The 256349-nt window shown below is 53.2% G+C and overlaps 13 protein-coding genes across 36 annotated transcripts; 2 read left to right on the top strand and 11 right to left on the bottom strand.

Annotated features, from left to right (window-relative positions):
- The first annotated feature begins 16399 nt into the window (after positions 1–16399).
- NLRP2 (NLR family pyrin domain containing 2) lies at positions 16400–48911 on the top strand. The gene is made up of 11 exons (XM_047837054.1): positions 16400–16679; positions 20029–20103; positions 21819–21893; positions 22037–23624; positions 31425–31595; positions 33611–33775; positions 35451–35621; positions 35964–36134; positions 38491–38661; positions 45345–45515; positions 48545–48911. The coding sequence occupies exons 1-11, from the start codon at positions 16400–16402 to the stop codon at positions 48681–48683; spliced, it is 3177 nt and encodes a 1058-aa protein (XP_047693010.1). The 3' UTR covers positions 48684–48911.
- A 622-nt stretch (positions 48912–49533) lies between these two features.
- GP6 (glycoprotein VI platelet) lies at positions 49534–72398 on the bottom strand. Its single transcript, XM_047837057.1, has 9 exons — positions 72365–72398; positions 68288–68314; positions 67899–68174; positions 65386–65670; positions 58924–58977; positions 55571–55630; positions 51909–51959; positions 51099–51391; positions 49534–49630 (listed from the first exon to the last, which is right to left on the bottom strand). Exons 1-8 carry the CDS (start codon positions 72396–72398, stop codon positions 51156–51158), a joined length of 1023 nt encoding a protein of 340 aa, XP_047693013.1. The 3' UTR covers positions 49534–49630; positions 51099–51155.
- Positions 72399–75147: 2749 nt separating this feature from the next.
- On the bottom strand, positions 75148–82578 carry LOC125153664 (leukocyte immunoglobulin-like receptor subfamily B member 2). 2 transcript variants are annotated; one of them, XM_047837055.1, is made up of 9 exons: positions 82403–82578; positions 82135–82170; positions 79371–79655; positions 78662–78949; positions 76590–76709; positions 76466–76508; positions 76343–76380; positions 76017–76069; positions 75148–75930 (listed from the first exon to the last, which is right to left on the bottom strand). In XM_047837055.1, exons 1-9 carry the CDS (start codon positions 82434–82436, stop codon positions 75784–75786), a joined length of 1044 nt encoding a protein of 347 aa, XP_047693011.1. In that variant the 5' UTR covers positions 82437–82578; the 3' UTR covers positions 75148–75783. The 2 variants fall into 2 exon arrangements, with proteins under 2 accessions (XP_047693011.1, XP_047693012.1); XM_047837056.1 differs by lacking the exon at positions 82403–82578 and having other exon boundaries at positions 81656–82295.
- A 17559-nt stretch (positions 82579–100137) lies between these two features.
- RDH13 (retinol dehydrogenase 13) lies at positions 100138–115318 on the bottom strand. Of its 2 annotated transcripts, XR_007147316.1 has the most exons (9): positions 115141–115318; positions 111788–111906; positions 110086–110241; positions 107434–107538; positions 106293–106505; positions 105364–105465; positions 102648–104099; positions 101346–101436; positions 100138–101001 (listed from the first exon to the last, which is right to left on the bottom strand). XR_007147316.1 is itself a non-coding variant. In XM_047835170.1 (7 exons), the coding sequence occupies exons 1-7, from the start codon at positions 115203–115205 to the stop codon at positions 103873–103875; spliced, it is 987 nt and encodes a 328-aa protein (XP_047691126.1). In that variant the 5' UTR covers positions 115206–115318; the 3' UTR covers positions 102380–103872. The 2 variants fall into 2 exon arrangements, 1 of the variants encoding a protein (XP_047691126.1); XM_047835170.1 differs by lacking the exons at positions 100138–101001; positions 101346–101436 and having other exon boundaries at positions 102380–104099.
- Positions 115319–127092: 11774 nt separating this feature from the next.
- EPS8L1 (EPS8 like 1) lies at positions 127093–138390 on the top strand. Of its 4 annotated transcripts, none has more exons than XM_047835167.1 (20): positions 127093–127217; positions 128450–128507; positions 129680–129720; positions 130219–130277; positions 130854–131015; positions 131301–131450; positions 132072–132154; positions 132534–132795; positions 133059–133185; positions 133363–133451; positions 133565–133639; positions 133743–133891; positions 134460–134601; positions 134708–134736; positions 136554–136680; positions 136775–136888; positions 137053–137152; positions 137332–137506; positions 137863–137995; positions 138077–138390. In XM_047835167.1, the coding sequence occupies exons 1-20, from the start codon at positions 127100–127102 to the stop codon at positions 138161–138163; spliced, it is 2280 nt and encodes a 759-aa protein (XP_047691123.1). In that variant the 5' UTR covers positions 127093–127099; the 3' UTR covers positions 138164–138390. The 4 variants fall into 4 exon arrangements, with proteins under 4 accessions (XP_047691123.1, XP_047691122.1, XP_047691124.1 ...); XM_047835166.1 differs by having other exon boundaries at positions 127098–127217; positions 128405–128507; XM_047835168.1 differs by lacking the exon at positions 127093–127217 and adding an exon at positions 127222–127340 and having other exon boundaries at positions 128405–128507.
- A 2187-nt stretch (positions 138391–140577) lies between these two features.
- PPP1R12C (protein phosphatase 1 regulatory subunit 12C) lies at positions 140578–161328 on the bottom strand. 8 transcript variants are annotated; one of them, XM_047835159.1, is made up of 22 exons: positions 160993–161328; positions 156609–156739; positions 156399–156517; positions 150950–151109; positions 147792–147936; positions 147622–147696; positions 146313–146386; positions 146110–146237; positions 145499–145572; positions 145087–145245; positions 144930–144997; positions 144193–144327; positions 143853–143943; positions 142688–142762; positions 142549–142609; positions 142304–142389; positions 142162–142202; positions 141991–142078; positions 141726–141830; positions 141507–141557; positions 141304–141354; positions 140578–141214 (listed from the first exon to the last, which is right to left on the bottom strand). In XM_047835159.1, exons 1-22 carry the CDS (start codon positions 161311–161313, stop codon positions 141128–141130), a joined length of 2325 nt encoding a protein of 774 aa, XP_047691115.1. In that variant the 5' UTR covers positions 161314–161328; the 3' UTR covers positions 140578–141127. The 8 variants fall into 8 exon arrangements, 6 of the variants coding, with proteins under 6 accessions (XP_047691115.1, XP_047691116.1, XP_047691117.1 ...); XM_047835160.1 differs by having other exon boundaries at positions 142304–142386; XM_047835161.1 differs by lacking the exons at positions 142162–142202; positions 142549–142609.
- Positions 161329–168415: 7087 nt separating this feature from the next.
- Positions 168416–184009, bottom strand: TNNT1 (troponin T1, slow skeletal type). Of its 2 annotated transcripts, XM_047836364.1 has the most exons (14): positions 182706–184009; positions 180949–180990; positions 180828–180841; positions 180624–180650; positions 180350–180382; positions 179591–179612; positions 177160–177220; positions 176764–176880; positions 176480–176557; positions 174594–174707; positions 173620–173729; positions 169711–169801; positions 169251–169291; positions 168416–168540 (listed from the first exon to the last, which is right to left on the bottom strand). In XM_047836364.1, the coding sequence occupies exons 2-14, from the start codon at positions 180978–180980 to the stop codon at positions 168495–168497; spliced, it is 786 nt and encodes a 261-aa protein (XP_047692320.1). In that variant the 5' UTR covers positions 180981–180990; positions 182706–184009; the 3' UTR covers positions 168416–168494. The 2 variants fall into 2 exon arrangements, with proteins under 2 accessions (XP_047692320.1, XP_047692321.1); XM_047836365.1 differs by lacking the exon at positions 180350–180382.
- A 126-nt stretch (positions 184010–184135) lies between these two features.
- TNNI3 (troponin I3, cardiac type) lies at positions 184136–187480 on the bottom strand. 3 transcript variants are annotated; one of them, XM_047836367.1, is made up of 8 exons: positions 187310–187480; positions 187046–187058; positions 186814–186900; positions 186379–186420; positions 185971–186102; positions 185478–185567; positions 184748–184924; positions 184136–184291 (listed from the first exon to the last, which is right to left on the bottom strand). In XM_047836367.1, the coding sequence occupies exons 1-8, from the start codon at positions 187318–187320 to the stop codon at positions 184208–184210; spliced, it is 636 nt and encodes a 211-aa protein (XP_047692323.1). In that variant the 5' UTR covers positions 187321–187480; the 3' UTR covers positions 184136–184207. The 3 variants fall into 3 exon arrangements, with proteins under 3 accessions (XP_047692323.1, XP_047692324.1, XP_047692322.1); XM_047836368.1 differs by having other exon boundaries at positions 187046–187055; XM_047836366.1 differs by lacking the exons at positions 186379–186420; positions 186814–186900; positions 187046–187058; positions 187310–187480 and having other exon boundaries at positions 185971–186361.
- A 371-nt stretch (positions 187481–187851) lies between these two features.
- DNAAF3 (dynein axonemal assembly factor 3) lies at positions 187852–194437 on the bottom strand. 5 transcript variants are annotated; one of them, XM_047836358.1, is made up of 12 exons: positions 194350–194434; positions 194149–194237; positions 193664–193848; positions 193437–193530; positions 191523–191680; positions 191068–191250; positions 190660–190785; positions 190431–190553; positions 190103–190232; positions 189218–189329; positions 188980–189054; positions 187852–188895 (listed from the first exon to the last, which is right to left on the bottom strand). In XM_047836358.1, exons 2-12 carry the CDS (start codon positions 194231–194233, stop codon positions 188442–188444), a joined length of 1725 nt encoding a protein of 574 aa, XP_047692314.1. In that variant the 5' UTR covers positions 194234–194237; positions 194350–194434; the 3' UTR covers positions 187852–188441. The 5 variants fall into 5 exon arrangements, with proteins under 5 accessions (XP_047692314.1, XP_047692317.1, XP_047692315.1 ...); XM_047836359.1 differs by having other exon boundaries at positions 187853–188895; positions 193706–193848; XM_047836361.1 differs by lacking the exon at positions 191068–191250.
- A 4458-nt stretch (positions 194438–198895) lies between these two features.
- SYT5 (synaptotagmin 5) lies at positions 198896–205636 on the bottom strand. Its single transcript, XM_047835376.1, has 9 exons — positions 205501–205636; positions 204332–204455; positions 203603–203775; positions 201922–202041; positions 201641–201808; positions 201108–201275; positions 200716–200833; positions 200313–200446; positions 198896–199450 (listed from the first exon to the last, which is right to left on the bottom strand). Exons 2-9 carry the CDS (start codon positions 204408–204410, stop codon positions 199250–199252), a joined length of 1161 nt encoding a protein of 386 aa, XP_047691332.1. The 5' UTR covers positions 204411–204455; positions 205501–205636; the 3' UTR covers positions 198896–199249.
- An 830-nt stretch (positions 205637–206466) lies between these two features.
- On the bottom strand, positions 206467–223121 carry PTPRH (protein tyrosine phosphatase receptor type H). Its single transcript, XM_047836080.1, has 18 exons — positions 223071–223121; positions 221389–221422; positions 220905–221171; positions 218915–219014; positions 218493–218731; positions 217082–217351; positions 215842–216141; positions 215231–215497; positions 213345–213423; positions 213176–213223; positions 210210–210300; positions 209743–209833; positions 209390–209466; positions 209162–209296; positions 208792–208914; positions 208415–208575; positions 206929–207064; positions 206467–206821 (listed from the first exon to the last, which is right to left on the bottom strand). The coding sequence occupies exons 1-18, from the start codon at positions 223119–223121 to the stop codon at positions 206711–206713; spliced, it is 2580 nt and encodes an 859-aa protein (XP_047692036.1). The 3' UTR covers positions 206467–206710.
- An 8744-nt stretch (positions 223122–231865) lies between these two features.
- Positions 231866–234044, bottom strand: TMEM86B (transmembrane protein 86B). Of its 2 annotated transcripts, none has more exons than XM_047835377.1 (3): positions 233780–234044; positions 233286–233532; positions 231866–232740 (listed from the first exon to the last, which is right to left on the bottom strand). In XM_047835377.1, the coding sequence occupies exons 1-3, from the start codon at positions 233828–233830 to the stop codon at positions 232358–232360; spliced, it is 681 nt and encodes a 226-aa protein (XP_047691333.1). In that variant the 5' UTR covers positions 233831–234044; the 3' UTR covers positions 231866–232357. The 2 variants fall into 2 exon arrangements, with proteins under 2 accessions (XP_047691333.1, XP_047691334.1); XM_047835378.1 differs by having other exon boundaries at positions 233286–233529.
- A 960-nt stretch (positions 234045–235004) lies between these two features.
- PPP6R1 (protein phosphatase 6 regulatory subunit 1) lies at positions 235005–255670 on the bottom strand. Of its 4 annotated transcripts, XM_047835373.1 has the most exons (24): positions 255085–255663; positions 247012–247244; positions 246553–246739; positions 246308–246445; positions 246150–246215; positions 244736–244848; positions 244537–244650; positions 243997–244159; positions 243760–243912; positions 243504–243638; positions 243110–243174; positions 242903–243018; positions 242731–242816; positions 242486–242575; positions 242306–242403; positions 240251–240308; positions 239975–240156; positions 237206–237330; positions 236962–237109; positions 236793–236863; positions 236609–236690; positions 236123–236233; positions 235970–236041; positions 235005–235859 (listed from the first exon to the last, which is right to left on the bottom strand). In XM_047835373.1, the coding sequence occupies exons 1-24, from the start codon at positions 255142–255144 to the stop codon at positions 235856–235858; spliced, it is 2670 nt and encodes an 889-aa protein (XP_047691329.1). In that variant the 5' UTR covers positions 255145–255663; the 3' UTR covers positions 235005–235855. The 4 variants fall into 4 exon arrangements, with proteins under 4 accessions (XP_047691329.1, XP_047691330.1, XP_047691328.1 ...); XM_047835374.1 differs by lacking the exon at positions 235970–236041 and having other exon boundaries at positions 255085–255664; XM_047835372.1 differs by lacking the exon at positions 255085–255663 and having other exon boundaries at positions 235963–236041.
- Positions 255671–256349: the final 679 nt, after the last annotated feature.

The raw sequence follows: 256349 nt of genomic DNA, 5'->3' as shown, positions 1-256349 counted from the left end.
CTGGGTCATAGTCAGGAAAGGAGAACACTCTGTATCGGTTACGTTTTTCAGCCAAGATCTGAAGGAAGGCATCTCAGGGAGGTAGCGAGGTTACGGCATTAGAAGCCAGACCCAAGAGACACAGGTGTAGAGGACATGGGGATGTGTATGGGTATTTATAGGACCCAAGTGGGAGAATGGGACCCTCGGTTCCAGCTCTAAGTGCCCACAAGGTGAAGGGCGGGGTGAGGTTCCTTGACAAGCATACCAACGTGAGGGAAGATGAAGTCCGATGGAATTTTAGATGTAGACAGTGCGTTGGGAGGAAAAGATTTGTACCTAAAGACCAAACACACAGAAAAACAGTATGAAACAGGCAGGAAGTCAGCATCCAGTTCTATCCAGAGTGCCGCTTACAGATCAATAGCGTAGCTCTCGCGTAGCTGAAAGACCACCAGCTAGCTCTTCAGTTAGCACCGAGAACTACTCGCTCACTAGACAAGGTAGCCCAGGACAGCAAAACTGTATCAGAGCCGTGTGGAGAGCAAGGTGAACACCCAAGCCTGAATGGTGCACAGACGAGGTTAGCTCCAGGGACCACCCAGGCGATGGTGCATAACATCTCGAGGGACAGAGTGGATGCAAACCGCGACAAAGTCCAGAGAAGGAGGCAAGAGAGGAATTCCTGGTTTCATACGAATGCGTAAGAACATTTAAGAACCCCATGACTGGGGAGTATTTTAAGACTTCTGCTTCCCACACTGCCCCTGCTCAACTAACGGTGGATAGTAGGTCATTTAATTCCAGTTCCCACTGATATGCTCCAGCTTTGCGTGGAGCCCTGCGATGCCAGAAACACTGAGGCTCCTTTCCTGGGTCTTATGCCCTCTCATCAGGGCAGCAGACGCACCCTTGGTTACGTCTTTCTTTCTGGTGTTGCCACTGTGGACAATGGTTGCTTCCACCCAGAAGGAATGGGTATGTGCACAGACGGAGAGAGGCAGCCTTAGAAGAAGGACAGCAGGAGGGTTGGTGGAGGAACCGAATCCCAGAGGTCTCCAGGTAGGGATCCTCAGCCTGGAGTGCATTTGTTTTAAACAGGGGTCAATGACTTCTGAGGAAGACCAGGCATTGATAAACTTGGAGCTGAACCTGAATAGCCTGAGGGGCTCTGTCCTTGCAAAGTAAAAAGCAAGGTGCCCTTGGCAAGCAAGCAAGGCGGAGCCTGCAGCCTAGAACTACAGAACGGTTAGATGCAGCCCATATAATTAGCAGTAGCCCTTTCCTTGATGCTCTGTCATTACAAGTATTGGGGGGGGGGGTGGATTACAAACCCGTAAATTCCAGGAGCACACGACTCTCCTTCCGTCCACATGACTGACACCACACCCATCTTTGGGGATCAAGGATATCATCCCATAATACAGATGGAATACGGAGGCTCACAGGCAGGGGTGAGGACACCGCGTGTGGGCACGAGGGCACATTTGGGGGTGAGGGAGATGATCTGACGATGGATTGTGGGGATGGTCGCACGACTCTAAGTCTGCTCAAAAATTGCTCACTTAAAATGGGTGGGTTTTACAGGGTAATTTTCACCTCAGCAGAACACTTTAAAATAACATAAGAAAAACATTATAGATGTGATCGCTGGCGGCTGTCTCCTCCCAATCTGTTTTCTCGTACTTAACAGAGGTTTCAGCTCGAGGACCTCCATAACCCTTCCAAAAAGCCTCAGGCTGCCCATGTTAGCTTGCAAAGTTCTGTGGTAGAGACTCAACCGAGAACTGCTGTTGACTTAAATAGACACGAGAAGTGGAATATATCAATGACACTGTGGCGAACACAGCAGTGTGTGGACTTGTGGAGTCACCGTGGTGTACCCCTGAAAACAGTGCAACATTGTGTGTCAACTACACTCAAAAAAAGAAACACAATACTGTAAATGGGAAGAAACCGAAACCAAAGGAACTGGTATTCACTTCTCTTAGGCTAGGGCTTACCTACAGCCTGTGGATATTCATTGAAAACAAAATCTCCAAAAAGAATTAGTCTGCTGACTCAAGCTCCGTGACCAACGGGCGGGACCCTGGGTGGGGGCACGTCTTCCTGCCCAGGGTAGAATGACTCCCACTATGATTACCAGTGGCTGGTTCTCAACCTTTAAAATGAGACTCACACTGAAATTACCTGGGCCCTATTTCAGGGATCCTAATTGAATTGGTCTGGGGTAGGCTTCAGGCAATCAGGAGCCTTCAAAATCTCCCCCAGGAAATTCTAATGCACAGTCTGTGTTCTAGACCATCTGGAATCGGGGTTTTCGACTTCCGCACCGTCAACACTTTGAGATGGACAACTGTTTACGGAGGGAACCGTCCTGTATGCTGTAGGATGTTTTGGCCTCCGCTCCCTCAATGTCAATAGCGCCTTCCAATTTTGACAACCAGAAATGTCTCCAAACATTGCCAAATGTCCCCTGAGGGGTGCAGTCACCCCTGGTTGAGAATCGCTGATGTAGCTGCAATTAGCCACCCCTTGCCATCATACCTAGCGTATTGAAATCCATCCACAGTCTATGTTAAATAAAATTTATAGGTCCTAACAGTCAAGCTCATTTGTCCTATGGTTGATGGTATTGATTTGTGTTGACATTTCAATGTGAATTCATTTGATTTATTTTGTATTCAATCTCAGGTGTATTAATTTTGACGGAGGTACAATTAACATTTCAGTTTGACTGATGTTACCTACAGGATTATAACTGGCTGATCCAGGATTCAAATCAAAAGATAGTGTATAATGACTATCAGTGCCTTGAACTATAAAACTAAGAACACTAGCTGGCTAACTAACCAAATGCATGAAGTGTACAGTTGTTTATTCACACACACACACACACACACACACGCACACACACACACCTTCGAGTTCAGAAAAACAACTAGAAAGGCAAATAATCTCATATGTATCTATCCCTGGACTCCTAGGTATCATGCATTGGTCCTTACATTTTTTCACTTAGTCACCCTATAATTCTTAGGGCTCTAACATCCTCACTTATAAATGAAGACAGTGAGACAGAACTGATAAGTAACATCCCCAAGTCGATGGGCAACAGGGGAGAAAGATAGATTTAAGCAGACTTCTGTTGGAATAAGTGAGTTTTGGGATGGGCAGACACAGACTAAAAAGGTGATTGAGTACATAACAGAGGAACTATGTGTCCAGAGCAGTGGGTGAACTGATTAGAAGCCACAATCAAAACATAATTCAATAGAATGCCCAGTGCCATTAGAACCTGTCCGAGCCAGGCCATAAGTCCTTGCCAGCAGGCAGGCAGATGAATCTCCTGGACAACGCAGGACTGTGATCCTCAGAACGAGAAATAGAACCCACCATGTAAGTCACCTGATTCCAAGTAGGCTCTCCAAACCTTGCCACTTGCCACAACATGGGTGGGCCTTGAGGGTCTCATGCTAAGTGAAGCAAGTCAGGCAGAGAAATTCAAACACTGCCAACAAAACCTGTCTGCCTCCTCCTCTGGGTTGGAACATTCGATTATCTTCTCAGTCCTTAGGGAAACTCCTTCTCTTCAGCCACAGGCATCTCAAAAATTACAATGTATGCACCATTTTTTTTTTAAATTGTCTGATTGTCTGGGCCTAATTGGCCAGGCCCTCATGCTGCTACTGATATATGACAACCAAAGGGAAATCCTAGTGGAAGTAAGAACTGTTTCTGAAATTGAAGAACTGCGTATGATTCTACCGCTGTCTACAAAGGCCACAGAAGCAAATAAATGAAGAGCTTTTGACATGGGGCATATGGACCCGTCCTAGGAACTTTAGCAAGAGATGGCCAAGGTCAAAGGGAATAGAAGACTCTGCGTGATGCAGCTGATTATAAACACAGAGGTATTTTAAATAGGTAAAGGCGATCCCTAAATAAATGGTAGCATGAGTTTGGTGCCATAACATCAAGCATCGCAGCCCCGGCCCTCCAGGGCCCACCTCTGTTCTGAAGGCATAGAACCTTGAGGTAATACAGTGAATACAAAAGTCACATTGACACAACACGCATGCACACACGCACGCGTGTACGCACCCACACAAGCTCAGCCTCTCCTTGCTTATGACACCAGCCTCCACTCAGTAACTCAAGTAAAATCTGGGAGACATCTATCCTTATCTCCCTCTTTATCAGCCCCAGAACCAACCATTCATTAAATGTGTTGTTTTTAGGGGCGCCTGGGTGGCTCAGGAGGTTAAGCTCTGACTCTTAATTTCAGCTCAGGTCATGATCTCATGGTTCATGAGATGGAGTCCTGTGCCCGGTTCTGCACTGACAGCAAAGAGCCTGCTTGGGGTTCCCTCTCCCTCACTCCCTCTCCCTCTTTGTCTCTCTCTTTGTCTCTCTCTCTCTCTGCCCCTCCCCAACTCATGTGAGCACATGTAATCTTTCTCTCAAAACAAATACATTAAACCTTAAAAAAAAATCTGTGGGGGTGCTTGGGTGGCTCAGTTGGTTAAGCGACCAACTTCTGCTCAGGTCATGATCTTGCAGTTTGTGAGTTCGAGCCCCGTGTGGGGCTCTGTGCCGACAGCTCAGAGCCTGGAGCCCGCTTCAGATTCTATGTCTCCCTCTCTCTCTGCCCCTCCCCTGCTCATGCTCTGTGTCTCTCTGTCTCTCAGTAATAAATAAACGTTAAGAAAAATTTTTTTTAATCTGTGGTTTTTAAACGGTATCAGCGAAAGCTATCACTATTTTTTTGTTTATTGAAGTATAATTTACAGTGTTATATTAGTTTCAGGTGTACAATATAATTATTGAACAATTCTATACATTACTCAGTACTCATCATGATAAGTGTGCTTTTAATCTCCTTTATCTATTTCACACATCCCACTACATTCCTCCCCTCGGCAATCACCAAATTGTTCTCTGTATTGAAGAATCTATTTTTTCAATAATTTTTTCGTTATTTGTTCATTTTTTTAATGTTTATTTATATCTGAGAGAGAGAGAAAGAATGAGCAAGGGAGGGGCAGAGAGAGACAGAGAGGGAGATAGAGAATCCAAAGCAGGCTCCAGGCTCCAAGCTGTCAGCACAGAGCCCGATGTGGGGTTCGAACCCACAAACTATGAGATCATGGCCTGAACCGAAATTGGACGCTTAACTGACTGAGCCACCACCCAGGTGCCCCCATTTTTTTTTTATTCCACATATAAGTGAGATCATACGGTATTTGTCTTTCTCTGACTGACTCATTTCACTCACCATAATGCTGTCTAGCTTCCTCCATGTTGTTGCAAATGCCAAGATCTCATTCTTTTTTGTGACTGCGTAATTTCCCGTTGGACATATATACCACATCTTCTTTATCCATTTGTCTATCAGTGGACACTTGGACTGTTTCCATAATTTGCCTATTGTAAATAATGCTGCAATAAACATAGAGTTCAGTACATCTCTTTGAATTAGTGTTTTTGTTTTATTTGGGCAAATACCCAGCAGTGAAATTACTGTATCACATGGTAATTGTATTTTTATTTTTTGTGGAACCATCACACTGTTTTCCAGAGTGGCTATAGCAGTTTACATTCCCACCAACAGTGCATGAGTGTTCCTTTTCCTCTGCATTCTCACCAACACTTGTTGTTTCTTGTGTTTTTTATTTTAGCCATTATGACACATATGAGGTGATATCTCATCGTGTTTTTGATTTGCATTTTCCTGATGATAAGTGATGTTGAGCATCATTTCATGTGTCTGTCGACCATCTGGATGTCTTCTTTGGAAAAATGCCTGTTCATGTCTCCTGCCCATTTTTTTTACTGGATTATTTGTATTTGAGTGTTGAATATACTAAGTTCTTTAAAGATTTTGGATACTAACCCCTAATCATATACGTTGTTGGCAAATATCTTCTCCCATTCAGTAGGTTGTCTTTTTGTTTTATTGATTGTTTTCTTTCCTGTGTGAAAGCTTTTTATCTTGATGAAGTCCCAATAGTTTATTTTGTTTTTGTTTCCCTTGCCTCTGGAGACATATCTAGAAAGATGTTGCTATAGCCAATGTCCAACAAATTACTGCCTATGTTTTCTTCTAGAATTTTTTTTAATATTTATTTATTTTTGACAGAGAGAGAGAGAGAGAGAGAGCAAGAGAGTATGAGCAAGGGAGGGGCAGAGAGAGGGAGACACAGAATCCGAAGCGGGCTCCAGGCTCCAAGCTGTCAGCACAGAGCCCGGCGCGGAACTCGAACTCACAGACCGTGGGATCATGACCTAAGCCGAAGTCAGATGCTCAACCGACTGAGCCACTCAGGCGCCCCTCTAGAATTTTTATGGTTTCAGGTCTCACGCTTAGGTCTTTCATCTATTTTGAATTTATTTTTGTGTGTGGTGTAAGAAAATGGTCCAATTCCATTCCTTTGCATGTTGCTATCCAGTTTTCCCAATGCCATTTGTTTAAGAAACTGTCCTTTTCCTATTGGGTATTCTTGTCTCTGACATATATTAATTGACCATGAAAGCAGGGGTTTATCTCTGGGCTCTCTATCCTGTTCCAATGATCTGTGTGCCCATTTCTGTACGAATACCATACTGTTTTTGTGATACCTCCAGTTTTGTTGTTCTTTTTCAAGATTGCTTTGGCTGTTTGGGGTCTTTTGTCATTCCAAACAAATTTTTGGATTATTTATCCTAGTTCTATGAAAACTGCTGTTGGTATTTTGATAGGGATTTCATTGAATCTGTAGACTGCTTTGAGTAGTATGGACATTTTAATAATAATTCTTCCAACCCATGAGCATGGAATATCTTTCCATTTGTTTGTGTCATGGAATCTATCACTATTGATTCATTTAAAACAAGTATTCAATAACAGTGCGATGTTTCAGATTCATAGGGCTGATGAATGAGACTCAAGCCTTATTCCCTAAATCCCGCCACAGGCCAGGTCATATGGGGTTAATGCTGTTTCTACGACAGACCACAATGTGTTCCAGCTTCCGCTGCTGTGATATCCACAACAGGAGCCTTGTTTCACTGCAATCACTCACCACGGCAGTGCCAGCATCAGCACCCTGCAGCCACGAGGGGCATGGGCACTCCATGTCAAAGCCAGCTTATCTGTTCATGTCCAGAACAGTCGATTTCATGGGATGGAGGCTAGGGGAGGACCACCTAGCATTTTGCATTCCCATGGGGGAAAATGTCATCATCACACCCCAGGAGGAATGCGAAAGTGGACTTGCCTGAATGTGAAATTGGTGTTAGATGCTGGCAAGTATAAATAAACCAGAGATGTGGGAGATTACCATGAAGGGGAGTGTGTCTTCCATGTATCTTTTGCATTGCTCCTGCCTTGTCTCTGTCTCCTGGACCACTACCCTTCTTCATTAAAAAAGAGACTTGACTAAATTTCCAGTTGACTCTGAAGTCAAGGCTTATGAGGCATTTAATGTCATATCTCAGTGATTTACCCTGACAGGTTACCAAAGTAAGAGATTATTCAGCTATGAAAGGATTCGACATCAATGGGTGGATAAAAGACCTTTGTACCCTCCACCTGAGAAGAGATCATACATGTCTAGTTGTCTGAAGAGTATTAGCATCATGTCAAGTGAAGCCATGATTTTGTCATTGTCATGTTTGGAAAGGAGGTACGGTTAAAAGGTGTGCATTTGGAAACCAATGTGATGGGAAGCAGACTGGTGGCTCTGCCCTAGGTCAATTTAGCTAAGCCTGAATGAAATTTCCTTGAATTTTCTTCCCTCTGTGGTTCTGGGTCAGGGATGACAACAGAAATTGACACAAGACATAGAAGGTGGAAGTGACCCTCAGGTGGTGAGTGTGGGAAGTGCAGTGTCTGTCATGGTGCAGCTCACAGATGTTTTATGGGATCTGCTGGCTCACCCATGGGTGTGAGCCCACCTTCACGCCCACTGGCACCTGCACCAGCACTACTGAAGGTCTATAGTGAAGAGCACCATGCATAACATTGAGGTGGGAGGTGGTGATAGACAGATTGACACTGATTTTCTTGAGGGTTCCAGTGTGCTCATGATCTGCCACACTCCACATGCAGCTTTTCCTGTCAACACCCATCCTGGCTGACCTTCAGTAGCATTAGAGTGATACCAGATGCATCTGCAACCACAACTACATACGTTCTAAGTGTTGCCATAAAGCCCTGTGTCCCACATCTCTCTCAGTAGTCCTCGTGTTCTGATGGAATCCTAACTGGAAAAGGCTTAGATCTACTGTATGATCACATGGATGACTACAAAACTGGGGGCAATAATCCAAGCTACCACCATTTTTGTGAGGACTAAATGCAGACCTGCTTCATGTAATCTACCTGTCTAGAATGAAATGAAAACTCCTAAAAGGTTGATTATAAATTATTTGAGGTTTTTTGCAAAGATAGCATCATGGAGGTATAATAGAAGATTAAAAAAATTTTTTTGATGTTTATTCACTTTTGAGAGAGAGAGAGACAGAGTATGAGTGGAGGAGGGGCAGAGAGAGAGGGAGACACAGAATCCAGAGAAGGCTCTAGGCTCTGAGCTGTCAGCACAGAGCCCGACATGGGGCTTGAACCCACGAGTCATGAGATCATGACCTGAGCTGAAGTTGGACGCCCAACCAACTGAGCCACCCAGGCACCTCATGGAGAAGATTCTAAATCACCCCTACATATTTGTCTAGGAGAAAAGATTACCTAGCTAGTCAAGGAGGTTCAGTCAGCGAGAACACTCAAGAACAAAGGTGTAACTTAACCTAATGTAAGTATCTTGTTTACGTTCAAAATCAACACCCATGGATAGATCAGTGTTGACATTGTGTTGGGAAGAGACAGAAGCAGAGTGTGAAGGGGAAATAATGATTATGCTACTGCCTGTCTAGAAAGTTCTTTTGGGGACCATTTACATACCTCATGATTGTAGCTCTTCAGGAACTCATTGCTCCCCCTTTGTATCTTTGTATATATATCTTTGTATATGAAGAAGGGAATGCAGAATTAAGAAGCAAGGGCCATGAGTTCATGGTATCTCAAAGCAGGGCTTTGCCTAGAAATTATTTATTTCTTGTTCTTTATCTTGTGATTTTCTTACCCCTTGAATTGTATAGAAATATATAGAAATATTTAAATGTTGATATGGGATTTGGGAATAGGAAATAGGAATCAGATTAGACTGAGTGTAGTTTGAAGTTCAGATGATTAACATCTTTGTGATGTCAGGCAATTCTGCAAGTCTCCTCTCCACCAAGGGGGGAAGAGAAATAGGATATGGATTGTATTTTCTCCCTGTTGGGAGTGGGGTCACTCAAACTTCCTTGGGGTCTGTGTCACTTGCCAGAGAAAAGTCTGTTCCTCATAAGAGCAGCACTGCTGAGGCCAGGGGGTCTCTGGGATGTAGGTGCGTGTCTGTGGTTCTTCCCATCCTACTCTATCTTGGTGACTGGGAGAGAAGGGTCAGGGTACAAATGAAGTCTACAGGAGTGAAGCAAAATAAATTTACCCCCTTGTGTTTTCTGTCAGGAGGATGTTTGCCAACATCTCATCTCATCTGAGGAATGTGGGGAAATGTTTATCTTTAAACAGGAACGTGCGTGCCTTTCTTCTACATACTGTTTAAATCCATTACAAGTACTAACTCACTTAAAATACTCTTCTCCTGGGGCGCCTGGGCGGCTCAGTTGGTTGAGCATCTGACTTCAGTTCAGGTCATGATCTCATGGTTCGGTTCGTGAGTTCGAGCCCTACATGGGCTCACTGCTGTCAATGCAGAGCCCTCTTCGGATCCTCTGTCCCTCTATCTCATGGCTCACGCTCTCTCTCTCTCTCTCTCTCAAAAGTAAATAATAAAAGGGGCACCTGGGTGGTACAGTCGGTTAAGTGTCTGACTCTTGATCTCAGCTTAGGTCATGATCTCACGGTTCATGAGTTCCAGCCCTGCATCAGGCTCTGTGCTGATGGCATGGAGCCTGCTTGGGATTCTGTCTCTCTTTCTCTCTGCTCCTCCCCTGCAAAGTAAATAAATAAACTTTAAATAAATACATAAATAAAATACTCTTGTCCTATGAGGCAGGTGCTATTGTTATCACCATCTTACAAATAAGGAAACTGAGACACAGACGTTAGGTAACTCAACTGACTTTGCAGTCTAGAAGGGTTCAAAGGGATGAATGGCCCTCTGTGTACTGTGACCTGGAAGTCAGCTCTTGGGTTGATTCTTATATCTGAGGGTTCATGGCTTACCTCCTCTTACTAAAGGACTCTTGACAGATGTATATCAAGACGCTCAGAGAAGTAACCAAATGCTGGAAGACCAAACCTTTTGATCCCTTGACCCTCCTCCTTTTTAAAACCAGAGGTCACTTTCCTGTCCTTGGGTCTAGACCTAACCCATATGATGGCCACTAGCCACTTGTGGCTATTGAACACCAGAAATGTACATGATCTAAACTGAAATGTGCTACGAGTGTGAAGTGCAGACCAGATTTCAGAGCCTTAGAACAAAACGTTGAATGTAAAATATCCCAATTATTATATCCCAGTAGCCAATTACATTGACTACATGTTGAAATAATATTTTGGATATATTGGAAAATTAATATTGTAAATATTGTAAAAATTAATTTCACCTCATTCTTTTTCCTTGTTTTATTTAAAAAAGCTTTTTTAATGTTTTATTTATATTTTAAAAAATTTTTTTTCAACGTTTTTATTTATTTTTGGGACAGAGAGAGACAGAGCATGAACGGGAGAGGAGCAGAGAGAGAGGGAGACACAGAATCGGAAACAGGCTCCAGGCTCCGAGCCATCAGCCCAGAGCCTGACGCGGGGCTCAAACTCCCGGACCGCGAGATCGTGACCTGAGCCAAAGTCGGACACTTAACCGACTGCGCCACCCAGGCGCCCCGTGTTTTATTTATATTTAAGAGAGAGAGAGAGACAGAATGTGAGCAGGCAAGGGGCAGAGAGAGATGGAAACAGAATCAAAGCAGGCTCCAGGCTCTGAGTTGTCAACACAGAGCCTGATGTGGGGCTCGAACCCACAAACGTTGAGATTATGACCTGAGGTGAAGTCGGACGCTTAACTGACTGAGCCACCCAGGTGCCCCGGTTCTTTTTCCTTTTTTAATGTGTCTATTAGAAAATTTAAAATTATACACATGGCTTATGTTGCATGTGTATTATATTATTTATTGTATTAAAATATTTTAATGTATTCTATTTAGTATATCATATATTGGTCTGGAGACTCTTCAGGCTTGAGCAGATAGATGAGAAAGTGAGATGTAGATACATATTCGAAAACAAAAACTTTGAACTCCAAAATTTTGAAATAATTACATATCTACAAAAATTAACATTGTCAGTGTAAAACTGATGAACTTGGCTATTGATGTACCTCTTGTATTTAACGTGCCACTTGTATTTAACATGAAATGTGGGTAGGTTTTAAAATACCTGGTGTGACAGAAAGGGGTGGCCATTCACAGCTGAAGGCTCTAAGCAGATCTTCTCAAGATTGGCTGCAATTACAATCAGCTGGGGATCTTTCAAGAAGCCCGAAGTTTGGGCAGCCCCGATCCGATTCATAAATTAGAATCTCTGGGAACTTGATACTTTGAAATGATGCCCAGGGAGGTGGGTTATGCATGCGGTTGAGATCGAGGAACTCTGGTTTAGGAGAAAATGACACTCACCCTGAGGAAATGGCCACCTCTCAGTAACTGGGGTGGATGCAGCAAGTTCTCTGCAATTGGATTGGGTCCCAAGGTCCAATCACAGAGCTCAGGGCAGAAGGAGAAACTCTTTTAATAGGAGGCCTTCTGTACCCGCAGCACTCACCGTGGGAGAGGAGTTCCTGGTGTTGGAAAGGTGAGTAACACCCCTGCCTCCTTACTTTATTCCACTGTTACATCTCTACAATAAAAATTCCTCCTCCCTTTCTTTCAATGTTTGGATGTCACCCCTCTGAAGGGTTATTGGGATTTCAAGTGAAACTCCTCTTTGTGCAAAAGTTTCTCTCTCCTGGGTTGAGTTTCTACAAGTAGCATTCTACAGCCATATCCCCGAGAATATCATGCATGTTTTTATTCATTACACTCTAGATGCTTATCTTACTATTCTCCTGAAATTGATTTTCTTAAGACTTTGTCTGCTAAACGCGAAGGATTTTTTTTTTTTGGTCCCTTTCTGACAAGTCCCCGAAATGTCACTGAATCATTTTTCTATTAAATAGGTCCTCCTACAAATAAAATGCATGCTAATTAGAGACTGAGAGTTCAAGAGGCTCAACAGGAATCCCCCATTGCGTTGCAATGTAAATGCAACCACTGAGTGTTTAGGTATATATATCCTATTTCCATATAAGATTCTCTTCACTGCTGTGATTGTAAACAACATCGCAAGTTTAACTTTTCTCTTTTCCACTGTAATTATACAGTGAGTATTGTATAATAGTCACCAGCCTTGAAAACCCATCAGGTGTTGACACTTTGCTTAATCTATCTGTTGGCTTAAGAGAATACTTTCTTCTGTATTTAACCAGTTGACTTTACTCTTCTGCCTGGTCCTCATTTTTTCTGTGTAATCACTGGCAACTTTAGAGTGGCATCTACTTGAATCAACTAGCAGAGGAATTGAGATCACAGGTTCTGGGATAAGACTGCTTTGAGTAGAATATTGGTTTCAACACTTCACAGCTGGGTGAGAACTGGCCATCACTCAACCTCTGTAAATTTCCATTCTCCACGTTTTAAAGGATCATTTTACACAATGACCCCGTCCAACTCTTTCAAAGGGACTAAATTATATGTTGAACACCTGACCTGACTAGCATATAAATGGCACTTGGTGGGGCACATTGCCACCATCTCTTTAAAAAAAAAAAAAAAGACACATGAAATCTGCTGGTAAATATAACCTGAAGTCAAATTTGAGGAGATCGTAAGGCCAAGAAGGACTCTACAAACTAAGGTGGGAGGAGGGGGGAGGGAATCAAGGTGTTGAAGATCTTGAGTGAGCAGTGGCTCTCTGCCTTCAGAGGGAGGAAGGTAGATGGGGAGGCAGGATCACAGCTGCCTATTAATATGAGAAGAAACACTAGAAAAAATGTCCTTTTTCTTAAGCTGGCATAAAACTTTAGGCACTCATAAATACCTTAAAATGTTATGTAGCTTTTCCCTTCCATTTAGGTCTTTGGTCTGTTCTGAGTTAGTTTTTGTACATAATGTGTGACTATTTGTGGGAATCTTCCAAACAGGCAAATCCTTGGGGACAGGGAGCAGACTGGTGGTCACCAGAGGGCTGCAGGGAGGGGCATTTGGGGAGTGGGGTTTCCTTTTAGGGAGACGAAGATGTCTGGAACTAATCCGAGGTGGTGGTTGCACACTTGAATGTATCAGATGCCACTGAACTGTTCCCTGAAAATGGTTCATGGTTAATTTTATGTTACATTAATTTTACCTTAAGGAAAATGAAATATATATATATGCATGCTTACATGAGGAAAAAAAATGTTGGTCAACAGGATTTGTTTGAAACCCAATACAAACAGAACTACTAGGCATATGTTGGAGCAGGTTTGGTGCATGTGGAAGCTGGGACGAGTCTCCTGGCTTTGCAGTTTGGGGATTCTTCAGATGACCTTATCCCTCACACCACAGTCTGGAGCAAATACAGCTGCCACAGGCTAACTCCCAGAGGGCCCAGCTTCCCTCTTTCAGGTCGACTGCGGCTTCCTGACCACATGTACCTTCTCCACATGCCTGGCAGGGTCGGGGGACAAAGGTCAAAGGATACTCAGCTGTTTCTGCCACTTTTATATCAAGACAAAAATAACATTCTCAGAAGCCCAACCAAAAATGCTTAAGCTAACTTCGTGGGCCAGCAACGTCCCATGACCACCCTTGGCCAAAACGTGGTTTTATGAATGGAGTTGGTGACAAACTAAGAAGCAGGTAGAGTGGGCGTGCACCTCAGGAACACAGTGGAGGGGCTGTTCTTGACCCTAACCCTAGACCCAGCCCCTTCCTCACTGGGAAGGGAATGTGGAAATCCAAGCAGCTGGAAGTGGAAGGAACCCTGTTTAGATGGGTGGCCCTATCCTGGGTGTTTGTTGGGTCCTCATTTTCTCTTCATTTCCCTCCCTTATTGCCCAGAAACCACTGATTTCTCTCAAAAGATGTAATTCAGTTCTCCACAAGTCAAACAGCCATCCCATCAGGATGATTGACACCTGGGCTTCAGAGCTATTTATAATATCTAGTTCAGAGTCCATGTGGTCATGTGACCTTGAATGGTCTATCTTACCTCTCTGGTGCCTCAGTATCAGTATCTGAAATAGGGAGAATATAACACTTGGTGATATCATAAGGATTACATGAGCTAAGTCTAAAGGGCAGATTGCAGTGCCAGCCACCTTGCAGGGACTACCAACGTGTGACCTGACCCCTCCACCCTCAGGATGAATTCAGAATCCTAAGCCAGGCACTGACAAAGATGGTCTTCTTGACTGAACTGGAGTCAGCATCCTAGGTGCTCTTTTCCATTGGGCCTCGTCCTTGGGCTCTCTCCTTGGTCCACTTAGTCCAACTTGAGCCAGAATCCTGCTGGGTCAGCTTAGCAAAAATTCCCCCACCCTTGCTATCTGATCAAATTCCTCCTCAACCAGGTGACATCTGCTCACCCTGGTCTGTCCTCAGCAGGAATCTTGGTGAATGGATCTAACAAGAATGCCCGTAGCCTTGATGTTTCCTCTCCATGACTGTCCACCCACCGACCCCCACCTCCTTGGATCCACCCACTTGTCCTTGCTGTGTTTGGAGCTGAGCTCCATCTCTGTCCTCTGCCTCCAAACCCCGGCTGTAGCTGCCTCTCTCCAGTAAAGCCTTCTTTACCATCTTCAAGCATCATGAATACATTTCCCTTACCAGCTCTTTGGTACAGCTCTCTATCCTACCCATGCAACAATACAAAGTGCTTCTGAGTATAGGACAAATGGTGTGGCATCCCTGCTGGACTGTACCTGGAATCTAATTATAAAAATCCCAATTTACCATGCCACTGCCTTCATGATCAGAGATCTGACCCTAGGGTATGAGTTTCATCCTGTGCTCATCTGCTATAGCAATTGTGTACCTGTATTGTTTGGCTCCAACCTGCTGAGCTCCACTCAGCCCTGAGCTTCCATACTCCTTGTTCACTCTGCTTAGAATTTATCCCCCACAAAATTCCCACATCTGGCAGCTCCTTGTCTGCAATGTTAGCAGTTGACCTATTCCTCTGAGAAAATGTCCATGCTCACGTCTTGCAAAATTCTCTTCATTCTATTTCTCTATATCACCCTATCTTCATATTTTGATGTCACTTGTTTCTGTTTATGTGTGAAATGTCTGCTTCTCCCATACCATGTATGTGTACCCAAAATTGAACATAAACCCCAAGTGGGCAGGTTTCTTACCCACCTTTATAGTGGTCCCTTCAGTTCTAAAATTGTTCCCAGCACCCAGCGGGAGCTTCTACTTGAATAAACAAAGGCCCAAAGCCAGTTAATATGGTGGGTGACGGCATACTTGTTTTACAACTGGAAATTCGGGCATCAGGGACTTTGACTACAGAATGGTCTCGACTTTGAAAGCATCTTAACAGAGGCTCACCAGGCAGTTGAGTGGTACTCCTTCTCAATATACTATTGCTTAAAAAGAGTGATCTCCTGACTTCAAGAGACATGTATTTGAAATTCTATTCATTGAACGGTTTGCGTGTTTGAGCCAAGGGTCCTAGAGAGCTAAAGTCGGTAGTTCTCATTAGCTCATTTGTCCACCAAATTTAATAAAAGTAACAGGTGATCTGCTAAGTCCAGAAGACCCATCAGCATGGACTTCCTACCTACCCTCAGGGATTTGCACACTCTCAAAAGGGTCTCAGGTTCTAAAAACGTGAACCACTGTATCCAGCCAAAAACTAAGGGAGTTTCGTGTGAATTTGGCCTTTTGGGGAGTTTGTTCTTTTTTTTGTTTTTTTAATTTTTTTTTTAACATTTACTTATTTTTGAGACAAGAGACAGAGCATGAATGGGGGAGGGTCAGAGAGAGAGGGAGACACAGAATCTGAAACAGGCCCCGGGCTCTGAGCTGTCAGCACAGAGCCCAACACGGGGCTTGAACTCACAGACTGTGAGATCATGACCCAAGCTGAAGTCGGACGCTCAACCGACTGAGCCACCCAGGCGCCCCGGGGAGTTTGTTCTTAAAGCAGCAGTTGGGCAGTGAGAATTGCCCAGTCCCAACACAGAGGCAACTGGTGTTTGAGAGAGGAGTGCCAATTTGCTCTCTTTCATTTCCACCCTTGATTCTTCTTTAATGCCCAAAGCTCGGATCTCTCACGTAGGACAAGATGGTACCTGCTGCGCAGCTGGGTTTCAACCTGCAGCCCCTTCTGGAACAGCTCAGCCAGGATGAGCTGAACGAGTTCAAGTCTCTGTTGAGGCCCCTTTCCCTGCAAGATGAGTTACAGCACATCCCTCCGACAGAGGTAGAGGAAGCCGATGGGAAGCAGCTGGCAGAAATTCTCACCAACCACTGCCCCAGCCATTGGGTAGAGATGGTGACCATCCAAGCCTTTGACAAGATGAACCGAACAGATCTGTCTGAGAAAGCAAAGGATGAGCTCAGGGGTAAGTAGAAATGAGTCCACACTGTGTCATAGGAGGAAAGAGTAGTAGCCTCTAAGGTTTCAGATGCACAAGAGTAACACTGAGCTTTGGAGAGGCTACCTGCCCTGAACCCAAATGCTAGACCTTCATTAAGTCTGGTGGTATCTTTCAGCTCTTTTCCACGTCTTTTCCAGCTCTTTCCACTCTGCCCAAGTATTGTATACCTCCCCTGGCCTCCTCTCTCTGCATCCGCTCTGTCCAAAGCTGTTCCTTAGAGAATATATTCATGATCCCATTCTTCCATACCTCCTCCAAGATGTTAAATTATTGTACACACTCTGTTTCACTTTCAGTTCCCACTTATGGTGTTTGCTTCCATACACTCTGATGCACACTCAATATGCAAACCCCTACCTTCCCCTTGACTAGCAGCACTAACAACGTGTGGGGCTGGGAACCTCCTTTGAGGTATTTGGCAACACCCCTGGGGCCCCAGTGCTGGCATCCCAACACCTCTGCCCGTTAGATGCCAACAGCATACTCCCCTCATGTGTGACAACCAAAAAGGTCTCTAGACACTGGCAAATGTCCCCTGAGTGGAGAACTGTGTTTTAGGTTAGCGGCTGTCAACTTTCACTGTTAGGGGCAATGTCCTCAGGAGCTTTAAATACACTGATGTCCAGAACCTGCCACCGGAGATCATTATTTAGCTAAGTGATCTGTGTCTCCCCCCAGGTGTCAGGTTCTTAACCGCTTCCCAGGTGACACCTGTGTGCACCCAAGGTTTTATAATATCATCCAGGGCTCTGACACCTAACAGAGCGGCCACATGTGGTTAGTACACACTTCAGGTGTGGCTGGTTCAATTCAGGTGTGCTGCAAGGATAAAATACACACGGGCTTTTAACTGCACAGTTTTACGTACTATCTCATGAACAACTCTTATACCGACTACACATCTAAGTGTTAGTATTTTACATAGAGCTACATTTAAAAAGTATGAAAATCAGCTGTACCTCTTCACAGCTTTCATCATGTGGTTCCTAGAAAGATACGAAATCACATACTTTTGTGACAGGTGTTACATTTGTCTTGGAGACCACAGTGCTCTAGAGGACATTTTCTCTCTTACTCTTCAGCAAGGGTATTCAAAATCGTTTTCCTATCCTACGATTTTATTTTTCTTAAAAAAAAAAAAAAAAAAAAGGCCAGGGGAGCCTGGGTGGCTCAGTCGGTTGAGCGTCCGACTTCGGCTCAGGTCACGATCTCGCGGTCTGTGAGTTCGAGCCCCGCGTCGGGCTCTGGGCTGATGGCTCGGAGCCTGGAGCCTGTTTCAGATTCTGTGTCTCCCTCTCTCTCTGCCCCTCCCCCGTTCATGCTCTGTCTCTCTCTGTCTCAAAAATAAATAAATGTTAAAAAAATAATTTAAAAAAGGCCAGTTTTATTCCATCCAGGGATCCATTTTTAGCTTTAATGTTCCCTATCTTCAAATAGATAGGCGAGGGTTTTCATCCCTAGCTGGCCTTTGAAGATGACGAATTTAGAAATAACTGGAAGAAAGTCAGAGTTGGATACCTATAAGGGTTTGGCTCTGAAAAGTGCAGTTTCTCCCTCCTTTCCTAGAAGTAGCTTTGAAGTCTTTTCTGGGAAATAAGCCTCCATCATTAAGTAAGTTACCTCATTTACAGTCTTGTGTGTGTGTGTGTGTGTGTGTGTGTGTGTGTGAGAGAGAGAGAGAGAGAGAGAGAGAGAGAGAGAGAGAGAGATTTTGGAATTCAGGAGCTTGTCTTAAATAGACAAAATGTGGTGCTGAGCACTAAGGATGCAAAGAAAGCCAAGCCCTCATTTCTGCTGCCATCCAGGTGGGTGAAGAGTTAACACGTAGGGGAAGGAGCTCAAAAAAGCAGTATTTACAGTAGAAATGAGTAAATACACACAGATGCTGGAAAGAGTGAGCTTTCCCTTGGAATCTGAACTGTCTGGATTTTAGACGGACCTACAGCAAGGGTTGGCCAACCTTGGCTCACAAACCAAATCTGGCCCGCCATGTGCTTTTGTGCATCTTATATGCTAGGAACAAATTGTGTGTGTGTGTGGGGGGGGGGGGGGGGAGGTAGGAATCAAAGACTATTTTCCAGCCTATGAAAACCGTGTGAAATTCAAACATCAGTATTCATAAACCAAGTGTGCTTTGTACATGGCATACTCATTTGCTCATACGTTATCTGTGATGGCATTTGCCTCACAAGGGCAGAGGTAGAGAGAGGTGGCCTGAAAAGCAGGAAATATTTACTGTCTGGTCCTTTGCAGTAGCAAAAAAAAAAAAAAAAAAAAAAAAAATCTGCTAACCCTGGCCAAAAGGATTTTTGAGTTTGTGATTTTCAACATTCTCTTCTCTTGACATCATCAATCACCAGTACCTTTAACAACATGACCTGGGCTCAAGCCAACAGTAAACCAGAGGCTGGTTTGAAAAGCAAAGGTACAACTATTGATACTCCAGCCAGTTGCCTCCTGGGTATTTCTGCAAGACCCTCCTAGACTCCCCTCTTCATTTATCCAGTGTTGAGTTCGAAGTGTTTCCTCTCCCTTCGTGACTCCCCCCTGTTCCTATAGCCCCTCCCAGGACAGTGAAGCTTTAACCACCTTATTAGAAACCTGGGAATTAACGCATGGAAGGTTTCTGATGCCCTCAGGAAGAAGTAATGGTGTATACATGCCCATTTCTCTCACTGTGTGAACTTGACTGGTGACACCTAGGACAAATCCACCATGATGACTGCTCTGTGACCTGCAGTCTTCTTGAGCCCAGCCCCGCCCCCATGTCCACTGTCTTTCCTTTTGTTTAACCACACCCTTAAGTACACCCTCAGTGCATAATGTCCTTGATCTGCTCTGGAGATAGGACTGTGGAACACATCTATTCTCTTCCTCGCCACATGTACTCCCAGCCTCTAGAGCTATAAAAGCAGGGTTCCAAAGATCTCTTGTCTTGTGGATGCTCTCGACATGCTTTTTAACAAGCCATTTCTTGTCAACTGGACTTGTCAGCCTTTTTCTTCAGTCTTAGGGCTCCTTCTGCCTTTGGAGGTTATTCTGCATACACCTCCCTGACACGGAACACACATTGTGTGTTCTGAACTGCATAGGAACCCACTTGCCACAGAGGCATGTAAGCCTGACATCATGGCTTGGCACACTTTGATTTTATCTCCAGTATCACGTTAACATCCTGTTCATGTAATCCGGGCTTAACTATTGAAACCCAGTTGTCAAACATGACCCTTCTTAAAGTCCCACTCTCTCCCCTGGGCAGAAGTTGCAATGCTACATAGTGACAAGCCTACAAATGCCCCCCTTTTTTTCTCAGGGATCACCAGGACTCCGGAACCAAAATGTGCAAACCTGGAAGAGACACAGCAGTGTCCAGGAGAAGAGGAGCCAGGTTGGTCATAGAACGCTCAATGTTGGAGCAAGCTGAGTGACCTCTCCTCTCCCTCCCCCCACCCACCCTTACTGGACTCTCCATCTCTCTCCAACCTCATTTCCCTCCACTATTTATAATCCTGAAATGTCTCTCAGAAAATACCTTCTTCCCTTCCTTAAGAACAAAGCGGGGAAATGAACATTGGAAAGAATTGGAATTTCTTTAGTTCACAGAAAAGGAGTGTATTGTATAGAGTTTCTCCATCATTTTTTTTCAGTTTCAGATGCTCAGACTTTAGTAATATCGAACTCCCAGATGAGAAAATTAAGACCTGCCAGAGGTAGGTGTCTTGCCTCAACCAGTGCTGTGGTCAGTTTAACATCAGTCAATTTCTGAAGTTGGCCTGATGGTATTTTTTTAAATGGCCTTAGTGAAGTAGAATTTAGGTATCATAAATGTTATGTATCCTAAATTTTAATGTACTAATAATGATTTTGTGTAAATGTAGACTTTCGCAACCATGGCCGCTCTCCAATTTTAAAACATTTACATCACCCCGTAAAGTCCCCTCATGTCCACATGTAGTCACTCTCTGGTCTCTGTCGCCCAGTTCCAAGCAACTGTTACTTTCTGTGTCTCTAGCATTGCCTCTTCTGGACATATGTGGTCTTTGTGTCTCTTTGTCACTTAGCATAATCTTTTTGAGGTTCGTCCATATTGTTGGATATATCGTGAACTCATCCATATTTATTACAGAATAATATTCCATTGTATGGATGAGTCACACTCACATTGCCCATTCATGGATGGATGGATGCTTGAATTTTTTCCACTTTTTAAAAATATATTTAAAAACATTTTTAATGTTTATTTATTTCTGAGAGAGACAGAGTGTGAGCAGAGGAGGGGCAGAGAGAGAGGGAGACAGAATCCAAAGCAGACTCCAGGCTCTGAGCTGTCAGCACTCATGTCCGAACTCATGGGCCCCGAGATCATGACTTGAACTGAAGTCGATCAATCAACCGACTGAGCCACCCAGGAGCCCCAAATTTTTTCTACTTGACTGCCTTGCATAATGCTGCCAAGAACCTTCATGTGCTGGTCTTGATGTACACAGATTTTACTCCTAGCTCGGGCAGATACTTAGGAATTCTCTGGCATTCCACACAGGCATAACACTACTGGTTTACCCAGATACTTGAGCAGCTATAATGGGTTGGGCTGCATGGTGAAGGTCTATCCCCTGATATCCTGGTGCGTGTTCTAGTCCGGTGGGGAGAGATAAGTAGTTTCGATGGATCACACTGAGTTTTGAATGAGCAAATAGAACAAACATTGCTTGTTCTGGGTGTCTCATCCGGGAGTTTGATGTTACTAAAGAGGGCTGTCACTTGGTTTAATTTTTTTTAATACAAGTTATTGTCAAATTGGTTTCCATACAACACCCAGTGTTCATCCCAACAAGTGCCCTCCTCAATGCCCCGCACCCACCTTCCCCTCTCCCCCACCCCTATCAACCCTCAGTCTGTTCTCCGTATCCAAGAGTCTCTTATGGTTTAGAATGTCATTTGCTCGAGTCATCTCTTTAAGCCCAGCTGTCATACCTCCCAGCACATGATATGAACAAAGAACTTAGAATCTGAACTCCTTGCAACCTCGTATCTCTGAAAAAAAAAAAAAAAAAGTAGTTCACCTGTTTTTACATCAAGCTCCATTTAATGTGTGTTTTGCAGCGCTTGCACAAATGCAGGGAGAAGATGTCACAGACCCAGAAGAAGCAAAGGAAGATTCGAAAGGAGAGGAGCCAGGTCTGTATCCTGTCTTCCTGGATGAGCCTGGTGCTATTCGTAAACTTCTCTAGTTTTCCTTTCCTACTTAACACACAGTATTTTTTTTTCCCTAATGAATAACCAGCTATCTCCTTCCTATCCCCTACCTCCTATCACCGAAGGTAAACAGGATGAATATAGAAGTATATTGGAAGAGGAGATCTGGCAAAGCAGGAAGAAGAACTTTTGGCCAGAAGCCAGTGAAAACATCCACATGGTCACCCAGAGATATGAGACACTGGTCCCATCCTGTAATGCTAAAATGCTTGCAGGGCCATTCGCACAGACGGTGGTGCTGCACGGTGCCGCGGGCGTCGGGAAGACCACGCTGGCCAAGAAGTGCATGCTGGACTGGACGCAGGCCGGCCCGGCCCGCGCCCGCCCCGCCGCCCTCTACCTCAGCTGCAAGGCGCTCAGCCGCAGGGGGCCGTGCACCCTGGCGGAGCTGCTGGCCGACAGCGCCCCGGGCCCGCGCCGGGCCCTTCCGCGGCTGCTCGCGCGGGCGCGGACGCTCCTGCTGGTCATCGACGCTTTCGAGGAGCTGCGCGTGCCCGCCGCGGCGCTGGCGCGCGACCTGGGCGGCGACCGGGGCGCGCGGCGGCCGGCGCCCGTGCTCCTGGGGGGCCTGCTCAAGAGGAAGCTGCTCCCCGCGGCCACGCTCCTGGTGACCACGCGGCCCGAGGCCCTGGGGGAGCTGCGGCTGGTGGTGGAGCAGCCGCTCCTGGTGGAGGTCGAGGGGCTCTCGGAGCCGGAGCGCAGGGCGTATCTGCGGCGACAGCTGGGAGGCGAGGCTCAGGCGCGGCGCGCTTGGCAGCTCATGCGAAGCAACGCGGCGCTGCTCCGCCTGGGCTCGGCGCCCGCCGTGTGCTGGATGCTGGGCGCCTGCCTGCGGCTGCCCGCGGACGAGGGCGACGACCCGGGCCGCACGTGCCGCACCGCCACGTCGCTGCTGCTGCGCTTCCTGTGCAGCCGGGTCGCGCCCGCGCCGGGCAGCTGCCCGCGCCCGCGCCCCCGGGCCCCGCTGCGCGCCCTGTGCCTGCTGGCGGCCGAGGGCGTGTGGGCGCAGACCTCGCTGTTTGAGCCCCGGGACCTGCGCAGACTGGGCGTGCGCGAGGCCGACCTGCGCCCCTTCGTGGACCGGAGCCTCCTGCTGGAGAGCGGCGAGTGCGCGGGCTGCTACCGCTTCCTGCACCTGAGCCTGCAGCACCTCCTGGCGGCCGCGCTCTACGTCCTGGGCGGCGGCGAGGGCGGCCCCGGCTGGGGCGCTCGCGGGGTGCGGACGCTGCTCTCCAAGGAGGAAGGGCGCCGGAACCCCCACCTGGCCCACGTGGGGCGCTTCTTGTTCGGCCTCGCCAACGAAGACAGGGTCAGGGAGCTGGGGGCCGCCTTCGGCTGCCCGGTGTCCACGGAGCTCAAGCACGAGCTGCTGGCGTGCACCGTGAGGTCCCCCGAGAACGGCCCCTTCTCCTCGGTGACGGACACGAGGGAGACCTTGTGCCGTCTCTACGAATCGCAGGACGAACCGCTGGTGAAGGAAGCCGTGGCCCAGGTCACCGAAGTGTCCCTGCACTTGAAAGACCCCACGGACCTCGCGCACGCGTCCTTCTGCCTCAAGCATTGCGAACGGCTGCAGAAACTGCGTCTGCGGGTGGAAAAGGGCGTGTTCCTGGACGACGACACCGCGTCGGGGTCCGAGGCCCAGGCTGCCGGGTAAGGAGCCTCACGGTTCACTTTGTCAATTGCCCCCGCCCTCAGCCTCCCACCCTGCGGCACCCGGAACGGGGCCGACTTCCGCTCCCTGTGGCTGAGGGTCAGAACGGGCTTCTGGCCACAATTTCTCCTGCCAGCTTGCCACTCAAGGTGGGAAGCGCTATATTCATATTAGGAATGGGGTCATTGGAACCAGATAGTGTTTTGAGACCTGTCTTTTTCCCTTAGCTGAGCAATTTTTGCAAACGGCCCAGCCTGTCTCAGTTCACGTGTTGGCTGTATAGGTTTCCCATTTCTGGGCAATTGTCCCATTTGGCATGATGGGTAGAAAAGCATTAAAGATGTGAAGTCAGAGGTTGAATCAACAAGGGGTGGGAAGGCTCCATGCCACCATGATGGAAGGGGAGTCCTTCCACAGGCGCCTTGCCCAACAGGACAGAGACTGTGAGGGTGGCCCCAGACAGTTGTGACACGTTATTCTTGATGTAGGCTCGAGTAACATGCAGGAAGCTCCTACAGAGTTTCCAAATGCTGCTGCTCACCCGGTGCCCGTGGGTGCTGTGTAATCTTCCGTGTCGAGATGAAGATATTGGTTTTCAGAGAAGGGTGCTTGAGTGGGATTAGACTCAAGTCCGTTGGCTCGTGAAGTCCTACAGTCACAATCCATGATCACTGCTCATGGTCCTGTGTAGGGCCCCCCAACATACTGATGTTTATCTTATCCACTCACCTCTTCCTAACCCCTAAGTTGTCCTCCAAAATCAGTATCTGAAACCCTCATGCACATTCATGGGGCCAGAATAAAATGCCCTCATTGATTTCCTGGGGGAGGTGTCTATTTTCCACATGAAACTTGAGTCACTGCCAAGGGAGCGTTAGGCGCACAACAGGTTGGCGTGAACATCTCTCCACCTCCCAGATCACCAGCAGTCCACAGACCGTATCCCTTCATCCATATTCTGATTTTGTTTCTTCTCTCATCCAAGTGTTTAGACAGACCCACATGCTGGTTTATCTAAGTCCTTCCTCTGCAGGAGAGTCCTCCAAGAAATGCTTTGGATGAAAACAAAATTGCATGAATAACCTCCTGTCTCTATCCCATCCAAGATCCCAAGTCAAAATAGTGTCTATTTTCCTGTTTGTTTGCTTGTTTGTTTGTTTCTTTTTTTTTTAGAGTATCAGAGCTTTTATTTTATTTTATTTTAATATAATTTATTGTCAAGTTAGCTAACAAACAATGTATACAATGTGCTCTTGGCCTCGGGAGTACATTCCCATGATTCCTCACTATATACAACACCCAGTGCTCATCCCAACAAGTACCCTCCTCAATGTCGGTCGCCCATTTTCCCCTGTCCCCCTCCCCCCATCAACCCTCAGTTTGTTCTCTGTATTTAAGAGTCTCTTATGGTTTGCCTCCCTCTCTGTTTGAAACTATTTTTTTCCCTTCCCTTTCCCTATGGTCTTCTGTTAAATTTCTCAAGACCCATATGTGAGTGAAAACATATGATATCTGTCTTTCTCTGACAGACTTATTTCACTCAGCATAATACCCTCCAGCTCCATCCATGTTGCTGCAAATGGCATGATTTCATTCTTTCTCTTTGCCAAGTAGTATTCCATTGTATATATAAGCCACATCTTCTTTATCCATTCATCCATTGATGGACATTTAGGCTCTTTCCATAATTTGGCTATTGTTGAGAGTGCTGCTATAAACATTGGGGTGCAAGTGCCCCTACGCATCAGCACTCCTGTATCCTTTGGATAAATTCCAGTAGTGCTACTGCTGGGTCGTAAGGTAGTTCTACTTTTAATTTTTTTGAGGAACCTCCACCTTTTTGTTTCTTTTTAACCTTGGTTTGGCTAAAACCAGCAATGGCACCAGTGTTAAGTGGCATTTCATTAACCACAGTCTGGCTGCTTGGTTCTCAGAGCTCCCATTGGAGAAAAGGCAGCATGGATGTCTTTAGGTTTAATTATGACCGTTCTGGTCTGTAATGCAAACTCCTGCTTTTCATGAAAGTTCCTTTCACATGCTGTTTGCCACTTTCCCTTCTGTGCTGCCCCATCACAGCAACCCCATAGCATTGCATTGCTGGTTTGCAACTCTCAGAATGGTTAAGTCACAAGACGCCTTCTAATCAAATCACTTTCTCTACTTAGTGGCTTATCTTTCCCCCCCCCCCAAATCTTTGCTTTATTCTTTTTTTTAATTTTATTTTTAAAAATTTACATCCAAATTAATTAGCATATAGTGCAACAATGATTTTAAGAGTAGATTCCTTAATGCCCCTTACCCATTTAGCCCATCCCTCCTCCCACAACCCCTCCAGCAACCCTCAGTTTGTTCTCCATATTTATGAGTCTTTTCTGTTTTGTCCCCCTCCCTGTTTTTATATTATTTTTGTTCCCCTTCTCTTATGTTCATCTGTTTTGTCTCTTTGATGAGTGAATGGATAAAGAAAATGTGGTATATATATACAATGGAGTATTACTCGGTAATCAAAAAGAATGAAATCTTGCCATTTGCAACTACATGGATGGAACTGGAGGGTATTATACTAAGTGAAATTAGTCAGAGAAAGACAAAAATCATATGAATTCACTCATAGTGGCTTGATTATCTTATCTTGATAAGACAGTTGCTGACATTAACCCTACACAGTCCCAGATTCCCCCTCACCCCCCAGAGCACATAGACCATGCTCTTTGAAAAGTCACAGATTCAGGGCACCCAAGTGGCTCAGTCAGTTGAGCGTCCATCTTCGGCTCAAGTCATGATCTCACAGCTTGTGAGTTCAAGCCCCAAATCAGGCTCTGTGCTGACAGCTCAGAGCCTGGAGCCTGCTTCAGATTCTGTGTCTCCCTCTCTCTCTGTCCCGCACCAGCTCACATGGTCTCTCCCTTTCTTTTTTTTTTTTTTTTTTTTTTTTTTTTTTTTTTTTCAACGTTTATTTATTTTTGGGACAGAGAGAGACAGAGCATGAACGGAGGAGGGGCAGAGAGAGAGGGAGACACAGAATCGGAAACAGCCTCCAGGCTCTGAGCCATCAGCCCAGAGCCTGACTCGGGGCTCGAACTCACGGACCGCGAGATCGTGACCTGGCTGAAGTCGGACGCTTAACCGACTGCGCCACCCAGGCGCCCCGGTCTCTCCCTTTCTGTGTCTCTCTGTGTCTCTCTCTCTCAAAAATAAATAAACATTAAAATTTTTTTTTTTATTTTTAAAAAAAATTTTTTTTTATTTATTTTTGGGACAGAGAGAGACAGAGCATGAATGGGGGAGGGGCAGAGAGAGAGGGAGACAGAATCGGAAACAGGCTCCAGGCTCTGAGCCATCAGCCCAGAGCCTGACGCGGGGCTCGAACTCCCGGACCGCGAGATCGTGACCTGGCTGAAGTCGGACGCTTAACCGACTGCGCCACCCAGGCGCCCCAACATTAAAAATATTTTTAAAGAAAAGTCACGAATCTAGGTTGATAATGGCTCATCTTCATGGTGCCTCAAGTTTTACAATAGGTTATTTATTTATTTATTTATTTATTTTAATGTTTAGAGAGAGAACAAGTGAGCACGAGCAGGGGAGGGGCAGAGAGAGAGGGGGACAGAGGCTCCAAAGCAGGCTCCACACTGACAGCACAGAGCCCGATATGGGGCTCGAACCCACAAACCATGAGAACATGACCTGAGCCAAAGTTGGACGCTTAACCAACTGAGCCACTCAGGCACCCCTAGGTCATTTATTTTAAATGTGTCTGTATTCAGGACAAGTACCACTAAAAAAACCAAAGGTATAACCTTGTCTTAAAACAGCCAGGGCCCTAGAGCTGACCGAATCTAACTTCTGTCTGGTTTCTTTTTCCTTCCCCTATTTCAAACCACAAACTGTCTCCTGTGTGTAGGGCTTGCTCTTCAGTCAAGTCTACTAACAAAGCTTCCGTCTTTGGAAACTATTTCTTCTCTGGGCTCTTTTGAACCTTAGGAAGATATTGACATTGACCCAAATAAAATTAGGACTCCACTAGTGCCTCTGGGAGAGCATCCCCAAAGCACAGTCTTGTATAACCTTGTCCTTCTGCAGGAGGAAGGAAAATTGTCCTTCAGAAGAGAGGGTGACTGGGGCACCTGGGTGGCTCAAGTGGTTAAGCGTCTGGCTTCAGCTCAGGTCATGATCTCGAGGTTTGTGAGTTCGAGCCCCGCGTCGGGATTTGTGCTGACAGCTCATAGCCTGGAGCCTGTTTCTGATTCCTGTCTGTCTGTCTGTCTGTCTGTCTCTCTCTCTCTCTCTGTCCCTCTCCTGTTCATAATCTGTCTCTCTCTCAAAAATAAATAAACATTAAAAAATTTTTAAAAAAGAGAGGGTGACTGAGTGACCACCCTCAAAAGGCTTAGGGACGGGGTGGAAATAATAAGTTAATTATTCAGATACATTTTAATGCTCTGAAAACCAACTGCCTTGATTGGAAATCAGTGGAACTCAGTTGCGAGCTGATAGGTAGAAGGTGGTAAGAGGTGAGTACAGGTGCTGGGATCTTATTCTTTGACTTTGAGTCCTGTCTCTGTTAGTGTGTGATGATGTGGGGCAAGTTAGACACTTTCTGCGCCTCCGTGCTATTATTTCCAAGTAGCCACGTACCCACAGGAGAGTAGTAGGTTTTAAATGTCTACTTCTTTTTTTTTAATTTTTTTTCACATGTATTTATTTTTGATAGAGACAGAGCACAAGTGGGGGAGGGGCAGAGAGAGAAGGAGTCACAGAATGGGAAGCAGGCTCTGAGCTGTCAGCACAGAGCCTGACGCAGGGCTCTAACTCACCAACCGTGAGATCATGACCTCAGCCAAAGTCGGACGCTTAACCGACTGAGCCACCCAGGTGCCCCTTAAATGCCTACTTCTTTTTTTTTTTTTAATTTTTTTTTAAATGCCTACTTCTAAGGGCACCGGGGTAGCTCAGTTGGTTGAGCATCCCACTCTTAATTTAGGCTCAGGTCATGATCTCACGGTTCATGAGTTCAAGCCCCACATCAGGCTCTGTGCCGACAGCGTGGAGCCCACTTGGGATTTGCTTTCTCTCCCTCTCTCTCTACCCCTCCCCTGTTCTCTCTCTCTCTCTCTCTCTCTCTCTCTCTCTCAGACTAAATAAACTTTAAAAAATTTTTTTTTAAAAGCTTAATTCTGAAATTGTTGAAAGTACCAGCTGCTTATTTCAGTGACATGTTACCTTTCTTCCTCGGGCGCTTACACCTTTGTCTTTCTCCAGGAAAACCTTCAGATATTAGACTATCCCTTAGGTCCCACAGGATTTCTCCATCGGTAACTAAAATGTTTTAATTTTCTGACACGTCTTGGTTTAGAGTGTTTGCACCATTTTCCTGAAAATCAGTCCCCCCCCCCGAATGCGAACGTCCCACACATAAATAGAAAATTAAAGCAGGGGTGCCTGGGTGGCTCAGTCGGTTAAGTGTCTGACTTCAGCTTAGGTCATGATCTCACGGTTCGTGAGTTCGAGCCCCGCGTCAGTCTCTGTGTTGGCAGCTCAGAGCCTGGCGCCTGCTTCAGATTCTGTCTCTTTCTCTCTCTCTGCCCCTCCCCTGCTCATGCTTTCTCTCTGTCTCAAAAATAAAATAAACATTAAAAATTAAAAAAAAAAGAAAATTAAAGCAATGTTGAAAAAGATAGGGAAATCGGGTCACCTACACAAACCCTACCCCCAGAACAAAATGAACATTCTCTGATACGTCTGTGTATATGGATATGTAATTACTTAAAGATTGTATTTTCTCTAAACTCAAAATGGATAAAGGACCTGAATGTGAGACAGGAAACCATCAAAACCCTAGAGGAGAAAGCAGGAAAAGACCTCTCTGACCTCAGCCGTAGCAATCTCTTACTCGACACATCCCCAAAGGCAAGGGAATTAAAAGCAAAAATGAACTACTGGGAACTTATGAAGATAAAAAGCTTCTGCACAGCAAAGGAAACAACCAACAAAACTAAAAGGCAACCAACGGAATGGGAAAAGATATTTGCAAATGACATATCGGACAAAGGGCTAGTATCCAAAATCTATAAAGAGCTCACCAAACTCCACACACGAAAAACAAATAACCCAGTGAAGAAATGGGCAGAAAACATGAATAGACACTTCTCTAAAGAAGACATCCGGATGGCCAACAGGCACATGAAAAGATGTTCAGCGTCACTCCTTGTCAGGGAAATACAAATCAAAACCACACTCAGGTATCACCTCACACCAGTCAGAGTGGTCAAAATGAACAAATCAGGAGACTATAGATGCTGGAGAGGATGTGGAGAAACGGGAACCGTCTTGCACTGTTGGTGGGAATGCAAACTGGTGCAGCCACTCTGGAAAACAGTGTGGAGGTTCCTCAGAAAATTAAAAATAGACCTACCCTATGACCCAGCAATAGCACTTCTAGGAATTTACCCAAGGGATACAGGAGTACTGATGCACAGGGGCACTTGTACCCCAATGTTTATAGCAGCACTCTCAACAATAGCCAAATTATGGAAAGAGCCTAAATGTCCATCAAATGATGAATGGATAAAGAAATTGTGGTTTATATACACAATGGAGTACTACATGGCAATGAAAAAGAATGAAATAGGGCCCTTTGTAGCAACGTGGATGGAACTGGAGAGTGTGATGCTAAGTGAAATAAGCCATACAGAGAAAGACAGATACCATATGGTTTCACTCTTATGTGGATCCTGAGAAACTTAACAGAAACCCATGGGGGAGGGGAAGGGAAAAAAAAAGAGATTAGAGTGGGAGAGAGCCAAAGCATAAGAGACTCTTAAAAACTGAGAACAAACTGAGGGTTGATGGGGGGTGGGAGGGAGGGGAGGGTGGATGATGGGTATTGAGGAGGGCACCTTTTGGGATGAGCACTGGGTGTTGTATGGAAACCAATTTGACAATAAATTTCATATATTGAAAAAAAAGATTATTTTCTCAAGTTTTTATGGACTTTTTTTTTTTGAGAGCGAGAGAGCACATGTGTGCATAGGTGACAGCACACGTGGGCAGGGGCGGAGGGAGAGAGAATCCCAAGCAGGTTCCACGCCCAGCACAGAGCCCAACACAGGATTCAGTCTCAGGACCTTGAGATCATGACCTGAGCTGAAATCAAGAGTCGGACACTTAACCAACTGATCCACCCAGGCACCCTGGATATCCTTTTAGGTCACAAATAGGGTTGTAAATCAGACTGAGAATATCATGTGTATGGATCCACCATCAGACATCCAAATATCCTCTATTTACCTGTATATCACTCTCAATGTTTTTTTTTAATTTTTATTTTAATGTTTATTTACTTTTGAGAGAGACAGAGCATGAGCAGGGGAGGAACAGAGAGAGAGGGAAACAGAATCCGAAGCAGGCTCCAGGCTCTGAGCTGTCAGCACAGAGCCCAATGTGGGGCTAGAACTCACGGACTGAGATCCTGACCTGAGCTGAAGTTGGATGCTTAATCGACTGAGCCACCCAGGAGCCCCTCACTCTCAATCTTTATCAATGATCCACATAGAATTTTGGATTATTCCAACCTTATTAGACTGTTGTGATCTATCTTTCTCTGTTGACACGATTGGTTGTTGGATAGTGATGCTAACTGATTGGTTGTTGGATAGTGATGCTAAGTGATAGAATTACACTTATTTATTAGGGGTGTAGGCCCAGAGCAACCCTAAATGTCTTCACAATGATGGCGAACTGTTAGTTTTCTCTCCAACAACATTCGGTAAATTCACTCCTTTGCCTCTTCCCAATAGGTCCCAGAATGATGAACATGTACTTCCTTTCTGGATGGACCTTTGTTCCATATTCGACTCCAACAAGGATCTGGTATTTCTAGACATCAGTCAGACCTTCCTGAGTACCTCATCAGTGAAGATTCTTTGTGAAAAACTCTCCTCTGCTACCCATAATCTTCAGAAAGTGGCGTAAGTGGAAGCTAACTCCTGGATTAAGACCCCCATGGCACAGCCAAGCTTCTTACATTTTTAATATTGGAGTCATATTTGAATTTCTTTTTTTTAATCTTTTTTTAAAAAATTTTTAATGTTTTTTTTATTTATTCTTGAGAGAGGGAGACAGAGCATGAGTGAGGGAGGGGCAGAGTGAGAGGGTGACAGAATCCGAAGCAGGCTCCAGGCTCTGAGCCATCAGTACAGAGCCCGATGCGGGGCTCAAACCCTCGAACCGTGAGATCATGACCTGAGCCGAAGTCAGACACTTAACTGACTGAGCCACCCAGGCGCCCCTGAATTTCTTTCCCAGAGTCCCAAGTGGGTACTCAACACGAGGAATTCTACTGAATCATATGAAGTAATTTTTTCCAGTTTTTTTATTGTGATATAACATAAAACTCACCATTATTTTTAAGTGTAAAGTTATGCATTTTTAAGTGTATTTGGCAGCCACCACCACCACCATCACCACCATCCATCTCCAGAACTCCCTTCACATTGTAAAACTGAAACTTTGACCCCATTAAACAATAATTCCCCGTGATCCCTTCTCCCCTGCTCCTGGCAACCACTGTTCTGCTTTTTATTTTTAATCAAGTAATTTTAATACAAATACAAAGTGAAATATGGTTTGAATGTCCACAAAACCCCATAAGGAACATCCAGATCCTGGGGGAGGTTTTAATCCCATTAAGACGACCACAGGGCTACACATAGAGCAGGATTTCTCAACCTCTACTGACACTTTGGGCTGGAGGGGGGCTGTCCTGTGCATCATAGGATTTTTAGCAGCAGCCCCGGCCTCTGCCTTCCAGATGCCAGTGGCACCCACACACCCCCCGTTGTGACAACCTAAAACCTGTCCACACATTTCCAGGTGTTCCCAGAGAGTGTACAGAATCACCCCTGATGGGGAACCCTGTTAGAGATGATGCTGAGACTGGTCTGCGAGCTGGGCTGCGTAAAGTTAAAATTCGCTTGGGCTGGGTGTATGTCGATCTGAATACGATCCAAAAATCTATGTAGTTGAACGAAGTTGGAAAGAAAGGGTGGGGCTCATCACAGAACTTAAACACTTGTACTTGGAACAGAGTGTGCGCCTGTCCACCTGAGGCAGCACTTCCGAGTCTCCCTGGACATGAGGCTCGTCTCCACCTGTGCGGCTTCTGTGCAGGGAGCGTCCTGCAAGCTCCCATGTGGGCGGGCTGCATGGGGTGGTTAGGGAAGGAGAGCAAAGCTGACTGAGTCGGCAAAGGGGCTTTGGTACCAGGGAGACCTTCTCCAGCTACGGGTGTCTTCGTTCATAGATTTCTTTCTCCACCTAGAGAAAAGTTCTTGCTCACTTCCATGGGATCCTGATTCTGAATGCACCATATTTAGCAGGACGTAGTGCTCCTGAAATGTGCCCGTTGGTAACACTTCAGGGAAAGGGACTGCTCCCCTTCCTTGTCTTTTTCAACAAGCCGCAGAAGAAGAGCTGTTGTCTGAAATGTCTGTTGGTGACCAGCTTCCCTTCTGTAAAAGTTTGAGAGGACTGAAATAGTGGAGGCTTCTGATAGCTTCTCAAATTAGATGTTAGGCAAGCGGCACAAAGCTCCAGTTTCTGCAAAATGAGTGAGTGAGTTCCGGAGACCTAACCTTACACTATTGTGACAACAGTTACTAGTGCATCGGATACACGAAATGTGCTTGATCTCAAGGGTTCTCACCATAAAAAAAAATAAAATAAAATAAAAATGGAAATGGTGGTTATGTGAGGTGATAGGTACGTTAAGTAGCTTGATTGAGCTTGATGGTGGTGGTGATTTCACAAGGCACGTGTCTACCAAAACATGAACGCGTACACCTTCATGTATACAGTTTGACGATAAATACCTCAACGAAGGCAAAAAACGGGAACAGTAATTTCTAGTGTTTAAACCTGTTGCCACCCTTTGTTTCTGTGTATGCAGAAACTCAAGATTTCACCTCTGTTCTCATTGCCCTAGCCTCAAAAATGTTTCCCCAGCGGATGCTTACCGGGATTTCTGCGTTGTCTTTGGTGGTCACGAGACACTAACCCATCTGACCCTTCAAGGAAATGACCAGGATGATATGCTTCCCATATTGTGTGAGATCTTGAGACACCCCAAATGTAATCTGCAATGCCTCAGGTATATCTCACCGTCACTGAAAAACCCAGCACGTAACAGAGCTGTCTCAAGCTTCTATATCAATTCTGTATAAATTAGGGGTGGGGGGCAATCCCTTATTTCTGCTTAGAAATAGTACTACACAGGGCACATGTCCCAGGACAGAAAATGGGGTGGGAGTTTAGTTTCCACTTGTATTGATCATTGAACAGCCTGGATAACTGTCCATAAGATCCCCAAGTCCAAAGAAACACTCAGAAACTTGATATCCTCCTCTATCAGAGAGAATTTGTTTATGGTTTATGTTTCTCTTATGTCATGATTCAGAATGCCAGATTTTGTCCAGATTCCTCTGTCCAGGCAAGGATGCTTTGGGAGCATCAGATTTCCCCTTTCTTGGGTTGAGAGATCTCCCGTTTGGGGATGTTCTCCACATGATTGCCCTGGCGATGATTTTCGTCACTCATCATCAGGTTCCATTGATCCCCACTTGACCACATTTGAGCAGCAATAGCAAGACTTTTAAGGTGATCTGTTGGTCTCAAATTATGGTTTTGCCTCTACCGGTATGACCTTGGGCTGTTGAAGTAGGTCTTATCCCCATCGGTAGGATAGAGTAGTGCACATCTCACGAGGATTTGAGGAATGAATGAAACCAAGTCCAGTATTCATCATTGCATTATAGATAGTAGCCACTGTCACTATTCACCATCCCTAAGACCTTCCTTTCTTTTTCCTGTGAGGATTCACCAGGAAAAGAAATTGTGCCATTTGAAGATTTTGGTCATTAACTTGTTTCTCAAGGAATAAACGAATACCACGATGGAAAAAGGAGACTCCTATAAATTTAGCTTCTTTTATTGGAAGCCATTAAACATTCTCTTTTGTGTTCCAATGCCCTGGTTAACTTTGATTCCTCTATTAGGGAGGAATCTCTATAGACATTCTCCATAGAGAGTCTATGAGAATACGCACTCTAAGAGAAAAAGTATCTTTGTTGGATTTTAGTAAGTTTTAGCTATTTGATATACAGTCCACTTAGCACTTCCTGTGAATTATCAACCTTAACACTCAGCATGAGGGTAGGACTTATTTTCAACTTAAAGATGGAAATGAGGTTTGATGAAGTTCAGTAACTTGGCCACCGTTTCATATACTGTAAATGGCAGAACTGGGATTTTTTTTTTGTAAGAAACCCCACTCCAAAGGCCACGATACACATAATGCCCCAGTGAAGTTCTATTCGTCCGTGGTAAGAATCTCTCTCTTCAGGAATAGGGTATGGGCGACTTGTTGCCTGATGTGTTTGATTGATTGGATTTCCAAATAAATAGTTCTCAACTTGTGGTCTCCAGACCAGCAGCAGCTTCATCACCTAGGAACTTGTTAAAATCCAGATTCTTGGATCTCACCCAGATCTTCTGAAGCAACTCCTGGGTATGTGGGCCAGGAATCTTCCAGGTGGTTCAGGACCCCCTAAAACAGAGATCAGTGGATTCCGCATCCAGAGCGTCTGAGGACTTGCATTTCTAACTGCTTACCAAGTGATGCTGATGCGGCTGGCCCGGGGACCACACTTAGAGGCTGCTCCGCACAATGAAGGCCAGGACATGATGGAGTGGAATGAGGGGCACAACTGGAGACCGTTATCCAGGGTTTGGTTCTCAAGAACGACTTGTTCCCCTTTCTCGTGCAGGTTGGTATCTTGTTCTGCCTCTGCTCAGCAATGGGCCCATCTCTCCTCCTCCCTCGAGATCAACCAGTCCCTCACATGCCTCAACCTGACAGCAAATGAGCTTACAGATGAGAGTGCCAGGTTGCTGTGCAAGACTCTGAGACACCCCAAGTGCTTCCTGCAGAGGCTGTCGTAAGTGCCGCCTCCGTTCCCGTGGAGCATCTCCACACTGGGTCTGGGGCCACAATGGGGAACAGCACTGGTAACACCTGGATTTGCTGGGCGACCCATATGGGACTTCCCCCTGATGTGGATACCTGGTTTCCGCTTCTGGTCCCAGGCGGGTGGCTCGTGCATTTTCTTCTCTCACTCCTGGTCCTTCATGGCTGTGAGGATTAACCGCAGGATGAGAGAGGAAGTGGATTCCCAACAAGAGCTGTATACAGCTGGGACCTCGAGCCTGTGGGGATGGCCAAGAAAATCGGGCTTCGGAAATGTCTTCGCCGTCTTACTGCTTTTATGGCGCTTTGGCAGGTTGGAAAACTGTAACCTAACAGAAGCCTGTTGCAAGGAGCTCTCCTCTGCTTTGATCGTCAACCAGAGTCTGACACACCTGTGCTTGGCAAAGAACGCTCTCGGAAATGGAGGGGTGAAACTTCTGTGCGAGGGCTTGAGTTACCCGGACTGTCAACTACAGATGCTGGTGTGAGTCTATACTGCGTGTATGTGCATCCGTGTATCCTGGATTCAAGTAACACAGATGCAAGCATTCACTAATTCCTCTGATAACCCCAAGTGTGATGCTGATGGTTAGATGTGACGAGACCCAGTGGTAGAAAAAAAATACAAGAGGGGCACCTGGGTGGCTCAGTCGGTTAAGCAGCCAACTTCGGCTCATGAACCCTCACGGTTCATGAATTTGAGCCCCGTGTCGGGCTCTGTGCTGACATCTCAGAGCCTGGAGCCTGTTTCCGATTCTGTGTCTCCCTCTCTCTCTGCTTCTCCCCCAGTCACACTCCGTCTCTCTCTCTCCCTTCAAAAATAAACATTTTTTAAAAAAAAAAAAAAAGAAAAAAATATGGGGCGCCTGGGTGGCTCAGTCAGTTAAGCGTCTGACTTCGGCTCAGGTCATGATCTCCTGGTCTGTGAGTTCAAGCCCCACATCAGGCTCTGTGCTGACAGCTCAGAGCCTGGAGCCTGCTTCGGATTCTGTGTCTCCCTCTCTCTCTGCCTCTCCCCCCAGTCATACTCTGTCTCTCTCTCTTTCACCTTCAAAAATAAACATTTTTGGGGGCGCCTGGGTGGCTCAGTCGGTTAAGCCTCCAACTTCAGCTCAGGTCATGACCTCACAGTCCGTGAGTTCGAGCCCCGCATCGGGCTCTGGGCTGATGGCTCAGAGCCTGGAGCCTGCTTCCGATTCTGTGTCTCCCTCTCTCTCTGCCCCTCCCCCGTTCATGCTCTGTCTCTCTCTGTCTCAAAAATAAATAAACGTTAAAAAAAAATTTTTTTTAAATAAACATTTTTTTATAAAAAGAAAAAAATACAAGATATAGTGTCAATAATCTGTAGGGATTTGGGGGATGTCACTGGTTTTGAGGTTTGTTTGAGGTTTTCTTTAACCTTTAAAAAAATTTTTTAATGTTTATTCATTTTTGAGAGACAGAGCACACATGGGGGAGGCAAAGAGAAAGAGGGAGACACAGAATTCGAAGCAGGCTCCATAATCTGAGCTGTCAGCACAGAGCCTGATGCAGGGCTCGAACCCATAAACCGTGAAGTCATGACCTGAATCAAAGTTGGATGCTGGGGCACCTGGGTGGCTCAGTCGGTTAAGCATCTGACTCTGGCTCAGGTCATGATCTCGCGGTCTGTGAGTTCGAGCCCCGCGTCAGGCTCTGTGCTGACAGCTCAGAGCCTGGAGCCTGTTTCAGATTCTGTGTCTCCCTCTCTCTCTGACCCTCCCCCATTCATGCTGTCTCTCCCTGTCTCAAAAATAAATAAACGTTAAAAAAATTTTTTTTTAAAAAGTTGGATGCTTAACCAAATGAGCCACCCAAGTGCCTGTGTTTGGGTTTTTTAAATGAATATTTTTGATAACAGGTAACATAAGTTCTATCTGCAACTGGGTGTAGGTGGAGTTATTTGACTCTTAGAAAATATAGGTCAAATCTTCTTTCTGTACCTCATCTGTTTCTGTTTTGTGAGCCATGCCCCCACTTTACTAAGTTGTCAGAGCTTCATTTCATGTGTCTGTCTTGCTGGGGTCTTCCTCTGTTACTCCATAGTCCTGGCAGTTTCTATCAGTTCACAAATCTCCAAGCCTAAGAGGTGTATGTTGGTTCCTCTCAAAGGCTGTCTATGACTGCACATCCCTGGATGTATCACATGACTGTTTCCTAATTGTTTCTGTAATGAGTTGTCACAAACGAAGAGGCTTAAAACAACACAAACTCGTTGTCTTAAAGTTCTAGAGGCCAGAGGTCCAAAATGAGTTTCACTGAGCTAAAATCAAGGTGTCTGCAAGGTGGTGTCCCTTCTGAGGTCTCCAGGGAAGGACCCATTTCCTGGCCTCTTCCAGCTTCTAAAGGCACCTGCATGTTCCTAAAGGCCCCTTCCTTCATGTTCAAAGCCAGCAGCATAGCGTCTTCAAATGTCCTTCTGTCCCTCTTATCCTATCTTCCCCTCCTGGCTATGACTCTCATGCTCCTTCTTTATAAGGATCCTTGTGATTACATTGGCCCACCTGGGTAATCTCCCCATCTCCACATCCTTAGCTCAACGGCACCCGCAGAGTCTCCTTTACATGTTATGTGACGTATTCACAGGGACCAGGGATTAGGATGTAGCCACCTTTGCATGTGTTGGAGTGGGGGGAGGGTGGGGGGGCAGCCTATGTAATCACTTTTGTAGTAATTGTGACTCCATCCGTGATGTCATTTCCACGTCTCGTTGTCTGCTAGCTTGTGTACAACCTATGGCTTGAGGTCGGCAGTCCTGGCTTTGGTGCATCTCACCAGGGAGGACTCACAGAGTTCATTTTCCCCGTGTGATTGATTTCTAGGCTTTGGTACTGCAGCATAGGCAGCAATGGCTGCCATCATCTGTCAACACTTCTCCAGCAAAATTCAAGCCTTACGCACTTGGATCTGGGGCTGAATCACATAGGAATTACTGGACTGAAGTTTTTGTGTGAGGCTTTGAAGAAGCCAGTGTGTAACCTCAAATGTCTATGGTAAGTTATGTTTTTTTGAATTTTAATCTGTATCTGAAATAAAATAGTGTAGCAATCCCCCCCACCACCACCAGCTTTAGTGTAAGAGATTGGAACAAATCTAATTATTAAAAAAAAAAAAAAAAAATAGCGGTTTTCACAACTTTTGTTTTTTGTTTTTGTTTTTTTATTTTTTTTTTAACGTTTATTTATTTTTGAGACAGAGAGAGACAGAGCATGAACAGGGGAGGAGCAGAGAGAGAGAGGGAGACACAGAATATGAAACAGGCTCCAGGCTCTGAGCTGTCAGCACAGAGCCCGACGCGGGGCTTGAACTCACAGACCGTGAGATCATGACCTGAGCCGAAGTCGGACGCTTAACCAACCAAGCCACCCAGGTGCCCTACAACTTTTGTTTTTAAATCCCAAAATTTGTAGGCATCCACAAAAGACTCCAAATAGCCAAATCAGTTTTCACAAAGAACAAAGCTGGAGACATCACACTTCCTGGTTTCAAACTATATTACAAAACTGTGGTATCAAAACAGTATGGTATTGGCATAAAAACAGATACATAGACCAAAAGGACAGAATAGACGGCCCAGAAATATCCCTCCCACATATACAGTCAACTGATCTTTGCCAAGGGCACAGGTACTCAATGGGGAAGGCATGATTTCATCAGTAAAGAGGGTTGAAAAAAAAACCCTGGATATACACATGCAAAAGAATGAAATTGAACCCATACACGATACACAAAAATTAAATCAAAATGGGGCACCTGGGAGGCTCAGTCAGTTAAGCATCATGATCTCACCGTTCGTGGGTTCAAGCCCCGCATCGGGCTGACAGTTCGGAGCCTGGAGCCCGCTTCAGATTCTGTGTCACCCTCCCTCTGCCCTTCCCCCAGTCGCACTCTGACTCTCTCTCAAAAATAAATAAATAAATAAATAAATAAATAAATAAATAAATAAATAAATAAATTTTTTAATGTTTGTTTATTTTTGAGAGAGAGAGAGGAACCGAGAGAGGGGCAGAGAGAGAGAGAGACACAGAATCCAAAACAGGATGCAGCTGTCAGCCCAGAGCCCAACATGGAGCTCGAGCTTACTAACCATGAGATCATGACCTGAACCAAAGTCAGACGCTTAATTGACTAAGCCACCGAGGTGCCCCCCAAAATTTTTAAATTAAAAAAATATAAACTCAAAATGGATTAAAGACTTAGGACACAAAACTGTAAAATTCCTAGAAGAAAACATAGGGCAAAAGCTCTTTGACATTGGTCTTGGCAATGATTTTGTATATATGATGCCAAAAAGTACCAGCAGCAAAAGCAAAAATAAACAAGTGGGGCTTCATCAAACTAAAAATCTTGTGTCTACCAAAGGAAACAGTCAACAAAATGAACGACAACCTACAGAAAAATATTTACAAACTATATATCTGATAAGGGATTAATATCCAAGATAGATAAGGAACTTCTACAACTCAACTTTTTTTAATGGGACCTAAATAGACTTTTTCCAAATCAGACAGACAAATGGCCAACAGGTAGGTGAGAGACTGTTCAACAGCACGAATCATCAGGGAAATGGAAATCAAATCCACATGAGATATCACTTCATACCTTTCAGGATGGTTGTCATCGAAAAGAACACAGGTAACAAATATTGGCGAGGATGTGGAGAAAAGGGAATGTTTTTGCACCGTTGGTAGGAATGTACAGCCATATGGAAAACAGTAAGAAGAGTCCTCAAAAAGCTAAAAATTGATGTATCATATGGAATCCCACTTCTGGATATATATCCAAAGGAAATGGAAATGAGGTCTTGAAAAGGTATCTGCACCTCCATGTTTGTGGAAGTATTATTCACAATAGTCAAGATGGGAAACAACGTAAGTGTCCATCAACAGAGGATTGGATAAAGAAGAAGTGAGATATGTATACACAGTGGAATATTAGCCATGATAAAGGAGGAAATCCTGCCATTTGAGATAACACGGATGAAACTCGAGGCTAGTAGGCTAAGTAAAATAAGACAAAGACATCACTTATACATGGAATCTAAAAGAGCTGAGCTCATAGAAGCAAAAAGTAGAGTGATAGTTACCAGGGGCTGAGGGGTGGGGGAAATGGGGAGGTGCTGAGGGAAGCATACAGACTTCCAGCCAGAAGATGAAGAAGTTCCAGGGCACCTGGTGGCACAGTCAGTTAAGCATCTGACTGGATCTCTGCTCAGGTCATGATCTCACGGTTGGGAAGTTCAAGCCCCTCATCAGGCTCTACACTGATGGTGCAGAGCCTGCTTGGGATGCTCTCTCCCTCTCTCTCTCTGCCCCTCCCCCTGCTTTTGTTCATTCTCTCTCTCCCCCTCTCAAAATAAATAAATTTAAAAAAAACAAATAAGTTCCAGACATCTAACGTATAGCATGGAGATTATAGCTAATAACACTGTGTAATATACTTGAAATTTGCTAACATAGATTTTTTTCTAATTCCAGTATAGTTAATATATAGTGTAATATTAGTTTCAGGTGCAATATAGTGATGCCATAATTCCATATAACATCTGGTGTTCATCACACAAGCGCCCTCCATCCCATCCCTTATTTATTCTGTACCCCCACCCACCTCCTCTCTGGTGACCATCAGTGTGTTCTCTATAGTTAACAGGCATTTAAAAGAACAGATCTTAGGGAGCACCTGGGTGGCTCATTTAGTTGACCGTCCAGCTCTTGATTTCAGCTCAGGTCATGATCCCAGGATCATGGGATTGAGCCAAGCAGCCTAACACTGTGCATGGAGCCTGCGTAAAATATTCTCTCCCCCCCCCCACCTTTCTATCTTTTCTCTTTCTCCCTCTCTCTCTCTCTCTCTCTCTCTCTCTCTCTCTCTCTCTCTCTCTCTCCCTCTCTCCCTCTCTCTCTCTCCCTCTCTCTCTTTTTCTCTCTCTCCCCCACTCTTTCCCTCTTTCTCTCTCTCTCCCCCTGCCCCTCCCCTGCTTTTCTCTCTCTCTCTCCAAAATAAAAATAAAATTTTTAAAAAGAATAGATCTTAAATGTTCTCCCCAAAAAAAGAAATGAAGATAGTGTGTCAGGATGGGGGTATCAGCTAACACTACAGTGCTAATCATGTTGTAATATATTAACGTGCCAAATCAGCACATTGCACACCTTAAACTTACACGATGTTTTGTGTCAATTATATGTCAACAAGGATTAAAGAAAATCTCCAGAAACTTCTACATTTCGACAAGAAATAAGATCTACTCTCAGCAAATCTAGTGTTCTCAAAAAAAAAAAAAAGCAACTATGTGAGAGCTGACAGATGTAGTAATTAACTTGACTGTTGATCATTTCACAGTGTATATTAAATCATCACATCGTATACCTTAAATACATACAACTTTTATTCGTCAATTATTCATCAGTAAATCTGGGGAAGAAAAGTCACTAGTGTGGTTAAAGGGATACTCTCTACTCTAAGCCATCCAAAGGACACCAGTGAAGCATTTTGAGGATGCAATGCCTAAGGCATCGAGAGGCAGTCACTGGTGACCCAGCTCCCAGCCTCCAGAGAGGTAGGGATTTGACATGTTGCCTCCACCGGCAGATAAATGGCCTCAATTCAGCTCTGTCTCACAATTCCACATGAGTTAGGTACCTTCACTCAGATGCACTGGGGTCTGGAACCCTACCTGTGAAGGACCCCCAAATGGTAACCAGTTTTCTGACCTCTACAGCACAAGACGATAAGTCATGGTGTTCAGCCTCTACTGAGTAGTAGAAATGCTTGCAGGTTTGAGAATGCCAACACCCACCCAGGCTGTACCTCAGACCACTCCAGTCAGGATCTCCTCAAGTAAAACCCAGACAACGGTATTGTTAAAGCTCTCAGCATGACTGCAGTTTGCACTGGTAAGGATACCAGCTGAACAAATCCTAGAGATCGCAGGTGGAAAACCACTGGTTGTTATGATTCGTGGCACGTGCCTGTTTGCAGGAAGGTGACGATGTTAACGGTGATGGGGAGGGGGCTCTTCTAACCATGTGCTCTACTGGCATAGGGAAGTATCTAGTCAGCCATAACTTCCTGATGGTATAATCTCGGTTGTACATTTTAGGAGATGGAGTAAGTCATGTCCATCAGGAAAGTTGGTTATGATAATGAAATACATATGCATTTACTGTGCCAGGAAGTATGCTAAATGTTTGATATTACTCATAGCCTCTCCCAAATCCTGGGGTAAATTTAAATACGTGACCTTAACTCATACGTGTGTGTTCATGTATGCACAAACACCTTGAATCTTTGTATAATATTATTTGCTTGGAATGAAATCCTTCATACATCATCCTTTATTCCTTTTTTTCTTTCAAATATCAAATCCAAGCCTTTTTTATTATTTAAGTTCAAGTTAGTTAACACACAGTGTAGTCTTGACTTCAGGAGTAGAACCCAATGATTCATCACTTATATATAACACCCAGTGCCCTTCCCAAAAAGTGCCCTCCTTAATGCCCATCGCCTATTTACCCCATCCCCCACCTACCTCCCCACCAGCAACCCTCAGTTTATTCCTAAGAGTCTCTTAGGGTTTGCCTCTCTCTGTTTTTGTCTTACTTTCCCTTCCCTTCTCCTATGTTCATCTGTTGTGTTTCTCAAATTCCACATATGAATGAAAACATATGATATCTGTCTTCCTCTGACTTACCTCACTTAGCATAATACCCTCCAGTTCCATCCACATTGTTGCAAATGGCAAGATTTTATTCTTTTTTATTGCCAAGTAATATTCCATTTATGTATATACCACGTTGTCTTTATTTTTTTTTTAATTTTTTTTCAACGTTTATTTATTTTTGGGACAGAGAGAGACAGAGCATGAATGGGGGAGGGGCAGAGAGAGAGGGAGACACAGAATCGGAAACAGGGTCCAGGCTCTGAGCCATCAGCCCAGAGCCTGATGTGGGGCTCGAACTCACGGACCGCGAGATCGTGACCTGGCTGAAGTCGGACGCTTAACCGACTGCGCCACCCAGGTGCCCCCACGTTGTCTTTATCCATTCATCCATCGATGGACATTTGGGCTCTTTCCATACTTTGACTATTGTTGATAATGCTGCTATAAACATTGGGGTGCATGTGTCCTTTCAAATCAGCATTTTTGTATCATTTGGAAAAATTCCTAATAGTGCAATTGCTGGGTCACAGGGTAGTTCTATTTTTAATTTTTGGAGGAACCTCCATACTGTTTTCCAGAGTGATGGCACCAGTTTGCATTCCCACAAACAGTTCAAGAGGGTTCCCCTTTCTCCACATCCTCACCAACATCTATTGTTTCCTGAGTTGTTAATTTTAACCACTCTGACAGGTGTGAGGTGGTATCTCATTGTGGTTTCGATTTGTATTTCCCTGGTGATGAATAATGTTGAGCATCTTCTCATGTGTCTGTTGGCCATCTAGATGTCTTCTTTGGAAAAGTGTCCCATGTCTTCTACCTATTTCTTCACTGGATTATTTGTTTTTTGGGTGTTGAGTTTGGTAAGTTCCTTACAGATTTTGGATACTAACCCTTTATCAGATAGGTCATTTGAGAATTTCTTCTCCCATTCTGTCGGTTGCCCTTTAGTTTTGTTGATTGTTTCCTTTGCTGTGCATAAGCTTTTTATCTTGATGAGGTCCCAGTAGTTCATTTTTGCTTTTATTTCCCTTGCCTCCAGAGACATGTCAAATCCAAGCCTTTTTAAAATCTTGCTACCTGGGGCCCCTGAGTGGCTCAGTCATTAAGCATCTGATTCTTGATTTCGGCTCAGGTCACGATCTTGCAGTTCAGGAGATGAAGCCCTGGATTGGGCTCTGTGTTGGCAGTACAGAGCCTGCTTGGGATTCTCTCTCTATCCACCCCAACCCCTCTCCTCTCCTCTCCTCTCCTCTCCTCTCCTCTCCTCTCCTCTCCTCTCCTCTTCTCTCTCTCTCTCTCTCTCTCTCTCTCTCTCTCAAAATAAGTAAACATTGTTTTAATCCTGCTACCCTCTTCCAGATATCTAGAATCTGTTCTCATACCCCACACACATACTTATAACATGTGGGTTGTTGTCTAGCCTTCAACCTAGTCTGTATTCTGCCCTCTCAGTGCCGCTAGTTTTCTAGCCAAGCACTAAGAATAACTTGTAAGATGTAACTCCCATCATGCTTCTTCTCAAAAGCCCCGGTGGTTCCCCATCTCATTCCAAGTAAAATCTGAAGTTTACAATGGCCTAAGGGCCCTATGTGAGATGGCTCCCTGTTATCTGTGGCTTCGTCTCTTATAACCCTGCCTGATTCACTCTTTTGATTTGCCTTTGAATCTAGCTGCCTTGGTATTGTTTTACATGATAATGATACATGACCTCATAGCCTTTGCAGAAGCTATTTCTCTGCTTGGGGAGCCCCCACTCCAGATCTCTCTAAGGTTTGTTCTCTTCAGCCATTGTAGTGAGTGCCCTCCCCAGCTTCTCCCTTTGCCCTTTGCCCTTCATAACCCTTATCAGATATGGCACACTACATACATCTGTTTCCTATTAGTATGAGCTCAGAGGGAAGAGATTTCTGTAGTTTCCTGTTGGATCCCCAACATTCAAGAGTGTGCCTGGCACGTAGGATGGTTTCCGTAAACACTGCTTGAATGAATGAACTAATTTTTGTGTCTCCCCTGCAGGTTGTGGGGATGTGCCATCACCCCTTTCAGCTGTGAGATTCTCGCATCTGCCCTTGGCAACAACCAGAGCCTGATCAGTCTGGACCTAGGCCAGAATTCCTTGGGATATAGCGGAGTGAAGATGCTGTGTAATACCTTGAAACTTCAGAATTCCTCCCTCCGGACACTCAGGTATGATCCTTCTGCTCCTTAGGGTGTTTCCTCCGGGATAGCAGGTGTGCAGGAGGATGCGCAAACCACAGGGACGTGTGAGTCGCTAACGTTCAGCTTTTATCCAGTGATGTTTAGTCGCCAGATAATTCCCCCGTCGGCCCCTTCTGTTGCTTTGGAGAGTACGATGAGTCAAAGGTGAGACTCAAACTCAGTCTGACGCCAGGAAGCTGGCTCTGGGGGCTCCTCTAAGTGAGGGAGAGTCATGGTGGCCGTCTGTTGTTGAGTGAGGAAGATCAGACTCTCGTGTGGTTTCTTGAGTTTGTGTTGGTTACAGAGGTCTGGCAGTGGGTCTGCCTTAGGAGCATGTTCTCTGCTGTGAGTCCGCCATTGAATGAAATGAGTCTCTGTCTTCTGTTGGTCATCGAAGCAAGCTGTCCCTGAGTTGTGCTGTTCACTTGCTCCCATGGCAACAAAGAACCCTACAACTCTTTATTCTTAGGTGCGTGGGAACTTTAATTTTTTCTTTTAGTTTATTTTTGAGACAGAGAGAGAGACAGAGTGCAAGCAGGGGAGGGGCAGAGAGAGAGAAGGAGACACAGGTTCCAAAGCAGGCTCCAGGCTCTGAGCTGTCAGCACAGAGACCGACATGGGGCTGGAACCCACGAACTGTGAGATCATGACCTGAGCCCAAGTCAGACACTCAACTGACAGAGCCACTCAGGTGCCCCCAGACGTGTGGAACTTTAAATTCTCAGATGCAACATAGACAGCTGATGGCTCGAAATGATACTTATGTAGGAGAAACTGATGAAATATTTACTTAATGTGACTCTCAGGTCCCTTGCTAGTCGAAAGAAGCAATGTGTAGAGTCTGAAGTTTGTTTCTGTTTTTAGCCCCTTTCTGGCGAGCTAGCTCCTATTTTATGTATCAGTGAGTTCTAATCGAGGTGTAAAGCCCCCCCCCACAAAGACATTGAGCTGTTTCTTGAGACCACCCAGTCAGACGTGCTCTCCTGAGTCTGTGAATCTCAAGGGGAGCAATTCGAGATGGGGGCTTCTTGTTCAGTGACAGACCCTAGACAGGCACAGAGACCCCGGGTTCAGAACTTGGCTTTTGGTTCTTTGACTTTATCAGCTACCTCGTATCCTTCTGAGATGCTCTTTTAACTTAACTGGAATCCTTTTCTTTGGCTTAGAGACAAAGAGGCCCTGTCATCACACCTCATTCTTAGAGCAACACCTTTATATATTCCGCTGTGGCTCACGCCCTGTTTCTGATTCCTTCAACACTTTTGACCAGACACAGGTCGACTGTGGGAACTTTTTCTGTCCTTCAACTGCAGACCATGACCAACCTCCTACACTCACGAATAGACACAACTATTTGACCTTGGAGGGTCATGTTGAAAATATTTTTTTAATTTATTTTTTTTCATTTACGTCGAAGTTAGTTACCATATAGTGCAACAATGATTTCAGGAGTAAATTCCTTAATGCCCCTTACTTATTTAGCCCACCCCTGCTTCTGCAATCCCTCCAGTAACCCTTTGTTTGTTCTCCGTTTTTAAGAGTCTCTTATGTTTTGTCCCCCCCCCCTGTTTTTATATTATTTTTGCTTCCCTTCCCCTATGTTCATCTGTTTTGTATCTTAAAATTCTCATATGAGTGAAATCATATGATATTTGTCTTTCTCTGACTAATTTCACTTAGCATGATACCCTCTGGTTCCATCCACATAGTTGCAAATGGCACGATTTCATTCTTTTTGATTACTAATACTCCATTGTGTGTGTGTATGTATATATGTATATATGTATATATGTGTATATATGTATATATATATGTACATATATATATATGTATGTGTGTATATGTATACCCCCACACACACACACATACATACACCACATCTTTTTTATCCATTCACCATCGATGGACATTTTGGCCCTTACTTTAGCCAAAGTTATATTGATTGTGATTTTGATATACAAAAACATTGTGAAATCATCACCATCATCAAGCTGATTAACACATCCATCACCTCATAGAGTTTTACCTTTGTGTGTGTGTGTGTGTGTGTGTGTGTGTGTGTGTGTGTGTGTGGTGAGAACACCTAAGATCTACTATCATAGCAAATTTCAGGTACCCTATACACTATTACTGTCACCAAGCTGTACATTAGATCTCCAGAACATAAAACTCAAGCCTTGTTGTGTGATTGTGTTGTGACCCTTAAACAGCAAAACAAAAAAATTGGTTAATAAGCTAGCAAAACCAAGGGTTTCTGCCTGGCTCAGTCAGTAGAGCATATGACTCTTGATCTTGGGACATGAGCTCAAGCCCCACATTGGGTATAGAGATTACTTAAAATACATATATGTTTCTTGTTGGCATTGTAGTCCTGTATACACACACAACACACACACACACACACACACACACACACACACACTAAGAAAACCAGGACTACAATGCCAACAAGAAACATGGCAGCTAATATCTTCAGTCTCTTACTTTTATACATATTTTTGCTTTAATTATTCCCTTTCCCCCACCCCATTCCCCATGCCCGTGAATGAATCTGGTTACCGAAAGGTGAATCCTACAAATGAGGCTGCTATTATCACAGGTCAAATAAAGGTGGTGATCAGCTAATGTCATGTCAAAGGAGACACAAGTCTGGTCTGACTGACTTGGTTCAAGTGTGTATGTCTCGTCCTGGGTCCACCAAATAGAAGTTGCCAACATGAGCTGTGGAGTAGGTAGGTGTTGGAATTGATGGAAATGTCTGTGATTTAGTTCTGTCTCTCCAAGAATAATATGAGAATCATCTGAGATCATGCAGGCATCTTAAAGGCATTACGGTGTTAACCTGGAATTATCTCTTGTTCCCTATCAAATCAATATGGATCCCTACTTTGCGGTACAGAATAATCAATAAAGACTGCCTCTCTTCTAAAGCATGACACTTGCAGGCTCTTGGGCATTTGGAATTAGCCTCCTTGAAACAACAAGAAACCTTCTTTTCACTCCTGCTGCACCTCCAGGTTGAGGATAGATGAATCTGATCCTCGAATCCAGAAGCTGCTGAAAGAAGTCCAAGAAAGTGACCCACAACTGACCATTGAAAGTGATAAGCAAGATCCAAACAATAACCGACCTTCTTCACATGACTTCATTTTCTGAATCCCCTGGAGTTCTTGGTTCTCCAGTAAAGTCTGAGGTTGTCAAGGTGATGGGGGAACTTCCTCTGAGCCCTCTCAGTGATGTTAGGTATGGGGCCAGATGTTCTTTTAGCCTTGGGGGGGTGCCTTTGGCTTCCATAAAGCACACACAAGTGACTTACCCCTGTTACGGGTGGAATGTCTATATCTCTAGTCTATCAAGAGAAATAAAGGTGAAAGCATTCATGAAGGAGGTTATGTTTATTAATGGATTCTGACCAAGCTTAGACACAAGATACTTAATTTGGGGAGAACCTAACCCAGCAGGGAAAGGGGACAGACATGTTTGTGATCCCATCGGTCCGTTCACTTTGCCAGTCACTGCCTGGCTCTGGCATTTCTTGACCTGCATGGATAGCTGTCTATAGGTCTTCCTCATCAAGAGTATTTCTCCTACAAATCCTACAATATTTTGTAGCATTCTTAAGCACTTCAATGAAGCACATATATGATCACATCATTGCTGTTATTAACTTTTTAATAATTCCCCCCTTACAGAAAACATAGGTTCATGGTGTGCGTAGCCCTTCCCCATCTAGCCCTCCTTATTATTTCATTGTGACCTACAGAATCCCAAAATTCCTTAAGGCAATTAATTGTTAAGAATCACTTTTTTATTAAGCGCTAATTTGTCAATTACTCTTTCAGTCATGCTACTTTCCTGTTTCATCCCCGGGGTTCATCGGTTCATCATTCTCACCAAATACACCACGTTCCCAGATGTCCCCTTCAAACCGCCCTTGAACGTGCTTGTGTATCATCTCTGTGATGTCACTGCATACAGTGTGGGCTCCTGGACTTTCCCACAGGTTTCCTTCCTTCTGTTTCTGTCTCAAGGCCTCTTGTTCCGCTGGATGTAGGTTTTTCCTAGAGCATCTTCATTCTCAGGGTCTGAGGTTTCGTGAGTGCCTTTAGTAGGAGCAGATGGGGTTGTTAAAAGAAGAAATAGAGGGGTGCCTGTACGGCTCAGTCAGTTAAGTGTCTGACTTCAGCTCAGGTCATGATCTTACGGTTCAGGAGTTTGAGCCCCGCATCAGGCTCTGCACTGACAGCTCAGAGCCTGGTGTCTGCTTCCAATTCTGTGTCTCCCTTTCTCTCTGCCTTTCCCCTGCTTGCGCTCTCTCTCAAAAATAAACATTTTTTTCTAAAATGCTTTAAAAAAAGAAGAAGAAATAGAGGCATACTATTCTTTAAAAGCTAGGAAGGAACCTCAGTGTCTGCTAGTCAAGAGTTTCTCAAGATCTGCACTATTGACACTTGGGACCAGATAATCCTTTGTTATCTTAAGTGTATCTCTCATCAAAAGTATGTTCTGTTAAGAGAGAGAAAGAGAAAGAGAAGCATGTCTACTCTCTACCCGCTAAATACCAGCATTTCCCCTTGCCCCCAAATATCTTCAGATGCTGTGCAAGATGTCCCAAGGTTGACATCCACTGTAATCTAGCCAACCCCCCTTTAAGGGAAAAGAAACTGAGTAGCCTGTGTACATAATTAATTTAGGGACAGATGCTCTGCCCATTCCTCCTGTGAGTTAGAGATTCTGTGAGTGTGGTTGTTTTTTTTTAAATTATTTTTAGTATTTTTATTTATTTTAGAGAGAGTGTGTGTGTGTGTGCGCGCGCATGTGCGAGACAGAGAGAGAGAGAGAGAGAGTGGGAGAGGGGCAGAGAGCTGTCAGCACAGAGCCTGTTGTGGGGCTCAAACCCATGGGCTGTGAGATCATGACCTGAGCCAAAGTTGGACGCTTAACCAACTGAGCCACCCAGGCGCCCCATCTGTGAGTGTGGTTATTAACTATGGAGCAAGATAGGAGGAGGATGTGACCATAAATTGATGAATCCAGAGACCAGGTCCAGGGAAATGGCATTTGGGACCAAAGAGAAGGACATCTCAGGGTGGGAAGGCATGGGTATGGTGGGGCAAGACCTGAGTGCTCACACATGTGACCAGATGTTTCTGGTTAGGAGAGAAGCTAGGCTGCTGGGCTCAGGAAATGAGTACTAGTCTGAATTAACCATCTGAGCTATAGGTTTATATTCGTGGATATGCAGAGAAAGCACAGGGGCTAACGGGGAAGTGTGGGAGGGTTTTATACAGAGGATAGAACAAGGTCAGCTGTGAGTGTTGAGGACATTGGAGGTCAATCCAGAACATGTATCAGAAAAGATTGAAGGAAAAGGTCAGTGTGGTGGTCCCGTTAGATCCACAATGTGCCAGATAGGAGCAAGGAGGTGGTAGCATCCTCTAGATACCTCTAATCCCTAGTGAAGGGAGTCCTCAGAAAGCCATAGATACTGGCTCAACAGCTCTTTGATGGGGCACCAAGGAGGGGCCCCATGGCCCTCCTTCTCCACAGCCCCTACCCTCTTGATCTTACGTTCCACACACGGTCTCCACAATCCCTGTCTCACAGATACAGCCAAGCCTTGGGGTTCTAGTTGTGGCACCCATGGGTATAGCCATCTGGTCGACCCTTGTCCTGCCAACTGTGTGGCTTCTGGGTTTGCGGAAGGGGTGGGAGTGGCCTGTGGACAGCTCTGACCAAGTGCAGCAGGGGTTTCTTTCGGCTGTGCCAGTCTTCTGCCAGAAACCCCACCAAGAGTATTAGGATCACAGCCCCGAGGCATATCCGGACCAGATTGCCCTTGGTGTAGTGCTGCTGGGCAAGACCTGGAGGAGAGAGGAGAAATTAGAGCAGGTGATAAAAGCCCATCTTCAGGACCCGCTTCAAGGGACATCTTGCGTTCCTCGTAGCCATAACCCTCATCTAAGATCCTATTATTCTCTGCTACCTACAATGCCAGTCTCCTTACTAGAGGCCCCCTCCCCTCCTCACCAAAGCTGGATACTTATTCTCTAAACATCACTTCTTCCCATACTTTCCCTCCCCACACACAGTTGCTCTCTGGTTATTTGGCTAATTGCAGAAGAAAAGATTGTTACAAGGGGTAGAAGAAGAGATGGATGGAATTTATCCTTCTCTGATCCTCTAGAAAATCTCAACCTCCCCCCCCCCCCGATGTTAATGATCAATTCTGAGTTCCAAGTGCTGATATTTACCCTTAATATTTTACCCACCAGGACCCAAGATCATAGAGCCTTAGCTTTCATACAGGAAAAGCAGTCAGCTTTAGGGGAAGACACACGAATGGGAATGGGGAGGGTCCAGGGAGGACCCGTTACTCACCAATTGGAGAGTCTGACCCCTTTGGAAAGATGGTGATATTCCTGGAAGGCTCTGGGAGTCAAAAAGGGTGGGGGGGGGGAGTTTAAAGAGATGAGACCATCTCCTCTAGCCCTGTTCCTGCCCCTATCCTGAATATATGCACTTGGGAGGCAAAACCTCATGGCTATAAGAAAAGCATGAACTACAGAGTCAGGCTATCCAGATTTGAACCCCAGATCTGTCACGAATTAGATGTGGAGCCTCTCCCAAGTGACTCAACGTCTTGAATCAGTTATCCCATCTGTCCAGTGAAAATAATTATAATGCATCACAGGTTAATGTGAAAATTAAGCCAATAACAATAATAACAGCATGAGGCACAGTGCTTGACATACCACAAGCACCCCATACATGCTAGCCCTCCTTCTGTCACTCCACAAGTATCCCCAGAGACTTTCCAGGTGTTCAGCTGTACTCATCAGACAGGTGCATGTTTTAATATACTGTGAAAATCGGTGTAATGGGTAGTCCATAGGACAGAGGAAACTGCATAACCCAGTGTCAGAAAAGGTTTCCTGAGGGACTGAAGCCATGAGGAAATGGAAGGAAGGGCAGAGCTAGTGGCTTGGGTGCAGGGTCACGAAGAGATGTCGAGTACCCAGAAGAGCTTCATCTGACTCTGTATGGCTGAGGTTTGCATGAGGAATGAAGACTGAAGGAATCAACAGTGGCTGATCTAACGGCATTGGATTTAAAAGCATTGAACATTAAGCTGAGAAGCCTGAGCTATATCGTAAGGGTGATTAGGAATTCAGAAGGACTTTCTTTTAATTTTTTTTTTAAATTCCAGTTTCATACGGTGCAATATATTGGTTTCAGGAGTAGAGTTTAGTTATTCATCACATACCTATAACAAGTTCTCATCATAACAAGTGTCCTCCTTAATGCCCATCCCCCATTTAGCCCATCCCCTCCCATCAACCCTCAGTTTGTTCCCTGTCATTAACAGTCTCTTATGGTTTGTTTCCCTCTCTCTTTTTTTCACTTCCATATGGCCATCTGTTTTTGTTTGTTAAATTACACACATGAGTAAAATCACGTATCTGTCTTCCTGTGACTTATTTCTCTTAGCATAATACACTCTAAATCCATCCACATCATTGCAAATGGCAAGATGTCGTTCTTTTTTATCTTTGAGTAATATTCCATTGTGTATGTATACCACATCTTCTTTATCCATTCATCAGTTGATGGACACTTGGGCTCTTTCCGTATTTTGGCTATTGTCGATAGTGCTGCTATAAACATTAAGGTGCATGTGCCCCCTTTGCATCAGCGCTCCTATATCCTTCGGATAAATACCTAGTAGTGCAATTTGTAAATCATAGGGTAGTTCTACTATTAACTTTTGGAGGAACCACCATACTGTTTTCCAGAGTAGCTGCACCAGTTTGCATTCCCACCAACAGTGCAAGAGGGTTCCCCTTTCTCTGCATCCTTGCCAACATCTATTGTTTCCTGGGTTGTTAATTTTAGATGCTGTAGCATCTGACTTCAGCTCAGGTCATGATCTCACAGTTTGTGGCTTTGAGCCCCATGTTAGACTCTGTGCTGACAGCTCAGAGGCTGGAGCCTGTTTCAGATTCTGTGTCTCCCTCTCTCTCTGCCCCTCACCTGCTCATATTCCCTCTCTCTCTCTCTCTCTCTCTCTCTCTCTCTCTCTCTCTCTCTCTCAAAAATAAAAATTTTAAAAAGAAAGGTAATGCTGGCCTTGTAGAAGGAGTTTGGAAGTTTTCCTTCCATTTATATATTTTTTAATAGTTTGAGACTAGTTTAAGAGTTTAATAGTTTAATTTTCTGCTTAGGTGATCTGTTCAGTGTTGTAAGTGGGATGTGAAAGTCCCCTCCTATTGCTGTATTATTATCAGTGATTTCTTTATGTTTGTGGTTAATTGATTTATATATTTAGGTGCTTCCAAGTTGGGGGGGAGTAAATATTTACAATTGTTAGACCTTGTTGGATAGACCCCTTAAATATGATGCAGTGCCTTTCTTCATCTCTTACTACAGTCTTTGGTTTAAAATCTAGTTCGTGGGGGGCAGCTGGGTGGCTCAGTCGGTTGAGCGTCCGACTTCGGCTCAGGTCATGATCTTGCGGTCCGTGAGTTCGAGCCCCGCGTCGGGCTCTGGGCTGATGGCTCAGAGCCTGGAGCCTGCTTCGGATTCTCTGTCTCCCTCTCTCTCTGCCCCTCCCCCCTCATGCTCTGTCTCTCTCTGTCTCAGAAATAAACAAACATTAAAAAAAATTGTTTTAATCTAGTTTGTTGGATATAAGTATGGCTACTCAGCTTCCTTTTGATGACCATTAGCATGATAGGTGGTTCTCCATTCCCTCACTTTCAATATACAGGTGTCTTTAGCTCTAAAATGAGTCTCTTGTAAGCAGCATATAGATGGGTCTTGTATTCTTACCTATTCTGATACCCTATGTCTTTTGACTGGAGCATTTAGTCCATTGACGTTTAGAGTGAGTACTGAAAGATACGAATTTAGCACCATTGTGTTATCTGTGGATTTCATGTTTGTGGTGATGTTCTCTGGCCTTTTGTAGTCTTTGTTACTTTTGGGTCCCCCCCCCCCGACTCAAAGAGTCCCCTTTAATATTTCTTGCAGGGCTGGTTTACTGGTCACAAACTCACTCCTTCAGTTTTTGTTTGTCTGGGAAACACTTTCTCTCTCCTTGTATTCTGAATGACAGCCTTGCTGGATAGGGTATTCTTGGCGGCATATTTTCCACAAGCATTCATCACATTGAATATATACTGCCACTCCTTTCTGGCCTGCCAGGTTTCTGTGAACAGATCTGCGAACCTGATGTCTTCCCTTGTAGGGTAGGGACTTTTTTTCCCTTGCTGCTTTTAGGATTATTTCCTTTTCTGTGTATTTTGTGGATTTGACTATGATGTGTTGGTGATGGCCAGCTTTTGTTGCATTCAGTGGGAGTTCTCTGTGCTTCTTGGATTTCAGTGGCTGTGCCCTTCCCCAGATTAGGGAAGTTTTCAGCTATAATTTCCTCAAATAAACCTTCTGCCCGTTTTTCCTTCTCATCATCTTCAGGAACCCAGAAGGCTATTTTGAAAAAGGATGGTGGAGAATCTCACCAGGGTGTTAGAAAGAACTTGCTGGCCTCAGGAGTCTACCAGAGAGCTAGAGTTGGGTAGAGCACAGATATCTAACCTGTCCTCAGGGGATCGGCCAAGGTTTTCTGTCTCTACGGAAATGGAGACTTTTTCCAGGAAAAGTGAGGGGAAAGAGAACTACAGAATGAGGGAAGCATGTTGTGTGGGACTGCATTAGTAAGAGGATGCACTGAGCAATAGGAAACAAGATTACACACATGGACCACAGCAAAGTCAGAAGAGCAGTGTGTAGGAATGAGTGATGGTCTTCCCATCATAGCCTTGGCTCCGCCATCTTTGAAATGGCCACATTATCCAGAATGCTCCTCTGTCCCGAAGCTCAGAGCCCACCTCTATCCCACCCTTGATCCTCAGACCGAGGATTTTCCTTGGACAAGTCGGGTGGTTTCCTGAAGCAGACTAAAAGCCTATGGCCCTAGATGATGAGAGAGAAACCAGTTCTCCTACTCTTTTCTGCTGGGCTCTGAGTGCCCGGTTACTCACCAGTTGTGGAGCCTTTGTTGATAAATGAGATGTTCAGTTTCCTGGAGGCTTCTGGGAATTCTAAACAAGAGGGTAATAAGACAGTGGATCATGTCAGGTCTTCCCAGTGACTCCCTACACTCCATACCCCTTCTGAGATATCTGGGCTTCCTGCAACCCCTTTCTCTGACACACTTTGTACAGACACTGAGGAGAAACAAACACAGAAGGGCTGTAAGAACGTGTTGTTTTCTATCAGTGGCTTAGTAAGAAATGGATCCATTCATCCATCGATGGGCATTACGTTATTTCCTCTTTTTTGGCTATTATGAGTAATGCTGCTATGAGCATTTATGTACAAGTTTTTGTGTGAATGAACATCTTTCATTTTTAAATTTGGGGGGGGGGGGGCTATATCCCAACAAGTGGAATAGCTGGGTCCTGTGGTAGTTCTGTGATAAGGTCATGTGATAATTCTTCCTGAGGGAGCTGCTGGACCATTTTCCATGGCAGCCGTGGCTCTTTTTATTCCCACCAGCAGTGTCTGAGAGTTCCAGTTTCTCCACATCCTCACCAACACTGTTGTGCATTATTATTATTATTATTATTATTATTATTATTACTGATTGCCATTCTGGTGGGTATGATGAATTTCATGGTACGTGACTTACAACTCAACTAAAAACATAAGAAATGGATCAGTAGGTCTGTGCAAGCTCAGTGGCTGATATCAGTCTCTGAGCATAAGAGGCTCCCCTCCCTCCTAAGGTCATTTTCTTAACCAGGGACATTCCCAATTCCACGGGCACCAAAATATTTCCTAAAACCCCTCGACCTATAAATATATAGCTCCTATTGAGGGTGGGGAAAGTCTCCGAGGTCCTTTATTATGGCAGAGTCAGCTCATCAAAGCCTAGCTTATGCTCGCCTATCTGTGGTATAAAAAGAGCTTGGATATTATGGGTTCTCCGTTATTTCTCTTCCTGTGAGTTTCATTAATAAATTTTGGGTCGTCGGGGCGCCTGGGTGGCTCAGTCAGTTAAGCGTCCGACTTCGGCTCAGGTCATGATCTCACAGTTCGTGAGTTCGACCCGCACGTCTGTGCAGACAGCTCAGAGCCTGCTTGGGATTCTGTGTCTCCCCCTCTCTCTGCCCCTCCCCTGCTCATGCTCTGTGTCTCTCTCTGTCTCTCAATAATAAATAAACGTTAAAAATTTTTTAATTAAAAAAATAAATTTTGGGGGCGCCTGGGTGGCGCAGTCGGTTAAGCATCCGACTTCAGCCAGGTCACGATCTCGCGGTCCGTGAGTTCGAGCCCCGCGTCGGGCTCTGGGCTGATGGCTCAGAGCCTGGAGCCTGTTTCCGATTCTGTGTCTCCCTCTCTCTGCCCCTCCCCCGTTCATTCTCTGTCTCTCTCTGTCCCAAAAATAAATAAACGTTGGAAAAAAAAATTAAAAAAAAATAAATTTTGGGTTGAATTTAGATTAAACAGGCGGTATGTGCATATCATGGAATACTACTCAGCCATAAAAATGAACACACTGTTGATAATCATAATAACTTGGGTGGACCTCAGATCATCGTGCTGAGTGAGAAAAGGCAGCCTCAAAACATTCCATGCTGGGGCGCCTGGGTGGCGCAGTCGGTTAAGCGTCCGACTTCAGCCAGGTCACGATCTCGTGGTCCGTGAGTTCGAGCCCCGCATCAGTCTCTGGGCTGATGGCTCAGAGCCTGGAGCCTGTTTCCGATTCTGTGTCTCCCTCTCTCTCTGCCCCTCCCCCATTCATGCTCTGTCTCTCTCTGTCCCAAAAATAAATAAACGTTGAAAAAAAATTTAAAAAAAAATTCCATGCTATGTGGACCTTTCCATTTATGCAAAACATTCCCAAAATGACATTAAGAAGAACAAACTAGCACTTGCCAGGGGTAGGAGGGGAGAGGGTGCATGTAACTACAAAGGGATAGCCTCAGGGATATCTTTCCAGGATGGAATAGTTCTGTATCTTGAGTGCAGTGGTGGTTACACGGATCTACACATGTGATACATTGCTGTAGAACTGAATACAGATATTGCGTCAGGGTCAGGTTCCCAGTTTTTATGTCGAACTACAATTATGCAAGATGTAACCACCGGGGAAATGTACGCAAAGGATACATGAAATCTTTCTGTATTGTCTTTGCAACTTCTTGTGGACCTACATCTCGAAAGTTTTAAAATTCCAATGAGAAATACACACACACACACACACACACACACACACACACACAGTGTGCCTCATTTGGCATGACAACCCCCATATTGTTCTCAACCTCACATGTCAGCACTTTCTTCTCCTCCTTGGCTCTTTTCAGCCTGCTTCTATTCCTTGGGATTTGGGTCTATCCCCAACACACAGGGAACACTAGAGATGTCACAGCCTGATGTACAATTTCTTAAGGCACAGGCGGGTATCCTACACACTGGAATCCACTGAGATGCCTTTGAAGATGGGGGCACACTATGGCTCACACAAACTTTAATCCAATGGTTCTCAAAGTGACATCCCCAAATCAGCAGCATCACTATCACCTGGAAAAGTGTCAGAAATGGACATAATTGGGCCCCACCGCAGACCTTCTGAATCAGGAACTCATGGGGTCCAGAAACCTAGATCACCTCCAGGTGATTCTCAGGCCCCCTAATCTTTGAGAACCACTGGCCAATGGAATCAGAGACTCAAATACTAGAGTCCAGGAAGGGTGCCTGGGTGGCTCAGTCAGTTAAGCGTCCGACTTCAGCTCAGGTCATGATCTCGCAGTTCGTGAGTTCAAGCCCTGAGTCAGGCTCTGGGCTGACAGCTTGGAGCCTGGAGCCTGCTTTAGATTCTGTGTGTCCCTCTCTCTCTGCCCCTCCCCTGCTTGTGCTCTGTCTCTCTGTGTCTCAAAAATAAATAAAAAACATTTTTTAAAAATGCCTAATATTGTTACATACATTATTATACTCGCCTTCTTTATAAGCAGAAATACGCAATTTTTAAATATATCAAATGCGTGAAAGAGACAAGTGAATTAAATTAAGAAATACAGAGGGGCGCCTGGGTGGCTCAGTCGGTTAAGCGGCCGACTTCGGCTCAGGTCATGAACTCGCGGTCCGTGAGTTCGAGCCCCGCGTCGGGCTCTGTGCTGACAGCTCAGAGCCTGGAGCCTGTTTCGGATTCTGTGTCTCCCTCTCTCTGACCCTCCCCCGTTCATGCTCTGTCTCTCTCTGACTCAAAAATAAATAAACGTTAAAAAAATTTTTTTAAAAATTAAGAAATACAGATAAAGGGGAGAAAGAAAAGACGGGGTCTGTAGGTCTATACCCCAGACACCAGGATGAATCCTCCAGAATTTACCTGTCACAGAGGAAGGTGGTTCTGTGGGTAACCAGCCGGGGGTCGCAGAAGTCCCTAGGAAATCAGAAAAAGAGAGACTTCTGTGCTGTGTCAGCTGTGGGTCCTGAGTAAATAATGAAGCATTTCTGTGACCCAGTTTCCTCACCTAGAAAAGGAATATGAGAAAGGTCACATCACTGGACTGTCACGAGTAGTAAATAGCACACCTAGCACATTCGGGGGCTAATTAATAATGACAACCCCTGTAGCTGCCTTCCTTGCTCTTCGAACCCCTGTTCTGTCCCTTTTCCTGGATCTCTGTGATCTGCACCTTACTTCGTCCCTTGGAGTAAAACTGACTCTTGTGTCCTGGGAAAGCAGATAAAGAGGCAGAAGCTATGGATACATGTGGGGACGGGGGAGGCGATACATACAGGGAGAAAGGGTGATGGCTGTATAACAAGACACAGCCCCTTTCCACCCCAGGACATTTGCTCACACGACCCTGTATGCCTGCAGCCCATCTCACTACTCCACCCACCTGGCTTACGTCTTCCTCTGCCCTGAGATCCACATCAAACATTGATTATTCAGAGAAACCTTCCCAAACTGCTTCCTCTTTAGCTCCTAACAGCACCACGTACGTCTAATTCATAACGCACATCACAGTCACGACTATACCTGTTGTGCTGGATGCATCTCGAAGAGTGTTGGCTCTAATTACTATATGTAAGTATTAGGTGTCTGTGTGTATATATGTGTGTGTGTGAGAGAGAGAGAAATACCATATAGAGTTTCAAGCAGTCCCCAGCAAAGCACCAGCCACAGCATAGGCACTTTTGAAATATATGCAATTAAAAAAGCAATAAGTGAACAGGGACCCAAAAAAGGAAAAAATCTATAGAGGCAGGAGGATTAGTGGTTTTCTGGGGCTGAATGAGCAGTGGGGAGTGCCTGCATATGGCCATGAGGGATGTTACAGGGTGGTGGAAATACTCTACAAGTGGATTGTGGTAGTGACCACACAACTCTGTAAATTTACTAAACACCACTGAATTGTACACTTAAAACAGGTGGATGTTTGCTAAGCGCCTGCTGTGTTCTGGGAGCTATTGGTGGTGGTGGGGATACAGCGGAAAAGAAAACAGAAGTTAACGTCTGTGTTTCTGGAGCTCACATTCCAGGAGGCGGGGTCAGACAGATGATAAACACCATAAATCAGTATGATGTATGCACAGGTGTGGATGCCATGGAGAAAAATTAAGGCAGAGAAGGTAGCAGAGTGCATCAGAGAGGCAAGAATGGGACTTTTGACTGAAGGCCTGAGGGAGAAATGGAATGAGCCGTAAGAATATCTGGGCGGGGCGCCTGGGTGGCTCAGTCGGTTAAGCGTCCGACTTGGGCTCAGGTCACGATCTCATAGTTCGTGGGTTCCAGCCCCACGTCGGACTCTGTGCTGACAGCTCGGAACCTGGAGCCTGCTTCGGATTCTGTGTCTCCCTCTCTCTCTGCCCCTCCCCCACTCAGGTTCTGTCTCTCTTTCTCTCTCTCTCTCTCAAAAATAAATAAACATTTAAAAATAAATAAAAATAAAAGAATATCTGGAGAAAGTGTCCCAGCAAGTGCAAAGTCCCTGAGGACATAACGAGCCTGCATATTCAAGGAAAAGCAAGATAGGATGTAGTCAATACTATCCTAACCACTTTATATGGTCACAGACAGTAACCAGACTTATCGTGGTGGCCATTGCATAATGCATACAAGTATCAAATTATGTTGTACACCTGAAACTAACACACTATCGTATGTCAATTCTTCAATTGAAAAAAAATTTTTTTTTCAACGTTTATTTATTTTTTGGGACAGAGAGAGACAGAGCATGAACGGGGGAGGGGCAGAGAGAGAGGGAGACACAGAATTTGAAACAGGCTCCAGGCTCTGAGCCGTCAGCCCAGAGCCTGACGCGGGGCTCGAACTCACAGACCACGAGATCGTGACCTGGCTGAAGTCGGACGCTTAACCGACTGCGCCACCCAGGCGCCCCATAATTCTTCAATTTAAAAAGAGTGAAAAAAAATTTTTTTTAAAAAAAAGAAAAAAAAAGGGGCGCCTGGGTGGCGCAGTCGGTTAAGTGTCCGACTTCAGCCAGGTCACCATCTCGCGGTCCGGGAGTTCGAGCCCCGCGTCAGGCTCTGGGCTGACGGCTCGGAGCCTGGAGCCTGTTTCCGATTCTGTGTCTCCCTCTCTCTCTGCCCCTCCCCCATTCATGCTCTGTCTCTCTCTGTCCCAAAAATAAATAAACGTTGAAAAAAAAAATTTAAAAAGAGTGAAAAAAACCAAGATGCTGGCGTATCTAGAGCAGAGTAAGTGAGGGAGGGGCAGTAGGTCAGGCAATCAGGCAAAGGAGGGGCTTGGAGAGGAGTGAGTGCCAGGGAGTCAAGCAAAGGGATGACCATCATCTGATTTTGACAAGCTCTTCTGAAAGGATTCCTCTTGCTGTGGTTTGGCAAACGCTCAAAAGAGGGCAAAGGTATAAAGTCTTGCAAACCACAACCGGTAGGTAAACATACCTCCTGGAGATTAATGCACAGCCTACTGTCAGCAGCACCGTGTTACAGAAAAGTTGCCAAGAGGTTAGTTCTTTAATGGTCTCGCCACAAAGAAGCAAAGGCGATTACGTGAGAGCATGGAGAGGTTAGCTAATGCTCCGGCGGTAATCGTGTTGCAATATATAAATGTATCAAATCATCTTGCTCTGACATCTTATACAGTGTGACGCATCCCTTATATCTCCATTTTTACGTTTGTTTAATTAAAAAAGTTAAAGGAGGGGCACCGGGGTGGCTCAATCAGTTGAGCGTCTGACTTCAGCTCAGGTCATGATCTCATGGTTCGTGGGTTCGAGCCCCATGTCAGGCTCTGTGCTGACAGCTCAGATCCTGGAGTCTGCTTCAGATTCTGTGTCTCTCTCAAAAATAAACATTAAAAAAAAAAAAAAAGATGTGGTAGGAGGCATGTGGTGGGAAAGGACACCAATACTTAGAAGAAAATGCCTCTGAGTATTACAGCAAAAACGCAGAAGTGTCTTCCTTTGAATGTCCGTGTTATTTTAAGGGCAGTTACAATCAGTTAGCATTAAATGTACCATCTTAAACATTTAAGTGTATAGTCAGTGGTATTACGTACATTCATATTGTCGTGCGGGAAGTCTCAGAACTCTTTCATCTATCAAAACCGAAACTCTGTGCCCATCGCACACTAACACCCCTTGTCTCCTCGCCTGACTTGCCAACCCCCTTTCCATTCTCTGCCTCTATGATGCTGACTACTGTTAGATGCCTGATGTGAGTGGAACCAGACAGTATATGTCCTTGTGCGACTGGCTTACTTGACGTGGTGTGACAGCCTCCAGGTTCATCCATACTGGAGCACATGCCAGGATCGCCTTCCTTTTTAAGGCTGCGTGACAGCTCTTCTATCGTGTGTTATATACCCCATTTTCTTTATGAACTACGCTGTCCTCTTTGGAAAGAGGCACGCTTTAGCAATGAAAGACGGATACCTGCTACAATGCGCATGAAACTCACAAACATTAGGCTGAGTGAAATAAGCCAGTCACAAAAGGCTGCATGTTATAGGACTCCATATATGTGAAACTCCCCTCCCCCCCCAAAAAAAAGGCAGATTTATAGAACTAGAACGTAGATTTGTGGTTGCATGGAAAACAACTGCAAACAGGCTCCAGAGACCGCTCAGAGGTGATGGAAATGGATTAACACTGCGTTGTGGTGATGGTTGCACAACTCCATGAACTTACTAAAAACTGTGGACACTTAAAAAGGGTAACTTTTAAAAAAAAATTTTTAATGTTTATTTATTTTTGAGAGAGAGAAAGACGGAGCAGGAGCAGGGGAGGGGCAGAGAGAGAGGGAGACACAGAATTCAAAGCAGGCGGGGGCGCCTGGATGGCTCAGTCGGTTAAGCGTCCGACTTCAGCCAGGTCACGATCTCGCGGTCCGTGAGTTCGAGCCCCTCTGGGCTGATGGCTCAGAGCCTGGAGCCTGTTTCAGATTCTGTGTCTCCCTCTCTCTGACCCTCCCCTGTTCATGCTCTGTCTCTCTCTGTCTCAAAAATAAATAAACATTAAAAAAATTATTTAAAAAAAATAATAATCCAAAGCAGGCTCCAGGCTCTGAGCTGTCAGCACAGAGCCAGACGCAGGGCTCAAACTCATGAACTGTGAGATCGTGACCTGAGCCAAAATCAGACACTTAACTGACTGAGCCACCCAGGCATCCCAAAAGGGGTAACCTTTTAGGTCTAAAAGCCATACCTCAATAACACAGCTGTAAAAAAAAAAAAAAAAAAAAAAGAATTTGCCACAACATGGATGGAACTAGAGTGTATGATGCTAAGTGAAACAAGTCCATCAGAGCAAGACAAATACTCTGTGATTTCACTCATATGTGGAATTTAAAAACAAAACCGATGAACAGATGGTAAAGGGGTGAGGGAAGAGAAGAGGGAATCAAACCACAAGAGACTCTTAACGATAGAAAACAAACAGGGTTGATGGAAGGAGGTGGGGGATGAGCTAGACGGCTGATGGGCATTAAGAAGGGCACTTGCTGGGATGCACACTGGGTGTTGTAAGTGATGAATCACTAACGTCTGCTCCCGAAACCAATATTGCACTGTATGTTAACTAAAATTTAAACTAAAAAAAAAAAAAAAAAAAAAGAATGGAAGGCAATTTGTAGTGAATAATGACCTCACTAGCTAGATTTCAATGAAAATAAGTCTGAGTACAAATACATTTTCATTTTACCCTGTACCAACTTTATTCATCCACTGAGGACCAGAAGGAGAAGAATCTTCCCCTCGCTAATAGATAGAATCATTACTCTTTTGTACATTGGGGCATTTTAAACAGTTCAGTTGCCGGGTGCCTGGTTGGCTCAGTCAGAAGAGGACGCAACTCTTGGTCTCCCAGTGGTGAGTTCAAGCCCCATGATGGGGCTTGAGATTATTAGAGATTTTTTTTTAATAAATGGGCGCTAAGGAGGGCACTTTTCGGGATGTGCACTGGGTGTCATAAGTAAGAGATGAATCACTGAGTTCTCCTCCTGCAGCCAAGACTACCTTGTATGTTAACTAACTTGAATTTAAATATAGGTGATAGATAGATAGATAGATAGATAGATGATAGATAGGTAAACAAACTTTAAATAATTCAGTTGCTTCGATACTTGGGAAGGCACATAACCATAAAACAGTGGTGAACATAGAATATCAACAATGGTTTTTACATTTGCATCAGTTGAGGCAAAGGGCTTAGCCGGCAGGCTTTGTCGTGAAGATACCTTGCACTTCGACTATTACGAATAAGAAAGGCTGAAAGGAAGGTACCTGTGTGAAGGGAGTCAAAGTTTCCTTCCTGGAACACAGACATTTTTTAAGTCACTTCCCTATGTTTTTTGCTGCTACTTGCTTGTGTGTGTGTGTGTGTTTTAAGTTTGTTTTGAAACCTAGATGAGACACAAGGCATTCTCTGTAGTATGAAGAATTATTTTTTCTAGTGTATATACTCTGTAGTAGAGACAATAACAACCTCTCAAATATGCTCGTGTCCTAACCCCCAGCATCTGTGAATACGGCACCTCGCATGGTAAATGGGACTTTGCAGGTGCAGTTAAGGATGTCCGGGTGCAGAGGTTATCCTGATTATCCAGGTGGACCCAGTGTAATCGCAGTGTCCTTAAAAGTGGAAGCAGAAGGGGGACAGGGGCAGACGAGTCTGAGACTGAAGGAGTCAGACTGAAGGAGTCAGAGACTGAAGATGCTGCACTGATAAAGCATGATAAAGGGAGGGACCACGGGAGCCAAGGGATGCAGGGGCCTCTAACAGCTGGAAGAGGCAGGGGAGAGATTCCTCCCTGGGGCCTCTGGAAGGAACACAGCCCAGCTGACGGCTTTGTTTTGTCCCAGTGAGACCCATTTGGGACCTGACCTCCAGAAGTGTAAGGGGATAATACATTTGTGGGGGCACTTGGGTGGCCCCGTCGGCTGAGAGTCTGACTTTTGATTTCAGCTCAGGTCACAGTCTCACAGTTCGTGAGTTCAAGCTCCGCGTTAGGCTCTGTGCTGGCAGTGCGGAGCCTGCTCTGTATTCATTCTCCCTCTCTCTCTCTCTCTCTCTCTCTCTCTCTCTCTCTCTCTCCCTCCCTCCCTCCCTCCCTCTCTCCCTCCCTCCCTCCCCTCAATAAATAAATACACATTACAAATAAATTCATTTGGGCTATTTTAAGCCAGTGGATTAGTGGTGATTTGCTAAGGCAGCTCTAGGAAACGAATACACCCTCCAAAGCCTCAGACTTCTGCTGGTCTCCCACCTCCTGTGCACCTGCTGGTCCCTCCCCCCCGGAACTTCCAGCAGAGTTTGCAAGGGCTGCGGAAGAAAGGCGGGGTCTGCACCTCCCTCACCTGTGACCACAAGCTCCAGGGGGTCGCTGGGGGCTGACCACAGGTATGGGTGTTGGCTGGAAAAGCTGTAGCATCGGTAGATCCCACTGTGGGCAGCAGTCACTGTGATGATGGGGAAATCGGCCCTGTACCACCTCTCAGGTCCCTTGTAGGGGCCAGTGTCCCCCTCCTTGTATAAAGCAAATTGGTCAAAACCGTATTGGCTGCGACACTGTAGAGTGACATCCCCTCCTGGGGATACGGCCGGGCCAGGCTGGGCTGAAAGCGAGGGCTTGGCGTAAACTTCTGGGGAAGAAAAAGAGAGCTCTGGTATTAAAGACAGTGGCCAGCGTGTCAGGCCTGAGTGTGGGAAGATCCCCCTACCTCCTAAGAACTAGGGAACTTGGCAGGTGTTTCCCTCCTAGAGAACCCACTCGCCCTGCTATCTGCTCACAAAAAGTTTAAGGGAGTGTGACCAGAGTCACATCACAGTGCCCCGGGCTCAAATCCTGGTTCTGTCACCGAGGAGCTGGTGGGGGGGGGGGGGCGCCTGGAGATGAGTCTCCCCCTCTCTCTGTGCCTCAGTGTTCTTTAGTATAAAATGGGCGTGGCTGGATGAAGCATTATGTATCAAGCGTTTAGCAGAGTACCTACTGGATCGCCAGCTCCCCAACTATGATGGTGGTAACAAAATGACTGAAGCTCACCTCACACTGCAAGCCAGTGTTACAGAACACAGTCTATGTTGTAAACCTGTATCAAAATGCCAGCTTCCAGGGGTCATTCCAAGCTTACGACTCATATCGCCTCATTGAAGCCTCACAAAAGCATAGTGAATTCGTCGCTATGAATACCCCGGTTTTAAAAAGGGAACTTGGGAGTACGACGCTAAATAGCTTGCCCAAAACCATAATATACTAAGTGGCAGAGGGGCGCCTGGGAGGCTCAGTTGGTTAAGCATCTGACTTCAGCTCAGGGCATGATTTTGCTGTTCATGAGTTCGAGCCCTGCGTCGGGCTCTGTGCTGACAGCTCAGAGCCTGGAGCCCGCTTCAGATTCTGTGTCTCCCTCTGTCTCTCTGCCTCTCTCTCTCTCTCTCTCTCAAAAATAAATAAACATGAAAAAATTAAACTTGGGGGCAATTGTGAATAGGAAGGGATATACTTAATGAGAAGATAGCATTTGAGTCAGCCCCAAAGGCAAAGCAGGTACCGTTGCGTGGGGCATACGGACCACTGCACTGGCTCAGGGATTAGGCTATGCAAAGTTTAAAGGGGTGCCAAAAAAACCCCTCAGCAATGAAGGTAAATAATATTTCAATGCATTCGTCAAGCCAAAATTAATGCAAATAATTCATAGTGAACAAAATATCAAGATTTTAAACAAAGATTCCAGCTGTGCCTAGTGGAGCCTGAGGCAAAAGGTTCAAAACACTTTTGTGTATTTCTTTTTTTAATTTTTTTTAACGTTTATTTATTTTTGAGACCAAGAGAGACAGAGCACGAACGAGGGAGGGGCAGAGAGAGAGGGAGACACAGAATCGGAAGCAGGCTCCAGGCTCTGAGCCATCAGCCCAGAGCCCGACGCGGGGCTCGAACTCACAGACTGCGAGATGGTGACCTGAGCTGAAGTCGGACGCTCAACCGACTGAGCCACCCAGGCACCCCACTTTTGTGTATTTCTATGGTTAATTTTTTCCACACTATTAACATAGTTGAAAAAAATACTGAAAAACCAAGTTATTAAAACTCATGAATTATTCTAAGTTTATTTCATTTGTACCACTCCCCTCCCCCCACCCCCCACCCCCCACCCCAAAAAAGAATTTATTATCATCAGACTCTCCTGGCTTTCGTGGAAGCAAACTCAGCAGTGATATTTTCAAAATCTATTTGGAATAGAACCATTTAAAAAATACATTAGAAATAAAACCCTAAGCTGCAAACACTTTATGCCATCAAAAAATAAAAATGCATTAGAATGTGGCTAGAGCCTACACCCGTTTCCTTTTGCATCAGGCTCAGATATGGCTTGAAAACACACTGCCAGGTTCTGCCTTGACTTAAAAGCATGATATGAGGGCACCTGGGTGGCTCAGTGGGTTAAGCCACCGACTTTGGCTCAGGTCATGATCCCCCAGTTCATAGGTACAAACCCCAGGCCGGGCTCTGGGCTGACAGCTCGGAGCCTGGAGCCTGCTTCGGATTCTGTGTCTCCCTCTCTCTCTGCTCCTCCCCCGTTCATGCTCTGTCTCTCTCTCTGTCTCAAAAATAAATAAACGTTAAAAAAAATTTTTTAAATACATTAAAAAAAAAAAGAAAGATATTACATAGACATATTATGAGGATCACCTCCCCTAAATGTCCTGGGCAAGGCTAGGGCCCTACTCGCCCCATCCTAACTAATCCGGGGCCCCTGGGACTCAGGGTTCACTGTCATTACCATCCCCCTTTTGGCCTTCCTGGAGCCCCGAGGCCACAGGTGCAGCCACCCCCTCTCCCCCCCCACCCCCCCACACACACCCATCCAAGTACCGGTAGCCACCAGCTCCAGCCGGTCGCTGGGGGGAGACCAGCGGGTCCCGTTCTGGTAGGAGCAGCGGTAGCACCCGGCGAAACTTTGCTTCATGGCCGGGATGAAGAGGACGGCCTGATCCTTATACTTCCCAGACCTCAGCTTCTCCAGGCGGTACAGGTCCACACCCGGAGGCCCCTGGCATTGGATGGTCACCGGCTTCTCCAGCGGCACTAGGGAGCTAGGCAGGGCACGGAGGGAGGGCTTGGGCAGAGAGACTAGAAGGGAAGGGGAGCCTGGTGGAGGGCGCCTTCCAAACAGACCCCTCCTCCCGGGGCCCTCACCCTGCCCGCCCGCCCCTCCCCCGTTCAGGCTGAACCCACAGGGATCCGGGACTCACCCTGCCGACTTTGCACCACCTGCCCCAGACACAGCCCTGAGCAGAGAAGAAAAGGACCAAACGCTAGGACCTCGCAGAGCCCACACTCAACACCTGCAGAGCAGGTGGTAAGACATTTGCATGCACTAATTTTCTCTTGTCCTCATTTTTTTTTTTGAGGGCACACACACACACACACACACACACACACACACACATAATTTAAGGGCCGGAAGAAGCCGGCCATAAAAGGCTGCATATTGTAGGGTTCCATTTACCTGAAGCGTGCTGAATAAGTAAATCTGCCCAGACAGAGAAAGTAGGTGTGTGGTTGCCAGGGGCTGGGGGCGGGGGAATCGAAAGGGGATTATCACGGACACCGTTTCCTTTGAGAGTGGTAACAACGTCTGGCAACAAGATAGAGCTGGCGGTGGAGGTTGTATACATTGTGAATGTAGTAAATGTTACTAATGATACATTTTATGCTAAGTTTGTTATTTTACCACAATCCTTATATTTTTAGTGTTTTTATTATTTATTTTTGAGAGAGACAGAGTGTGAGAGTGTGAAGGAGAAGAGGGGCAGAGAGAGAGGGAGACGCAGAATCCAAAGCAGGCTCCAGGCTCGGAGCTGTCAGCCCAGAGCCTGACGCGGGGCTCGAACTCACGAGCTGGGAGATCATGACGTGAGCCAAAGTCGGACGCTCAACCGACTGAGCCACCCAGGCTCTCCAACCACAATTTTTAAAAAGCCAACCAGAGATTCCTTGCCCTGCTCCTAATGCACACACTTTTGACAACCATAAAGAGAATTACCTTCTCTCTGAAAAGGGTGCTGTGTGCAGGGTATATAACATTGTATAAATTGAAGGGGTGTGTGTGTGTGTATGTGTGTGTTGATTTGATACATTTATATATCACAAAATGATTACCTCCACCTTGTTAGCTAACACCTCCATCATGTCACATAATTACCATTTCTCTTTTTTTGTGGTGAGAAACCTTAGGATTTTCTGCAACACGGCATCATTGGCTTTATCACCATGCTGTGCATTAGATACAGATGGGGTCTGTGGCATTATATCTTGTCAAGAGATCTGGAGGTGTGTTAATCATGGATTGCCACTGTTTTAACCCATATCCCAGGGGGGGGCACCTGGGTGGCTCAGTCAGTTGAGTGCCCGACTGTTGATTTCGGCTCAATCATGATCTCATGGTCCGTGAGTTTGAGCCCTGCGTCAGGCTCTGTACTGACAGAGCAGAGCCTGCTTGGGATTTTCTCTCTCCATCTCTCTCTGCCCCTCTCCCGTCCATGCTGTGTGTCTCTCTCTCAAGGTGAATAAGTAAACTTTTAAGTATAATTGCATTATTATGAGTGTGCAAATATTATTCATGCCTGAGGATTGTAGTATTGGCCTTGTATATTTTTCCTAGAGCCACTATTTGCCTGGCTTATGTCCTTCCTCGTGGTTTTCCTTGACCCTAATGTCTGATTCTTTACACGGTTCCCAATAGTCGCCCATGTAATTTTATACACCTGTCGACCTGCATGATCTATGAATTCCGCTTCCTCCCTCAGAGGCTCCTTTTCCCCATCTTCCTTCTACCTTCTCTACATTGAACAGCTGCCTTTTTTCTCTCAAGCTAAGACTCTTTTTTTTTTCTTCCCTTTAATCTTTTGGCTGAGTTGGTCGCATTTCCCGTTTTAGTCTCACCAGTATTGCCAAAGTTAGCAAATAAAAACATAGGACTCTCGCTTAAATGTGAATTCCAGAAAAACCGTGAATGTTTTTTTTTATAGTGTGACCCATGAGATGCATAGGATATACGTAGGCTTAAAAAAAATTATTTGTTGTTTCTCTGAAATTAAATTGCCCTGAGATTTGCTGTGTTTTGCCTGGTAACCCTTATCCTTGCGTGCACACACACACACACACACACACACACACACTCATGCACACATGCGCACACACTAGAAGGGGGAGTAGTTATCGTTTTGATTATAAACGTAAGGAAGCTGGACAGAGAGGCGACGCAGTTTCTCTCAGCTCACACAGATGGGAAATGGCTGAACCTGGATGATCCCCGACTCCAGGGCTCAGCGGATGACTGCTTATCTCCAGCCCCCCTCTGAGCCCCGGGTTCTGCTCCCTATTCCTATGCTGTACCCACATCTTTGTCCACTGCCCAAGACACAAGCCCCTCTCAGCCTCTCCATGGGTTTCCCTGCAACCTTCTAACGTGACTGGAGGTATTCCAGGTGCCCTTCTGAGCGCTTCCTGTATGCACTCTGAATCACGGCAATCCTACCGGTTAGGGACCGCTGTTAGCCGCACTTTATAGATCAGCCTATAGAGACAGTCTCCTGTCCACTGTCCTGGACTGTAGATTCTAACACCAGCAGCATATTTTAGTGGTAAAGAATGTGAACACAGCACCAGATTCTTTAGTTTATTCAAGTTCTAGATATGCGACCTTAAGCAAGTTCCTTAATCCCTCTGGGCCTCAGTGTTCTCCTCCATAAAATGGAGGTAATAATAGCCCCTACCTAGTCAGACTGCTGTGGGGAAAAGGTGAGTTAAATGCCTGTTTAAAAAAACAAAGCAAAACAAAACAAAACACGGGGGCACCTGGGTGGCTCAGTCGGTTGGGTGCCCGACTTCAGCTCAGGTCATGATCTCACACTCCGTGAGTTCGAGCCCCGCGTCGGACTCTGTGCTGACACCTCGGAGCCTGGAGCCTGCTTTGGATTCTGTCTCTCGCTGTCTCTCTCTGCCCCTCCCCTGCTCATGCTCTGTCTCTCTCTGTGTCAAAAATAAATAAACTTTTAAACATTGAAAAAATTATAATAAATAAATAAATACAGCTGGTTCATGTAGGACAGCAGTGAAAGGCCAGTCTGCATTGGCTTTGAATGATCCTAAGGATTCTATGCTTTTAAGCAAGCACTAGAGAGCTCCTGAAATAGAAGAATCTACCCATACTGCACATTGAGATCTGCCTGCCATGGTGTCTGATAAGAATTGGAGTCGGTGGGGCGCCTGGGGGGCCCAGTCGGTTGAGCGTCTGACTTCGGCTCAGGTCTGAGCTATAACATATACCAGAGTAAAGATGAGATAGGTGAACATTAATATAATTGTTAAGCTAACTGACTAAAAAAAAATTAGTCGAGGGGCACCTGGTTGGCTCATTTGTTTAAGCTTCCGACTTTGGCTCAGGTCATGATCTCGTGGTTCTTGGATTCCGTGCTTGCTTGCCCTCTCTCTCTCTGTCTCTGTCTCTCTCTCTCTGTCTCTGTCTCTCTCTCTCTCCCCTCCCCAGCTTGTGCTTTCTTTCTCTCTCAAAAATAAATAAACATTAAAAAGAGAAAAAAACCATGGAATAACACCCAGCCCATAGTAAGTGTTACATGAGGGTGTGTTAAGAAATGACTGACAGGCGGTTTGTGCTCATGGCGTTTTCTTATCCCCAGGACACAGCTGTTCCTTCCTGCTTGGCCCCTTGGAGCCTCTGTCCTTTTAGCAAGAACGTTCTTCTGGAGAAATAGGAACTCATTCATCTTATAACTGGAAGTTTGTTCTCTGTCCATCTACCTCCTCGTTCCCCCCACCCACCCAACCCCCGGCAACCACTGGTCTATTCCCTCTACCTTAGTGAGCTAGACTTTCTGGGGTGCCACATATATGTGAGATCATGCAGTGTTTTCTTTCTGCGCCTGGCTTATTTCGCTTAGCGTCGTGGCCTCAAGGTCCATCTGTGTTGTTGCGAATGGCAGGATTATTTCCTCCAGTGCTGCAGGGTTTGCTGACAGAATCTAGTCCTGATGTCACCAAGTCCATTTTTAAAACGTGGTACATAGAGACAAAGTTAGAACCCCAAGCAGAAGAACCGTACCGTTTCCAACCGAGCCATGAAGAGAATATAACAGAGTAACAGACAAACACCACCTCCCTGGGGCCCTGTTTTCCCACCCAACAAAGGAAGGCGCCCTCATAGGTCCCCTGAATTGCCCTGAAATTCATTTCCGATCCAATTTTTTAAAACATTCTGAGTCTCATAGCCCACTGCCTGTCCCGCGGCATTTCCCAGAACAGCCCTCAGGACTCACCGAGACCGAGAAGGGCAGACAGGGACGGGGCCATGGTCCTTCAGCCCGTCCAGAGCTCTGTAGCCCAGGAGGGACGCTGCAGGGAGTGGGAGCAGAGACACAGGATGTGGTGAGGATCCAGAACCCTCTCTTCCCTTCCCCCAGCAGCCTGGCCTTTCCTAATTGCGGCTCATCAAGCTGGAGCCGTCCCCTCAGTAGCGTGACTTGCTCACAAGCTCGCAGAAGCTCGTTTATCTTCTCCCACCAGCCCGTGGTTGTACTGTGTCTGCCTCCTGAGGCATTGAGATGGAATGCTAGCTGAAGGATCTCCTTCACGGGATGGTTTCATGGAGCTTTCCGTTGGACATTTGAGATTATACCCGGCGGTAAGAAGTTTTCACGAAGGAATAGCAGCATGTTTAGCATGCCCCTGAGCCTCGATGAGGCAAAGAGCTTGGCATTTTCGCGTAACCAGGACGTGAACAGTGTGGCTGGAATCGAGAGTGCAAAATGCTGAGGCTGATGAGTTTATCATAGAGGTTATATATACAGGGTGTCCCAACTTCGGTGCTATTGACATTTGGACCAGGTGATTGTCGATGTAGGGACGGGCTGTCCTGTGCTTCTGGGAGGTTCAGCAGTATCCCTGGCCTCCATCCACTAGATATCACCAGCACAACACCCTCTCCAGTTGTGACAACCTGCAAATATCTAGACATTGCCACCTGTCCCTTGGAGGACAAAATCACGTCCGGCCGAGAACCACTGGGTTAGATCATTCAGGGACTCCAAAGGCAAGATAAACTTAGGTGCACAGGGCACCCGGGTGGCTCAGTCGGTTGAGCATCCAACTTTGGCTCAGGTCATGATCTCATGGTTCATGGGTTCAAGCCCCATGTTGGGCTCTGCGCTGACAGCCCAGAGCCTGGAGGCTGCTTCAGATTCTGTGCTTCCTCTCTCTCTGCCCCTCCCCCACTTGTACTCTGTCTCTCTCTCTCTCTCTTAAAAATAAACAAACATTAAAAAATAAATAAATAAGGGCACCAGGGTGGCTCAATTGGTTAAGTGTCCGACCTCAGCTCAGGTCATGATTTCACAGTTCGTGGGGTCAAGCCCCATGTCAGGCTCTGTGCTGACAGCTTCGGATTCTGTGTCTCCCTGTCTCACTCTGCCCCTCCCCACTCATGCTCTGTCTCTTTCTCAAGAATAAACAAAAAAATTTTTTTTATTTTTAAAAAAAAATTTTTAATGTTTTTTTTTTCAACGTTTATTTATTTTTGGGGGGACAGAGAGAGGCAGAGCATGAACGGGGGAGGGGCAGAGAGAGAGAGACACAGAATCTGAAGCCACTCCAGGCTCTGAGCTGTCAGCACGGAGCCCGACGCAGGGCTCAAACTCACAGACTATGAGATCATGACTTGTGGCAAAGTTGGATGCTTAACCAACTGAGCCACTAGGTGCCCGATAAACAAACATCTTTTAAAAAAAGATAGAAACTTGGGTGCCCAAATATTTCTTTGTAACCTGACTGACTTTTCAGACACCACCTCCTTTGACCCTCACACAAGACTAAGCAGATATAGCTTTAGTCCTACTCAAATGGGAAAACCTGAGCTTAGAAGAAAACGTATTTTTCTACTTGAAGCGTGGATGCCGGGAGCTGAGTAATCGATCGATCACCTCTGGCTTAGCACACGCACACATGCATCCAGGTAATCGACGTCTTGTGTGATTTTTCTCTGCCCTGTGGTTCTCATTTCGTTTCTCCAGCTTCAAGGAGCAGCTCTGAAATCACAGTCCGTGCGAATTTGTTTGTGTTTGCAGAACTTTATTTTGTGTCTTGCAAATGTTAATGCTGTGGAAGTCATTCATCTTTCCACTGCACACTGCGGGTTTATGGACCACTCATATGTCTACAGCACAGTTACTTGCTTCAACACAGTAATCCCCACAGTGTCCTAATAAGGGACAGACACATCGTATCCAAATATCTCTGCTGTGAACAATGCTGAGCTAAATATCATTCTGCAGACGCCCCTATGGACACATGTGAGAATATCTTTAAATTATGTTTACATTTCCAACAGGAAATTGCCCAATCTTTTACTCACGGCCAAATGGAACTTCAGACTCACTGTACCAGTTCCTTCTCCCAGCAATACAAGAAGGTGCCCACACGCCCAAAACCTGAGGTGGCCCAGCCTCCTCATCTTTGCCAGTTTCTTTTCTCTAATGCCTAAAGAGGTTAAGCATCTCATCGCCTGCTCACCTGAGCTTGGAGTTTCCCTTCTGAATTAAATTAAATTCCAGCTTAAAGAAGAATGTTTAAATGTATGCACCATCATGCAGCTGGTGGTTGCCAAAGGAGAGTCTGAACCCAGGTGAGCTCATCTATTCCAGAGTCTAAACTCTCACCCGATAGCCCATCCCACCAAGTGTCAACCGTCCCTCCCTCCCCAGCATCATCCACATTGTTTCCTCCCCTCGGTTATTTCCATCAACAAACACACATGCTCAATCCCCCACTACTTCTCGTACCCCTCACTCCAAACCACCTCTCTGGTTCTCACTACACCTGCTGTTAGCTTTCTACTTTACTTCCTTTTGTCAAAAGTTACTGAAAAAGTTATTGTTCCTACCAGCTTCCAGGGCCTCTCCTTCTCATTCATATCTGTTTAAAAACTATGTCCTATTTATTTTAATTGCATAACTGAAAAAGAGAAATTCATCAAAACCAGGTGGAAACCATAAATCCCCCCTCCAAATGCCCTCTACACCATTCCCCTCCCCAGGAGGAACCCACCCATCCTGTGGCCAAATTGGTTGCAACTTGGTTCCCTCACAAAGAAGCTTCCTTATTCAGTTTCAGTACTTTGAAGGCTTCAACTCTCAGCGACACCTAGAACATTGTACCAAAATGCCATTAGGAATGTCCTCTGTGCCCAAACTGACTCTTATTTCTTGACTTCTCCTTGTATTTTATACCAATGAGCGCTCTTTAAACATTCCTAGACATTGTGTCTGCTCAGTGACCCAAAGCATCCTTACACCTGTTCCAGTGGGTCACCCCCTTTGCTTTCCAAGGGTCAGATCATGGGCTTGCCTCACTCAATAAATCATGAGTCCTTGAGACTAAAAACTATATCTTCATAATATGTATATCCCCATCACAGATCCAAGGAAAGAGTTGACTTTTGTCGACATATCTTGAATAGGCAACTGAATGGGTAAATATACAAGGGACCAGGAATCTGTTGAGAGATATTTGATGGGGCCCAGAATTTCTTGACAGTTGACAAGTTGACTCCAGTCTTAAGTCCTTGGGGAGCTCCAAGGTGATGGCTGATGTTGAGGAACATGAGTAGGACACCCCATGGAGCTGACCTTCTTTAAGGAGCACTTGAACACTGGAGTCTACACAGCCAGTCCTGGCTCTAAACTCAGGACAAGTTGAGGGTGGCATACACACAGGGCTGGCCAGAGGAATCCTCATGGGTGTGGGAGAGTAGCGTGTCCACGTTCCCCCTAAGGGTTTCCTGGTGTAGCTGAGCATAGGTCACCTCCTGAGAGTCTTCCTCTATGGGGACCTGTCAGCATGGAGGTACAAAGTGAAAAGAGAGCACCTGTGGAAGGTTACTGGGGCCGGAGAGTGGGTAGGTAGGGAGAGACTCACCTGCATAGCCATCTGTCTGTCCTTCTCAGGCTGGATGTCCTCTAAGACATCATCTGCAAGGAAAGATGTGGGGGTAAGCCTCCAGAAAGAGCCTTAAAACTACCCAGTCCTATAATATGTATATACGTGTGTGTGTGTGTGTGTGTGTGTGTGTGTGTGTGTGTTTACTTATTTCAGAGATGGTTGACTGAAACAGGGAAGGGCAGTGATGTCATGTCCAGTAAGGTGATGCCCCCACCTTGTCTGCTTCCTCCAAGTTGCCTTCTGTCTTCCCCAAACACATCCTTTCCCCACCCCAGCTGTTCCTCCTTCTCACTCCCCCTTACATTGATTTTCTTCCTGGAAATCCATGACTGGGAAGGAGCTGAGAAAGAAAAGATAGAAGTATTAAGACAAGTCTGAGAAATAAGGCGGAAGGTTTTCTACTGGGGGAGTCCAAATTTTCCTACCTCTTATACTTCACCTGGTTCTCGGTCTCACAATCAATGTTCCCTAAGGAGAGTCAGTAATCAGAGTCTTGGTAGGGGATCCACCAAGCCCTCTCAGGTTAACCCTCCCACCATCAGGACATACCATGTTTGACCCGATGCCAACATTGGTAAAAGAGGAAGAGAAGGGAGAGAAGAAGTAAGACAACGATGGCCAAGATCCCAGTCACAATGGGAAGGTGTCCATTTCCAGGAGCAGGTGGATCTAGGAATTAGGAAACAGTAAAGGTCTGTTTTTGAGCTCTTGCTGGATTAATGTATCCATTTAATAAACATTTAACGTTTGCCTTCCCTACATGAGGCAAGTTATTGGATGTTTGGGAAACCATAGTAAACACGCCCAACAATAGAATCTATGGTCCAGAAGTATTTTTACACATAGAGATAAATTATAGGGCAAAACCATTTATGCCGAATTATATTTTTAAATAAAAGGGTTTCTTTGGGGATAAGCCCTGAAAGATAAGAAACACCTAGATCTCTGAAGTGCAGGGAGAATTGCCTCCAGACAGAGGGAACAGTGTAACGTAGCCCAACTCAGAGGTGAGAAAGAGCCCACACACAGAAGGACGGGAAGAGTGGCTCAGAAGAGTCTGGGGTTAGGTCTAAATGTAACAGTGAACCACAAAGGGATTGACAAGCAGAGAGCTATGTATTTTTTAAATACTGCATTTTCTGTGTGACACATGGATTTAAGGAGCCAGGTGGAAAGATAAGGCATCAGGGAATGTGCTGCAGGGTGTGGCTGTGTTTTAACAAGGGGGTGGTGGGAGTGGTGGGAGAAGGAAGGATATGGACCTGAGGAGTTCCCGAGGATAGAAATGGTGACAGTTGAGGTTTGGTGGTGGAGTATGTGGGCACTGGGAGCAGAAGAGGAGCATCAAATATTCTTGGTGACCTGATCATTGGAGAGGATGAATGGACCTTACTGTGACAGGAAGACCAGTATAAGGAGGAGATTTTGAGATTCGCTGATTAAGAGCCTTCCTGAGATGTTTAATAGGCATCTGAGTAGATGTACCATAATCCGTAGGTATGAAACCCAGAGGAGCATTTTTGATGGGAGTGATAAAAGCTAGCTGCCATCAGCAGATACTGAACAACTAAAATGTATTATTTTCATTCTACGCGGCACCCTGCCTGCAGGCTGGTCATGCACAAACTTCTCCAGTCACCACTACCCCCTTCTCTACTCTATCCCTGCCATTTGTTTCTCAGGTCCCTAACTCCCTGTGTCCATCTGTCCATCCCTAGTTCATGCACCCTCCCACAACTAACCTGTAGTTCCCAGAAGGCACCAGGCAAGCTTGTCTCACACCTGTGTGTCTATCCCCTCTGCTCCCCATGCTCGGACATGATCCCCTCCCTTGAAACCCTGAAAAGTGTCAGCCAGCCAGGAAAGTGATGGCTTACAGAACTCCACCCCCATCCACCAAGACAGCTGAGCTGCCCCTGTCTGCCGCGCCCACAGCCTTGTAGGATCTTGATCATAAGCCCATCTCGGACACTCTTCTGTAAATTTTCTGCATTCTCCATTGTGTTGGTGGCTGATGAGAGACACTCCTATGGTCCCAGAATCTTTTTTGGATGATGCAGGGCTTATGAGAATAGTCTTGGATGAAGAAACCAGTATGGCCCTTCCTTTCCCTTTTCTGTCACTATCGCCTAGTGATGATACTCAGTCACCCACTCACCTGCAGATGGAACTGCCTGAGGAAATGATCAAGGAGGGTGTAAAGGATGACCACGTGCCCACACACCCACCACTCACTCTGCTTCTCAAGAACCACCACCCCAGATCACAGAGCACTTTCGTGTAGATGGTTAAAGACCTTTCTTCCCAAGGAAAATCTGCCTATATCTATGCCAAGTTGTCCTAATAAATACTAAGTTTCAGGGTCTCTACATTGAATGGAGTGATCTTAGCAGGGGTCCTCTTATACAGTGCACAGGAAACCCCTTTTCCTCATCCCCAGGAGGTGAGAGGCAACTTCTACCAACTCCACTTTGACCTCAGTCTGTACTTTCCGATTGAGTATGTTCTTCTTTCCAGCTTATCTTATTCAGGCAATGTGGGAGAGATTCCCCACCCCAGACATCACAAGGGACGTCCTTGAGCAGAGCGCAGAGGGCTAACAGTCCAGCCTCTTTCCTCACCTGTAACCAAAAGCTTAACAGGGTTGCTAGGCAGTGACCAGCTGTGAGGGTAGATTTTAGAAGAACCATAGCATCTATAGACACCCCCATGGGCAAGGGTCACAGGAGAGATCAGGAAGGTGTTATGGTCCTGACGTAAAAAATCCTGAGGAGAGACATTCCTTCCATCTTTAGTCAAATTAAAGATTTCATAGTACTGAGATGTTTCACAAAGGAGTGTCACGTTCTCTCCTGAGGTCACATTGGGGTCTGGAAGAGCAGTCAGGGAGGGTGTGTCCTTGTATACGCCTGGAAGAGAAGAGAGCCTCTTAACATTATCAGGGAACCACACACAACACCACCATTCTCTTGTTGGAACTAAAAGAAAGAAGGGAGAAGGTAGGTTGAAATTCAACAATTGTTCCTCTACAGGGATTATGAGGACAAGACAAACACTTTTCCATTTTCCCACAACCAGAGACCAGGCAGTGGCCATATATATGGAGAGGGAGCTTAGTATCTGTCCCCATGACAACAGTCCCCTGGGGACTCCAGCCACCTTCCTGAAGAGATATGGGACCACAGTCAGAACACAGAGATTTAGACCCAGATGGATAAGGTGGGAGGGCAGAGACAGAGGGCAGGGGTCCTATGATAGGGACACGTCGGGCCTAGGGTGGTGGGCAGCAGAGATAGGAGCTAAGGATGTGCCCTTGGGGGTGTCTCTTACCTGTCACCACCAGATCCAATGGGTCACTGCGTCCTGACCAGACTCCTTGCTTCCAGTATATACAGTAGTAAATTCCTGCATTGAAGTATGTCACAGACTGGATGAAAAACGTGGAAACTCCCTGGGATCCATCTGAGGTTCTGTCGTACCGTGAGATGAAAGTTCCTATTCTAAGTAGCTGCCATCTGACTACTCCTGGAGGTCCCCTGCAGCGGATGGTCACAGAACTGCCCTGGGGAATCACAGCCCCGGGCAGTGCCCAGATGGAGGGCTGGGGTAATAATCCTGGAAGACAAACGGGACACGAATCCCAAACATGCTGATGTCAGGAAACACCTTTTCTCCATCCCCAGGAGGCAAGAGACAAGTTCTATCAACTCCAGTTTGACCTCAGTCTGTACTTTCTAATTGATTTAAGTTCTTCTTTCTGGCTTATCTCTTAACTCAGGCAAAAGGTCTGGTGGGCAAAGTATCCCATGAAGGAAACAAAAACTATCTCCTCAAGCAATAAAGACCCTGTATGACTGACCCCAAGGCAGTGATCAACCTGGCCTTTACTGCCCAGCTGCGTGGCCCCACCAACCTCTGCCCCCACTTTCCTTATATAAACCTGGAAGTTTCTCAGTGCCCTGCAGACAGTCTGTGACATGTTAGTCTACTGTCTTCTCAGGGTTGGTCTCCCTGAGATAAATCCGTCCACCATTGCTTATGTCTCTGCCTTTGGAGTCTGTCAGTGGTGAGTGGCTGAACCTGGTCTTTTAGGGACCCCCAGAACCAATATTTGAAAGCCTTGCCTGCTGAAGGTGATTTGTCTCCCAGGACCCCACACTCTTGATTTCTGTCCTACACACAATTCTCAGTCTGGTTTGCTGTTTCTCATCATCTCCAAGCCACTAAACTTTGGGATGCCTCTGGGCTTGGTCCTTCAATCTGTTTTTCCTTTCTGTATGTACTCACTCCTGGGTTGTCCCAACGTGGCTTTCTGTCATCGGTCTATACATAGACATCTATATATCCGTAGATACTCGTGTACTATTCCTGTGTGTCTCACACACACAATATAACCACTCACCAGAATTCTAGACTGATTTATCCAACTGTGAACTTCTCATGTACACTGGGAATTTTCAACTAGTTGTATCCAAATTAGAGTTCCTGATATATCCCCCAAAGATCCAATCCAACTTAGTCTTCCCCATCAATTTAAGAATAACTGGCATTCCTTGGCATCATTGCTGACTGGTTTCTCGCCACGGCTGGTGTCCTATTTGGAAATGAACGCTGTGGGTCTATGTTCTTACCACCTGCTGTTACCACCCCCGGGGTTGAGAAACCATTATCTCTCATCAGATCACTGCATTTACTTTGTCCCCTTCTTCTACAAAACTCCCCAACTGCCCCCCATGCCCTCGTGCAAACACCAAAGACTGTGATCCTGTTTAATAAGTCCCATTAACTCAGTTCTCCACTCACAGCCCCAACAGCCCCATCTCGTTCTGAGTAACCTCTTGCCCTGCTCTACCAAGCTCTTGGCTCCCTGATCTCACCCCCCGACACACACACACACACACACACACACACACACACACACACACACACACAATATTCTCACTTGCTGCCCATCCTCCAGACCCACTGGCCTGCATCTAGATGACCAGCCTAGTTAGTTCCACATCAGCACAACCACATCAGCATTTGTTTCCTGCATGTAAGGGTGTTCTCCCTGATAGCTTCTGCCTCCCTTCCCCGCTCCAGACTTTAGTGTCCGCATGGGAATGCCTTCCTCCAATGCACCTCTCCCCAAACACACACTCTCTGGGCCCCCCTTCATTCTTCATGTTTCTCTTTAGCATGAAACACCTCACGTGTTATAGATCTTGGTTTTCTATTTTATTAGCATTATTTCCCTTCAGTTGGAGGGCAAAGACATTTTTGGGCATTTAAAGCCCTTTCCTCTGACACAAAGTACAATGTGGAGGTCGCACCAAAGGCTCAGTATATCCGCAATATGAAGGAATTAACTTACCTCTTGGAGGAGTTCTAAGATTAAAATAAGATAATGTATGCAAAAGCTGAGAACAACACTCAGCAGGGGCAAAACCCCAATAAATTTTATGGGGCCATTGTTAATTTTACACAATGGTACCTCATCTGAGGCTGTTTTCTGAACTTGGCATGCCTTGTATCTTAACTGGTGCCACGCTCTGTCATTATTTCATATTACAAAGGAGGAGGAACTCAGGGCTCAAGTACAGGAAATTACTTGCAAAAAGTCACAGGACTACCGAACGTTGCGGTCTTCATTCTGCTTCAGGTCTGTCTTCTGAGCAAGGGTGCCATCCTTGTGAGCTGACCCCTCCTTAGGGAAGGGACCTGGAAGCAGCTGAGGGGTTGCCCAATGGAAAAGGACACCCAACACACCCAGTAGGCGACAGCCTCAGATCCACTGGGGACGTGAGGCAAGCTCCCCAGCTCTCTGCGTCTGCCTTCTAAGTGCCAGCCTTGGCTGTGTTTCCTCTCAGTGTTATTAAAGGACCTGGAGGTCCCCTTCCTGACTCACCCGTGCTGATAGGGAAGAGTCAGGCACCCGGAAGCTTTCTGGAGAAGGAAAAAGACTTTCCACCAAAAATGGGTGTGATGATGCGAATTTAAAAATTAGAACTGAAGAGGGTTAGTGAGGGGATGACACAGGTTGAAAGTTGGGACTCAACCAAAGCTGCCTAAGCTCAGCCCATGTCAGAACTGCTTAGGAGGAAACACTCACCATTTTTTGCCCAAATCCTTTGTTCCAGACAAAACACTGAAACAGAGAGAGACCTGGTGAGAGAGGCCTACCCTAGAAACCAGTGATCCCGAAACACCTGATACTGGACACCAGACCTGCGTTCAATAGGAGAATGGTGACCCTACAGGTGATCTCTCTATAACCAACTGGCCCAGGACCTCCCAGAGAAGAATCCCATGGAAGGGACCTCCGTGTCTGCATTCTCTTCCCCTGCCACCTCCCGCACAACCCCCTTTGCAACACTCACCAAGTCCCAGCAGAAAAGTGAACCCCAGGGACATAGCACTGGACCCACAGTGTTCTCAGCAGGACACACCCACGGGTGGAGCAGCCTGGGGCTTTGAGCCTTCACACAGCATGATGTGCACCTGCTAAACACAAAGAGCAACTCTGCTTTTGCAAGACATGGCTCTGCCTTTTGACCCTCCACTGGAACACTGGACTCAGGCAGGAGCTGCTCTGTGGGTTTCCTGCTGTAATCTCAACAACCGCAAAGACGTTGGAGATGTGCGTAATGCTCCTAACAGTGACCCGTATTTCGGCTACAGGACGTTGAAGAAGGTTTAACAAAAAAACAGAAGTGAGATGCAGTGAAAGAAGACTGAATCTAATATGTGGAAATCAGTGAAACTGTTATGGTTGGAGCCACAGACCTAAATCAGTCTTGAAAATTTGGTGGAGGGTAATGTAGAGCCAGGGAGTATGTCTGGGAGACTTGTGGACGTGGCTTCTCTGTAGTGATCGTGTGTGTGAAAAGTCATGGAGTCAACTAAGTCATGGAGAAAATTTTCCCTGAATTACTGCACCTAAGAATGAAATCTCTGAGGGGGCAATCATCCCAGTTCACTTGAAAGGACTATTTTAATTTGCTTGGAATGGTCAATGACCTTCTTCTAATCTGAGAAATATGTAAATTCTTAGGCATTTGATATCTTATACAGCCTTTTTTATATATTTTTTAATATTTATTTATTTTAAGAGAGAGAGAGCACAAGCAGGGGAGGGGAAGAAAGAGAGGGAGACACAGAATCCGAAGCAGGCTCCAGGCTCTGAGCTGCCAGCACAGAGCCAGATGCGGGGCTCGAACTCACGAACCGTGAGATCATGACCTGAGCTTAGTCATGATCAGATGCTTAACTGACTGGGCCACCCAGGCGTCCCGGCCTTTTTTTATATAAAAGGGAAAGTATATGTCTTTACTTCTCTTAAGATGTTTTTATTTTTTTTTTATTTTTTTTAACGTTTGTTTATTTTTGAGACAGAGAGAGACAGCATGAATGGGGGAGGGGCAGAGAGAGAGGGAGACACAGAATCGGAAACAGGCTCCAGGCTCTGAGCCATCAGCCCAGAGCCTGACGCGGGGCTCGAACTCACAGACCGTGAGATCGTGACCTGGCTGAAGTCAGATGCTTAACCGACTGCGCCACCCAGGCGCCCCTTAAGATGTTTTTAATAGCAAGATGATTTCGTATAATAATCTGGTTCGGGGCACCTGGATGGCTCAGTTGGTTGAGCTTCTGACTCTTGATTTCAGCTCAGGTCATGATCCCAGGATTGTGGGATTGAGTCCCACATCAGGCTCTGTGCTAGGCATGGAACCTGCTTGGAACTCTCTCTCTCCCTCTCCCTCTTTCTCCCTCTCCCTCTGCCTCTCTCCCCTGCTTGCACACACTGTCTCTCTACAGTTTATTTTTGTGTCTGTAATTCAAAATGTGTGAATGATTGGGGCACCTGGGTGGCTCAGTTGGTTAAGCCTCTGATTTCCGCTCAGGTCATGATCTCACAGTTCTTGGGTTCAAGCCCCATGTCGGGCTCTGTGCTGACAGCTCAGAGCCTGGAGCCTGCTTCCGATTCTGTGTCTCCCTCCTTTCTGCCCCTCCCCTGCTCACACTCTGTCTCTCTCTCTCTCTCTCAAAAATAAATAAACATTTAATTAAATAAAACTTAAATTAAATTGAAATAAAATTAATTAATTTAAATAAAACTTTAAAAAAAGTTTAAGATTCCTACTACAACCTCATGAAGTGCATGATCACAACTAGTCTTGCCTTTCAACAAAGCAATAGAGGTTAAAATTTACAAAACAACTCTTTCAGGCATTGGGTAACATCAGTGTTGGATGATGATGCCCAAAAGATGGAAACAAACAAGATTGGCCATATAATTGCTCACGTTCTGTGCTTACACTTGATCTTAGCCAAAAGGCCGAGAAGTGATGTCATTCTGTGCTTATAAATGTAGGCTACAGTGATATCCCTGAGTCATAAAGCTGCTGCCACAATGGAGTAGAATCAAGTGGACTGAGGGAAGCATGACCCAGCCCTGGGAGGCAGAGCACATGTGAAGGTCAATGTGGATATTATGGACGGTGGTGAGATGGTAGCCTTTATTCTGGGGACGTTACCGTGGCATGTGGCATTATTGAAGAAAATGCCCAGGCAGTGTGATGAATCAAGACTGCCAAGGGGAGGGCCAATGACCTTGTATCATTTCCTTTGCCCTTGTGGGTAAGATATCCAGAAATCACTAGTAAATCAACTATTGTTAGAGAAACACAGGCTGGATCTAACATTGGTGTCATCATCTGACAAGGAGAGGTAGGGCTGGAGGAAGGGGTGTGGTACCTACCCCAGGTTGATGGGGATAAGAGGAGTGTGGTCCTGAAAAGGAGGGATGCCAGGGGATGTCGAGGGATCGGGAGCTGAGGAGGGACGACAGGCCTATGGAGAAACATCCGCAAAGAAAAAGGATTCAGGAATGACACTGAGGCAGAAGTCAGATGTCACATCGGGCCGTAGAAAGAGAAAGAAAGAGAATATGATCTGGGATTTGGGAAGTCTCTCCTTCTGGCACAATTGCTGGACTCTACCCCATTCCGTGGCATGCAGAGTTCATGGAGCCCAAGTCCTTTGAGAATCTCTAGGTTCCCTCATTCTGATGAGGTGCTATGAGGAGTGACTGCTCAGCCTGGGGGCTCCCTAACTGCACCTTGCAGACCTTCTCTGCTCTTCCGGGCTCCCAGCAGTAGAAGCCCCATAACTAAGAGGAGCAGGCCACCAAGGCTAAACTGGATGATGTTCTCTGTTGTGTAATCTGGGATGTTCTCTTTTCCGTAATCTCGGGGTAACGATTCTGTGGGAAAAAGAAAGAATTTCATATGGGACCAACAGCCTATCCCCTCAACCCCAACAATACAAAGATCACACATAAACCACACATCATCCAAATTCAGATAGGCTCAGTCAGACCCCTCTTATGACCTGAAAGTCTCTTTTTTCACTCTGATCAAATATGAGGCTGCAGGTGGTTCCCTGAACAAGAGTGTCTGGGTTAAGGCATAAATAGTAAAACTCAAACCACAATCTGTCTTCTCCCCAAGTCAAGAGTGCTGACGTGGGGTGGTGGTCACACAGAGGATGTAAAACGTAGTACAGAATTTGTTCAGGATCCTAACAAAGACATGGCACCTGCCTGCTGACCCTGACCTCAGTGCCATGATGAGGGGCATGGCCAAGAGAGGGGGAAGCAAAGGGAAAGGTGAGGTCATCAGAGCCTGAGACGTTCTCCACTTCCCTGCTATGAGCTCAACTTCTGGTCACATGACCCTGGGAAGCCCATGAAAGCCTCAGAATGGTAGAGAGGTACAAAGAGTTGCTAAACAGATTACCATCCATAAATGTCTAGTATCACAGGGCTATGAGCAGCTGTCTGTGTTCTCTCAGAAGTGGTAGGAACATGTGGCTCAAGGTCACATGGTTTAGGAGACACTCAACCAGGGACAGCATAGAAGGGGAGCCTGGCCACCTAGCTGGTAGAGAGAAATTCATCAAACTTCAGCTCCAACCACAATAATGCCACATTCAATCTGAGACCAGAGACACCCCTCCCCCCGCCCCGGCCCAGTGAAAAGGGAAGAGGTGATTACAGTGTCCCAGGGAGGAAGGATATTGAGGCTAACATGGCATAGGATGGAATTGTTCTGCATGTCCCAGTCCCGCAGGGCACAAGGGGTTTGGAAACTGAAGGTCCACCTTCCAACCCCATTCGTTAAAGATTTGTTTCTACCTCTACTCTCAGCATACTTTCCATGTAGCCAGAGGTGGTTTGAAAATGCGATGAGATTCTACTCTCCATTGGGCATCAGGGAAAGAACTTGAAAGCTGGAGACTTTGGGGTTGCATTCTGAGAGGTGGAAAGGGGAGAAAGACTGGCAAAAAGAACATTCTAGACTAAGGGCAAAAGCAGAGGGAGTATAGCTGGAAAGAAGCGGGTGAAGTGGAAATTGAAGCAGGGGTCAGAACAAACTGGAACTGGAGTCTGTAGAAATAGCTGAATCGTTCACTCAAAGTGCCAAAAAAAAAAAAAAAAGGTTTTGAAGCACTTGCGTAGGCTCATGGTGCAATGGAATGGGTTTTGAAAGGATGGCTTCAAGTGCGGTGAGGAGGGAGCACAGCATCGGGCAGTGGTGGAAGATGAAGACACGTAGGGGGGATGTAACTGGAACCCAGTGATATATGAAGGTACCTGAGAACACCTGAGGGTGTGGAGAAAAATCTGCAAACTCCTCATCACTTTCCAAAGTAGAAACAACAGAAAGTGTTCACCCATTCGGTGTGGATTTTATGGGAAAGAAAGGGAAATCGAGATTGGCACAAAAGTATTCCATTGGAAAGAAAGGGAAGACGGGGATGTCACGGCTGGAGAAGTGGTCTGAGGGCAGGGTTTTTAGTCACAGGTTGTGCTGATCAAGAGCGCTTTGTAGAAATGGAATTTTTGATATCGTTTGGTGCGATTCAACCAACATGGAAGACTGCTGACGTAAGACGCATCATTGTTTTACAAGGAGGTGAAAAGAACGGAGTCAGCCAGTCAGACTATAGTCACGTCCTAACTTTAGAGGCGACAGATGTGGAAGACATGCATTTCAGGATATAAATGTGAAACTATATGCTCCCTATATTACGTATATTATATATGCTAAATACAAAATATAATATATAACTGTATATTACTATATAACGTATAATATATTACTATATAATGTATAATGTATATGCTAAATACAAAATATGATAATATATAATGTTGTGAGTTATATTTTTATATATACTTTGTGTTGGACATAATCTAGTACGTGTGTGTGTGTGTGTGTGTGTGTGTGTGTGTGTGTGTATAAATAAAGTCACATGCTATTCAGGAATTCAGAAGGGCTTTCTGGGCTTCATAAATATATTGAACATTCATCAGCAGATGCTGGAAGTCTTGCACATTTAACTTTCCGTATTCCCGGCGTCCTTGCCAGTCTTCTGAGTGTATTCACCAATTTGAGTCGGTGCCCTGCTGTGTCCCCTCCTCATCCCAGCCTCAGCCTGCTGCCTCCTCTCATATTCCCCCCCGACTCTGATCACCTTGATTTCTTATATATAGTTCCATTTGCTTACCAACGTGCAACATACCTGTTCATCTTCCAAGATTCCACTCCAATGGAATACTTGGCTTAGCGTACTGAGCCCCCCACAGAAAAATGGGCTCGGCACCCCTACCTGTTCACGTGAAGTCTTGAACATAACCCATCACACAGACACTGCTTTCTTGTTTTCTGTGGTCCTCCCCTACTGGACTCAGTTTACTAGAGGTCATTTTCACAACCCAGCATCATCAGCTTGCAGTCGGACAGACAGAAAGCTTGACACAAAGAGTCTTGACATTATGACCTCCCCTGACTTCTGTGTCGTGACCTCTGGAGGTACCAACATCTGGGAAGGGTTTGAGGAGGGTTATGAAAAGCGTCCAATCTCTTTGTGCTCAGTGTTCCCGGGATATCCCCTAGCACCTATAGCGACTTTGCATGAATTGAGAAAAGGCACATGTGCCCTGAGACCGCTTTCTCAACTCAACATGACCCAGAGATTCCCACAGTGACCCTGATGTGGATGGAGCTGCATTCCATGTGGCCCCACACGCTCTGCAACACCAGAAACACCTCACACAGCTGGCCTTGGAGCTCCCTCCCCAGTCACCTCGTGGGACATCCCAGCACACAGACATGGAAGTGACCGGTCTAGGACATTCCTCACCTGTGACTAAAAGCTCAAGGGGATCGCTGGGCAGTGACCACCGGGACTGATTGTTGCTAAAACAACCATAGCACCTGTAGGTCCCCTGATGGGCTGAGGTCACAGGGGAGATGAGGAATGTGTTGTGATCTTGATATAAATAGTCCTGGGGACAGACAGCGGTTCCATTCTTGCAGAGAAAGATGTCATAGTTATGTACATGACAAAGAAGGGTCACAGTCTCTCCGGAGGTCACATTGGCGCCTGGATGAGCAGTCAGGGAGGGTGCTTTCGTGTACACTCCTGGAACATAGTAGAGCTAGTTATTAGAGGGAAGCCATACCCAAAGCCATCATTCTCTTGGTCTGACCTGAGAGAAGGAAGGACAAAGTCAAGGGGAAATTCACCCCTTGCCAGGACAAAACACCCGCTTTTCTTACTTTCCCATGACCCAAGACCAGAGAGTGGTCATATAGGGAAAGATGCGTGTCTGTCCCCATGATGTGTGGTCCCTTGGGGGCTCCAGCCATCTCCCTGAAGGGATTTGGGATCATATCAGAACACAGACCGGGACCAGATGGATAAAGTGGGAGGGCAGGGGTCTGTGATAGGGGCAAAGCTGGTCCAGTGTCGTGGGCAGCCCAGACCAAGGCTGGGGGACAGTGTCCTTTGGGGTGTCCCTTACCTGTCACCACAAGGTCCAATGTGTCTCTGACTTCTGACCAGACTCTTTGCTTCCCGTGCACACAGCAGTATACCCCTGCATTGACGTAGGTCACATTCTGGATTAAGAACTCAACCACCTGCAGAGCACTGTGTGGTACTCTGTCACACCACAGAGCAGAGGGTCTTTGTCTCTGCAGATGGGAGATAACTGCACCTGCAGAATATGCTCACGGAACTGCCCCAGGGGATCACAGCACTGGGCACTGCCCAGATGTCAGGCTGGGAAGTGGTCACTGCAGGAGAAACAGTCTGAGATGACAAGAAACCCAGCATCCTGCTTCCTTAAGAGGCCCTGGAGCAAAACACCATGTGGGTGTGGGTTAGAGTCCAGCACGTGAGTCCCAGATGTGCCCCCACCTCAACCCCGCATCTCTAGATGAAAAGAGAGGTTCAGTCTCTTCATCTGTAAGAAGGAGCTCATTTCTATATTTACATAAAATCGTTAACATTTCACAACGGACATCAGCCTGCTTAAAAATGACCTCCACAGGACGCCTGGGTGGCTTAGTTAAGCGTCCGACTCTTGACTTCAGCTCAGGTCATGATCTCACGGTTCATGAGTTTGAGCCTCACATCGGGCTCTGCGCTGACAGCACAAAGCCAGACTGGGATTCTCCATCTCTCCCTCTGTCTCTCTGCCTCTCACCAGCTTGCACTGGTTCTCTCTCTCTCTCTCTCTCTCTCTCTCTCTCTCTCTCTCTCTCTCTCTGTCTCTCTCTCAACATAAATAAAAACTTTTAAGAAATGACCTTCGCTTGACTTCTAGCCACTCACGGTCTTGGTTTTCCTATGGTTTCCTTGAATATTCCTTCAACCTCAAACTCCTAAAATTATGCATGGAAACCTCTGGGCTCAGTGCTCCAACCTAGGTCTCATTTCTCTATATACTCGCCCTGTGTAGTCACCGTGAATAAAACGCACATACATACACATGCCCCTCACTTAAAGTCTAGACTAGTTCACCCAGCTGTGAGCTGCTCACCTGGGTGAGTCATCTCCTGTGGGACATTCCCCTCTTTAGGGCCAAAATAGAGCTCCTGAAATATTCCAGAATACCTAATCCAATCTCATTCTCCACCAACAATTTAAGAGCAACTTATTCCTTAGTGTTATTACTGAGTGGTTTCCTCTCCACCACCCACATTCAACCTGAAAATCAACCCTGAGGGTCTCTTCCTCATCACTTTCACTGCTATCCTTGTTCCCCTTACTGCCCTTTAGTAATATTTCTTCTTAGCATTTTTTTTAATTGTTAATGTTTATTTATTTTTGAGAGAGAGACAGAGTGTGAGCAGGGGAGGGGCAGAGAAAGAGGGAGACACAGAATCTGAAGCAGGCTCCAGGCTCCGAGCTGCCAGCACAGAGCCCGACATGGGGGGCTCAAACTCACAAACTGTGAGATCATGACCTGAGCCAAAGTCAGATGCTTAACCAACTGAGCCACCCAGGCGCCCCTCTCTTGAGCGTTAAAAACCTTCTAACATAGCACATATTCCAAGTTCTCTGTTATGTTAATTTTATCTTTCCTCCCATTAAAGGGCAGGGATCTCTTTGCCTGTCATGTCCCCATGTAAGGGGGTTATTCAAAGCCATGTCCCCAGTAAGGGGAACAATGCTGAGGTTACAGCAGGAATTCAATATATCCAGAATATGAAGGCATCAGTTTAGCTCATCGAGAAGCAGTAAGCATAAAAGGAGACTATATGTGCAATTGGCCAAGACTAGTCCTTGGCACATGAGAAAATCTCAATAAATGTTATCCAGCAACTGATAACTTTATATGATATCAAATCTGAGCAAAGTGATGTTCCCTGAGCTTTACAGGTGTGTGGTGTCTTCATGGATGCAACAGCCTATTGCTATCCCCATTTTGGAAAGAAGGAACTTGGCATTCAGGGGTATGAAACTGCTTGCACAAGTTCTCAGACTCGGCACATGTTGAGGTCTGGATTTTCTCTACTGTCTCTTTGCTGAGCAAGAGTGCTTTCTCCCGTGAGTTGGCCTCTCGGTAAATCAGGAAGCTGGAAGCAGCCAAGGCAATGGCAAATGGAAAGTGCCCGGCACAGGCAGAGAGAATTGATCCCTTATCTACGAGGAGACATGGGCCTGTGCTCTGTGTCTGTTTTCAGTGTCACTCTCAGCTATGTTTCCCTTCAATATTATTATTAGTGACCCTGGCAGATTCTTTCCTTTTTTTAATTTTTTTTTTTTTTGAGAGAGAAAGAGAGAAGGTGCACATGAGCAGAGGAGAGGGGCAGAGATAGAGGGGGAAAAAGAATCCCGAGCAGGTTCCACACTCAGCATGGATTCCAGTGCAGGGCTCCGTCTCACGAGCCGTAAGATCATGACCAGAGCAGGTATCGAGGGTCGGTTCTATACACACAATGGAATATATTCAGCCTTGAAAAGGAAGGACCTTCTGGGATGTGCTACAACACAGATGAACCCTGAGGACATTATCCCATGAAATAAGCCAGACACAAAAAGACACACACTGTCTAACTGCACTTGTATGAGGTATATAGAGAAGTCAAATTCATAGAATCAGAAAATAGAGTGGTGGTTGCTGGAAGCTGGGAGAGAAGAATTGGGGAGTTGCTGGTTAACAGGTATAGAGTGTCTGTTTTGCAAGATGAAAAGTTCTGGAGGTTGATTGCACAACAATGTGAATGTACTTATCACTACTGACACATGCTTAACATCAGCTAAGGTGGTAAACTTATGTTAACTGTATTTTACCACAATTTTATTTATTTTTTAACATTTATTTATTTTTTGAGAGACAGAGTGGGACAGAGCGCGAGCAGGGGAGGGAGAGAGAGAGAAGGAGACACAGAATCCGAAGCAGGCTCCAGGCTCTGAGCTGTCAGCACACAGCCCGACGCGGGGCTCAAACCAACCAACCGTGGTGAGATCATGACCTGAGCCAGTCAGACGCTCAACAGACTGAGCCATCCAGGCGCCCCAATTTTACCACAATTTTTAAACATAAATAAACAAAATGAAGACTGTGGGTGAGGGATGGTGTGGGTCAAGGGTTGGAACTAGTTCAAGGCTCCTGAGACTTATCCCACAGTGCACTCAGTCAGACTCAACGTGACTAGGTGGAAAGGGGAAGAAACACTCACCATTTTGTGCCCAAATCCTTTGGTCCAGACAACACACTGAAATAGAGACTATGCCTGGTAAGCGATGTCTACCCTATAACTCAGTGATTTCCAAACACCTGAGATCAGGGCATTGCCTGGATGCAAGTTGAGTAAAAGTGACCAGATGGGTGATTCCTCAGTAGTTAAATGACCCTAGGACCTCACAGAGGAAGAGTCCCATGAGAGGAACCCAAGACATGAACCTGAGTATATTCTCTTCCCCTTCTAACCTCACCAACTCTCCCTGCCGCACTCACCAAGTACAAGAAGGAAAATGATCCCCAAGGGCATGGTAGTGTCTCAGTCCACACCTCCCGGATGTGTCACGGCAAACTGGGCAGACAGTCGTCACAAGAAGACAGACCCACTCATGACACTCATGAGTGCTCTGGAGCTCAGAAGCCCTTGTCACAGGGCAACAGCATCAGCTACTACACAGGAAGGGAAACCACCGGTTCTGCAAAGTCAGGCTCTGTCCACTCTCCTCCGCCATAACTGGGTCCAGGCCACATGTCAGTCTGTGGCCTTCCTACGGGAAACTTCAATTCAGACAGTGACTCAGGAGATGGGGTTAGTAGTAGCCATGATGGTCTGCGTGTGTACCACAGGAGAGTTGAGGGAGGCTTTGACAGAAAGAAAGTCAGAAAAAAAATGAATCAAATATATATAATCCACTGAGACAGTCAACAACCTGGGTGGTGCTGCAGGTGAAGATGACACTTGAAGGGCATCCGGCTGGTTCAGTCGGTGGAATGTGCAATCCTTGATCTCGGGGTTGTGGGTTCGAGCCCCGTGTTGGGTGCAGAGATTATTTAAAAACAAAATAAAAAAAAAAAAAAAGATCACACTTGATGGTTCAGTAGACCCAGGGAAGATACCTGGAAGAACGATTCTTTTTTTTTAATATGGAATTTATTGTCAAATTGGTTTCCATACAACAGCCAGTGCTCATCCCAACAGGTGCCCTCCTCAATGCCCATCACCAACTTTCCCCTCCCTCCCACTCCCCCTCAGTTTATTCCCAGTTTTTAAGAGTCTCTCTTTTTTTTAATTTTTTTAAAGATTTTATTTTATTGTTTTTAATGTTTACTTATTTTTTTATTTTTTTAAATATGAAATTTATTGTCAAATTGGTTTCTGTACAACACCCAGTGCTCATCCCAACAGGTGCCCTCCTCAATGCCCATCCCCCACCCTCCCCTCCCTCCCACCCCCATCAACCCTCAGTTTGTTCTCAGTTTTTAACAGTCTCTTATGGTTTGGCTCCCTCCCTAACTCTTTTCCTTCCCCTTCCCCATGGTCTTCTTTTAAGTCTCTGAGGATCCACATAAGAGTGAAAACATATGGTATCTGTCTTTCTCTGCTTGACTTATTTCACCTAGCATAATACCCTCCAGTTCCATCCATGTTGCTACAAAAGGCCAGATTTCATTCTTTCTCCTGCCAAGTAGGATTCCATTGTATATATAAACCACAGTTTCTTTTATCCATTCATCAGTTGATGGACATTTAGGCTCTTTCCCTAATTTGGCTATTGTTGAGAGTGCTGCTATGAACATTGGGGTACAAGTGCCCCTATGCATCAGTACTCCTGTATCCCTTGGATAAATTCCTAGCAGTGCTATTGCTGGGTCATAGGGTAGGTCTATTTTTAATTTTCTGAGGAACCTCCACACTGCTTTCCAGAGCGGCTGCACCAATTTGCATTCCCACCAACAGTGCAAGAGGGTTCCCGTTTCTCCACATCCTCTCCAGCATCTATAGTCTCCTGTTTTGTTCATTTTAGCCACTCTGACTGGTGTGAGGTGATATCTCAGTGTGGTTTTGATTTGTATTTCCCTGATGAGGAGTGACGTTGAGCATCTTTTCATGTGCCTGTTGGCCATCCGGGTGTCTTCTTTAGAGAAGTAAGAACAATTCTTTTGTAAAATATGTACGCTCTATAATAATAGCAGACATGGAAAGACTCAACATAAATGGAGAAAGAAAATTTTCCCAGAATTGTTGAATTCCAAAACTTATGTCCTGATTTTTTTAAAAATTTCTGAAAAACAATACCCATCCCTTGGTCCAATTATCTCAATTTAGGTGAATTGACAGTTTTAATTTTCTTGGGATGGCTAGGAAAGTAGGGATCCTTTATCACTCTCTAATATCCATTTCTAGTATCGTGTGGTTTTCTTTGTGTTTGTCTTGAATGAGGTTTACAGAGTTTCTTGCCTCCCTGGGCACATATATTTCATAAATTTCACAAAGCTCCCGTCACGATTTCTGCAATTCTGGAGCTCTTTTCTGCATGGCTCCCTGTAGTCGCCTGTCCTACTCTGAATTTGTAGAGCGCATGAACCCAGCTTCCTGAATTCCCACAACTATGTCTTGTTGAAATTGTTGTTTTCTGCTTGGGTTTGTACTCCCTGGGTAGATGTCCAGAGGATACTTCTAGGCACAATGCATCAGCAATCATGTGGCTAGACTTGTTTGTTTCAGTCTTTTGGATACCACAGTCCTGTATCATGTGTTAGTATTAGTCCTGTACAGCAATATCTCAGAGTTATTTTGTGTATTTATTCACCTTCCCTATTTTTTTTTTTTTTTTGATGAACAGGCAAGATAGGTGATGGCTACTTCATCAAGAAGTAGAAGTCCTAAAAATATTTTAATAGTCAATCTTTAAGCATGATTTCAGTTCCAAGGCAGATTTCTTCCTTTCTTATTGGGTCCTCTGTAGCGTAAATCTGAAGGTTAGGTTATTATCCATCTTTTAGAAATGAGGAAATGGATGCACACTATTGAAAGATGTACTTTCGTGGAGCACCTGGCTGGCTCAGTTGGTACACCATGTGGCTCTTGATCTTGGGGTTGTGAGTTCAAGCCCCATGTTGGGTATTAGAGCTTACTTTTTTTAAAAAAATGTAATTTGGGGGGCGCCTGGGTGGCTCAGTCGGTTAAGGATCAGCACAGAGCCCGACGTGAGGCTTGACCTCATGAACTGTGAGATCATGACCTGAGCCGAAGAGCCACCCGGGGAACCCCTGTATCTGTATATTGAAGAGATATCATCAGGGAGATTCTGCTCTTCAGAGGTCCCTAATGGTGTAAGGGATGGGGACAATTAATGGAAAGACTGCCCCTAAACATGGTCACAGCTTTGTGCCCTCCCTCCACCTTAGGGATGGGAGGTGAAGGTCAGTATGGAGGCACAAAAATTGAGGATAGTTTGTATATGAAAGAGAAACAGAGAGAAACGGAAAAAGAGCAAAGAGAGGGGAGATTGAAATTTCCTACACCTGATACAGTAAAATTGTGAAGGGGGAATACAAAGCCCTTATGTTCCCTCAAGGGCACTAAGCCAAGTACTGGCTCCATAAAGTTGGCGAAATATAATTTTTTTTGAGAGAGAGAGGGCCCAAGTGAGCAAGGGGTAGAGGGAGAAGGAGAATCCCAGAAAGGCCACCAGAAAGAGAGAGAATCCCAGGAGGGCCAGAGGGAGAGGGAGGGAAAGAGAGAGTGAACGTGCGCGAGTGAGCGGGGCAGGGGTAGAGAGAGAGGGAGAGAGGGAGAGAGGGAGAGAGGGAGAGAGAGAGAGAGAGAGAGAGAGAGAGAGAGAATCCCGAGCAAGCTCCACACTGTCAGCACAGAGCCCGACTCAGGGCTCGAACCCGCAGAAACCAAGAGTCAGATGCTGAACCGACTGAGCCACCCAGGTGCCCCCAAACATACAAGTTTTCTAAAGAAATGCTCTAAGAAACAGGACAGACATTTCCCCCCGTATTTTCAGCAGGGAGACTTAAGCTCTTGATTGTAATCAGTTATAATTGCCTTCACGAGGTCAGATATCCCAGGCATCCCGAGGTTATGCTCCCAATTTGGTGCTAGACCAGCAGCCTCCGCGCCTCCCCCGGAAGCTCCCTGCTGGCTCCGAAGTTCGGCCTGGAGAGGTTAATGTCTACTGCTCCAGTCCCAGCACACACTTCCCCCTGGAGGGATTAATGGCTACTGCTCCGGTCCCACCACGCAATCTCCAGACCTTCACCCCTCTGCCGCTGGTAAGCACCATGCTCTTTTCTATCTCTATGAATCCGGCTTCTTTAGAAACGCATGTACGTGAAACCACACAGCGTTTGTCTTTGTGACTGGCTTCTTAGCATAGTGTTTTCAAGGTTCATCCGTGTTATAGCAGGTGTTAGTGCTGCCTTCCTTTTTGAGGCTGAATACCATTCCAGTGGACAGAGCAACTACGTTCCCTTTATCCCTTCATCTCTTGATGGACGCCGGATTGCTTCCACCCTTGGGCTGTTGTAAACCTGTGAAACAGGTGATGCAACAGTGGGGCAGTTCTTAGGTGCGTATCAACTGAGTTTTTGGGTTCTTGTTTCCTGGCTTATTTTGGTGGCTGTGTCTGATACATGTCTGCGCCTGTGTGTTTCTGTAAACAGGGCTGGCTCTCTGGGATGATTTGCACGGCTCCTGTTAAGCGTATGCCTAGCTGATGCTCTTGGTTGCTTCTGGAAAGATTTTTTAGTACAAGCGCGCCCTCTGCTGTCAGTGTAGTAGAGTGCAGCTTTTTACTAGCTGGCTCGCGCTGGGAGGCGGAGAATGGGGAGAAAGGTGATGTCCTTGATTTGTTTTTCCCCTTTCTTCTTGAAAAGCCTGAGATCCCCCTTTCTCCTTTTCCCCTTCGATATGCTATGTCCAAAAGCTGCCTCTCTCTGCTTGTACCGCTCACAGACTGCAGTTGGTGCCCTGCGGTCAGTGCCCTGACCTGTCTGAATGCTTTTTTACTATTTGCACAACTTTCTCTTTCTAGCGGTGGTTTTCGCCCAATTTTGGGCCTGACAATAAGCACCTGCCTCTGTCTTTTGCACGGTTTTCCTCATTGTCTTTGTGGCATCCTCGTGATACAGCCAGGTGATGAGATTATGTGCAGGTATTTTTTTTTTTTTTTTTAAAGAATGTTATAGGGGCGCCTGGGTGGCTCAGTCGGTTGAGCGTCCGACTTCAGCTCAGGTCACGATCTCGCGGTCCGTGAGTTCGAGCCCCGCGTCGGGCTCTGGGCTGATGGCTCAGAGCCTGGAGCCTGTTTCCGATTCTGTGTCTCCCTCTCTCTGCCCCTCCCCCGTTAATGTTCTGTCTCTCTCTGTCTCAAAAATAAATAAACGTTAAAAAAAAATTTAAAAAAAAAGAATGTGATAGATCTTTGTGTAGTGATAAAGATCTTCAAGGTCTATTTCTTGCTAAATGAAAGGAGAAAATGCAAAACGTACATGACAGGATCCCGCCATGGGTATGCATTATTTTCCTTTTATTTATTGAACTTAATTTTATTCTAGGAATACATTCACATTGTTCAAATATAGAAAGTATGAAACCAGAGAGCATGAGAGCTTGCTCACTGGAAATCGGTGAGGTTTTCCCTCTGGCTTTTACTTGGCATTGTTTTAAAGTGTAGGCATTCTCTTCTGTTCTCATGCTAAGATGTGGTTTGGGGCTGTTTTGTCATTCTGCGTTGTTTTCATTTTTTCCACTTATTTTGAAACAAACTCACGGAAGAGGTGGGTTTTTTTTAAGTTTATTTTTTTAATTTTTAAAAAATATTTATTTTTGAGAGGGAGACAGAACACAAGCAGGGGAGGGGCAGAGAGAGACGGAGACACAGAATCCAAAGCAGGCTCCAGGCTCCGAGCTGTCAGCACAGAGCCCGACGCGGGGCTCGAACCCACGAACCGTGAGATTATGACCTGAGCCAAAGTCAGACACAACTGACTGAGCCACCCAGGCGCCCCTACGTAAGAGTTTATAAATACAATACAAAGAAAAAATTTGTTTGCTGAACCATCTGAGACTATGTTACAGACCTGATTCAACTCACCCAAATACTGACTGTATTTCCTGCAAAAAGGACATTCTCCTAGTTGACCACCTTCCAGTCCTCAAAACGGGAGTATTAATACTGACCTGCACTGTCTTTGGCCGTCATCGGGGAGACTCATCCATACTTATGCAATTGCCATAGTCTCCAGCTACCCAGAAAGCCTAAAATACTAGATAAAAATCTTCATCGCAGGTGACTGACCCTGATGTCCACGGACTCTCCCCAACTTCTTACATGTACGATCCATCCATCGTGAGCTGGGATCTGCCACAGTCCGGGAAAGACAGTAGAGCCAAGTCTTGAGGGGAATGGGCATCCTCTCGGGAGACACCTGCGTAAGAAGGAACTGTGACCGCCGATTGACAGGTGCTGGTGTCTCCTTCCCAGGGCATCTCGGGGGAATTTGGGGCTCCAGATTTTCAGGTTTGTCCCCACAAATGACTGAATCCCAGATCCCAGAGGGTCCCAAGGCTGCATATTTCGCCTCCTTTGAAGCCCTGCACCGTCAGGCTGAGACCCTGGCCTGATTTCAGCGGGGTCGCCCCCTTCCAACTGCTCTAGAGGACTCTGGATTTCGTGGCACGCCTTCAACGGGAAATTGCCGCTCCGGGCCGGTCACTCTGTTCCTACGGTTCACGTCGCCATCAGGACAGACCACCCCTTGCCATGTGCGTGGTTTCCATGAGGATCCGTCAAGTTCTAAAACCACCGAGTCCCCCGGCGCCTGCCTTTCACCCACACGCCCTCCCAATAATAGCACAGGTGACAGCAAGTGGCTGTGATATGCCGAGGCTGGTGCTTAGATCCATGGTCGTGGTCATCCGCCAGCAGCTCCTCCCGTTCACAGCCCAGAAAGGGGTCCGCACGGGTCTGCACGAGGGGTTCTCGACTGGAGGTGACTTCCTGCCAGGGGACATCTGGCTGTTTGGGTGGTCACACCGGCAGGGGCGGCAGGGTACCACAGGCATCCTGGTGGGTAGAGACCAAGGATGCTGCTCAACATCCCACAGCGCCAGGCCCCAGGCGCCCCCCTGCCCCACAGCCAAGAATTATCCAGCCCCAAATGTTAACAGCACTGGTGTCGGGAAGCCTGCTTTTCGTCCATTACTTTCTTGGCATTCCCTGGGGGAAGGAGGGGTTTTAAGGGTTTTGAGATGAGCACATAAGCAGAGATGAACCCATTGGACAAAGAGAAGCTCTCCATTCTGTGCCACCGAACAGAACACGAGAAAGAAGTGGTCCAAATGGGCATCTCGTGACCCCAAAGACACTGAACTAGTGTCCTCTGGCTGTCGTTATAAATTAACCTCAACTCGGTGGCTTAAAATAACATCCAGAAGTCCAAAATGAAGGTGTCAGGAGGGCCGCGCAACCTTCAGAGCCTCGAGGGGCGTCTGTCCTGTGTCTCCTGTGGCAGCTTCTGGGGTCCTCCCACTCCCTGGTTTGAGGCTGATGGTTCCACCCATGGCCCTGTCTGCTCACGGCCTCCTCCTCTCTGCTCTGTGTCCCCTCCCCTTCCATCTCTTGTAAGGACACCTGTCGCTGGATTTAGGGCTCCCTGCCCCCCAGATAATCTAGAACGATCTCGGGATCCTTCACTTCATTTTGTCGGCAACGTAACTTTTTCCAAATCAGCTCAGATTTGGACAGATCGTTCAGGGGTTCACGCTTTGACGGGCTAGAGGCCCAGCCTCGGGATGAAGTTGACTCTGTCGAACGGTCAGATAGGCAGAAGGAAGCTTGGCTGCATCACTGGGCCCAAAGCCTGCCTTACTTCTGGACTTGTGCTGCTATGAAATAGTGTCCCTTCTTGCTTGTGACTGGGGTGAATATCAGCCCAGCTCACATGCTGCATGTCTGCTCTCATAGCAGGCATGGGCGGCCCACAGAGCCTGGCCGAATCCCCAAAGCCCGAACAGCAGTCTGAAGGGTTTGACACGGTCGTGGGTTTCTTTAAAACAACAAACAAAACAGGGGCGCCTGGGTGGCGCAGTCGGTTAAGCGTCCGACTTCAGCCAGGTCACGATCTCGCGGTCTGTGAGTTCGAGCCCCGCGTCGGGCTCTGAGCTGATGGCTCAGAGCCTGGAGCCTGTTTCCGATTCTGTGTCTCCTTCTCTCTCTGCCCCTCCCCCGTTCATGCTCTGTCTCTCTCTGTCCCCAAAATAAATAAACATTAAAAAAAATTAAAAAAATAAATAAATTAAATTTTAAAAAAACAACAAAACAAAAAAACATCCCCAAAGCATTACCCTCATGATTCGTTCTTCAGTCTGCTTATTATGTTGCCACCATCCTCTCTGTGGACTTGTGTGGGTTTGAAGTTTTTCTAGGCCAGTTTTGATCATCTTTCATCTATCTGGGGGCTATGTTTAGAGTTATGAATCACCTCAAGGCTTTCAGTAAAGTAGCGGGGGTTACGTTATTTGTGAGTCAACGCCTGCGGTCCTTGTGGCTTCTCAGTTCCCGAAAGGAAGCGGATGTTGCTTGTGAGGGTTTGTGGCTAGAATCAACCCCGGGCCGAGTTGGACTTGTCTCCATAAGAGCTAGGTTCTTGTGGGAGCGGCCACCCCAGTGGGCTGGCCTTCACGCTCTTTCCATTTAGGCCTGTGGCCCCCTGCCACGAATGTGGGCTTCTGCATCAGACTGGATTCCAACTCTTCTTGCTAAGGCACTCCAGGGTTCATTGGCTGGTTGGCCGGTTGGTTTTAAGTCAACTCTACGCCCAAAGTGGAGCTCAAATTCACAGCCCCAAGATCAGGAGCCTCACACTCTTCCAACCGATGCCAATTTTGCTTTAATAGAAACAGGAGGACTTGATGGGAAGTGTCAGGGAAGGTCATGGTCCTGGGAAAAGCCGAGGAAGCGGGTTTTGGAGAGGATGGGGCGCCAGGGAGAACGGTGGCTGCCCCAAATCCCGAGAACCTGTTACTTTACGTGGCAAAGGGGCATCGAGGGGGCAGATGGAATTGTTGCTCTTGAGCTGTTGTGAAGGAGAGAGGTGGTCCCGGATCACTGGGCAGGCCGAATAGCCTCACCAAGTTCCCTAAAAGCGGGGGAGAGGGAGAGCCAGAAAGATGGCCGTGTGAGGACTTGGCCTGTCATTGCTGGCCCTGAAGGCGGAGGAAGGGCCACGAGGCGAGGAATGTGGGGGCCCCTAGAAGCAGGAAAAGGCAGGAAGCAGATCCTCCCCGTGAGCCTCCGGAAGGAATGCAGCCCTGGTGACATTTTGACCTTAGCCCAGAGACCCGTTCTGGACTTCTGATCTCCAGAACTCTGGAGCGTGAACCACCCAGTCTGGGCTTGTTTGTCAGAGCAGCCGTACGAAGCTGGTACAGACAGGAGCCACGGTGCAGGGGCCAGGAGCCGACAGACCTCTTTGGGACAAACCTTATCGGTCTTGGTGTCAGCCCCATCGAGATCCAGATTCAGGGAGAGGGTCTGGTTGGTCTTGCTCGAATCACCTCCACGTGCCTGCTGCCTAGATACACAGAGATAAGGCACCCCGATTGAGAAACCCACCCAAACTGGGCAGCAGGGAGCCAGGAAGTCTGTGCAGGAGCTTCCGCTTGCCGAGCGGGTGGAGGCGCAGGGAGTGACGTCCCCAGAGATAGCACGGCTCCGTGCCCTTTGCCCTGTGAGGCTCTGCCCCCCCTGGAGGCTGCCTCACCCCTGATCTACTCACAGAGAAGTCACAAACCCAAACTGAAGCACCTTCTATAACATACCTGGCCAGGACTCTTCAGAAGCGTCCCACTCAAGAAAGAGAAACACGGTTCAGTTTAAAGCGGATTAAGGAGACAGGACAAGTGATGTAACGTGTGATTCTGGATTGGCTACTGGGTCAGAAAAGAATTTCGGTGGTTTTCTTTTGCGCTGTAAAGGACATTACCAATGATAAAACTTCAACGTCTGTAGATTAGATATGAGATCCTAGCATTGTCAGTATTATTTTCTGGGTTTTGGTCATTGTACTGTGGTTATGTTAGCGAATACTGTCACCTCCGGGCAAATCCTACACATATATTTGGAGAGCCGGAGGTTTTGAGGTTACGCTCAGACTACCGGACTACCAGAAGTACTTTCCCTGAGACACACCAGAAGGGACTCTTAAATACCGAGAACAAACAGGGTTGCTGGAGGGGTGTTGGGGAAGGGGAGGATGGGCTGAATGTGCAAGGGGGCATTAAGACCACTGGTTGGGATGAGCACTGGGTGTTATATGTAAGTGATGAATCACTAAATTCTATTCCTGAAAATCATTACACTGTATGTCAACTAACTTGGATGTTAAATTTTTTTTAATGTTTATTTATTTTTGAGACAGAGAGAGACAGAGTGTGAGCAGGGGAGGGGTAGAGAGAGGAGGAGGCACAGAATCCGAAGCAGGTTCCAGGCTCTGAGCTGTCAGCACAGAACCAGACGTGGGGCTTGAATTTACAAACCGTGAGATCATGACCTGAGCCGAAGTCGGATGCTTAACCAACTGAGCCACCCAGGGGCCCAGGATGTAAATTTCTTAAAAATAAAAAAAAGAAGTATTTTCCCTGATCCCACAGGGAGAAATACACAGATTATATGAGGATACACGCACACATATGTATGTATGTGGGGGGGTGTATCCCTGTGGTGGACAGGCTCTTAGGGTAACTGCCCCCCACCAACATGATTCCCACCTCCTGGTGTTCACACCTGCTCCTGGATTGCTGCACTGAGTCCTCAGTTCCTCTCTGGCCATCCCGGCCACTGGGATGTCTGCACAGGACAGCTCACAGCTCCTCTCGGCGAGGCAGGGCGAGGGCCAGCACGACAGATGCCGATCAGTAGCCTGACCACAGAACCGGCTGTTCCGTCAGCTTGGCTGCATTCTTTTTGCTGGAAGTGAGTAGCTAGGTCCAGCCCTCTCTCAGAGGGTAAGAAGGACATGAACAGGGGGAGATGGGGATCGTTGGGGTCCGTGCTGGAAGGTGCCAACCGGAGTCCGTTCATCCCAAACATACCCTTCGGCTGTTGTGGTCTGATGTGGTAACAGAAAGAAAACTAACTGTACTTCTAAGGCTTTGGGCCGTCTTTAATGCCTTTCCACTCCCTCCCTCGGCATCGTTGGCATCTGGGGCACGATCATGCGCTGTTCTGTGGACATGGAACGGCATCCCTGGGCTCCCCACGTACCTCAAATGTCACATTTTTTTAATGTTAAAGTATTCGTATCTTGATTACCGAGCTTTTTGGTGCCAGCAAGGAACACACAGCTGCCACTCACCACGCCGGGCGATAACTCACCCACCACCATACCATCCTAGGAGGTAGTCAAGTTATTCTGCACATTCTACAGTGGGAGAAACCGAGGCTCGGAGAGGTGACTGCGGGTGTGCACGGTCCCGCAGGGAACCATGAACTTGATCCTGTCGGGCTGACAGCTTTCCCAGGGGTGTACAGTTCGGCACCGTGGCCGTCATTGGCTCTCCTGCCGCGGCCACAGCAGAGGGAGCGGACTCCTCCCTCAGCAGCTCCCAGTGACATGCACAAGGCAGGCGTCTGATGGCCCCGTGCCCCTGCCGGCCGATGGGCCAGGTGTGCACCTGCAGCCGGGTCCACTGTGCCTGAGAGGAGGCAAGAGCCACGAGGGATCCCTACCGGATGGTGTGGACGTAGCGGCCATTGGTCCTTGAGCAATACTGCCACCTAGGGGGCGCTGCGCGCACAACAGCCTTGGTCTTGAGGCTCACACGGCCAACACTGCCACCTAGAGGGTGGCGTAGGCGTGGCAGCCAGAATTCCTTGGCAAACACTGCCACCTAGAGGGTGCTGCAGACAGAGCAGCCAGCCTTGGTCTGGCTGCGGCATCCAGGTGATTCAGCCTCCCGCGTGCTTTTGACACCTGCTCCCAAAGGTTATTCTGGGAGGGGCTGTCCCCTCAATGAGGAGAGGAACCCCCGGACAGCTCCAAGCCCACCAGGCGGGCACTTTCAGCCCAAAGCCTCTGGGCTACCTCCTCATCCTCAGCTTCAGGGGCTGGAGGCTTCTCTTTGAATCCATCAAAGTACTTTCCAGAAACGCCCTCCAGTTCCTCTGCCACGGCCAGGTACGTGCTGGGCTGGGCTGCCAGCTGGGGGCTCTTGACCAGCAGCCAGAAGATGGGCCCTGCAAGGAGCCCACGGGGCATTCAGTCCACACACGTTCTGGGAGGAGGACACAAACAGCCCAACGCCTCCACCACGATGCCCCGGGCCCACAGAGGCCAGAAGTCGGACCGCAGGCCCACACGGCCCACCTCCAGGCCTTTGCCTCCGAGGTTCCCTCCACCAGGGGTTCCCTTCCCCGGCACTGCCCAGCCACCTTTGGGCCAGAGACCAGCCCCAAAGCTGCCTCCCCCAGCAAGCCTCTCCAGCTTTCCCCAAGAACACGGGAGCTCTCCCTCCTCTCCTTGAGCTCTGAGTCCTTACCCTACCTCCTCTTGCTTAAAATAACTTTTATTTATGAAATGTCTCCAGCGCCAGCCTCAACTTAGAATCCTTGATATCCGGCACCCACCCACGAAATGTTTTTCAGGGCTAGTTCTAAAGTTCTAATTATTCAGCCTAAAGCTGGGTCAGACCCTCTGCCGGTTCTTTTAAGGGCCATCTCATCCTCACGACCGTGAGGAGCGTGCTGTTATGGCCCTCGCTTTGTCGTTAAGGAAACAGGCTCTGGGAGGGGAGGATGCCTCCCTGGGTGGCAAAGCTCATTTGGGGTGAAGCTGGAGCCACCCCAGGCACAACCAGGAGTCCGCTCCATGGTCTCCTTCTCTGAGACCCGGTTTTCTCATCGAGCAGGATCTGGCCTGTTTCCTGGGGCTATTTCCAAGGATGGCAGGCTGGATCCACATGTACCAGTAACTCGTTCTCAGTACCCCGGAAGATACGAGGGAGGGGGCAGAGCCAAGCCACGGAGAGAGTCTCTGAGCATGAGATACACTCTGAAGGAGTAAAGAGCTCGCCCTTGACCAAGGTGGGTGGGCACCGTGCAATTAGTTGAAGGTGCAAACGGAACAAAAAGCTGGAGGAAGAGCCAATTCTGCCCTCTCTCTGCTTGAGCTGGGACATCCGTCTCCTGCCCTCAGACACCAGGGCCCCTGGCCTTCGGGCTGGGACTGACACCAGGGCTCCCCTGGTTGACAGGCCTCTGGGTTTGGACCGGGATACACCACCACCTCTCCTGGGCCTCCAGCAGACAGAGGGCAGATCACGGGGACTTCTCAGCCTCCGTAAATGCACGAGCCGATCCCTCACGACAGGTCTCTCCGAGCATCTGCATATATCCTATTCTGTTTCTCTGCAGGGTCTGACTGATACGCTGAAGGGAGCTGGGCCCCAGGCGGGGCGGGCAGGGGTTCGGCTAAGGGCCCGCAGGCCAGGAGGGGGCTTACCGAGCGTGAAGCTGGAGAAGGCAGAGCTGTGCATGCCCGTGTGTCTGCCCAGCTCCGTCCTGGCCACGCCGGGGTGCAGAGCGTTGACAGTCACACCCGTGCCTGACGGGAGAGGGAAGGAGAGGGACGAGGGGGTGAGCAGACACCAGGCTCACGCCCCACCTGGAAGGCTGATGCCGCCCGCCCTCGGCTCCAGGGCCATCCCATTCCGTGTCCTCCCCTTGAATCCACATCACCCCCCCCTTGCTCGGAAACTTCCACAGCAAGTGGTTTCATCTTGCAAAGCAGCTCTGTCACGTAACTGCCTAGGGCAGGGCCTCCCGAACCTGAACGTACGTGAAAATCCCCCGGAGGGCCTGAGAGCCCCCAGCTGCCGGGCTCCACCCCCCCACCCCCTGAGAAATCTGAGGCGGTGGCTCGGGGTGGGGCCTGAGAGGCTAGTTACAGCCAGCTCCTGGCTGAATGGACGTGGCTGGTCCACGGATGCTCTCTGAGAAGCAAGGGCACAGGGCGGACCTTCCGACTTCGGCCCCCTGGACACTGAGGTCAGATCGTTCTTCATCCTGTCCGCGGCAGGAGGCTGGGCGGCTGCATGCCAGCAGCAACGCTCCCCCCACCTCCACTGCCCCAGCGGTCTTCAAATACTGCCGAATGTCTCCAGGGGTGCCGACTCACCCACGGTTGAGGACCGCTAGCCCAGAGCACCGAAGGCTTAGGCGCCGGTGCAGGATGAGCCGGGGAGGATGCCACGATGGATCAGTGACGTCTGCTTCGGGCGCCAGTGAACGTGGTGCCGTGCGTGTCCCGCCTCCACCTACTCTGTTCTGGGACCCGTGCTTGACCTCCCATGGGCCCAGCGTCACAGGAGGACTGTTCCAGGCGCAGAGCCAGAGGAAGAGAGAGGCCGGCGAGGCTCGCCACACACGTACCCTGCAGCCGCCGGCTCAGCTCCTTGGTAAACAGGACGACGGCCAGCTTGCTCTGGCAATAAGCCGCTTTAGTGTCGTACGTCCTCTTCTCCCAGTTCAAGTCATCAAAGTCCACGTGACCTGCGACGTGGGCCAAGGACGAGAGGTTGACGATCCGCGAAGGGGCCGAGGCTTTCAGTGTGTCCAGCAGCAAGTTCGTCAAGAGAAAGTGACCTGGATGCAGGACAACAAAAAGGCAATTTTCCCTGAATTCTTACCTGGCACATAGGACCGTACTGAGAACATTACCTTGTGTGACCCTCCCAGGAACCCGTGGCTCTGGACAGGGGCCAGATCCATCCCCCAGGGGACCTCTGGCAACACCTAGAGGTTGTGGTCGTCACAACTGCGGAGAGAAAAGGGAGGTGCTCTGGCCATCGGGTGGGTGGAGGCCAGCCAGGCACGCTCCTAAATAAACGTCCTGTAGCGAGCAGGGCGGCCCCGCAGGAAAGAAAGATCCAGCCCAACATCAAGCTCTGCACGAATCCTATGAGGTCGGTTGGGGGACGGACCGCCTTCCGTCTCCCCAAATCCTTCCTCCATTTCTCCTTCAGCGATAGAATTTTCGGCTCTGCCCAGGGCTGCCCGGTGAAGGACTACATTTCCCAGACTTCCTTGCACCGGCATCGGTCATGTGACTGGGCCCCAGCCAATAGGACACCGAGTGATAGTCACGTGAGTTATGACCCTCCAAGACCTTGGCATGTGGTCTTATTTGGAGAGAGGGGTCTTCGCAGAGGCAATCAAGTGAAAATGAGGTCATGAGGGTGGGCCCTAATCCAGTGACTGGCACCTGCCCAGTACCTAGTTCCTCCTCGCCCTTGCTAAGGGAACCCCTGTTGCATTCAGGGTGACAACAGGTGGACAGAGTAACTGAAGGACAGACAGACTGGAGGACAGACAAGGGGTCAAAAGGCTGAGACGGATGACGGATCTGAAGGACTGGTGGAGCACCCGGCTGTCAGCAGGCAACTCCCTGAGCTGCCGGTGACCCCACAAGCGGCCGCCCAGCTGCCCTTGAGAGTGAGGAGGACCCACAGAGGATCCCATTCACATCCCAGGCCGACGTTGACCCCACACAGCCCGCAGCCCGAGGCCTCACCCAGGTGGTTAACGCCAAACTGCATCTCGAAGCCGTCCTCGGTGGTCCAGTGGGGGCACCGCATCACAGCCGCGTTGTTGATCAGGATGTGCACGCGCTCTTTCTCTGGAGGACAGGGGTGAGGGCAAACGCGTCAGTCCCACGCCTGCGTGAAGCACGAGCGCAGCTGGGGGGACAGCACCCCCTGCCCTGGGCTGACCATTGTCCCCCAGACATTCACGCCCAGCCGGAGTCTGGGAACACAGCCTGATTTTGCAAAGAGTCTTTGCAAAAGTTATCTAGTTAAGATAAGGTCATCGTGGGGCCCCAAACCAACAGGACTCAGACAGCAACCCGCGGGGGGAATGTGCTGTGGGGACGGAGGCAGAGACTGAGCGATGCGCCTGCGAGGACCGAGGGCCACCTCCAGAAGCTGGAAGATGCAGGAGGTACTGTCCTGTCTCAGGAACAGTGCCACCCTGCTGACACCTCGATCCTGGACTTCTGGCCTCCACAACCGTGAAGAGACTGTGATCTCAAACCAGTTTGCTATATTCTGAAAACAGACATGCCCCACCTGCAACTCAGAGACGTTTTCTGAAAAGGGAAGAGGCCACATCTGCAGGGGCCTCGGGGCCTGAAACTGGGGGGTTACTCGTAGGAACTCCAGCTCAGCAGGCAGCCGATTCCCAGCCCTGCCTCTCCACAGGCACAAGCGGCCATCCCTCCCTGGGCCTGTTTCCTTGTCTGTAAAACGGGACGAATAACAGCACCCTCCTCCCTGTATCAGTCAGCTAGGGCCGCGTAACAACGGGCCACGGAAACATACTGCGTCCCAGCTCTGGAGGCGGGGAGTCCAGGATCATCGGGTCTCAGGATTGTCTCCTTTTGAGGACCGTGAGGGACAATCTGTTCCTGGGTCTCTCCCCTCCCGTAAACAACTGTCCACCTTCTGTCTCTTCCCTCAGCATCTGTCTGTTGTCCTCACCTCCCTCTCTACAAGGACTCCAGTCATACCAGAGTAGGGTCTACCCTGCTGCCCTCACTTTCACTTGGATACCTCCGTACAGACCCTGTCTCCAAATAAGGTCACATTCTGAGGTCCTGGGGGCTGTGATCCCAACACATCTTCTTTTGAGGGGACATAGTGGAACCCACAACACTCTCAAAGTGGTTTTTAGGTTCAGTAGAGACAACAGACTAGTTATCCAGCACCTTGTAAACAGAGCCTCTATTTCGTTCTTTATCTGATGGTGGATGGGGTAGCACAGAACTACCTGGAACCATCAGACGAGGGTTCAAATCCCCTGGCTCTACCCTGGCCAAGGCACACAGCTTTGCTCTGATTCATTTCCCCCTCTGTAAAAAGGGAAAACACTAGAACCTGCTGGGTAGAACAGGGGAGAAAAAGCACCACATGTATGACATGCTCCCATTATATCAAAAAGGCCCAGGGCAGGTATATATATCTGCTTGCTTTAGAAACGCACTAACAGGGGCACCTGGGGGGCTCAGTGGGTCGAGCGTCCGACTTCGGCTCAGGTCATGATCGCATGGTTTGTGGGTTCGAGCCCCACATCCAGCTCTGTGCTGACAGCTTGGAGCCTGGGGCCTGCCTTGGATTCTGTGTCTCCCTCTCTCAAAAATAAACATTAAAAATTAAAAAAAAAAAAAAAGAAATGCACAAACAGTCTCCAGAAGGACACCCAAGAAGGGGTGCACTGAATACGTCTGAGGAAGAAGGTGTCTGGGAGCTAGCGGCAGGGAGATGGTTGGCTGTATCCCCGTTTGTACTTTCTGAACGTTTCCTCCCGTAAATGTCATTCCTGTTCCCAAACATAAGGACGTAAACCAGTTCTGAGGACATCGGGTGGGAAGCAAGACGAGAGGGTCACGAGTGTGATGCGGTGCAGAAAAATGCCAGCCTAGTCCCCGGATCTGCAGAAAGAAACACCCAGCAAAGAGAGCGTGAGGGCCGGGTACCCTGTGCTGTGCCCATCGTCGCGGCCGTGGCCCCACACAGGACCCCACGCAGAGCCTGGATCTGACTCCTCGCTGCGTCCCGGGCGTCACCCGTCACCCCTGAGAGCCAAAGAGCCTCAGGAACCCGTGGAGAGTCGGCACCATTGCCTTTCACCAGGCTAACTCATCCCTCATCCCCCCGCACTTCCAACCTCATCTGGGCCTCTGCCTCTGGGGGATCTGATGCCGAAGGAGTTCGTTTTCCGACAGGGCAAGCTTCTCCTGTAAAGGACCAGACTGAACACTTTTGGCTCTGCAGGCCATACCGTCTGTCTCTACTGAACTCCGCCGTCGCGGGACTAACGCGGCCACCGATGATACGTAAACTAACGGGCACGACTGTGTGCCAATAAAACTTTATTTACAGACACTGATACCTGACCTCCATACCATGTCCGCATATCCAGAAAGATCACTCTTTTGAGTTCTTCCAACCATTTACGTAAATGGTTGACACGTAAAATACGTTAACGTGACCAGAAGAGATAAAAAGCGTATCATCTGCTCCCGCAGACGTCTGGCCCTGTCCGAAAACACGGGCCACGGTCTACCAACACCCCACGGTAGCCCTAGGACTTGGCTGGTTTAAACTCACTCCTCAAAGCCTGGCGACCCCACCGCGCCCCTCAAGGCCGGCGTCCTCCCTCCTACCTTCGGTGATCTTCGCCGCGAACTCTCGGATGGACTTGAGGGAGGCCAAGTCCAGGTGCCGGGCGCTGACGTGGTGATTAAGGGTCTCCCTGCGAATGTCCCTTGCTGCTGCTTCGCACTTCTCCATGTCCCGACAGGCCAGAATGATGTTGCCTCCTGGAAGCCCAGGACAGGATCAAGAATATTTTTTTTTAATTTTTGTTTTTTTATGTTTATTTATTTTTGAAAGAGAGAGAGCATGAGTGGGGGAGGGGCAGAGAGAGGGAGACACAGAATCCGAAGCGGGTGCGGGCTCCGAGCTGTCAGCACAGAGCCCGACACAGGGATCGAACTCACGAACCTCGAGATCATGACCTGAGCCGAAGTCGGACGCTTAACCGACTGAGCCACCCAGGCACCCGAGATAAAGAATATTTTTTAAATCCTCCCCTCGGGGGACGCCTCAGTGGCTCGGTCGGTTAAGTGTCCAACTCTTGATTTCAGCTCAGATGATGATCTCACGTCACGGTTCATGGGTTTGACCCCCCACATCGGACCCTATGCTGACACTTCAGAGCCTGCTCGGGATTCTCTCTCTCCCCATCTCTCTCTGCCCCTCCCCTGCGTGCACACATATTCCCTCTCAAAATAAATAAAGATTAAAAAAAAAAAAAGGATAAGTGAGTAACCTGTGTGTTGTGTGGATTAAATCTCAATACGGCCATAAAAAAAAAAAATTAGAAAAATGACAAGAACCAGGGATTGAAGAAGGACAAGCAGCCACGGTGCGGACCACGTGGATGTGTGTGGCTTACCTGCCCGCCACTGGGCCCCGCTGTCCCTCACACGCTCCACAAGGGAACTCATGGGACGCGGATCCGTTCATCCTCTGCTGCCTCGGGACCTCAGGACCGCGGTGGGTGTGTCCACCCTCTCCTGGGGGGAGCACGTGCCCCCTCCTTGGGGAAACCCCAGGGCCGGGGGGGGGCTGCCCATCACGGCCCCCACCGCTCTCACCTCAGGGGTGGACAGGGGTAGACCCCACTCCGGCCTGGCCCGCCAGGACCCATTCCCCAGCCACCCCAACCCGTCAAGCCCACAGAAAGTTTGCGATCTCCCGCAGCCCTCAAGCCTGCCCCGCCGCAGCCTTCCCGCCCCCACCAGTGGTGGCTCTGCTCCTCCAGCAGCTCAGACGCAAATCCTCGACTCCTCCTTTTCCGGTGCCTGACCTGACAGGATGTCCACTGACTGTAACTTGGAAGGAGACCTTCACGTGCTGAGCGGGGCAGTCCTCCCGCCCGGAAGTCCGCCAGGACCCCAGTCCGACCAGGCGAAAAACACTGACCGGACCCAGATCGAGGGGCCTTCTACAAAACGCCCGACCAGTAAGCCTGGAAGAGCCTGAAGCCAGATCCTCACCCCCAGCCTCTGACCCAGGCCCCAAGCCGGCCATCAGGACGGAGTCGACTACCGTAAGGGAGCGCAAGGCCGGCACCAAGAGAAAAGGCAACACCAGAAACTGCTGGGTGTCCACAGCCTCCTCGGAGACCCAGAGTCTCCCTCACCGCGTTCAGAGAGGAGAACCTTTCCGGCCTAAGCCGACATGACTCTGGACCTGGACAACCAGATGGCCTTAGCGTCCCCCAGGAACGCAAACCCTCCAGCACCAGACCTCACACCCCAAGCCTCGGGCAGAGAAGGCAGGTGCCCGCTGGGGCCTCACCTCTTTTGGCCAGCTCCAAGGCGGTCTGCTTCCCGATGCCCGTGTTGGCGCCGGTCACAATGACGGTCTTCCCGAGAATGGTGGCCTTGCTGGGACAGGACCCTCCGGCAACATAGTCTCTGAAAGCGAGAAGCCACGTGGTCAGTTCTGTCCATCTGCACCCTTTGCTGCAGGTGCCGACATGAGCTTGTGTTCCCCAAACCGAAAGACGGAAAGGACATCTGGTGACTGCATGGGGGCCACTGTGATGTCACAGGTAAAGAAAGGGCTCAGCAGGGCCAGGTGTGGGGGAGCCTCTACGACAATCAGTACTTCCTGAAGACCCGCTGTGTTCGTTTCCTGTGGCCGCTGGAACCAGTCACCACAAGCTCGGGGGGGGTTTAAACTCTGCTGGCGTGATCTATCTAGGGCTCTGCAGGCAGGCGTCCGAAACGGGTCTCACTGGGATAAGGGCAGGGTGTTGGCAGGGCTGTGTTCCTTCCAGAGGCTCTAGGGGAGAGGCCGGTCCATGCCTCTTCCAGCTTCTAGAGGTGCCCACTGGCTCCTGTCCCCAAAGTCAGCCGTACAGCGTCTTCACGTCCCTGACTCGGAAGGACCATTGTGATTGTGGTGGACCCACCTGGACAACCCCCCCATCTCAAGGTCCTTGACTCAATGGCATCTGCAGAGTCCCCTTTGACAGGTAAAGGACCATATTCCCAGGCTCTGAGCATTAGGACGTGCCCATCTTTGGGGGGCAGGGGGACCCTTATTCTTTACCCATGTCCCACAGAAGCCAAATACTGGAAACAACTGACTGTCACCAGTGGGGGACTGGCCAAACAATGCCATCTCCATATGAGAGAAGGGAGCTGTACAAGACGGACACCACCAGCCACCTGGGGCTAAGTTTTTATTTAAATTAAAAATAAGGGCACCTCTGGGGCACCCGGGTGGCTCAATGGGTTGAGCGTCCGTCCGACCGACTTTGGCTCAGGTCATGATCTCATGGTTCGTGGGTTCGAGCCCCACGTCGGGCTCTGTGCTGACAGCTCAGAGCCTGGAGCCTGCTTCAGATTCTGTGTCTCCGTCTCTCTCTGCCCCTCCCCTGCTCGTGCCCTGTCTCTCAAAAATAAATATTAAAGAACCTTAAAAAAAAAAAAAAAAATAGGGGCACCAGGCTGGCTCAGTTGGAAAAGCAAGCGACTCTTGATCTTGGGGTCGTGAATTTAAGCCTCACGTTGGGTGTAGCAATTACTTAAACAAATAAACTTTTTAAAAATAATGAAGAATAGGGGCGCCTGGGTGGCTCAGTCGGTTAAGCAGCCGACTTCAGCTCAGGTCACGATCTCGCGGTCCGTGAGTTCGAGCCCCGTGTCGGGCTCTGGGCTGATGGCTCAGAGCCTGGAGCCTGCTTCAGATTCTGTGTCTCCCTATCTCTCTGCCCCTCCTCCGTTCATGCTCTGTCTCTCTCTGTCTCAAAAATAAATAAAACGTTAAAAAAAAATTTTTTTTTTAAATAATGAAGAATAAATAGCCATACTTTCCCCCCAGGGCACTCAGCTACCTTTCTTTCTTTCTGTCCCATGCTGTCACTTTATTATTATCACTATTTTTAGTTTTTTCAGGACTGAAAGACAATACTATAAAGAAAAATAAAAACAGCATGAATGAATTTTATTACAAGGAAGAATTATTTCCATTAAAAAAAAAAGCTATTTCCATTTTCTAGAACTTCCAAAACAGTTAATATTACAGAGCCACTGTTCAATGAATTATAAATAGCAAGATACATGGGGCGCCCGGGTGGCTCAGTTGGTTGCGTGTCCGACTTCGGCTCAGGTCATGATCTCACAGTTTGTGAGTTCGAGCCCTGCGTCGGGCTGTCTACTGACAGCTCGGAGCCTGGAACCTGCTTCAGATTCTTTGTCTCCCTCTCTCTCTGCCCCATCCCCACTCATGCTCTGTCTCTCTCCATCTTACAGATAAAACATTTAAAATATTTTAAATAAATAAATAACAAGATACAGGCCAAGTACATGAAAAAGGCTTTATCAGATCAGGAGTAACAACTTCAAAATGAAGCTGCATCATAGCTCCAGCAAATAAACCCAAAGGTAATTATTCAAAGGGATTTACAGTCTATGCTTCATTCCCTTAAAAAAAAAAAAAAAAAAAAAAGCATTTCAATATTCCAATCACTTTCAGGCCTCCCAGCCAATCTCTTGTATTGTGTAACTGTAATAAAATGATATATTGCTGGGGCGCCTGGGTGGCTCAGTCAGTTGAGCGTCCGACTCAATTTTGGCTCCGGTCCTGATCTCACGGTCTTGAGATCAAGCCCCTCCACTGGCTCTGTGCTGAGCGTGGAGCCTGCTTAGGGTTCTCTCTCCTTCCCGCTGCCCCTCCCCTACTCCTGCACCTCTCCCTCTCAAAAATAAACAAACCTTTTTTTTTTTTTTAATTAGATATTGCTGGGCACCTAGGTGGCTCGATCATTAAGCATCTGACTTCAGCTCAGATCATGATCTCATAGTTTGTGAGTTTGAGTCTCGCCCGCATGGCATGGGCTCCAGGCCCTCTTGGGATGAACACGAGCCGCACTTTGGGTGAGCCCTGCTTCTCTCTCCTCTCTCTCTCTGCCCCTTGTTCACTTCGACCCCCTCTCTCTCCCTCTCTCTAAAAAAAAGGAATTATATATTACTAATTCTTTTCAATTGCGGTAAGAACACTTAACGTGATTTCCACCCTCTTAACAAGTTCTTGAGTGTACAATATAACACCATATTGTTAATTCCAGGCACGATGCAACTATACCTTAAGTGCTATCTATCATAACGAACAGCACAAATATAAAACATTTCCATCAGCGCCGAAAGCTCTCCGAAGCAGTGCTGCTATGGAATACTGGGTTGGCTGGGTTTTCTGTGGGGTTTTTTAGTGAGTTCGCCCAGGAGAGACCAGTATATATAATCCATGCAGTTCAATCTGGTCATGCACTGTGTTGGGCAATTCAGTTTGCGTCTCCGATTTCGGATAAGAGAGCTTAAGGTGGCACACATTTTCCTTGCACCGGGGCCAGCACATGACTACAGAGACCGTTCAATAAGTGTCCGCAGGACGGATTCAATAATCGATGACAAGTACGGAAGCAATTAGACCAGCAGGTTCACAAGGGCCCGGATCCGCCCCTTCCTCGGAGTGACCTTGGGCCATGACCTGCCCTCGGGGGCCTACCTAGGTTTGCCCCCCAACACTGTCTGGGGGCGGGCTGGTCGGGTGAGCTGGAGTTCTAGGCCGTCGGCCACCAAGCAACCTCTCCCCAGCCTTCCCCCCTCGCGGCTGCCGGCGGCCCACCAGCAGAGCGCACTCACCGGAGCAGCACGGCGCCACCCGCCACCGTGCCCAGCACGGAGAGCGGCAGGAGGTAGCGGTTCATGCCGGGTAGGAGCGGGGGTCGGACGCGGAGCCCCCCTCCCTCCCCCAGACAAGCCGCTGGGTCGCCCCTGGGACCGCTCAGCCCGCGACCCACGTGGGGAAGGCCAGGCCGTCTGGGACTCAGGCTTCCGGGAAGAGGCGGGGGCATCTCGGGAGTGGGGCTTCCAGGGGCGGGGCTTCCAAGGCGGGACCTATGAGAATGGGCCCTGGCGCCGCTGCGGCTGGGAATGGTAGTTTCCGGGGCAGTGGGCGTGGCCGTGGCCTAGGGGCGGGGCATGAGGGGCGGGGCCAGTGCGCGGGTTCAATGAAGTCATAGTCGCTCAGCTACCAGGCGCGGCGGGGTTCTACTGTAACACGAGGGTTACGATCCTGCTGCTGCGGTTTCTGCCACCGCTTCCAGGCTGTCCTCCTCTGTGTGTCTTTCAGATATGTCAGCCTGTTTCCCACCTAAAATGCGTGTTCACCAGTAGTACCTTCCTCATAGACATTATGAGAGAATTTGAGAACTTCAGTGCTTAGAAACTAGGATTTAGTACCTTGGGGGTTCCCAAACCCCTGGGGTCCTTGAGGAAAGAGTAGATCAAGGCGTGGACTCCTGGTCTGACCGAGGAGGGGGTAGGGACTGGATTCCCAGTTCTGAAGGAGAAGCGTCCGGGGATCAGAATTCCCCGGGTCTGAGGGAGGAGGTGGTGGGGGTCTGGACCCCTGGGTCTGAAGGAGGAGGGGCTGGGGGCCTGGACTCCTGGTTTGAGGGAGGTGGGGATGAGGGTCAGAACTCTTGGGTCTGAGGCAGGAGGGTCTAGGGATCTAGACTGCTGGGTCTGAGGGAAGAGGGGCTGGAGGCTTGGACCCCTGGATAACTTATTGTAAATTCATACTATGGGTCATTATTGCATAAAAAGAATGAACCGCTGGCAGTTGCCGCAACACGGATGAAGGACAAAAGCATCATTCTGAATGTAAGAAGCCAGACACCAGACTGCATGCAGTGTGACTGCAGTTAGAGGCATTCCAGGGAAGGCAAGACTATAGGGGAAGACAGGATCTGCGGGGCCAGGGGTGGAGGAAGTGATCACCAGAAAGGGAACTTCTTCCGGTTTTGGAAATAGTCTCTGTGGCAACCCTACTGGCGGTTATACGCAGGACTACATACATTTGTGAAATGTTACCAGCACGTTCACTTAAAAATAGTGAATTTTATTGCATGTAAGTCGTCCCACAATAAAGCTGACTGAAAGAAAAACTGAAATTTTTTTTACAATCTGGTTTTGGAAATTACTTGACCGCAAGTAACTCATTTGATTTACGATTCGATCGCGTTTGTCTGCAATCAACAGACATGCTTGAGAATTCTTAGGAGGTGAGAAAAATCTGGCTGATAAATTGTTTCCAAATGTCCCAAGAGATTTTTGAATATTGGATTGGATGACAAATCTGATGTAACGTTTTGTAGGTATAGAATGAAATGTATTCACTTGGGTCTGTAGCTTTTGTAGTTTGGAGCTAATGATTTTTCCCCCTTGGGGTGATGTTGCTCATTTCTGTAGTGCCCTGAAAACTGTGAGTTCCATGTGCCCTCTTAGACACAGGGCACCCAAAGGGAACACAACAGCCCTGGGTCCAGGATCTGTGATTGGAGACTCAGCCTAGGAATGTGGAAAAAGTTCCCAGAGGAGGGGAAACCCAAATAGGGTTTTGAAGGATGCATAGGAGTTTGGCAAGTGAAACAAGTGAAGAGGGGCAACCAGACAGGTGTAACAGCGTATATAAAGTCTAAGAGTCATGAGGCAAGTTGTTTGGAGAGAGACGCACGTTTGGGACGAGAGGAGGTTGGCTTGAAGGGAGAGGCAGCTGGCAAGAGATGTGGCTAAAGGGAAATTTTAAAAGAAAAAGTAAACAATAATACCAGCAACTATTTATTGAGTACCTACTATGTGTATTTAATCTACACAACCCACCAACGAATAGGTTTGTAAGGCAAGAATAGGGATGAGGCAAAGGTGGCTGAGTCTGGTGAAAAGCCTCTCCCCTTTCTGAGACTGTGGGAACTTGGGGCTCCTGGGCCATGGAGGGAACAAGGCGTGGGAAAGGGGAAGGTGCCATTGAGGCTGTGCTAAGGAACCCCAGACCCTGACCTACACAGATCTTGTGTCAAATTCCTGCTCTCCTTCTTAGATGTGTGCCTCGAGCAGTGACTTTCCTTCTCCCAATTTCTGGCTCCTCTTACCCACCACATGGCAAAGAGTTCACATCCTTCATATATAAAGAGCTCTTATGAATCTGCAACAAGGAGAGGGGAGCATAGCCAAAGGGTATGATGGGCAGTTTGCAAAGAAGTAAAGTCAACACGCACGCGAAACTACTCGGCCTTCCTAGGAAGCAAACAAATGCTCATTAGGAGAATTACAAAATGATATTTTCCACCTATCAGATTGGCAAGATCGAGACAATGCTCCTGTCCGGTGTTGGCAGGGATGTGGTTAAACACATAGTCACACCCGCTGACGGAAGTTTCAATTAGGACGACCTGCCCGAAAGCCGTTCAGCGATACATGGCACAAATGTGTGTGCATATCTCTGAGCCGGTCATTCCTCCCGTAGGAATTTGTGCTAAGGCAGAATTAGTCATTTGGAAAGAAAGATCCACAGGAAAATGTTCCTACAGCCCTGTCTCTGTGTAGCCTGTCAGTAGAGGCGTCCTGCTCTCTACTAGTCCTTCTTCTGTATTCCTTTCCGCAATTATTTAATGAGCACCTACTGTGTCCCAGACATTGAACTACACCCTGGGGAAGCCAGCAACAAAACAGACAAGGTCTCTGCCCTCACAGACCTCCTGACGCTGACAGTGAAATTAATTCATCTGTATGTGGCTCCGGACAGACTCTGCCTTCAGCTTTAATGTTTAAGAACACCCATGACTTCCTGGGGGTGCCTGGGTGGCTCAGTCGGTCAAGCCTCCGACTTCGGCTCAGGTCATGATCTCGTTGTGGAGCATGAGTTCGAGTCCTGCATCAGGCTCTGTGCTGACAGCTCAGAGCCTGGAGCCTGTCGGATTCTGTGTCTCCCTCTCTCTCTCTGCCCCTCTCTGTTCACTGTCTGTCTCTCTCTGTCTCTCTCAAAAATAAACATTAAAAAAAGAAGAAGAAACCCATGACTTACTTACTTAACCACCAGTATGGGGAGCTGAGAGGGCAGGCTGATTATCTCTCTCTGTTTTTAAGTTTATATACCAATGTACATATTTTTAGAGTTAAAAAAAAAAGTATAATATTCTGCGTAGGATCTTTGCCAGGCAAAGTGATGGCTGATTTTACTGTTTTTCACCTTCTGTTCATCTGTCTTTTCTCATTGTTCTTGGGTAATGGTTTCTTCCTTGTGAAAGCATCCCATGTGGAGTAATGGGAGGGCAGTGGCTAAGAGCATGGGCACAGCAATCCACGTGGCCAGTGATGGATGAGTAGACGAACAAAATCTGGTATACACATGCAGTATTATCCGGCCATGAAGACACTATGCTACATGCAGTAAGCCAGTCACAAAAACCCAAATGCCATATGATTCCACTTAGGTGAGGTCCCTAGAGGAGACAAAATCATAGAGGCAGAAAGTAGGACAGTGGATGCGGGAGGCTGGGAAGTCGAGGGAAATGGGGAGTCTGTGTATAGTGGGTGCAGAATTTTGGTTTTGCAAGATGAGAAGAGTTCTGGAGACGGATGGCGGGATGGTTGCACAGCAGCGTGAATGTACTTAATGCCCCTGAACTATGCACTTAAAAATGGTTAAGATAGTAACTTTTATGTCATGTGTATTTTTCCATAATTAAAAAAAAAAAAAAGAGGAGGTCCCAAGAGGAGGAGAGAGAAGATGAGCACTGTGTGTTCAGATGCTGGTGCTCTCAAATTTCTTTGGTTTTTGTTGTTGTTGTTGTTGTTGTTTGGTTTTTTGGTTTTGGTTTTTGAGAGGGGGGAGGGGCAGAGACGAGACAGGGGGAAAGAGAGAGAATCCCACCAAGCAGCCTCATGTTGTCAGCACAGAGCTCGATGCAGGGTTTGAACTCGTGGACTGTGAGCTCATGGCATGAGCCAAAGTTGGATGCTTAACCAACTGAGCCACCCAGGCGTCCCTGGTTCTCTCAGCTCTGAATACAGCATTTCCTGTCTGAGCCTTTTTCTCCTCTTATGTAAACTGGGCTCCTAATAGCATCTACCTCAAGGGTAGGGTTTTCTGCAAAGGACAAATAATAAATAATTTCATCCTCATGGGCCGTATGGTCCCTATTGCAACTATTCTGCCATTATAGCAGGAAAGCCACCATAGACAAGGTACACGCAAATGAGCATAGCTGTGTTCTAATAAAACTTTATTTACAGAAACAAGCAGTGGGCCATGGTTTCCCAGCTCATTAGAGTCTGGAAGGATGACATCAAGTAAATCACAAGGACCTAACACACAGTAAGTGCCAGAACATTGCTGCCTGCTAATGTTGTTATTACACAGTAAATAATACATGCAAATTCCTTCCCCTGAGGACCTCCCACCTGGTTCCCAGACACACCCACGGTGTTTAGAAACTCTCTTTGGGGGATCGTTGTTGAGGTTTGTAAATTCTTGATAAGCATTGGGTGCTGTCCCAGGTGCTGAGAGACTTCTCCCACAAAGCCCTTTGCTTTCCCTATGGGGGCGGGGTGGCCCAAATTCATCCTCTCTCTCAATCTCTGTCTCCTGTTTTTAGGAAATACATGTAAAGTTTTTAGGGGTATAAGGACATCAGGGCTGCAAATCATTTTTAAATAGTTCAGAAAAAGCGTGGGAGAGAAAGAGAAGGAGAGAGAGAGACAGGAGAAGGATAAAGCAAAAATGTTTATGTTCACTGTTAATGTCTGGGGAGTAGCTGCTAACAGGTACAGGGTTTTATCTGGGGCAATACAATGGTTTTTTTTCAGTTTTTATTTATTTTTAAGAGAGAGAGAGACCACAAGCAGGAGAGGGGCAGAGGGAGAGGGAGAGAGAGAATCCCAGGCAGACTTTGCACTGTTAGCACAGCACCCAACATGGGGCTTGATCTCACAAACCACAGAGATTGACCCGAGCCAAAAGCAAGAGTTGCACTTTAACCGACTGAGCCACCCAGATGCCCCAAGGAGCAATAAAATATTTTGGAACTAGATGGAGGTGATGGTGGCCCCACACTGAGAAAGCACTAAATGCTACTGGGTTGTTCACTTTAAGATGGTTAATTTTATGTCAATTAAAAAAAAAGAAACTTGGTCAAAACACTTGTATAGCACCCTCAGTCTCTCTGGTCCTTACAGTGACCCTGGGAACCCACGATCTACCCTCATCATCCCTCTGTCTTCACGTTCCACTCCTCTGCCCTCACCCGCTCAGCCCCAGATATGCTGACCTTGCTGATGCACACCAGACAAGCCCCTGCCTCAGGACCTTTGCACTGGCTGTTGCCCCTGCCTGGAAACCCTTCCCCTGGCATCTCCACACCTCACTCCCTCCCTTGAGTGAGGACCTCAGCGAGGCCTTCCCCAACCACACTATGACTTTTCAGTAGTATCCCCAGAGCACCTCCTGGGCCCTCCCTGACCCCCTCCCCTGCCTTATTTTCCTTCACGGTACTATCATCACTGACATTCTAAACCGGTGACTTTTTATTTTGTTTTCCACCAGAATATAAACTCCACAAGGCAGGTTTGGGGCTGTTGAGTTCCCTGGTCCCTAGAATGGCTCCTGGTGTAGATGCTTGATAAACATTTGTTGGAGGAATGAATGAATGTCTCTGATACACGAGCGGTCACTGGGGGCTCCGAGCGAGGGCGGGGGGGGGGCGCTGAGGCTGTTGGTTGCTTTGGATGTCAGAACAGGCACTGGAATGTAGAGCCAGCTGCCGAGCTGTTCCTGGTTCCCGCGTGTCACCTGGGTCATTCAGCTATAGGTTCATCGCTCCTCTCTTTTTCGTGGAGGCTGAGCCTTGAGCCCTGTTCTAAGCATTTTGTCCTCAAACCTCACTCCCCACTGGCCTTTACGGCAGGTACTAGGACTCAACGCTTGTTTTTCAGGAGGAAACCCAAATAGACTGCGAATCACCTGCCCCACCCCGGGATCTAAACTCAAATTGTCTGAGTCCCTTCCTGGTCGCTGCCCACCCCCACCCCCAGGCCAAGCCCCCTCCCGCCAGCCTGGGAGCCAAGCTCCCCCCCCTCCTCCCCACCGTTTCAGGAGACTGACCCGCCCTCCATCCTTCCCAAAGAATAAACAGCCCCACCACCAGCCTCCCTCCCCCACCCTCCTTCTCCGCGGGGCCCAGGCGGGTTCTCAGACCCACCCTGTGTGCCACACCAGGGTGGACCCATCTCAGGGGATGTGCAGAGAAAAACCTAGCCCCTCGCTCTGCACACTTAGGGCAGCCCCGAGTTGGTGTCACCTCCCCAACCAGACCCGGGCTTGGGACAACCCCATCCGTGGTGGAGTTTGGCCACCCTCTCGTTTGCTGCTGTCACGGTCGTCACCATGACCAGGACTCCACTGTCACACGCTCTGGCCAGACGCACCCCCTACAGACCTGACCCGCCAGCCTCCCCAGGGTATTCCCTCTGCACATTCCTGACTCATTCTCGAAATTCAGGTCAAAGCCCAGCTGCCTCTTCCTCCAGGAGGCCATCCCTGACTACCCCCCCCCATAAAGTGACCACACCTGCCTGCCCGAAGTCACTCCATCTCCTCACCTTTGTTTTCTTTCCTCCACGGCACTTCCCACGATCTGAGAGTCTGTTCACGTGTGTGCCTCCCTGTTTATCTCCTGTCTCCCGCCACGCCCACTGACACAAGGGCAGGGGCTTTGTCTGGCCAGCACTCAGAACTCTCTTGGCACAAAGTAGGTCCTTAAGTATTTGCTACTCCGTGACTCTGGCACATTGCGTCTACCAGTGTCAACACTGAGAATGTCATCCCTTGCCGCACTGTCTTAGGAAAACTCCTATTCATCCTTCAGAACCCCATGCAGCCATCAGTTAACCAGGAAAGGCTTCTTTCACTGGCTCACACACCCACTATGAGGCTGAAATAAGGGCCCCCTCAGGGGACACGCAGAGCCCTGTGCCACCTTCACTAGTGCACGTGACAGCACAGTCTCATCCCCCAATTAGACTCTCCTCTTCAGGGCAGAGAGTGGGGCACAGATTGGGTCTCAGGAACCATTCACCGAACGAATAAGTCAATTAACACATATGTAAATAAATACAGCTCCCACCTTATTTATAGCTGCCAAAAACCTGCTGTCACCTCACATTTCCTGTGACTTTGTCCCCCCAAGAACACTCTGTCCTAGGAATTCATCCGCAAACCCTACAGTTGGGGCGTGGAGGTGGGCAAGTGTGTAAGGAGGAGAGGTTGAGGAGACAGATGGGGTGCTTTTAGATATGACGCTGGGGGAGCTTAGCTGATCAAGCCCCAGTGGGGAATTCTGTGTGGTGCCTGGGCCCCCCCGCCCCCACAACCCAGAGAATCAATCCAGTCCCCGGTGACGGAGCTACCCCGGTTTGGGGACACCAGCAAACACTGACCCACATAGTCTTTGCAGCTCACTTCACAAAAGGCGCTGACCCTGGGGACGGGCGAGGGTTTGGAACGGGTTCCTAGTGACTGGTTTCCTTGGTGAGTCTCCAGGGTTCACTGCCTCCGCCCAGGACTTACTGAGTCAGACTGCGCAGGGGTGGGAGCCTCCACTGGTATTTGGAAGTCACTTGCTCTGGTTTGAAGAGAGGGAGGGGCCTCCTTTGCGGCCGGAGAAGGAGGAAGGAGGCGCTGGACCCAGAACTAGGGTGGAGGCTCTGGTTTCGGTCTCAACTTCTCACCTGCTGCTCCAGACCTCGGAGCACCTGGAGGCAGGGACTGGGGCACCTGTGCTGAGCCCTGCCCTCCTCCCTCAGACCCCAGCCCCTCCTCCCTCAGACCAGGAATCCAGACCCCCAGCCCCCATCCTCCCTCAAACCCAGCAGTCCAGACCCCCAGTCCCTCCTCCCTCAGACCAAGGAGTCCAGACCCCCAGTCCCTCCTCCCTCAGACCAAGGAGTCCTGGTCCCCAGCCCCTCCTCCCTCAGACCCAGGAGTCCTGGCCCCCAGCCCCTTCCTCCCTCAAACCCAGCAGTCCAGACCCCCAGTCCCTCCTCCCTCAGACCCAGGAGTCCAGACCCCCAGTCCCTCCTCCCTCAGACCAAGGAGTCCTGGTCCCCAGCCCCTCCTCCCTCAGACCCAGCAGTCCAGACCCCCAGTCCCTTCCTCCCTCAAACCCAGCAGTCCAGACCCCCAGTCCCTCCTCCCTCAGACCCAGGAGTCCAGACCCCCAGTCCCTCCTCCCTCAGACCAAGGAGTCCTGGCCCCCAGCCCCTTCCTCCCTCAAACCCAGCAGTCCAGACCCCCAGTCCCTCCTCCCTCAGACCCAGGAGTCCAGACCCCCAGTCCCTCCTCCCTCAGACCAAGGAGTCCAGACCCCCAGTCCCTCCTCCCTCAGACCCAGGGGTCCAGACCCCCAGTCCCTCCTCCCTCAGACCCAGGGGTCCAGACCCCCAGTCCCTCCTCCCTCAGATGCAGAAGTCCAGACCCCCAGTCCCTCCTCCCTCAGACCCAGGTGTCCTGGCCCCCAGTCCCCTCCTCCCTCAGACCCAGGAGTCCAGACTCCCACTCCCTCTTCCCTCAGACCCCGAAGTCATAGTCCCCCTAGAACCTCCTCCCTCAGACCCAGGAGTCCTGGCCCCCAGCCCCTCCTCCCTCAGACCCTGCAGCCTTGGCCCCTGACTCTCAGGCAAGGCCTCTGTGAGGACACTCTTCTCCACCTGCACCTGCACGTGAAGAAAGGACCTGGACTTAGATCTGCGTTTGTGTCACATGGCCCAGGGCCACTGTGACCTTGGGCTAGTGGCCTCCCCACTCTGAGCCTCTGTGTTCTCTGCTAGTGGGCACCGGTCCCAGCCCCGCCTGCCTCGCAGAGGGTAAGGGGCCTGCTCCTGTCCGTGGACCCCAACCCAGGGAGGACCAAGCTCAGAAAGTATCTGTGGCATGGATGTGACAGGGACCCGGAGTGACAGAAGCTGGAGGCAGAAGCACGGGACCCTCCTGCCTCCCCCTGCAGCACCCTTGGGAGCCGCACACAGCACACCCTCCCCTCCCCTCCGCCTCTCAGGCCTGGAACACTCTTCCCTCACCCTCCCGGCCACCTCCTCGGGCTGCCAAACTCGCCCTTCAGGTTCAGCTCTGCCTGCCCCTCCTCCTCCAGGAAGCCTGCCCTGACCCTCTTAGCCGCCTCCCATCCCAGCACACGTGGGAAGAAAGGCCACCACTGACACCCAACCTCGCATCTCTCTTGGCCGGGCGCTGAGAGGGCTCTCCCTTAACGCCGCCAGTGTTGTGATCCCCATGTTACAGCTGGCCGGACTGGGGCACAGAGAGGTTGAGGGATTTGCTTAGCGTCCCACAGCTAGCAAGGGGCAGAGTCACGACGCGGCTGCGCAGGGAAGCTAGCACCAGAGGATTCAGGGTGTAGATTGTAGGGCCCGGGTTCCGCCCGTCCCCACCAGGTACCTGCTGTGTGACCGCAGACAAATTCCCTAAAGGTGTGTGTCCGCACTTCCTCAGGTGTAGACGGGAGATAATGGAACCCGTTTCCTAGGATGTTGTGGGGATCACACACACACACACACACACAGTACTCAGAAGAAGACCTAAGCACACCCGCATCATGTAGGAAGTAATAAGTATTATCAACTCTATTTCGTGGCAAAGTCAGAACTCGAACCCCCACCCGCCCCGGCTCTTTGCCATCACCCCACAGGATTGTCTCCCCTTCCCTCTATTCCTTCATCCCCCCCCAACCCAGGACAAAGGGGTGCTTCCTGTGGTTTCCAGCCTCGCTCAGCGTGGACTGTGGGGTCAACACAGGCCGGACGAAACAGTGAAGCATCGTCCACACGAATGCACCGAAAGCCAGTATCACTCCAGCACTGAATGTGTGCTAGACCCTGTTCTAATGTGCGGCAGACGGAGCATGGGGCTGAACGTACAGAAGTCTCTGCCCTCCGGTCACTGGGGGGCTCAGTCGGTTAAATGTCCAACTTGGGCTCAGGTCAGGATCTCACAGTTCCTGAGTTCCATCCCCGTGCAGGGCTCTGCGCTGACCTTGACGAGCCTGCGGGGGATTCTGTTTCTCCCTCTCTCTGCCCCTTCCTGGCTTGTGCTCGCTCTCTCTCTCTCTCTCTCTCTCTCTCTCTCTCTCTCTCAAAATAAATAAAAAATACATAAAGATAGGAAAATAAAAAATACATAAAGAAAGGAGTCCTGGCCGCCAGCTCCCTCCTCCCTCAGACCCAGGTGTCCTGGCCCCAGCCCCCTCCTCCCTCAGACCCAGCAGTCCAGACCCCCAGTCCCTCCTCCCTCAGACCCGGGTGTCCTGGCCCCCAGTCCCCTCCTCCCTCAGACCCAGGAGTCCAGACTCCCACCCCCTCTTCCCTCAGACCCAGAAGTCATAGTCCCCTAGAACCTCCTCCCTCAGACCCAGGAGTCCTGGCCCCCAGCCAGGATTCCTCACGATGCTTACATTCTAACAGGGGGGACATAAAATGAACGGGTAATACAGTGTGTTACAAGGTGATAAACGCTCTGGAGAGAATTTAGGGAGCAGGGAGAGACCACAATTTTAAATAGGGTGGCCAGGCTTCTCAGAGAAGGTGACACTCAAGCAAAGAGCTGAAGGAGGTGAGGGAACAAGCCAGGAGGATATCTGAGGGAAGAGGCATTCCAGGCAGAGGGCAGAGCAAGCGCAAAGGCCCTGGGGCAGGACTGGCTCTCAGGGCTCGAGGGGCAGCAGGGAGCCCAGTGTGCCGGAACCCGGAACCCGAGTGATGGAGGGAGAGAGGAGGTTTGAAGGATGTTCGTTAAGACTTTGCAGACCTCAGCTCTTATCCCAGAAACGGGGAGCCCCTGAAGGGGGCAGAGCAGGGAGTGCTGTGAGCTGACCTAGGTTTCTGGGGCTCCCTGCAGGGAGACTAGACGAGGGGAGGAAGGGAGCAGGGGCCTGTCGGGAGGCCGCTGCAGGTGCAGGTGCAGGACATTGGCAGGGACCAGGTGAAGGTCACACTGATAATGGGCAAGGCTAAAAGGGGGCTTGCCCGCCCCTCCTCCTGCTCTCCCAGCTTTGGCGTTTGCTGCTCCCGTCCTCTCCCTGCAAGTGTGACCTGGGGTGAGTCTCTTCACCCTCGGTGTCCTCAGTTTCCTCCTCTGTGAGGCGGAGACCCCCGGCCCTCACCTCACTGGGTTTGGGGGAGAAACGACAGGTATGGCTTGGGTAGCAAGGCCCATGGCACAGGGGAAGTTCTCTAAGGGAGATTTCAAGCCTCAGGAGCTCGTTAACGTCAGTGAAGTATTTGGGGCTCGGCCGGGCGCCGAGTGGGTTTGAGTCTCACCAGAGGGGGTTATTGGAGGGAGTTTCTCGGGGAAGAGGCCAAGGGAGGGGTGGGGGCCCAGGGCTCCGCGGAGGCAAGAACCCTGAACAGGAGGTGGGCCCAGGGCAGGCACAGACCCCGGCCCCGGGTTCGAATCCCAGCCCTTCCACACTGACCGCCCCTCTCTGAACCGCCAGCAGGTGAAATCAGAGCTCTGCCCTCCCACAGGCGGCAGGAGAATCGGAAAGGGTATTGGAGGCAGAGCCCTCGGTTCTGAGGTTCTGACGTGTGAACGGGTGTGACATCAGATGACTCTTGTTGTCCCTGTTCTAGGGTTGTTATGACAGAGCCGGTCCCGGTTCCTGGCTCCCCGGAGGCCGGTCCTGTCCCCCCCACCCCAGCCCGGGTCCCTCCGCCAGCCCCGCCCAGGTGTGTGCCAGGTGAGTGCTCAGGTATGCGGAGGCGGGGTGGCCGGCGGGAGCAGGAAGGACGGGCCGTTGGGAACCCAGAGGAGAGCAGAGAGCCAGCTGGGCCCCCGTCGCAGCCACTGCCTGGCAGAGCCTGCCCGGCAGGTGAGGAGGGGGCCTAGCCGGGAGGGGCTGGAGGTGGGGACTCCTGCGTCTGGGGGGGGGGGCAGGAGCAGGGGGCCAGGACTCCCGGGTCCAGACACCACGAAGCCCTTCAGTCCTGACGAGGTAAGGGATCGGCCCCGTAGCCCGAGGTCATAGTGGCTGAGGAAACACATGAACGGGTCTGGCTCTAGGAGGAGACTTGGAATCAAAATCCTTTGGTCCTTACAGTCGAGAAGCTCTAAGCCCGAACCCCTGGGCCCCTAAGGAGATCAGGCTGGGAGACAGGATCGCTGGAGAGAGGAAGGAAAATGGGGTACACATAGATTAGGGAGCCGAACACATGGATCCCTGACAGATTTGGGGGGGCAGGGTACTAGGTGTGAGGGAGGAGGGTCTGGGGGTCTGGACTCCTGGGTCTGAGGGAGGAGGGACTGGGGTCAGGACTCCTGGGTCTGAGGGAGGAGGGACTGGGGGTCTGGACCTCTGGGTCTGAGGGAGGAGGGGGGTGGGGGCAGGACTCCTGGGTCTGAGGGAGGAGGGGGCTGGGGGCAGGACTCCAGGGTCTGAGGGAGGAGGGGACTGGGGGCCAGGACTCCTGGGTCTGAGGGAGGAGGGGGCTGGGGGCCCAGACTCTGGGTCTGAGGGAGGAGGGACTGCGGTCAGGACTCCTGGGTCTGAGGGAGGAGGGACTGGGGGTCTGGACCTCTGGGTCTGAGGGAGGAGGGGGCTGGAGCCAGGACACCTGGGTCTGAGGGAGGAGGGACTGGGGTCAGGACTCCTGGGTCTGAGGGAGGAGGGACTGGGGGTCTGGACCTCTGGGTCTGAGGGAGGAGGGGGCTGGGGGTCTGGACTCCTGGTCTGAGGGAGGAGGGGCTGGGGCCCAGACTCTGGGTCTGAGGGAGGAGGGGCTGGGGGCAGGACTTCTGGGTATGAGGGAGGAGGGGACTGGGGGTCTGGACCTCTGGGTCTGAGGGAGGAGGGGGCTGGAGCCAGGACACGTGGGTCTGAGGGAGGAGGGGACTGGGGGCCAGGACTCCTGGGTCTGAGGGAGGAGGGGGCTGGGGGCCCAGACGCTGGGTCTGAGGGAGGAGGGGCTGGGGGCAGGACTTCTCCCTGGGTCTGAGGGAGAAGGCCACTGGGAGCCTGGACCTCTGGGTCTGAAGGAGGTGGTTGGGCCAAAATCCTAGGTACTGCAGGCCAGGTCAGGCCCTCACTTCTTTGCTGGCTCCCAGGGCACCTCCAGGTGGCAGGACCCCCCCCCATTCTCTACACCATGAGCACCACCACAGGGTAAGTGTCCCCAGCCCCTTCCGGCCACCCTCTTACCCACGCCCCCAGGTAGCATGGACAGCAGCCCAGGCCTGGACAGCCCCCTTCCCTGCTCGGCCTATAGTTACAGCCACTGGCCCAGAGCAGACACGCCCGGGTTCAAATCCAGCTGCCAACACTCAGGAGGTGTGACCCCGGCCCAAGGACCTCACCTCTTGGAGGCTCCGTTCCTCCTCTGTGAAACAGGGACAATTTTGAGGGCTTGACAGGAAAATGAAGGTAACAGGACTTAGCAGATCATCTGACGAAGAGTAGGTTCTCAGCTCATGGCAACTGCTGTTGCCGTTATCTTGTTATTAAATATTGACCTTTTGCCGAAAAAATCCGGGCTGCTTATAACAAAGGCTCAAGTCTCCTGGAGTGAGCAGGGAAAACAACAAAGGGAGGCCCATGGGAATAGCGGCATGGGAAATGGGCGGTAGTGAGCTCTCCAGCACAGAGGTAATCAAATTGTGGGGCGATCTGACCAACAGAACAGGATGAGGAGCAGAGCTTTGACTTGAAAGTGTTCCTCGTTCCTGCTGAGCCCTGAGTTTCCGTTACTTCTGTGCACTTCTTCTTGGAGAAGGTGACCTAGGAGGAGGAGGTCAGGGGCAGGAGACAGAAGGATCAGGCTGGGAAGAGCCTGGCCCAGGGGGATGGAGAAGATAAGTCTGTCTACCGCAAATACTAATGCTATTGTAAAAACGCCCATTTATTGAGCAACTACTGTGGGCTGCCCTTTGCATCGTGAAAAGTAACCGTCACTGAGGCCGTGAGGGCCCTCGACTCTGAGCGAATCCACCCACAGCTCTACCAGACAGAGGCTATAGACGGACTCACTCCTATCTCAGAAAGGGACACCGAGGCAGGAGAGATGAAGTCTCCCACCCAGGGTCCTGTGGCAAGGCGGTAGTTGACAGGGCGTTCAAAGCCAGGTCTGCGTGATGGCGAAGACCACACTCTCCACCACCTCCCAGCACCACTCCCGGCCTTACCCGCCTGAAACCGAGCTCTGGCCCTGCCCTCCCCTGCCCCTCCTTGGTTCCCCATTGCTCTCACAATGAAGTCTTTCCCGCTCTGCTTGGCATTCAAAACCCCCATGATCTGCTCCCAATTCGCACGGCCCCTCTCACACTTTTCTCCCGAACCAGCCCAGAAGCTGCCCCCAAACCAAGTGCCAAGTCTATCTATGGTGAGTTTGGGAGCCAGAAAACCCCAGGCTGAAACTGGGTCTGAGGGAGGAGGGGCTGGGGCTCTGGACTCCTGGGTCGGAGCGGGGAGGGGGCTGGGGTCCGTACTGCGGGGTCTGAGGGAGGAGGTGGGTGTGGAATCAGGATCCCTTGGTCTGAGAGAGGAGGGGCTGGAGGTCTGGAGTCCCAGGTCTGAGGGAGGAGGGGCTGGGGAGTCAGGATCCATGTGTCTGAGGGAGGAGGGGCTGGGGGGTCAGGATCCCTGCCTCCTGGGGAGGAGGGGCTGGGTCTTCTGGGTCTGAGGGAGGATGGGCTGGAGGTCTGGAGTCCCAGGTCTGAGGGAGGAGGGGCTGGGGAGTCAGGATCCATGGGTCTGAGGGAGGAGGGGCTGGGGGGTCAGGATCCCTGCCTCCCAGGGAGGAGGGGCTGGGTCTTCTGGGTCTGAGGGAGGAGGGGCCAGGGGCTGGGGCTTCTGGGTTTATCCTCCTTCTCCCCCACAGAGCAGAGGAAGCGTTATTCCACTGTGGTTCTGGCAGACGTTTCCCAGTATCCAGTCAATGTGAGTCTGGGGTCTGCATTGCCGCGGGGAGCCTTAGGGGAGGAAAGGCAGGCAGGCCTGGGAAGATGGCGGTGTCGAAGGCGGTCGGGCCTCCAAACAGCAAGAAGCTGCAAGCTCAGTTGGCCCATCTGCAAGGCGGGGCTGCTTCTGCCCGCCTGCCCTCAGCGGTGGGAATCCGGCAGAGGCAGTCAGTTCCACTTGAATCTGCCAAGGTCCTCCTCCAGACCGGCTGTTAGGCCGGACAGGCAGGCCCCAGGGACAAATGCTACGTCAACCTGTGTGCGTAGGGGCCAAAGTGTGCCAGGTGCTCTCTTGGAGGCAGGGGTGCTTAGAAGGGACTAGATCCAATCCCTGCCTTCAAGAAGTCTCCAGTCTCGCTGGCAAGACACACGCAGGCGCCAGTCGCTCTGATGAAAACAAAACAAAGGGTCCCATAGGTGGAGCCGGTGACGGGACGCTTTCTGGAGGAGGTGTGGTTACTGTCAGGCTGGAAGGCGGGGGCAGGGGATTCTGAGCCCACCTGGCGCCCTCCTGGGGCCCTCCTGGGACTCCCTGCTTTCTCCGCACCCCTGCCAGCACCTGGTGACGTTCTGCCTGGGCGAGGAGGATGGCGTGCACACCGTGGAGGATGCCTCGCGGAGGCTGGCGGTCATGGACAACCAGGGCCGCGTCTGGGCCCAAGAGATGCTGCTGCGCGTGTCTCCGGACCGTGTCACGCTGCTTGACCCCATGTCCAAGGTGTCAGGGGACACGTGGGTGGAAGGGGCAGAGGCATGGAGAGCTTGACTCTAGGGACGTCCGAGTGTGACTCTTGGCCCCCATGCGTCCTTCCTCTGGGAACTTTGGCAAGAGCACTCTGCCCTTCGTTTTTGGAGCGTCACTGGCTTCCTCTGTTAAATCAGAGCTGTGATACTGCAGCCCCGCAGGGTCGCCTGGGCCGTGCTGGGGTCCCAGCTGGCACTGCTGTCACCATTTGGGATCCTCGGATCCGAGCCTCCGTTTACCCGCTGTCCCGCCCCGCAGGAGGAGCTGGAGTCGTACCCGCTGGGTGCCATCGTGCGCTGCGACGTGGTGACGCTGCCTGGCCGGAGTCGCTCGCTGCTGCTGCTGGTGTGCCAGGAGCCGGAGCGCACGCAGCCCGACGTGCACTTCTTCCAGGGCTTGCGTCTCGGGGTGAGCGGGCCGGGGTCCGGGGAGCCACCTCAACGCAGGGCTGGGACCCTGCGGACGCCAGGGGGCGGAGCCGGAAGTGGGAGGAATCCAAAGCTGAGGTGGTGATGGGGCGGGGCCTCTGCGCGGGGCGGGGCCTCTGTGCGGGGCGGGCCTGGGCCAGTGGAGGGGGCGTGGCCTGGGCCAGTGGAGGGGGCGTGGCCTGGAGAGAGGCGCTGGAAGGGATGGGGGGTTTGAGGGCAGGTGGGACCGGGACGAAGTAGAATGGAGACTGAAACTAAGGGCAGGGAGGGAACCTGACAGCACCTGGGGGAGGGTGGATGGGAGCAGCCAGAACTCGGGGCGAGTATGGCCTAGGGGCAGGAAACCCCAGCACCCCGGCTCCGGGATTGGGGACGTGGTTTAGGGCAGGGGAAGAAGTAGCAGAGCGCGGGCGGGCGTGGGCACCGCGTGTGGGCGTGGGCACCGCGTGTGGGCGTGGGCACCGCGTGTGGGCGTGGGCACCGCGTGTGGGCGCCGACGTGGAGGGACTCCGGCACCCAGCCAAGGAATCGACTGAACCGGACCGCGGCTGGGACGAGGGGTAGGTGGGGTGAAGGCCTGGCCTGACAGCATGATTGGCAGGCGGAGCTCATCCGAGAGGACATCCAGGGGGCTCTACACGACTACCGGTCAGGCCGCGGGGAGTGCAGGCCCGCGGCGCTCAGGTAAGAAAGAGGGCTGGGCGGGGAGCGAGGGGAGAAGCGAGGACGGGTGGGGTCTCAGTCTCGGCATCCGACAAATGGGCTGCCACCGCTCGCCCACAAGAGAACGAGTTTGGAAGCCTGTCGAACAGAGCGTGGTTCGGGTCTTGCCAACCCCCCGCAGACACGTGTACCCCCTCTCCAAGAGTACTTTTCCTAGTGCTGGTCCTCCGTTTCTCCTCCCTCAGGCCTCAGTTTCCCTCCGCACAGGTGCTCACCCCTCTCCTTGTCTCCAATTTCTCCGCGCCACCTGCAGCCTAGGTTGGACTTGGTTCTGAGCCCCGCTGTCTCCCCCGCCCTGGCCCCGGGTGGACCCAGGCTCTTTCCCCTCGTCCCTCCGCAGGGCTACGCAAGAGGAGCTGCAGCGCCGCCCCTCGCCGGCCGCCGAGACCCCTCCCCCGCAGCGCCGCCCGTCAATCCGCGCGGTCATCAGCACGGTAGAGGCGGGCCGGGGGCGACCCCAGGCGGAGCCCATCCCGGAGGCGGAAGAGTCGCTGAGGCCGCGGCCTGGCCTGGCGGGGACCTCAGGCAGCCCTGCCCCGGCCTCCCCTGACCTGGGGCCCCGCGGCCCAGACCTGGCCAGTCTGCAGGCGGAGCGGGAAGTGGTGCGTGGGGCAGGGCTAGGGCGTGGGGGCGGACCGGCTGTGGATGTGTCCCGCCTCCCGGGAGGGGGGTGGTGTCAGACTTCTGGGGGTGTGGCCGGGGCCGGCGGTGACCGATCTAGGGGGACAGGGACAGGCATCCCAGGGCTCGGCCTGGCCTGGGAGGATGTCAGGGCGCTCGGCCTAAGTAAGGGCTTTGCCTGGGGTGATGAGGGGCCTGGACTCCGCATCCCCGAGTCCCACGCGTCCCCTGTTCTGTCCCCCAGGACATCCTGAACCACGTGTTCGACGACGTGGAGAGTTTCGTGTCGAAGCTGCAGAAGTCTGCGGAGGCGGCCCGGGTGCTGGAGCACAGGGAGCGCGGCCGCAGGACCCGGCGCCGGGCGCCTGGGGGTGAGGGGCGCCCCCTAGTGGGATCCGGAGCATCCAGTCCATCCGAAATACCGTCCCTCTCCCTACGGCCTCCCCCTGCCCCCTGCCCCCTGCCCCCTGTCCCTACCCCCCGCCCAGGTTTGATGCCCCATCACCGGGGATCCCACTGGGCCCCTGCCTCCCCCCACCCCCCTGCAGAGGGTCTCCTGACGCTGCGGGCCAAGCCGCCCTCCGAGGCCGAGTACACGGACGTGCTTCAGAAAATCAAGTACGCCTTCAGCCTGCTGGTGAGAACAGGTCCAGCCTGGGCCAGCGGGGGGCGGGGGGGTGGGGTGGGGTCAGGGGCACGGCGAGCCTGCCACGTCCGAGCTCTGAACCCGGCACCTGCCCCGTCCCTCAGGCCCGGCTGCGTGGCAACATCGCCAACCCCTCGTCCCCTGAGCTGCTGCACTTCCTGTTCGGACCCCTGCAGTTGGTGAGGCACCCCATCCTTAGGTACCCCCTGTGGCAGGAGGAATCGGGGTTCCACTTCCGGAGGGGGGGAGGTGATGGCGTGCTCACTCCTGCACCCCCGGCAGATTGTGGACACATCGGGAGGCCCCCAATTCGCAAGTGGAGTGCGGCGGCCGCACCTGACGTCTGAGGCGGTGGCGCTGCTGCGGGACAACCTCACCCCACGGGAAAATGCGCTCTGGACCTCTCTGGGGGACGCGTGGACCCGCCCGGGGTGAGGGGCGCCGCGACGGAGGGGCGGGGCCGGCAGGGAAGGGTAGTTGCTGGGCTTAGCTAGAGGTTGACCAAAGCAATTGAATGAACCCAGGACCTATGCCGGGACCCGGCTGGAGGAAAGGCCGGAAACTCCTGTGAAGGAGAGGCCTAAGACTGACCAAAAGACCGGGATTGGAGGAGTGGGGTGGGTTGTACCGGAGGGCTACGGCTTCGGGAAGGACTAGCCTGTAGGTTGGGGAAGGCGGTAAGAGCAGAGCCGGAGGAGACTTGGGGGAAAAGAGGCGGGATGTGCTTAGAATCAGAAGGAAGATTCAGAGGCTGGGCGCAGCGTTAGAGTGGAATCCCTGTATTTGCAGATACAGTGGATGCCGGGGGCGGGGCTTGGGCAGGGCTTAGGTGCAGGGGCGGGACTTCGATGCCGGGGAGAGGCTTGGGGCGGGGGCGGGGCTGGGCAAAGGGGGGCCAGGTAGGATAGAGCCAGGCCGACAGGAGGGGGAAACCTTACTGAGGTTAATAGGGCTGGAGGCTACCCCAGGAGCCCTGAGCCCCGAGCCCCTCGGCCACAGGCTGGAGCTGCCCCCAGAGGAAGGATCCCCGTACAGCCCTGAGTTCTCCAGCGGCTGGGAGCCCCCGGCCACTGACCCGCAGGGCCGCGCCTGGGGGGACCCAGTCGAGAAACAGCAGCAGCACGAGCGGCGGCGCCGGCAGGTGAGCACCGGACACCCACCCCCGCCTCCCCTGCCCAGGTGACACAGCGGGGCCGGGACCGGGCAGTCTGGCCCTACCTGAGCTACTGCTCTCCTCTCCCCTGCAGCAAAGTGCCCCCCAGGTCGCTGTCAATGGGTGAGTGCCGCCCCCAAGGTGGGACAGGTGGGGTCGAGGAGGGGTGCACCCTGGGGGCTCCTGGCACTGACTCCGTTCCTTTTTTCCGTCTTTCCTTCTGTCTTCCCGGCTCATCACAGGTGGGTGAGGTGGTGAGGAGGGAGAGGGGCCCGGGCTGGGAGGGAGGGGGCGCAGATCCCAGGGCTGGAGGGAGGAGGGGGTTGGGAGTGGGTAAAGTCTGAGAGGCTGTGAGAAGGCAGTAACTTCCCAGGGCCTGGGGAGCTCCCTGTCTGGGTCCCTAAGAGGATAGAGCCCCAGGTGTTGGAGGCAGAGACTGGGGAATTGGGCCTTTGGGGTTGGCAGAAGAGCCCGACTTTGGTGCTTGGGGCCTTGGAGACCCAGCCAAGCCCTGGGCCTTCAAGGGTCACGGGGCACGTTTCTGGGAAAGTTGGGAAGTGGTAGTATTTCCAGGCCCCTGAAAGAGGTGAAGACGGAAGCTGGACCCTCACTCTCCCAAGGCTCTAAAGCCCTTGTCTCATTTCCTGCTGGAAGTGTTATACTGAGAGCCTTTAAGGGTTAAAAAGTTGGGGAAATTGAAGTTTGAGATCTGGACTCCTGAGTTTCTGGGGGAGGAAATATCAGGGGGGCTGAGTTCATGATTCCAAAAAGCAATGGGGGCACAGACTCTAGGGTCCTGGGGCATAAGGGGCATAGATGACCCAGGACTCCAGGGTCCTCGCGCAAGTCGGGGGGCAGATGTGAGGAAGCTTCATGGGATAAGAAGGCAAAGCTGCAGGAGCAGAAGGGGGGTCTGGGTGAGGGCCCCGGCAGAGGGTCTCAGCAGGGACAGCGTGCTGGGAGCTGCCAGCCCCACACAGGGGGCGCCGCGGCCCTGAAGACCCCCCCTCTCCTTTGCACAGGTAGGCCTGATCCGGGCTGAGGTCCTTCTTCCTGGGGCATCGGAGCCCAAATCTTGCTCCCTGCCACCCCGGCTGCCTGGTCTTGCAGAACTCCCCCCTGCTTCTGACTCTTTGGGCTTGACACCCCCAGCTTTCACCTTCCCTTCTCTGAGCCTCCCTTCTCTGCAGGGAGAACAAGAAGAATAATCCCTTCCTGGAAGAGAGAGAAGTCTGTGAGGTTATACAGGCTAGCAGTTAAGAGCTCAAGGCCCTGGTAGAGCTCAGGTTCATATCCAGCTGCGTGCCCAGGAGACCAGAATTACTCGGGGCATGGACTGCGGGGCCAGGGTGGCAGCGCCTCTTTCTTGCTCTGTGACCTTTACCTCATCGCGCCACCTCGTGTCCCTGTTCCCCGACTTCCTCACCTGTAAAATAGCTGACGACAGGGTCTGCAGTGGGGGAGAGGGGTTCCAAATTCGTGGTTACACCGAGGGCTGTGTTAAAAATCAGATTAGCCAATCTATGTAAGAGACTGAGCAGAGGCTGGCACCTAGTCAGTGCTATATAACCACTGTTTGTATCCTAACTATGGGCTACCCGAAGCATGAGCCCATTACGTATAGGTGCTTAGTAAACAGCTGGCTCTAGCTGTGTGATCTGGGGCAAGTGATTTTCTCCCCCTGAGCCTTAGATGTCCTCATCTGTAAAAGGGAGGTGACATCACTGCCTGTAGTTTGTGCGGCAGCACGGTGGCCGGGCACATAAGGAGCGAACGGCATTCAAGTTGTTACTCCGATTTCAAATCTCTATTAACAGTATTAACCTGGCCCCCTGCGTTGACCTCTGCTTGGCTCTAACCCCAGCTCACACCAACCCCCTACTGCCCAGAGCAGGGAGACTGGCTGCCTCCTTATCCCCAACCTGTGTTGTTCTCCACAGTCACCAAGACCCTGAGCCAGAGGCTGAGTCCCAGCTGGAGCCTGAGGGAAAGTGGGTCCTATGTAACTATGACTTCCAGGCCCGCAACAGCAGTGAGCTCTCTGTCCAGCAGCGGGATGTGTTGGAGGTTAGAGGGGTGGGGGGTGGGGCCAAGGGACGGCAGGGGGCCCAGCTGTAGCTGCAGACACAGGCTGTGAACCATCCTCTCCTACCCCCCTCAGGTCCTGGATGACCAGCGTAAGTGGTGGAAGGTTCGGGACCAGCGAGGGCAGGAGGGATATGTACCGTATAATATCCTGACACCCCACCCGGGGCCTCGGGCAAGCCGCAGCCTGGTGAGTCTGGGCAGATTTTTGGGGACGATCAGGTGTCAAGGGCACTGACAGAGGAAGTAGCTGGAGGTGGGGGTGGGGGGATGCAGAAATTTACCTCCAAAAGGCGGAGGAGCTGGGACTAGGTCCTGTCTTTGATCCCAGTGCTCCTCTGGCTCCCTCTCCAGGAGAATAGCACTCCTCCTCCCCCACGGGCCCGGGCTCCTGCCTCCTCTCGCCCCACCTGGGACAGCTGTGATAGCCTCAACTTGGACCCCCTAGAGAAGGGTGAGTGGTGCAGGCACCTTCGGGGAGCCGTCCTTGTCCTCGCTTTCCAGTCAGGGGAACCAAGGTTCGGAAAGACCAAATGGACTTCGAGCCCATCATGAGGACGCTGGAGGTCTCCCTTCTGGCCCCAGGACCCTTCGTCCTGAGTCCGCCGTCTCTCCCGGTTTCCCCGCCTGCAGAGAAATTCTCCCAGATGCTGTGTGTCAACGAAGAGCTGCAGGCGCGCTTGGCCCAGGGCCGCTCAGGCCCCAGCCGCGCAGCCCCGGGTCCCCGCGTCCCGGAGCCGCAGCTCAGCCCGCACTCGGACGCCTCGGAGGTCCGCGCCTGGCTGCAGGCCAAGGGATTTAGCGCTGGGTGAGTGACTGGGGTCGGCCGGGGAGCCGGAGGCGTGGTCGCAAAAGGGGGGAGTCTTGGGAGTGGCCTAAAGCGAGGGTCGCTCTGGTGGCAGTGAACGGCAGTGTGACTGGCACGTTACTGCGGGCTTGGATTGGGGTCTCCGGGCGCGCCTGCCTCCGCGGGAAAGCTGGGCACACGCGCCCCGCCCCCTCCCACAGCGCACTGTGACTGGGGGGCGGGAGCCTTCAGCTCAGAGCAAGAATGCTGTTCCGATTGGACAAACGGCGGGACAGAAGTGACGTGATTGGCGGGGCTGAAGGGCTTGGCGCTGTGATTGGCTGGCGGGCCTGACCGCTCTCCCTCCGCTCGCCCAGGACCGTGGACGCGCTGGGCGTGCTGACCGGCGCGCAGCTTTTCTCACTGCAGAAGGAGGAGCTGCGAGCCGTGAGCCCGGAGGAGGGGGCGCGCGTGTACAGCCAGGTCACCGTGCAGCGTGCGCTGCTGGAGGTGAGCGGACGCTCCCGGGCCGGCCCGGGAGGGCACCCAGGGCTCGGAGACCAGGTGTCTGATTTCCACCCCGCCCTCCAGGACAAAGAGAAAGTGTCAGAGTTGGAGGCGGTGATGGAGAAGCAAAAGAAGAAGGTGGAAGGCGACATGGAAACTGAGGTTATCTGACCCTTCCCGGCTCCCCTGCTCAGTTTTTCGAGGAAGCCCCGTGGCAGAACGGACTCTGCAGACTGCTGCCACCCATGGAAGTAGACCCCTCCCGAAGGCCCCAGACCTGTTCCGGTGGAGCCTCCTGAGTGAGCGGACTGGCCGTGAGTGGGAGGGAAGGGCCATACTCGGGGTCCCCGCGCATTGGGATATGCTGCCCAGTCTATAAACAGCCTCCTTGTAGCAGACATTTTCAAACTGCTGTCCCTTCTCTACCGGGCCACGAGGGGTCCAAGAGCCTCTCTCACCCCCGCTGCAGCCTCAGGAGGACAAGGAATCTGCAGGTCCCCACCTTTTCTGGTTTCTTTCTCTGAATCCCTCTCCTCCCTTCCCACCCCCCACTCACGTCCCCACCCGACATGCTTTCTCCTCACCTCTCAGCCACCAGTCTGTCCTCTAGTTCACTCCAGAGGGACCTTCTGAACGGCCAACATCCCAGGCTTCCCTTGCTCAAACTCCTTTCCTGACTCCCCACGGCCCTCTTAGCCCTAGAGCCGAGCATCTGAGGTTTGATCCCTACCCACTCTCCTCATCCCCCCATGCCCTCCTCCAAATGCCCCCAAGCTCCCTCAAACACCGGGGTCCTGCGCTTGCTTTCTGCGGGCTGGAAGGGATCTTCCGCTTGGTGAACAGCTTTCCTGGCCCAGCTCCAATACCCACTTCCGGGAAGCCTGCCCCATCCCCGGCATCCATGTCACTTTGTCCCCCACTGAGTGCCAGGGACCCAGCCACAAAGTGGCTGCCTCCTGAATATGCCACAGGCCTCCTGGTCACCCTTCTCCTGGGGGAGGACATCCTCAACGGAGGCTGTCCCCTTGTTCCCTCTGACCGGCAGTAACTTCCTCACGTCCAGACAGCGAGCAAGGCTGGTTCGGGACTGGTTTTCTTTCATCCCACCCGCATTCAGACTGGTTGTCCCCCAAGCTTTAGGAACAAGTCCCTTTCCTCCTGTGGCCCCAGAATGCCCACCTCTACCCCTGGAGCTGAGTGGCTTCCTCAGCCACACTCCGCCTTCCAAAATCAGATGAGACCAGACACAGTGGGGGCAGGCAGGAGCTCCGACCCTGGCCCCACTTTGCCCGCCTCATGCCTCACCCCTCTCCTGCCTCCCCCAGATCCAGGCTCCAGCTCGGCAGCTGCGGGCCTGGGGCTGGTCACACTCCCAGCTCCCCTCTGCCTGCCTCCAGGCTTCTATGTGCTTCCCACCCTGACCCCCTCGGCCCCACTGGGTGTGTAAATGTCCTCTAACCTCCTGCCTCCTCTCCCAGCCCTGGTTTCTGACAGAAACCGGGGACGCGAGTGGCATCCCCAACCTGCGTGCCCCACATTCCCACGGCACCCACGGCCTGCCCGCCAGGGCCACACAACCCCTCGTCAGGAGCGAGGCAGGCCTGAGCCCTATCCCAACACCAGCCAACCTGTCAGGACGTGCAGGCTGCCGTCGCCTCCGCCACTCCCACAATCTCACTGTGGCTCACCAGCTCTAACCACCCTCCCTTCCAGCACTTATGCCAGCAGCCCCACAAGCTGGTCTCCCTCCTTCTGTCCCTCACTGCCCTCCCCCAGACTGGTGTCAACGCAGCTGCCAAAGGGACCCGTGAAAACCTAGGTCCCACCTCAGTTCAAGTCCTTCCCAGGGCTGGCCGTTACCGTTCCAACCTCATGCCCTACTATCTCTGACCACACTTGCACCCCACAGACTTTGTACCTGCTGCCCTCTTCATCCAGAAAACTCTTCCTTTAAATGCCTACATGGCTCACTCCTTGACGCCTTCAGGTATCTTCCTGTGCCAGCTTTTCGATGGGGCCTGCACAGAAGACACCCGTGTATGTTCTCCTGTGCTCACACCCCTGCCTCCCTATGCCCTTCCCCTGCTTCTCCATGGCACCACCGCCTGGGACACTTCTTCCATTGTTGCCTGCCTCATGCCTCACCTCCTCAACTGTACCCGGTCTTTCCCATTTCATTCACGACTGTATCACCAACAGGTAGGACGGGGCTCGGAGGAGAATGACAGAATGCCCCATCCTCCTACTCAGCACCAGCCAATTGTTACCATGCAGGGCTGAAAAGTTCATACTATCACATTCCTATTTCTCCAGAAAAGTCAAAACCATAGGTTTTTCTTCTCACGAATTACCCCCAATTTGAAATGTCGGCAATTTTTTGTTTCAAAAACACGGCTGGTAAGACCCAGGCTCCTTTGTGACCAGGTCAGCCCTGGTGTGGGGCCACTGCCCCAGCCGGCCGCTCCTGGAACCCCTTCCCAGCCAGTGAGCACTCACCGACCCATCGCTCATGATCCTGTGGTCTAGCCACTGACAAGGGAGGAACACAGAAGCGGTGCCCCACCTCGAGCCGGGGACACGGTCACTGAGTGGCAACTTCACGACTTTTATTTGTGGTGCCTGTGCTTTGTCCGAAAATATCTTCTCCCCCTGCCCCTGACAGTGGGCGGGGCGGGGGCAGCAAAAAATAGAGATCCCTCCCTATTGCACATGGGCCCTACATAGAGGCCCACCTGGCCCAGGCTGGCGGGACTCTTGGCACATTCTCGGATCCCTGTTCAGGAGCGGGAGGGGTGACTGGGGTGGCATCACACGGGAGGGGGTACCTCCGGATGGCCACTCCGGTCCTGGCACTTCCTGGTCCGCGGTTCCTCCGTGGTCCCACCTCCAGGCCCGGGCCCCCCTCAACCACGTCCCCCTACCTGGCTCGGCCTCTGACCTCCATCCTGGCCTCGGGTGGCCCCCCTCGGCTCCTGGGGATTCTGCTCCCCTCCCAGTCTGGAGGCCCCGAAGGGAGGCTATGGCTTCTCAGAGACCCCCTGGGAGCCCTGTCACTCGTGCTCACACAGGGGAAGGGGTGCGTGTGGCAGAAGCAGCTGTATAAATACGGGTACGGGGAAAGGTCCTCCGCCAGAGTCACTTAGAAAGTTTGCTGATGACGCGGATCAGGGCTGCGTTCTCATCCTTGAGCCTCTGGTTGTCAGCCCGGAGGTCGGACAGGGCCTGGGGGATGGGATGGGGAGGTCAGCTGGGTGGCCCTGGGTCACCCGGGGTCTGCTTAGAACCCGTCCACGGCGCCCCCTTAGGCTCACCTTCAGCTCCTCCTCCAGCTCGGCCGCCTTCCTCTCCAGGGCCCTGCGCTCCTGGCATAAACAGGAGGGGTGAGGCCCAGGGCCTGGGGGCGGGGGAGGGCTAGGGGCCAAGTAAGGCTGAGAAGGGTGGGGAGAGGGCAGAGGACCCTCTTCAGACCCCCATGGGACACCCACATGGCCCCACCCCAGCTGCCCCTACTCACGAATCTCTCCAGCTCCAGGAGGGCGGGCCTCTCTGCAAAGCGCTCCTGCCTCTGGGGACAAGAGAGCCCAAGGCTCAGAGAAGTGGCCAAGCCACAAAGACCAGGACTGGGACCCCAGCCTGGGAAGGGGGCTGCAGTCCAGCCTCCCCGCCGGCCCCCCCGCCCGGAGCAGGCCCACCGGGGCCACTGCGACCCGGCTCCCAGGTCGGGGCATCTCACCTGCGTGGCGCGCTCCAACTCCACCTTGAGCTGCGCCAGGCGGAGCGTGGTCTCAGTCAGGGCCTCGCGAAGCCGCTCGTTCTCGCTGCGCAGCTCTGCGTACAGCTGGGGGGAACCGGACAGGGAGCACGGGTCAGTCCTGCCGGCCCACGTGGGGAAGGGTGGAGAGCAGGGATACACAAGCAGAACCACAGAGAGCGAGCTGCAGGGCAGGTGGATAAAGGCCGACCGCGGGGGCAGATCGAGGGTGGGTGGTGTTGCAAACCTTCCTGAAGCCTCCATCGGGCTCGTCTGATTCTGGCTGGGAGTCACGCTGCCGCTGACCGCGAGGTGAAGGGCCGCCCTCGGAAGTGCTGGGGTGGAGGCAGGCAGGGCGTCAGCGGGGCTCCCTGCGGCCCTACAGAAGAGCCCAGACCCTTCCCTGCCCACCCTGTACCTGGACTCTGGGCTGCGGTCGGCCGGCTCCGCCTCCTCCCCCTGCGGGCGGAGGTGGGGTTCAGCCTGATGCCGGGAAGGGAGTCTGGCCCACCACCCTACCTCCAAGGCCCACCCGTAGCCCAGCTCGCCCCGCCCCTCACCTCCGCAGGCCCCCTCCACTCTTTGCCGACTTTGCGGTGCTCCCTGGCAGCCTGTGGTCCCTGACCCTGCCCGTCAGGCGCCTCTGCTGGGGGGGAGGGGCAGGAATCAGCCCAAAAACCTGGGGAGCGGCCCCTCTCTGCGGTGTCAGGGTCCCTAGGCCCGACCCCTCGGGAAAACAGACTGCAGCGGGAGAGATGGGGAGGCCAGGGGGCAGGAGGTCGACCTCCCAGAAACCAGACCTCACCTCTCAAGGCAGGGCCATCAGAGTTCTCCACCCCCGGGACTCGGGGCCTCCGAGAGGGGTCCTGTCCGAGAAGGGCAGGGAGGTCAGAGGGCAAGGGCATCTTGGACCACCCACCACCTGGTCACCTGACCCCTCTCACCAGGCACGATTTCTCTGGCTCTGGAGTCTTCCCTGCTGCCTTCTCTGCTTCCTTCAGGTCGGTGAGAGTCACACCCTGGGAGAGCGAGAGCGGTCAGGGGTCCCAGAGGTCAGGGCCCAGGCTGCCCAGGATGCAAGTGTAGGCTCCCAGCCCCTCCTCTCTCAAACCCAGGAGTCCTGGCCCCCAGCCCTTCCTCCCTCAGACCCAGGAGTCCTGCCCCCAGCCCCTCCTCCCGCAGACCCAGGAGTTCTGGCCCCCAGGCCCTCCTTCCTCAGACCCAGGAGTCCAGACCCCCAGCCCCCTCCTCCCTCAGACCCAGGAGTCCTGGCCCCCAGCCCCTCCTCCCTCAGACCCAGGAGTCCTGGCCCCCAGCCCTTCCTCCCTCAGACCCAGGAGTCCAGGCCTCCAGCCCCCTCCTCCCTCAGACCCAGAAGTCCTGCCCCCCAGCCCCTCCTCCCTCAGACCCAGGAGTCCTGGCCCCCAGCCCCTCCTCCCTCAGACCCAGGAGTCCTGCCCCCAGGCCCTCCTCCCTCAGACCCAGGAGTCCTGGCCCCCAGCCCCTCCTCCCGCAGACCCAGGAGTCCTGGCCCCCAACCCTTCCTCCCTCAGTCCCAGGAGTCCTGGCCCCCAGGCCCTCCTCCCTCAGACCCAGGAGTTCTGGCCCCCAGGACCTCCTCCCTCAGACCCAGGAGTCCTGGCCCCCAGCCCTTCCTCCCTCAGACCCAGGAGTCCTGCCCCCAGGCCCTCCTCCCTCAGACCCAGGAGTCCTGGCCCCCAGCCCCTCCTCCCGCAGACCCAGGAGTTCTGGCCCCCAGGACCTCCTTCCTCAGACCCAGGAGTCCAGGCCCCCAGCCCCCTCCTCCCTCAGACCCAGAAGTCCTGGCCCCCAGCCCTTCCTCCCTCAGAACCAGGAGTTCTGGCCCCCAGGACCTCCTCCTTCAGACCCAGGAGTCCAGGCCTCCAGCCCCCTCCTCCCTCAGACCCAGAAGTCTTGCCCCCAGCCCCTCCTCCCTCAGACCCAGGAGTCCTGGCCCCCAGGACCTCCTCCCTCAGACCCAGAAGTCCTGCCCCCAGCCCCTCCTCCCTCAGACCTGGAGGAGCCCAGTCCCCCAGCCCCTCCTCCCTCAGACCTGGAGGAGCCCAGCCCCCCCGCCCACCCCCACACCTGTGTGGACCTCCGAGACTGACGCATGAGCCGAGAGCGAGCCTTCCGCTGAGATTCAGACTCCTCATCCCGCACAGGCATCTGGTAGGACCTGAGTGAAAGGTTCCCAACCTCAGTAAGGGTTCCTTTGGGTCCTGTTCCCGTCCCACGGCTAACACTTTCCAGGGAAGGAAAGTTCTGCCAGAGAACATCAACTCCCAGCAGACCCTGGGACAACCTCCCCCTTGGGAGCACTGCCCGAGGCCCTGGGGCTTCCTGGGCAACGCAGTGTCTCCCTGCTGGAGAGAAAGAGGCTTCCTTCCCCCCACCCCCGCCTTCCCCCCCCCCCCAGCCTCTTTACCTCCGCCGGTCCCGGGAGTCGGCTGGGGGCGCCGTGGGGGCCGCAGGGACATTTGGCTTCACTGGGGATTCGGGCCCCGGAATTCTGGAGGGAGGAGTGGGATCATCCGAGGGAGGACGCCTGGAGATCTCAGGTCTGTGAAGTCATTCATTCAGCAAATATCGTTACTCAAGCTCAAGTTACGCGGCAGGTGCTGGATATGCCACACTGAGCAACAAAAAGAATGATCTCTGCCCCAGTGAGTCAAACGTGTGCGGCAGAGACGCAGAACCAACAAGCGCGAGAGGAGCCCATCACAGAACAGGCCAGAAGGCTAAAGTGCCTGGGAGGAAAGCGCGAGCCTGACAGCAGGTGGGAGGGTGTGCGTGTCCGGACACTGCGGCAGCATGGGCGCGAGGTCCGAGCAGGGCCTCACAGACAAGGTGACACTCATACACAGACCCGAGGAAGGGAGGAGGCAAGCCGGGGTGGGGGTGGTGCAAAGGCCCTGGGGCAGCTGTGTGACTGTGTCAAAAGGGACGGGGTGGGAGGTGGGGACGGAGGCAACAGGAGGCCACCGTGACCGTGGAAGCTTAGCTGTGAGCTTTTATTTGACGCGCCACGAGGAAAACTGAGGCAAAGAGCGGTCGGGGCAGAGACCCCAGAGGGCAAAAGCACTTGCTCGGGATCAAGCTGACAAGGTTGGGACCCGACCTGCCTCCCACCCGGAAAGGCTCAGGCCCCTGGCTGGCACTCACAGGGCACAGGGCTCCGGCACCTTACGGGAGGGGGTGGGCGTAACTCTGGCGAGGCGGGGCTCCTCAGCCTGTGGGAAGAGAAGACCAGAGGAGGACACTCTCCTCACCGAGGCGGGCCTGGCCCCGGCGCCCGGCCCCCGCCCCTCACCCCACTCACCTGCGGGGAGGTCCCTTCCAGCCGAGAGGACGAGGCTGAGCGCTGCAACCCAGCCCCAGGGGTGCCCTCGGCCCCCCGCCTGTCTGTGGGACCCAGGGCACCAGAGCTTCCCGTCTTCTGGAGGCCAAAGTGCCTGGAGAGGGGGGCCTCTTCTGGGGGCTGGAGAAGAGAACGGTCTCAGGGAGAAAGGATCCTTCTCGGCCACTTCAAGGGTTGCCCCCAGAAGGACCACAACAAACCACTATTCCCATCAGCCCCCTGGGCAGATGCAGCCAGAAAAAAAGCAATCAGTTCTGGAAGATTCTGGAAACTGTCATCTTCACCTTACATACCCTGAAAAGAGGTCTACAGATTCATGACATCTCTCCCCTCCCTCCCCAAATAGTATGACCTCTAGAGCATCCAAACTCACCATGGGGCTCTGAGGGCTAGCGGGTGGTGGAGAAGACACTCCGTTGAGAGTTCTGGATTCTGTGGAGGGTGGCTCTACGGTGCGGGAAAACGGAGATGCCAGGTGCCTCTCAGAACCAGCCCCTCCTCCCTCAGGCCCAGGAGTCCAGGCCCCCAGCCCCTCCTCCCTCAGACCCAGGAGTCCAGGCCCCCAGCCCCTCCTCCCTCAGACCCAGGAGTCCAGACCCCACAGCCCCTCCTCCCTCAGACCCAGGAGTCCAGACTCCCAGCCCCCTCCTCCATCAGACCCAGAAGCCCAGGCCCCCAGCCCCTCCTCCCTCAGACCCAGGAGTCCTGGCCCCCAGCCCCCTCCTCCCTCAGACCCAGGAGTCCAGACCCCACAGCCCCTCCTCCCTCAGACCCAGGAGTCCAGACTCCCAGCCCCCTCCTCCATCAGTCCCAGGAATCAGGCCCCCAGCCCCCTCCTCCTTCAGACCCAGGAGTCCTGGCCCTCAGCGCCTCCTCCCTCAGACCCAGGATCCTGAACCCCAGCCCCTTCCTCCCTCAGACCCAGGAGTCCTGCCCCCCCCGCCCCTCCTTCATAGATCCAGAAACCCAGACCCTGCCCCGCACCTGTGGGGCCTTCTTCTCCCTCATCCTCGTCATGTATGGGGGGCCCCCCTGCCCCCCCAGGCCGGCGTTCCTTGGACAGATCTTGGAGAGAAATCTTCTCTCGGCTGCTCAGACGACACACGGAGCTCCTGGTGGGAAGGGGAGGGCATGGGGTTCCAGTCCCTGGGACCCTCCACCTGCCCACCCAGGCGCCTGTCCACTACCTTCGGTGTTTGCCACTGGAAGGCACCTGGGGCTCCTGGCTTCTGCTCTGAGAAGCTTCCTTTTGGTTACGCAGCTGCAAGGGGACAAAGGAGGGGACAGAGGAGGCTGCTGGGAGGGCCCCACCCACGTGGCCCGCTGCCCCCACGTCCAGGGCCAGCACGCACGGCTGTGCAGGTCTGGGTGGAGGAGGCGCCACCCACGGGGAGGGCCGCTCCCAGCGGACACGGGGGCTCTGCGGGCCCCTGCACACGGCTGTGTGGCGTCTGGGTCCTCCTCACGGCTGCCTCCCGGCCTCCCCGCTCCGGTGTCCTCCCCTCCCAGGGTGCCCCGCTCACCGGGGACACTGTCATCCCTGCCACCTCCCTAGGGCGGCCCGCCCAGCCTTGGCACAGAGGTTCCTCCACAAGGCGAGCCCGTCATCCCCGCCCCTCCTGAGAGGCAGGGCCGCCTTGCCCCGCCGCAGGCTGAGAGCGCACCCATACCTGTGCTCCCTCCTCGCCGAGGGCTGACCCTGCCTCACCCTCCACGAAGCCCTAGGCAGCCCCACTACCCTCACCCTCACACTGCTCCTCAGCCTAGCGTTCAAGGCCCTTCAGGTGGGCCCCCCCGGCCCAAGGCCTCCCTGCCTCACACTCCCCTCCGGGCCCCACCCATTTTCCCACCCCCTAGCCTTTGCACGTGCTGTGCCCTCAAACCCGAGCGCATGCCCTGAGTCTGAGAAGCTGTCCACACAGCCAGAACTATGACCTTTCCTCTCAACGTCACCACGACCGACCTTTAAACAGAGGGATCTGTGTGCATCTACCCCCCCACTCACTGGAAGCTCCAGGCAGAGTGCCCGGCCCCCAGGAGGCCTCAGGAGATGCTTCTTGCTCCCAGTCGGCTTACAGTCCGCCAAGCAGGGTTCCAAACGTTCTCGTGCAGTAACACGTATACTCCCCGTAGCATAACAGATACTCTGCGTGACTCCTCATAAAGGTGCACACACCGTTATCCCCACATTACAGGTGAGGAAACTGAGGCCCAGAGAGGTTAAGTGACCAGCCCAATCTCACAGAGCAAACGCATGCCAGAGCCGGGATTCAGAGCCCAGAGCCCATGCCGTCCAGCCCTTCACTCTGCCTTTTTCCAGCAACAAGGCCTGGCCCAGTGCTGGCTGGGCGGCATTCCGGGGCTGATGAGGCCCAGCCTCCTCCTGACCCCTCTTCCTGACTCTGACTGTCGCCAGCTGGGCAGGAGCAGGTCCCCTGCCAGGGGGCACTGGGGTAGCAGGGAGCCGACGGGAGAGAGGGAGCCCCCGAGACTCACATCCTCCTGCTTCCGGGCCAGTTCCTCCAACAGACTCAGCACCTCCTCGTCAGCCAGGTCGCAGGGACGTTGGCCCTGGCGGCGGAGGAAGAGAAGGGGCAGAGGACGATGGAGGGGAGGGGGCCTCCCGCCCCTCAGCCCCACCGGCCCGCGAGCAGCCCGGCCCTCACCGCGTGGGTCAGCGAGTCCATGCCCCCACCGTGCTCGGCCAGCAGGCGGCAGGCGTCCTCCACGCCCCAGTGGGCTGCGGCGTGCAGGGGGGTCCAGCCGTCCCCGTCCCGGAGCTCTGGGTCGTAGCCGGCCTGAAGGAGCAGCCTGGGTGCGGGGAGGCTCGGAGTCAAGGACCGAGATGCGGGTTCTGCCCAAGGCTGCCGTCGCCGGCTGGCCGCGCTGGGGCCCGGTCGGGACAGGCAGGTGGCGAGGGCCTCTTTGTGGAGCCCCTCCCCCGGCCCAGTGGGTGGCTTCAGGAACCCTGCCCCTTGTACCGGGCAACTCTCTTGACTGTCACCCCTGGGTGTGGGACACACAGCCCCAGAGCCTGTGAAAGGGCTGAGGCCCCACAAGGGGCAGCCCTGGGGCAGTGATGTTCTAGGAACCCGCCAGCTCAGGGAGGTGGCCCTCAGCCAAGGCGATGCTGCCCGCCAGGCGACATCTGGCAGTGTCTGGAGACGGTCCGGGAGGTCACAGCTGAGGGGTGGGTGCCAGGGATGTTCCTAACACCCTACGGCGCAGAGGACAGCCCCACGGCAAAGACTGACGTGGTCCAAAACCCCGCTAGTGGCGAGGCCGAGGAGCCCCGGCTTGGAGGACGAGCACAGGATCTGGGGGGCAGGCAGGGTTAGAAGCCCAGGCGGGTCCCGCACGCGCAGCTGGCGGCACACAGCCTGCCTCTGCAGGACTGGCATCGGGTTCCGTGCCCATGGGAACAAGCGAACACGAGGTGGGAGGTGCACAGAGTTCATGAGACTTTTCAAATAGAAGGGCCTCTGTGGGGCCCTGCTGACCTCGTCGCTCACTCCCCAGAGCTCACTCGCTGCAGCCACCGGGGCGCCTGCACACGGTCCCCAGGGGTCCCCAGGCTGGAGTTCATGCAGCCCCCCTCCCACTCCTCCCACCGCCCTCTTTATGCCTTTCTAGGCCCACGGTTCTCAACTAGGGGGGGCACCTGGCCATGTCCGCACATGTTTGGTCGTCCTGAGTTGGGGGGGGGGGGGGCGCTCCTGGCCTCCAGGCAAGAGCCCAGGGATACTGCTCAGCACCTTACAACGAACGGGCACACCCCTCCCCGGTCACCAGTGTGCACTCAGGCCCACATCACGTGGTCTGCTGCCCTGGTCACTTGTCTGCCTCCCCGGCGAGGCTGGGGGCTGCACGTGGGCCCAGACACGTCTCGTGTGCCAGCCGCCCCGGACCTAAAAGACGGCCCGGCCTTCGGCAGGTGCTCGGTAAGTAAGTGCCGAGCGCCACCTCTCTGGGCCTCTACCCTGCCCTTCGTCGGTGATGAGGGGAACGTTGGTTACATCCTCCTACAAACGCAGCTGTCCTGAGGGCGGTGATAAAATGGGAGTCGCTGAGCCTTCCCGTGGCCAAAGCACTTCGTTCCTGTGCCAGACAGTGAGCCACCCCCAGACCCCGACTCTCCCCCCACTTAGTAACCATGCCCAACTCTCAGCTGGACACACTGTCACCTGGCTCACGAGGGATCTGCCGGGCTCCCTGGTGGGAGCCCCGGGCAGGCGAGTAACTGGGATGGTGGAAACGCCAAGAAAACGCCAGGTGGTCTGGCAAATGGGACATCAGTGTTCAGCGTGCGGGTCACTTCAGGATTGTTCTTTTAAAAAGAGTCAACGGGGGTGTCTGGGTGGCTCAGTCAGTTAAGCGTCTGACTCTTGATTTCAGCCCAGGTCAGGACCTCACAGTCCGTGAGCTCAACAGTGCAGAGCCTGCTTGGGATTCTCTCTTTTTCCCTCTCTCTCAAAATAATAAACTTTAAAAAATAATCAAGTAAAAATAAAGGGAATCAACATTTGCTCCTTTTGTCCTCTCCTCCTCCGGGCTGTGTGGGATGCAGATGCAACGGCAGGAGGCGAAGCAGCCACCTGAGACTCAGCGGTGGAAGCCACGGGCAGAAGAGGACAGGGCTGGGCACATGACTGGGCCTGACCATTTACATCCCAGGCCCCTTGCCACTGGGATTAGCTCTGGGATGGGCAGGTGCCCAAGGCGGCCCAGTGAGCATCAGGCCAGGACTTTTGCTACAAGAATGGGGGACGAGGCATTCTACTTTCACAGCAGGCAAGCAACTAGGTCATGAGCCTGGAGCCACTAGGGGCCGTCTCTAGCACCTCACTGGAAAACCTGCCTAAAAACCCAACACAGAGGTGAGCAGAGCTGAGGGATTCATCTCTACTCCACTTCCAGACTGAAAATAAAGGATAAATCACAAAGAGAGAGGACTCAGAGAGGAGAGAATCTGAGGATGAGAATCGGAACCAACCACCCCAACATAAGAGGGTGAGGCAGCCAAACACGGACGGCAGCAAGGGAACACATGCTGTAGCGATTTAAAATACATATGCGCTAGATAACCTGGCCTTCAAATACAGAAATAAACACCGCGGGCACTACAAGGATAAACAGGCAAAATCCACAGGCATCGTAGGAAATTTCAGGGGCACCCGGCTGGCCCACTCAGTGGAGCATGTGACTCTTGATCTCAGGGTTGCAAATTCAAGCCCTGCGTTGGGTGTAGAAATTACTTACACATAAAATCTTAACAACGAAAACAAAAAAAAAGTATGTCTCTCGCAGTAACTGACAGAGTAGGCAGAGAGAAAAAAACCCACTAAGAACATAGGAGGCTGAAATAGCGTGACTACAAAGGTGATCTGATAACCTACACGGAACGCTGTACTTCACAGCATGGTTCTTTTCCAGCTGACACATACCGGGGTATAAAGCAAACCTCAGAGAATTCCGAAAATCCGATGGAAGCATATGGATTCTCTGACCACAGTGCCATCAAGGCAGGAAATGGGCATCGAAACAATGACTGGAAAAATCCCACGCATCTGAAATTAAGGACATCCTTCTAAATAATCCAGAGGCCAAAGAAGAGAGATTACAAGCCGGAGAATGTTTTAAACTTACGGACAACGAAAAGCCTACACATCGGAACTTGTGGACACGGCAAAGGCTGTATTTAGAGACAAATACTCCGTCCACATACATAAATTAAAAAACCCACAGGAAGGTGGAAGACAGCGAGAAGGAACAGATCAGCCCAGCACAAAGAGCAGGGAAGAGTGGGGACACCAGCCCCGCTCACCTCATCACTTCGATGTAGCCCTTAGCGGCTGCCACGTGCAGGGCAGAGGCCCCCGTGCGGGGGTGCCGGGCCTCGGGCATCGCGCCCCCGTTCAGCCAGCATCTCGTGTCACGAAGAAGCAGTTCCTCCTCGGCCCGTTTGGCCGCCTCCACGTCCACACCTGGGAAGACAAGAAGGGGCAGTGGTAGGACTCACACCCGGAGCCCCAGGAGGCACGGGGTCCCCCTCGTTCCACATGCTCCTCCGGGACTCAGGGGACCCGGACTTCCCAACGGGGCCTCCGAGGCACTGCTGGGAGAACGGGGATCGCAGGCCCTTCTCCCATTTCAACCTAAGTATCACCTTTATCGTTACTCTTAAGTATAAACCCAGCACCTGATTACGTCAAACCCTCCCTAGCACCACCAGTAAAATCCTGAGCCCACGTCTTCACGCACTCTGTCGGGACCCTTTCTATCACCCTGAGTAGGATAAACCAGGCAAAGGGCCACCAGACCAAGGGGCCGCATTACTGGGGCAACAGCCTCTTTCCTAGCCAGCTGCGGATCCCTGTTCACAGCTGTGCCGTCACCTAGAGCAATCAGAAGAGAGCCGAGCACGCGGCCTCGTCGGTCAGTTTCTGTACATCTTTCAGTTTCTTGCAAAGCTGTTCTGCATTTGGGATGCCAAGGGCAAGTTAGGACTTCACGTGTAAGTGGATTTTGGATCAGAACAGGCAGCCTTGCTGAGGCTGTATTAGTCATCTGGTGACCATCACCGAGAATCTGTATGTTGCCTGCCCCCTATTGAGACAGGAGCCAGAAAGGGTCTCTTCCAGCCAACGTTCGATCTCTCTCCTGGAAAGTTTATTGGGGTCTCTTGCTGTTCCAACTGTGAGATTTCTCACACCAAAGCGCTGGCTTGGAGCTGAGCCGTCCTGCCCCATAGCTGTCGGCCACGTGCAGCTACTGAGCGCCTGAACTGTAGCTGCTCCAAACCGAAACGTGTCACGAACACAAATACACGCTGGATTTCGATGTGTGGGCGGGAAAAAGTGTGCGGCACGGGGTGCCTGGGTGGCTCAGTCCGCTGAGCACCCAACTCTTGATGTCAGCTCAGGTCATGATCTCACGGTTCGTGAATCCGAGCCCCAGCTGGGGCTCTGTGTTGACAGAGTGGAGCCTGCCTGGATTCTCTCTCCCCCTCTCTCTCTGCCCCTCCCCCACGTGAGTGCACTCTCTCTCCCTCAAAATTAATAAACTTAAAATACAAAAGCGCACAGCAACCCATGAATGGTTTTCTTTATGTTGATTAATGTTGACATGATAATGTCTTGGGCACACTCAGTTAAGTAAAATACGTTACTAAGTTACTCTCACCTGCTTCTTCTTACTCTTTTAAGTGCACCCACTTAAAAATTTTCCATTACGCTGTGGCTTACTCTGGCTTTCCGCTGGGCAGCACGGGCAAAGGACCCCCGTGGCGCCACCACTTGGGCTTAAAAACTTAAAACACGACAGAGGCCGCAAAAACCCCCCGTGTCCCCCCACCCATCTCATCTTGCTTTCGTGACGCTGCGTCCTGTTGCACCCTGTTGCACCCTCACTACACACACACACACACATACACACACACACACACACACACACACACACACACACACACACACTGGGAGTCTGACCTAAGCCTGCCCCGGGGGTCCCAGAGGGCTAGCCGCCCGGAACCGGCTGCGCCACCTGCTGGCACCCGGGGAACGCGCGACTAAACTCCAAGGGGATCACCTCTGGCTGCCGTCTGGCAGCTGTCCAAGGAATGTTTGGCTGGTCGGAGCCCACCTGGTGGGCCCAGCTTGGGGCGGAGAGGCCGGGACAGTGCTGGGGACTCAGGGACACCCTCCCCCCCACCGCCGCACACAACTTCCTTAAAGGGAATCACCTTCAATCCTACTACAGATGCGTGTGCCTTCCTTAGGCAGCGAAGGGTGGGGTTTGCTGACCTTTTTCCAACCACTGCTAGTGTCTCTGGCATGGTCACACACATCCTCCTGCACTCTGCTTTTTGCCGAGATTTGCGTTTGTTGATGGAGCTCTCGATCAGGGTTGGCAAACCTGTCTGGTTTTTGCCTTTTGTTCTACTGATGGTAAAACACAATACCTCATACCCATTAAGCAGGCATTCCCTGTACCTCCCTCCCCAGCCCCTGGCAACCATCAGTCTACTTCCTGTCATTAAGCTTTGCCTGTTCTGGAAGGCCCCCCGTGTTTGTGAATAAAGCTTTATTGGAACGCGGCCACACCCACCGCGGACACAGGGCCCCTGGCTGTGCTGGGGAGGGCGGTCGCAGGCCCCCCCCCTACCCCCACCCCAGGCTGGCTGCAGCGTGACAGCACCTCCCACAAAGTCTCGTCCTTCACAGAAGCTGCCAGCCCACCTACAGATTAGTGATTTACCCAACCTCCTCTGCTGGAGCCCCCAGCCTCTCCCGCTGCCAACAACCGCCCCCGCCCCCATGAAGATTCCTGTCCGAGGGCGGGAGGGTCTCCGTCCGGTGGCCTAGCAGCAGAACCGCTAGATGCCCCCTTCCCGCCCAGTTCTGTGTCCCTGCAGCCCGTCCTGCAGCTGGGCTGGGGGCAGCTCTACAGCGCGGATGGGCGGCCACATGGCCTGGCCTAATCACCCATCCTTGTCGCCCCAGCTAGGGCTGGCTCAGGCGGAGGGTGGCGCTCAGGTGGCTGAGGAAATCTAGTCCTAGATCAGCCGAAGAATCAGCCAGCACTGTTAGCAGCGGCGCTTCATACCCGGTTGAGAGAATCTGCCTGAGAATGAAGTCCGTGCAGGGGCGCCTGGGGGGCTCAGGTCATGACCTCATAGCTCAAGGGGTTCGAACCCCACGTAGGGCTCTGTACTGACATCTGAGAGTCTGAAGCCTGCTTTGGATTCTGTCTCCCTCTCTGCTCCTCCCCCACTCATGCTCTGTCTCTCAAAAATAAATACAAATTAAAAAAAAAAAAAAAAGAAAAGAAAAGAATGAAGTCAATGCAGAGTTCAGTACAGTGATACTTTCGAGTTGGTGCCCCTGGATCAAACCATGCCTGAAGTCTGTGCAATTCCTGGACTTCAGTTACATGGCCCATAAACTGCCTTTTCATTTTAAACTGTGGTAAAAATAGACATCAAATTTACCATCTTAACCCCTTTTAACTGCAGTTCTGTGGTATTAAGTATATTCACGTGGCCAGGCGGCCTCCACCATCCGTCTCCAGAACACTTCATCTTGCACAACTGAAACCCCGTCCCCATCAAACAGCATCGTCCCGCTTCCCCCTCCCCAGCCCCTGCGCCCACCCCTCTACCTTCTGCCTCTACGAATTTGACCATTTTAGTCCCGTTCCTCATAGAGTTAGAATCACACGGAGTTTGTACCCTTTGTGCCAGACTCTCTCACTGAGCACACTGTCCTCAGGGTTCACTCACACTGTAGCACGTGTCAGAACCTCTTGCCTCTTTAAGGCTGAATAACAGTATTCCATCGTAGCACATGCCACACATTGTTCATCCATTTCTCGGCTGGTGGACACTTGGGCTGCTTCCACCTCTGTGCTACTGTGAGAAACGGCCGCTTCAAACACGCTGCACAAACCGCCTCTTGGGCTGGGCCCTGAGCCCGGCTGCAAGGGGTTCCCACAGAAGCGGCCCGCCAAGCCTCACCCGACAGATGACTTTTTAATCACGAAGGGAGGCGGACTCCATGGTACAGCCACCTGGCCAGTGCCCCTCCGTGAAGTTCAAGGCTAACAGCAACACGACAGGCAGACAGACAGCACCTGTCTCCCGAACAACGCACTAAGAAGTTCCTGCCACGAACGCAGACCTCAATCTCCTGGAGAAGCGGCAGGCGGGTCCAGGCCGAGGGACACGCTGTGTACAGAAGGCAGGGTGAGGAGGGCAAGGGGAGACCAAGGGCAGGGCAGGGCCACAGGAGGCGCAGAGGGGAGACTACAATGTGCCACAGGTAACAGCGCAGCACCAAGGCCAAGGTTCCGATGCCCACAGAGGAGTAACAACGTGACATCCTGTGTCCTTGTTCTAGGAGACACAGGCTCCCACGTCAGGGCCAGGGTTACAGTGTCTGCTTCGTGTTCTTGAGATGGCTGGGAACAGAGAGGGAGGCAGCTGGGGAGGGAGAAAGAAAAGGAAGGGAGGGGGTGGGGGAAGAGTGCTATTTATGTATAGTGGGGGGAGGGGGAGAGGCAGGACGAATGCAGATGGGCCAAAATGTTAAAAACTGACGAATCTATACCGTATGACCCCATTTATACAAAACGTTCCAAAACGTGTAGGGACAGGAAGCAGATGAATGGTGTCTCAGGGCTGAGTGGGAGTGGGGTGCTGGTTGAGGGCTCCGGTTTCTTTGGTGCGACCGAAGCCCTCTGAGTCCATGTGGTGAGGCAGGCACAACACTGTGAAACGCTAAGAAACCAGCGGACCGCACGCTTTCGAAGAGAACCGAACGGGCTACGAATCACATCTCCACAAAGCTGCTAAAACCACCGGCCAAGCTCAGGGAGGGTCATGTGGCCGCCCCCCTAAGGCTGTCCCAACCTTTGTCCACATCTGAAGTTTTTCAGGGTGAGAAGTCAGAGAGGAGAGAAGCAGCTCAGCTCTGCCTTAGTGCCCGCCCCCCACGTCTGCCATGACCCCAGACGTCCACCTGCACGCGGCTCTCTGACCTTACCAGCAGTCAGCCTGCCCAAGCCAAGCCCGGGGATCTGGGCATCACCTTCCACACCCCAGGGCCTGCTCTTCAGCAGCCTCGCTGAACGAGCCACGGGGCCTCCAGACCCCCAGGCCCTGTGCCCACACCTTTTCGGCGGCTCCCTCGCTGAACCTAGACCAGCACCCCACGGCCCGTGCCCTCCAGGTCAGTCAGGCCGCAGCCTTCCTCACACACCCCACGCATCAGCTGGTTCTAGGTGGCTGCTTTGGGGAGTACGTTTGGACATGAGCTCCTCTGAGAACTTGCTAGAAGCAATACACGTTCTCCCTAGAAATATGAACATGGCCACACACAGAGTTTCGGGGGTCCTGGGCCCCATGTTAAGGACGCTGCGGTTCAGTGACCGTGCACACGGGGAGAACAGTCCCCCTCAGGGAACACTTCCGAGAGGACAATCTCACCTGAGAGACCCCGGGACAAGCCCCCCGCACCTCATTTCCTCACTCACTCCTGGGGTAAAATGACAATTTGGGTCAACGTCAGGTTGGGCTCTTATCCGTGTCCAGCAGTGGCACATGCACTTTACACGATCACTCAATGTTCCAAGCAACCCGAGGACGGGGACCCGCATGCCCACCTCACAGGTAAGGAACCCGAAGCAGACAGGGTCAGAGAACCCTGGGAAAAGCAGGGCTGGCCTCCGAGCCCCAGCAGTCTGTTCCCCGTGCCCGCAGGCAGCACCCAGGCGCCCACCTCGGTAGGCAATCTCCGCCTTCAGCAGCCCCTCCATGGCGTCCGACTCGGCCAAGTCCAGGGGCAAGTCCCCATCGCTGTTGACGGCGGCAATGTCAGCCCCGTGGCTCAGGAGGTACCTGGGGGGGGCGGTGGAGGGGTGGGGAGGTTAGGGCTGCGGGGTCTGAGCTCCGGTCCCCATGCGATCCCACTTACCCTCCCCCGCCTCACCTGGCGATGTCCAGGTAACCACAGGAGGCGGCCACATGCAGGGGCGTCCAGCCCTCGTTGTCCGCCTGGTTCACCGTGGCACCCTGCTCCACCAGGAAGCGCACCACCTCCAGGTTCTCATCAATGCAGGCCTGGGGCGCAGGGGACACAGCTGTCAGCCCTCACCTCACCCAGGCACCGCACGCCCAGCAAGGCAGGACTCCCAAGGGGCCGTGAGACAGACCCCGGGAACACGGAGTCAGAAATTCAAGGGAAAAAACCAGATGACCCTGGGACAGACCCCAGAAGGCACCAGCCCTGCTCCTGGAGGCCCATTCAGCTACCCAGCTATTTAAGACCTCTTGGCTTCCCAAAGGTTAGGTCAGCTGGGCCTCTGGAGCTCAGTGGAGCCCATGAGAACAGGACACCCAGATCCTTGCAAGTACGAACTGGATAAAGGGAGGGGGCTTTTCTCCAGCGTGGGAAGTCCTGGATGTTAGATACGATGTACCCCAGTCATCACCAACAGGACAAGGCTTCCAGTGACGAAGACCTCCTCCTCCCTCAGACCATGGAGTTCTGCGCCCCCTGCCCTCTTCCCTTAGACCCTAGAGGCCAGGCCCCCAGCCCCCTCCTCCCTCAGACCCTGCAGTATTGACCCCAGCCCCCTCCTCCCTCAGACCCAGGGATCCAGGCTCCCAGCCCCTCCTGCCTCAGACCCAGGAACCAGGTCCCCAGCCCCCTCCTCCCTCAGACCCAGGGATCCAGGCTCCCAGCCCCTCCTCCCTCAGGCCCAGGAACCAGATCCCCAGCCCCCTCCTCCCTCAGACCCAGGGATCCAGGCTCCCAGCCCCTCCTGCCTCAGGCCCAGGAACCAGGTCCCCAGCCCCCTCCTCCCTCAGACCCAGGGATCCAGGCTCCCAGCCCCTCCTCCTTCAGGCCCAGGAACCAGGTCCCCAGCCCCCTCCTCCCTCAGACCCAGGGATCCAGGCTCCCAGCCCCTCCTCCCTCAGGCCCAGGAACCAGATCCCCAGCCCCCTCCTCCCTCAGACCATGGAGTTCTGAGCCCCCTGCCCTCTTCCCTTAGACCCTAGAGGCCAGGCCCCCAGCCCCCTCCTCCCTCAGGCCCAGGGATCCAGGCTCCCAGCCCCTCCTCCCTCAGGCCCAGGAACCAGGTCCCCAGCCCCCTCCTCCCTCAGACCCAGGGATCCAGGCTCCCAGCCCCTCCTCCCTCAGGCCCAGGAACCAGATCCCCAGCCCCCTCCTCCCTCAGGCCAAGCAGATGCTCCCCAGGATGCTGACCATGGCCCTGACTCCCACCCTGAGGGGACTGGCCTGGCCCCTGGGGCCCAAAGCTGTGCACGGGGTACTGTGCCAAGGGATCTCCACCTGGGAAGACCTTCCCTAACCCTCCTGCTGTCAAGGCTCTGTACTGCAGAGGAAGAAATCCATCTCAAGGAGACAGCAGCCCTTGCCTGAATAGGGACAGCAAGGGGACAGAGAAGGGATTTAGCCCAGGGCACATGAAAACCCGGGTGGGCGCTGGGACCTGAGCAGGGTCCAGGCAAGGGGTGGGCCTGGCTTCCTGGGTCCCTGGGCTAAATTAACTCCCCAATTCCCTCACCTCTCCAAAACCCGGCCATCTGGAGAAGGGGGGAGGCAGTGAGGGCCAAGAGCATGAAGTCATGGAAACTCAGGCTGGGGGGGGGGGGGGCACACGTGCCCTGGGAACGGGATGAACTGGGCTTGGTTTATTTCCACCCAGTTGTCATGGTGATGGGGGGGGTCGAGGAGGGAGATGGGCCTTTCCCTTTCAAGGACCTGGCCGGGCACAGGAATCCATGTGAAAGATGCCCGAGGCCTGGGCACCAGGGATCCAGGAATCCAGACAACAGCAACCTCCCCCACCAGGAGTCTAAGCCGCTCCCTCCACCCAGACTTAGTCCCCGCTTCCACCCTCCCTATTCAGATCTAAGAACTGTGGCTCCTAGTCCCTCCTATGCCAGACCCCAGACCTAGCTGCTAATTCACAAGGCAATTTTGACGAGTGGGGGGAATATACCAGCTTTATCATGGGGTTAACAAGCCCACCTGAGGTAGGTGCCGGGGTGTGAGAACTCCTGGGCACACACAAGGGCAGGGGGCTGTCGCCTGGGGACCCACTCCAGGGAGGACTCAGAAAGGAAACCACAGCCCCAGGACGCACCCAGACAAGGTGACCAACTGTCCCAGTTTGTTTGGGACGGGGGCTGCCTGAGACCTGGGACTTTCACTGCTAAAACCAGGCCAGTCTAGAGCAAACCACTCTGCGTTGGTCACCCCACAACAGACCTGACCCAAACCCCAGGTCGCCCGCCTGCTGGCCATGTGACCTGAGGCAGGAACTTCCCCTCTCTGAACCTCCAAAGCCCTAATCCTTCAGGCTTCCTGCAAAGCCCCGGAAAGTGGGTTTACCAAGGGCTTGCCTGAGTGGGAAAGGGATTTCACCTGAAAAGGCAGCCTGATAGGCAAGGCCTAGGGGGATGCCAAAGAAGGGGGCTCAGCCTGGAGAGCAGGGCCAAGAGCCCCTGAGGAAAAGTCCAGGAGAGCCCAGGCCTGGACGGTGGCAGAGGAAGGGAAACAGAAGCCTGAGGCCCCTCTCCCCTGGGCTTGCCCAGTACTCTGACACCTTACAAGGCTCAGGGAAGCAGGCCCCTCCTCTGGGTGGCAGAAAGCATCCTCGCTAGCACCAGGGACTCTGTAGGGGACAGGCCTGGGGGTCAGAGGAGAGAAAAAGAGGACAGGTAGCAGTTAGACCAGGCAGCAGCCCTCCAGCTGAATGCCTGTGCTGCATCCTGAAGGGTTTTCCACACATCTGGCCTCCCTCCTTCATCAGAGCCCTGCCACGGAGGGACCGACTACCAGCCCTGTTGTACAGACGAGGAAACTGAGGCACAGAGAGAAAGGACGCTAACTTGAGGCAACAATGCTAAGGACCTGCGACTTGAACCCAGGACCATACTGATTTTCCTGAACTGCTCCTCTCCTCTTCCTGGGAGACCTGAGAAGTGGGCCTCTTCAAACATCCCTGCCTCCCCAGTCAAGCTTTCCACAGGGTCTTTTCTGGTTCCATCAATGACCAAACTCTATGGGTTCTGGCGGGAGGAGAGGGCTGAGGACTGGACCAGTATCAGGAGACAAGGAGGGAGATGATGGTCTCAGGGATGAGACAGAGGGTGGTGGCTCTTCTGTGGCCAGTCCTATCCCTGGTGGTCCCACTGTGGGAGGATAGATAAATGCATCCAGAACCAAAGAGGGTCCTGCGGCATAAGGTGGTCCTGGTTCTGGGACACACAAACACTGGAGGAGACAATCAGGGAGTCCTGGAAAGGCATGGGGGCCAGGTTATGGACGGAGACCAGCAGGGCTGTAGTACCCTTGGGAAGCTGACATACCCAGAGCCAGACAGATCACACAGTCTCTAGGAGAGAAGCTGCCAGATGCCCAGGAGAAGGCATCCGGGCAGAGAGAGCAAGATGACCAAGGATAGAGAGGCAGGTGCATTGAAGCCCCCCAGGAAAAGGGCAAGGTTACAGGCACAGCCAAAGGAAGGGGCGGGAGGCAGAGAAGGTGCCTGGAGAAGGAGAAACGTCCCTGACACGAGGCCTAACGGTGGAGGAAAGAGGAGGCACAGCCTCCAGAAAGAGAATGAAGACGGTCTGCGGGTGGAGACAGCAGGAGGTGCCCCAGACAAGGAAACGAGGTGGTGCAAAGCCTAGAAAAACCTGAGCCAAGAAAGAGCATCCTTATACAGCAACAGACGGTACTGCCTAAGGGCGAGAAGGACTAATCGGAAAGCAGCAGCACGGAAGATATGCCCCTAGCCAAACAGGTAGTCCGGGCCAGGGGCCAGGGGAGGAAGCCCCACAGGCGCAGGCGCGTGCCTGCACAGGACGATGCTTGCTGCTCAGCGAAAGCGACACCTGCCTGGAAAGGGGAAACAGTGGGCTGGAGGACGCAGAAGTATTGCTAGAAGAAGTGCACAGCCTCGGGAAAGGTGGCAGCATTAGATGGCACAGGAGAGGAGACACAGAGACTACTGAAGGGTGCTCAGGGTCGGGAGAAGGCAGCGCGAAGTGACAACGACCGGGACCAGTGGCATGGACCAGACCGAGGCCGTCAGCAGTGGCTCGGGTCCAGACTGAGGGCGGCGCAGGGCGGCAGAGACCAGGGCCGGTTGAAGAGGCTCAAGACTGGAAACAGGGAGTTGCAGGTGGGTGGCAAGGGCCAGGGGGTCGGAGAGGGCAGCAGCACAGGACGGCGCGCACCGAGACTGACGACCGTGAGTGACTCAGGGCCCGGAGGACGCTGGAAGAGGCTCGGACCCTGGGCGGACCAGGTCCGGGGAGGGGCCGGGGGCGCTGACCTGGTGCAGGGCGCTGATGCCGTCGGCGTTGGTGGAATCGAGCACCGCGCGGGCGGGAGGCGGGGCGGCGGGGTCGAGCTCGGCGCCGGGGCCGGGGTCCGCGGCGCGCAACATCAGGCGCGCCTCGTCCAGGTCGCCGCCCGCGCAGGCCGCCAGGAACTCGGCGGCGCGCTCGAAGCGCACGGTGCGGGCGCGCCGCTCCCCGGGGCCCGGCTCGGCGCCCGCCCGCGCCCCCCACTGCCGCAGCTGCTCCCGCCGCCGCTCGCGGGCCGCGGCCGCCGCTGCCCCGGGGCCCGCCCCCGGGCCGTCCTCGCCCGACATCGCGCCGCCCGCCCGCCGGTAAGCGAGCGAGCGACCGCCGAGCGCCTAGCCCCGAGCCGCCGCCGCCACCGCCGCCACCGCCGCCACCGCCGCCCGCCCGCCGGGGGCCGCCGGGAACTGCCGCTGGCCCCGAGCCGCCCGAGGATCTGCCTGCCCCCGCCCGGTGCGTTGACGTCACACGCCGCCCCGGGGCGCGCTGGGAAATGGAGTCCGTGAGCCGAAGTTGCTAATGGCAACCTTCGGGCCTCGCTCAGCCCCGAGGCACGCTGGGAAGTCCGCAGCTCCCGGGCAGCTGATGTAGGGGAGGGTCCCGGGAGCGCCGGGAAGCGGGGTCTCCGGGCTGGAGGCGCGCCCCGGGGTGTGCTGGGAAACGCAGGGACCAGTGGCACGGGGCCCGGGAGTCGGAAAAGTTATAACGCTCATTTTCCCAGCTAATTCTTTGTGGGCTCTTTGGTCTGCTTGCTTCAACTAGAAATAGGAAGACAAGGACGTTTGTCTTCTGTCCGCAGTCCTTACGCCCAGCGCCCAGAATGGAGCCTAATAGAACGCGACCGGAGATAGTTTCTGCATGAATGAATTACCATTAATTCATTAATTCCCGACCAGCACGCCCCGCAACCCAGAACTCCCGCGGGACAATTCTGCCTCCCTGGGTGACCGCCCAGGTCATGCAGGGAGATAAAATCTGTAGCCAGAGGTCACGGCCTTCGGTCCACAGCCCTAGCGCACGCCGGGAGGTGTAGTCCTCAAGGCCACGCCTCTAGTGACACGGTGGGTCCTAGGCAGAGCCCCAAACATCGCAAATGACCAGGCTCAAGGGGAAGAAAAGCCCAAAGTCCCTTACAGTAACCTCTGGATTACATCCGGGAAAGGAGCCCAAGGGGCGGGGTCCACAAGGACGCCCGTCCTTCTCGCGCTCGCACGGTGGGAAATGTAGTCCAGGCTCTACATCCTCGCATGTCATGCTGGGATTTGTAGTCCTGGGTGAGGCGTTCCACGTAGCACTTTCAAAGCAAGAAATAATCTTCACCTTAAGTGTCCTGTACCTAAATCCTGGATGGGAAAGATGCAGGCACTTCGAGATCGGAAGAAAGACCCGTACAAACCGTACAGAAAGGTGCTGAAATCTGGATAGATTTTTTTCCCAAGGGATGTTGGAGTTACCCACCCACTCCAAAGTCCTCGGCCCTGTAGGAAGATATAAACTACAAATCCCATGAGGTCTGCGGAACGCTGGCGGTAGAAATAAAGGGAATAGGTGTCCCGGTGGTTCTTGGGATGTGTAGTCCCTGAACTCGCACCCTTCCCACAGTTGTACACACCCATCCTCCTTCTGCAGGGGGCTTAAAAGACAAGCAGTAAATCATCCCTACAGTTGTTACGTGTGGGTGTGTATGTGTGTGTCTCGGTGCCTGTGCACAACTGTGACACATTATAGCCTTGTGTTTTTGCGATCCTGTGTGTGCCAAAGTGCATGCTGTTTATAAGGACTCGTATTATGTCTGTAAGTGTTCATATAAATATGCCTGTAAAGTTTTGTGACTGCGATTGTTTCTCTGGAGTATCTGCTCAACCCACACAACGAGGTGTGAGACGTGTTCCTACCATCAGCTCAATTAGCAATCTTTACACTGTCTGTTGTATTTAGGCTCCAGCCTCTATTTTAAAATTCTCTTCTGCTGCAATGGTGAAGAATTCCAGCTCTGATCTAGGCAATCATGGGTTTGACACTTGTTTCTGCCCACTTCCCAGCTGTGGGGTCTGGGGCTAATCTCCGCCTCCTGGGGTTGTTGAGTGTGTACATGTGATATCTGGTAGGTTTCAGACATTGGCTGTGTCTACCTTCATAGGCACTCGTTGAAGTTCTCTTCTTCCCTTTGCTTTTCGGTGGTGAAGGTTTTTTCACTTACCAGGCCTGCTGTTGGCTCTCAAGGCTAACACTGGAACTGAAATGCTTAACCTTAGAAGTACAGACCCCCCTCCCTGCTGGTGAAAATAACATCAGCAAGATAAGAAGAAGATGTTCCCTGCAATGGCAGAAAAAACAGACGCTGGTCTGCGTCATAAAGATGGTCCAGATAAGGGAATAAACTAAAGTATCAGGTTTACTCTGTTGTCCAGTGTGAAAACAGGACTAAGCATTTATGATATTTGAAAACTGTCCTCGGCAGAGTTATTTGCACAGAGGAAACTTTTCAATTTAAGGGAGAAATGTGCTGTGAAAGATACTGCATAGCTGACCTTCTTGTGACTATCAGCACATCTCCTGGGCCCTCAAACTCACAGCAACAGGAAGGAGGCTTTGTATTTGTTAACCGTGCCAAGAATGGTGTTCTCCCAAATATCATCCTCAGATGTGGGCACAGGGAGAAGCCCTTCCCTTGCAGGGAGTGTCGGGGGCCAAAATGAGTACAGAGGAGGGATTTTGCCCCAATGTGTAGAACCACGTCTTCCAGATCTGGTAACATATGATCTCTTTTTCTACCCAATGACTTCCATGTGCTTGATTCTCTTTCTCTTCTTTTCCTCATGGGAATGTTTGTCTGAATTGTTATTATTACAATTCCCTGCGCCTTCCCCATTGCGGATTTGTTAGGGAGGGAGGAACTGTGTATGTGGTTTACAGGATGTCAAACCAGTGGGAGGCACACCCAAACCTGACTGAAGGGGCTGGTCTGACCCCAAGAACCCGATCTGACCACCAAGACCCTGGGCTTTTGTCCTTGGGGAGTGGGTCAGTGTGTTCCATGTCCAGGATCTGTATATGTGGGTTGGGTAGTCAGAGGAGTGGAGCATGTCAGAGACAGCTAATTGTCTGCCCATAACTCTGTCTCCTCCTCAAAAATAGAGCACTGGTTGGGGCACCTGGGTGGCTCAGTTAAGAGTCCAAGTTTGGCTCAGGTCATGATCTCACGGTTCGTGGGTTCAAGCCCCACATTGGGCTCTGTGCTGAGAGCTCAGAGCCTGGAGCCTGCTTCGGATTCTGTCTCCCTCTCTCTCTCTCTCTGCCCCTCCCCTGCTCACACATTGGCTGTCTCTTTCTCAAAAATAAATAAACATTAAAACACACACACACACACACACACACACACTGGTTTTATTTGAAGTAGCAAAACACCCAGCTAGCTAAAGGGCAAGCCAGAGACCTAACCCTCTCTGCAATTAGGAGAGGCCAATAAGATGGGATTGAACATTGCTGGGTGGGGCTTCCAGAAAGGCTCTAGAAAGGGTTTTGGTTAGCTGAGAGGTGGACCGTTCTGGCCCTCAGCTTTCTGCTGTCTTCCCTTCCTGGAAGCGGATGTAACAGCTAGAGCTCCAGAAATCATGCTGTGACCACAGTGTGACCTCGTGGACGGAAGCAGAGCAGAAAAGCAGAAGGAGTCTCAATTCTTGATGGCACTTTGGACCTGCCTTTCCTGCCCAGGATTGCCTACCTCCTTCCCTTAGGCCGTGTGTGAGGAAAGCAAACCCCCAATTCAACAGAACCAGTGTTATTTTGTGTCTCCCTTACCAGCAGCCAAACATAACTCCTAAATGACATTGTTGGCGTAGTGCTGGCATTATGATGGGAAGGGATCTGAGTCAAGTGCAGAAATGTGAAGAGGCATTCACAGGATGACCATGAAATAAACAAAATTCTGGGAGCATGAGATTAGGCTGAAACGCATGAAAGAAAACCACATATGTCCCTCCTTAGAGACCTCCAGGGGCGCCTGGGTGACTCAGTCGGTTAAGTATCCGACCAGCTTAGGTCATGATCTCATGGTTCGTGGGTTCGAGCTCCACGTCAGGCTCTGTGCTGACAGCTCAGAGCCTGGAGCCTGCTTTGGATTCTGTGTGTGTGTGTGTGTGTGTGTGTGTGTGTCTCAAAAATAAACATTAAAAAAAAAGTATATAGAAAGACAATTATTTTAAAAAGAGAGAGAGACCTCCATAAGAGACCACATGGAGAGAGGTCCCAGCCACCCCAAACGGGGCCACCCTAAGCCAACCATTCCCACTGAACCAGCAGAAGACCGTGGATGCACAAGCAAAAATCCCAGACAAGAGGCGTGCCTCCATGGCCCAGTCGGTTAAGCGTCCAGCTCTTGATTTTGACTCACGTCATGATCTCACGGTTTGTGAGTTCGAGCCTGTCAGGCTCTGTGCTGACAGTGGGGAGCCTGCTTGGAATTCTCTCCCTCCCTCTCTCTCTCTCTGACCCTCCCCTGCTCACACACTCTCTCAATCTCAATATAAAGAAATAAACTTAAAAAATTTAAAAAAAAAAAAAGCCCAGACAAGATCAGCCATGCCCAGAAGAACTGCCCAGCTGAGCCCAGCACAAACTGCCAACCTCATAAGCTAAATGAAAGGTTTCCAAGGAGCGCCAGTCAGATGTGGGTGGTTATTCTGCACAAGCAAACGGATACTGGCAGGCAGCTTCCAAGAGGCCCTCGAGTTCGCTGATTGCAAGCTTCGTGCTGTGTGGATAGAGAAAGTGGTTTCACTAATGCGCCATGTGGGGGAGGGTAGAGACTTAGATGTCCCGTATTATTCGTTTTCCCCTTCTTTCACATCATAATAGAACTGCTGATTCAAAAAAAAATTGGTAATGTTTATTTTTGAAAGAGAGAGAGAGGGAGGGAGGGAGACAGAGTGCAAGTGGGGGAGGGGAAGAGAGAGGGAGACACAGAATCCGAAGCAGGCTCCAGGCTCTGAGCTGTCAGCACAGAGCCTGATGTGGGGCTCGAACTCACAAATGTGAGATCATGACCTGAGTTGAAGTCAGACGCTTAACCAACTGAACCACCCAGGCGCCCCTAGAACTGCTGATTTTTTTTAAGTTTATTTATTTTGAGAGAGAGAGAGAGAGAGTACAAGTGGAGGAGGGCCAGAGAGAGAGGGAGAGAGAATCCCAAGCAGGCTCTGCACTGACAGCGGGGAGCCTGATGCAGGGCTCGAGCTCATGAACCTTGAGATCATGACCTGAGCCGAAACCCAGAGTCGGATGCTTAACCGGCGGAGCCCCCCAGGCACCCCTGGAACTGCTGATTTTAAGTTGAGCTTAACAGTCCAGTGAGGACAAGCAAACAGCTACAGACACGGCAACAGAGCTAAGTTCTGCCAGGAGGAAAGAATGGGCGGGGACGTGTCTGTTTCCTGCTTTACCCTCCACGGCTGTCTGGAACCAGAACTGGGGGAGCCATCACAAGGTCCCCGTCAACTCAAGCCCCCAGGACGAAAAGGCCATAGGCCCCAGGGGGGCTTAAACAGAAACCATTCACTTCTCACCGTTCTGGAGGCTGGAAGTCTGGGTCAGGGTGACTGTGCGGTCGAGTTCTGGTGACAGCCTGTCACCTCCGTGCTGTGTCCTCAGATGGTGGAGAGACAGTGCTCTGGTCTCTTCGAGTACTCACAAGGACACTAATCCCATGACAGGACCTCCACCCTCATGACCTCATGGAAACTTGGTTACCTCTCAAAGACCCCACCTTCCACAAACCACACTGGGGATTAGGGCTTCAACCCACGGATTTTGTGGGGACATATCAGCTATGTGTGCGGGATCAGCCATCTTCCCCAAGCCACTGATATTTGGGATTCGGGGGCCCAGAACCCAGGCCCCTATGTGCTCAGGAATGTGTGCCCATCCTAAAGGTCACAAAGGTGGGCACTGCTTTGTCACTAAGAGCGGATCCCTCTCCAGTGAGCAACTTGAAAATTGTTTTGTTTGGGTTGGTTTTAAAATTCAGATATAGATCAGTTAAGCATCCGACTCTTGATTTCAGCTCAGGTCATGATCTCATGGTTTGTGAGTTCGAGCCCCGTGTTGGGCTCTGCGCTGACAGTGTGGAGCCTGCTTGGGATTCTTTCTGTCTCTCTCTCTGCCCCTCCCCTGTTCACTCTCTCTCTCTCAAAATAAGGAAACTTAAGTAAACATAATGAATAAAGTAAATATAAGTAAAAAAGGAAAATAAGGAAACTTAAAAAAAACATAAAAATAGGCGTGTCTGGGTGGCTCAGTTGGTTAAGCGACCAATTTCAGCTCAGGTCGTGATGTCGCAGTTCATGGGTTCAAGCCCCGCGTCTGACTCCGTGCTGACAGCTGGGAGCCTGGGGCCTGCTTCCGATTCTGTGTCTCCCTCTCTCTCTGCCCCTCCCCTGCTCATGCTCTGTCTCTCAGCAATAAATAAATGTTAAAAAAAAAAAAAGAAAATTAAAAAAATAATAAAATGTACAGTTCAGGAAGTGCCTGGCTGGCTCTGTCAGTGGAGGGTGTGACCCTTGACCTCAGGGTTGTGGGTTCAAGCCCCACGTCGGGCTCTCTGCAGGCGGCACAGAGCCTGCTTTGGATCCTCTGTCTCTCTCTTTCTGCCTCTCCCCTGCTCATGCTCTCAAAAATAAATAAATATTTTTAAAAATCATAAAAATAAAAAAATAGAAATAAAAATGTGGTTTTTTTTTTAACTGTATAGCTCAGGGGCTTTTTATATTCACAAGCTGGTGTGTGATACCATCACCACTAAGGCATTTCCACCCCCCTCCCCCTCCCCCTCCCTCCCCTCCCCCAGCCCCTGTAACCCACTCATCTACTTCCTGCCTCCGTGGATTTGCCCTCTGCACAAGTCATACAAATGAAATCACACAACCTGTGGCCTCTTGTGTCTGGCTTCCTTCACCCAGCGTCCCGTTTCTGAGACTGGTCCACACTGCAGCCGGTGTCAGGACCTCCTCCCGGTTTATGGCTGAATAAGCCGCCTGAGCATGCGTTCCTCGGTTGCTGGACATTTGCATGTGTCTCCACCTTCTGCCTGTTGTAATGTTGCTGCCGACATTTGTGCACAGTGTGTGTGTGTGTGTGTGTGCGCGCGCGCGTGTGTGTGTGTGTACGGACGTATGTTTTCAGTTCCCTCGGGCAGACCCCTGGGAGTAGAATGGCTGGGTCATCCGTTAACCGTGTTTAGCCTCTCCAGGACCTGCCAGAGTGGTTCCCACACGCTGTGTGACATTCCCACCAGCAGGGGGGAGGCTCCACCTTGATACCTCACCCTATGGAGTGTTGTAAGTCAAGGGGACCGGACAGTCTGGCTGCGGGGTAATAATGATAGAACTCGGTAAGTGTCTGTAAGCGGAGCATTTATTTCAAACCGCAGAGACGGGACAGGTCCTCCCAGGGCTCCGGCTCCAGCCCCAGGGCCTCACTTCCAGCGGCCTCCAACGCGGCCCTTCCCTGCCCCCTTCCGGCTGTAGGAGAAGAGAGAGGGGGCGTCAGGCAGGACGGGCTCCTCCAGCGTCTGAGGTGGGCCCTGCCCGCAATTCAGGAAGGCCCTCCCCAACCCCCCCAAAAAATCCGGCTCTCCCTGCCCAGAGGAAGCGGCAGGCAAACGCGGCTTGATGGCATAAGGCCGGCTCCCCCGACCTGAGGGAATTGATGTCCGTGGGTGCGCTCAGGGTGTCCCTGTGGAAGCTGATAAATGTTTAGCAGGACGGGCTGGGGGAAGGGAGGCACGGGTGAGTGAGCGTGGGTAGCACGCAAGATGGGTCAAGGCTGGCGGGAAGGACGCAGACGGTGGAGGCATGGAGAGAGGAACCGAGAGCTGGAGAAAAGGAGGCTAGGGACGCGGAAATAGTCACGGCCGTTACAGCGGTTACAGGCACTCAGGGAGGGCCGCCCTGGGCACCGCAGGTTTTGACCGGCTTCCCCGGCCTCCCCCCACCACGGGCCGGGAGCACCGACCCCTGCCCCTGCGACAGCCCGGTGCGCTCCAGCCATCGTCCACCCTCCCTGGGGGCAAGATGGCCTGCCCCACTTGACAACCCGGAGAAGGACACACAGAGAGAAAGGGACAGATGCCAAGAGGGGGTCGAGGGACTGGAGGGGAGCCACAGGGAAGGAAAGAGGAACCCCAGGGTCGGAGCAGGGGCGTGGGGCTCAGCGGCCCAGGCACACTTACAACTTCTGGGCGTGGCTGATGCGGTTGTACAGCACGTTGATCTGCAAAGGGAGAGAGGGGGATGATGGGGCGGGGGCACGCCCACCCACCACGCCCGCCCACCCCTGCTCGGCGCCAGACACGCACGCACGCCCCTGCCCTGCGCAGGACACGCACGCATGTACGCACGCACGCCCCTGCCCTGCGCAGGACAGGCACCCAGGCATGCATGCACGCCCCTGCCCTACACCAGACCGCCCCTGCCGTGCGCCAGACACGCACGCACGCCCCTGCCCTGCGCGGGACACGCACGCATGCACGCACACACTCCCCTGCCCTGCACCAGACACGCCTACCCGCCACTGCCCTGCGCCAGACACACACACACACACACACACACAGACCCCTGCCCTGCGTGGGACACGCACACACGCATGCCCACCCCTGCCCTGCGCTGCCCTCCGTGGGACACGGGTCTCACCTCATACTTCTGCTGCTTCAGCTTCGCCATAAGGTCAAACTTCTCGGACTCCAGCTGGTGGATCCAGTCCGACAGCTCCTGGGCCTTCTCCCTGGCAGAGGCAGAAGGGCTGTCACGCACCGGGCCAGCCCACAGCCCAGAGAGAACGGTCCAAAGCCACACGGCCAGTCTCCTCTAAGTTGGGCATTATTGGTACCATTTCGTTAAGAGGTGTGGCCAAAATATTCAAAGTGAACGGAAGAAAGGGGTTTTTAAGTCTCTGCCCCGTGTCTCCACATCCAAAAGTCATTTCCGTAGGGGAGAATAATGTCATGGTCAGGAACTCGGGCTCTGGAGTCAGGAAGCCCCGGTTCAAATCCCCTCTCTGCTCTCTTCTGGCAAGAGTGATTCCCTAGGATCCGGTTTCCCTCTCCATAAAATGTACACAAAAATCTGTGGCTGCCTGCTCTATATCTCTTCTCCCTTTCTTCCTTAGACACAACCTTTGGCAACAGGTCCAGTTAAAAAGCTACTCTCCCAGGGGCGCCTGGGTGGCTCGGTCAGTTAACCGTCCGACTTTGGCTCAGGTCATGATCTCGCCGTCCGTGAGTTCGAGCCCCGCGTCGGGCTCTGTGCTGACAGCTCAGAGCCTGGAGCCTGTTTCAGATTCTGTGTCTCCCTCTCTCTGACCCTCCCCCATTCATGCTCTGTCTCTCTCTGTCTCAAAAATAAATAAACGTTAAAAAAAAGAAAATAAATAAAATAAAAAAAAAAAAGCTACTCTCCCAAATCTCCCTGTGCGTGAGGGTGGGGGTGACCAGTGGGGTGAAGGCAGTCATTAGGCTCGGCTTCCGAGCAAGCCTTTTGTGGCTCCTTCCTTGTGACTTCTTCCTGCTGCTTGGATGTGTTGGCTGGAGCTCCAGCAGCCACATTAGACTATGAGGTGATTTTGAGGATGGAAATATGGGGCTAAATGTGGCAGAGCAGAAAAACAGGAGTCTGGGTCTCCAGTGATTTTGTAGAGGTCCCATACCAGCTATGGACTACCCTAGTGTCAGATTGCTTCTCTGTGACAAAATCAGCCTCTGTATTTTAGACTGCTATGGACAGATCTCTTTACTAGAGGCCAAACTTATCCTTTTTTTTTTTTAAGTTTATTTATGACCTTATGAAGATAAAAAGCTTCTGCACAGCAAAGGAAACAACCAACAAAACTAAAAGGCAACCAACGGAATGGGAAAAGATATTCGCAAATGACATATCGGACAAAGGGCTAGTATCCAAAATCTATAAAGAGCTCACCAAACTCCACACCCGAAAAACAAATAACCCAGTGAAGAAATGGGCAGAAAACATGAATAGACACTTCTCTAAAGAAGACATCCGGATGGCCAACAGGCACATGAAAAGATGTTCAGCGTCGCTCCTTATCAGGGAAATACAAATCAAAACCACACTCAGATATCACCTCACGCCAGTCAGAGTGGCCAAAATGAACAAATCAGGAGACTATAGATGCTGGAGAGGATGTGGAGAAACGGGAACCCTCTTGCACTGTTGGTGGGAATGCAAATTGGTGCAGCCACTCTGGAAAGCAGTGTGGAGGTTCCTCAGAAAATTAAAAATAGACCTACCCTATGACCCAGCAATAGCACTGCTAGGAATTTATCCAAGGGATACAGGAGTACTGATGCATAGGGCCACTTGTACCCCAATGTTCATAGCAGCACTCTCAACAATAGCCAAATTATGGAAAGAGCCTAAATGTCCATCAACTGATGAATGGATAAAGAAATTGTGGTTTATATACACAATGGAATATTACGTGGCAATGAGAAAAAATGAAATATGGCCTTTTGTAGCAACGTGGATGGAACTGGAGAGTGTGATGCTAAGTGAAATAAGCCATACAGAGAAAGACAGATACCATATGGTTTCACTCTTATGTGGATCCTGAGAAACTTACCAGGAACCCATGGGGGAGGGGAAGGAAAAAAAAAAAAAAAAAAAAAAAGAGGTTAGAGTGGGAGACAGCCAAAGCATAAGAGACTGTTAAAAACCGAGAACTGAGGGTTGATGGAGGGTGGGAGGGAGGGGAGGGTGGGTGATGGGTATTGAGGAGGGCACCTTTTGGGATGAGCACTGGGTGTTGTATGGAAACCAATTTGTCAATAAATTTCATAAAAAAAAAAAAAAAAAAAGTTTATTTATTTACTTAGAGCGCACACGAGAGAGAGAGAGAGAGAGAGAGAGAGAGAGAGGCAGAAAGAGAGAGAGAGAGAGAGAGAGAGGATCCGAAGCAGACTCTGCACTGTGAGCCCAGAGCCTGAGGTGGGGCTCAAACCCATGAACTGTGAGTTCATGACCTGAGCTGAAATCAAGAATTGAATGCTTCGGGGACTGTGCTGACAGCTCAGAGCCTGGAGCCTGCTTCGGATCATGTGTCTCCCTCCCTGCCCCTCCCCTGCTCGTGCTCTGTCTCTCTCTGTCTCTCTCTGCCCCCCCCCCTGCCACCCAGGCCCTGAGGCCAAGCATATTCTTAACTGACAAAAATCTGCAATAAAGCTAGTGTCACTATTCATTTGATCATTACTAGCCTTCCTGGTTTTCTCTCGCTAGCTACCGCCCTCTGCTCTGGGGCATGTTTTTATCTAAAAAAATTGTATACACCCTCAAGACCTTTATCTGATGAATACAGTTGAGATAACAGGGCCTAAATATTAGCGGACCCCAATGACGAGTGGCTGTGTGCTGGTGGACAGGGGAAGAAGAGGACAAGAGGGAAAAATGAACACCAGCTACGTATTATTTTATGCCCTGTGATAACGTGCTCAGAAGGCAGGGCACATGGTGAGCTGCAGGCTGGAGCCATTCAAACACCTCCCAGAGCTGACCCCGCGAGCCGTGTCCTCACGCTGGTAGTCTGAAATCCGCATGGTGAGAGTAGTTACGTCGCAGAAATGGGCAAATGCTATAATCGGGAGTCTCTGCCCCCGGAGACCCAGGTGTTAACCATCACCCCATTTTATACCACAGCGAGCCCAGGGTTCAAATCCCAGCTCTCAAGCTTGCACGCTGTGCAGCCCTGGAAAGCTCACTTAACCTCTCTGTGCCTCAGGTCCCTCATCTTTAACATGAGGATAATGATAGGATCTACCTCACAGGGTCATGAGCCCTGCAGCCATCCCCTTCACTATCGTCGCCTCACCGACCTTTCCCAGGCGGACCAGGTAGGCTGTGTCCTCCTATCCCCATTTTTACCAGTAAGGAAAGTGAGGCTCAGAGAAATTACCTAACGTGCCTAAGATCACTCAGCAGTGAGCGGTGGAGCGGGCACTGAGCGCTGAGCACTGACGTCAGAGGCTGAGTTGCAGACCCCATCACTGTACAGCCCCCGGGGTGGTGGGGGTTCCTGGCTGTATGAGCCACGTCCCAGGCCAGAGTACATCAGCACAAATGACGCCCCCGGAGGAAAAGTCCTCCGCAGCCTTCCCTCTGACGGCTTATCATGAGATGTGGGCTGTCCGTGAATGGGAGGTGAAGGGGGAGGTACAGTCTGGTGGGGCAGAGACGTGGCTGGAAAGTTCTCACCGGCACGTCTAGCTTCGATTCAGAGAAAAGACGGGGCCTTCCTAAGTTTCCACAGGACATCAATGAGTCAACATAATCTCCTAAATTTGGGGCAGTTATTTTGTCTGGCCTTATTACCTCCCAGGCTCCACAGGTCACGGTACCCACAAAAAGTGGGTCCTATACCAGTGACATGTTTCACAGGGAAGACAGCCAGGGGCCCAGAGAGGGGGAGACACTTGCCCGAAAGTCACACAGCACGAGGGCTCAGACCCGGGCTTCTGCCCTCCCAGAGCTGGTCCCCTTATCTCCCTGTCTTACAACAAGCCCGTCCCACGCTGAGGCCCCCAGGACACCTACCGGAGTTGGTCTTCTCCCATGTGGTCGATGTTCAGAGGCTTTTTACGCTCAGACAGGATGCGTAGTTTCATCTCCCGGCCTGTCTGGCGCTTACCACGCTTTTGCTCTGCCTGAGGTACAGAAGGGGAGGTACTCAACTGTGGGACACATCAGAACACAGGGGGCTGAGCTCCTCGCCACCTGTCCCTACACCCAGGAATCCGAGCCCCTGGCCCCTCTTCCCTCAGACCCAGGAGTCCCGGCCCCTAGCCCCTCCTCCCTCAGACCCAGAAGTCCAGACTTCCACCCCCCTCCTCCCTCATACCCAGGAGCCCAGGCCCCCAGCTCCTCCTCTTTCAGACCCAGGACCCAGACCCCCAGCCCTTCCTCCCTCAGACCAGGCCTCAGGCCCCCAGCCCCTCCTCCCTCAGACCCAGGAGTCCAGGCCCACAGCCCCCACATCCCTGAGACCCAAAAATCTGGGCCCCCAGCCCCTCCTCCCTCAGACCCAGAAGTCCAGACCCCAGCCCCCTCCTCCCTCAGACGCAGGAGTCCAGACCCCCCAGACCCTCCTCCCTCAGACCCCTCAGCTCTTCCTCCCTCAGACCAGGAGTCCAGACCCCCCAGACCCTCCTCCCTCAGACCCAGAAGTCCAGACCTCCATCCCCCTCCTCCCTCAGACCCAGGAGTCCAGGCCCCCAGCCCCTCCTCCCTCCTCCCTCACACCCAGGAGCCTAGGCCCCCAGCCCCTCCTCTTTCAGACCCAGGACCCAGACCCCCAGCCCCTCCTCCCTCAGACCAAGCCTCAGGTCCCCAGCCCCTCCTCCCTCAGACCCAGGAGTCCAGGCCCACAGCCCCCACATCCCTCGGACCCAAAAATCTGGGCCCCCAGCCTCTTCCTCCCTCAGACCTCCCCTATCAGGAACCAGAAGTCTAGGCCCCCAGCCTCTCCTCCCTGGGAACGTAGACCTTAGGTCCCAGGGGACTGAACTCACCTTGACCAGGTAACCCCCAAAATGGGCTCCCATGTTGGATAGAACCTTCTTCTTTTTGGCATCATCCTCAGCCCGCTTCTTGGCCTCTTCTTCCTCCTTCCGCATTTTCTCCTCCTAAGGGAAGAAAGGGGTTAACCCCAAGGCCACCCTCTGGGGGGAGGGGTCTGAGATTCCAGTGGGGGAGGGGGGGGCTCAGGTGTGAGCTGATGGAAGCAGCAATCAACCAGACCCAAGGCACGGGACAAAGTCAAGGTCAGGAAAGGCAAAAATGCAGGCATTCTGCTCCTGGCCCTTCCAGGCCCGGCTCTGTGACCACCTGGGCTCTGTGACCACCTGCGGCTCTGTGACCACCTGTGAGTCCCTTTCCTCTCTGGTCCTTAATATCCCTCAAGCAAGAATTAAAATGCAAGGGATGTGCCTGCTTGTTTTCTACATTCCTGAAGCCTGAAGGCCGATGGTGAGCGTTGCTGTGTGGCCTCAGTGCAGATACTCACCCTCTCTGGGCCTTCATCTCCCTTATTCTCAGGAGACAAGAATGTCTCAGAGGATGAAGGAGGGTAACTGGTGATGGGGCGGGGGGCTTGGGGCACTAGAAGGGGCTGAATGGCCTCGAGCCTGAGGAAGGGGTTCTAACGGCATCCCCACGTTTCAGAAAGTCTGCACCGCATGCCCCAGAAACGGTGGCTTTCAGACTAACCCCTCTGCCCCCTGGAAGTGCTGGTGAGGTGGGCACGATGGGTTTTTGCAGGCCCCACCTGAATCAGTTTCCTCCTGCTGCTGTAATTGGCAAACTGAGGGGCTTAAACCAGCAAAAGCTTATCACCTTACAGCTCCGCGGGTCAGAAGTCTGAAATGGGTCTTACGGGCTAAAACCAAGGAGTGAAGAGGGCCGGTTCCTTCTGGGGGCTCCCAGGGAGAATCTACTCCCTTGCCCTTGCTTCTAGGCACCGCATGCAACCCTTGGCTCCTGGCCCCTTCCTCCCTCTGCAAAGCTAGCAGAACAGTATCTTCAAGTATCTCTGACTCTGACCCTACGGTCTCCCTGTTGTAAGGACCTTTGTGATAACACGAGGCCGATCTGGATAATCCAGAATCATCTCCCACCTCAACGTCCTTAACTCGATCGCACCTGCAAAGTCCCTTTTGCCATGCCAGGTACCATATTCACAGACTCTGGGAATTGGGACATGAACATCTTTGGGAGACCAGTATCTTGCCGACCATGTCAGTCTACTACCAATCTTTGAAAGTGGTTCAGGCGGACCACTCCTTGATTCCAAGTCAGGTCGTGCCTCCAAGGCCCTACACCAACGGGAATATTCTAACCAGGGGCCTACAACTAGCCAGCAATTTGCTCCAAGATGGACAGGTGACCAGTCTGAACGCACCCCAGGATCATGCAGAAGACAGACAAAAGAGTTTGAGCCCAAGTAGCTGGTGGTCATTTGTCACCCCTGCCTGAGAACGGGATGTCCAGTAGGGTGACCAACAACTCCGTTCGCCTCGGTCTGATGGGATACAGGATTTTCAGGGCGCCGACCAGGAAAGTCCCAGGCAAACCCAGGATGAGCTCACCACCCGCAATGTCCATAGAAAGGTGAGCCCGGGGGATGGGAAGAGAAGAGCTGGGAGAGTTTGCTTAAGTTCCTTGATCCAGCCATACCTGAAGCAAGTCACACTCTACACTTGTCTAGTTATGTGAGCCAATAAAATTATCTTTCTGCTGAACCCAGTTTGGGCTGGGGTTTCTGCCCCTTCCAACCGACAGATCCTTGAATAACACAGCACAAGGGCTCTCTCAGGACCGCAGACAATATCATGACTGGGAAATGGAGCAACCAGCTGAGGAAGTACATTTGGTCTCCCAGGGGAGGGGAGACACCCACCGCCAGCTTAGCCTGACGCTCGCGCTCCTTCTCGGTTCTGAAGCGCTGTTGTTCAGCTCTCTCTGCCCGGCGCCGCTCCTGGAGGAGAGCGAAAAATGAGGGGGTGTAGGAACCCCCAGCCCTCCCCACCCCTTGCAAAGGAGGTCAAGAGCAGAGATGAGCTAGTTTGCGTGCGACCACCGACTTAGGCAAGCGCCCAAAGATTTGGCCTCGGGCCTGCCCTGGACCCCAAGGAAGGCCCCGGGGGAGGGAGGGGTTCGCCGCACCCCAGTCGCCCCACTCACAATGCGCTCTTTCAGCGCTATGAGCTCCTCTTCCTCCTTCTTCCGCTGCTCAAAATGCACGTCAATGAGCGTCTGCAGCTCCAGCAGATCCTTCTCCATGCGCTTCCGGTGGATGTCCTACGGCACGGAGGGTGCGGGCCCCCGTCATTCCCGGGCAGGGCGGGGGAGGAGGCACCCGCCTGCGGGCACCTCTGCGCGACGTCGGGGGCGGGGCCCCCTGCCGGCCGGGACGGGCTTGGACAGTCTAGAGAACCCGGGGCGCCTTCGCGATGTTTCCAGCAGGTGGCACTAGCGGCCCACTCGGTTCATTAGGCGCCCTCCCAAAGGGAGCGGGACGCTGCGCCTCTTCCTAATTTGCACAAAAGCGCCCCGGGGACCGGATGTCCAGGTACTTACATCGAAGTCCACACGTTCCCCTTCTGGGATCTTCGGGGGAATCAGCGGAGGGACCACAGGCCTGTCGGGCGGAAAGGGGGGAAAACTGGAGCTCCCGGGCTGCGCCGACCAGCAGGTGGCAGCCACGCGCGGTTCGGAGCACCAGGCAGGTGGCTGGCTCGTCCGAAGCCAGATTCTGTGGGCTTGCCAGTGAAATTTCCAAAACTTGCCTCCAGCAAACGCATGTAAAATAGTTCACTAATAATGTTTCCTACCGATTACATGTTCAAATGATGAAATTTCAGATATAATGGGTTGAATTTTAAAAATGCTGTTAAGATGAATTTTACCCGTTTTGTGTTACTTTTTAAAACGTGGCTTGTAGGGGCGCCTGGGTGGCGCAGTCGGTTAAGCGTCCGACTTCAGCCAGGTCACGATCTCGCGGTCCATGAGTTCGAGCCCCGCATCGGGCTCTGGGCTGATGGCTCGGAGCCTGGAGCCTGTTTCCGATTCTGTGTCTCCCTCTCTCTCTGCCCCTCCCCCGTTCATGCTCTGTCTCTCTGTCCCAAAAATAAATAAACGTTGAAAAAAAAATTAAAAAAAAAAAACGTGGCTTGTAAAAAATATATAGTTACAGACGCGGCTTGCGTTGTATTCGTACAGGGCGGTGCATTGGCGGTGGAGCATGGTCAGCCCTCCATCCGGCCTTAATCGGAATTCTCTCTTCTGTTTTTTTTTTTTATGTTTTTATTTATTTTTGAGACAGAGAGAGCATGAGCAGGGGAGGGGCAGAGAGGGAGGGGGACACAGAATCCGAAGCAGCTCCAGGCTCCGAGCTGTCAGCACAGAGCCCCACGCGGGGCTCGAACTCACGGAGTGTTCTATCATGACCTGAGCTGAAGTCGGACGCTTAACCGACTGAGCCACCCAGTCGCCCCTCTCCTCTGGTTTTTAAGACAGCACGTTCACCTGATTTCTTCCTGCTCCTCTGAAGGGAGCTCTTCTGAGAGCTTTGCCCTTTTATTCATCCATGGGACACTCTCATGACCCGTGTCCCTCACTCCCGGGGCTTTGATTATCATTAATTATGGGGGATTCACCGACTCCGTCTCCAGCCTGGACTCGCTTCTAAGTCCCAGACTCAGGTTAACAGGAGCCTCCTGAACATTTCCCGCTTTCTCACATGTCACGCCCTCGCTGAACTCATCGACTTCCCCAAGACCGAGTGGGGTTCCCAGCCCAGACCCCAGACCGTGGTCCTTTCCTCCTCCCTCCCTTCGCCCCAATGGCAAGTCCTGACCCCTTTGCCTGGCAATCTCCCCAGTCTGTTCCCTCCTTTCCACCCCTTGCCCCCTGCCCCAGCTCAGGCCTCAGTCCCTCTCACCAGAACCTTCCTGCCAGCCTCTTCCTGGCCTCCCAGTCTCCAGCTGTCCACCTTCGGTTCCTCGTCTTTCATGACTTTAGAGGGGCATTTCTAACACCCAGATCTCATCCTTAAGACAAAGTCCAAGCAACTCAGCATTCAAAGCCCTTCTCCATCCGGCCCCAGTCAGCTCCTCCAGCAACTTCTCTCCTCCCTCACAGACACATTTCACGGTTCCCTGGCTAAGCCACGTGCCTTTGTACCCCTGGGCCTTTCATATGCTGTTCCCTCTGCCTGCAATGCCCTTCCCCTGAGGCCTTCCCTCCTCCTGAAGCACACCTATGATCTCTTGCTCCCCCTTACTCTCTCACTCAGGTCTGTCTCCTCTACTCAAAACCCTTCCAGGACTCCCCAGGGCCCCCGGCCTTCAGGGCCCCGCCCCTTCTTGCCCTCCACACTCCAGCCACAATGGAATTGGTGTCACTGCCCAAACCAACCCAGGGAACTCTGCTTCTAAGTTATTTCTTATGCTTGCGTTGCTGCCTCCTTGCGTCTCCAAGCTTGGGCCCCGATGTCACTTCCTCCAGGACCCTCTGCCCCCATGAGCTTTCCTGGCCTCCACAGAGCTGCCTAGTTTGGAACCTCATCATCAGAATGAGCTGTGTCTGCGTCGGTTCCCTGAAAGCCTGGCCTAGATCCAGCCGCCACACCCTGCAGGCTTTCTCACCTACAATACCCCTCCGGCCTCCTTCAGCTAGTGAACTCTTCATCCCTCAGGACTGAGGCATCACCTCCCCCTGGGAAGCCTTCCCTGACTGCCTAGGGCAAACATAGGGCCCTCTTCTGTGCTACCATCACTGTAACGGGGTCTGTTGCCCCAACAGAGCAGACAGGGTCTGACTTGCCCAACACCACGGGAAGGTCTCTGGAACGTGTGCTGAAAGAAGGAAGCCCTGTCCTTTCCCGCTTCAATTGCCCCAGCTCCTTTCCTGCTTCCCCCACCCCCACCCCCACCCCATCTCTGGTGGGGCACACATTAAGGAGGATAAGATTGGGACGCCCCCCACCTCCACCCTCCTAGGATCTCACCTCGGTTTGGGCCGCTCCTCTTCTAACGGGGAGACACAAAGAGATAATTAACAAGAGTTCATAGGGGCGGGCCTGACACGCCCAGAGAGGGAACGCCCCCCCTCCAAGCTAGGGCCCCCAGGAGCAGCTCTAGGGGAGAGGCATGAGTGGGGGGCAAGAGGGGGGAAGGAAATCAGGGTGGCCGTAAAGGAGGAAGAGGGTCACACGCATCAGATATACATTCAGAACTGGTGTGGGGATCCCCCCCCGACAGGGGTCCAAACCCCCAGACCTTCCTCCTATCACCTGCCCAGAGCTCAGCTCCCCCCCCCCGCACCCCCCTCCCCCGCATTAAGACCTAGCACTGCAGGGTGTCCCCAGCCCCTCCCCCTTGGGGACACAGGAATCCCGGGCTCCCAGTAATAGCCCCTTCTGCAACTCGGGCCCCAACCTTTGAATGTATATGGAGGAAAAAAATAACAGACAGGGTCGGGGGCGAAGATGGGCGGGAGGGGGAGGGTGCCTGTCCGCAAACATCCAACCCTTCTACAAGTATTCCTCCAGGTTGGGGAAGAAGGCTTGGGTGTCGGTCCCTTTAAGAAGGAAGGGAAAGGGTTAAAGCCTCAGCGAGGCCATTTCCCTTCGTGGACACCAGAGGGCGCGCGAGCTCTCCGGGGCTTAAAGGACCGGGCCTGGGCGGGTTACAGGGGGCGCAGGGGTTCCTCGCGGGGGTCAGGGCCCGAGGAAATCGGTCTCGGCAAGCGAAGCAGCCGCGGTTACCTCGCTCTGCCACCGGCTCCGGCTCCTCGGCGGCTGGGAGGAGGCAGGGGGGAGGGGGAGAGGGGAGAAGCGAGGATGGGGGAGCGAGGGGGAGCGGCCACGCCGGGGAGTGGGGGGCAGAGAGGAAAGAGAGGGGAGAGGCTGTTAAAGGACCTGAAGCCGGGGCGGTCGGGAGCCCCGTCCCCGCCGGCCTCTGCCCTGCCCAGCGCCCCCTCCCCACCCGGCCCCGCGGGGCAGCCCTCGAGGCTGCAGCCCCGCGGAGTCCAGGCCTCACCTTCCTCCTCCTCCTCCGCAGCCTCCTCTGCAGGTAGGGGTGGGGACAGAGAAAGCAGGGTTAGGAGCCCTCGGGGCCCGCGCAAGGCGCCGGAACCCCGGAGGGTGGGCGTGGGGGCGGTGGGTGACCCCGCCTGTCCTCTCGCCTCCCCGCCTCCCGCCTGCGTGTCCCCAGGCCACCAAGGCCGGCCCACTCCCCACTCACCTTCGGGCTGCTCCCTGAGGGCAGGGATGGGAGGAAAGAGCGAGAGGGACGGTTAGACGTCTTGCAGGTGGGAGAATGTTCCCACATCTCCACGCCCCCAGCCCTCCCGCCTGCCACTCACTCCTCATATTCCTGCTCCTCGGTGTCAGACATCCTGTGTGACCTGAGGACCAGAAAACGCGGCAGTGAGCTGGGGTCCCGATGGAGGAGGGGCTGAGGACCTGGACTCCTGGTCTGAGGGAGGAGGGTCTGGAGTTCAGGACTCCCGGGTCTGAGGGAGGAGGGGGCTGGGGGCTGGACTTTCGGTTCTGAGGGAGGAGGTCCTGGGAAGTCAGGACTCCTAGTTCTGAGGAAGGAGGGGCTGGGGTTCAGGACTCCCGGGTCTGAGGGAGGAGAGGCTAGGGTCAGGACTCCTGGGTCTGAGGGAGGAGGGGCTGGGGGCCTGGGGCCTGGTCTGAGGGAGGAGGTCCTGGGGGTCAGGACTCCTGGGTCTGAGGGAGGAGGGGCTGGGGGCCTGGGGCCTGGTCTGAGGGAGGAGGTCCTGGGGGTCAGGACTCCTAGGTCGGAGGGAGGAGGGAGGAGGAGGACTTCCAGGTCTGAGGGAAGAGATCCTGGGGGTCAGGACTCCTAGGTCTGAGGGAAGAGGGGCTGGGGGGCAGTACTCCTGAGTGGGGGCCTGGACTCCTGGGTCTGAAGGAGGTGGGGCTGGGGGCCTGGACTCTTGGGTCTGAGGGAGGAGGGGACTGGGGGCCTGGGTCTGAGGGAGGAGGGGCTGGGTGTAGCTGGGCTCTTAGGTCTGACGGAAGAGGGGCAGGGGGGCGGCAGGGGGCCAGGACTCCTGGGTCTGAGGAAGGAGGGGCCGGGGGCCCTGACTGGGAAAGGGCTTTGGGCGGTGTGGTCAGGCACAGCCCCAAAGCCACCACTCCTGCCCCTCCACCACCACAGCTGTCCTCTTTTGTCTTATGACATGTCCATGGGAACCCGATCTGAGCTGGGATTAGGGAGAAGGTATTTGGGAAGGGACTGTGGCCTGAAGACAATAGCTGTCCCACCTCCAAAGGCTATTTCGGGGGGATGTCGTAGATGGTGAAATAGAGGACATTTCCTAAGAAGGGATTCAAGGGGGGAGGCTCCTGGGAGACTTAGTCACACCCGCTCCCTCCCACCCCTCCCCCTCCCCTCTGGCTGGTTACCTTCCCACCTTTCCCCACTGCCCACAGCCTAGGAGGAGGCAGGATGGGACAAGAGCAGCCCCGTCCACAGACCTCATCCTGACCCCTACAGGGACACCACCCCAACTTTGAGGTCCTCCAGGCTCCACAGTACCCAGGTTAAGAGCATCCCTAAATCCCGATACCCGCAGATCCTGAGACCCCAATTTACGACGTCCCTGGTTTCTGGGGACACGCAAGTCCTCATGTCTCCAGATTCCGAGACCCCAATACTTGAGACCCCAGACTGTGGGCTCAGACTTCCTCAGATCCTGACGCCTGAGGTCTTAACACCTAAGTTCTGAAGCCTCAGCATCCTGAGACCCCCAATTCCTGAATCCCCAGAGTCTGAGGCCCCCAGTCCTGACATTCAGATTGTCTAATATCCAAGCCCAGATACCCCCCAATTTCTGAGGTTCCCTCAGACTCAAACCTCCCAGGTCTGAAGGTGTGCTCCTCTGGGACGCCCCAATCTCGGCACCCCCAGACTCTGTAATTCCCAAATCCTAATACTCCATCCTAGGTCCCCATAAGGGCTGAGCTTCCCAAATTCTCAAGCCTTTATTTGGTGCCCCCTCCACCTCCGTGGCTCCTCTCCACACCCCTCCCATTTCCCTCCCGTCCCCTCCTCCAAGTACAAAGTCCCTGGAGACAGCAGGACCGTTACCTAAGGCTGGGTCTGCAGGAGCGGAGAACGGCGGGGCAGAGCCTGGCTGACTGAGCTGCAGCACCCCTGGGTTTATAGCTGAGGCTCAGCCCCGCCTCCCAGGGGACAGGGAGGGGGAGGAATTCCTTTCTCCAACCGGGAGTCCCAGCTCTGGGGCGGCCCTGCCCCCACTCGGGCTCCACATTTAGGATCCTGGCTCCTCCCGGCTGCTTGGGGACCCCTCCACCCCATCGGCACCGCCCTGATCCCAGGCTGGGTCAGGTGACCCCGACCTCTGGGCTCCCCACCTCCCGTACAGCACGCTGCACTCTCTGCTTTGGAGTCCCTGGGCCCAGCACACAGTAGGTCCTTGGAGAATAGTTATTGACCAAAGGGGGACCGTGGGGCGCTTTCTCCCTTGTGGTTTCTGTCTCTGGGCCTCCACCTCTCTGACACTGTCTGCCTCTCCTTTGTCCCTGTGACTCTCCGCCCGTGGGTCTGTCTTTCCCTCTGTCTCTGTCCATCTCTCTGTCTCCCCCTCCCCACCCCCACCCCTTTGTCCGCCACCAGGATTCCACCCCGGTGACAACAGGCGCTAAAGCGGGGAAGCAGGTGTGGGTGGGGGGAGGGGAGAGGGTGTGGTGTCAGGCCCGCACCACCTCACACTCCCCCACCTCCATCTGACACTGATCTGTTTTGGTGTTCCTCCCCCCCCTCCTTTCCCTGCCAAGCCGTGACCTTGAACTCTAGGGGAGCCAGCCCCAAGGGCGGGATTCCTCACTCTTCCTGCCTCCCGGTGTCTCTGTCTCTCACTGTCTGCCGTCTGTTTCTATTTCTGTGACTTTCTCAGAGGGGGGGGGGGGGGAGGGTCTCTTTGGGTCTGTTCCAGGCTCTCCCTGGAGCTCTCTGCGTCTCTGTGGTTTTCACTCTGCACGTCTCCCCATGCATTTTTGTCTCCGCATTTCTGCGGGTGTCTCGGCCAATCTGCATCTCTCGGTATCTGTCTGTTGGTGTCTGTCTGTGACCCCGTTTCTCTGTCTGGCTCTGGATCCGTGTCTGTGTCTTTCTAGCTCTTCCCGGGGGGGGTCTGTGTCTCTGCCCTTCCCCCTACTTGGGACCCTCTTTTTGTCTCTTTCCACGGCCTCTGTGTTTCGTTGTGGGCATCTGCCTCTCCATTTCCCCTTTCTTTGCAGATCTTTCTAGGAATGGCTGTCTCGTCTCCCTCTCTTTGGGTCTCTGGCTCTCTCTGGGCCTGTGACTCAGTCTCTCTGTGTCTCTGTGCGTGTCTCTCTCTGGGCCTTGGTCGGGGCATCTCCGTGCACCCCCATTCTCACTCCCAGAGGAGCTGTGAATGCCCGCATGGCCCCTGGCCCTGCTCCTGCTGTGTGGTGTGGCTTCTCCGTCTCCCTCACACCAAAGCCCCCGCCCCGGTAGCAGACGTGCAGCCACTCTTAGCTCAGAGAGAAGCTTTATTCCTCAGGGACGCCTTCTGCCTTCAGGGCCAGGGCGGCGGGGCAGCCGGCTCAGCCCTCAAACTTTTTCTTGCGGCCCTCCATGCCACTCAGCGCGTCGATGTTTTTCCGCCAGTCTCCCACCTCCCGGTTTTCCTGGAGGAGTGGGTTCAGAGGTGAGGGGCTCTTAAGTATCCTCCGCCCACCCTCCAGCCTCTCCTTGGGATGTCCAGCCCGGGATCTGGTTCTGGAACACTCCTTGTCCCCTCAGGCAGTCCCTTCAAACCCACCCCCCCCACCCCATCCTGTCTCCTTCAGGCACTTCTGGCCTCCTTGCTTGCTTGTTACTTCCTATTATACCCTGTGGCTTCCCTTCTTGTCTCCCACGTGCTCTATTCTTCTATTCCTCTTTAGTGGGGACTTCCTGTTGTAGACCTCAGGCGCATTTTGACTCCTTGCTACTTCGTTTCTCCAGAGTGCCTGTTGAGGCTCCCTGGCCAGATTCTTCTCCCCATAACCCAAGTACCATCTGTCCTGAGCTTAGGCCCCAGGAGTGCTCCCCCCACACCCTCTCCTCTGAGCACCCCCTTTCCTGGCCCTAGCCGCACTCACCTTCTCTGTGTCCTCCTTCTTCACCTGCTTGAGGTGGGCCCGCAGGTCTAAGGACTCCTTAGCCCTAGTGCCCAGCAGTGCCTGCATCATGGCATCTGCAGAGATCCTCACCCTCCGCAGGGTGGGCCGCTTAAACTTGCCCCGAAGGTCAAAGATCTTCTGGGTCAGATCTGCGATCTGGGGGCAGCCATAAGGGGAGTGGAGACTTGCCCTCCTCTGGTTCCCCCCCCTCCCCCAGCCCCACTCTTGCACCCTACACCTCCCTCCTATCTCCCTCCAGGCCTCATCCAGGCTCCCCCTCGCTCAGCTCCCACCGCCTTCAGGAAAACATCCAAGCTCCTCATCCAGGAACTGTCAGCCCTCCCGGATCTGCCCAGACTCATCTCTGAAAAACACTGACACTTCCTGGCCCAGCTGCACGCATCCCACAAAATTCCCTGTGCCATGCGTGAGCTTGCTCGTCAACCCTCCGCGCTCCGGCGACACATTTCCGAGAACACATCTTCTGTTTTCCCACCTCCTGGCTGCTGCATGCTGTTCCCTCTGCCTGGAACAGCCTTCCCTAACCGCTTTATACTCATTCTTCTGCTCCTGTCTGCCAGGCCCACAGAGCTGACCCGGGTCTCTCGGTGTCTGCCACCACAAGCAGCTGCAAGAGATCAGGCTGAGACCACAGCCCCAGCCACCACACCCTACCCTGGAAGGAAGGAGACTGCCCAATGCCTCCCACCTCTGTGATGTTCTTGGTGACTTTTGCCTCCACGTCGTATCTCTCTTCATCCACTTTGTCCACGCGGGCGTGGAGTTGTCGGCACAAGTCCTGGTCAAGGAATGTGGTGTATGTGGTGGTGCTGGTGGGGGCGGGGTGTGTGTGTCCCGATTCCTGCATCTGAGGGAGGAGGGGCTGGGGGCCTGGACATCTGATCCTGCAGGAGTAGTTTGAAGCCTGACTCTGGAGCGGTTGGAACAAAGGGTGCTAGGAGCCAGGGGTCCTGAGAATCTGACGGAATCGGGGCTGGAGAAATCAACCTCTGGCTTTTGGGACTTGTAGGCAGCTGCGGGCCGTATTTCTGAACTCCTGAGGGGAAGGATTGGGAGACTGGACCCCAAGGTCCGGAGCAGAAGTGGGGGAGAGTGACTAGACCTGTGAGTCGTCCCAAGGATGCAGGACGGGACACTAGGAACCTCGGATCCCGGGCCGGGCCGGAGTCCCCGAGGAGTACCTGCAGCTCCGCGAAGCCCAGCCCGGCCAACTCCAGAGGCTGGCACCGCGTGCTCAGAGCGCGCCCCTTCTCTCCGCGCCGCTCCTCCGCCTCCCGCTCAAGCTCCTGCTTCGCGATCTGCAGCATCAGGGTCTGCGGAGGGGAGGCCGGGGACCGCAGCCCGTCCGGGGCAGCGCATGAGGGCCGTGCGGTACCGGGAAAGCAGCGCCGGCCAAGTCGGCCTTCCAGTCCCCAGCTAAAACGGTCTTCTGGAGACACGCCCCTCCGGGGCCTGTCCATCATTCCAAGGCCCCGCCCCCTCGTGGGGCTACCCACCACACGGCCACGCCCACCCATACAAGCACGACTCTCCAACCCTGCTCGCCCCCCGCGAGGACACCGAGGCTCCCTCTCCAGGCCTATCCTCACCTTCAGCTGCAGTTTCCTCGAGGCGGAAATCTTGGACTTTTTCTGCCGGGGTGAGACGGAGCAAGGAGCAATCAAGGCGGGGAGGCGAAGACGGGCCTCACGGCCGCTCCCTCAAGCCCCGCCCAGATTCGGCCCGCCTCCAACGCCTGCCCTGAATCTACCGGAGGCCACGCCCCTTAGTCCCCTCCACCAATCCGGACTTCTGACTGATTAGGCACCGCCCCTTACGCCCTAAGCAATCGCAGTTCCCATGGGCAACGGAACTCCGCCCATACGCAGCTTTCACCAATCCGAGCCAGGCCCTCGGCAAAGCTCCGCCCCCGAGGTGCCACATCCGCCTTGGCTCCGCCCACCACCGGAGCCCCGCCCCTCCTTCCCCAGGTTCAGACAGCCTCCGCGGACTCTGAGCCCAGACTCGTGGAGCTCGGCGCTCACCTTGGCGTGCGGCTCCGTGGCGTACGCACGGTAGTTAGCGGAGGACCGGCGTCGGACCGGGGCCGGCGCGGGAGGCGGGCAGCCCGCCTGCGGTTGGGGGAACGGAGCCGCGTCACCGCCGGATTCCCCAGCCCCCCTGCACAAGGTCTCCTGGGGCTGCAGCCTCCCGCCCCAGGTCCCGCCCTGCTGCTCCCTCCCTTGCCGGGCGCCTCCCGCCCGCGTCTGCTCTCACCGCATCGTCGCTGCTGGAGGAAGAGAGACCGGGAGCGAGGGGTTAACATGGGCCTGTGTCCTGTCCTGCCAGCCCAACAGCTCCCCCGTCCTCGGGTCCTAGGAGGTCTGATTCCCAAACTTCCGTCGTACAGACACCCGGGAGTCCTGTCTCCACCTCCCCTCTCAGGCTGTGTGCCCAGCCTCGCAGGTCTGGACCCCGGGAGATCGCCCCACCTCTCGCCGCCTCGGACCTTGGGATTCCGGGTTACCAGGCTGCACTCACTTGTCCGCCATGCTGAGACTCAGGCCAGGGCTTGCAAGAGGCAGAGAAGGGGCAAGAGGCGCTTGGAGGGTCAGTAAGGAGGCGTCCGGGGTGACCTTGAAGGCCCCCGGGACTTTGGTCTCCTCCGGCCTGCCCAAGCTTCCCGGAGGACACTGAGATAAAGGGCGAGAACTGAGACTAAATATACTGCTGCCGCCTCCTCCCCCTGCCCAGGATGCGAGATAACTGGGGCGCGTGAGGGGTGGGGTGGGCCATGCTCCAGCTGGATCACCCTTCCACCTTGGCCTGGGAATCCAGACCCCTCCTCCTTCCGACCTAGGAGTCCAGGCCCCCAGTCCCCTCCTCCCTCACACCCAGGAGTCCAGGCCCCCATCCCCTCCTCCCTCAGACCCAGGAGTCCAGGCCCCCAGTCCCCTCCTCCCTCACACCCAGGAGTCCAGGCCCCCATCCCCTCCTCCCTCAGACCCAGGAGTCCAGGCCCCCATCCCCTCCTCCCTCAGACCCAGGAGTCCAGGCCCCCAGCCCCTTCCTTCCTCAGACCCAGGAGTCTGGGCTCCACCTCCACGCTAAAGTGCAGTCTCCATGAGAACTATGGTCAGTTTCACTGCCCCAAACCTCTTAGCCACTCAATAAATTTTGATTTATTTCAGGATCCAGGTGTGGCCCAGACTCTCGCAGGCAACAGCACAGAGAAACCCACTTCTAGTTTACTTGGAACAAGGTCTCCTCTCTTGACCACCCTAGGCCCTCCCCTTCCCCAGCCCTGGAGACAAGACTGAGGACAGGAAAGCTACACGGGCACACGGAGAAGAGGACCCCGCTCTCTTTACTTGGACCACGTGGGTGCTGACTAGCCCTGGAGAGCAGACCACCCCAAACCCCAGTTAAAACAGGACCTCTGGCGACAAGGGGACCACACAGAGGGCCTGAGCCTCAGGGCCAGATCGCCAGGCTGTGTGTAGAGGCTCAGGAATGAAATGGAGAACTCTGAGAGAACCATCTAGAATTCTAAGAACAGACTATAGCATCCCAGGAATGTAATCTGAAATTCTAGCAACACCTCTGAAGCTGATTGAGAATGTTGAGAGTGTAACTGAGTATCCTACAGGCGGGCTCTACTTCCGGGACCTGACTAGAGGTCAGAGATGGGGGGCTGGGTATCTGGCAGTCGGGGCAGACTCTCTGGTTTTGGGGTCTGACTCCCTGTGGGCGGAGCCTGAACCTCTGAGAGTGAAGCCCGAGACTCTGAGGGTAGTTTGAGGCGCTCAGAGGGTGGGGTCTTGCCTTCCGAAGGCTGGGTCAGGCCCTCCGGGGGCGGGTTCCTTGCCTCAAGGGGCGGGACCAGGGCGTCAGGGGGCGGAGTCGCGGATTGTACAGAGGGCGGGACCAGGGCGCCAGGGGGCGGAGTCGTGGATTGCACAGCGGCGTGGCTGCGGAGGCAAGCAGAGTCCCCGGACTTGTAGAAGCGTGCGAAGGTCTCAGAGGGCCTGTCCTGGTTCTGCGGGGTGAATCCAGCCGCCTGAGCTAGCTCCCCGACCCGGGCGGAAAACCCCTGCAGCTGCTCTTGCCGCAGGTCTACCAGGTACCTGCAACCAGGAAGTGGTGTGTTAGGGGTCCTGGCTGACGGCCGTCAGCCTGGACGTTCCCTGCCCTGTCCTCTGCCGGCTCACCGGGCTAATTCCACGATCAGGTGTCCTCCGGGAGCCACGCAAGCCCCGAGGTCGGGGCTGAGAAGATGCACCATCCTGGGCAGAGAAAAGGGGAGGACTGAGGCTCAGACTTGCAGGTCCCGAGGGAAGAGTGGGGCTGGGGGATCCGCCCACTGATTGAGGACGGTCTGGGGGCCAAGATTCCTGGGCCTAAGGGAGGAGATGTTGGGGGAGAGAAGTCCGGGAACCTCCCTCTTACCCACAGGCCACGTAGAGAAGCTGGAACCGTCCCTCGTAGCAGCTCTTGTGGTGAAGGGTTTGGGCAGAGCCGAGAGGCAGGAAGTGAACGGTGAATTCCGGGGAAGGGGCAGCTGGGGAAGACTCGCAGAGTTAGACAACAGACAAAGCTTGGAGATAACACTGCTTGTCTTGAAGCCCTTCCTCACAAGTGGGTTCCTGGAAAATTCTGGGAAAGTCAGCCCGGCAGCTAGAGAGACCCATCTTACAGACTAGGCAACTGAGACTCAAAAGAGGGCAAGAGTGGGTGGCCCTTCCTGGTGCCACAGGACATCCAGGAAGAACCAGGTTGGGGGATGGTTACAAGGAGGCAGACCGGAATTGAGGTGTGGGGGAGGGGGGGCGGGGTCTCTCCAAAAGTGAGCTGGGACACAGCACCTTGTTAGAATGTTCTCGTCTCTTAGTCTTCTGCAGGTAGGATTAGAATTCTATCAGAATGGGCAAACCATAAGAGACTCTTAAATGCAGAGAACAAACTGAGGGTTGATGGGGGGAGGGGGAGAGGGGAAAGTGGGTGATGGGCATTGAGGAGGGCACTTGTTGGGATGAGCACTGGGTATTGTATGGAAGTCAAATCGACAATAAATTATATTTAAAGAAAGTAATTCTATCTGAATGACAATAATGGTGTTAGGATTTAGGAAAGGGAGAAGAAATACAAAGAGAAAAATCGACAACCACAGGTACAAGAGACCATTTGTCCAGGCATTGGAGGCCGTATCAGTACACACTCTGGGCTCGAAATCCCTGGAACCCGAAGCCCAGGATGGGGGTCCGGGTCCCACTCCTCCCCGGAGGATGATGTGAAACTCGCATTTCAAGAGGGTGAGCTGACTGGCACGCTTACCGCGCTCCGGGCTTCCAGGGCCCTCGCCGTGCACCTGCTCAGGGGTTCCGTGGTTGGCTGTCGGGCGCCCCCAGCCGGCCACCTCTCGGAACAGCTCCGTCACGTTGTGCTGGGTGATCTCACTCGCGGTCTGGGGAGAGAAGGGGCGCGGCCAGGGTGACCAGGCAGGGCCTAGAGTACAGCACCCCTCCCCCAACGCCCAGCGCAAGCATGCGGTGACGGATGGGATGCGGGTTAGTTTGGATTTCCAGACTGGGCTGAGAAAGTATGGGGGAGGAGGGGGGCCTCGAAAACCCTCTCCCAGAACCCAGCACCTCCAGGCGCCCACCTTGACTGGCTGTCCGTTGCTGGTCCGCAGGAGGCTCTCATCGTCCGCTTCGATGCCAAAGGCCACGAATGGTCCCGTGGCAATGTCTCCCCAGTACCCGCGCGCTGCGACACGCTCCCCGTGCTTGAGAAAGCAAGGAGCAAAGAGGCAGGTAGGGTCAACGTCCAAGACCCCGGTTCCTATGTCCCCGAAAAGAAGGATCGGCCAGGGCAGGGAGGTAGACACTCACATGGCTCAGGAGGCGGCCGGACGCAAGGGTCCGGTTGGGCACGTGGTAGGCGCTGGAGTCTCTGAGTTCAAAGGCGACGCCTGTGTCCCTCCAACGCCGGAACTCACGAGTGTGGATGACTCGGGCCTGGGTAGGGAGACGAATGAACAGAAGCCTAAATAAATCTGGCATATGGCTCCCCAGCGTCCTCCCTCGGACCCAGGAGTCCAGGCCCCCAGACCCTCCTCCCTCAGAGACCAGACTGCCAGTTCCTCCTCCCTCGGACCCAGGAGTCCGGCCCTTCAGCCCCTCCTCCCTCAGACCCAGGAATCAGGCCCCCAGCCCTTCCTCCCCCGGACCCGGGAATCAGCCCCTTCTCCCTCAGACCCAGAAGTCCAGGCCCCCAGCCCCTCCTCCCAGGCCCCTGACCCCGCGGTCGTGCAGCTTCATGTGCAAATCCCAGTCGCTGACACCGCGCCGGGCGTCGTAACGGGAGCCCAGGTAGTGACGCAGCCTGGAGTCCCAGAGGCGGCTCATGGGGAAGACCTCAGGACCCTTCTCCCCGCCGGCCCAGAAGCGGAACACAGCCTCCAGCGCGTCGCGCTCGCGGAACTGCACGGCCAGCACGCGTGGGGAGAGAGCGACGGAGAGGCGGCTGCAGCGAGAGCGCTTCCTCCCGCTTTACCCTCCCTGCCATCCCGGGGCGTGGGAACGAGTCTCCCATTTCTCAGACGAAGAAACCGAAGTTCTGAGAGTACCCCCCTAGCGCACATCCCACAGTGGGCGCCGGGGAGCTGGGGTTCGACCTCCATTTACGAAAACCCCTTTGGATCGCCCAAGTGCATTGTTCCCGTGGCCGTCCGGATCCTGGGCGGTGACGCCACCTTGAGGGCGCTCAGGCTGAGCCAGGGCAGCTGCTCCGCCAGGCGGTGGGGCTCCGGGACCAGGCGCGCCAGGCGGTCGGCCTGCGCGCGCACGAAGGCGGCCACCTGGGGGCGCAGCAACGCGTTCCCCCACACCTCCAGGAAGGTCTCGCTCCTCTCTGGGGAAAGGTGGGGCTGGATTAGCGGGGACAGCAGAGGAGTGAACCCAGAAATGAGACCCCTGTGGGTGACGCATACCTTCTGTAGGGCAATCTCATTATTTTATAGTCACACATGCTGCCTAAGGGACACTGGCAGACCCCCCCGCCCCCCCACCCGCCATCCATCCCTCAAACGGGAAGAATTACTTAGACCTAATCTGGGCCTCCTAGTCTTCCCCGCCCTCCAGGTGAGCCCAGTCCTGAATTTCATGTTTAAATTTTCCTCCCCTTAAAGAAGAAAAGGTTATAGAGAGAGATGGAAATGGAGATTTATGCATGTTAAAATACCATAGCGTCAAATTGTTCCATTTTAGTAGGAATCTTTTTCTTTTAAGGTTTTTATTTGTTTATTTTTGAGAGAGCGAGAGTGGGAGGGGCAGAGGAAGAGAGAATCTTAAGCAGGATTCACAGCCGGCACAGAGCCCGACACAGGGTTCCATCTCACAACCAGGAGGTCCTGACCTGAGCCAAAATCAAGAGTCAGAGGCTTAACCGACTCAGCCACCCAGGCGCCCCTAGTGAGGAATCTTATAAGAGAACTGTATGCCTTTAGTTGGACACACATACACATCCGTATCAATGCATCTGTATCAATATATGAATTGTTTAAGAATCTTATAATAGAAAACTATATACCTTAAGTTAGATTAGATTAGTTCTAGTTTCAGAACCTTCTACAAGGTGCATTGTGAAATGTGTGCACTGTATTCTGAAGGCTCTGGGCTGTTAGCGACAAGTACCATCCATAAGTATGACAACAAAGTCTATATGACAAACCAGGAGATATACATTTTTTTTTTAATCCTCACAAGAATTCTATGCGGAAAGAATTTCTAGGATCCTCATTGCATCAGTGTAGAAACTGAGGCCCAGAGAGGGGCAGAGACTAGCCCCAGGCCACTCAGGAAATAGAGCTGGGATTTTTTTTTTAATAATTTTTTTCTATGTTTATTTTTTAGAGGGAGAGGCAGAGTGTGAGCAGGGGAGGGGCAGAGAGAGAGGGAGACATGGAATCCAAAGCAGGCTCCAGGCTCTGAGGTGTCAGCACAGAGCCAGATGCGGGGCTTGAACCCATGGACTGTGAGATCATGATCTGAGCCGAACTTGGACACTTAACCGACTGAGCCACCCAGGTGCCCCTGGAGCTGGGATTTGAACAGACTGTCTCAGTCCAGACTTTGCTCTAGGCACTAAGCCGAAGTCGAAGTCGTTGTTACTGAGAAATTATCCTTTCTGCCTCCCCACCCAAATCCTCCTCCCCCCTTCAATCTCACTTCCAAGGCTGCCTCCTCCAGGCAGACTCTCTGGGATTCATGTCTCTAACTGAGAAGACTCAGGCCCATGGGAGGCTCTGGCTGAGCTCAGCCAAACCTTCCCCACATCTGGGAGACTCACTACCTCTTAAGAAGTCCTTTGATCTTTTTTGGACTTCTCCTGTGGTAGGAGGGTTTCAATGGTTATCCTGTGTCATGCACCATACAGAGAGTTTAGGCGGATTTTCTCCCGGAATGCTTTCAATGGCTCTAGGAGGTGGTATATTTAGCCCCATTGTACAGGTGGGTAAAGCTGAGGCTCTGAGACTATCAAAGAATGAGTGAGTAATGGAACAGGCAACTGTGACCCAGAGGTGTAATTGCACCATTGAAATGCCAGAATCCCTGCGGGGTGGGGAAGAGCCGCTGGGGGCCAGAATGTCTGGGTCCTTGTAACTGACCTTGCAGCCCCATCTTCTCAGGTTCCTCCAAGGCTAGGCTGAAGATCAGCATGTGTCGGGCTACAGCTTCCAGATTATTCTCAAGCACATAGAACTGGAAAGACAGGGTGAAATGATTCCCTGCCTCCTAGGATACCCAGGAGTGGGAGCCGCCATCCTCGTCCCTCCACAGGACCCAGACATCCTGTACACTGGCTTCCTTCAAACACAGGAGTCTGGGCACTCACCTTCATTCTCCTCTCGCCACCCACCCCACAATCCCGGCTCACATGTAACCTCCTGCGAGGCCAGAGAGCTGCCCGGGCCAGAGTCCGAAGCAGGTGCCGCCCATCCACGGATCCCACCAGCAGTACATCTAGCTCGGGGGTCGTGTGCTCTGTATCCTCCCGCAAATCTGGGTCCACAGGAGGACCTAGTAAGATGACACAGGCTCGGGTTGGAGACCTGGAGAGCCTCCCCCTGCAGCCGCCCCAGAACGATGGACTACAACTCCCAGCAGGACTCGCACGCCTGGCCTAGGTTCCCGAGGGAGCTGTGCCTCTAAGCATTCTGGGAATCGTAGTCCTCAAAGGCCGTTTGGGACGCCCAGTGAAGGGCGGCGCCGCCGTTGGAGCCTCAGAGAACGTTTGCGCGCCGCCTGCCGGGCTGGGAAGGCAGCCGCCGGGTCAGATGTGGTCCGGGGTGGGGGGGGGGTGGGGGGGGGGGGGCTCACTCTCAGCCTGCAGGTCCAGCGCTGGGGACAAGCCCCACCAGGACACGGAGCCGAAGCCTGTGCCAGAGCCTGCCGGTGTGGTCATCGCCCTGCAGGACAGACATCCTGGGAGTCCCCAAACATCGTCTCTGCCTCACCCACCCATTCCCCTGTCACCGCCCCTCATTTCTCGTCCCTCTCCTCCATGTGACATCCCCTCACCTCTATCCTTTCAAAGACTCCGGGTCGCCCCCTCCCTCCCTGCTCGGTGCTGCGCTGCTGCAGTTCTGCACCCACTACACACAACTACCTCTCGCCCCCTTCCTTTTCGACCAATCACCCAATGAGAGTACGCGGGTTGGCACCGGCGCGATCAACTGACCAATGAGAGTGAGCGGGACCGGCCCGCTGCGAACTTTTGGCCAATGGGAGCGCTTGCAGGAGCGGGAGGCGTATGGACGCGGTTGTCATGACGACGGCGCTGGAGGAGAAGGGGCGGGGCCAAGACAGGCGGGGGCGGGGCAGGAGAGGCGGGGGCGGGGCCAGGAGAGGCGGGGGCGGGGCCTGGGGCGATCCACATATCTGGGATGGGGGAGGCCTAGGCACATTCAAATTGACACAGAACAGGAATAGAATCTTGATTAATTCGAATTAAAGTGAGGCGGCCTAGGGGCGTCTGGGTGGTTCAGTCGGTTAAGCGTCCGACTTCAGCTCAGGTCATGATCTCATGGTCTGTGAGTTCAAGCCCCGCATTGGGCTCTGTGCTGACAGCTCAGATCCTGGAGCCTGTTTCGGATTCTGTGTCTCCCTCTCTCTCTGACCCTCCCCCACTCATGCTCTGTCTCTCTCTGTCTCAAAAATAAATAAATGTTAAAAAAAAATTTTTTTTTTAAATAAAAAAAATAATATAGTGAGGCGGCCTAGACCTCTGTGTCCCCTGTCCCTTTCTCCTCGTGGTTCTACCATCCAGGGCTTCTCAACAGGCGGGAAACAGCAAAGTGCTTGGTCTAGCTAGTGCTGGCCCCTGGTTGTTCAAGTTTCAGGATATGTGTTACATACAGTCATTACTAATTACTAAAATTAAATTCCAATTAAATGCATTACATTACGGGGCGCCTGGGTGGCTCAGTTGGTTAAGCGGCCGACTTCGGCTCAGGTCATGATCTCACAGTCTGTGAGTTCAAGCCCCGCGTTGGGCTCTGTGCTGACAGCTCAGAGCCTGGAGCCCGTTTCAGATTCTGTGTCTCCCTCTCTCTCTGCCCCTCCCCTGTTCATGCTCTGTCTCTCTCTGTCTCAAAAATAAATAAACGTTAAAAAAAAATTTTTTTTAAATGCATTACATTACAATAAAGGTAATACAGGGGCCCCTGGGTGGATCAGTGGGTTAAGCATCTGACTTCAGCTCAGGTCGTGATCTCACCGTTTGTGAATTCAAGCCCCACATCTGGCTGTTGGCACAGAGACTGCTTCAGATCCTCTGTCCCCTTCTCTCTCTCCCCTCCCTGGCTCATGCTCTCTCTCTCTCTCTCTCTCTCTCTCTCTCTCAAAAATAAATAAACATTAAAAACTTTCTGAAAACAAATAAGAATTTTATATTTTACCCATCGTGGATTTCTTTTTGGATCAATTTTAATCTTTCAAAAATATTGTATTAAAATGCTATTTATCTTGATTGCTGATGATTTTGTTTTGTCGGCTTCGTCTTAGATTTGGGAACCTTCATCCTGACCCTGGGAAATACTATATTACTGCATGATGGCATGCTAATAGGCCTCTCTTCTCCGCTTTGTATTCAGTGACTTCACATCGGTGGCTTGAAATCAGCCGTGCTGGGAGTATTTACACCATAGAAATAGGCAGACTACACAGCAGGGCTTCATAAAGTTGGTAACAGCACACCGTGGGAGGCACACCAAGTCTCCTCTGGCCTCCACGTCTGAATCCTTTGCGTATTTCCCTCTGCTACTCCAATTCCCTCCTCCCCGACCCCCAAAATGTCCAACTCCAGCAGGGGATCTTTCTCTGAGTTCTCTCTTGCCGTCCCTTTCCAGCAGAATGGCCACAGCAGTCTATACCCTGTGACTCCCAGTACTTTATATTCAGGGAACCCAATGGTAGGATGCTGGAGAATATGGCTTTGGGTGTCAGACATGCCTGGCTTTACATCTTGCCATCACCTGCTGGCTGAGAGACCTCGACCAGGTGAGTTAACCTGCCTTTGAGTTTCACAAGGGCAGGACTCCAGACCAGCCCCAGCACCCAGCACGGTGTGCAACACCCAAGGAGCCTGACTCTCCAGCTCCACGACCTGAGGTAAGTCAGTCACCCTTTCTGTGCCTCAGTTTTCTGCTCTGTAAATTGGGAACGGTAACATGCAGCTGGCTGTGGTGTCAGGGATTGAAGGGGGTCCACCCACCATCCAAGGACAGTTCTGGGCACTGGGGAGTGAAGCTGGGTCTCAGCAGTCCCTGCAGGACTCACTGGCCTCCTGGCTCTTTTGAGAACATACCAAGCCTGCTCTTGCCCCAGGGCCTTTGCAACTTAGGGTTCCTTCTGCCTGGGATTCTCTTCCCCTTCATCTTTATTTTATTGTGGTAAGGTACACCCAACATAAAGTTGAATGACACTTAGGATATTCACAATACTGTGCAACCATCACCACTATCCAGCTCCAGAACTTTCTCATCACCCTGTGCTCATTAACCAGTCTCTCCCCATTTCTCCATCTCCCTAGTCCCTGCAAACCACGAATCTACTCCCCCCCCCCCCTTTGGATTTGCCTCTTCTGGATATTTTACACAGATGGAATCATACACCAAGTGGCCTTTTGTGTCTGACTTCTTTCACTTACAATCACGCTCTCAAGGTGCATTAAGCTGTAGCATGAATCAGCACAAAAGCTCCTTCTTATGACTGAATAGTATTCCATTATACATCCCCCTCATCTTTGCGAGCCTCATTCCTTCTTGTCGTTCACAACACAGCCCAAACATTACCTCTTCAGGAAAGCTGTCCCTGACTGCCCTTTCTAAATCATCTCGGCCCTCACTAGCTCACTGCCCACACGGATCACCATTTGTAATGATTTTGTTCTTCTCATTTGTCGGCTCTCTTGTTGAGACGTGGAACCAGGGACTCTAACTCAGAGCAGATTCGATCCCAGGACTTAGAGACAGACTTTCTGGCTGTATGATCCTCAGAGGTCATACTACTTCTCTGAAGCCCAGTTTCCTTATTTGTCGACTGGGAATAATAATCACGTCCATTTCACGTGATGGCTGTGAGGATTATTGTTACCGGCAGTAGCAGTAATAATGATAATAGTAATGCATAATGCTGTTTTCATTAAGATGTCCCCTAACTCACTCACACATATGAAATTATTGCATTTTTAAAAGAAATTTGTTAAATCGCTTAACGGGGCATCTGGGTGGCTCAGTCAGTTAGGCGTCTGACTTTGGCTCAGTTCATGATCTCACAGCTTGTGATTTCGAGCCCCATGTCGGGCTCTGTACTGACAGCTCAGAGCCTGGAGCCTGCTTTGGATTCTGTGTCTCCCTCTCTCTCTGCCTCTCCCCCACTCATGTTCTCTCTCTCTCTCTCTCTCTCAAAAATAAATAAAAACATTTAAAAAAAGAAAAAAGGAGAAATTTGTTAAATCGCATGGACATCACAACCTGTGTAACATCAGATTTCCCTTTTCCCATTGGCTATCAGGAAGCTCAGTGCAAGTTAGTACTCTGCCTTTTCTTTAGTATATGGGGGAATCTTTTGCCTCCTTCTCCACTTAACCTGCTGGTCAGAGAGCTTTCTTACCAGGACACCTGGGTGGCTCAGTTGGCTGAACATCCAACTTTGGCTCAGGTCATGATCTTGGGGTTCGTGGGTTCGAGCCCCACGTCGGTCTCTGTGCCGACAGCTCAGAGCCTGGAGCCTGCTTTGGATTCTGTGTCTCCCTCTCCGTCTGCTTCCCCCCCCCCCAACTGCTCGAACTCTGTCTCTGCCTCTCTCAAACATAAATAAACATTAAAGAGAGAGAGAAAGAGAGAGAGAGCTTTCTTACCAAATTGCATGGACCTCTGTCTGCCACCTGAAATCCTGTCCAGGATAAGAGGAAGGAGAAGCCAATGTAATGATCATCTTTCCTAGACACAGATCAGGAGGCAGACTTTGTTGAAGGAAGACAGGGGTGTAGTTGGAGGCATTGGCTTGTGTAACTCTGTCCTTTCTGCCCGTCGCTGGGAACTTCATTCCCAGACTCTGCGTCTCTACTTTGTTTCCTTGATGAGAGTAAGTCGTTTGGAGGTAAAGTCTGGATTTGCATCAACTCGGGGTTCCCAGCGTCCAACAGAAGCTGCCACACGGAAGACATCATGAAAAATAGAATGGATAAACGGTGGAAGAAGAAAAGGAAGGGAGGGAAATATGGGCATGGAAATCTATCTAAGTCATGGGTGAGGGAGCGGATTAAATTCATGAGCAAGTAAGTGATTCATGGACTCCTCACAACGAGCATAAAGTAGGTGTTGTCATTACCACAATTTTTTCAGGTGAGGAAATTGAGGCTTGGAGGGGTAAGTGGTGGATGGTGGGTGGGTGGGCCCGTTTCCCTCAGTGTGTTTCCAGGATGGGCAGCCCTATCCTTGCCCTTGTGCGATCCCACCCTCTTGCCAGCCCTGCCCCTGCCCGGCCCCCATCGGTGAGCATCAGGTCAAGCCACCAAAGTTGCTGAGTATTTATTTGGTCCTGGAGCAGTGCAGGAATCCGACTAGGGACAGGAGCGGGTGATCCTGTGCAGGAAGAGGGGCACTTGGGAGCGAAGGGGGTAGTAGGCTGGGTCACTGATTGTCAAAGCAGAGCGTGGGACCCTGGGGGTGGGGGAGACCAGATGGCTCCCCTCCCCCAGGGGTCCCTGGGGCTTCTGGGTATGTGCTTGGTGGGAGAATTGGCAATTACCACGACTGGTATGATGGGGGATGGGACGGCAGGACTGTGTCAGGTTGGGCGGAGTGGGGGTGGTGAGCGGCCAGAGAAGGCTTAAAGGCAGGCCCGGGCCTGGCTTTGGCCAGGAGTCTGAGGTCAGGGGCCGAGTCCGGGCTTGGCAAGGGGCTGGAGTTGGGGATCAGGGTGCAGGCAGCGGCCTCGCTCGGTCGGGGGGCCGCAGGGAGTGCCACTGGGCAATGGGCCGCCGGGGGCTGGCCAGCATGTCCGCCCAGTGCCGCAGGCCGGCTCCCCCTGCCGCCGCCCCTACCGCCACCCTCCCGATGGCCTCGTTCTTGCCCAGCTTGTCATAGTCCAGCACGGTCAGCTCCACCTGGACCTTCTGCACACAGGAAGGGCAAGGGGAAGAGAGAGGAGAGTTCAGGAAGGAGGCTTGGCGGGGCGGACCTGGGGTACTATTGCTCAGGAGACCCCTCTCCCTAGCAACCAGAGTTCCGGGGGGACTTGTTAGCGCCCTGGGCTAAGACCTCTCAGGGGACTCAGACGGGGGATGTGGTGGGAGGTGAGGGGGTGGACAGCCTCTGTTCGAGTGATGGTCTGGATGCTTTCTTCCTCTGGAATCAGCTTTCAAAGGAGATAAATCCTAAGTACCTCCTCAGGGAACAGCCTCCTAAGGGGGACAGACCTGGAGGGCTCTTAAATGCGTGCAGTGGCCAGGCCTGGGTCCCGCTAAAGAGTGCTGTGGGGATATCTCTTTTTCTTAGTACCCATTACTCCTGAGGGGGCGGGGCATCCTGGTCTTGCTCGGGGGCGGGGCATCCTGGTCTTGCTTGGGAGTGGAGCATCCTGGTCCTCCTTGGGGGCGGGGCATCCTGTTGCTTGGGGGCGGGGCATCCTGGACTTACTTGGGGGGCGGGGCATCCTGGTCTTGCTTGGGGGCGGGGCATCCTGGACTTACTTGGGGGGCGGGGCATCCTGGTCTTGCTTGGGGGCGGGGCATCCTGGACTTACTTGGGGGGCGGGGCATCCTGGTCTTGCTTGGGGGCGGGACATCTTGGTCTTGTTTGGGGTTGGGGCGCCCTGACCCTCATAGGAGGAAACTGAGACTGGGAACACAACCTCAGGCCCCCAGGACCTGGAAGTTGCTAAGGAGTCTCCCTTCCCCTAGCAATAGGGGTTTCTAATGGCCCGGGACCCTGGGGGAAGGGCTGTTCTGACAGAGGCTTTGGGCAGTCTGAGCTCACCTGCACCTGGTCACAGGGCACCTCAAAACTGAAGGCCTCATTGTAATAGGGGTTCAGAGTGTTCTTCTTGATGGTCGTTTTCTTCTTCCGCACCTTTTTGCCGCCTTGAAGCAGGTGGACCTTGACATATGGATCTGGGGAGAGAAAGGAGTCTTACAGCCCCACCGTCAAGTCCAGGGGATCGCGTTAAGGGGGCATGAGAGTCCGGAACAGCACACCCTCTGCGCACCCCTCACGCCTCTCTGTCTCTCTCTCTTTCTCTGACCAAAGCAAATTTATATCCTCCAATGCAGTCTTGGCCTCCCCCTCCCCCAAGGGACCCTCAGGACCCAGAAAACAGCCAGATCCTGTGCTACTGAGCCTCCGCGCCACCACCGAGATCATTTCCTTGCTTCCCACACACCGGAGAGCCCCCCTACGTCCATCTTCTTCAGGTTCTTAGCCTCCAGGACGATGACGGTGAGTTTCCCGGCCGTAGGGACATAGCGGAGGGAGAAGCAGATGTCACCTAGTTTCTCCTGCTAAAAGACAGAGGAGAACCCATCGCCGGAGCCCCTGCTTCCCATCCGTCCCCTCTCGGACCTTTCTTCCCTCCCCCTCCCCTTAGAGTGGAGTTAAGACCACAGAGGCACAACCCAAGGAGTTGGAGAGGTTGTACCAGGAGAGCCCCCGGGTCTAGCCCTTTGCGGCAGGTGCAATGGCTAGAGCCCCGAAGGTCCAAGAAGCCTGTGATCTGATTGGCCCGGGCTCGCAGTGGGCGGGCCCAGCCGTGGGGGCGTGGCCACGCCTGCTCACCTCCTCCCGAGGAGCTGCCTGCAGCTCTCGCCAGGCCAGCACCGGCCGCCCCAAGTCGACGGAACTCATGGGGATCCGCACCTCCCCAATGGCATCGTTGCGGGAGAAGCGGTCGAAGTCGTACACCGCCATGACCAGTACCCTGCCCCCCAGCTCCACGTAGGGGACCTAGGTGAGGAGGCCACAGAGAAAAGAGCACAGGGTGGAGAGTAGAAAGTCAGACAGACAGGAAGTGGGCGCAGCACATCCAGGTAGAACACGGCGGGGGGGGGGGGGGGCGGCGGGCAGCAAGGGTTCAAGGGGACCGGTGTGGGGAAGTCTGTGGAACCCAAATGGGACAGCCCAAGGACCCAAGGCACAGCCCAGGGGTCAGCAGTGCCCCACAAGGGCAACCCAGGGTCCAGTGTCACAGTCTCCAGAGCTGGTGGCTGCCAACAGGAAGAGCTGAAGCGGTCGGTCCCCAGGATTCCAGGTACGGGGGTGGGGGTGGGGCGCAGGTTGCCAAGCCGGGGGCACGGGGGCCAGGAGCTCACCTTGAACGCAAAGTTCTCCCCAAAGTGTGGGTTGAGCGTCTGCCGATGCACCTTGGTCTCATGCCGCCGCCGCTTGTCTGGCAGCAGGTAGACACGCACATAGGGGTCGGAGGAGCCGCCCAGGTCCAAGGCTGCCAGGCCCTCGGCTTGCAGTATGCCCACCAGCAGCTGAAAAGTGACGAGGAGGCTCTAGTCTTAGCCTCCTTTTTGGCGCCTCCTCTGAGAAGGGGCTAGAACCCTCGGACCCTCCCCTCCACGCCATGCCCCTCCCCCACACCCACCTGTCCACTCTGGAAATCGTAATCGAGTGAGTACTGCAGTCGTCCTAGCTCGTGCTTCTCTGCCACCTGCGACCCTGGCCCAGACGGTGCTGGCTCCAGCTCCTCCACTTCCGGCTGCACCTTAGGGAGCCGGGGGCAAGGGCAGGTGAACTCTTCCCCCTGACAGTGGGATCCTCCACGCCCAGAAGCCAAGGGAGACTCACAGAACCCTCAGGCTACACCTGAGCACTTGCAGGGCAAGCGGAATCGGTGTTTGATTAGTGATGTCTGGCAGAGGCAGGGAACAGTAAAGGCGTGATTCATGATGTCTGCTATGGGGCAGAACAGACATGGGGACACGTGCAGAGCGTGGTGCCTAGACTAGAAGAACGCAGAAGGTTCTACTTCACACGCTAAAGGAATATTGGGGTTGCTGTCCAACTTGACGTGTTGACTAGTGATGTTGCCACAGAAAAACATGGAGGAGAAACAGTATATTTAGCCTGTCCTGGCCATTCTGAACTGGAACAAGACTTCTTAACCTAAGCCATCAATTTTCAAAATTCAGTGTGAATCAGAACTCTCCTGAGAAATCCGACTTCAGAGGTTCTGATTCAGCAGGTCCGGTGCAAGATCCAGAACTTGTGTTTCCACAAGTACCTGAGGTGATTCTAATGCAGATGGTCTTTGGGCGTCATTGGATTAAGGGATAGGGACTGAGGGGTGGAGGCTGGCTCCCAGGACTCTAAAGGTCATGCTTCATGGGTGATAATTATAACAGATAACAGCCATTTGTTGACAAGGGAGGAGGGGAAACACGAGTTACAGACCACAAACTTGAGGCTCACAGAAGGACAGTGAATTTCCCTAGGTCACAGAGCTGGGGAATGGTTCCTCTCGGTTGGAAACCTAGGACAGCCTGGCTCCCAGGTGAGCATCATTTCACTCTGCACTCAGAGGCCTAATGCTCAGACCCTCACACCTGTTACCTTTCATTTTCGCTCCAAGGACCTCTTTCAACTCATGTTTCTTTCATTCTCTCGAGACAGCCACACCAGCCTCCTCCCTGGCCTCTTTGCCTCAACTGTGTCCTCCACATGGGTTCCGGAGGAGTCATTCCAACACCCGCGTGACCCTGTTCCTCGCCTGCTCACAAATCTTCCATGGCTCCCAATTGCCCTTGTGACATGGCTACTACTGAGCTCTTCAGACACTCACTCTGGAGTGCAGTATATTTACACTCTATGCTCCAGCACAGAGTGAAAAATGACTCGTGGTTTCTCAGATATGCCTCAGAATCTGGATTCCAGGCCTCAGCACATGCTGTTCCTTCTCTCTGTTCTTGGCTAACTCTGTGTGTTCCTTGGGTCTCAGCACAGAAGATGCCTCTACTGGGAAGCTTCCTTGGACTCTCTGGGTTACCAGGTGGTTTTTCTGCACTCTAGTATGCTCTGTGCTGCCCCTGATATGGCACATAACACCCTGAATTGTGAATGTCTGTGTGAGTGTCTGACTTCCCCACCAGGCTGGTTCTCATGAACAGTGACCGGCCCCGGCCCATCTCCAGGTCCCCAGCGTCCCGGTTAGGGCTAAACACACAGGGGACATGAGTGAATAAGATGGGCACAGGAGCGGGGGAGAGCACGGACTGAGGCTGGGGGTGCAGGGAGAGGCAGGGCTGAGGGGCTGGGCCAGGCCACACCTTGTCTATGTAACTCCGTCCCAGCTCCTTCACTTCCTGAAGGTGGACCTGGGCTTGGGCCTGAATCTTCTTGCCCGACCGCCTCCGACAACGCTTCCGGTAGAGGCAGAAACAGCAGCTGAAGACGAGCAGGGCTGAGACCAGAACGATTGTGGCCAGGGCCCAGGGGGGTACTGCAGAGGGCATGGAGACAACACTCAGTGAGGCCCTAGGAAGCAAGCTGGCTGATTCAGTCCGGGTTACATGTACAAGCCTTAATCCTGGCCAGGTTTTCCCTCCAGCCATTTCCATTCCATTTTATTCCCGTGTTTTCCTTCCAACTGATCTCACCTATAAAGCGATTTGATGCCCTTATTCTAGGCTGACACCGTCCAGATTTTCTTGCCTGTTAACTGCACCTTCTCTTCCACCCCCTTTCTAATTTCTGCTCGACCCACTAATGCATTTAGAAGCCATGCCCCTCCCTGGCTTCAGTTTCCCTATCTTTGAAAGAAGGGAGAGGTGGGCCTTCCAATCCACAATCCGAGATCCCATTCCATTCCACACTTTCTGATCTGGTTCTCTATTTTCTTGCAAACCTGTCCCTCTTCCGTTTCACTCGAAGTCCAGAATTCCAACTACAATACCACCCGGATTTTCCAGTCCGCCAACGGAGGACACCCGTCCGAATCCCGCCCCTGAGAATCCTAGCCGGGCTTTCCCTCCACTCTGGCCCCGAGTCTCGCTCACCAGGGCCCTGGCCGATGCGACTCGAGTCCGGAGGCGTGTCGGGCGCTGGAGGCCCTGGGGTTGGGGGCTCCGGGAACATGGCGGCGGGGTCTCACGGTCCTTTCTGTGGAGGCACCCAAGAGCCCTAGCCCCCCACGCCCACCCCGTGCATTCATTGACGCTTCCGAACAACGAAGAACTCCAACTCCCATCGGCACCCTGGGCGACCAGCGGCATAGGAATCGGCCAGCAGCCGCGAGGCATGCTGGGGGTTGTAGTGTCAGCCTCTCAGCGATGGAGGGCGGGCGCTGGCGTGGGCTCGAGGACCTAGTTCCATCCCAAAGGGATGCCCCCGCCCTCCAAGGCCCCCGAGGAATCCCGCCGACTTCTACCCCTTCGGTGCCAGACTCCACCGGCGTGAACCGGAAGTGGGCGAAGGCGGGCGTGGGAACCGGAGACCTGGGTTGTCCCGAGCACCGGGTGGCTCGGCTCGGGCGGGGCTGGAGTAATGCTGGTTGCCCCTGGCAACGAGCTGTTGCCGAGACAACAGGCGGGGCTGACGTTCAGATGCGGAATCCAGGCGCGGCCAGCTCGCTCTACGCGCGGTCAGGACCCCAGCCCCGGACCCCCAGCCCCGGACCCCAGGCGGAGCGAGCTTGGGGAGACGGCAGCCTCGGCCGTCGCTCCCCGCGCCCACGGCTGGCTCCTCCCTCCACATCTGGCCCTGCGAGCCTCTCTCGCTCCTGCCGGGGGCTACCTGCTGCCACCGCCGGGGGTGGGGTGGGCTGGGGGCCCACATCTTCTCGGCCTGTCTGTCTCTCCCGCGCATCCCGAGCTCTGTGTTCACACCTGTCCTCATGACCGTCTCTGCCTCCACACCTCTCCCTCCACTCCCGATTTCTGCCCATTCCCCCACCGGCCCCTCGCTGCCCCCCTATCTGCGTCTCTCTTGCCCTCGGCCTGTGGTCTGGTCTGTGTCCCGGGGTCTCCCACCCTCCTCCCTGCCTGCTCCTCCCTCCCCTCTGCTCTTTGTTTCCACACCTGTCTCTAAATCGCAGTCTCCCCGTTTCAGCCTCCAGCCCTCCCACTCCTGTCGGGCCCTCCCTAGTGTCCCCTCACGCCACATGCCCTGTCTCTCTAGGGATGAGGATGAGCAGGGGCCTTAAGGAGGGGGTCCCAGAGGCTCCTACCTGCTCAGCGGCTGGACCGGACCCTCCCGGGAGACGCCCAGGCGCTGGCCCCGCCCGGACCCCGCCCCCGCACGCGGGCGGGTGGCGCTGTCCTGGGTGCTGATCACTGAGCCCGGTGGGGCGGGGGCGCGGCAGAGCTGTGTGTGTGTGTGTGTGTGTGTGTGTGTGTGTGTGTGCGCGCACGCGCGTGCGTATTAGGTCTCGGGTAGATGGAGAGCCCGTCCCTCCCCTTGTCCTGCCCCCAGCCAGGAGCCACCAGGGTGCCCAGGGATATTCACCCTGGTCCCAGTGGATTTTCTGCTTTCTTGTCCAACTGTCTGGCATCTAGGCCCCCTCTGTCCGCCCCTACCCCCACCAGGATGCCCTGTCCTAGGACCCCAGAGACTGTCTCGGGAGACCCAAGTACCCAAGTAGTCAGGTATCCAGACACAAGACTCAGCGTGAAAGTCTCTAGTGAATCCGCCCTAGACATCACCCCACCCTCTAGGATCTCCTAGCACCAGGCCCAGGAAGCAAGCCCCTATGCTCCTGGCTTCAGGAACCGGACAGACACTGGAACACAGTGTGGACCTCCAGCCCTCTCTAAGAGACTCAACCATCCAAACACATTTTTTTTCGGGTGCAAAATTATGGGTCTCGCTTCTTCCCTAGGACATTTACCTCAGTGCTTAAACAACAGGAATCCAGCCCCACTCCCACCCCAATATTATTTCCAGACCCAGAAATCCACTATAGCAAGCATCTCTGGGGGAGAATAGTGATTTAATAAATTATGGGATAGAAGAAAAAGATATGTACACGCAGTGGGGTGCAGGGAAATCTCAAATCCTAGAAGACAGATTTGGTTTCTGGAATAAAAAATGGGATGGATCCTGTCTGCCTTTGCACCAGGGGTAGCTAGAGTTCCAGACGCGAATTTCTTCCTTCCCCAGAATCCAGCAGCCTAGGCCTCCAGCCTCCTCCTCCCTCGAAGAACTAGGAAAGCCTAGCTCCCATCCCTCCTCCTCCAAGGGACCAGGAATCCAGGATACCCGCTCCCACCTGCGCTCTGTCCTCCAGGGAAACAGTTTAGACACCAAGGCCTCCCCTCCTCCTGCAAGACTCAGGTGTCTGGGACCCCAGCCCTCTGCTCTCCCAGGGCTCCAGGAATCTGGGCTCAAGTGGAGATCCAGAGTCTGAGTCTCCACTGGGGTCTCAACTCTCTTGTGGCTTAGACATTCTCATACAGCGGGTTCACGTACGAAGCCCCTTTCTCTGCTGGGGCTAGGGGTGACTGCTGGAGACCCTGCAGGATGCACTGGTGCAGGAACACGTACTGGGCCTGAGGAGGAGCACGGGGTAGGGGGTGAGGGGTGCCCTTCTGAGCCTGGGCCTGCTTTCCCCCCAGGCCCCACCCCCACCCCCCTGTACCCTCGGGAACCCCATCACCTCAGTCTGTAGCATGAGAGGCCTGCTCTCCCTCATCTTCCGCACGTAGCTGAAGGCTCCCACAAAACGCTCACGCTCCAGCTGCCGCAGCAGGACGTCCAGGGCAATGAAGGTGCCTGTGCGGCCCACGCCAGCACTAGGCAGGAACAAGAAGGGGTCAGGCCACAGGAAGGGGGAGTCTTGGCTGATTGGAGGGATCTATTTTTGGAGCACCCGGGATCAGAGTTTTTTATTCAGCAAGATAGCATTCTGGGGGGATACCGTGTAAGTGGTAAAAGCCACTGTGTGTGACTCTGCCTGGAGCTCCTTCTGTCTGCCTGGCCCTGCCTCCAATGCCCTATGCGCCCTTGTCACTTTTCCCAAGCCTGAGAAGTAGGAGCTAACAGCACACCCATTTTACAGATGGAGAAATGGAGGCTGAGAGCAGTGAGGTCGCTTGTCTGTCCCTGGAGACTCTGGAGCTCACACACGAGAAAAAGGAACTCCCAAGCTGACCATTCAAAAATATTTTTTAAACATAAACCCATTTTAAAGTAAACAGTTCAGTGCCATTTAGTACATTCGCGACGTTGTGTGACCACCACATCTAATTAGTTCCCAGACACTTTCGTCCCCCCAGAAGGAGACCCTGTACCCGCTAAGCAGTCGCTCCCCACTCTCCGCTCTCCCCAGCCCCTGGTGACCATCAATCTGGCTCTGTGGGCTTACCTATTCTGGACATCTCCCATAAACAGGATCCTACTACATGTGACCTCTCGTGTCTGTCTCATTTCACTCAGCACCGTGTTATCAAGGTTCTTCCACATGGTGGAACGAACCAGTGCTTCGATCCTTTTTCCGGTTCAAATCAACCGTCTTAACCATTACGCAGGAGTCCCTTCTGTGCTTGGGGGAGGGGATGACCCCCTGCTGGGGACACCTCCAGGGGGTGCTATCAGGGACAGGGCGGCAGCAGAGAATGTAAGAGTGCCACCACAGGCATCAGCTTGACCCCTTACGCCTTGAACCCAAGACGTTCACTTTCTGACTGGGTTTCCCCAGCGCTGTAATGGGGAGGAAACCCTTTTGGTCATGAGGTTGCCCTGAGGACCAGCAAGACCGTGACTGCGGAGTTTCCATCACGTCACTGGTGGTACGTGCTCCCTGAATGCAACTGTCACTGTAACCAGAGCCCCCATTTCAGAGGCTGTCGGCCACTCTGGAGCAAGCCCCTTTCCGCCCCCCCCCCCCCCCCGCGCCCATAACCTCCTCTACAGTCTTCAGTATCGACGACAGGAGAGTGATGGGCGGGATGAGGTTCCCGGCGTGCACTGGAGGTGTTTCAAATGTTTCTCAAAACCTTTGACTGTTTCTCTCTCCTGCCCCTCACCCCTTCCTCCCTTCTCTCCACCGACGCATTCCCCTCCTCCTCTCTTCCATCTCCTGTAGAAGGTTCTGGTTCCTGAAACCGGCAGGGGCCGTTCTCTTAGAGCCAGCGGGTCCTCACCTGCAGTGCACAATGGGGGGGCCTCCCTCCACAGTCTGGTCCAGCCACTGCCGGACCATCTTCCAGAAGGCCAGCAAGGGGTCTGGGGAGTGGGGGACGCCGTGGTCTGGCCAGGTCATGTAGTGGAACTGACGTACACGTAGTGTCTTCTGCTCTTGGATCTAGGGAGAGGGAGGGGAGGCTGGGCAGGGAGCGCTCAGCACCCCAGGGTGGGCTGGTTTCTGACTGGTGGGGGGCATCCCTGGGCACACTGTGGTCCCCTGAGACAGTGATGCAAGTCTAGGCTTCAGGAGGGGTTCTGAGGAGTCGACTGCCCAGATAGTTCTGGGGGAGGGAGCGAGGGTCGGGGTGGGGCTGACAGGGTGGAGCAGACTTACGTGCCGGACCCTCAGGTCTCGTACTGTCCAGTTCTCCAGCACCTTCTCACCCTCCAGGGCCACTTGTAGGTGCCCATATGTGCATGGCTGGGCGTCTAGAGGCCAGTAGTACTCACACTTCACCTGGGGAACGACTGAGAGGTCAGAGAACCTGTCCTGATGCCCGTCTACACCGGGGCTCTTGTACTCAGTGCCTGGTGATGAGGCGAGACCTACAGGCAGCCAGGTGTAGATTCATCCCAGCCAGGAGGACCCCTCCTTCTCAAGGCCACTGGGTTATACGGACCAATGGATGGGCTGAGGGTACTGGAGGAGGTTGGGGTCACATGGGAGGTCAAGGCTCAACACCTAGACCCTGCGGATCCCTCACCCGGCCGGACTCCACACAGTTGGTCAGCATGACCAAGGTGCGGCTCTGCTGCTCCCACACCAGGCGCCAGAAGTCAGCCACCGTCTGGGGCAGGGGGCCCTGGGCTGCAATGAACTCGCGGGGGCCCCAGAGACCCTGATGGGAGAAAACAGGCAGGTCACAACCCCCTCCAGTCCTTCTCTGCTCAGCTTTGCTCAACGCCCTCCCGGTTCGCAGCCACAACCTTACAGGTATGAAGCTGGCGTTGATGTAGTCGGAGCCTGGTTCCTCCTGGTGGGGCTTCAGGGACACCCGGGACCAGTCGTCTAGAGGAAGAGGCCAGCATTAGTTAGTGAAGCAGAGACAGGCGTGGGAGACCCAGGAAGGTGTGGAGACAAGACTGAGACCCAGGGACTGAGGGCACACAGGCTCTGGGAGCCCTAAGAAGGGTGGATTGACTTCAGCAGGGAGGAATGGGCCGGGTGCCCTCCTCACAGGGGGTAAGAGCTTTGTGTCCCATAGGGAATAAGGGAAGGGGCCAGGGATGGGGTATTGACAAAGTCACAGCCAGGGGTAAAGTCAGCAGAGGCTTTAAAACTCACAGGGCAGCACATTTCGGTAACGGTTCTTGGCACTGTTTTCGAGGGCTGAGGCCACCATTTGAGACTGCTTGGTGCCCTCCAGAGCCAATCGCTGCGGGCAGAGGCAGAGAGGGGGGTGGGGAGCATGGACCCTGGAGTCTCTCCATCTTCCCCGGAGGGCACCCCCGTTCAGCACCGCCCCACTCACCCCCGCGCCCTGGAATTCTGTAGCACCCGCAGAAATGTGTACCATCACCCTGCAGGGCATTGGGGAGGCTTGGGGGACAGTGGGGACCAGAGAGGTAGGCAACAGAAGACACAACACGGGGAAACCAACATGTTTCCTTAGGGCTGACCCGAGGGCGCGTAACGGTGTCACAGGCGAAAACATAATTGTGCCTGAATTTTTTTGCATATGCAAAGAAAGGTGTGGCGAGGTCTGGGGTGGGCACGTGGGGCTCAGCTCAGCCCCTCGCTCGTCACCACACCTGGTACTCCACCGCAAAGCCACTGTTGGCATCCTTCTCGTTCTTCCTCACGTGGGCAGCAAAGTCTTGTGCCGGGATGTTCTCCAGGAGGCTGTGGGAAAAGGGCAGAGTTTAACTTCCCTTGGCCCTGTGATCTTGGGATAAAAGAAAGGGCTTTTTTTTTTTTAAGTTTATTTTTATCTATTTTGAGAGGCAGAGAGCAAGCGGGGGAGGGGCAGAGAGAGAGACAGAAGCCCAAGCAGGCTCTGAGCTGTCAGCAGAGTCCGCCGTGGGGCTTGAACTCACAAACCGTGAGATCATGACCTGAGCTGAAGTCACTGAGCCACCCAGACACCCCTGGGCCTTTTTTTGGGGGGGGGTCGCTCTTTATTTCTTTTGACCCCCTTCTCCCGACTCAACTACCCTCCACCCTCTGCCTCGGGCAACCAGTATCTGTTCTCAGGTTCTATCAATTCAGTGTTTTAAATTTTTTTCAAATATGGGGCACTTGGGTAGCTCAGTCAGTTAAGCATCAGACTTAACTTCGTCAGACTTGATTTCGGCTCAGGTCATGATCTCCCAGTTCAGGAGATAGAGCCCCGCTGACAGTACGGAGCCTGCTTGGGATTCTCTCTCTCACCCCTCCCTCTCTGCCCCTGCCCTGGTCACTCTCTCTGTGTGTCTCTTTCAAAATAAATAAATAAACATTAAAAAAAAAAAAGGCAGGACATTGGGACACGGGCCACATCATGGGTGAATCTGGGGAACATTATGCTAGCTCAGATAAGCCAGTCACAGAAGGACCAATACTGTGTGAATCCACTTCTGTGAGGTAGGTCCCTAGAGGAGTCAAATCCAGAGACAGAGAGTAGACCGGGCGGGGCACCAGGGGCTGATGGAGGCGGAGGGGGGATCCTGTTCAATGGGGACAGAGTTTGGGTTTTGCAAGATGAAAAAGTTCTGGAGACAGATGGTGGGGACGGCTGCACAACAGTGGGAATGTGGGGGCGCCTGGGTAGCTCCGTCAGTTCAGCGTGAGCTCGTGAGTTCGAGTCTCGCTTTGGGCTCTGTGCTGACGGCTCAGAGCCTGGAGCCTGCTTCCGATTCTGTGTCTCCCTCTCTCTCTGGCCCTCCCCTGCTGGCTGTCTCTCTCTCAAAAATAAATAAACATTAAAAAAATTTGTTTTAAAGTCTTTGACCTCACGCAGCTCCAGCTCCTTCTTGCTCGTCCTCTTGTAAGACAGCTTTATAAACACCGTCTTGACCCAGTTCGGAGGCCGGGAGCTAGAGGCCAGTCCGGCCCCCTTCTTGAGCAGTGGTCAATCCCACAGGCCCACCACCTCGTGCATGTGGCTGTCACACGCTGAGCCACTATGCAGCTGCCCTCAGCCCTCAGGCCCGGGTGCCTGACAACCAGAGGCAGCCCTTACACCCCGGAGCTCGCCCAAATCATTGCACTGGCCTCGAGCTACCCATTCCTTCCCACGGAAACCATAACTAAGGCTCTTGCCCACCATTGTCCCCACCTCCCCTGCCTCCCGACTGAGCCTGTGTGACTTACTGAGGACTCCCCTCTTGGGATCTGTTGCCTTTATCACACCTAAGCAACAACAAAGCCTGTTAACACAGCCCGTGCACGTTTAAACTGCTCACACACACCAGTTTTCTCTGCTTCTTTTCTCCACATCACCAATGCCTGGTGTCTGCAGCACCACTCCACAGGGGAGTGACCCCTTTCCCCAAAGCCCCCCTATCCTATTTGCCTCCTTATCTCCAATTCTTTTTTTTTAATTTTTTAATGTTTATTTATTTTTGAGAGAGAGAGACAGAGCATGAGTGGGGGAGGAGCAGAGTGAGAGGGAGACACAGAATCGGAAGCAGGCTCCAGGCTCCGAGCTGTCAGCACAGAGTCCGACGCGGGGCTCGAACCCTCGAACTGGGAGATCATGACCTGAGCCGAAGTCGGACGGACGCTCAACCCACTGAGGCACCCAGGTGCCCCTCCTTATCTCCAATTCTAAGGGCCGCCTCTCAGTCCATCCTTGGAGGGATGGCTCAGCAGCATTTAGTTCTGCTCCTGTCTTCTTCCTGGACCCGCTTCCCCCACGTGACACTCTGGTGCCACTCTGCTCAGTCGCCGAGATACCCAACATTCTCTAAACGCTCCCAGCATGCTCCTGCCCCAGGGCCTTTGCACCTGCTGGCCCCTCTTCCTGGAACGCCATTTCCCAAGATGTGCACATGAGTCTGTGCACAAATGACTTCCTCTTAGTCATCTTCTTGGTATGGCTTTACCTGGACAATTTTCTCCAATTTTCTCTAATTTTAACACCCTATCTTAAATATTCTTCTACCTTTTCTGGGGCGCCTGGGTGGCTCAGGAGGTTAAGTGTCCAACTCTTGCTTTCAGCTCAGGTCACGATCTCACGGTTGGGAGATGGAACCCCGCGTTGGGCTCTCTGCTGGGCATGAAACCTGCTTGAGATTCTCTCTCTCACTCTCACTCTCTCGCTCTCTCTGCCCCTCCCCCGCTTGCCCTCTCTCTCAAAAACAAAAGGAAAAAATAATAAAATAAAATCGGCTTCTACCTTTTCTATCGCCACTTCTTGCTCTACTGCCTCCTGTATCACAACCTCTATTATCTTGTTTATTAATGATTTTTTTTGTGCTCGAATGTAAGCTTCACGAAGGCAGGAATCTTTGTTTCTCTCACGGTGTCCTCTGTGCCTAGAACAGTGCCTGACACATGATACACGTGCTGAGTGAATCTTTTGTTGGAGGCACATAATCCCAGAGCTGGAGTTGGTTCCAGAGCCCCTGGCCCAGGCGGAGGGGGGCGATGAAAGGCTTGCGATCCTTGGGGCAGAGAGCATTGCGTGTCAGGGTTCGCTGAGCCCACCCGTTGACCTATCCGGTGACCAGCAAGCACCCCTCGATTTGACCTGACAGTGCTTCTTCCAGATACTTCTCCAACACTTTCTGCTTACCTGGAGCCCAGAACCTTGGGTGCCGGTTTCCTCTGGCTCTTCTTGTGCCTGGGAAAGAGACATTGGAACAGAAGGCTTGGGGGGTCAGGCCGGAACAGGGATCCTCACCCTCTCCCTGCCACCCCGTCCCCACCCGAAGACGGTCAGTCAGCCCTGTGACGAGTCCCACCTCTTCTTCAGGAAGAAAATCAGCAGGCCCACCAGGATGAGAAACAGGACCACGCCGACGATGGCTCCGGCGATGACCCCTGGGTTAGGAAGTATGGGGACCGTTGGAGTCAGCCTCTTCCACTGGCAACCTGTCTCTCCTAGCTCTGTCCTCACCCAGACTGTGACCGGAGGGCTGACAGGGCAGATGCGAGGGCAGAGAAAGGAGAGGAGAAGGCCTCTGGATAGAGCCCCACCTCCCACCCAACTTTCCCGAGGAGCCTGGTCCAAAGATATCATTTGCTCAGGTAACCTGGCTGCCAGAGTGCCTCTTCCCCTCCTTGGCCCAGATTAATGATTCTTGGCGTGGGCGATTCTGTCACCGATGTCTGGGGACATTCTAGGTTGGCACCATGGGAGTGGTGTTGCACTGGCATCCAGCAGGCGGGGGTCAGGGGCACTGCTCAACATCCTACAATGTACAGGACGGCCCCCACAGCAAAGAACGATCCATCCCCAAATGTCAGTAGGGTCAAGATTGAGAAACCACATTGACGGCATTGATGCCTCCCGCCAGAACAGAGACTCGTGTTCTCAGAGGTTCTGTTTGCTAGCAGAAGGGCACCCCTGCAGTGGTGGTGCCCACGGTCTTGGCCCCAGGCTCTAATGGGCACAGATCCCTCAGGGTCTGTCCTTAGACATCTGGTCTTGGAGCAGACTCCAGCCTGCCTCCATCAGCTGTCGTGGCCCCAGGATGCAGCTTCCCAACAGCCCTGGTTACGAGGACCTGTCAACAGGCTCTAGAAGGGTCCCACACAGCCCATTCCCCTAATGGACCTGGTCCCCATGGACACAGGGATCTTTCCTCTCCCTTCCAGAGACCCTCTTTGCTGCTAAGCAAGAGACGTTCCTGGGCAGCAGGAACCAGAGAAGCCCAGTTGGGCATCTATCTATCATTGCCCCAACCTGCCATCTCTCTCTCTCCAGATAAGAGACGCAATCTTATAAGAGGTCCTGATTCATAGAAGGTGACAGATGGGGCCCAGTGAAGCTTATGGCCACCATCAAAGGTATATGATCAGAGTTTTACTAAGTATGAGGCCCAAACCTCTCCCAAATACGCCACCGATGAGTGGAACATGGTGCAGTCATGTTGGGGAAAAAAAGTTTGGCACTTCTCCAGAAGATAAACACAGAGTTAAGTACTTGATCCCACAACTCCATTCCTGGGGATATACCCAAGAGAAAGAAAGTTCCTTTCTGCACAGGAATGGGTACATGAATGTCCATAGCACCATTACTCATAATAGCCAAAGAGTGGACACCACCCAACGGACCCATCCACAGACGAACGGATAAACGAAATGTGGTCTCTGCATACAGTGGAATATTATTTAACAATAAAAGGCAATGAAGCACCGATACGTGCTACAACATTGATGGACCTTAGAAATGGTACAGCAGGTGAGAGAAGCCGGCCACCAAAGACTGATGACATACATCACAGAAGGATGATGATATTTTTAGGAGACGTCCAAAACAAGCAAATCTATAGAGACAGAAGATAAATTTGAGATTACCGAGGCCAGGTTGGTGGGGAAGTGAGGGAATTAGGGGCTGATGGTGTAAGGAGGTGATTTTTCTTTAGTGAGTAATGAAAATAGTGTAAGAGTGATGGGTTGGCCAAGTCCTGTGGGTGTAGTGAAGCCATTAGCTGTACACTGTCAGTGGGTGAATTGTATGGTATGTGAATTATATCTCAAGAAAGCGGTTTTGAAGAAAGCAGCAAAGAAAGCAAGCAGGGAAACACAAAGGACCCCTTGTGTAGGTAAGACTCCTTCACAACAGAGCCCGATGGGATCTAGAGAGTCTTTCACTGTAGCTCTGTCCCCGTGGGGATCTGCTTACCTGCATTCTCCGTGTGGCAGGTCACAGGGGCAGACGGGGCCCTCATTCCATCCCAGATGGTGGTGACGGTGGCTGGGTAAGACTGAGCTGGCTGGAGATCCCACACAGACACGCCCCTCCCACAGGACGATCCATTTTGGCAGTCCCGCTGTCCACCCACCTGCAACTCAAAGGCCTCGTAGCCTCCCATGGGGCAGGACCAGGTCAAGATGACCCCGTGGCCCCCAGAGGTGCTGATGCAGGAGGTGATGGTGACTGGGCTCGGGGCTGGGTGGAGGAGACAGGAGGAGTCAGTAGGAGCCATACAGGGTGCCTTTCCATCTCCCCACCCTACCCCCGCTTCCCGCCGCTGGTGCCAATTCTCTGAGAACTAGCACATCCTTTCCCTCCCAAAACCAAAACACCTCTCTTCACCTCTCATTTTCTGTCCTCCCCCAATGGACACGCAACAGATCCCTTCGGACTACCACTCCCATGAGCCCTTGGGCTCTCTGTATCACTGCAGCTTAGCAAGGCATGACCCCATGGCCTGATGGGATTTGGAGTCCACTCTTCCCATTGCCCCCGGACCCCACCTCAGCTCCCACCAGGTAGAAGGGGGCCCATCTCACCTGTGGATGCAAGGAGGCTCTGCGCATAACTGGTCACGTTGTTCCTGTCTGCCCACACGCTGAAGGTGTACAGAGTCCCGGGTTCCAGGGTCTGCACCTCATACCAGCTGTCATTGGTCCTGCCTGTGTGGTTGGTCTGATGTCCCTGGGGGTCTTGCTGTCCCTGGGGATGTCCCCCAGGGGTCCACTGGACCCAGTACGTGTAGAGCTGAGAGTGAGGGTCTGTGGGGACCTTCCACCGTAGGATGATTGAGTTGCTCGTCTGGTTTTCCTTGTGTAGATCCATGACTGTGTTGGGAGCTGAGGAGGGAGGACAGGAGGTCAAGGGGATGGCTGTATCCTCAAGGACCCTCCCGCCTGAGCCTGCCCACCTTCCCTGACCCCTCAGTCACCAGACGAGTCCACTTCCTAAGAAGAGTGAACCTCAGAAAAGAGGCCAGGTAGGGACCAGGATCACCGGGGCCCTCTCTGTCCTGAGTCTATCGCCCTGGGTCCTACGCATCACCTTTCTCAGGTGAGCAGACCGAGGCAGGGTCCTTCCTTACTTCTGGGCCCTTCTTTCTTTTTTTTTTTTTAATTTTTTTTTAACGTTTTATTTATTTTTGAGACAGAGAGAGACAGAGCATGAACGGGGCAGGGGCAGAGAGAGAGGGAGACACAGAATCAGAAGCAGGCTCCAGGCTCTGAGCCATCAGGCCAGAGCCCGACGCGGGGCTCAAACTCATGGACCATGAGATCGTGACCTGAGCTGAAGTCGGACGCTTAACCGACTGAGCCACCCAGGCGCCCCCGGGCCCTTCTTTCTTGACGGAGCTGTTGTCTTTAGTCTTCTTAGCCCAAATAGCCGAAGACTAAACAGTTCCAGGCTCCATGCACACACAGTGAACCTAGTTCCTGGGGGTAATTTTGGCTCCTGTCACACTTGGAACCCTTCACATATAGGCTGAGAGCTGGGTTGCTTGGGGTTCAGCTATTATACTGGGATGAGCCGTGCCCTTCTGTCTTCTGGCTTTGTTGGTTCCTGAGGGGTGGTGCTGGATGGTCAGGGGCTCTCTTCATCCCCAAAGACAGACCTCACAATTAGAAAGTTCTGGCTGCAGAGGACGGACTCTTCCTAGAAGGCAGACTTACAAGCTCAAGGTTCTATGAGGCTACGTGGGGTCACCAAAGTCTCCCCAACCCTCTCTCTCTCTCCCATCCCAATAGTACTGGCTCTGTCTAGAACCAGCGCGAGTCTCACCAGTGGCTCCAGTGAGTGTCCGGTTGTCACTGCTGACCTCATTCCTCTCTGCCCAGACGGTGATGATGTACAAGCTCCCAGCTTCCAGTTCTGTTAGTATGATCCCGGTATCTGTGGTGTTCCGGATGCTAATGGCGCTGGTGCTCTCCTTGACCCATGAGACCCCGTAGGTGTAGAGAGGATGATCTGGGTCCGAGGGAGCTGTCCAGCTCAAGGTGATGGAGCTGTTGGTCTGCTTCTGCACACTGAGGCTCGTCACTGCGTTGGGGACTGGCAGAAGGAACAGAGGGTCAGAATATCCTCTCCCTGGTCCACGAGAGTCCAAAACACACGGACGGACCTCCTCCTGGGGCAGCCAGCCTTGTTAAAGAGCATTTCTAGACAGGGAACCTGGGGGTAGGGACGGGACACCTGCAGCCTTATGCTCAGCCACAGACTCCCAGACAGGCCCGTCCCCAGAAAAGGCCACCTGTCTCCTGTGGACTCAGGATTTGGGCACAGCTCGGCGAGACCATAAAGACGGTGGCTGCATCCCAGAACCCAAAGGTGGTGCGATCTTTGCTGGTTCTTCAGCTCTCACCAAAAGAGAGAGTGGGCATTGATGTTTGTCATCGGGGGACTTACTGGGGTTCTTGTCTGGAACCAGCACAGAATTCATTCTTTTCTGCCCACACAGAGACAAGTTATACAAGGTCCCAGTTTTGGGTCCCTCTACCGTGAAACTGAAGCTTTGGATAAGTGTTGGGTCTCAATTCTGTCTCCCTCTCCAGTTCACTGGACCCAATAAATGTAGTCTCAAAGGCCAGGGCCCAGGGGGCACCTCCCAATCTGAGTGATGGAGTTGGTGGCCTGAGCTTCCATTCTCAAGACCGTGATACACTTGGGAACCAGGAGAAGAAGAGTCGGAGGGTCAGAGTGTCCACATTCCATGGTACCTAATGTCCCCACAGTTGAGGCAACGTGCCTGTGCTCCCTACACAGTCCTGGTGGCTAAGGAGAGACATCCCCTAGTCTTAATGTCTGTATTCTAGAGGGTCCCAGACCCTGACTGATCCCAGCTCAGAACCTGTGATGTTCTTTCTTCAACTCCTGGTCAACATGACCCAAAGAGATGCTCAAAAATAAATAAACGTTTTTTATTTTTTTTTTAATTTTTTTGTAACGTTTATTTATTTTTGAGACAGAGAGAGACAGAGCATGAACGGGGCAGGGTCAGAGAGAGAGAGACACAGAATCTGAAACAGGCTCCAGGCTCTGAGCTGTCAGCACAGAGCTCGATGTGGGGCTCGAACTCACAGACCACGAGATCACAACCTGAGTGAAGTCGGCCGCTCAACCGACTGAGCCACCCAGGCGCCCCTAAATAAACGTTTTTTAAAGGCGAGAGAGAACTGCAGCAGGTGGCACTCACCTGTGGTGGCGTTGCAAATTGTGGCGTTGCTGGCGACTCCATTTTTCTCTGCCCACACGGCAAATTCATACAAGGACCCGGGTTGCAGTCCGTCCACCACGAAGCTGGTGTTGGTTGTGTTCTTCGTCTCACTCTCAGTCCACTGGATCCGGTAGACGTAGTTCTGAAAGTCAGGGTCACCTGGCTCCTCCCAGATCAGGGTGACGGAGCTGGTGGTCTGAGCCTCTACCTTCAAGTTCCTGACGGCATAGGGGCCTGAAAAATTAGGGCAAGGGGTCCGGTGTCAGCAAGGGAGCAGATCAGGGGTACAGTCAGTGGACATTTTTAGCCCTCAAAGTGTCCAGTCCTGCCTCGACTTCTGGTCCCAGGAGAGGTAAGGCGTGTGGTCTAGACAAGCACTTGTCCAACTTCAGTGTGCGTACATAACACTGGGGATCTCATTAAGATTCGGGTTCTCGTTCGGTGGGTCTGAGATGAGACCCAGACTCTGCATCTCCAGCCGGTTCTCGGCACACGCCGGCACTGCCCACCCATGGACCAGAGTTTGAGTAGCAAGGGTCTAGACCAGCAGTTTCCAACAGAGCTGTTGCAAAGATGGAAATGCTGTTCCAAGGCCCAGTATAAGAGACACTATCCCAGGGGGATACGGAGGGGGACTGGGACCCCCTCATCTGAGCTCTTGAGCACATAAAACATGAAACTGGATTTTCCATTTTAGTGAACTGAATTTTATTTTATTTATTTATTTATTTTTCAACGTTTATTTATTTTTGGGACAGAGAGAGACAGAGCATGAATGGGGGAGGGGCAGAGAGAGAGGGAGACACAGAATCGGAAACAGGCTCCAGGCTCTGAGCCATCAGCCCAGGGCCTGACGCGGGGCTCGAACTCACGGACCGCGAGATCGTGACCTGGCTGAAGTCGGACGCTTAACCGACTGCGCCACCCAGGCGCCCCAGTGAACTGAATTTTAAATAGCCCCACGGGGGCGCCTGGGTGGCTCAGTCGGTTGAGCTGCCGACTTCAGCTCAGGTCGTGATCTCGCGGTCCGTGAGTTCGAGCCCCGTGTCGGGCTTTGTGCTGACAGCTCAGAGCCTGGAGCCTGTTTCGGATTCTGTGTCTCCCTCTCTCTCTGTCCCTCTTCAACTCGTTCTGTCTCTGTCTCTGTCTCTGTCTCTCTCTCTCTCTCTCTCAAGAAATAAACATTTAAAAAATGTAAACTATCTTCTGGTTCTTTTATATGTCGATTACATTTCAAAATGATAATATTGATAATATTTGGGGGCACATGGCTGACTCAGTCAGTAGAGCACACGACTCTTGATCTCAGGGGTGTGGGTTCGAGCCCCATGTTGCTCGTGGAGCCTGCTTTTGAAAATGGATAAGCCTGGGTGACTCAGTCAGTTAAGCATCTGACTCTTGATTTTGGCTCAGGTCATGATCTGACCTGGGCTCGAGCCCCATGTCGATCTCTGTACTGACAGTGAGGAGGCTTCTTGGGATTCTCTTTCTCTCTCTCTCTCTGCCCCTCCCCCACTTGCTCGCACATGTGCTCTCTCTCTCTCTCAAAATAATTAAATAAACTTGGGGTGCCTGGGTGGCGCAGTCGGTTAAGCGTCCGACTTCAGCCAGGTCACGATCTCACGGTCTGGGAGTTCGAGCCCCGCGTCGGGCTCTGGGCTGATGGCTCAGAGCCTGGAGCCTGTTTCCGATTCTGTGTCTCCCTCTCTCTCTGCCCCTCCCCCGTTCATGCTCTGTCTCTCTCTGTCCCAAAAATAAATAAACGTTGAAAAAAAATTTTTTTTTAAAATAATAATTAAATAAACTTTTTAAAATGATAATATTTTGGATCTATTGAGCGAAATAAATTCTCATTTTATAATTGATTTCACGTTTCATTTTACTACTTTTAAATTTCTTTGTCTTTTTAAGTAATCTCTACACCTCATGTGGGGCTCAAACCCACAACCTGGAGATCAAGAGTCACATGCTCTTGATCTGAGCCAGCCAGGCACCCATCTTTTTACTTATTTTTAAAGTGGTTGACATTGGGGCACCTGGGTGGCTCGGTCGGTTAAGCGTCCGGCTTCCGCTCACGTCGTGATCTCACGGTTCGGTTCGTGGGTGGGAGCCCGGCTTTGAGCTCTGTGCTGACAGCTCAGAGCCTGGAGCTGCTTGGGATTCTGTGTCTCCCTCTCTCTCTGCCCCTCTCTTGCTCATGCTCTGTCTCTCTCTCTCTCTCTTTCAATAAATAAACAAACAAACATTAAAGTGGTTGATCGAAAACTTAAATTTACACATTTGGCTTCCGTTCAATTTCTCTCGGGCGACAGAACCTGCCATGTCCTTGTCGCTGCCGGCCACCTTTTGGGAAAAGCAGAAGTCGAGAACATGGCCATGACTGCCTCTCACCTGTGCTGTTTTGCAGAGTCTGCTTGGAGCTGTTGGTCTCATCCTGCTGCACCCACACGGAAGACTCATGCGGAGACCTGGGCCCAAGTCCGTCCACCGTGAAACTGGTGTCGGTCGTGCGTGGGGCCTCAGTTCCGCCATCCCGTCCGCTCCACAGGCCCCAGGGGGTGTGGTGCCTCCGGTCCAGGCCATGGGGCGTCTGCCACTGCAGGGTGATGGAGCTGGGGGTCCGGTCCTCCGCAGTCAGGTTCCTGCCGGGGCTGGGGGCTGAGGATCAGGAAGGAGGGCCCAGTGTGAGCACAGGAGGTCAGTACTGGGCCTTCCACGACACCCAGCGCTTGCCTGAGTCCAGAAAGGACCGTTTCCTTGAGTGCCGGCCATGGATCACCGTGCCCTCCGTGAGACCACCTCCCCACACCAGAGCTCACACGGGTTTGGGTGCAACCTCTCCGTGTGGGCGGTAGACTCAGCAGGGGTCACTCACCAGCCGCCCTGGCCCCTGTCCAGCTGCACAGGCCCTGGAGAACACAGAGGGGAGAGTCAGACTCTGAGCCTCGTCTCCCTTGACCCAGGGGAGACTGCAGGGCTGGTGGCAGGGGGGAGGGGGGAGGAGGGATCTGGCCAGCCACCCTCCTGTCCTCTGCCCTAACCCAAGTCACTGGGGCCTGAGGGAGAGGAGGGACACAGCCAGCTGTCTCCTCCCTCGAGGCTCTGCTCTAACAAAGGTCACTGCAACATCCATCTGTCTTTTCTTGGTGTGTGTGTGCTGCAGCCGGGAGTGTGGCAGGGGCGGGGCTCCAGGGACCCAGGAGCTAGGGTTGGCTCCACTGATAAGGCCAGGGGATAATGGTTACACATTCAGAAAACTATGGCTCTGGAAGACGAGGGGCAGGAAGTTAATCAGCAAAGTGGTAATGGGGGAAGATACTGAGGTTGGGGACCAGGAGCCAGACACCTGGTCTGAGGGAGGAGGGGCCGGGGGCCTGGACCCCTGGGTCTGAGGGAGGAGGGGTCTGGGGACCTGATTCCTGGGTCTGAGGGAGGAGGGGGCTGGGGGCAGAACTCCAGGATCTGAGGGAGGAGGGCGCTGGGGGTCTGGACTCCTGGGTCTGAGGGAGGAGGGACTGGGGGCCTGGGCTCCTGGGTCTGAAGGAGGAGGGGGCTGGGGGCCCAGACTCTGGGTCTGAGGGAGGAGGGACTGGGGGCCTGGACCCCTGGGTCTGAGGGAGGAGGGGTCCGGGGGCCTGATTCCTGGGTCTGAGGGAGGAGGAGCTGGGGGCTGGACTCCTGGGTCTGAGGGAGGAGGGGCTGGAGTCTGGACTCCTGGGTCTGAGGGAGGAGGGCACTGGGAGCCTGGACCTCTGGGTCTGAGGGAGGAGGGGGCTGGGGGCCAGGACTCCTGGGTCTGAGGGAGGAGGGCACTGGGAGCCTGGACCTCTGGGTCTCAGGGAGGAGGGGCTGGGGGCCTGGACTCCTGGGTCTGAGGGAAGAGGGGCTGGGGGCAGAACTCCAGGATCTGAGGGAGGAGGGGGCTGGGGGCAGAACTCCAGGATCTGAGGGAGGAGGGGGCTGGGAGCAGGACTCCTGTGTCTGAGGGAGGAGGGCACTGGGAGCCTGGACCTCTGGGTCTGAGGGAGGAGGGGCTGGAGTCTGGACTCCTGGGTCTGAGGGAGGAGGGCACTGGGAGCCTGGACCTCTGGTCTGAGGGAGGAGGAGCTGGGGGCCTGGACTCCTGGGTCTGAGGGAGGAGGGGGCTGGGAGCCTGGACCTCTGGTCTGAGGGAGGAGGGGGCTGGGGGCAGGACTCCTGGGTCTGAGGGAGGAGGGGGCTGGGAGCAGGACTCCTGGGTCTGAGGGAGGAGGCCTGGGGCCGGGACTCCTGGGTCCGAGGGAGGATGGGCTGGGGGTCTGGACTCCTGGGTCTGAGGGAGGAGGCCTGGGGCTGGGACCCCTGGGTCTGAGGGAGGAGGGTCTGGGGCCCGGACTCCTGGGTCTTCGAGGGCACACCTGAGTCTTGCCAGAAAGCACAGTTCACTCTCACAGTGGACGGCAGTATCTGAGAGCCCAGGTGTGAGGCTCACTGACAAGCCGGAAGCCTGCTTCCTTCTCTGGGAAGCTCCTACTCCCTCAGGATCCCAGCTCCCCACCCCTGTTTGGGAGCACTCACCAGCAGCACCAGGCTCCCCCAGGCCCCGAGGCTCCCTCCGGTCCCCATCATGTCTCCAGACACTGCCGAGGGACCCAGGTGTCCCAGCCCTGACCTTCCACCTGCTGGACTTTAAACGCGAGAATTTCCCCTTTCTGAGTCTCATGGTGGTGAAGCCACGGGCCAGGGTGGGAAGGGAGGAGGAGGAAGTGGAGGCTCCTGGCCCCGCCCCACCCCTCAGCCCGGTCCTCACCTCTGCGCACTCCTGCGCTCCGGCCCTGCCTCTCAGGCCTGCCATGGGGTCTCCCCTCCCGCGTCCCCTCACACTGCCCCACCCAAATCGCCTGGGTCAGGGGCCGCTTCCCCTCCGCCGCCATGAATGCACAGAGCAGGTCCTGAATGGTCAGGCCGGAGTCAGGCCTGGGAAAGAGACAGCTCCAGCTCCATCTGTCAAGGGGCAGAGGAGGCTGGGTCCAAAGCCCTGTCCTGCGGTGGGCTCTGTGCATTGACTCAGGCCCCGTCACCTCTCCCTGCCTCCACAGCACAGCGGCCCTCACGGTGTGAGCCCTGTTCATTATCACTCCTGTCTGCCTATCACATATGACATGGCATATGGGCCCCCCCGCCCCCCCTTCCCGCCAGGTGCACCCTCCTCCTGTCCTCCAACCATCTCCCTCCTCCCCTTCCCTGGGGATGCAGTCAGAGATGGACCACACTGGGTTGGACGGGGTCAGGACCCTGTGCTATTTCCGTCACAGGCCAAACTGTTAGTATTTGCTTATTTGCCTCCCCCGCCCCGTTTGACCTTGACCAAGTGGCTTAGACTCGCAGTGACTCAGATTCCCCAGCTGTAAAAACGTGAATACAACTGCTTATCGATATACTGTGGGTAAGAAATGACTGCGTACATATAAAATCTTAGAATGATGGCCGGCCCTTTTAAAACGCTTGATAAATCATAGCCACATTTATTTATTTGTAATCGTTGTTCGTTTATTTATTTTGAGGGAGTGCAAGTGAGCAGGGGAGGGGCAGAGACGAAAATCCCAAGTAGACTCCACACTGTCAGTGCAGAGCCCGACACAGGGCCTGAACCCACAACCGTGAGATTGTGACCTGAGCCAAGATGGAGTTGGATGCTTAACCAACTGAGCCACCCAGGCGCCCCAATTTTTGGGTCATCCCTAAGACCTCCAGAGTCCAGAAGAGCTTTTCAGGGCATTTTTGTTGACTTACTGATTCTGTTCATTCCTACCACCAACCGCCTGTGTGACCTTACCAGCCTCCTCCAGAGCGAAGGACCTGAGAGCAAGAACAACACAGAAGTCACACTATCCTTGATGACCTTGCCTCAGAAGGCACACACCATCATTTTCAGCACATCCTCCTCAGGATGCCGGTCAGCCCCTTTCATGTGGGAGCGGACCGCGCAAGAATGTGGAAGCCGGAAGCATGGACCCCTGGGGCCATCTTGGATGCAGGCAGCGACCCCATCATGTGCACACATAGTAACGCGTTGGTCATTTTTACCACTTTCTGTAACATGAATCCTCGTTTGTCAAGCACATGGGATAAAGTGGGAAACAGGGAGAGGCAGTTACCACTTTACTGCTGGCTCTGGGAGCATCTCAGTGCTTCGACACCATCCCTGCCCCAGAGGAGGAGAGGGGGCTCAATTCTGTGCCCCAGGCATTTCATCAGCCTGTTTCTTTTAGGATGAGTCTTCTGTCCAAGGTGTCCCCAGGGTACCCAGGGCATTTGCACCTACCCTATTTCTAAAGACAATGATCTTGACAGTGGGGTTCAGCTACCCATTCATTCCAGGTACCTGTCTCCGTGGGGCTCTGCTCACCTGCGTTCTCCCTGTGGCAGGTCAGAGGCAGACGGGGCCCTTATTCCATCCCAGACGGTCTCATGACCATGGCCCGGTAGGACTGAGCTGGCCAGAGATCCCACATGGACAGACCCCTCCCACAGGAAGATCTGTCCTGGGGGGTCTAGCCAATCTTCTTCCCAAAACCAAAATACCTCTTCAGCTCTCATTTTCTGGCCTCCCCCAATGGACACGCAACAGATCCCTTCGGACTACCACTCCCATGAGCCCTTGGGCTCTCTGTATCACTGCAGCTTAGCAAGGCATGACCCCATGGCCTGATGGGATTTGGAGTCCACTCTTCCCATTGCCCCCGGACCCCACCTCAGCTCCCACCAGGTAGAAGGGGGCCCATCTCACCTGTGGATGCAAGGAGGCTCTGCGCATAACCGGTCACGTTGTTCCTGTCTGCCCACACGCTGAAGGTGTACAGAGTCCCGGGTTCCAGGGTCTGCACCTCATACCAACTGTCATTGGTCCTGCCTGTGTGGTTGGTCTGATGTCCCTGGGGATCTTGCTGTCCCTTGAGATGTCCTCCAGGGTTTCGCTGGACCCAGTACATGTAGAGCGGAGAGTGGGGGACTGTGGGGACCTTTCACCGCAGTTCCCTTGTGCAAATTCGTGACCGTGTTGGGAGCAGGCACGTGGGGGTGCGGTTCCTGGAAACATCTCCCTCACCTGCTCTCTGCCCCAGAGCACCTGTAGATATCTTTACTCGGTGAAGGGGTATGTGTCTCAGCCTCCCAGGCCCCCTTCCTCCAGTGGAGCGTCCATGATGTTGGGTCTCCCACCTGTCACATCCTCCTAGTCCAGGGGACCCAGTAGGTGGAGGGTGAATGGAGTCTTTTGGGTGAGGCCAAAGTCCAGAGCTGGCTGAGTCTGGAGACCAGAAACTTGGACGTGGATACTTTAGGGTATGTCTTGTCTTCTAAAGCTCTCTCAGAGATAGATTGGGAATGTGTGGTGATTGCCCAGCCCTGTTGCTAAGGAGGGACACCCCCTAGCAACAGGGCTCCATCCCTTGAGCTCAAATGAACTGTCCAGATCCTCGAAAAGAGGCCCAGAGCAGCCCCTTCCTACCAGCCCAGAAGTGCCAAATCCCGAACAGTTGTGTGTCTCACCTGTGGGCAGGTCAAAGACTTGGGTATCACTACAGACTCCACTCCTTCTCTCCTGGATGGTGAAGGTGTACCAGGCCCTCCTTTCCAGTCCCCCCACCATGACCCATGTCCCTGAGATGTTCAGGATCTCACTGGCGAAATCTGGCTCACAGCACTGGACCCCGTAGGTGTAGGGTGGATGGTCAGGGCCCAGAGGAGCTGTCCACATCAGGATGACAGAGCTCATGGTGTGGTCCTGTGTCCCCTGGTCTGTCACCGGATTAGACACTAAGAGACGGGACACGGTCAGCATTCCCAAATCCCTGAGTACCTGCACCACACCGGGACAGACCTGGGTGCTGAGGACGTTCTCTAGAACGAGGGCCCAGAAGCTAGAAGCCTAGGATGGGATGTCAGTCTGGGGCCCTCCGCCCCTGATCTGTGAGTCAGGAGGCCCCACAGACATCATTTCCTGTTCTCCTCGTTAGAGCCAGATGACCACATCTCACCTGTGGACACGCTGCCTATGTGTCTCAACAAGGTCATGGGAGTGTCGGCTCCCACAGTACTCTGCTAGAGCACTGTCTTTACTAATTACCTCCTACTGTTGCCTCAAAGCTGGAAGTGGTCTTTGCTAATCCTCAACTCGGTGACTGTTGTGGGTCGAATTGTGTTGTGTCCCTCAAAAAGATATGTCCACATCCTAACCCCTGGTGCCTGTGAATGGGACCTTATTTGGAAGTAGGGTTTTTGCAGGTGTAACCAAGGTAAGATGAGTTTGCACGGATTACGACGAGCCCTAAATGCAATGACTGGTGTCCTTAGAAGGAGAGAGAAATTTGGACACAAACAGCAAGAATATACCCTGGGAGGCTGGAGGCGGAGATCGGCGTGATGTGTCTTCAGACCAAGGAAGGCCGAAGGTCACCAGCTAGAAGAGGCAAGAAAAGATTCTTGAGGCTCCAAACAGAGTGTGACCAACACCTCGATCTCAGAATTCCAGCTTCCAGAACTGTTGCTTTAAGCTCTCCGTTGGTGGCACTTTCTTATGCCACCCCCAGGCAACAAATGCAACGACCTTACTTTTACTCTTTGGTAGCGTCATCCCTAGGGAGGGTCATTTGTCACCTGTAGACGTGCAGAGGGTCTCCCTGGAGCCGCTCACTCTGCCCTGTTCACACGAAGAATTCATACAAAGTTGGGGTTCACGTGCATCCACAACAAGCCAGGGTCTCTGAGGTGCTGTGAGCACCACCTGGGATGCTCTCCTTAGACAACTGGATCCCATAGAAGTATATCTGAGGGCCTGGACCCTCAGAGACCTCCCTTCTCGGGGTGATGGAGCTGGAGTCTGAGCCTCCACCCTTAGGCCTCTGACTGGGATGGAGCCTGCAAAGGGGAAGGAAGATAGGCCTGTTAGGAGAAGGCATCAGACAGTCCCCTGCTCCTTCATCCACCCCAAGCTCATCCACAAATCCCAGAAAGCACAGTTCCCATCAGTTCTGCAAGGACCCCCCCTGAATCTTCCGGAGGGAACCCCCAGGGGGCTCAGGGGCGTGGTAGTCCAAGCTCTTCTGTCAAGAGTGTGTGTGGAGGGGTGTGGGGTCATCAGTGAGGTTTGGGGACAACTCACCACCAACCACATGGACGTACACAGAATAGTCCACAGTTTGCTTATTCACTCACGCGCTGACGGACACGTGGACGGCTCTCGCCTCTCAGATATTATGAACAACACCGCTTTGAACCTGGGTGTGCAAATATCCCTTTGAGACCCCGCTTTCAATTATTTCGGGCATAGATCCAGAAGCAGGATTGCTCGATCGTATGGTAACTCTATGTTAAATTATTTTAGGAACCGCCATGCTGTCTCCCACGGTGGCTGAAGCATTCTACATTCGCACCCACGGTGCCCGGGGTATCTCCCATGCTCACCAACACTTCTGAGTTTCTTCTTTGGTGGTTGCCATCCTAACGGGCGTGAGGTGGTCTTGATTTGCATTTCCTTAGCGACCAGTGATATGAAGCATCTTTTCACGTGTGGCTCATTCACTTTTTCTCTCTGTTATTATTAACACATTCCTCTGACAGTGTAGGTCTAGCTTCTGTATACTTAACATGAGCAAGCCTCCTGTATGTGATCTGTTCCCCCTTTCTGCCACCACCTCCTCACCCCTGCGAAGACCCGTGTGCCCTGCTCAATCTCTGACTCTGCACAGGAAGCTGCCCGCCGTGCGAACGCCCTCCTCGCCCTGCCTGAACTCTGACCCTCACGATGAACCGCCACTGGGGATGCCTGCACTGCTCAGTCCCGCAAAATGGCTTCAGGACTGAAATGTCTCAAGAGGGAAGGAAGAGGGACAGGAAGAAGAAGAAGGAAGAAAAATATCTTTGGTGGGGTGTTTTGTTGATGAACAAAGTTCTAAATTGTTTTTCAAACATTTTATTTTGAAATTATTAGAGACTCCCAGGAAGTTGCAAAAAATAGTACAAAAGGTCCTGTGTGAACTTTGTCCCACTTTCCCCAGTGGTAACATCTTACACACACATAATTCAATATCGAAAGCAGGAAACTGGGGGGCCTGGGTGGCTCAGTTGCTTAAGCGTCCGACTCTTGATTTCGGCTCAGGGTGATGATCTCACGGTTTGTGATTTCCAGCCCTGCGTCGGGCTCTGTGCTGACAACTTGGGACTCTCTCTCTCTCTCAAAATAAATAAATAAAACATGGGGAAAAAAAGTAATTTCTAAAAAATAAAAAGCAGCCTGCCAAGTCGGCGAACACCTGGAGGTGTGGAGAGAAGGCACGGAACCCCCAAGTCCTTTCCGCGTGCCTGGCATCTCTCCCGTGAGCCACATCCCTTTGGCCCCAAATCTGTGATCTGGTAAGTGAAATAAATGCTTTCCTGAGTTCTGGGAGCTGCTCTATTGAGCATACTAATCAAACCCAGGGAGGGGGTCTCAGGAACCTCTGATCTATATAGCAGATGGTCAGAAGCCCAAGTGACCGCCTGGATCCGAATCGGCCTCCGGGAGGGGCGGGGCTTTCCTGTGGGGCCTGGCCCTCCACTCTGGGCTGTGACTGTCTCCAGGTAGCCAGCATCAGAATGCACTTGAACTGGGGGACTCCAGTGGGTGTCAGGGACTTTTGCTTGGTGGTGTGGGGGAACCCTCACACTGGAATTGCGTAGAATCCTAATTACTTGTCCTTGTGGAACCCTGGAAAGGACCCAAATCCCAAAGGATCGGTAACACGTTTAAAGATGAATTATGCCGGTGGTTGCCTTGGGCCGGAGGGGATAAGTGATCGGGGAGGTGACTGCTGGAAGGCACGGGTCTCTTTTTGGGGTGATGAAGGCTCCCAAATGGATTGTGGTGATGGTTGCACAACTCTGTGAATGTACCATGAACCATTCACGTGCGCACTTTTTTTTTTCTTTTCTTCCAACGTCCAACGTGAGGCTTGAACTCCTGACCCCAAGATCAAGAGTCACACACTCTACTGACTGAGCCGGCCAGGCGCCCATAACCTGCACACTCTAAATGGGCAGTTGGATGGTATATGAAGGGCGTCTCAATAAAGCCATGACCACATTTTTTGCTGGAATTGAATAGAAACGACTTCAAACAGGACATGGTCACAGCACAGTGATGACAGTCAACGATACTGTATCATAAAAGTTCACAGTTGTTAGGAAACCAGATCTACTTGTCCCCACCGCACACACGCATGGACATACACACTGTTGCACAGACACGATGTTGTCTGTAGGCACATTTCAATTAAAAAAAAAAATTTGAAGGGGTGTCTGGGTGGCTCGGTCCTTTGGGAGCCTTTTTTTTTTTTAAACATTTATTTATTTTTGCAAGAGAGAACGCTAGTTGGGGAGGGGCAGAGAGAGAGAGGGGAGACACGAATCTGAAGCAAGCTCCAGGCTCTGAGCTGTCAGCACAGAGCCTGATGCGGGGCTCGAGCTCACCAACCGCGAGATCATGACCTGAGCTGAAGTCGGACACTTAACCGACTGAGCCACCCGGGTGCCCCAGAAGCCCAACTCTTGATCTTGGCTCAGGTCATGATCTCATGCAGTTTGTGAGTTCGAGCCCCGAGTTGGACTCTGTCCTGACAGCATGGAGTCTGCTTGGGATTCTCTCTCTCTCTCTGCCTCGCCCCTGCTCATGCTCTCTCTCTCAAAATAAACATTTAAAACATTTTTGAAGATACTCTTTAGACAGATAGAGGCGGGAAATTTCCCTCCTCAGCACTTTCCACGGGGCGGGAGATTGTTCTGGGGGTGCTGTAATGGGGGGGGGCAGAGAGAGGGTCTTCACTTTACCTCCGTGCTCTGATGGCTGACAGAGCACCCAGGACCTGGGCAGCGTGACCGTGACCCGCAAGTAGGCCTGAGGCAGGGGCTTAAGGGAGGTACCACAGGCCCACAGGCCTCTGAGGTTGGGAAGGGCCAGTCACAGCCCCCAGATCACTCGCCCCTGACAGGGTTGCCCCCCAGCATGCATGACTTATCTGGCAGGGGGTGAGTGGGAACCCTGGCCTGAAGGTGGGGCAGACTGGAAAAATAGGGCTGGGCCCAGAGAATGCTGTTTTGAAGGGACACGTGCACCCCCATGTTTATAGCAGCACTATCGACAATAGCCGAAGTATGGAAAGAGCCCCAATGTCCATCGATGGATGAATGGATAAAGAAGATGTGGTGTCTATATACAATGGATTATTACTCGGCGATCAAAAAGAATGAAGTCTTGCCATTTGCAACTACGTGGATGGAACCGGAGGGTATGATGCTTAGCGAAATACGTCAGAGAAAGACAAAAACCGTAGGACTTCACTCATATGAGGACTTTTAAGATACGAGCAACGAGCAAAGGGGGGAAAAAAGAGACAAATGAAGAAGCAGACTCCTAACTACATTAAGAGAACACACTGGTGGTCACCAGGGGTGGGGGGATGGGGCAAACAGGTGACGGGGATTAACGCGTGCACCTGTGAGGAGCACCAGGTGCTGTGTGGGAGTGTGGAACGACTATATCGCACCCTGGAAACCAATACCGCACTGTAGGTAACTAACTGGAATTTAAATAGAAACTTAAGGGGCACCTGGGTGGCTCAGTCAGTTGAGCGTCTGACTTCGGTTCAGGTCACGATCTCACGGTCCGTGAGTTCGAGCCCCACGTCAGGCTCTGTGCTGACAGCTCAGAGCCTGGAGCCTGCTGCTTTGGATTCTGTGTTCCCCTCTCTCTCTGACCCTCCCCCGTTCGTGCTCTGTCTCTGTCTGTCTCAAAAATAAATGAACATTAAAAAAATAAATAAAAACTTAAAATAGGGAGGGGCCCTGGGGGTCCCCCAAAGCACAGCGTGGATGTAGAAGTCTCCCCACTGCTGTAAGAGTCCCTCAACGCGCAACGGAGAGCACACGCTTCATTGACATAACACGCGTCGCACGTGCAGGCGTGTTTTCTGAGCACGGACAACTTCGTGGTGCTCAACACACGTGATCGTGACTCCCCTCTTGGTATTCACCCCAAACCCTGACCGAAGGGGCCTGCTCACCCCCGTTGAGGGAGTGCTGGCATTGGAGGTCACTCCCTGGGGTCTCCTTCTTTGACCTCGTGAGGCCCCTCCCCCAGGTGTCACCTGGGTCTGGAACTCCCCGAGGGGCAGACGCACTTTGACCCTGGTGCACTGGGGGGATTCCACGTCTCATAAGCCCAGGCACCGGGCCCGCGTGAGGTTAGCGTCACTACATGGGACACCTACAAACGGGTCACGCGGGCTCCACCTCACGGTGAGAGTTTTTACCCCAAGAATGATAATTAAAAAGAAAGATTCAGTGCACAACACTGTGAATGTATTTAATGTCACTGAATCGTACATTCAAAAACGGTTAAGACGGTATGTTTGTTAACGAAAGAAAAAGAGAAAGGACCGTTTGTTGTCGTTGTGGGCAGCCCTCCCCCGGTGCCCCTCCCCAAATACTAGAGATGGCGCCATCCCAGCGGGCACTTCACTTCTGGACACAAACTAGGGCCAGAGGGAAGGGGGCAGGTGGACGTGGGAGGCAGGTGGCAGGCAGGCGGGTCCCCCCGACGCGGGTGTGGTTGAGGGGTCTGGCATCCAGAATCAGGCCAGAGGGAAGGCGGCAGGAACTTGGTGGTACCGGGGATTCTCAAGTGTCTCTGGGTGGACGGGCCCCTGCAGACAGGAGTCCAGGAGCCCGGCTGCTGTCCCCCAGGGGTTTCTCTGGCCAGGCCAGTCAGTCTGGAGGCCCAGGGCCTCGCGGGAGGGGAGGGGGCCGATACCCGCTCGTGCGAGCCGTGGTCAGCGGGACTTGAGCCTGGGGCTCTGGAAGGCGGACAGGGCAATGAGGAGCTGGGCGGCGTAGTAGGTGGTCATGACCACCAGGCGGGCGTGGGGCAGGGACTGCACGAAGGCGTCCCAGGCCAGCACCGAATCCGAGAGTGTGAAGAGCAGGGCCCCCCAGCGGGCGCTCCCGCCCCTGGCCAGGCCGCGCCACAGCATGGACGCCAGGACCAGGGAGTAGGTCACCAACATGGGGACCATGCCAGGGGGGAGGTGCAGCAGCACGAGGCCGTCGTACAGGAAGAAGGCCGGGACGATGGGCAGCAGGAGGCCCGGCCGCAGGGGAGTGAGGCCGAGGGCCCAGAGGTAGAGCAGGTGAGCCACGGTGAAGGCCGTCACGCCTGGAGGAGACAGGGGGGGTGGTGCCTGGTGGGCCCGCTTCCCCACGTGGCCACCTTGAAGTGCAGAGCCTGAGGGAAGGCCCGCCCCAGGTGCCAGCATCCACCCTGGCCCCAGCACCTGTCTGCTGGGGTTACGGTACCCGCCTCCCCGGTGCAGGTCTCCCTTCTCCCCGAGCACCAGAGTGACCTTAAAACACGCTGCATTCCATCCTCACTCCGCTTAGAACTGTCCGCTGACTCCCCACCTTGCTCTGCTCCTCACTTGGCCCCGCCTGCCCACCCACCCGTTTTGACTCGCCAGCAGCTTCCCACCCCAGGGCCTTTGCACTTGCTGGTCCCTCTGGCCCATCCTTCCTCAGATGGCTCCTGCACCCTCTTCAAGACGTTACTTTCTTGGTGAGGCCGTCCTGGACCAGCTAAGGCTGCAACACGTGCAGCCCCTCTGTTTCCCTCCACACAACGCACACCTCCTCAGGGAACGCTGCCCGGCCCCCTCAGGGGAACGAGAGCTCCGCGAGGGCAGGGGCCTGTGCCCGTGGGCTCACCATAGAGGAAGGCCTCAGGCCAGATGAGGCAGGCGTCCCCCACGGCAGAGCACAGGAGGGCCCCCTGCAGGAGCGCCCTGTAGCCCCGGTCCGAGCGCGCCGCCCGCAGGAACACCACCAGGCACAGGACGGGCAGGCACTTGACAAGGGCGCTGATCCAGGACGGCTGGTCTTCAGGGATCCAGAGGAGGAAGTAGATGGCACAGGTGAGAAGGAACGGGCTCAGCCCCCTGCACAGGTGCAGCTGCTTTGGGGGACAAGGGAGTCACTGAGCCCAACCCGGGCCGGGGCTCGGGTGTGGGGGCTTTCCACTCTGCCCCCCCCCTCCCCGCCCCGAACCCAGCCACACTGTTGTGGGGGCTGCTCAGGGACCAGGACGTCCCACCTCACAGATCCCAGCCTCCCCGAGAGGGCCAGGACCCCCCAGTTCCTCCACGCTGCTCAGGTCCCCTGGTGCCCAGGCCAGACCCCCTCCCACACCCGCCATCTCTCACTTGGACTGAGAAGCAAGGCTTTTGGGACAGACCCTCTTCCCAGGCGTCCATGTCGGCCTATGACCCTCCAGACTGGTGCGTATGTGGGCACAGGCGGCTTTGGGGGTGGAGGGGACAGCGTGTGGTTACACGTTAACCCGAGGAGCGTCCTGTGGACTCTGGGACTCTGGGACTCAGGGAGATGCTTCCCCCGCCCTGGGGATGGCCCCACCTGGCACCGCCGATAAGGTGCCGGTCAGGACCCAGGGGTCCCTCCTCCCCCACAGCACCCTCTCCTCACCCCCTAGACCTGCCTTCTGCGCACCCCCCTACCTGCCTCCTCCCCACCCCCAGCCCGAGTGTGGTCGTTAAGTGCCCTTCACATCCTCCCCGTGCCCAACCAGTCAGGAAGCACAGGGCAGGATTCCAACACCCTCCCCTATGCCCAGGACTCCCTGAGCCTCAGCAGGGGAGCGGAGCCCCATCACCCTGTCTCGGGAAGCAGGACCACCTTGGATGGAAACTCCCTCTGCACCTGCCCACCCAGTGTCCCCCAAAAGACTGCCTGGGGGTGCCCCCTGTACTCTGGCCTCCCTGCCACACGCGGTCCTCGGCTCCCGCTCAGGACCCCGAAGCCCTCCCCGTGCCCTGGACGGCCCCCACGCCAGCCTCTTTGCACCCTCCTGAAGGAGTGAACGCCAGTGTCGGGTTGGGCAAGGTCATCACTGCTGAGCTGGTCTGCAGCTTTGGAAGTCATCGGAACAAAGGCTCCTGTGCACATCAGCAAGTGTACCTGGCCTGTCCCTCACTTCTAGTTCAGAAGGCATGAACTACTAGGTGCCCACCTATCTTGGTTGGCTGGCCACCTCGGACGCCCTCTGCTCCACTGCAGGAGCTGAGGCTCAGGGGCTTCTGCAAGGTCACCCAGCCGTGTCGCTCCCCCGCCCACCACTGCCAAGGCCAGGAATAGAGCTGCCACCTGTGTGTGGAGCCAGGAGACGGGACACACAGACCCCAGGACAGGGGACCTTGTGGGCACCAGGTCCCAGACAGGGCTGGGCAGGGTTCTGCCCCTCTGCCCCAGGCATTCCTCCTGCGCTGAGCCGGAGTGATCCCACCCTCTGCAGAGCAAGGAGGTCCAGGAGCCTAACTGTGCTTTGCGGGCCACACCTGGGGTCGCGAGGCCACAGTGCAAGGACAGCTCGGGCTGCCCCTCCCCGAGTCCCAGAACTCAAGGTCTCAGTGGGAATCTTAAACTGTATTTATTTATTTATTTATTTATATTTGCAATATGAAATAGAAGCTGGGCACGAACACACGCACACTCACGCCAGCCTGGGGAGGGGGAGCTGGGACAAGGTCACTTGGCAGCTGGGCTGGACCCCAGACCCTCGGGCATGGGAAGGGGACCCCAGCCAGACCCCTGCCGACCCCCCGCCCCGGGGTCCATGGGAGGTGCGGAAGTCTCAGTGAGTGCATCAGGGCCCCACAGGAATGTCCCCGAAGAGACCCCCTCGGATGGGGACTGCCAGCTCCTACAGAGGCAGCAGGGCCGGGCAGGGGTCCTCTAGCCCCCAGCCCGGGTCAAAGTGCAGGGTCCAGGGCAAGGGTCTGGGCAAAGGCACGGCCCCCACTCGGGCCCTCCCCCGAGGCGGACCTGAGCCGAGTGTGGGTGTGGGCATCTGCACCGGAGGCTGGGGGCGTGGTGGGGGGGGGGGGGGCAATGTCCTCGGGATGGGATGAAGGTCCAACCCGCTGTCCCGCCCGCCTGGCCTCCTCCTGGCTCTCCACCCACCCACTCTCTCTATATAATATATAATATAGGTCTCTCTCTCTCTCCTTTCTCTCTACTCGACTCTGTATCTTTATTCTAGGAGACAAAACTCCATAATTTCTTTTCTCAGTGCAAATGGGGGTGGGTAGGGGCCTGTCTCCCTGGCACCAGGCTCCTGGGAGTCCAGAGGAGAGAACGTGGGGGCAGATGGGGGGGAGGGGGTGATGGGGCAACAGGGCCATCGTGGGACCCGCCCTGCCCCCACTCGGGCCGGGTCCACGTGGAGTATGGAGAATTCAGCCGCCACCACCAGGACCAGGCAGTTACCTGGGAACCAAGAGGGAGACCCAGGTGAGCAGCCCGCTGCCCCCACCCCCGCAGCCCCCCGCCTGCCCAGCCCCAGCCCAGCTGCTCCCCAGCCAGCCCTCACCACTCACTGGGAGCCCAGGGATGCTGGCCCTCCCGGGGCAGAGCCGCTGGACATCGGAGGTGGTGTAAGGGCCTGGGCACTGTCAGAGGAGACAGATGTAGGAAGGTCAGTGCCTCCCCCACGTGACCCCGGCTGCCCTGGGAGGCCGCACCACACTCACCTCTGGCTTTGGGGGAGCCCTGAGGGCTCTGGGCTCTTCTCCCCCTCTGTGGTCTGGGGGTGCTGGCAGGCCGCGGGGGCTGGGACGGAGGTAGCAGGGTCTCTGGTTGCACTGTGTGTAGAGGGCGGATCATCAGTGGGGCTCCCATCACCAATACCCTGTGGACCCTCCCACCCCTAAGAGGTGCACAGCCCAGGGTGGACCCTCCCATCAGAGACCCCTGGGAGCCACTAGGCAGGAGGAGATCCAGATAGCTCTGCACACCGCCTGCCTGCTTCTGGGAGCCTTCCCAGCCCTGGGGCCCTGGGCTCCAGGGTCCTCTGTGGCATCCACACGTGGGCGCAGGCACAGCAGCGGACCCTCAGTCGCCACGAGGCCCCGAGGCAGCAGCGCAGACCTGGGGGGGTCCTCTGAGGGCCATTTGGAGCAACTCCAGGGCAGGACCAACCTAGGGGCCAGGCTGCACCTGTCTCCCAAGCCGCTCACCTGTTCAAGGAGCTGGGAGTGGAGCGTGTCCCTCTGAGGGTGGCCTGGAGGTCCCCGAAGCTGACCAAGGCCTGGCAGGGGGCTGTGCGGAGAGAGGCCAGGAGACCTGAGCTCAGCGAGGTCGGGCATGGGCAAGACCAGGGGACAACGGGGTGGGCGGTGGGGCTGGGCAGGCGACGCTCACCCGAGGGCTCCGCTACTGTGCTGCCGTCTGTGGCTTCCTGAGGTGCTGAGGGGGACGCGGGGTCCTGAGACCTGGGGGGAGGGCAAGGTGGGGGGAGCAGCTCAAGGGCCAGCTGGAGTCAGCGCTCCAGCCCAGGGGCCCAGGGACTGGGTACCCGCTGCGGCCTTACCTGAGCTGCAGGGCGGAGAGGTCCCGGGGAGCGCCGAGGGGCCCCTGTGGGGCAAGGAGACCAGAGCTCGGCTCCTTCTCCCCAGAGTCTCGGGAGCCGGTCGGGGTGTCTGTAGGCACTGGGTCAAAGGTGGCTGGCCAGCTGGGGCCTGGGCAGGGGGAGGGAGGAGGGAGGGGTGAGCACGGCAGGCAGATACCCCACGTGCGCCCCGGCATGCCCCACCCTGCGTGTCGTGTTCACCCACCTGGAGGCTGGGGGCCAGGGCCGGGGTGACAGGGGGGCCCGGTCCTCCCACCGGCCGCTCGGCTGTCACCGTCATCCTCGTCCTCCTCGTCGTCCTCATCCTCGCTGTCTGTGCTGCCTCCACTCCTACCCGGAAACCACTGGTCAGCGGCTATGCTGAGACATAGCCAGGTGTCCTGACTACCCGGGGACGACAGAAGGGATGGACGAGTGGGGGCGGCAGGGAAGCCACAGCACAGGCAGGTCAGGGCCTTCTGGGGCCCATGGGGTGAGAAGATGCCAAAGCCCATCCTTAACGTGAACAGCCTCCCCGCCCCCACCCCTGACCTGACACTCTCCCTCCAACCACACACTCGGAGCGGCTGCTCCAAAACTGTGCTCTAAGTATCGACTGACACACGACTCCAGCCCGGGGGACAGCCCGACTGGCCTATGTGTTGCCAACTGGGGAATGGTTAAGAAATGACATGGCTCCTAAGATGCCGAATGCACCATGGTGTGAATGGTTACCGACTGGAAAGGGACCCATCTGCACGCAGCTGAGAGTAAACGCAGACGTTCAGCAAAGAGAGAGCAGAAGGGAGCTTCCAGAGTCGGGGGTGGGGGGGTGGGGGCGGCAACGCATCTCCTAAACCCACAAGGACCATCACACAAGGTGGAGGAAGCCCAGATGCTCCCCAAGGCCAGGAGCAAGACCGGGGCTGCTCTCCACTTCTGCTCAGGACCATACTGGAGGCCAAGGAGGCAAAACAACGAATTAAGAGGCATCCGGATCAGAAAAGGAGGGGTAAAGCTCTAACTGCAGATGACGTGACTGTGTTCAGACGACCCCAAGGAATCCACTAAGACTGTTAGAGTGAGTGCCGCAGAACACAACGTCGACGTACAAAAATCCACTCTATTTCTGTACACTTGTGACAATCTCAAAATTCCACTTATGTAACATATGTAGGGATAAATTTAACACAGGAAGCATGAAACTTATACCCTACAAAAGACCCAAATAGAAAAAAGACATTCCGTGTTCACGGACTGGAGGATGGGATGGGGCTCGCAGGGCACAACCTGAGCTGACCTACAGGTTCCAGACAGGCCCTCTCAACCCTGGCTGGCTTCAGTTGTTGAAATTAACAAGCTGATGCTAAAATTCACACCGAATCCCAAGGAACCCTGAATAGGCCACACAGTCTTGAAATACAACCACAAAGTTGCAGTCCTCACGCTTCTTGATTTCAAAACTTAATACAACACGACAGTAATCAAAACAGGGATGGGGCGCCTGGGTGACTCAGTCAGTTGAGGGTTTGACTCTTGATTTCAGCTCAGGTCATGATCTTACCGTCATGGGACTGAGCCCCACATCAGGCTCTGAGATGAGCATAAAGCCTGCTTAAGATTCTCTGTCCCCCTCTATCCCTCTCCTCTGCTCCTTGTTCTCCTATGTTCCTATGTTCCATGTCTGCTCCTATGTTCTCTCTTTCTCTCACTAAAATAACAAAAGAAATTAGGGGGTGGTGCCTGGGTGGCTCAGTCAGTTAAGCGTCCAACTTCAGCTCAGGTCATGATCTCACGGTTCGTAGGTTCAAGCCCTGCATCCGGCTCTGTGCTGACACCTCAGAGCCTGGAGCCTACTTGGGATTCTGTGTCTCCCTCTCTCTCTGCCCCTCCCCTCCTCACACTCTGACTCTCTCTCTCAAAAATAAACAAGCATTAAAAAAAATTTTTTAATGAAAACAAAAAAAAATTAAAGACAAGGAGATCTTGGCGTAAGGACCAATGGACCAAAGAGGCCAGTAATAAACCCACACATACAGTCAAATGATGTGTGACAAGGGCACCGGGTCCATTCAGTGGGGACAGGGCAGTCTCTTCGACAAGAGGTGCTGGGAAGACATTCACACAGAGAGAAGAGGAAGCTGGACCCCCACTTCACACCATACACACACAGCTCGCCACGGGATCAAAAACCTAACTGTGAGACTCTTGGAAGAGAACATGGGGTGAGTCATGACTGGGGTGTTCAAGGACACACACAAGTACACACCAGCCCGGCCAGTAACACAACAGCACACCCAGCAGATGAGAAGTGAAACACAACCACAGCCATGGTGGGGAGGGGGGATGTGTGTGTGTGTGTGAAGACCTCACAAGTAGGAGGAGGAGGCAAAATCTATAGGGCAGGAAGTCAGGACAGCGCCACCTTCAGGGGGCACAGTGGCACGGGGATGGCTCCACTCCCTCATCCGGGTGCTGGGGCTGGCAAAGGGGTGTCTGTGGGGCCGTGCACGAGAAAGTTAAAACTACACAGTGTAATCCTAAAGCCAGAAACCACAGGGACAAAGGCCCTGAGCACCTGTTCACAAGGCACGAATCTGGGGTGTGCAGAGAGCTGGTCACAGCCTGTACGGGAGACACCATCACCGCCTCTCCTGTACTGGAGCGAAGGCATACCAATGCCACGTCGGTGGCTCTGTGGGGACACCCGAACGAGAGCGAACATGGGGAGAACAGAGCGGAGAGACAGATTCGCCTGCACCAAGCCATTCCTCAAGGACCCACCTCTCTCCGGCCACACACGAGCCACTGCCCTATTCCCTCTGTAGCCGACCTAAGCTTAGCTGGGTTTCTGGCATTCAAAACCGAAGTGCCCCACCCAATACACACCACGTTCTCACGCTTCTCATCCACATTAGCGGGCGAAAACCACACCTCGGGGGCCCGACCGCCCTGCGTGCCGGGCTCCCGGCTGCAGGAGGCGGAGAGGACTCACCGCACACCCGGGGGCTGGCCCAGACGGGCTCCCCTGGCCAGCTGGCGGCCCTGCCAGGCACCATCCTCCTCATCAGATTCCCCGGAGCCCTGGCCCTCCTCCTCGTCCTCGTCCTCGTCCTCCTCGTCATCAAACTGCTGGATTCGGTCCTTGTAGCAGATCTCCAGCAGGCTGGCATTGGGCTGCGGGGTGCAGGGTGGGAGGCTGGGGTGGGCGGCACTGTCTGCAGGACCCCCCACCCCCACCCCCGCACGGCCAGGGACGGGGGGTACTCACGTTCTCGTCGTCGGCGTTGAGGGAGAAGGTGATGTTGGCGGTCTTGTCGAATGGCGCGCTAGGAGGGAAGTACCACAGCAGTGAGGCAGTGGCCGCGTCAGGGCATCTCGAGGTGGAGCACAGAACGCCTCCGTCTCCTGTCTCAGCCCTCACACAGGGACGCCCGTTAAGGCGTAAAGATTACCGTCAAGGTGAGCTCTTTACGCAGGCACATGCTTCCCTGGGGAGACAGTCTAGTGCCCACGGTGACTGGACCCAACACGGCATGGTCAGAAATGGAGACGCAACCGTGTGCCGACTCTGACGGACGGCACCTACTCTGTCTGTTCCCTATTCTGTCCCCGTGCTGCCCTGGGCCTCTGGTAGCTGGGGCAGCCGCACGCAATTTAAGCAGAGACCAAAGAAACAAAACCGAATGAGACCGTGGCCACGGGCCACAAGTGGGGGCCGTCGTCATCCCTCCTGTCTCTGAGGAGTGAGAGCCGGAGGTTCCCAGCGCCAGGCCACAGCACACATGGCCCGCATATCCAGCCCCAGCCGGAGCGGGGCGAGTCTGGGGCTGGGACTCGCCTCACCCCACCCGCCTCTCACGCCTCTCACCCCGCTCACGGGGCCGACACCCAGCTCCCTCTGCTCAACTCCCTTTCTGAAAGCCCCACGAAACACTTCCAGCTCCAGGGAAGTGAGCGCACGCGCTTTCGATGCCAACACAAAGTGCTGCTGGGAGCGTCACTTAGTCTCCTCCCGCCCGTCTCCGCCTTGTGTCCTTCACCCACTTCTCTGGCGGCGTCGGACATCTGTCCGTCCCCCGCGTTACAGATACTTCCCACGTTACCACGTGCCCCCCTCCCCCCAGGAAACACTGCCACGAAGATCTGTGGACAAATGGAGGTCAGTGATCGGAGCGCTGTCCCAGCTCCTGACACCGAGCAGACACGCCCATGCGGTGTCCCCGCGACCTCTCCACCCAGACACGCAGAGCTGGTCCCGGTTGGGCAGTCCACTCTGGCAGCCTGAGCCCTGCCGGGCAACGTCTTCAGCTCCAACATCCTAAAAATATTCATCTACCTTCCACTCTAGAACGCTTCATGGCTTTCAAGGTTTCTTAAAGGAGTCTGTAGCCCCACTGGAAATGATGTGACGGTGGAGGCAACAGTTTCCATCAAGAAAACAGCTGGTAGTCCCCACACCGTCCTCCACCAGGGCGAGGTCTTCTCTCTAGGGTCCAGGGCTCGGAGACACAGGCAGAACCGCCAAGCCATCCATGTACCCGGCACTGAGCTGGGCAGGGTAGCAGCGGACACAGAGCTCACGTCCACACAGGCGAGGCAGCCCAGTCGCCAGCCAGTGCCCATCACGCAGCAGTGATCCTGCTCCCACACCGGCCAACACGCACCTCAGTCTCCCCAGCTCTAACGGGGCTCCTGAGCCCTAAGCAGAGGAGGATGGTGGGCACATGATAGGACACCACCCAAGAAGCACCCAACACACTGCTAGCGATGAAGCAAACGCAGACAGGGACCTCAGCTCAGCTGCCCCCGACCCAGGGACATCCGTGGCCCCCCAGCCCCCACAAGTGACACTCAGCCACTGGCCCTCTGCTACCTTCCAACTGCTGCCACTAGATTGCTCGTGCAATTTACGTGATGTTAGAAAATCCTAATTTTCTTCTCTTGACTATAAAAGCAACAAATACCTGTGCTGGAAAGCTCGGAAAATAAAGAAGAAAGTTGGTGACGGCAACACCAAGTTAAAATATTATTACACCACAATTACAAAGAAGCACAACTAATCACTGAAAGAATTTCTCCCGTCAGCCTGGGGCCTGTCAGCCTGGGGCCTGTGCAGGCGAGGGGATGTGGGGGCCACTCCGGCTTCGAGGACCCATCCCAGGAGCTCCACACGGCCCAGCTCAGGCCCGGCTCGGCACAAGGCCTGTCCCCACCCACACCAGGGAAGATGGGAAAGATGGCAGGAGGAGCCACAGGGCAGGTGAGTGCTCACTTTCCGACCCACGGCCCCGTGCCCCCACCCTGTCAGGGAGGGCGCACTTACTTCACACTCTCTTCCTGCTCCCCAAACTCCTCGTCGTTGAAGCCAAAGTGGTCGATGAAGGCAGAGGTCATGCGCTGCATCTGGAAGTCCATGAAGGCCTGCGGAGGAGGGGCAGGGCGGTGGTCAGGGGCTGGGTGGGGCCCGGAGCAGGCCAGCCCCCGTCCCCGCCCCGCAGCCCACCTGCTGCAGCACCGCCTCCTCCGGGAAGCTGAACTCCTTGAGCCGGTCGTCCTCATCGTCGCTGGAGGAGTGCAGGTGGTGGGTGCTCACCTGGACAGGTGAGCAGGCAGGAGTGAGGACCAAGGTGGGCAGGGTGTGGGCGGATAGGGGTGAGGACCAGGGCGGGGAGGTATGGGCGAGTAGGGGCGAGGACCGGAGGGGTGTGCACAGGGGAGAACCCCGATGGAGGGGAGAATCAGCCTCACCAGGTCCACTGTGTTCTTCCTGTTAGTTTCTGCCAAGGGTCCGGACACGAAGGCCTCCCACTGCTCCTGCTGCTCACTGGGCAGGTCTGCTCCGAGGGAAGGAGACAGGTCATGAGGGGCCCCACGGCGTCCTCCCCTGCCCTCCAGAGCTGGGGTGTGCCCAGGCCCTCACCCTTCAGCAGCTGCCCCAGCTGCTCAGCGTTGGGCCCCTTCTCCGCGTTCTGCACCAGGGCGTTGGCCAGTCTTGTCAAGTGGCCCATGTAGCCCTTGCGAGGGCCCCCTGCAGACCTGGACAAGATCAGAGGCCGAAGCTGGACACTGGCCACACCTGCCCCTGCCCCGCCCTCCCCTGGGGGCAGGGGGCCCGGGGGATGCTCACTGCACGAGGTCGTTCTCCTCCCAGGAGGTCAGGATGCGCTCTACCAGGCGGCACTGCTGCAGCAGCTGGGACAGCAGGGTGGGTGTGGGGGCGGGGCCAGACTCCGCCCCTCCTCCCCTGCGTCCCTCCAGCCCCACCCCCATGGAGGTGCTGCTGGACAGCTCCTCCCTGAGGCCCTGGGCTAGATCCAGGGAGGCCATCCCTCTGTCTCCCAGGACACCCTCTGCCCTAAGGGCACCACATCCCGCACCTACCTGCACATCACCCCCCATTTCTCGAAGACAGACCTTAGACAAGGCCGAGCCCCACCCCCAGCACGCACAGGCGCCCAGCAGGCAGACCTGGGGCAGAGCCCACCTGAGGGGAAAGAAGGGGACCTGGGAGCCCAGCTCACATGTTTCACGACGGGGTTTGGAGCAGGTGTCTCGAGGCCACTGTCGGAAGGAGGCCCAGCGCTCAGCATGGCGCTCACACACGACTCCACTTGAGCATGCAGGAAGTTGTTGAACACGTAGTGGAAGAAGAGGTCCTGGGTGGGGGAAGCACAGGCTGGCGCCGAGGCCCCCCACCTGCCCTCTGCCCCCAGCCCTGCCCAGGGGCCCCCGCCCAGTCCTGACCCCCTCGGCCCCCCACCCCCCTACCCTCCGCACCAGCATGGTGTTGGGCACATCCAGTGCCAGGAGCTCCTGGGTCAGGGCTGCATCGTTGGCGCTCAGGGCGCTGGCCAGCAGCTTGACCACGTGCAGCCGGGTGTTGCCCAGTGGTGGGGCCAGGCTGCCCCATGTAGTATGCAGCGGCTCCAGCTACAGGCAGAGGGGTGGCTCAGCACTGCCCAGGATGTGGGGCCACCCTCCCTGCCACCCTCCCTCCCCGGCATCCCAGCCCACCTCGGGGGGCTCAAGCAGGAGCTGGTGGAAACGGCCAAGGCGTGGGCGCAGGGCGTGCAGGGCGCCTACACTGGACGTGGTGCTGTCCAGGGTCGCCTGGGCCAGGAGCTCCAGCTGCCCGTCCACACTGCTAAAGAAGTTGTTCACGGTCACAGACTCAGACCTGCGGTAGGGGACAGGACAGAGGACCTGTGTGCATGGATATGCACACGTGTGGCACTTCTGGGAGTGAAAAACTGCTTCCCTGGGAAGGGTAGGGCAAGGACCAGGGGCGGGTGCTCAGGGACTGTGCAGGACAGGCCCCACTGTCTCAGGCAACCACCTGCCTGAAGGGCCCTGGATTCAGACAGCTACCTCCAAGCCACAGGCGGTTTATTTGGCCTCAGATATGAGCAGAGGACTCTCTTCCCGGGACCCTAAGTGACCACCAAGAAGGGGCCAACCCTTGTAGAGGCCATGTCCCCATGAGTTTCGCCTCTAGATGCAAAGGCTGGGCTCTGAGGGATGGCTCAGCCACCTGGGGGGGCTGGCCCCCCTCACCTTGGCCTTCTGGGCTCCAGCAGGGTCAGCAGCACCTGGATCCCGCTCACGATGACAGACTGGCTCTGCTCTCCCTCCAGCATGTTGCTTAGGAGCTGCTCGATCGTCTCCTGCCTGGGGCAGGGGACAGGGCGGGGTCAGGGTGCAGGGTTCTGGACAATTTCCCTCCCTGGGCCTGGGAACTGCCCCGCAAACCCACTTCTCCAGGGTGGCCAACAGCTGATCAGGCTCTGGGCTGTCCTGGACCTGGATCATCTGCTCCCGGCTCAGGCGGATGATGTCGCACAGGGACTGGGACGCATTGGAATGTTGCTGGGGAGGCAAACAGAGAGCTGAGGACACCAGCCCAGCTGCTGGGCCCTCGTGAGCTGACCAGCTGGCCTGTAGGAACACAGACATGGGGAAACAAATGCCGAGGGAAGAAAACGAAGACACCAAATGCTGGGAGAGGACAGACGACGAAGAAATGGGAAACCCAGGAAAGCTTCCTGGAGAAGGTAACACCCCATCTGCTATAGTCAAAGGAGGGAACGACCAGATAGATGTCCAGAGTTTGGTGAGTGGATAAATACCAGTGATGTGTCTGCATGCCAGAACATTCCTCAGCCTCAGGAAGGGACGGAGCACTGACATGCCACAACACAGGTGAGCAAAGAGGCCAGTCATGAAAACCACGTATTTCGTGACTCCATTCGTACAGTGAGTCCAGGAAAAGGAAACCCAGAGACAGAAAGCAGACTGGTGGCTGCTGGGGGCTGGAGGACCGCAAGGCAATGGAGTGACAGCTAATGGGCACAGCATTTCCTTTCTGGGGTAATGAAAAAGTATTCTAAAACAATGTGGCGATAATCACACAATTTCGTGAACACACTAGAAACCACTGAATTGTGTTCTAAATAGGTGATCCACATGGCACGTAATCTATATCTCAACAAAGCTGTTACAAAGAAAAGCCAAGAGAGAAACATGAACACAACTCTTGAGTGTAACCTACTGAGCAGCTGCCAGGGCCCACCTGTGCAGACCCCAGACCCACCCGGGCCACGGGCCGCTCACTCTTCAGAGCCCCTGTGCCACAAGGCCTGCACAGCCCTCACCCTACAGGGACGGATACTGGCTAGATGCTCAGGGCTAACTCCCCACGCCTGTGGGCCTCGGCTCTGTAAGCCAGCAGCTCCGGAAGATACTGCGAGGCCCCGTGAGCTGCAGTGAGGATGCGGAACTTCTGTATGGATTCTCTAAAGCACAAGTAGGGTCTATCTGCCAGGTCACAGTCAGCAGGGGAGGGGGCGGGGAAGGGACGCGGGGGGGGGGGGGGGGGGGGGAGGGGAGGCTGGCAGTGAGGGGGCCTAGAGCCCGAGGCCCCTCGCCAGGCTGCGACCCATCAGATGCTGGGCAAGGTCCTGGTTCACCAGACCCCGTCCGTGTGGGTCCGGCCCCTCTTACTCTCATTAAGAGACTCAAGGGCATGCACACACCAGGTTCTAAAGCTTCCCTTCTTCACCAGTTCACCTCTTAGGAAGGGAGGAGGGGGAAAAGCCGGTGTGAAGAGCAGATCTGAGGGAAGAGGCCGGGCCACAGGGAGGAACAGCAGGCGAGTAGGGGACACTCACATTGTCATCCTTTGACGGGTGGATCTGATCAATGAGCCGTTGCACGATCTTCTCCTCATTGAGCCACTGGGGGTGAGAAGGAGGGGCGCTCGGCTCACTGGCCCGCCCACCTCCGGCAGGCCCCACCCCCTCCCGGCAGGCCCCGCCCCCACACTCACGTTGACCACGTCCTGCCTCAGCTGCGGCCGCTCCACGCAGGTGAGGAGACGCAGCAGGAGGTCCATGATGGCCGAGGTGCCGATGTGCTGCAGCAGCAGGTCCACGAAGTCGTCCTTCTTCCGCAGGAAGGACACGAGCTGGGGGCCAGAGGGGCAGCGCTCGTCAGGCTCGTCACTCGGCCCGACCCAGCAGGGCCCGCGCACCTGCCCGCCTGCCCGCCGCCCTGGCCCTGGTGCGGCGGTACCTGGTCTGTCTTGCGGTTGATAAGGATGCCCATGACCTTGCTGAAGAAGCTGGCGAGCAGTGGGTTGAGGCTGCCGCTGCTCTGCAGGAAGCCGTAGAGCCGGTTCAGGAGGGACTCGTCGGCACCCAGCGCGTCGTTGATCTGGGGCACGTCTGAGGTCAGGATCTCGCAGGCCACGCTCGGGTACCTGGGGGGTTCACGTCCAAAAAGGGTGGCAAATGTCAGGGAAGCTGGCGGGGCCATCCTTGCCTTCCCATGCCCTCCTGTCAGAACCCACTCGTGGCTCCCCACTGCCCCCAAGGCTACAGTCAACCTGAGCTTGGACCCGACCCCCACCGCCCTTCTCCCAGGCCCACCCCCAGGTGACCTCTGACATCCACCTTCACCCCTGCTTCCCGGCCCCCCGCCTGCACGGGGCCCAAGTAGGGCAGTGGCCAGGACGGACGGGGTGGGGCTCACTTGTAGCGTAGCCGCTCCTCCCCGCTGGCGGGCGGCTCCTGGGTGACCCAGGCCACCATGGCCTGCAGGTGCGGCGGCTGCAGCAAGAAGTCCAGCAGCTTGCGGTTGACGACCTTGCACTCCTGCAGCACGTCCTCTTCATCCAGTAGCTCGGGCAGGCTTAGGTCCTCCCGCTCCAGCAGCGCGTCGAGGTGTGAGCTCGTGTGCAGGTCAAACTTCCAAAACATGGCGCCCTGGGGGCGGGGCCTGTCACACACCCGCCTCTGCCGGCTCTGCCCCGCCACGCTCCACTCCCTCCACCTCAGCCACCTATTGCTGGATGACCATGGCAGCCTGACAGGGCCACCCTCTAGTTCAGAGGGTAGTGCACACCTGAGGCCAATGGCCCTGACCAGCCCTCCGCCCCCAGTCGCGGGTGAAGTCCGGGGGCCGGGGGGGGGAGGGGGGGGGCTGGGGGTGCACACACGTGGCCTGCAAAGAAGAGCCCTGAGGCTGTGCAGAGCCCCTGCGAATCCTGTCCCCGTCCAGGGCCTGTGTCCACGGTCCCAAATCTGGGCAGGGACCCTGAGAGTACGGGTGGGAGCAGTGCTCATCCTGGAGCCTCTGGCATCAGACTCGCTTCAATCTGTATTTGAACAAATTCAAATGCCCCCATGGTCGCCAGCATGGGGCTGCTGGCCAGCCCAGCAAATCACCATGCCACGTGCAGGGCGTGGGGCGGTGGCAGAGGGAAGTCTGAGATGTCTCCAGGCTGTGGCTGTTGCCTGGATTCTACATACACACACACAAACACACCCAACCCCCCCCCCCCCCCCCCCAGGGCCCGGGACAAGGAAGAGGAAAAGCGGGGGAGGGGGCCCTCCCAGAAGAGCCGCTGACTGGGGCCCAAAGGAACCAGGACAGGGTGACTGACTCAGTGGGGAGGAGGACAAGGCTGCGTCCCACTCCCCGACCAGGAGCACTTCACCAGGAGCACTCCCTGGGTGCCTGGGGGTCTGAGCCCACTATGCACGTGGACTCAACCAGGCCTCTACAAAGGCCTACGGCTCCCAGTCCAGACCTCCTGCTAGGCCTGCCCTGGACTTGCCACCAAGCTCCCAGGCCACTAGTCCCCCACGCAGAGCACCCGTGGCCCCCTCTGAGGACACGTCGCCACCCCGCTGCAAGACAGGCAACTCATGCCCAGGAAAGTTGGGGGCTCCCCAGCACCACACAGGTGCTAACCAGAGCTCACATTCGTCACCTGCCTGGGAAGACCACCTAAAGCAGAGGCCACCGAGGATGGACTGCGAGGCCCTCCCTCACCTTCTCCGCCCCACACCACCCACCATGGAATGGAGCCCAGGCCCAGAGCACAAAGTGGCTCTGACTCCCTCGGGAAGCAGCCAGGACTCAAAGCCAGGGCAGAGCGGCACACGCATGGCTTCGGTCCCTTCGAGACACCGCCCCCCCGCACCCAGCCCTCCCTCCCAGCCTCTGCGGGAGACTACTCACCTCCAAGCGTCCTCCCCACCCACCGTGCCCAGGAACAAGTGGCTCTAAATTTGCAATGATCCCAGATCTGGGGCCCTGGCGATTCCTCGGCCCTGGCTCAGGACGGCGGCAGGTGGAGTGGAGTAGACACCACCATACAAGACGGCAGCAGGCACCAGGTCCCTGCCAGGGTGGCGGGGGGCCCTCCCACAGGCCCAGAGGTCCCGTCCCACAGCACACAGGGACTCTCCCCTTAGCCCTCCACCCTCCACTCCACGCTGGCCACTTTTCTAAAACACAAACTTGAGTGCCTGGTGTTTGCTCGCGGCCAGAAGCCCAAAAGGGCTCCCTGGGTCTCGCCATTTGAGACCCCAGGGGTCCCTGCCAGCCTTCCAGCCGGCTCGGGCCAAGCCCAGCCTCCCCTTGGACCTCCACTCCCACAGCACTGGCACACACCGGCTCTCTCACACCTACACGGCGCCTCCCCAAGGAAGCTACAGCCTGGCTCCTCACAGGTCATCCTGCAGCTGCCATTTAGGGGTGTGCCTCCCCCAGCCTGCGGCCGGCCCTCCTGAAGAGGTCCCTGCAGGACATCACGGCCCCAGCACCATGCTGGACATCTAGGCCTCCCGGCATCACAGGAATGGAGGGGGCCCCTTCCCTAACATGCCAGACTGATGTCCCACATCAGCTGTGTACTGACAGCTTTCAGGACCGTCTGGCCTTTATCTCTCCCTACTCTCATGACTGCCCCCCAAGAAGGTATGGATGGTCCCATTTTACAGGCGAGGATGCTGAGGTGCACAAAGGCGACTGTCCACCCAAGCTCCCGGAAGGTAAAGTCTCCGGGCGGGGGGCCTTGTCCTGTTCACTTACAGAGGAACAGGCAGGCTCAGGCCCAAGTTTGGGCAGGGCCAGCTCGGCCTGGCTCTGCCATCCTCACCCAGACTCTGACGGTCGGCCCCTTCCCGGTCCTCGGGGGCTTGGCGGGACACTCAGCTCCAAGTCTAGCGCTTACTCAGGAGACACCTCTGAATTCAGGGAGGCACAGCCTGCACACCTGCCCATCACTCAGCCACTGGGGGCGCTTCTCTAACCTGCAGAACCCTCACCCCGACCAGACCCCGTCACCTCTCTCCATTCTGTTCCACAGGCATCCAGGACCGTCTTGCTAAGATGGAACCTGACCACGTCCTGTCTGCTCAGGAGCCTGAGAGCTTCCCTCTGCTCTCAGATACGTCTAAATTTTGCCCCGGCTGCAGGCCTGTGTGAGCTGGCTTCTCCAGCCGCCCTCACACCGCGTTCCTCACCCGCACTGGACACACCGGCTTTTCTGTGTGCAGAGCACACTTGGCCTGGGATCTTCTTAGCAACTCTGCTCTTGCTGCCTCGCCGGCCTGGGATGTCCCAGTAACCGGCTCCTTCTCATCCTTGGGGTCTCCTGCCAAGCCTCTACCCCCCGAGAGGGTGGAAGCAGTGCTCTGGCACCCCCTCCATCCACCAGCTCTGGAATGTGCACCCCGGTCCGCACGACAGTGTGCTGTCACACGGTGCACGTGCCCTGGTGCCCTGACCAGATGACGGGCAGCACAGGCACAGCCTTCCTCGTTAGGCTGCTGTGAGCGCCCAAGGGTAGCACCCTGCACAGCACCTGGTACGCGATTCGATTATGTTCAAAATAGCAGCAGAAAGATACCCCCGTCTGCAACCCCCCACGTGTCATAAGGCCCCTGCCCCCTCTGAGGCAGCAGGTGACATATCTGCCAGGGCATCGCTCTTCCCATGTCCCTCCCCCCCCCCCCCTTAAACCACAGTCACAGGTGGGGGTGGGGAGGGGAGGAGGGCTGAGCCGGTGCTGAGTGTACACCCCCGGGCCGTGTGACGGGGAAAACATTGAACATCACCCCCCACACTCTAAAGTACTCAGCGACTCTCCTTTGCATGCAGGTAATTCCCTCCATTTGCTGAGATCCTAGACCTTCTCAAGAAACCCTTCTATGCTTGATGGACGTCCTCTCTCTTTGGGTAACAAGTCTGTGACAGGCCTTGTGCTAAAGGCCAGAAAACTAAGGGCTGGCACAGGTGACTCACCAGCCCCAAGGCACTGAGCTGGGCAAACCTGGGGCCAGGACCCCCTTGAGGGGCAGCCACCACCCAGGCTGTGAGAGGCAAGGAGCTCAATGTGGCAAGCACACCACCTCCTTCTCCACTGGAGACTCACGTGAGGGGGAGACCAGAGAGTTCAAAAGACCCCCTAAGCCCAGGGAATGAAGCCAGTCACCAAGGACTGCGTGTTGTAGGACGCCACTTAACGTGAAACATCCACAAGAAGCAAACCCATAGGCAGAAAGCAGATTAGTGGCTTTCAGGAGCTGGGGGAGACTGGGCGTGGGGGTGGGAGCACCTGCTAATGGATATGAGATTTCCTTTTGGGAAAAGCATATCTAAAAAAAAAAACCCCAAAAGTTCTAAAATTGAATGTACGCAATTTTGTCCGTTACACCTCAATGAAAAAAACCTACTACGGTGATGTCTGCACAACTCTGAATATACTAGAAACCACTGACTTGTGCACTTTAAATAAATGAACCACATGACGTATAAATTGTATCTCAACGAAAACCACTACCAAAAACAAAACCAAAGTTGCTCAAGCCTGTGGTGACAGGGCCGGGGCCAGGCCTCACTCTGTGTCCAAGTCACCCAGAGCTAACCAGACGCCAGCTTCCAGAAAAGCTGAAGCACAGAAAGCATGGACAGGTTCCCCCTTCCACACCCCCAACATCTCTGAGCTAAGCAGGATGCCCCACAGCTGAGGGGCAGGGCAGGGATGGGGCCCAGACAACATCCCCTGAAAACCTACACACCAGCATGGGCACCTGGGCTCCACATCAAGACAAGAGAGTGAATATTCCCATTTGACAGACATGGGGACAGGGGCCCACAGGGACAGAGCCGTGGCCACCAAGAGGCAGAACCAGGACTCAGACAGCCCCCCCTATCCTGTCTACTGGCGGAAATTGTCAAAGCTGAGATCTGCCCACTTCCAAAGCACCTAGTTAGAGGGCACGGGATCAGGGCATCATCCCCAACCTCTCCCACGGGTTGGTTGTGGACAGCAGCTAGGGTTTCCTTCCCCAAGCTGCTTTCCAGAGAGCCGGTGTAAGGTGGGGAGGGGCGGGCGGGGGAAGGGGGGAGAGGTGGGGAGGGATGGGCAGGGGAGGGCCCGCCCACCGTAAGACAGGAGGGTCCGGGTGGTATGGGGAATGAACTCCAGGGGCCTCAGAACCCAGGTGGCCCCTTAAACTCTCAGAACCTAAGGTCGTTCCTCCAAAAATCAGAGAGGCTGCAAGGATCACACAAAGCGAGTGGCGGCTGGTGCCTACAAGCATCACGTCTCAAGCTCCACACAGAACAGAGATGGAGATACAGGAGAACAGGAATACACACACACACACACACACACACACACACACACACACTCTCAATTCACTCCAACCTCAAGTCCTGATGGCCAACCCCATCTTCCCACTTAACAGAACTTGCTGGAAGCCCTGGGAATTGGATGGGCCGGGGGGGGGGGGGGGTTTCCATTCTCACTCTAATGGGGTGAGCCTGGGCCAGGCACCTGGTATCCTGGAGCCTCATCTGTGAAATGCGTTCACAGCCCTCAAGAAGAGTCCTGTGAGAACGGCCAGCTCAGGCAGGTGGTCCTGACACGGCAGTGCTTGGCAGCTGGTGGCCCCTTCCTGTAGGTCCCTGACCCTGCCGAAGCCCACACACACCCAGCGGGACGGAAGGAGCTGGACAGTAACCCAGGGGTGATAGCTTCAAAACCAGAAAGCCCAGAGACAGACTCTCCGCACACCTGCTTGAGCGACCCAGGTCATTCAAATACTCTGGCAGCCGCCTCGCACCCCACCACCCCCACCCTGTGCAACTCTTAGCAAACTTCAAGAAAACGGAAGTGACTACCACTGGTTTTTAGCAACCGTTTGAAAACCATGACTGGCTGCAAACGGAAGAAGGGGAAACTGTAAATGAGAAAGGAAGCCATTAAAAAAGAAAACCACCTCTCTCTCTGCCAGCTTGGCACCATCGCCGCGGGTCTCTTGCTCTGCTGTGTTGTTCTTAGGCCTGTGACAGCAGCTGCCCTCCCAGGAGCCTGCCCACCCCGCCCCTGCCCTGCCCAGGCTCAGACAGGGCCTGACTGCAGGGCCCAGAGCGCCGGCCCCACTGCACCGCCGATCTGCCTCCACCACCTCTGTCGGTGCCAGGGAGCCCGGGCCCGATCCTCTACCTTCCACCCCTTCCTCGCCCGCCCTGGCCATGAAGCCCCTGCAAGCAAGCGCATCTGGGGTGGCCACCTGAGTGGCCCAGGGGCTCAGGGGAGGGTCTAGCGCTGGCAGAGGCCGTCTCTGGCCTGCAGGCGCCGCCACCCTCAGCCATCACAGGGCCACAGGCTGCTGAGATGAGACACGAGCCCTAGCAGGGGAGAGAACCCATGACTGAAAGGCCGGCCTCAGCCCCTTGAGCGCTCAGCAGGTCCAAGGGCTATGAGACCACCTCCCTCAAGTCTCCCCAACTGTCAGCTCTCTGCCAAGTCTGGAAAGGGGGTAGGGGACTTCGATTCCGAGGATAGGACAACAGTAACGGCGACCCCACAACCTCTGAGTAGGATGCAGAACCCAGCACAGACCTAGCAAGGTAGGCAGCAGGATGCCCATTTGGGACAAGGGGCCACTGAAGCCAGGGAAGGAGGGACCTGGCCACAGCCACAGAGGACAATAAGCTGGGACTTGTCCATGGCTTGGGAAAGCCTGGGAGGGGTCCCCAGTTAGGGGGACACCCCAGACCACATTCTCCCAGGGGAGGTGGCCACTTGGGTCCAACCCCGGGAGATGGAATAATTAGGAATTAGAAGATTGCAGGCCCCTGGCCAACGACTAAGGAGGGACCTGAAAGCTCACATTCGGGACTGTCACTTGGATCAGTTATGGGTTCAAAGGAAAAAAGGAAAACGGCTATCAGATTTTGAAATAGCCCTTGGAACACGAAGAGGAGCAGAGTCAGTGTTCCAGGGAGATCCAAAGTCAGAACAGCCTGGGTTCCAATCCTGCCTCTCCAAATATAATCCCCGTGGCCTTGGACTCCATCTCCTCCCTCGGGACACACCTCACGGTTACCATAAGATCACACCTCCCACGGGAAGATCTATAAAGCGGGTGTTCAAAGAGAAAACCATGCTTGGCCTGGAAAGGAGGGCGTGTCCCCACCCCCCACGTGCTGAGCCTGCCCTAGAGAGCTGGTGAGCCAGGGGCGCCCGGAAGGCCTCTCGTTTTCACCAAAGTTCCCTGGCCTCTCTCACCTCATCTCTTGCTGCAACCCGCATGGTGCTCAACACTCCCGCCACACCTGGCTGCTCGTGGGCACCCTTGCCTCTGCCCTGGCTGGCTGCTCCCTCTGCCTTCCCTCCAGCTCTTTGGGCCTGACTAGCTCCTCCTGGGTCCTTCAGGCTTCAGCACAGACACCACTTCCTCCAAGAAGCCTCCCCAGACTTCGTTAGGGGCCTGCTCCACACTTCCACAGCTTCCGTAGTCACCCTGTGACAGCATCCGAGCGCTCTGTGACAGGATCTGCCTGTTCAGTCACCTGCCTCCTTCTACAAGATGCCAACTTACCGGGACTTAGCATAAGGCCAGGCCCACAGCTAGAAATACTTATTAAAAAAAACACCTCAAGTCCAGAGGGGGAGCGTGACCTGTTGAAGGCACTTCCCATAGACCCTGAAAAAGTGCTGGTGATCGGGGTAGGCGGGAACCAGAGGGCTCTCCTCTGATGCAGAGAAACTGTAGATGAACCAACAAAAATCCCTGAAAATACTAAAATAAATCAAAATACACAACTCAGAACACACAGCCACTCACGAGTACCAACAGGGCAGATAAGGCAAAACTGTACACGACACCCAAGCTAGAGAGCAGGGTTTCTGCGCCGCAGCACTGCTGGTATCTGGGGCTGGAAAATACTCTGTGGCGGGGGCTGTCCCGTGCACTGTACAACGTCCAGCAGCATCCCTGGCCTCCACCCACCAGTAGCACCTTCCTCATAACAACCGGCACCTCCTGCCATTGCCAAATGTCCCCTGGAGGACACAACCGCCCCAAGTTGAGAGCCGCTGCAACACGTAATCCCGAACCTAGTAATAACACTCCTAAAAGCTACTGATTCTGGAGCACTTCCTGTGCCTTGCGTGAGGGTCCAGGCTTCCCGAAACGGCCCACTGAATCCCCACTGAATCCCCAGAGCCGCCGAGTGGAAGAACACTGACATCAGCACCATTTTACACACCACTGAAGTTTCTTTACCACTCCGAACCCGGTACCACACCTAACGCATCTTCCTTTCCAGAAACATCTTGCCTCTGGGGCCGGAGTGAACGGTAACGTCTGTGGCCTCAGCCCAGGCTCAGGTGTGTAAAAGAGCGAGCAAGAAAGACCCTAACCAGGAGATCACATTCGAGGGGCTGGACAGGCAGCGGCACCAAGGCCCTCCACCCGCCCGCTCCGACACTTCTGCAGACCACTCCCCGGTTCCCACCTTCACAGGCTTGCACGTGCTGCTCCTCCCACCCGGAAGGCTCTTCTTCCCACTCTCCATCTGTCAACCCCCTACTCGTCCCTCCCAGACAGAGAACGCCACGGCCACCGAGCCAGGCTCCCGAGCCCCTCCTCTGCGGCCTGCAGGCCCTGAGCCACCTCCATCACAACACCCCTAATTGTGACTGTCCGGCAGGGCCTTTGTCTCCCCAGGGCAGGGCCTGGGGCTGGTCCCTGCCTCTGCCGCCTGCCTTCAGCAGGCCTGGCTGGCTCCGCAGGCTGCTTCCAGAGCCCTCCTCACACGATAAGCCGGGCAGGGAGCAGAGAGAGCCTTGCTGTTCTAGTGGGCCTGAGCCCGGGGCAGGGGTACGGGCAGGGTCAGAGGCGGGGAGTCTAAGGACAGGAAGGGGGTGTTCCAGGGAAAGGGGCTGAGGAGGAAAAGATGGAGATGTCCCAGGAGAGTGGGGCTGAGTCCGAGGAGGGGAAGTTGGAAGCGAGTGGGGGAATCGGAGGGAGACCGAGGAGGTGAGCTGGCCGGCGGGAGGCCGAGAGGAGAGACTAGGGAACTTGGCCGGGGGAGGGGGGGGGGGTTCCGAGACCTGGGGGGCTGAGAGACCCTCGGGGAACCCGGGAGCCCGCTCACCTGCGCGGGGGGGCGGCGGTTCCTCGCACTCGGGGCTCATCGGGGCGCCCCCCCCGCCCCGCCGCCGGCGGCTCCGGCCCCGCCTCAGGGGCCCGGTATGAGGGGGCGGGGGGCGGCGGCGGCGGGGGCTCGCGCTAGCGCCTTCGGGCCTACGGGGCTCCCCGCGCGCCGAGCTCCAGAGTCCGGGGGTCAGCGCCGGCCGGGAGCAGACGGAGGCGGGCGTCCGGGGCTCGCCGGCGACCGGGGCCGCGGAGAGGTCGGTGCGGCCGCGAGGCCGGCGAAGGCCCTCAGCGGGGAAGTGGTCCCGGCTGGCCCGGCCCGGCGGCGCGCGGGAAAGCAAAGGCCGGTCAGGGAAGACGTTGTCCTCCGCAGTCCGAACAGGCCGCAGGGCTGAGAAGCGGCCGACGGAAGCCGAGGCCCACTTCCTTCGGCGCCCCCTTCCTCAAACGGACCGCGTCTTCGGACTCTGCAGTCAGCTCGGGGCCTCCGACGCCCGGCTCCGTCCGCCACTATCCCACAATCCCCTAGCGCAGGGGCACGCAGGAAGCCCCGCCCACCCGCCGCCGACCGGGTGCGCGGAGGCCGCGCGCCCGGGCCGGGGCAGTGCGTTTGCGCGCTGGGCA

This window comes from Prionailurus viverrinus, chromosome E2 (assembly GCF_022837055.1).
Source record: "Prionailurus viverrinus isolate Anna chromosome E2, UM_Priviv_1.0, whole genome shotgun sequence".
Classification (NCBI taxonomy): Eukaryota; Metazoa; Chordata; class Mammalia; order Carnivora; family Felidae; genus Prionailurus; species Prionailurus viverrinus.
The sequence above is the reverse complement of the archived record's forward strand: the minus strand, read 5'-3'. Positions and strand labels throughout refer to the sequence as shown.

Excerpts from the sequence above, each read along its gene's own strand:
- NLRP2 (XM_047837054.1), top strand. The coding sequence starts at position 16,400 with ATGGTACCTGCTGCGCAGCTGGGTTTCAACCTGCAGCCCCTTCTGGAA. Across the intron at positions 31,596-33,610 it reads CATAATCTTCAGAAAGTGGC|CCTCAAAAATGTTTCCCCAG; the intron begins GTAAGTGGAAGC and ends TCATTGCCCTAG. Across the intron at positions 38,662-45,344 it reads TGTAACCTCAAATGTCTATG|GTTGTGGGGATGTGCCATCA; the intron begins GTAAGTTATGTT and ends TCTCCCCTGCAG.
- GP6 (XM_047837057.1), bottom strand. The coding sequence starts at position 72,398 with ATGGCCCCGTCCCTGTCTGCCCTTCTCGGTCTCG. Across the intron at positions 65,671-67,898 it reads GCTGGAGCTGGTGGCTACCG|AAGTTTACGCCAAGCCCTCG; the intron begins GTACTTGGATGG and ends TTTCTTCCCCAG. Across the intron at positions 58,978-65,385 it reads CCTGGAGCTTGTGGTCACAG|GGACTTCTGCGACCCCCGGC; the intron begins GTGAGGGAGGTG and ends CTGATTTCCTAG.
- LOC125153664 (XM_047837055.1), bottom strand. The coding sequence starts at position 82,436 with ATGTCCCTGGGGTTCACTTTTCTGCTGGGACTTG. Across the intron at positions 79,656-82,134 it reads AAGGATTTGGGCAAAAAATG|GATTATTACCCCAGCCCTCC; the intron begins GTGAGTGTTTCC and ends TTTGTCTTCCAG. Across the intron at positions 76,070-76,342 it reads TTTCCAGGAAGAAAATCAAT|ATGATGTCTTAGAGGACATC; the intron begins GTAAGGGGGAGT and ends CTTTCCTTGCAG.
- RDH13 (XM_047835170.1), bottom strand. The coding sequence starts at position 115,205 with ATGAACCGCTACCTCCTGCCGCTCTCCGTGCTGGGCACGGTGGCGGGT. Across the intron at positions 106,506-107,433 it reads GTTTGGCGTTAACCACCTGG|GTCACTTTCTCTTGACGAAC; the intron begins GTGAGGCCTCGG and ends TCCTGCATCCAG. Across the intron at positions 105,466-106,292 it reads GCTGAGCCGGCGGCTGCAGG|GCACGGGTGTGACTGTCAAC; the intron begins GTACGTGTGTGG and ends CTCTCCCGTCAG.
- EPS8L1 (XM_047835166.1), top strand. The coding sequence starts at position 127,100 with ATGCGGAGGCGGGGTGGCCGGCGGGAGCAGGAAGGACGGGCCGTTGGG. Across the intron at positions 133,186-133,362 it reads CCGGCGCCGGGCGCCTGGGG|AGGGTCTCCTGACGCTGCGG; the intron begins GTGAGGGGCGCC and ends ACCCCCCTGCAG. Across the intron at positions 134,602-134,707 it reads ACGAGCGGCGGCGCCGGCAG|CAAAGTGCCCCCCAGGTCGC; the intron begins GTGAGCACCGGA and ends TCTCCCCTGCAG.
- PPP1R12C (XM_047835159.1), bottom strand. The coding sequence starts at position 161,313 with ATGTCGGGCGAGGACGGCCCGGGGGCGGGCCCCGGGGCAGCGGCGGCC. Across the intron at positions 147,937-150,949 it reads GGCTACATCGAAGTGATGAG|GCTGCTCCTTCAGGCCGGCT; the intron begins GTGAGCGGGGCT and ends CCCCGCACCCAG. Across the intron at positions 142,390-142,548 it reads TGATGGCCCTGCCTTGAGAG|CAGAGGCGCCTGACGGGCAG; the intron begins GTGAGGTCTGGT and ends CCTCCCCCCCAG.
- TNNT1 (XM_047836364.1), bottom strand. The coding sequence starts at position 180,980 with ATGTCTGACACCGAGGAGCAGGAATATGAGGA. Across the intron at positions 179,613-180,349 it reads GGAGCCGGTGGCAGAGCGAG|AAGAGGAGCGGCCCAAACCG; the intron begins GTAACCGCGGCT and ends TCTCCCCGTTAG. Across the intron at positions 176,558-176,763 it reads TAGCGCTGAAAGAGCGCATT|GAGCGGCGCCGGGCAGAGAG; the intron begins GTGAGTGGGGCG and ends GCTCTCCTCCAG.
- TNNI3 (XM_047836366.1), bottom strand. The coding sequence starts at position 186,306 with ATGGGTGGGCGTGGCCGTGTGGTGGGTAGCCCCACGAGGGGGCGGGGC. Across the intron at positions 185,568-185,970 it reads TGGGCTTCGCGGAGCTGCAG|GACTTGTGCCGACAACTCCA; the intron begins GTACTCCTCGGG and ends TTCCTTGACCAG. Across the intron at positions 184,292-184,747 it reads AGAAGGAGGACACAGAGAAG|GAAAACCGGGAGGTGGGAGA; the intron begins GTGAGTGCGGCT and ends CCACTCCTCCAG.
- DNAAF3 (XM_047836358.1), bottom strand. The coding sequence starts at position 194,233 with ATGACCACACCGGCAGGCTCTGGCACAGGCTTCGGCTCCGTGTCCTGG. Across the intron at positions 190,786-191,067 it reads TGAAGCTGCACGACCGCGGG|GCCCGAGTCATCCACACTCG; the intron begins GTCAGGGGCCTG and ends CTCCCTACCCAG. Across the intron at positions 189,330-190,102 it reads CCCTGGAAGCCCGGAGCGCG|CTGCCCCTTCCCCGGAATTC; the intron begins GTAAGCGTGCCA and ends AGTCTTCCCCAG.
- SYT5 (XM_047835376.1), bottom strand. The coding sequence starts at position 204,410 with ATGTTCCCGGAGCCCCCAACCCCAGGGCCTCCAGCGCCCGACACGCCT. Across the intron at positions 203,776-204,331 it reads TCGCATCGGCCAGGGCCCTG|TACCCCCCTGGGCCCTGGCC; the intron begins GTGAGCGAGACT and ends TGCCCTCTGCAG. Across the intron at positions 200,834-201,107 it reads AGGCAGCTCCTCGGGAGGAG|CAGGAGAAACTAGGTGACAT; the intron begins GTGAGCAGGCGT and ends TCTGTCTTTTAG.
- PTPRH (XM_047836080.1), bottom strand. The coding sequence starts at position 223,121 with ATGATGGGGACCGGAGGGAGCCTCGGGGCCTGGGGGAGCCTGGTGCTG. Across the intron at positions 208,915-209,161 it reads ACTGTGTGGAGTCCGGCCGG|GTGAAGTGTGAGTACTACTG; the intron begins GTGAGGGATCCG and ends GTCGTTCCCCAG. Across the intron at positions 208,576-208,791 it reads GAGACCTGAGGGTCCGGCAC|ATCCAAGAGCAGAAGACACT; the intron begins GTAAGTCTGCTC and ends CCCTCTCCCTAG.
- TMEM86B (XM_047835377.1), bottom strand. The coding sequence starts at position 233,830 with ATGGACGCCTGGGAAGAGGGTCTGTCCCAAAAGCCTTGCTTCTCAGTC. Across the intron at positions 233,533-233,779 it reads AGCCTTGCTTCTCAGTCCAA|CAGCTGCACCTGTGCAGGGG; the intron begins GTGAGAGATGGC and ends TGTCCCCCAAAG. Across the intron at positions 232,741-233,285 it reads GCCTGAGGCCTTCCTCTATG|GCGTGACGGCCTTCACCGTG; the intron begins GTGAGCCCACGG and ends TGTCTCCTCCAG.
- PPP6R1 (XM_047835373.1), bottom strand. The coding sequence starts at position 255,144 with ATGGAGAGTGGGAAGAAGAGCCTTCCGGGTGGGAGGAGCAGCACGTGC. Across the intron at positions 236,864-236,961 it reads CTCTCCGCCCTGCAGCTCAG|GTCTCAGGACCCCGCGTCCC; the intron begins GTAAGGCCGCAG and ends CCCTCCCCCCAG. Across the intron at positions 236,234-236,608 it reads ACTCCCAGCTCCTTGAACAG|TGCAACCAGAGACCCTGCTA; the intron begins GTGAGCGGCTTG and ends CTCTACACACAG.